The sequence below is a fragment of the Geotrypetes seraphini genome, chromosome 7, assembly GCF_902459505.1.
Source record: "Geotrypetes seraphini chromosome 7, aGeoSer1.1, whole genome shotgun sequence".
Taxonomy (NCBI): domain Eukaryota; kingdom Metazoa; phylum Chordata; class Amphibia; order Gymnophiona; family Dermophiidae; genus Geotrypetes; species Geotrypetes seraphini.
Window position 1 is genome coordinate 164,456,657 of NC_047090.1, and position 236,369 is coordinate 164,693,025.

The 236,369-nt window shown below is 43.4% G+C and overlaps 1 protein-coding gene across 2 annotated transcripts; it reads right to left on the reverse strand.

The window, feature by feature from the left end:
* Positions 1-9,740: 9,740 nt before the first annotated feature.
* EML1 (EMAP like 1) lies at positions 9,741-212,373 on the reverse strand. 2 transcript variants are annotated; one of them, XM_033951732.1, is made up of 23 exons: positions 212,091-212,373; positions 180,948-181,130; positions 173,811-173,855; positions 161,673-161,802; positions 146,333-146,464; positions 135,541-135,569; positions 113,643-113,772; positions 111,551-111,700; positions 105,113-105,182; positions 93,986-94,096; positions 93,693-93,788; positions 80,728-80,862; positions 66,648-66,747; positions 56,689-56,843; positions 41,097-41,222; positions 32,688-32,819; positions 21,257-21,324; positions 18,995-19,083; positions 15,592-15,689; positions 15,408-15,495; positions 13,812-13,907; positions 11,875-12,005; positions 9,741-11,709 (listed from the first exon to the last, which is right to left on the reverse strand). In XM_033951732.1, the coding sequence occupies exons 1-23, from the start codon at positions 212,158-212,160 to the stop codon at positions 11,584-11,586; spliced, it is 2,490 nt and encodes an 829-aa protein (XP_033807623.1). In that variant the 5' UTR covers positions 212,161-212,373; the 3' UTR covers positions 9,741-11,583. The 2 variants fall into 2 exon arrangements, with proteins under 2 accessions (XP_033807623.1, XP_033807625.1); XM_033951734.1 differs by lacking the exon at positions 173,811-173,855 and having other exon boundaries at positions 212,091-212,371.
* Between the last annotated feature and the right edge of the window lie 23,996 nt (positions 212,374-236,369).

The window sequence follows — 236,369 nt, forward strand, 5'->3', positions numbered from 1 at the left end:
ATTAAATACATGGGGATTATCCTTGATAAAGCTAACTTATAGTGAAACATGTCGGTATGACAATCCCTGGGCCAGAGACCACATGATAAAGAGCTAAGTATAGCTTTTTAAATACTATATTAATATATAAAAAACTTTAACAAAAGTAAAAAACGATAAAAAAATGATTGAATTAAGTTAAGATAGGACCCGATGAAGATTTGACACGTAAAGCTTGGGGCAATGAGATTGAATTGAGCCCTAAGTGGTGCCGCTGAGGATCCTTAAGAATACAACACCAATATGTATACATGAGGGTATATCATATACATGAGCCAATCTCTTCCATCACCAACTACAGACCCATCGCCAACATACCACTCTTCCAAAAACTCATGGAAGGTCTTGTCAACAACAACCTTACGAATTACCTTGACAAGTTCAATATTCTTCATGACTCCCAGTCCGGTTTCCGCCCAAATCATAGCACTGAAACCGTCCTAGCTGCCCTGACAAATTTCCTCCTCCACCTATTCTCACTGGGTAAAAGCGCCCTGATACTTCAATTCGATCTGAGTAGTGCCTTCGACCTGGTCGACCACAACATTATGCTCAACTGCCTTGACTCCATCGGCATCTCCGGACAGGTAATAGATTGGTTCACAGGCTTCCTAACCAACCGTACCTACCAGGTCCACAGTAATGGAGCCTTCTCCCACCACTGGCGTAACCCTTGTGGAGTCCCACAAGGCTCTCCCCTATCCCCCTCCCTATTCAATATTTACTTGACCCCTCTGGCACGAAGCCTAGCAAACTCTAACCTAAAATCGTTCATATATGCAGATGACATCACCATCATTGTTCCCATTACCTCACTCACTCTAGAAATGGAAAAACTCATCGCATCTATCCTCACCAAGTTAGAACTGTGGACCTCAAAACTCAAATTAAAATTGAACTCTGAAAAAACCAAAATCTTCTTAGCGAGTCCCAACCACAAATTAACAAACACTTCCCTCAGACTGAATGGGCTAGATTACCCTATCTTACCCACCATAAAAATCCTTGGAGTCATCCTGAACCGCACCCTAACCTTCGATGACCATACCAGTGCCCAGGTGAAAAAATGTTTCTGTACCCTCTGGAAACTGCGCACCATCAAACGCTACTTCGACCACCAAGCCTTCCGTATACTCGTTCAATCTCTGGTATTAAGCATATTAGACTACTGCAACATTATTTACCTGGGATCCTATAAAAATACCATCAAACGTCTTAGAACAGTCCAAAATGCGGCTGTCCGCCTCATCTATGATCTCAAAAAATACGACCATGTTAGCTCCTACTACACCAAACTCCATTGGCTTCCAGTAGAGGCAAGGATCATCTTCAAGTTCGCCTGCCTCTGTTTCAAAACTCTAACAGGATCTTCCCCAATCTACTTGTCTGAGCACCTTGAAATAGCAGGCCCCTTCCGCACACGAAACGCCCACCTATTCACCTTTCCCTCCCTAAAAGGCTGCCTCTACAAGAGATTCATTGATAGAACCCTAGCATTCCAAGCGGGCAAATGGAACAATTGCCTTACCGCCCTCATCTCCAACTCCCCGCCCTACCACCTGTTCAGGAAGTCACTAAAAACCTACCTCTTCGACAAATTCCGCTAACGCTGCCTTCCCTCCTTCCCTGCACCCTCCTGACCTCGACATCCCTCCATTCCCTCTGACTACGCCCCCCTCCCAAGCCACTTTGGCCTCTCTTTCTCAATCTCTGTTTTATCTAACTGCCCTGCCTTTTCATTGCCTCACATTCAACATCACCGCTATAACATGTAACATCGCTGTATATGTACAGTCTCTTCTTTAGTATATGCCTTTTTAATACTGCTATTTATGTAACACCTCTGTAAATGTAACAACACTGTAATATGTATCATCGCTGTAAATGTACAGTCTCTTCTATTGTTAACCGCATTGAACTTCCATGGTATTGCGGTATACAAGAATAAAGTTATTATTATTATTACATGAGGGTATATCAAGGTAGTAGAATTTATGCTATCTTTGGAAGAACGGTTCATAACTTGTTGAATGGCATAAACTTGGGAGAGAGGATGAAGGAAGGGAGGGAAAGAGATGCTGAGGTGGGGGAGGGAATAGAAAGGGAGAATTTGGCGTGAATTGGGTATTGTGACCAGTCAGGCTCCGTGCCTGCCTTGGGCCCTGTTGTTTATCTAGTGTCCTCTGGGGGGAGCCCAAGAGGGCCCAGGTGAGAGCAGGCTCAGTCAGAGCAGGGCATGGCTCCCCTCATGAAAAGCCAATAGTTTGCACTAGTTGGAGAGAGGTGAGTGGGAAGACATGTGTCTCTTCCCAAAGAGAAAGTTTCAGGCTCAAGCCAGGGTAATGCCTTAGACCTGGGCGTGGAAGAAGCTGGGTCCACACCACCGTATGCAGCCCCAGGCCAGGGAGTGCTGTTGGGCTTTGCAGGAGGAAGCAAGTGGCATAAGGAAACCATTTGCAAGTACTGATAGGAGAGCTGTGAGGTTTTTTTTGTTTTTTTTCTGTGTTTGGGACATGGAATGAAACTGTTTTATTTTTGCTTCTGCTATTTTTGCTGAGGATATATATATATATATATATATTTTTTTTTTCTGTCTTTTTCATGGACTGCCAGAACTGGGGGGGGGGGGGGGGTTTGATTGCTGTGTTTTGTTCTCAGCCCATGCTTGTAGGAAGCTGAAGTTGTCTTGTTGATCTGGGAGGGAATTTTGCAAGCTATTTTTGTGCTTTACATAATGCAAACTTGAGGCAATTTTCCTGGCCCCAGCCGTGCTGTGTTAGCTGGAGGCTTTCATGTTTGGGCTGTTTGAATGTTTGGACTGTTACAGCTAAGGAGCTGGACTTACCCAAGACCTGCATTGTGCAGGCTAGGGGAAAGAACTTTGGGGACAAGAAACTGTTTGAGTGAACAATACAGTTTTGGAGTTGAGTGAACTGTGTGGAGAAATCCTGAGCACTACCCAGGATTTCCCCCAGTTTTTTTCTTTGATATTACATTTCATTTTGACTTGGCACATTCTGACTATTAAAATTATTTTTTTGTGAACTATTGCAGTTGGAATTTTGTGTGTTTTTTATATAGTATTTCAGTGCCTGCAGGGTTGACTCCTTTCTGAGTCACATGCCTGGATCGATTTTTGCTGTGGCCACTAGGGGCACTGTGGAAACCTGCTTAGAGACTCTAGTGGTGGCTTCTAGTGCTGCCCGATTTCCGATTCAAATCGATTCACCGATTCACTTTGGGTGAATCGATTCGAATCAATTTCTAAAAAAAAAAAAAATCAGCCTCCTGATTTGGTGCCCTCCTCCCCGTGCCTTCATGTAATTTTGCCTCAGTTCCCCCCTTTTGCACTGCCTACAATCCGGCTGATAGTTTTGGCACAGCCCCTTACTCTCTCACACAGCTCATCACATGGTATTGTTCTCCTCCAATCATGTGCTTCCACGTCACATTCCCCTAGCATATCCTTGCTTTCCGTTTCCCATGGCATCTTTTTAAACTGCATATCTTGTGCCTATTTGCGGCTCTATTTGGGTAAGTCCAATTTATTTAATCACTTTTTAGTCGATCTATATCTTCTCTTGTTTGGATCGTTTCTAGCATATCAGTGATAACACTACTTCATTTTACCTTTATATTTGTTGTTGGATTTCCTGCACGGTCCTTATTATCTTTCTAGTCTCTTGTGTGCATGCTGTGTCCTGCCTCCTTTCACATATGTCGTTGTCAGTACGTATCCTCATACTATTTGTTAGGAGCGTCTTGTCACTTGAGTTCCTGTGCACACATTTGTGCTTTTACTCTCTTGTGGCGGTGTCCTATATTATTGTGTTTCCTGCGCTCAGATTCTGTGCTACCTGGTGGCCAGATTAGGTTTAGACCATTTTTATTTAGGTTTCCCATCATTTCACTCGGATCACTCTAGCACACTGGTGCTTGTATCACATTATTTGCGCAGGTTGATCTCTGCACGTCCCTCCGTGGACTTTTAGTTTCTTTGCTGTCATGTTTTTGCCCCTTTTCACTAATTCTCTCATGTTTTTATAAGATTTTATTTTATCCTACATTAGTACTGTTGTTTTAAGCCATGCTACGCTGTATACTATAATTACGTTTTAATGTCATGGTATTTTATTTTTTAGTTATATGATTGGTTTTCCATTTATCCGGTTTAAATTGGGTCCATTTTGATAATCCATTGTACTTGAGGCTCCTCCTTTTATCACTTTGTGGTTGTAGTAGAGCTTTTTGTGCTCCACTTTTTTGAGTCACTATTTTCTCACCTAATTTTTACTTTTATGACACCATATAGCTCTATTTTTAACTTTTTTATTTATTTTTTACTTTTGTTTCCCTTTTTGATGTTATGCAACCTTGCACATTTTTTGTTTTATAGTTGTTTAGCTTTCTAAAGGCTAACCTAGCCTTTGAGGTTATCCCACATTTGTAAGATCACGTTATCATTTCGGTAGGTTCACTTTATCTTGTCTAATTCCTCATATAATCCTGCATGATTAGCAATCTTTTACCGTGATATATCACACACACACTCTTGTGCTATCCTTGTGATTACAATATGTCAGATTTGAAATGTGTATCCTGCCAGAGCTGGTATTAGACCGCGAAGGTAAGCTAGGATTTAACAGAGAGGAAAAGTGTTTTTTGTTTGTTTATTTTGTTTACACCACAGTGCCAGTGTGGGTAGGAGAGGGAAAAGGGGGTGGAAAGGGTGAAGAGGCTATAAAATAAACCCACCAGGATGTTTTGAAAAAAAAAAAAAATCACCCAATTGAGCAGGAAAATCAAATCGAAAAATTGATTCACTAGGCTTTTCTTTTAATATGTTTGTAATGTTAGTTTTTAATATGTCTTACAAGATTTAGTTTTTGAACAGAAGAAAGAGGAAGGGAGGTACAGTGAGAGGGAAGAAAAAGATGAGAATGAGAAATGTGGTGGAAAGGGAACAGTAGGACAGACTGAATGGGATGCAAGAGGGAGGAATGCTGGACATAGTGGTGAAGGGAATGGAGGGAAATATGTGGCATAGTGCTGGAGAGGGGTGATAGAAGGAGAAATGTTGGACATGAGGCTGATGGGCAGGGGCGAAAGATGTTGCACATGGTCCGGGGGATATGAGAGGGATAAATGCTGGACCATGGTAGGAGGAACCAATGGACAGCAACAGAAGAATTTGCAGAAGATGGGAAAGCGGAAAAAAGAAACTTGGACAAACTTGAAGGAAAAATAAGTCTCCAGAAAACAAAGGTAAAAAACGGAATTTATTGACTAAAATATGTTAGCTTTGGGAAATGTGTATAGCAGATGTCTTTGCACTGTGTTCAAAATAAAAGGAAATGCACTTCTGGTTTTATTTCTACAGTGCTGAAGTACTTGCTGACCCTTGCTGTGACTGGTAGGGATCCCCAAGCACTGCCAGCAGAGGACCTCCTCTAGAGACGGCCAGAACTCTCCTCCACCAAGTGCAGCAGTCGCCAGCATCTGTGACTCAGGGACGCTACTGCTGCCTTCCAAGTTTGGAAAAAAGGGACCCCTGGCCAACTGCAAAGGAAGTCCTCAGCTGACAGCTTGGGGGTCCTCATCAGCTGAGTATTTATATTTACATTAGAGGATCTGGTAGAAACCCGTTTACAAAGTATGTATTCTTCCCAATTAATATTTCCAAATAAATAAAGTGTCTTTGCTCATTTGCAAATGGATCTCTACCAGAGCCTTTAATTCAGTAGCATAATTAAATTAAATAACTACTTCTGAAGTTTATAGGGACGGGTTTGATTTCTGTCCCCACGCAACTCTCTATTTTACATGTGCTAGTTACAGAACAGCTCCTAGCACATATCTTTCAATGATTGACCCCAGTCGTTTACGTACTAGCATTCTGTATCATGCGTGTGCCTAAATTTAGGCATTAGCTTACAGAATTGCCTTTTAAGCTTGTGTACATAAAAGAGTGCTGGTGGAAGAGACAAGATTTGCAGCCCTTCCTTCCTATCCACTGGGCAATTACTTGTTATCTAGGCAGCAGGAAAAACACCAAAGCTCCAATAAGTATAAAGGAAGATAGTTAAAATAAAAAATTCAGAATAATGAAAAACCACAACATAAATTCAAATTAACCTTTACATTTATTCTTCCAATCTAACCCTCTTATTTGGAGCATGCAATTAAAGGAGGAGCTTGTGTCTAGCTCAAAACAGCAGCAGTCTGCCTTAATCATATTTAAAAACCAGATGCTTTGAACTTAGAAGTATGTAAAGCATGTAGCCACTCTTCCTGTACATTTCAGAGGATGATAAAAACAGAACTTATGGAAATTTTCCACCTAAAATTATTTAAAAGGGGGGTGTGTGTGCTCAAGACACCCTTTCTGCTCATCTTCAAAAGCTTGGAATTGGAAAATATCTTGAGAATGTATCTGTTGTTGAAAATACAACAAAAATAACTTATCAAACAGTACGTCTATATTCATCCAGCTGGACACATGATAATCCAGAGAAGAGAGAAAGTACATCTGTTGCTAGTTCTGCAGTAGCAACACAAATTCCTTCCTGACCCCAACTATGAAAATCAGCTTAAGACTCTGGATCAGTTCTTCTCCTTAGAGAGTCTTTGTCATTGGTTAAGAAACACATGGTGTATTAAACTGAATATTATATATTTATCCTTAGCTGTCTTCAGAAAGTTCCCTCTTGTAATAAGCATCTCCAAACCTTTTGTGATTTCACACTATATTGCTTTTAGTTCTCTCAGTGGACTTTGCAGTAAAGTGGTATATCATATAAAATTCAGTCAACCACCCTAAGTACCGTATTTCATATGAAGATCTCTTTGGTCTCTTAGATGCCCCTGTTGAGATGAATTGTGTCAGATATAACCAAGTATGAGGAATACTGCACTTTATCCACCCATCTACTTACCACTATCTTTCCCTATTGTCATTCCCCCTATCTGCCATGTCCTCAACCTACCACTCTCCACCGCAACTTTGCCCGATACCGTCAAACATGCCGTTGTTACACCACTCATAAAACCCTCGCTGGACCTTACCTGCCCTTCCAACTATTGTCCTATCTTCCTCCTCCCCTTCTTATCCATGCTACTTGAAAGTGCTGTTCACCGCTGTTGTTTTGACTTTTTCATCTCAAGCTATCCTTGACCCACTTTAATCGGGCTTTCACCTCTTCATTCTTCAGAAACTGCCTTTACGAAAGTCTCCAGTGACCTGCTCCTGGCCAAATCCAAAGGCCTGTACTTTGTCCTCATTCTTCTTGATCTATCCGCAGCTTTTGACATGATAAATCACCACCTATTCATCGATACGCTGTCCTCACTTGGATTTCCATCGCACCGTTAGCGTATGATGTGGTGGATCTTCCCCTACTGTCATCCTGCTGTCGGTCAGTGTATCTTAGTGTTGTATATGTTACACTTCTTTTTTTCCATCTACACTTCTTCTCTTGGTGCTCTAATCTCCTCCCATGGCTTTCAATTATCAACTCTATGCCAACAACTCACAGAAATCTCAACATTCAGTCCCGAGTTTCAACCTGGATATCATTGCTATCGGATATCTCATCACCATCTAAAATTAAACATGCCTAAGACTGAGCTCCTTATCTTTCCACCTAAACCATCTCTCCTCTTACTCCATTCTCTGTTTCTATGAACAAAGCACTCATTCTGCCTAGCTCATTGGCTCGCAACCTCAGGGTAATCTTTGACCTCATCTCTCTCCTTTTCTTCACATATTCAGCACTGACGAAACCTATTGTTTCTTTCTCTACAATATCGCTAAAATCAGACCCTTCCTTTCTGAGCATACTGCCAAGACCCTCATCCATACCCTCATCACCTTTTGCCTAGACTACTGCAACCTGCTTCTCTCTGGCCTTCCGCTAAACCATCTCTCTTCCCCTTCAATCTATTCAGAATTCTGCTGCATGTCTCATATTCCACCAATGGATTTATGATATTGCATTTTAATCAAAATTTTATTAAACTTGAAACTCCCTATCTGTTTCCGCTTAAAGTTCAAACTCCTCTTACTGACCTACAAGGGTATTCACTATGCAGCTGCTTAGTATTACTGCTCTTTCCCTACACCAGGGGTGCCACACCAGGGGTGTCAAAGTCCCTCCTCGAAGGCCGCAATCCAGTTGGGTTTTCAGGATTTCCCCAATGAATATGCATGAGATCTATTAGCATACAATGAAAGCACTGCATGCATATTCATTGGGGAAATCCTGAAAACCCGACTGGATTGCGGCCCTCGAGGAGGGACTTTGACACCCCTGCCCTACACTCACCCTGGTGAAGTAGGCCGCTGTAGAAGCCTACACAGAGATAGAGACCTCACACTCTATATACTGGTATCAATCAATAAGTATATTTATTAGCAAATCAGTAACAGCTTACAAGAATAAATCATTCAGCATATAGAGTAACAGAATGTGATCTTCAGGTCTGAGGATCCTCTGATGTCTGTTCTGTCCACTTCCGCTTACAGGCCTGGTTTTATACATTTCTTGGTGGTCAACACCACGTTGGTCTAAATCACATGATACATCTTTATTGGTTCTTTTCTTACACGTCATCAAATAAGTAAATTCATTTATTGGTTTATACATTTGTGTCATGCTATACGTCTGTTCAGTTTACCGTAAGGCCTATCCTTTTCCCAAAAATGTTCCTTTGATTTACCATATAAGCAATTCCGAGCCTCAACCCCCCCCCTGCTTCATTATCACAAGACATGTCTTACTAAATGATATTCTTGAGAATTCTATTTCTGATCATGAGATGTGTTCATCTTTTCATAATATCCTGGCAGGTGTGCGGCCCTATTGCCATGCAAAAGAGTTGAGGCTTGCTTGCTTGTTCCTTCTCATAAGTTTCGCTTAGCCTAGCAGTTAGCTCAGCAGGGTATTTCCCAATCAGTATATGACAGCTGGCAAATGTAGTAAGAAATGTCTTTTATATTGTTAATATACTGATTTATTAGAGCAGGAGGGAGAAGAGGGGTTTTTCTTTGAGGTCTGGTTTCTTCATCTTTAATGTTATCAAAGGACTTAATATGCTTCACCTTTATCATACAAGGACTTTATAAGTGCATTTTCCTTTACACCAGAGTTTTCCGTGATTTTCCTCTTCCTCTCACTGGGCACCATGCTCATCGGATAAGCCTCTCTTATCTGTACCTTCTCCTCTACAGTCAACTCCAGACTCAGTCCATTCTAATTTGCTGCACCATATGCCTGGAGCAAACTGCCTGACTTGGGACATTATGTTCCATCTGGCAGTATTCAGAGTCAGACTCAAAGACCATTTTTTTGAAGCTGCTTTCAATTCCAAACTCCAACTCAACAGCTAAGCACCAACATCTGTCATCATTCTCTCTGTAATTTCCTCACCTGAGAAATGTGTATTGATGTACCTTCTTGGCCAGTTTGTCTGTCTTGACTACATTGTAAGCTCTTTTGAGCAGGGGCCGTCTCTTCTGTGTTTTGATGTACAGTGCTACATATGTCTAATAGTGCTATAAAAATGATTAGTTGTAATAGAAAACAACAATGAGCTGCAAACACTAAAGTTGACACACAGGTAGCTTAATTGCATTGCCTGTAATAGAGTCTCAAAGATACATTAAATGAATGTGAATGTCAAAACACAATCCATGCAATTGGTTCATTTAATTCATTTTATTTATTGGTGGCCTGCACTTTCCATGTAGCAGGTCAAAAACATAATACAAAAAAAAGGGTTTTTTTCCCTGCCTATTCATGTCACTAGTCACTCTAAACAGCCAGTTCAGAGAACTCAGCATTCATTTTCAGTTACAAAATTTTAGTATCAGTTTTAATGAGTTTGTAATTCTATTTTTAAAATCTCTATATATACCTTCTCTAATGTAAACAATAACATTCGGTCTCTGATTTGAAGTCAGTTTACTCAAGGCCTTCTAGGGGGTTTGGTTCCACCTGTAGGCTTCCAATTCAATTGGAAATAACAGCAGCACAAGCCGCCTTTTACAACTGGAAAAGTTTTTATACATTTACCTTCAGTCCACCACAGTAGCAATTCTTAACCAAAAGCCAGAGAGCATAGAAGCTTCCAGAACTCGATATGCATACAACTCAAGGTCTAATGAGAAGGTGTTTCTTTTGAGTGATTGCTCCCTTCCCAAACCCAAAGAACTACCAAGGTTGTCCATAAAGCAAGGAGCAGAAGCTGGACACAGGAATCGAACCCATATTTCTTACATAACAGTGCACAGCACTGCCACTGGACGGGTCTTGATGAGGCCTTTTTTTACCCTTTTATGTCACCTCTAATATTTATTTATTTACAAAACCAGAAATATTAGATATTCATGCACAAGAGATAGGGAGCAGAAACCTACATGTCCATAGTTCATACTTCTTTATAAAAAGTTCCTCTCTTCTGCAACAGGCTTGGGATATATCTAGGATATATAACAATCTACTTGGTCTTATAAAGTACAGTACAAATATACAATGTCATAAGCATAAAAGTAAAGTCTTGCCTTATCAAAACTTATACATTTCTCCAATAGTGTACAGGTATAATTCATGCTGAACTACTGATAGATTAGCTAATTGTTGGGAGTACGAAAACAGTTTGAAAAGTTTGGTCAAAAAGCAACTTAAACAACGTAGTCTCCATCGACGGCTATACAAGTAGTCCAGCGAGTTTCCAGCTTTTTCGTATTGTAGGCCAAATAGCTTACCAAAAAAACTGGTTAACTCGCTGGACTACTTGTATAGCCGTCGATGGAGACTACGTTGTTTAAGTTGCTTTTTGACCAAACTTTTGAAACCCTCATATAAGGAGATGTAGTCTGTTATTTTATATGGTTTCTGCACAAATATAAAAGAAAAGAAAGAATGACATTTATCTGATTTGGAGGTTTTAGGCTTAATGTCTAAACCCTGGCTGTGCCACCAAAGTAAATGGGTTAATTCGTACCTAGTAGTTTTAAAGAGCAGCAAAACAATCATATCTGTATACTGAACTGGATCTTGGAAACAGCTTCAGAAGTGGAGTTGTACTGAATATGTTTGGTAGGAACCAATATGAAACAGTACTTAAGTGCTCTGCTACAGACTGCAATAGATAGACACGCATACTAGCGATGTGACAAACACATACTATAAATACTCAAAAATTTTAGTCATTTTTATAGGACATACATAATCAATACTATAGATATACCATTTTTGTCATCATCATTATTTTGTAAATCTTCATGCCATCATTTTATATTCTCCATACTTTTTAACATTTTACAAAACCCCTCAAAAGCCAGATTTCTTCAGAACATGAGGCATGATAGTTTGGGAATCTTTACACTTAATGAAGGGTTCAATTTTCCTGAGTTGCAGAAGAACGTCAAAACAGAGAACCCACAAACTGACCAAGTCAAAGTGCAGGATACAGGTTTCTATATGCTGCTGGTCTTCTGCACAAAATCCTCCAATGATGCAAAAAGTTCACACAGACATCCCGCTAAACAACTCGCCACTGCATAATACTCATATCTTTTCCACCCGTTGAGATGAGATGGCTATCTTCATATAGAAAATCAACATTGGTAACATGACTGCTATGTCCACCATATACATGGCTGGGAGCCTAAAAAGAAGAGGAGAACAATTTGTGTTGTGTGGCAACAGTGGACGTTTCCATGACAGCATTTTTCCCAGTTTCCACATCACTCGTTTTCCATCTATTTATGCATTCCATTCCAAATGCATTTCAGTGGCACAAACATGGACTCTGACGGGAAAAATAACTTACTCTAAACTGTGAGCAGGGATACGAGAAGAGGTGTACTTTGCCAAAGTCATCTCCAGTTGAAAGAAGTTTTTTCTCAAGTGATCTGCACACAGCATTGATATCAGTCCCATCTGAACCTTCAGGCCACACTCCTGCAACATGGTTCACAAGAGCAAAATCATATTTATTTCTCTAAGGTTTAAGAGATTTTGCTTAAAGTATTGCATAATTGCCAGAAGTAAATGATTTAATACGTATACCAGAAGATATAGATCCTATGAAACTCAAAAGAATGGGCAAAAATACTTTTTCACTGAAAAGGATGATGGATTCCTGAAACAAATGTCCAGTGGAAGGTACATAAGCCAAAAAGAGCTGTAGTATTCAAAGCTTGCTTGGGACAGAACCAAACAAAAGGACCTTAGAGGAGGAAGGAGGGAGAAGAGCACAGATGGAACAAGACCTGTGACAGTCTACTTATTTGATAAACAAGAATATTGATTTATGATGAGGTTTTTTTGTATCTTTTAAAAATTTTTTTATCTTATGTCATAAGAACATAAGAAGTTGCCACCACTGGGTCAGACCAGAGGTCCATCGCACCCAGCGGTCCGCTCCCGCGGCGGCCCATCAGGTCTGTGACCTGTGAAGTGGTTCCTGACCATTTCTGTAACCTACCTCTACATCTATCTGTAACCCTCAATCCCCTCATCCTTTAGGAACCTATCTAAACCTTCCTTGAAACCCTGTAGTTTGCTCTGGCCTATCACAATGTCTTAATAGATAATAATATTTTGGAACTATATTTTAACCAATGCTGTCTGTATTTGATTGATGTATGTAGTAGTGTTATTATAAATTTGTACTTTTTGCAGAAATGATTCAGTTTTTATTGTTGTGAACCGCCTAGAACTGTTGGCAGGCAGTATATAAGAAATAAAATTATTATTACAGGCAAAGAAGATGGTCTGTTCATGCTCAAGGATCGTTCTCCAGCGATCCGTGCGGTCGGTGGAAGGCGTGTCTCCTATCACCCTCATTTGCATCGCCCCCATTTATGAATCAGTCAGCCTGCCTCGGATCAGCCACAGATCGGACAGGATCAGGCAGGTTAGTGAATCTTTTATCATTTATTGTTCTTTTCTCCCCAGTTTTGTTAGACCACCTTACTTGCGATACAAATGAAGGCAGTGAGAAAAAGAAAAGAGGAAATGTAAACAACCAAACGGATGTCAAGGCTCAAGCACTAAAGCAAGACTCGCAGCTTTCTTCTGGTAACAGGCCTACTGAAAACAATGGACTAATGTCACAGGTTTTGGCCACACATTTAAGATTCCCATGAACCTCCAAAAGTAATGCTAAAAAGTGCCTTTTTAATGATGTGCTAATTGTCTTACAGGATAAGCAGAGCATTCCAAAGGGGACATGCCCCCCCCCCCAAAAAAAAAAGGACAGGCACAGGAGAGAATGGGGAGAACCAATGTTGAGTATCATCATTTAAAGAGCAGAGGCAGTGCGTGGGAAAGTAAGGAATAGTAAGAGGAGCCAATAGCCATCATGAATGGCTCTGTTTATTTTCATTTGTCACCTGGGAAGACACAACACCTCCAACAGTTGCTCATTTAGTATTGGCACAAACTTGGGAAGAGGGGTATCTGCTTCCCTTGGGGCTAGTACTGGTCTGATTGGGCATCAGATATAATTAATAATGGGAATTGTCACCAGCCGTGAATGTATTGGCTCCAGCTGGACTATGAAGCATGAACTTGAACTCACATAATGAACAGACTGACCAGCATAATGGAGGATTTCTGGGGGAACTGTTTGTTTTTGGGTTTGTTTTTTTGGTGTTTTGTTTTTTTTAAGACAGTCTTCTTTAAAAAAAACCTAAGCATTTAAATGTTTGGATGTTTACTGCTGATTACATAAATAAAAACTTCAATGACAAAAAGTCTTACCAAAGACATGAAATCCTAAAGTACAGGTATATGTAGACCATTCTATATCTCTAGTTGTTTCAACACTCACGACTTGCTTACAGGCACTAGGAATCCCTAAAAGTGAATAAAAATATGTCAAGGTTATGAACATATGCAACACTGGCTTTTCCACATGATGGGAGGCATGCTCAGACAAACACCATCTCCTCACTAGCCTTCTCCCAAACTATTCCATCTCCTTCATATATAAATATCTGCATACTTTTTGGGATTATAAATCCCACGTGGGATTAAAAAAAAAAGTATTGGACGGGGTATAATTTTGCATTGCAGTATGTGGAGATTTCCGTTGCATTTTCACTGTTGTTTCCATAGCTATGAAAACTGGCAAGAACCTATGGTTGGACTCCAGCCAAAGTGATAATACAAGAGCAGACATGGATAGTAATTCAACCTCTTGAATGGAGTGGATGATGGCACACAGACAGCATATCTGCAAACCTTGACTTATCCAAGATCAAAAAGACATGGAGCTATAATTAATCCAGAGGAAAATTCCCTCCTAATCTGAAATAAGAACAGCAAGTAAAAAATGTAATAGGGCAATTTTCAAAGACATTTATGGAGGCAAATGGGTATCTGCCATCATCTACTATGTTACTATGCACTCGGGTGAAAAGGCTAAAACAAATATGACTATCACAGTATGTGGACTTTTAGCCACAACAAGAAGAGGGTTTCCCCTAAGGGGTCCTTTTACTAAGGTGTGCTAGCCATATTAACACACGCTAACAACGCATCCTTTATATCATATGGATGTGGTAGCGTTTAGCGTGTGCTAAAACAGCTAGTGCGCCTTAGTAAAATAACCCCTAAATGTGTTTAGGTCAGGGAAAGAAAACAATATGCATACATGGGGTCCAGAAATATAGATACTATGCACCTGTTTGACCCCAGGCTCAAATATGTACAAAGTAACATAGAAACATAGAAAATGACAGCAGAAAAGGGCCAAAGCCCATCAAGTCTGCCCACTCTAATGACCCACCCCCCTGACTTTCCCCACCTAGAGATCCCACATGTAAATCCCATTTATTCTTAAAATCTGGCACGCTGCTGGCCTCAATCACCTGCAGTGTAAGTTTATTCCAACGATCAACCATCCTTTCGGTGAAGAAATATTTTCTGGAGTCGCCATGAAATTTCCCTCCCTTGATTTTCAGCGGATGCCCTCTTGTGGCAGAGGGTTCTTTAAGAAAGAAGATATCATCTTCCACCTCGATACGGCCCGTGATATATTTAAACGCCTCAATCATGTCTCCTCTCTCTCTTCATTCCTCATGTGAATACAGCTGTAATTTATTTAGCTGTACACAGATGTTTTTAAGGTATATGCTTTGTACTTTCAAAGGGGATCAATGTGGATCATTTTCTTTTGAAACCTAATGCACTGTATCCAGCTAAAGTAGCCGATGCACCCTGCACACAATGTAGGCTACTGAAAACTGCCCCCCCAAATTTAGTGATCAAGCACAAATTTCAGACAATATTAAGTACCCTCAAACAAATCATAGCAGAAATCAATGATGAAAGAGGAAGCATCCATTTACTCACAATAAAGGATTTCATAGTCCCCGGAATTAGACACAAGGTACTGTGAGTTAACTGACCAGTCCAAGTGAGTGATGAAACTGGAATGCCCCTGCGAAAAAGTAGCATATTTTACCCATCTCAAACATTACAAATCTTGACTTACATCAGCTGGTCCACAATCTATTAATATGAAGAACTGACTTACTGAGCATTTGCCGATTCTACTATACTTTCTTCCATTCTCACCAACACCATAGATATATATATAGTTGTCATGGGAACCAATTGCTAGAAAATTTCCATCTATTAAACAAAAATCACAGCATATTAGAGTATAGCAACCTGGATACCCAGAAGTCAGAATTGATAGGTATATGTTATTTATATTTGAATGTGACGAATGATTAGACAGCGTTTCATTATTTTATGCCCAGCTTCAGGGGAATCCCAATATGGCAGATAGTGTCCCCCTGTAATTTCTGCAGGCTGGAAACTTGAAATGCAGTATTGTCTTTCACTATTCTACTACATTAATTGATAGATTTTAGGGAATGAGCACCATGTAGGAATCAGAAGGTGGCTTTAATATTTAACTAATCCCGCATGCTAGTCAAAACTTCATGTGATATTTAGCACACTGTTCTTAAAGCCATTTCACCTAATCACTAATTTCTATCTAGGAGATCATCTGACTTGTTACCAAGCAACTAATTGGATCAGTTCACACAGTTCAGGACTCTGCTTTTAAATTCCCTCTTCAGTTTTTGGGTGAATAGGACCTGAAAATGTAACTGGCAGGCTAATCAAAATCTACAGGAAAAATGGGAAGAAAGATTCTGCAGAGTCATCCTTTAGGAATCTCTGTAGATGTGCAGATTTGCTCCCTCCACAGCTGTTTCACTATGTCAGGTGCGCTGTGACATAAGAAAGTCTTGCAACTGAGTAGTATACATTTCAGGAAGCGACACCCCCTTTTTTTCCTTTTGTTCTATCCTTCCCTTCTTCCCCTCCTTTTATTTTTATTTATACAATGTAATTAAAATTTTCCCTTCCCCCTTTTTTCCCTTTGTCCCATACCCATCGTAATAAAGTCTTTGTCTTGATCTCAATCCCCCCCATTTTAACATTTTAAATAATCTCTTATTTTCTATTATTGTAAACCGACCAGATACTTGTGATGGTCGGTATATCAATGGTCGGTATATCAAATTATAAAGAATCTTGAACAAACAGAAAACTGCATTGAAATTACAATCTTTGCTTGCTAGGAGAAGTCCAGCTCTTATGAAACCTATACATGGGAACCTGGTTGCAACAGTGGCTTATTCATGGTCACTGAAGGTAGCTTGACAGACATTTCTGTCATAAGCTAAAGCTGTTTACACACCAGAAGTTTTACTACTTTGATCTGGGATTTTATCAATGTATTTATGCTTACTGTACTGCATTTTAAGTTATTTTAGAAAGATGGACTCTAAAGCCAAATAAATAGCACAATTAGGCATACAGTGTGTTGCATAGATATTAATAAATGGAGAGCCCCTTCCTTACAGAGCTTACAATCTCATCGATGGCACAAGCATGAGAAAAGGAATTCTATCACAGTAAATATGTTGAAAGTAGAGAAAGTTAAGAGCTAGAAGACAGGGTTTTGGGATTGAAAAGCAATCTCAAAAAGGTGAATTTTAAGTGGGACTTGTATACAGCCAGAGAAAAAGCGCAAGTGCACAAACTTAGGAAGATTGTTCCAGGCATATAGTGCCGCAACAGAAAGCATGGAATCTGGACTTAGCAATGGAACAGAAAAGCAATAAGAGCAACTTGGCCAATGAATGGAAATTACGAGGGGTTTATGGGGTGGTGTACAATGTCAGCGTCTATGAGACAAACTTGGTTTTTTTTTGTTACATAGAGCTTTTTGGACCCCAGTTAGATTACAAAAATTAAATAGTTCCTTGTCTAATAGATGCTGGCATTGTAATCTGGACGTAGGGACTTTGGATCATTTTTTGTATTACTGTCTTCATATCTTATTCTTTTGTAATTCAATCTGGGATCAAATAAATTGTTTACTGGAAAACCATGTAGCGTTATCTTATGATACTGTGATATTTGGAATGTCTATGAGAAAAAAGAGTCAGATATCATCGTGTAATAATAAACTTTTATTGATCATGACTGGAGTTGCCATCCAACATATTACTAATAACTGGAAAGATCATAGTAGGCTTAATTTTAATTTCTGGTAGAATTCGTTATGTCACATATATAGAATGGAAAGATCATTGGCGGTACAGAATGGAAAGTATAAAAATTTTATTAAAATATGGGAGCCATTAACATCTTTTTGTCATGATTAAATGCCATTTTTCTATTAATTATACACCACTTAATGTTGGGTGGGGGGAGGGTTTCAAGTTTAGGGTTTATGATCTTATAATGAATAATGGGCTTTGAGGGAGGGTGGGGGGGGAGGGTTACATTTATATTTATAGGATATAATGATAAGATGTTCAAGTGGTCTAATTAATAGTGTTTATTATGAATTTTTGTACACTTGATGAAAGTTTAAAAATGAATAAAGAATTAAAAAAAAAAAAGAAATTACGAGGGGTTTATGGGGTGGCGGGTGGAGCTGCAGATTGAGTGCACTTGTACCTGAGTCTGCACTGAAAGTAGAAACAGATGAAAAACCAGTAGACTACTGTAAGAGAGGGAATATGGTCATAATAATGCTGGAGGCAAAATAATTCAGGGACTGAGCAGAAACATGATTCAGCAGCAATACTGAGAAGGAGGCTGCAATAATCTATGTGTGAGAAGAAGAGAGAGCCCAGAAAAGAAAGGATGGATTTTGAAGGCCCTTATAGTGCTTTTATAACCTCCCTGCTCTTCTATTGCCCATGCTCTCTGAATCTATGTCTGTTCTACTGGCAACCCGTTCTCAGAAACTGTATTTGTTTTACTGTGATCCGCCCTGAGCTTTCTGGGAGGGTGAGATATAAATCAATAAATCTCTCTTTACACCGAAACGCTTACAACCTGGACAATTTTGAACCAGTTATTTGAAATGCTACTGCAAGAAGTTGCTATAGAATTATGAAACTAGAGATTGTGCACTAGCTCTATAGAACAATTTACATCACTATGCTTGCATTTGCATTGACATGCAGATGAGGATGAGTAAATCCTTGAATCAGTTTCTGCACATGCCATGGTTATTCTATACCAAACTGTTGCACATACTTTATACAGCTATAGATTTGGCAAGAAACAGCTGTAGATTGGTTTATGTTTAGACTATAATTTCACAGTCTGCATCTAGAGCTCTGACCTGCCCTTTTTAGTAACAAGCATCACTAGATATTACATCCAGAGTGCACATATGGAGCCAGTCCGCGGAATGTGAACTTTACTGCTTCTAACCATGAATATGGAGTTCATTGTATTTAGAAGCAGGCTACTTTCAAACCTTAGTAAATACCTGGTAATAGCCATTTATGAGCTGGTAAATCACTGCTTCTCTTTAGTAATGATATTTGTGTTCTTTTTAGGACAGGACTGTTGTGATTTGACATGAGCTGATGACATTGAACATGTGGACAAACCTGGGGAATAACGCATCACAGACAGCTGTTCATTTCCATCTGTATGTACAGTGACTAAGTCTTTTGTCTCTGTGTCCAATACAAACCACCTGCAAAATACAGAGAACCCACAATCAAAAATCCAGTTCATTTCTAGTAGTTGTGCTATCTCCAAGGCACGAAAACTAAACCAGCAATGCTGTGACCAGACACCACAAAGAACATTTCACCTGATTATTGCAATTCATGTGTGTGACATTTACAAGACACAGACTGGTCCCAGCAATTTGGGGTCCATACTTTTAAGTATTTTGCGCAGATGAGGTGGGTGACATTTTATCGATTCTTGCAATAAATATATAAATAAATGTTTCTTTATGCTAACAATAATTTGGGATGGACGAGCCTCGATGGAGTAGAGATATAGCAATAGCAAGCTGCAGTGTGGTTGCATGAGGGAGACAGTATGCAAAGCCTACATGGTAAAAATTCAAACTTGAAAATGATGCTTAAAAATAGATATGGCCCAGCTATTAAGAATGCATTACTGGTTTTTAGTTTCACATAAAGATTAGCCTTTAAAAAATGTTCTTTAAGAACAGAGATAGGTTTTCCTAAACTGTATGTTCAAGGTTTGCCCAGATATGTCTAGACATGCTCAGAAATTGTATTAACAGTTTCTGCTTATGTGTCCTGGGGTTGTATAAATGGGGGCTACCTTTCTTCTTTTTTCCTTTGCAAAATGACTTTAGATTTAGGTCTTTGAAATATGTTGTTGGTTTGTTCTGGAGGTTGTTTGGGTTTCTGGGGTTTTTTTTTTAACTTTCCTACCTTTCCACTTTTTTTGGCCACTAAGGCCTGGATTCTGTAAAAAAATGCTCCCCAGGCAGGCCGCCTATATTGAAGGCACCGCTGGGAGACTAGAGAGGCCCGCAAAATCGTCTAAGGCTAGGCATAGCCTTAGGCGAACCTAGGCACCCGTACGTGTTTACCTAGGCCAGTGGGAGACACATACAATGTAGGCCAGCAAAATGCTGGCCTACATTGTTAAGCAGACGCGGCCGCTACACTTTTCATGGCAAGGGATCTCCCTGTCGTGATAAATATAGCGGCCGCGGCTGCCAGTACCCCCCCCAGTCATGGCAGTATAGAGCCCAACCCCTCCTGCCCGAAGACCGCCCCCCCCCATGTATGATCACGGCAGGAGAGAGCCCAACCCCTCCTGCCCGAAGACCGCCACCTCTCCCTGAAGATCAACAGCAAGAGGGTGCCCAATCCCTCCTGCAGGACCCCCCCCCCCCCGAATCGGGTGAATCGATTTGAATTGTGAATCGGGCAGCACTAATGCACAGAACTGTCTCCCGGAAAAGCAGGTGGAGACAGAGACTGTGTCTGAATTCAAAAGGGCCTGCGATAGGTAAGTGTGATCTCTCGGAGAGAGAAAGAGATAATTGTTACTGTGGATGGGCAGACTGGATAAGCCATTTGGCCTTTATCAGTCATCATGTTTCTATATTTCTATCAAAATGATATGTTCAGATGACAACTAAGCAACCTTCCTTTTCATGACATGGCACAGACCCAAAACAGCTCTCAGTTTTCATGAAAACTACCACCACTTCTAAGGAAATTCTAGTGTTCAGTTTAGTCTTGGACTCCCTCTTGGCCTGTCCCATCAATTGTCACATGTCTTATCAAAGCTATTTTGCTGTCTCTGCTAGAATAGGAACAGGTTCTGGCCATCGTTAGTGAAGTCTTTATACTTAGAAAAGCCCAAGCCCAACAAGGACACTTCTAATCTATGCCCAGCTAGAATGTGCTCTCCTGCAGCGAAGTCCAGAACAGGAGAACTTTGTGCTGAAAGCAGCTAGCAGTACTGGGTTTCTCATGACTTGACTTATCACATAGATGTGCAGGTTATCTCATTTATATTAGAAGCAAACCATTTTTTTGATCAGAGAGAAGTCAGTCATATTCTGACTTAGGAAGTTCTGCTATTGAAGGATAGGGTTGGTTTACTTACAGGAATCTCCATTTATTCAACTAACAGAAACATTTTGAGATAAATCAAAGCCACCACATGCTTACCTGCTTCTGTGCATAACTCAGAGAGGTGGTAGTATTAAATTTAAGCTATAAATAAACTATAATGAGGAATAAGTTGTGATTCTCATGTGAAAGTCCAGTACTGTATTTTAGTAAGACTTGGGGCGTTCAAGGCTGCTTACACAGAGGAGGAAAATCAAACAGTGGATACCAAACCTATACAGAACAAAACCTTACCTTCCAGTGAGGGTTCCAATTGCAACAACAGACCCAGAAGGATGAAAGCCAGAGGACTGTGCTGGATCCTATAAGTATTTTAAAGGATGTAAATGTTTTCAGTCAGACAGAGATGAAAAGAAAAATAAGACCAAAACAGAATGTCTCACTCTAAAAGAAATAGAAAATCTGATTATTATGAGCATATGCCCATGAATATACAAATGAATGCTTTTATTTCACATCCCTTCTAAATTCCTAAAATAACAAATTTATTCTTGCTTGCTCCCCTCCTCCAGACACTTCCTGAAACACAGGAAATTCATCAAGCAGCCAAAATGTATGAATGTGTAGAAGTCAGACAACAAAATCCAAACTACAATCCTGCATATTAACTTAAGACATTTAAAAAAAATGTAAGCTGTGTTAATTATTGTGTACAGAAAACTTTGCCAAAAAAAGGTACATAAACAGATTAGCTCATATAGGCTCCCTTTTATCAAGCTAGGTTAGGGATTTTTTTTTAAATCACAGGCCAGTGCAGTAAAAGCTCCAAACCCAAAAGGGGACCCTAATTTATTCCAGTGACAAATGTGGGAAAGCAAGCAGCACTAGTGTCATTTACCCACATGGATTTCAATGAACCTTTGCTGGCACTTGCAACACAAAAAGGTTATATAGATAAGTTTAAGAAGATTTGGGAACCATTAATAGATTTTTGCAATGAATGATACAATTTTCTCACATTGATAAGAGGGGGGTGGGGGGGTTTATTTTAATCATCTTATAATATAAATAATTTATCAATATATCTTGTTGTATTATATGCAGTTGCATAAGGAAGGGGAGGGGAGGGGATGAGTTTATAATTGAGAAATAGTTGGTATACTTAAATATTATATACTGCTTCAAGATTATAGTAAAAGATTATATAATGATACGTTATATATATAGTAATGTATGAAGGAATATCAAGTGTGTACGTAATGAAATTGTATAAATTTAAGTGATACACTTGTTGTTATGTGAAAAATGAATTAAAAACAAAAAAAAAAAGAACCTTTGCTGGCAGTTTCATCTATACATCCATGGCTCGAACAGCAATGGACAAATCTAAATATTTTGCCATTAATAAAGTAAAAAGCTAGAACTGCCTCTACTTAAGCAGATGCAGTAGGCCATAAAACTTCCATTTGGAGACTTAGATTCATCAGGAAATTCTTCTACCAAGCACCTTTTACTCTCTTGGTCCAATCACTAGTTCTCAGTATCTTGGACTACTGCAACATCATCTACCTATGTGGACTTCGCAAACCTTTCCAGAAATTAAGCATAATTCAAAACACCACAGTAAGGCCAATATTTAACTTGAAAATATTCAATCACTTAACCCCTTTCTTCAACAAACTCCACTGGTTAAAAATTGAGAATTTTTTTAAATTCAGCTGTCTCTTCTATAAGGCTCTATATGGTTTATTGCTCGATTACCTCACCAATCATTTCTTATTTTCCAGACCCGGGCGGACCTCTCAACCCCAGTCACTCTTTTCCTTCCCATCAATTAAAGGTTTCTTGCATGAGATTCATCAATAAATTCTTATCCTACCAAGCAGCTTCTAAAGATCCAGAATGGAGTCATCTGGTCTGTTCTTCTACATCATATATACATTTTAGGAAGCTCCTGAAAACCTGATGACCCAGTTTTAAATAAACCCTTGTTGACCCAAGACTAGACAACTTTCACTCATCATCTTACCCCATCACAAACCTCAATTTTTTGTTTATTGTTTTTTATGCATTTGTAAAACTGTATCATTCTAATTTATTAAAAATTACTGTTCCTGATGTTTTTTACTACCCTGTACACCGCCTTGAACTGAAAGCCTAATGCGGTATATAAAAAAACATTTATGTTATGTTATAAATCATGAGTGGCGCTGCCAAGGTATGTCTGTGCCAACTAGGGGAGGTGGGCAGGTTGTGAGAATATATGCCAGCTGGCCTCAGAAAGCACCTGCTACAGGTAAATATCTTTGCTTTCTAAGAGGACAAACAAGCATAATATTCTCACATATGAGACTCCCAAGTTGATGAGGATAATGGATATACTGTATAAATATGAGCCTGGAGAAACTCAAGAAGGTTGGAGGAAAAGTTGGCATTAAGGAACCGACTGTTTCTTCAAGAGTTTTGTTCCAAACAGAAGTGAAAAATAAAAGGTATGGATCGAGGACCAAGCAGCTGCTTTGCAGATGTCTTCAATAGATGCAGAGTGGAAATGAGTACTGAGATATCCATAGCTCAGACATCGAGAGCTGTTCCATGGCCCTGTAGCATCAGCTCAGCCTAAGTATACATGAAGAAGATACAGTCCACCAGCCAAGTGGAGATGGTTCTCTTGGTAACAGGAGCTCAGTCTTTTAGGGTCAAAAGCCTTCAAAGAGTTGCGAGGGTACTCTGTGATGTTTAGTTTGGTCCAGGTAGTATGCTAAAGCACATTTGCAGTCCAAGGTGTGATGAGCTACTTCCCTAGGATGGGATGTGGCTTTGGGAAAAAACAGGCAGAACTACAGACTGGTTGAAGTGGAATTCTGAGACAACTTTGTGTAGGAATTTTAAATGAGTTCGAAACACTTCTATCATGGTAGAATCTTGTGTTGGGAGGCCTTTCATGAAACAGGCTACTAAGGGCTGTACAGAAAGATGTTTCTTGTCCAAGGAAGAGTGAAATACACCATTCTGATTCTATTTCTGGGGTACTGTGGTTTTGGTTTTTTTTTAATCTTTTGTGCATTATCCATTGCAAAGGCTCCTTGCTGTATTCCACCTGTGTACCTCCCATATTTCTTTTAGCTGATAATTATACTACCATTAGATAAGTTTGGAAGTATGTATTGACATTTGTAACCTTATGCTTATTGTTTGCTCTGCTGGGTATGTTCTCTTGTAAACCATCAAGAACTTTAGATTGTGCAGTATATAAGTATAAATATAAATAAATGTACTTGAACTGAATTAGTTTTTAGACCAGAATTAAGAGAGATGGAGAAAATAGTCTAGTATGAATAGAAGTGGACATGTGACAGGAAGAAAATCTTGTGCATTTAAAGTGGTAAGAGCAATGAGTGGAAGGCTTTCTAGAGACTTTAATGACAACAGAGAGAAATAATTTACTTGACTGGTGAAAGAAGCCATGCTGTTAGTGTTAATGAGTAGGGGTAGGGGTGAAGGAGGAATACCTCATTCTGCATCAGCAGCATTAGGAACAATTGCAACTTGCAGTTTCTTGGTTGAGAGCTCAAAGAGCGGAAACCAAACCTGGCATGGCCAATGCAGCGCTATGAGTATCATGGTGCCTCCATCTTGGCGAAGCTTAGAGTTTTCCCTATGAGAGGTAGCAAAGGGAATGCATAGAGAAACCTGTTCCCCCAATGAATGAGAAAGGCATCCGATGCAATGCAATTGGTGGATATAGAGTCTGGAGCAAAACTGTGGAAATTTATTGTTGTGGGGGGAAGTAAAGATATCTATGTCCAGTGTTCCCCATTTGGAGAAAATCTGATGTAAGACGGTTGTACTGAGAGATCATTTGTGAGGCTGAAGAACTCTGCTCAATTGGTCTGCCAAGACATTTCTACTCCTTCGCTAAGTAAACTGCAGTTGCCCAATTCCAAATCTTGATTGCTTCCATGCAAAGGGGGTGAGATCCCATGCCTCCTTGTTTATGCAGATTCAACACAGCAACTTGATTCTATGGACAAGGACTATTTGATGGAGGAGACGGCTCTGGAATGGGTTTTTTTTTTTTTTAGTTCAACCATTTTTATTGCCCGTCTCTCAAAGTTCTAAAAGATTGGTATGGAGAATTTGTTTGTGGTGAGACCATATTCCTTGAGTGTGGAGGCCATCTAGATGAGCACCCCCATCCTAACACTGAAGCATATTAGAAGTTTTTGATGGCGAGGGGGTGAGGGGAAGAAGACCTCGAGTAAGATGGTGAGGAACCATCCACCATTAGAGAAAGTGATAGAGGTCAGAGTTGACTTGGATTGGAGCAGACAAATGTCTTGTGGCTTGAAACCATTGTGGCAGGGTCCATTGTGGGACTCTGAGGTGACATGCAAATGGAGTGATGTGTAACGTTGACACCATGTGTGACTGAGAAGGTGCAACATCTGACATATGCAAGTGCGTTGAAGGGTGAATACTGCTTGACACAGGTGAATGAGATTGTCGATTCTCTGCTTTGGTAGAAAGAATATTCCAAAGTTGAGGACAAGGCTTGAACTTGGGGGAGATCTTTCCCTTTGCTACCAAAGATGTCCTAGGAAGTCCAGGGAAAACCACCAATAAGTGGAAAGGGTTGTTGCCCCCAACAAATGTAGAGGCCCTTGATCAGGATACAATAGATAAATTCCCGTATTTCCCTAGAGCAGTGTTTTTCAACCTTTTTTGGGCAAAGGCACACTTGTTTCATGAAAAAAATCACGAGGCACACCACCATTAGAAAATGTTAAAAAATTTAACTCTGTACCTATATTGACTATATATAAAGTAATTCTCTTGAATAGGAATCAAATAAACACAAAGAAAGTATTTTATAATTACTTTATTATGAAATATTAAGTAAACAGAATAGTGAAAAATTATAAAATACTTTATTCAGTGCGAAACCTGGGCCTGTTTGGCTGAACACAAAGCTGATATTCTGGCTGGAATCGAAGAAAGACACACATGTAGCTCTTCGTCAACAGCTCTCAGTCTCTCTCTGTATTTGGTTTTTATAGCATACAAAAATAGACAAATATACCCTCCATCCTTTTTATTAAACCACAATAGCAGTTTTTAGCGCAGGGAGCTGCGCTGAATGCCCAGCGCTGCTCTTGACGCTCATAGGCTCCCTGCGCTAAAAACCACTATTGCGGTTTAGTAAAAGGTGACCATATTGTAAAATATAGACAGCAGATATAAATTCAGAACTGTGCATAGTAAGTGAAGGGAAGTTTTCATCTCTGGGAATTTACCCAGTTAACTATTAAGTTATTTGGGCAAATTCCTTTGAAAACTGTGGTAATACTGCCTCCACTTTGCTAAATTTAAAATAAAATCATTTTTCCTACCTTGTCTGGTGATTTCTGGTTGCACTTTCTTCTTCTGACTGTGCATCCAATCTTTCTTCCCTTCTATCAGCCTGTATGCTTTCTCTCCTCCACACCTCATTCCCTCCCCCAACTTTTTCTTCCTCTCTCCCTGACCTTTCTTTCTTTTTTTCTGTTTCTCTTCTTTCCTTCTGTTTCCCTGCCTGCCCCCTTTCTTTCTTTCTCCCTGCCGTTCCCCAAGCCACTGCCACTGCCGCTGCCATCGGGGAACAGGACCCACCAATGGATAACAGGCCCCAAAGCCGACGCCGACGCATGCTCTCCCTGACGTCAATTCTGCAATCGGAGAGGAAGTTCTGCCCAGCCAGGCAGCGATTGGCTGGCCCGAACTTCCTCTCCGACTGCAGAATTGACGTCGGGGAGAAGAAGACTTATCGGCTCGATAGATTAGATCGCCAAGACAAAGTGAGTCCTGGGTGATCGACTCACTTTGCCTTGGCGAGCTACTGGCGCCCCTGCCTCGGGCCCCCTGTCAGCTCCGGGCCCCTGAATGCAGGACTGGTAGTACTGCCCTGATGGCGGCCCTGCGGCACACCAGGCAACATCTCGCGGCACACTAGTGTGCCGCGGAACAGCGGTTGAAAAACACTGCCCTAGAGAACAGGCAAAGAACCCAACCCTTAAAATGTATTGGAACCATGTGGTAGATGAGTAGGAGGAGAGAGAAGAATAGACATTAACATTAGTACTGTATTAAGATTAGTATTTCAGGTTGCATTTCAGAGCCTATGATCAGATTAGGGCACAGATAGCAGTTGAGGAAAGTCTTTGTTAGTGTTTAACATTCATTTAAAATACAGCTAGAAATAAGAAGCCCTGCAGAGCATATTTTTGCAAAGTTTTTTTTCAGTTAGACATCTAGAATCTGCTCTTTTGTTTAGTTGCCTTTCAGTTAAATAATTGTGCCTGATTAAAGGGAAAAGTCAAAAGGTCAGGATCAGTGCAGGGTGATTTGATTCATCCAGGAGATGTAGCTGACATTTTCACTTTAGAAGGAAATCTAACAAAAAGGTAACTCAGACCTCAACTGCTTCTTGTCCTGAAGAGGTGCTGAGTGAGGATCTGCTAAAAGGAAGAAACTCCACTGGAATATTGTACCAGCTGGCATTCAAACTTGTGAAAAGGTAAAACTTGGATTTCAGTGGGTTATTTCATTGTCTTTTTCTTTATTCAGTTAGTACTCTGCTTTAGTCAGTCAGTTTAGGCAATAGCCTTTTGAGTCTCTGTTATGGTTTTTAGATAAATAGAGAAGCATAATCAAAACATACGTCTAAGTCCAATTTGGGCATATGGCGCTAGATGCCCAAAGTTGGCAATGAGAAAATGCCCATTTTTGAAAAATATGTCTAGAATCTAATATAATAAAACGGTAAGCCGCGCATGCGCACTTCCTAAGCGTGCGTCCGTTTTCTGTGAGCTGTAGCGACCCATAGGAAGTGCGCATGCGTGGCTTACGGTCTGGCCTCACGCGAGGCAAGACAACTGCGCGCCCTTCTCTGCTCTCCACCTGCAGAGCGGCGGCTGCCGCCTGCTAGCACACCCTGCCCTCTCCAAGCCGGGACCGCAGCCAGCCAACGATCGCCTCCACAGTGCGGAACAAGTTGACAACTTCCCCCTCCCGCACCAACCGCTGCCGCTCCTGTTTGAAGCGGCCTAATGAGGTTCGCGGTCGACTGTAGCGAACCTCGCAGGCTGCTCTCCACATGAAGCACGTTCCCTCTGACGCGATCGCGTCAGAAGGAACATGCTACCATATGGAGAGCGGCCTGCGAGGTTCAAAACAGCCGCCCATGAACCTAAGCAGGCCGCTTGGAACAGGAACAGGAGCGGCAGCGGCGGCACTCCCCTCTCCTTTCAGCGGCCGGCAAACAACATGGAGGATTGCTTCCGTGAGGAATCGGCTTCCAGCCTCATATCTCAGGCCTGACCCGCGACTCAAAGGGGAGAGGATATGCTAGATGGAGGGAGCAAGACAGATACTGGTTAGAAGACTGAAAATAAAGGGGGAAGAGAGAGAAAGAGAAGATGCTGGAAGGGAGGAGTTAGCAAAAAAAACAAAACAAAAAAAAAAAACCTCCCAAAAAAACAAACAACTGGAGAAATAGAAGCAGATAGAGATGCAGAAAAATAAATGGAGGAAAACTGAAAAATAAAGTTAAAGTCTGAGATGGATGTAGGAGAGGAAGTGAAGACAGGAATGAGAGAAGAGCCAGATAGACTGCAAACCCTGGTAAGAAAATTGAGAGAAGAGAGCAGAAACTGGGATAAACATGAATAAAATGGCCAGACAATAAAAGTAGAAAAAAAGAATTTTATTTTTAATTTCATTAACAGAAAATGCAGTTTTACTGTAAATTTGCACTGCTTTCTTTTTATATTCCAAAGTGTAGTGTTTTTTCTCTTTCTCTGGTGTTGAACTGCATATTGCTGGACAGGGGGAGCAGGAAGAGGTGCTAATGGACAGGGGGGGGAATGAAGGGAGGCCTACTGCTGGACAGGGGGAGCAGGAAGAGGTGCTGATGGACGAGGGAGCAGGAAGAGGGGTGAGGTAAAATAAAGGGAGAAGGGCTGCTGTTGGATAAGGTGAGCAGTGATGGGATGGGGGAGGTAAAAGGAAGGGAGAATGAATAGGGGGAGCAGACAAGGGGTGGTGGTGGACAGCCAAGGAAAAAAAAGAAAGAAAGATAGAAATACAGAAAGCGGCTAAGGAGAGAGAAAAAGAAATAAAGACAGACACACACACACATATTCTAGCACCCGTTAATTTAACGGGCTATAAGACTAGTATATATATATATTTTTTTTTAATGAAAATCATCTATTTAGACGTGCAGGCAATTATTTGTCCAGACCGCCAGGACTCCTATCTTTATACCACATTTTCGACCAAGTCATAAACAGAACAAGTCTATTTGGACGTGGAAGGGGCCAATCTAATAATGGTCGGCCACCCAGACATGGCAAATGAGCAGTGGGGCACCTTACTGCTCTGGGCACACAGCAGTATTCAGAGGCCTAAAAAGTCCCTTGTCTGATCTGTCTTTTAGGTCGTCCAAGTGCCGACTTGGGCAGGTTTTTAAGACATGTTTAAGTTTCGATTATGAACCCCATACTGAATTGGAGAAGTTGCCCAGTGTTCCCAGTTTCCTTTATGGCACAGCTTTGTTCATGCTGGTAGATGGACATAACCACAAATACTAGATGATCAGTTGTAGACACTAAGGAAACATATCTGAATTGCTAAGAATTGACCCAGTAGGAACACCTGTGTGACAATATTGGGGGAAGTGGTAGGGAAAGCACAGGTAGCATGTATTATATATTTATTTCAAATCCCACTGTGTTGAGTGCATGTGGCCAGCTAACTCTGGCCCATTTCATACTTAGTGTGTTTTTCATCTGTTCCCTTCCTTATCGCGGCATAACTGGTCCAATGCCATTAGGTTTTCAGAATTATTGTGCTCCTAAACAGGCAGAATTATGTTCTTCAGCCCCTTATTATATAATTTCTTTCCATCACTCTATTGGATTGCAAAGAATTAAGATTAGGAAACTTTTTAAAAAAGCTTCACTTCACAAGTCTTCACACCTTTTAGCCCAATAGTTTGCAGAAGCCCCTTTTGCATTAACAGTAGCTATGAGTTTTTGGGATAAGTGTCTACCTATTTTGCATAGCAAAATGATGCAGTTTGTGTTCACTTCTTTTGGTAGAAGGGCTCAAGCTTTGTTGACATTGGCTGTGGACAGTTATTGGGCTACAGTCTTCAAATCTTATCACATATATTCTAATAGCTTCAGGTCTGGCCTTTGACAAAGCCATTCAGGAACATTCACTTTTATTATGCTGGGGCTACTGCTATGTTGGTTTGGGTTGTGCTTAGGATCATTCTTCTTCTGAACAGGTGAATCTTCTTTCCTGGCTAGAACAAATTTTCTGTGTCTGTACTTTGTACTATCCATCTTTCTCAAATTCTTTATTAGCCTTCCTGTCCCTTCTTTGATTAAGAAGGGGATCACAAACAGATCTGAGATTATCATGCCGCTGTACTGGGCCATGGTGCGCCCACACCTGGAGTACTGCATCCAACATTGGTCGCCGTACATAAAAAAACGGACATAGTACTACTCGAAAGGGTCCAGAGAAGAGTGACAAAAATGGTTAAGGGACTGGAAGAGTTGCCGTATAATGAAAGGCTGGAGAAACTGGGCCTCTTCTCCCTTGAAAAGAGGAAACTGAGAGGGGACATGATCGAAACATTCAAGATATTGAAGGGAATTGACTTAGTAGAAAAAAAAGAGAGATTGTTCAACCTCTCCAAGGTGAAGAGAATGAGAGGGTACTCGCAAAAGTTAAAATGGGATAGATTCCGTACAAACGTTAGGAAGTTCTTCTTCACCCAGAGAGTGGTAAAAATCGGGAATGATCTTCCGGAGGCTGTTATAGGGGAAAGCACCCTACAGAAATTCAAGAAAAGGTTGGATAAGTTCCTGCTGGAACAGAACATACGCAGGTAGGGATAGACTCAGTCTTTGACCTAAGGGAGCATACTGCTGGGTACGATGGACCACTGGTCTGACCCAGCAGTGGCAAATCTTATGTTTTTATTGTATTAAGCATTACCACAACATTATACTGCCACAGCCATACTTTACTATAGTTGCTAGCAGGGTGAAATCCTGTGCTTGGTTAGTGTGGCATATATTATTTAGCATTGAGACTATAAAGTTCCACTCTCCAATATGCCTGTAATGCCCTTTTTAAATGTTTCTTTATAAATTGTGTATATTGTGTGGCTTTTCTTCAGAGGTGGCTTCTTTCTTCCTACCCTCCCATACGTGAAACAGAAAAATGAAGGCAGAAAGACCATAAGGCCTATCCAGTTTGCCCATCCATGCCATCTACTCTCCCTTTCATTCCCTTAGAGAGTTTAGATGATTTCTACTGCATTTTCAGCACAAATATCTTCTCCTGGTGTTCACATTTGAGACCATTGCAAGCTTAATTACTCTTGTGATATTTTTGAGTATTTTACTGGCCAGTATAACATCTCAGATTGCATGGACTCTTGATCAGACAACAGTGCTGAAACATGGCCTATATCAAGTCCTGACTTTGGAGAATTTGAGATTGATATCCTTGCATACACATACTAGACCAGTGGTCTCAAACTTGTGGCCCACAGGCCACATGCGGCCCGCCAGGTACTATTTTGAGGCCCTCAGTATGTTACCATTGTTCTGGAATGTTACCCGCCTCACTGCTGTAATCTCACGCAAGCAATTGCTGCATCTGTACACGATTGTGAGGTGGAGTGGAGAGGACAATTGCGCACAGACGCAGGAAAGCGCTTGCGTGAGGTTACAGCATTCCAGAATATAAGGTGTGTATGTAATCTCGTGAACTTTCGCGAAATTCGTCACTTCTCCTGGCGGTGACTGATTGATGTAAGATGGTGGTTGTGTCCAGTGCTGGAGGAGGTGAGAGCTGTAGGCAGTTGCGGACGCAACACTTAAGGCACAAGTTTTCCAGGCACAAGTCAGATATTGATTCTCCCCTCTAGAGGACTAAATAAGAATATAAGAACTGCAGCTGCTGGGTCAGACCAATGGTCCATCGTGCCCAGCAGTCTGCTCATCAAAATCTTGCATCTTGCACTTGATACTTTAGAATCTAAATCACAATTTTGCATGAGGTAAAACTCTTTATAGTTTATAAATCTTTCCTTAATTGCTTCTGATAATTTCAGCTATACACAGCTGAAAGAAGGCAACATGCATAAAGTCGAAAACTGTCTAAACTTCACTTTCTGCATGCTGCACTGCTTTCAGTTCTGTATAGCTGAAATTATCAGAAGCAATTATGGAAAGATTTATAAACTATAACGAGTTTTACCTCATGCAAAGTTGTCATTTCTTTAATAAGACATTAACTATTTTTTCTGCGACCCTCCAAGTACCTACAAATTCAAAATGTGGCCCTGCAAAGGGTTTGAGTTTGAGACCACTGTACTAGATCCTGACAATGGCCCACTGGATATATACAGCAATACATTGAAATTTTCTTATTAAATTTAGCTCAACTACTATGACTGAGCACAGGGGGACTCTAACATTACAGACCTTGCAAAGGCAAGGTTTGGAATGTGAGTTAATTTGGGGTTGCTGTCACTAACAATGTGAAATGTTATACAATTTATAGCAAACCGCATGATAAGAATATGCATTTTAAAAAGACCAATTTCTGTAAAGTACTTTGTAAATTTAAAAGAAAACAAAACATTTTGATACTGCACCTCTATGATTTTGTTCCACAAAGGGCAATGACAAATGGCATCCCAGAGAGTAATGTGTTTGTCATGTCCACAACTCAAGAAAAGAGGTTTACATGGATGCACTGCTAGCCCCCACAGTTCATCAGTATGGCCCTAAAGTGAGTATATGACAGACAAAAAAAAATGAGAACAAACACATTTAGAGTAACTAGGCAAACATTCATATATAGCAACCCAATATTAATTAATGTGGAAGACATTTTGGACTTGTGCACAATTAAACACTACTTAAAATAGTGTGGATAATGGAAGGTTAGGTTCTTACCTTTGATAATCTTGTTTCTGTTAATCCATGAAGAAGTCATTACAATAGGTCTTTGATTCCAACCCATGAACCGAGTGTTGCACAAATCCAACACTTTGTATTCCTCTGCGAAGTGGGAGGAGCAGAAGAGAGAAAAGAGCCCCCTGCAGTACAGTACAAAAGCGACCATAGAGGACTAGAACAAAACATAGACACCAAGGGGGCATGGGGAACGACCCGCTATATAACTTTATTCTATCGTGCTCTGCAATATAAAGAAACAATTAACAGGCAATAGAAAACATAGGCAAGACCATGGCAACATAGAATCAACCTGCCGTGTGCAACAAGCACAAATTGGAAGCACGCCTTTGGCAAAGATATGAACCCACAAATACAAAAGGATTCTCCACATGGTTCTTGTCTGCTGGCTGGAAAATACTGAGGACTGAAAGGAGAACATCAGAAGCAGAAATATGCAGATGATACAATAGAGAGATTAGATTGAGGGCGGGCTGTAATGACTCCTTCATGGATTAACAGAAGATTATCAAAGGTAAGAACCTAATCTTCCACTCTGTTACATCCACTCCAGAGTCATTACAACAAATGACTTACCAAAGCAATGGCAATGTCTAGGGTAGGACAGAAGAGCCTGCCCATAAAACAGAGGCCCCAAATGTGGCATCAGACTGAGCCACCACATCCACTCTGTAAAATCTGGTAAAGGTATGACGAAATGACCAAGTGGCTGCTCTACAAATTTTGGTTGGATTACGTAATCGCTCGAGACTCTGCCTACAAAATGAGACACCTCTAGTCGAGTGGACTTTGAGTGAGACTGGCGGCTGTTTGCCAGAGCGAATGTAGGTTGATGGGATGGCCTTGTGGATCCATCGGGCAATAGAGGCCTTAGAAGCTGGCCTGGCCCATCTGGACTGGCTAGTTAGCAGATGTAATCCACCTTGTTTAAAGGTGGAATATAAATAAACTATCCACAAGACGGAAGTCATTAGCCCTCTCCAAATAGTGAAACAAAACTCCAAACATCTAGGTTTCTTCAAAAGTTTATCCTTCTTTTGACCCCATGGAACGAAAAGCACGCAGACAAACTTCTTGGTTCACATGAAATTCGCAAATCACTTTTCAAAGAAAGGAAGGAACTGTACGGAGGGACAATCCCGCCTCCATGAACCGATGAAAGGATTTTCTACAAGAAAGGGACTGCAGCTTCGAAATACGCCAAACTGAAACAACTGCCATGAGGAAAAATGTCTTGACCAAAAGATCCAGAAGAGATGCCTCTTTGAGTGGCTCAAAAAGAGGTTCAGTTAGACCTTTCAGCACAACATTGAGATTCCATGTAGGAAAGGGCTGACACAGAGAACATAAATGAAATGCCCCCCTGAGGAATCTGGTCACATCAGGATGAACTGTATAAAAAAGAAGAGCCATTGTGCGCTCTGAATCAGGAGAGGCCTGACACCTGTACCTTGAGTGAAGCTACCACCAGGCCCTTGTCTAGACAGGCCTTCAAAGAAGGCTAGGACCACCGAAATGGGAGCCTGTGGTGGCTCCACTAGGCCTTTGGCACAAAACTGCTGGAAAGCTTGCTAAGTTTTGGCATAAGCCGCCATAGTAGATGGCTTCTTGGACTTCAAAAGAGTAGCAATAACCATGTCAGAGTAGCCTTTGACTCAAGGCCTTGTACTCAAAAGCCATGCAGTAAGACCAAAGTGCTGGGAGTTCTCCATAGGAACCGTCCCCTGACTGAGAAGGCAGCAATGACAAGGGAGCTTGAGCATTTCATATGAATCAGGTCCACATACCCACTTGTAACAAGGCCAGTCCAGAGCCACTTGGACCATTAGCCTCAAATGAGTCACAATCAGGGTTCTCAGAGACCAGCTGGCTAACCATACCGCAAACAGTGTCCAGGTCATCCAGGGTGGATGCCGCATCCATTGTATCAGCATGCCAGTTCAGTCCGTCCAGATCTGTGATGACAGAGGAAACTGGGGGCCCGAATAGGAACTCCCACAAGGGAAGGCTCTGACAGAGAAGCTGGTGCAGCATCCATCAGCTGTACACTCTCCACATGACCTGAACAAATTCCAGGGAAAAGCCACAGATCGGGGCTGACATCGGCTCCTTGTGAGTCTGAGAAGAGGTCCCTGGACTCTGTATGCCTGCATGTCACATCACCACCAGAAACAGGCATAGGGTGAGATTTTCTGCCCATTTCTCGAACCCAACTTGGCTCTCCAGATCTGGAAGACCCTGAGGAAGTGAGGCTCCCACCCTCTCCCATTGTGCATCATGGCACATGGATGCTCCTCAGCTGGTAGTCTGGCGCAATCCAAATGTGAATTCACAACTACATTGGTGGAGGAGTCCACTGCTTGCCCTGGATTGGTAGCATGGAATGTTGCTACTCTTTTGGGGTTTTGTCAGGTACTAGTGACCTGGATTGGCCACCATGAGGATGGGCTACTGGGCTAGATGGACCATTGGTCTGACCCAGTAAGGCTATTCTTATGTTCTTAACTAAATCAAAGGGTTGCGAGGCAGTAATTTGAAGTTGAAAATTAGATCATTAAAAATCCAAGATGGCCGCCACCAGAAAATTCACACCTAAAACGCCTCGTGGAGACTTCCTTGAAGTTCAAAAATGGACAATTTTGGTTTTTTTGGTATGGTAGACCTGACCTCTAGCCCCAGAAATGGCCAAAGCCCCTGTTTTCAGACCCACCCACCCCCATTCTCCCATAGGAAGTAATGGGGCTGTACTTACAGTCTCTATGGTGTCTGCCTATCAGCTCTGTCTGTGTAGCTGAAGTGAAAGGAAAGGATTTTCTGCCTCAATTTTTCTCCAAACAGCTCAATCTCCAGGATCTTTGGGATGCAGGTCAGACAGACCCCCGACTGAAACCTCCACTCCCACAAAATCTCTCCATGTGACTTGGGGTGGGAAAAAACAGCCTGCACCGATTCCTGGAGGGCTGTTGTACAGGGTGCATCCAGCCTGCACTTAAACCTTTGACAAAGTCAGAAGGCCAGCATGCTCTCAGGGGGACAGACCCCCGAGCTCCAAAGGCTGGCTCCACAAGTCCACTCAAAGCTTGCCCTGTGGAGCAGCAGTCCAGCATTGCAGAACTGTGTCCATTCCCAGGCAGGGAACTCTTGAAAGGGTTTCTAGGCACTAGGGTTACCGAAAAACAGACAAACTTTAAGCAAAAAAATAAAAATAAGAAAGGAAGCAGAGCAGATCAGAAAGACTTCTGCATGGTTCGCTTTCAGAAATGAAAACTGCAGGGGGCTCTGTATTCCTTTGCCAAATGGGAGGAGTAGAGGAGAGAAAAAGGTGTTGGATTTCTGCAACACCCAGTTTGTGGGTTGGAATGAAAGACCTGTTGTAATGATGTAATAGAATGCCCATTTATCTGTCATAACCACTAAGCTTCTACAGGCAAACAGAAAGAGATGAGTGATTTGCGCAAATCATGGTGAAGCAGAACATGAATTTTTAAGACAAGAGGAGCTTCAAATGATCTTACTTAGCAACAGTGGAATTTTCTCCAAAAGAGATGATTTATTTTTTAACCACAGAAAAAGAGGTTAGAAGAAACATGATCCGTAACCCTGCCTCACTCTTTATTCTATGACATGCATATTTTCTAGGAGTAAAAAGTCACCAAAAAAGCAGTCATATTGAACAAACAAGCTTTAAGTAATGAAATGAAATCTCTACACTTTGGGCCCCTTTTACAAAGCCGCAGTAGCGATTCCTGCATGGCAAATTCAATGCAGCCCATTCAGTTCTTATGGGCTACGTCACATTTGTTGCGCCGAGATTTGCTACTGGCACTTTGTAAAAGGATCCTTAATTTCTTTGATTCACCCCAGCACTATACTCCCCTCCACCACCACCCTTTTTTGAGGGATAAGTGCTGTAAGCAGCATACCTATATTTAACAGCAGATAGCAGGGGTGAATCTCTCTTGAAAATTTCCCTAATTATCTGGAGATTTAAAACCACAGATATTTTAGAACTTAGTTATATATCCTGAGAATTCAACATCTATCATATTTACATCATGCGAACAGGTAAAATCACCTTTACCAATTCAATTGATATAACAATCCCTTATGTATCTTCTACTAAGATCTTAGGAGTAATTTTGGACCCTATAACCATCCTATTAACTCCAGATTTCACAGGTAGTTAAACAATCATTTTTCAAATTATGTCTTATTACATCAATTCATTACTTTTTCCAGAAGTTCTTAACATACTGATACAATCACTGGCGATTCAGCAGATTAATTACTGTATCTCATCTATGTGGGAAAATACCAGAAGGATATCTGAAGGCTTCAAATAATTCAAAACATGGCTATTCAACTGATTTACAACTTACATAAATTTGATCATGTAGCCCCCTTCCTAAAAGAAGCACATTGGTTACCTATAACTTATCAAATTACTTACAGAATTCTCCTATGGCTTTTTAAAACATTAACTACAGGAGAACATCCACATCTTATGCGTTTATTAACTCCATATATACCATTGAGATCAGGAACTCAAAATTGTCTTTCAGTTCCAACATATCGAGAAATAGTTCAAAAACATATTAGAGCTGCTATTTTTCCAGTAATTGGTCCCAAACTTTGGAATTCTTGAGCACTATCTCTTAGATTATTGAATTCTTTGGAAAAATTTAATACTGATCTTAAAACATTTTTATTTGCAGATGCTTATAAAACATAATAGAAAATTTTTGTTAATAAAAAAAGAATTGTACGGCGGATTCAGCTGCACTGGAGGAGCTCTATAGAACACAAGATTACCAAATTGTACTTACCTTCCCTCTCTTTTACTATAAAAATTGTAGTTCTGTTATGGCAAACTCTGCTGGGCAATTTACTAAGTGTGTGGACTTTCTCTTTTGGCTATGTTCCACCCAGAGGTCTGTATTATTTATTATGCTAATGCTAGGAAACTGTTCCTAGGTCCCAAAAATCACCCTTCACCCCAAATATGACTAAAGGAAACCATAATGTAACAGAGTAATTGAATAAGTTTATAACTGGAGGTAAACAGATATCTTACGACGTCTGATCACATATCAAAACTTTTCCAATCAGCTAGCTCTTACCCTATGCTCCCCTAACTAAGGAAAACACTAGTTCCTCAATATTATAACTGTAACTACAGGCTATAAATTAAGTCAAAGAAATATACAGTATTACCCAAATGTCTCTCTCTGGAAAGGCCCAAACAGCAAGATGCTCTCAGAAGAAGGGAAAAAACAGAAGCCCCCCCTCTTCATCCACCTCTGAATAGTCTTGTATCCATAAAATTTATACCATGTGACCACATGAAAAATACCAAAGTTTCATGCATACATATCCTAGGGCACAAGTAATCATTGCACAGTCCTCTAAGGAGGGGGCAAAAATGCACAATACCAGTCACTCCCTTCCCTAGCATCCTTTTCCCAGAACCTCTTCCAGGCCTAGGTCATCATGCTCCTCCCATCTAGGCAGTCATGCCATTCAAATAGTCATATCTTCAGCCCTGTATTACTTCTTGCATGAATCAGCTGCTTTGGGTCCAACTTAGACATGTGATCATGCCAAAGAGTATCTACTATTCTAAAAAACAACTGATTTATGCCAAGCACAAGTCTGTCAGCCATCTTAGAGAGAGGCAACTTCCCTTGTCTTCCATTTTAAACTTAGCATCTATCTCACTACTCCTGTTATCCCCAATTCATAGAAATAAAATAATATCATTTTAAAATTTGTTCCTAACACTTTAACCTTTAACCTCAGATTCATGTATATGTGACTTGTTTGGAATTTGTTTGTTGGCTGTATTACTGAATTTTAGATTGTAAGCTGCCCAGGACTGCCAATGGTGTGGGATAGTAAGATTTTAATAAACTTGGCTTTAAATAGGCTAGAGTGAGCTTTGATGGCAACTCTGGTAGTTGGAACCTAAGGACACTGCCAGGCAGACTTCTACAGTCTATGGCTCAGAAATATTCAAGAAAACACACAATTTAATTTAATCATGAATTTATAATGTTCGTACCTACTGGGCCATTCAGGTCTTTATCTGCCATCATTTACTATGTTCATTTTTTTATATAAGTATTATTAGCAGCAGTCAGTTTCTACACATATAAAGTGCTTAAATAGATATGGAAAATCAAGAATCAGTGATGAAAAAAGTGGCTGAGATCATCATAGTCTATACTTCCCCTTGCCAGATACACTCAGCATAATTACACTCAACATTTTAGCATGTTAATTATTATGCTTATTTACACCTGGTTCAAAACCACAGAAGTGGAGAAGTTACAAATTTCATTTACATCTGTTCATAATGATCAAAAACAAGAGTATAAATTTGTGACATGTTTCAATTACTCTATGAGCCTGTTTCAGGAAAGACTCTTTCACTACAAGATGGACCCAGTTTACATGTGGGAATTTCAAAGAGGAGATAAATACCTTAATTGATGAGGAATTGAGAGAATGAAGGATTTGAGGCAACAATCTTGAAACCACCAATAAATTATTGGCTGTAATGTATTATTTCAATAAACAGGGATGCTTATCTCACATGCGTAGCAACACAATTAAATAGAACACACTATACATAACCAGATACCTCATTTGCACAAAAAATTTGCTTTAATCATCAAAACCTTGTACACAATAAACAGGTATTTGATTGAGTTTTTGTGAAGTGGTCTACAAAAGTTTTCCTTTGAAAAAACTGTTGACTTACAATTTCTTGGGTGTTAACCATTTGTTGAAATTATATACTATTAAAAACATCTTTGCTACCTCAGCTCCTTAATTGTCTGCATTCCATACTGAGCTGTTGAGGTTTCTTAATCCCTTATGATAATTTAGTCTGGAAATTAACTAGTCTCAATAATAAAGTCTGCAACTCACCACTGTATGTTACTGTGGCTGAAAAAGAGCCAATGTGGCAGTTTTTCACTATGTCCAAAGAATCGCCGACGTGACTAGTCTTAAAGGAATCACAGTTGCTGTAGCCAAGGCTCCTCAAGATTTATGATATACCTAAGAACATAGTAAGGACAGTTCTATAAACTGGCTCATCAGTCCAGGTGCTCCAATGCTGTGTGCTTAGCACCAAGATTCTGTTACAGAATGCTAGCGTAAGGTCAGCATTGGCAGGCCTATGTGCAGACAGGCTCCTCTTCCTTCATGTCAATGGCAGGCATAAGTTGGCATGCCTGGGTGCACACGACACTATACTTTATAGTAGAAAATGACACAGTGACAAAATTCATCACCGTTCCCGTCCCCACGGATAACCGCGGGAAATAATCCCATGTCATTTTCTAGTGTCTATTTCAACCTCAGTCCTTCTACACCAGCATTCTTCAAAGCAAAGCTTGCGGGACAGTGGTTGTGGCCATTCATACTCTGATTCTTCCCTCTCTCCTTAAAGAATGACTTGAAGATGGTTTCCCGCGGTTATCCGCGGGGACGAAGACAGTGATGATTTTTGTCACCATGTCATTCTCTACTTTATAGTATTTTGTAAACTACGTACCTAACTGGGAGACATAACCATGGCTCGCTCAAGTGTACCCCCCACCCCCTTGCAGTTAGGCACTGCCTTATAAAATAGCCTCTAATGCACACAGGCATTTTAACTGTCAATCTTATGGCACCTACCTCTAGGCGTCACTTTATAGAATTGCCCTTGGTATGCAGATTGAAATTGATTCATTCCTTTGATCCCCAAATGTTATTTTTCTTACAGTTTAGCAAGCTAGACCATGCTGTTCAGAAATTAGAATCAGCCTTTCCTTTAGAGCAGGGGTGTCCAACCTGTGGCCCCGTGAAGTATTTTGTGAGGCCCCGGTCGAAGGTGATGTAGTGTTTTCCTCTGCTGCCCCCGGGTGTTTACCGTCTTGCCGGCTCCCTCCTCTGTCTTGCTGCAGCATTTGTGCGGCCCCAGAAAAATTTTTTTGGGGCCAATGCGGCCCAGGGAAGCCAAAAGGTTGGACACCCCTGCTTTAGAGCATTTGAACTAGAACATTATGCAGCTGCTTAATGTTACAACATACCTGGGTAATTGGGTGAAAGTCACCTGACAGTGTGCCTTGTAGAACAAAATTTCTAGTTGTCCCAATTAGAACAACATCACCTTTTCCCTCTGCCACTGTCCTTATCGGCCCAAACTGCTCAGGAATCTGTAAAGGAAAAATAAATGTCCCAAACAGGAATAATCAACACTTTCTGTACACATAATCTACCTGCTTATACATACCTACGTAAAATATGTCATATATTTGTTCATATTATACCTTCTTATATATACATACACACACTGTATATATGCAGATGTTTGTGTTATTGGTCAGAGGCACTCATACAAATCTCTCTCTCTGTACAAACATTGAAAACTAATTAAATTTAACAGTGTTCTTCAGCTGCTACACATAAAGGAATAATCATTATTTCTTCCAGGGGAATTAATTTAACCTGTTTTTGTGTATGTAAAAATACATATGCGTTATTTTTATTCATTGTAAACCATTTTGATGCTCTGGTGTAACACATGCCAAATAAATAAGTGGGGGAAGGGGGAGAAGCTGCCAGAAACCTGTTTCTCCAGCCCAGTTCAGACCCCTGGTCTCCCAAAGCAATTCCACAGATGCCATTCAGTTCTATGGCAAGGACTAAATTTTGCAGCTACCAGTTAACCACAGAATTCCAGGAGACTCCAGGCCCCGGCTGTAAAGGTTAAAACCAGATACTGTGTTAATAGATACCTCAAGCTAAGGTCAGGCTATGGAATAAAACCAATGATTTTATAATAAGAACATCAGAACATCAAAGTTGCTATATTGTGACAGACCAAAGGTCCATCAAGCCCAGTATCCTGCTTCCAGCAGTGGCCTACCCAAATCACAAGTATCTTGCAAGATCCCAAAGAGTAAAACCGATTTTATGCTGTACCCATTGCCAAGTGGACTATTGCCAAAAGAAAAAAGGAAAACATTTTTTCCAAATCTGCTTAAGTTTGAGTATTTTGTTAAAACACTGTTCAAAACAGTAGAGCTCCACAAGGATCACTCTTAACGCTTGCTAGGCATGGCAACAGACTGGCTTGCATTAATATGAAAGTAGTATAACCACAATAATATGTGGCAATTCTTAGGATTTCGTTTACTGTCTGAATCTGTGCAGTCAGCAATCTGACCACAGTGGAAGCATTTGGGGAGTTGCTCTGAGAACAAATCCAGCAGAAAGGCTGAACTGCCTATGATCCGTTCTCCGTAGACAGCAGGATAAATTCAACACAGAAGCGCATGAAGGCATCCAACAGTGTTGGTATGGGCTCTCAGGTTTTTCTGGCATCCCCGGGAATTCTCACACAGCTGCAATACCCTATCCCCCTAACTTCCCCCCTATTACAGAGCTTACCAATCAGTTCTCCAAGATGAGGGGTGGGAATGTGTGTACGATTTGTGATTTGCAGTGCAGTTTGAGGAGTAACCTCATGACAAATAAGCAATTATACTTTCTCCATCAACTAGCAAGATGACTTCATAAATGAGGTGAAAGGAGTTGATAAATTGATTTTAAAAAGTCTTTGTACAAGGAAGAAGTGACATTACTGCCATTGCAGGTTGCATCTGAGAGAAGCTCTGACGAAGTTGCTCTAAATAATTTGCAAAACCCCAACAAATCATCACCTTCCCCATAGAGATCATTCACTATTAGGAGACACAACAATGTCCACATGGCCCAAATTAGACACCTACCACTTCATCCCAGGTAAAATGAAGCTGCAAAAGGAGATGAGCCCTAGTCTATTGCATGTGGGTAAGATGGTGGAGGAGGCCACAGAGACAGTGAGAGCAACGGGGACTGTCCTTCAAACATTTGGGAACATTCGGAGAAGGATCAAATTCACCACCAGAATCATTGAAGGACCTGTTACTGGATTTCAAACTGGAGATGCAATCAATGTAATACAACAAAGCAGGCAGAGGCTGATTTAAAACAAGCAATGGCGGAGCTCACTTGCTGCCAGGATGATGTAAAGGACTGCATGGATGGAATAACGGAGGACTGGTTAGATACGCAAAAGGAGTTGGAAGTGTTACAAAAAAGTGAAGCAAAATTATGGGAGAAACCTTGAGGACATTGAGAATCGCACCTGACAGTGTAACCTAAGAATCCAGGGAGTTCCGTAAATTGAATTTAGAGAAACTGGAGCCACTTCCTTTATCCCCAGAAGTGAGAAGGCAATGGGGAACTCAAGTTTCCTTTGAAATGGGCTAAGGTCTCATTTGTTTATTTGGGTATCCAATTAGTCATTCATACTCCCACACTGTATTGCCTTAATATATCCAAAATGATGCAAAAAAAAAAAAAAAAAAAGAGTAAAATGTTGGATGACCGTATCTCTGATAGGACGAATCAGTTTGGTACAGATGATGCTTTTTACCAAAATGGCTCTATTTGTTCCAGACTCTCCCCTTCAGATTATTTCTTAAAGATTTGTGGAAGCTCAGTCGTATGATTGTAGTTTTTTGTTGCGCATCTCCTTTTGTTGCGCATGGGTCCTTAAGCACATGGGCCGGGGTAAGAGGGCTTGGGCTCCCTTTTTCCCCCGATTGTAATCGGCGGGGCCAGGAGGGCTTGGGCTCTCTCCTGGCCAGATGTTGTTGGTGGGGGTCGTGGGTCTCCGGGGCAGGAGGCCTTGGGCTTCCTCCTGCCCCGATCGTTGTGTGTGGGGGGTGGATTCTGTAACCGGTGTTGTGTTTGACAGACACCGGTTACAGAATTCAGCTTTTAGGCGAAGGACTGGCTCCTCCTTCGCCTAAAAGCCCTTGTTATAGACATTTGGGGCTTAGGCTTTTTTTAGGTTGATTATAGGGTATGGGGTTCATAATAAAAAAAAAACCAACGTCTAAAAAGTGTCCTAAGTGGTTACTTGGACGATCAAAACTCAAATTTCAGATATTGTGCATATGCTGAAGTTGGTAAGCGTTTCCACATGTATTTTCTTCATCTAGTGAGAAATGCCTTCTTCAAGCATGTGGCTTTTTCCCCCCATCCACTTTCCTCTTTGGGTCATGAGCTTGGGTAGAGAGGCAAAAAACAGCCAGAATTATGAGGAAGGCCATCCCAGAGAACTTCAAGGGCCACTATTAACTCCTGGGCCTTGCATTGAAAAACACTGGCTTAGAGGCTGTTCCTTTTTTTGGCTTGTTTTATCTTTACTTGTACATAAAATGTCATTTGTTTCTTTGATATGCAACATGTGCTGTTATTTGGTTACCTCAAATTCTTTGCCTATGTTTGCAAATCTGTTGAAAATATAAGGTTTCAGCAAAGTCATACCCTTATGATATGTAGACTTTCAGGTTTTCCTGAGATTCTCACACAGACTGTGTGGTAAAGTAAGAAAATTTCCTATTTGTCTTTTCATATTGCTGCGTGCACAAAAGATAATTTGGTTGAACATTAATGTTTCAAAATGATCTGCTTTCTTAACTACAGAAAAGGCAGTAACTTTACATTACAATTCTGGCACTGGGATATTCTCAGACCAGATATTAGGGCCTGATGTGTTACAGAAGTGCCTGCAAAACAAATACAAAAATTATAACTGGCTTCAAAAAGTAGCTCTAGGTCCAATAGATGCTGGCATTGTGGTTTAGAAGCTGGGACATTAGATCATTTAATTTTTTTCTGTCCCTATATAAATGCCTTTTGGAAGTTAATTTGGTCCCAAATTAATTCATTGTTAGAATATCAAGTTGCCCTTTCATATGATACTATATTATTTGGTACATCTATGAGATTTAAAAGCCCAATTTCTGCAAATAATAATAAACTTTTATTAATATTGACAGGGGTTGCCATTCAACAGATTACTGGAAACTGGAAAGATTATACTAAACTTAATTATACCTTTTGGTGGAATTCAGTATGTCATATTTACAAAATGGAGAGGGTGCTTGCCATGCAACAAGGAAATTATCATAAGTTTAAAAAGATTTGGGGGCCATTGATTACTTATTCTAATGATCAGACATCTTAAACACCTTGGTATTAGATAAGATATAGGGGGTTGGGATTGGGAAAGATAATAATTGCTAATTGTGTTATTATTAATAAATGGGTGGGTGGGAAGGGATTCTTTTATATTTATATATTTTAAGGATTATAAGTAAGATTGTCAAGTGATTTGTTAAAAATTTTTCTGATTGATTATTATACACTTATTGTAAGATTTGAAAATGAATAAAGATTTTTTTTTAAAAAGTAGCTACTATATCAAAAGAAGCAAATTTATTATAGGTCCATAATTTAAAATGAAAGTCCATTCTTCAATTTAGAATAAGCCTTCAAAACATGAATTTTGTTTCCCTCTGTAGAGAATGAAGCTCCTCTCGAATGAGGAAAGACTAAAAAGTTACGGCTCTTCAGCTTGGAAAAGAGACGGCTGAGTGGAGATATGATTAAAATCTACAAAATCCCAAGTTGAGTAGAACGGGTACAAGTGGATTGATTTTTCACTCCGTCAAAAATTACAAAGACTAGGGAACACTCGAAGTTACAGGGAAATACTTTTCAAACCAATAGGAGGAAATATTTTTTCACTCAGATAATATTTAAGCTCTAGAACACGTTACCAGAGGTTGTGGTAAGAGTGGATAGCGGAGCTGGCTTTAAGGGGGGTTTGGACAATTTCCTGGAGGAAAAGTCCAGAGCCTGTTATTGAGGAAAAACATGGGGAAAGTCATTTCTTGCCCTGGATTGGTAGCAGAGGATGTTGCTACTCTTTGGGTTTTGACCAGGTACTAATGACCTGGATTGGCCACTGTGAGAACGGGCTTGTTGGACCTTTGGTCTGACCTAGTAAGGCCATTTTTATGTTCTTATATAGCACTTGTTTTGATACTGTCCTGGGACACTTGGAGAAAGAGTACTTGTGGATGAAGGCTCGTGACACAGAATCCCAGCATTGCTTCTGACCAAGAAAGGAGCAATGAGCAAGCCAAAGCACTGGTTTGTGTTGATTTCAGCCATATGGTGACTGGCTCTCCATTCACTCCACACCTGAACGAGCTTACTAGATTGTGGCTCTCCATTCACTCCACACTTGAATGAGCTTGCTAGGTTGTGTTTCTCTCCAGTTACAGAGATAATCTGTAGTTCTACACTACATAATGCTAGTCTGTGTATAACTCTGAAGGATAGATTTAAGAAAGATAGTAGCAATACAGAAGTCAAAAGGAGACATAGCAAATGTTACTAAATGTTACGCTATGTCTGCTACACAATGTTTGCCATTTCATGTCTACCATGCTAGGTTCTATCATGCTACGTGTCATACTAGGTTAGCCATGCTTGTAATACTATGTTTGCCATACTATCTTCTCATGCTATGTCTCACCATACCATGTTTGTCATATTATGTTTTACCATGCTTTGTTAACTATCTTTTTTACCATCTTTGTCAGACAATGTCCTACCATGCCCCATGTCTGCCATCACTTTGTATAAATATACTTTATTATGTATATAAACTTGTAAACCATTCTGAGCTCTTCTGGGAGGATGGAATATAAAACCAAATACATAAATATAAGTGACTCTCTGAAAGAGACTAAGACATGACATTGTTGAGAACAAACAATAAGCATATTAACCCTTTCAGGACCAAGGGACATATTTGTCCCATAACTTTAAAATCCTATAAATTTTGATTGGGATAGTCTACAGTTCTAAATTTGATATGTACGGATTCCATATGATACTACCTTTATGTAAACAAACTGGTTCCGACATTCATTCATTAGCGTCGTTGCTAGATTGACGAGAAGATTCACTTGCCACACTGTCCATAAGCCAGAAGTGTGATTTTTTTAAAATAAAAATAATGATATTTCACAAAAAAAATCAATTTTTTGGCATCTGCAAGCCCTTTTTACCATAAAAATGTCGTCAAAACCACAAAAATTGGCCTACGAACCTTATGGTCCTGAAAGGGTTAACCTTGGTTAAGGGTACTTATTGCACTAATGTTTAGCATAGGAGCGCCAAACTCAGTCCTCGAGAGCCTCAATCTAATCATGTTTTCATGATTTCGCCAATGAATGTGCACGCACTGCCTCTAATTGTATGCAATTAGATCTCATGCATATTCATTGTAGAAATCCTGAAAACCCAATTTGGCATGGGCTGTGGTTGTTCACTCCTGGTTTAGCTCATTTACTGAATCCCAAGCCATACATGTCACCACATGCCACTACTTCACAGCACATTTACTCACTCCTCCATGTGAGAAGGAATCAGAACATAAGAACAGCCTTACTGGTTCAGCCCAGTAGCCCATTCTCATGGTGGCCAATCCAGGTCCCTAGTACTTGACTAAAACCCAAGGAGTAACAACAGTCCATACTACCGATCCAGGGCAAGCAGTGGCTTCCCCCATGTCTTTTTCAATAACACAATATGGACTTTTCCTCCAGGAATTTGTCCAAATCTTTCTTAAAACCAGCTACGCTATCCGTTCTTAACATAACCTCTGGCAGAGCTTAACTATTCTCTGAATGAAAAATTTTTTCCTCCTGTTGTTTTTAAAAGTATTTTCCTGTAACTTCATCGAGTGTCCCCTAATCTTTGTAATTCTTGACAGAGTGAAAAATCGATCCACTTGTACCCGTTCTACTCCACTCAGGATATCTCCCCTCAGACGTCTCTTTTCAGAGTTGAAGAGCCCTAATCTTTTTTATTTTTCCTCAGATGAGAGGAGAGGGAGCCATGCCAGACTAGGAGCTGAATAAATAAGGGGAGAAATGTTAGACCAAGAGAGAAGGGTGAGAAAGTTTTGGACCTGGCAGGAAACTCAAGGGCCAGGGATTTCAGCTCCCTCTATCTCCGACACCCTGGGCCAGAGCCTCACCTGGTCCAATGGGTGAGCCAGTCCTGCTCTCTACATATCTCTTTAATGGAAAGTTCCTTTCATTACAGTAATTTTGTGTTATATTTCTATTCTACTGATATTACTTATTTATCTAACACTGAATGCTCAACTCTGTTTACATTGTTTGTGTGTTATGCTGCCACCTGCTGACTTTTTCAAGAAACTCCATCCACATTCACTGATATGAGCACTTGTTTTCCTGATGGGCAAATGAACCTTCAAAAGAAGGCAGAGAACTATGGGAATTTCTTCCTGTGAACAGGAGAACAGGAGAAATCACCTTCTCACAATGAAGAAACCAAAACAAGACAGTGAAGGCGACCTCTGGGTGCTGCAATACTTTATTCATTCAAATAGGGACTAGAGAGAAAACTTGAGGTTGCAGGGAGGAACACTTAGCAGTAATATTAGGAAATTATTTTTCACGGAGAGTGGTGGATGGCTGGAATGCCCTCCTGAAGGAGGATCTCTAATTAGAAAACAAACAAATGATATAAATTAAAGAACTAAACCCATTATTTGAAAAACTTGTATGCATATGTGGTGATTCAGGTAGGATGGGCTGGGGAGGGAATCGATGGGAACTCCACTAACTTGGAACATGAGGACGTTACTGCCAGACTAGAGAATGACACGGTAGATGTTATCTGCGGCTAGCCGCAAGTAGCCGCGGATAACCTGCCAAAGCAGTGGAGGGGGGAAAGGTGCTCACCGCAGGTACAGGGACAAGGCCATCCATCGCCCTGTGGAGTGGTGAATGGCTTTGTCCCCACAGTTAAGGGAGGGAACGCGTGCGGTCCCCTCCCTTCTTCCTACCTACCCACCCAAATCTATCTATCTCCCTCCCTCCCTCCCCCTTACCTTCGCGGCGTGTTTTAAGGTTGCAGACTTGTTGAAAGCCGCCAGAGCGAAAGTGCAGTCGTGTGCATGTGTGGGCAGAAACTTCTCCTCTGATGCAACTTCTGGTTGCGTCACAGGAGAAGCTTCCGCCCACACACGCACGTGACTGCACAAACACTCCGGCGGCTTTTAACAAGTGTGAAACCTTAAAACGCGCCGAGAAGGTAAGGAAGAGGGAGAGAGATGCACGGACCACGCAGGGGTGCTGAAGGGCAGTGAGGTGGCGAGAGGGAAGGATGAATGCTGCGGAGACAGGGTGGTGAAGGGGATGGTGGTCCGGTGACAGGGCCCCATGTCATTCTCTAGGACAGACTTTACGGTAGATATCCTGCAAATAACAGGATGGTTGGATAGGCTGGAGTGAGCTTGGACAGCAACTTCAGCAGTTGGACTTTAGTCTATGACCCAGAAATATCAAGGAAGAGACAAGTTAACGTAATCATATTTTTCTAATAAGAATAACTAATGGGCAGACTAGATAGATCGTTCAGGTCTTTATCTGCCATCATTTACTATGTTAGTATACAAGGCAACCTTGTCCATGGTAACTAGCAAGATATTGTCTAATGCATCCTTGAATGATTCTAATAAATTTAACATTAAGGAAGAATCTTGAACATATGACTCAATCTGTGGAATCAATGGCCTTAGAAAGAAGTCAAGGGACTTTGACAATGGTTCTAATACTAAGCTGTTACCTGAAATGATCGGGCAATCAGGTAGGTCTGTGATAGGTTTGTGAATCTTTGGTAGTATGTAGATAATTGGGGTGACTGGATTCTTCACAGTTAAAAATTCACCTTCCCTAGAGATAATGTATCCTGCATCAAGAGAAATGGAAAAGTTTGTGGCCATTCAGAAGGGATATTATAAAAAATTTATGGAAGTTTGGGAACCATTAACTAAATATTGTAAGGATTGATTTATTTATGTAAATGAGGAAAACATACACATCCGGGGAAGGGGATATGTTTTGTCACTGATTAAGAGGTATGGATAGGTTGTTTACAGGTATTTTTTATGAGTTGTTGTTCAATTGGGGAAAGGGGTAGGGGGAAATAAGTCTTGTCATTATTTCTATTAAGTTTATTGTGCTGGAATGTTAATATTTTATGTAAATGCATCATCTCTTGTGCACAATTGTAGTTTTGAAAATGAATAAAGAATTTAATGATCATGGAGTCACTATCTTTCTGAAAATCTTCAGTGGAATCATTTTCCATTCTGACATAATACACTCGATTTTAAATGGTTACAAAATCAAAACTTATTGGAATATGTTTATAAATAAGATGACAGCAAATACAAGTTCCAAAAAGCACGGTTAGCAAGATCTTACACAATCGCTTGCACTTTCACCCTTATAAGCTGCAATTGGTGCAGATGTTACAACCTTCAGACAATGCAACGCGACAAAATGACCAGGTGTTCCTCAAGTGGCCCCCGAGATCACCAGACATTACCTTTTGTGACTTTTTCCTTTCCACTACCCACAACTATGGATGATCTGCAGGAACGCATCACTGAAGCTATAAATGCAATCACACCGGATATGCTTCGGAGAGACTGGTCTGAACTCGATTATTGTATCGAAATTTGCCGAGTAACAGGTGGGGGCGCACATCGAGTGTATGTAATCAACAGATACCATATGAAACTTTATGAGTTGATAAAACTGTAGTCTCAAAGGTGAAAGAATATTCCAATTGGTTTTGTAACCATTTAAAATCAAGGAGTGTTTTTGTTGGCACCCTGTATATTTGTCATTTGATTTCTTCAATAAGAACATAAGAACATAAGAAGTTGCCTCCACTGGGTCAGACCGAGGTCCATCTCGCCCAGCGGTCCGCTCCCGCGGCGGCCCATCAGGTCTGCGACCTGTGAAGTGGTTTCTGACCACTTCTATAACCTACCTCAAGTTATATCTGTACCCCTCTATCCCCTTACCCTCCAGGAACCTATCCAAACCCTCCTTGAACCCCTGTACAGAGTTCTGGCCTATCACATTCTCCGGAAGTGCGTTCCATGTGTCCACCACCCTCTGGGTAAAAAAGAACTTCCTAGCATTTGTTCTAAACCTGTCCCCTTTCAATTTCGCCGAGTGACCCCTAGTGCTTGTGGCTCCCCACAGTTTGAAGAATCTGTCCTTATTCACTTTCTCTAAGCCCTTTAGGATTTTGAAGGTTTCTATCATGTCCCCTCTAAGTCTCCTCTTCTCCCGGGAGAACAGCCCCAGCATTTTTAACCTGTCAGCGTATGAAAAATTTTCCATACCTTTTATCAGTTTAGTCGCCCTCCTCTGCACTCCCTCGAGTATCGCCATGTCCTTCTTGAGGTACGGCGACCAGTATTGAACACAGTACTCCAGGTGCGGGCGCACCATTGCGCGATACAGCGGCATGATGACTTCCTTCGTCCTGGTTGTAATACCCTTTTTGATGATGCCCAGCATTCTGTTTGCTTTCTTTGAGGCTGTCGCACATTGCGCCGATGGTTTCAGTGATGTGTCGACCATCACCCCCAGGTCCCTTTCAAGGTTACTCACCCCTAGCAGTGTTCCCCCCATTTTGTAGCTGAACATCGGGTTCTTTTTCCCTAAATGCATGACCTTGCATTTCTCTACGTTAAAACTCATTTGCCACATTTTTGCCCAGTCTTCCAGTCTCGTTAGGTCCCTTTGCAGGTCTTCACAGTCTTCCGTGTTTCTAACCCTGCTGCAGAGTTTGGTGTCATCAGCAAATTTGATAACCTCACATTTTGTCCCTGCCTCCAGATCGTTAATAAATATATTGAACAGTAGAGGTCCCAGCACCGACCCCTGTGGAGCTCCTCTCGTGACCCATTGCCAGTCTGAGTATTGGCCTTTTACTCTAACTCTCTGTTTCCTGCCTGCCAACCAGTGTTTGATCCATCGGTAGATATCCCCTTGCACCCCATGGTTCCACAGCTTTTTAAGTAGCCGCTCGTGAGGTACCTTGTCGAAGGCTTTTTGGAAGTCAAGGTAAATGATGTCTATGGATTCCCCCTTATCCATCTGGCTGTTTATTCCCTCAAAGAAGTACAGCAAGTTCGTGAGGCATGACCTACCCTTGCAGAAGCCATGCTGGCTCGCCTTCAGTTGTCCATTGTTTTCTATGTGTTCGCAGATTGTGTCCTTTACCATTGCTTCCATCATCTTCCCTGGAACCGAGGTCAAGCTCACAGGCCTGTAGTTTCCCGGGTCACCCCTTGATCCCTTCTTAAAGATGGGTGTGACATTTGCTATTTTCCAGTCCTCTGGGATCTCCCCAGTTTTTAGGGAGAGGTTACATATTTGGCGAAGTGTCTCTGCTATTTCGTTTCTCAGTTCTTTTAGTACCCTTGGGTGGATGCCGTCCGGGCCCGGTGATTTGTCGCTCTTTAGTCTGTCTATCTGTCTGAGGACATCCTCTTTGTTTACTTCTAGTTGTACCAGCCTTTCATCGTGTTCTCCATTTATAATCACCTCGGGTTCCGGAATATTGGATGTGTCCTCTCTGGTGAAGACTGACGAGAAGAATTTGTTTAACCTGTCAGCTATCTCTTTTTCCTCCTTTATCGCTCCTTTCTTATAGTCTAAAATAACTATCCCACCACCCTTATCTGCAGGTTTTATTACTGTATTGGTGTTTTGAGCTAGTCTGTTCACTGCTATACATTCATCTTTACTTAAATTATAGAATGCTTTTTTTCTGGTTGTTATTTTCTAAAAACTTGACACATCTAAGGACACATTTGTAGAAAGACTCAATGAGGGGGTCAGGTGGAGGCATCCATCTCGATTCACGTTTCATCATGGAAATGTCATGATTTTCTGTTAAACTAAACTTTAAGCTTATATACGGCATCTTCTCTTTAAATATAGAGCTTGACATGGTTTGCAAAAGTTAAAAGTGAAGTACAGTAGGAGTTGGTGGTAGGGGGAAGCAGAAATTTACATTTTTGAAAATAGCCAAGTTTTTAGGCGTCTACAGAATAGTTGGAAAGAACCCAGCTTGTGCAGGGAAATTATTCCAGAGCTCTGTAATTTTGAAGTGAAGAGATTTCTCTAGTTTTCCAATGGAGGTAACACCTTTCAGTGAGGGAAAGGATAATTTGAGCTTTTGGATAGATCTGGTGATGTCAGGTCTTGCAGCATTCCAAGATAGAAGAAGTAAAGGGGGAAGAATGCCAAGCAGGATCTTGAAAGTTAGACAGGCACATTTAAAGTAGATCCTGGAAATTACTGGGAGCCAGTGGAGTTTGGAATGGGAACAAATGAAAGACCTTTCCGTAGGACCTGTATCTCAACATCTGACAAACTGGTTTGTGAAAGATTGAAAACTGGAATTTCATTCATCATATTATTATTATTTAAACCATGGGGTATGGATGACTCCTTATTCTTCCCCTTCCTCTGGTAGGATAAAAGTTCCTTGTCCTGAACTGATGCAATATGTCGATTTCTATATATGATGGTTGTCGATTGTAATTTGAATGTTTGATCCTTTGCTGATCTTCTGGCCATAGCTCCTATAAAAAAAAAAATCTTCAGATGGTTCATCGATTTCTGCTGCTAGTAATCCTGTGAATCAGATTCTCCAGTTTGGGGCTAGAACTCTGAAGGCTTTACAGCTCAGCCCGACTTGCCTGTCTCTCCAGATCTGAGGAAGAAGGGGCTACCTGCGAAAGCTAATCATAAACTACATGAAGGGCCTATTTTACAAAGCTGCGCTAGCAGCTGCTGCGCGGTAACGGCCCCGAAGCCCATAGAGATTTAAATGGCTTCGGGGCTGTTGCTGCGCGGCTTTGTAAAACAGGCTGCAAGTGCGTCAAATAAAAAAAAATTACTTTTTTTTTTTTCCATTTCTACATATTACCTTGAAGAGTGGACCAACATGGCCACCGTTCCATTTCACTGCAGAAGGTTTACAAATGTATCTGTATGATATTAGCAAAGTAGTATTAGAGGAAAAGGAGAATAGGTCAGTTATATTTCTCCAGTTGGATAGAGCAGGAGTTAAAAGGGGGAGCGGCAATGTCTGATATCAGGCTAATCAAGTGCCAAGTCATCCCACTAGCCAACGAGGGAGTAGTAAATCAAGAGTAAATTAGGATTTAGGGGTTCATACAAATCCTGGAAGAAATATTTTTAGATCAATTTTGGACTTCTGGAAAGATGTTTCCAGTCTTAGGTAAGATGGAAAGGGTGTTTCCATAAATGTTATGAACAGGCTTTGTTGTGAGGTTCTGAGCTCCCTGGGAGAGAAGCAGGGAATCAGCAGTTACTAGAGAAATAAGGACAGATCATTGTAATAGTTAAAAGTTGGAATGTCATTATATGAGAAGTAAAGGAATCACATGGTCAAATTTTTTCATTCCTGTAATGAGTTTCACAGCTATGTTTTGGATACTTTTTAGGTGTATAATCTCAACTGTCTTAAGTCCTTGAAACAGGGCATTGCAATAAGCAACAGCTGTAATGACCAACAAGTGAAGTGAGTATTTATGAAACATACATGTGGGTCTACAGAAAGAAACATTTGCTAACCTTTCCAGCCCACTTCCTGCAACAGCATTGATGCAGATATCAACAACCAACCAGTGCTTAGCAGCAGAAACAGCCTTTTCCAGGGTCGACAGAGATTGTGTTTCTCTCACATTTTTCAGCCCCTATTGACATATGCAAACAAATCCCCCTAATAATTCTCTGAACAGGACCCCAATGGGCAAACCCTTGTTTAGTAAACTGTTCCCATCTATATTCTTGTTCTTACCAAAAGCAAATTGAGTTGGAGTTGTGGAAAAGTTAGTTTTGGACATTCAAATGTATGCAAACATTATTTTTTTAAAATAACTTTGTACATATATGCATAGTTCCCTTGAGGTTATTTTCAATACCTAAGTGTAATTTTGATTTCAAAATCAGGCAGAAGCCAGCTTATGGAAAGTTAGGTGCATACATTTTGCTAATGTGGGCAGTTATGATTATTTTTATTAGATTTATTAATTGCCTTTTCATGAAAAGTTATAAAATTACTTCCTAATTTTTTCATTTGATTCTCTCCAAACACTTATGGCCATATTCTATAGGAGGGGCCTTAGGCACCTGGGCCAATCAGGGCCTTAGGGCCCCCCTGGTTCATCCCATGATGCACCGGGAAGAAGGCCTGCCATTCTGAAGAGGAGGGCCTGCCAGCCTTTCTGTTAAAGGTATGGGGGGGTGGGGGGGGAGTGCCAGCAGAAGGGAGTGGGCATCCCTTCTTCCAGGGATTATTTAGGGGCTTGCGGCAGGAGGGATTGGACATCCCTCCTGCCGTGGACACTATGGGGGAAGTTCGGGGGTGGTGTCAGCAGGGAATGGGCATTCGGTGGGGTTCGGAGATTCCCTGCCACTGCCGCTCAGCAGGTGTCTGTGATATAGATGCAGGTTAGAGAATCGGGATGGTTAGGAGGGGTTAGGGGTTTGTCTGTTAGGACAGACACGATTCTTTATAGCAGGGATGCCTAAGTCCGGTCCTCGAGATCTACTGGCAGGCCAGGTTTTCAGGATATCCACAATCAACATGCATGAGAGAGATTTGCATACTAAGAAGGCAGTGCAGGCAAGTCTCTCTCATGCAAATTCATTGTGGATATCCTGAAAACCTGGCCTGCTAGTAGATCTCGAGGACTGGACTTGGGCAGCCCTGCTTTATAGGATGCCCATGCGTGAATCTCAAAAGCTGCTTAAGTGGCTGCTGAGACTGGGTGTCCTATACAGAATAAGGCCCTTAGTGCCAAATATTCAGCGCTATTTAGCTGACCGGGAATGGCTCCTAGCTGACTAAATAGCACATAGCCGGCTATCCCACGATATTCAGTCAGAGATAGACAGCTATCTCCCGCTGAATATATGGCTTCATGGATTGGCTGGTAACTGACTATATCATGTGACATAACCGGTCACTGCCAATATTAAGCAACTCGTTGGCTAAGTTTGCCAGACAGACAGAGCTGCCTAAAATGGTGGCCTATTTTTGGCCGTTGGGACTTAACCCAGTAGCCACTGAATACTGACCTCTGACCTAGCCAACTATGTCTCAAGCGGGCCACAAACAGACTGGAAACTCAATGCCGGTCACCGGATACAGCACTGGCATTGAATTTCTGGGTTTGCCTCATACCGCAGGAAATCACCGGTGATCTCCAGTGGTCTTAATATTGGGAGGATTACTTACTGGTCTTGTCCGTCTGTCTTTACTAGACTGTAAGCACCAAACAGCAGCGACTGTCACGCATGAGATTCTTGCAGTACTTTATAAATAGTAGCAGTAATGTTTTTCCTTATTCCTGAATAGTATCTTATTTTCTCACGGACCTCAGTGGTACCGTCTGCATGCCACTAGACTTTTAGAACATGCAGAACAATGGCACCCCTAATCGTCATTGGTCCCTTATACTTTTTATCATTTTTCATAAATAGTTTATTTATAATTTATATTTTAAATATATCGGTACTTATCTTTAGCTACGCGGGTAGCTATAAATAAACTATTTATGAAAAATGGTAAAAAGTATAAGGGACCAATGACGATTAGGGGTGCCATTGTTCTGCATGTTCTAAAAGTCTAGTGGAATGCAGACGGTACCACTGAGGTCCGTGAGAAAATAAGATACTATTCTGAAAACGTTTTGGGACCTCCCACTTTATGTGTTGAATAGAGTGTATTTGGGAAGGTCTGAAGAGTTTTTTTAGCCACTGTTGAATTTTTCCTTATTCCTGCCAGAGAAAACCAAAGAAAAAACTACAAAAGGCTTCCAATCACCTCTGTTACATGCAGCTTTTGAAAATTCCCCTTCCATGCGATTAGTTTTCTGTCTTTTCCTCCTCCTGACACCAGTGTTCCATCTCGTAACATACAGAGGGCAAATATGCCCCCATCATGGGCTCCTTGAATTGCACAACTTATTCTATTTGTGCCTAAAAGCAAATACAAAAACAAATCATGTTATGGAAATCTGTATCCAACTTGCTTTATTCATGCTTCTCCATATGGAAATAATCTATATTTTGTGACCATTTGATCATAAAGCTATTAAGTCAAAGCAGAAAATCAGGAGTCAGAGCTAATGCACATACTGTGGTGAACACTCTTTCAGTGGAAAAGTCCAAAGGAGGCCAAAGCTAGATATTATTGTGACTTTTAAAAATGGAAAATGTGTGTCAGCTGCAATTTTCAGTGGAAGTCAAAAACAGCATACTGAAATTTGTTCACTGAGAAGGGAGCATTTCTATCTATGCTTCACTATTCCTATGCTTCACTATTCACTATTGCCATTCATTTCTTGGAGATTATAAAGCAATGATGTAACACCTGGAGGGGCAGTTTCAAAACAAACGTCTAAGTCCAATTTGGATGCATGGCACTTGACGTCCAAAGTCAGCAGTAAGTCTTAGTCATATCTTAGCCTTTTGGAACTCAATCTGGGATCATGTAGCGTTATCTTATGATACTGTGATATTTGGAATGTCTATGAGAAAAAAGAGTCAGATAACTTCGTCTAATAATAAACTTTTAATGATCATGACGGGAGTTGCCATCCAACATATTACTAATAATTGGAAAGATTATAGGAGGCTTAATTTTAATTTTTGGTGGAATTCATTATGTCACATATATAGAATGGAAAGATCATTAGCGGTACAGAAAGGAAATTATAAAAATTTTATTAAAATATGGGAGCCATTAACATCTTTTTGTCATGATTAAATGTCATTTTTCTATTAATTATACACCACTTAGTATTGGGTGGGGGGAGGGTTTCAAGTATATGATCTTATAATGATTTATGGGCTTTGAGGAAGGGTGTGTGGGGGGGTTACATTTGTATTTATAGGTTATAATGATAAGATGTTCAAGTGGTTAAATTAATTGTGTTTATTATGAATTTTTGTACACTTGATGAAAGTTCAAAAATGAATAAAGAATTAAAAACAAAGTCAGCAGTAAGAAAATGCCTATTTTTGAAAGGCAAACCACCATACATCGAGAAATAATTTTTTTTTAATCAGACCGCCAGAATGTCTATCTTTATACCACATTTTCAACAAAAATTTTGACCAAGTACCATATGCCCAGAACAAGACCATTTGAATGTGGGAGGGGCCAGTCCTTTAATGGACTGGCCACCCAGACATGGCAACAGAGCAATGGGGCACCTTAGAGGGCACTGCTGTGAACTTTACCTAAAGGATGCCAGATAAACATCTCACCAGAACTCCCTTATAGGTTATAGTGAGCCTCCTCAAACACCCCCAAAACCCACTAGACCCACCTGACTACAACCCAGATAGCCCTTATGGCTGCAGGTGGCACCTATATGGCAGTAGAGTAGGGTTTTGCCATTTATTCTTTCAGTAGCATTTTGCTATGTTGATTCAATTGGATTGTGCTAATTTCATCTCTGTCTGTCTGAATAAATACTATCTGAAAAGATTGCAACTTATTCACAATACTGTGGAAAAATTGATATTTGGTAAGCACAAATACGATCATGTGACCCCTTTACTTAGGGCACTTCATTGGCTTCCTGTGTTTTGGAGCATTCAATTCAAATGTATTTGTGTGATTTTTAAAATTTTGTATGGGATTTTCTCCCTCTTAATTCCTTTCCTTTTCAATTCTTGTTTTACCATCTCATTCAAGAAATACTCAGAAATCTAAACTTGGTTTTCCATCAGTTAAGAGTATTAAAACTATATCCAATTTTTTTGCAAATCTTTTACTTTTCTATCTGCAAAATTGTGGAATGAGCTTCCTTCGGAGATCAGGTTACTTTCTTTTTTAACAACTTTTCGGAAAATGTTAAAAACTTATCTATTTCAAAAATCTCTGGCTGATTCTTCTCTTGCAAGATAATTTTGGAATAGAATCATCTCATTCTCTAGCTGAATTTAGGAAATCTTGTCAATTGAGTTGAGCCCTTTTTGTAAGGGATGAATCAGTATATGACCAAGGGTTGGATTGGGATTTTTTTTGGGGGGGGCTCACATTTTCCACCGTGAATGTAGTGGTTAGAGTGGCTTATGGGACTTGCTACTCCTCTCTATGGTTCACTGGCCCACCCACCAGGCTACTTAAGACACCTATGAGCAACTCTACTAGGATTTCCTATACCAGGTGCCGATATTCTGGAGACAGATATGTATGTTTGTATTCTGACCTTTGTTTGGTTTGAGGGGGTCCGTGAGCACTGAGGGAGTGTGAGGGTGTCTTACCTTGATGAATGCAGTGGTCATGTGGACAGTTTGGGCACCTTTGTGGTACTTAGACCTTTCTAAAACAGGTCTAGTTCCAAATGTATAAGTTCTGTCCAGGATGTCTTTTTTTTTTTTTTTTTTTTTTTTTTTTTTTTTTCCATTATATTTTTATTTTCAAATTTCATAAAAAGTGTACAGAATAATAAAATACATTTGATATATGCATGGTATCACTTTTATATCTATCACAATGTATGTCTGAATTTGATTTTCCCCTTCACCCTCCCCCCACCCCTTCACCACTTTAATATAATATTTTCAAATTTTATAAAAGTATATAACATATTAGAATACAATTGATAATTGTTCAATAACATATTTATATCTAATACAATATATTCTGGATAAATTTTATTCATTTTCCCTCCCCCCACCCTTCTATTATCCCTTAATCATTTGTTACATTTTGTATCATATATTATAATATATTATATATAAATTGTTTTCCTTACCCTCCCTATATGTGTGTCATAAGAAAATCTCTAAAAGAAGAAAGGAAGAAAAAGTATTCTATTATTTAATCATTACAGTATTTTGTCAATGGCCCCCATATTTTTATAAATTTATTATATGTCCCCTTTTGTATTGATATTGTTCTTTCCATTTTAAAAACATGGCATATTGTATTCCACCAAAATGTGTAGTTTAGGTTGTTGTAATTTTTCCAATTGTTAGTTATATGTTGAATGGCAACCCCTGTCATAATTAATAAAAGTTTATTATTTTCTGGTGAAATTTGACTTTTTTTTCTCATCATTGTTCCAAATAAAATTGTATCATATGATATTGCAATATGATTTTCCATTAATTTATTAATTTGTGGCCAAATTGAATTCCAAAATATTTTAATATAAGGACAGTAATATAATAAATGATCTAATGTCCCTGGTTCTAGATTACAGTGCCAGCATCTATTAGACTTAGAACTGTCTAGTTTTTGTAAACGAGTAGGGGTCCAAAAAGCTCTATGTAATAAAAAGAACCATGTTTGTCTCATAGATGCTGACACTGTACATCCCATTCTCCAAGACCAAATCAGTGGCCATTGAGATGCATTAATTTGATGTCCAATCTCAATGCTCCAAATGTCTCTTAGACCATTTTTTGGTTTTTTATTCAAATATCCAGATATTAATTTATACCACAATGCGGCTTGATGTCCCAGGAAGTCTGCTTTAAAGCATAAGAACTTTAAACTATATTGATTGTTTAATGATTTCCATTCAGGGAACCCAACCTGAATGGCCTGCTTCAATTGCAACCATTTAAAACTTTGTGTTTTATTAAGACCAAATCTATGTTGCAATTGTGAAAAATCCAGCAGTTTACCTTCTGAAATGATATCATCTAGAGATCTAATTCCTGCAATAATCCAGTTCTTCCAAAGGATTTGGGCTCCGCCTACTTTGATCTTGGAGTTTATCCATATGGATTGATTAGTTGATTTATATATTGGGATGGGTGTTAATTTATCAATAAATCTCAATGTTTTCCAAGTATCCATTATTATTTTATTTTCTCTGTATCTTTTAGGTATATTAATACTTGGTAAATGAACTAAATTTAGGGGAAACATAAGGCGCCATTCCAAATATAACCAATCTGGTGCATTATCTATAAGTTCTGGGAGGATCCAATACATACCCTGACGTAGAATATAGGCTTGATGGTACCTATAGAAATTTGGAAAATTTACCCCTCCCTCCTTAATTGATTTTTGTAAGGTTACTAAAGCTATTCTAGGTGTTTTACCAAGCCAAAGAAATTTTGTTAAAATTCTATTAAGCTTCTTATAAAAGGACCCCTGAAAATAAATAGGTATCATACTCATTTGGTAGCAAACCACAGGCAACATCATCATTTTAATAGTTTGAACTCTGCCCCACCAAGATATATGTAATGGGTTCCATTGTTCACATAACTCCGTTACTTTTTTTAATACATATTTTTCATTTTCTTTTACAGTATCTTCAATTGTTTTTTTAACTTGAATGCCTAGATATTTAAATCCTTCTTCTTTCCATATGAATGGAAAAATATCAAATAATCCTTTTACACAGTAAACATTCAAGGGTATAATTTCAGATTTATTCCAATTAATTTTATAACCTGAAAATTTGCCAAACTTATCAATTAATTCCAATAAAGAAGATAAGGTAGACTCTGGATTTCTCAAATAAAGCAAAATATCATCAGCATAAGCCGAAATTTTATATTCCATATCTGAATATGGAATTCCTTGTATCTCCCTCGTTTGCTGTATTGCTAACAATAAGGGTTCTAATACAACATCAAATAACAAAGGAGATAAAGGACAACCTTGTCTAACTCCCCTCTGCAATTGAAAACCATCAGATATCTTATTGTTAATATTTAATCTTGCAATCGGGAAGCTATACAATGTTTTTACCATTTGTATAAATCCAGAACCTATACCAAACCATTCTAAAGCCTGATACATAAAATTCCATTCTACCCTATCAAATGCTTTCTCAGCATCTAATGAAACTGTAAATGCCGGTTCATCCATTTTTTTTGATAAGTTTAGCATGTGAAATAATAGTCTAGAGTTATTGGAGGAATGTCTTTTAGCAACGAAACCCGTTTGATGCATATCTATAATATGTGGGAGAGCTTTGGCTAATCTCAAAGCCAAAATTTTCGCCAAAAGTTTATTATCAACGTTTATCAAAGATATAGGCCTGTAGTTTGAAACCAAAGTAGGATCTTTATTTGGCTTAGGCAAAACAATTATTATTGATTCAGCCATAGTACCTTTTATATTACCTTTTATAAGTTGTGTCTGATATAATTTTAATAAATGTGGGGAGAGGATATTTTGAAATGTTTTATAAAATTCTACTGTGTAACCATCACCACCTGGAGCGGATCCAACTCTAAGAGATCTCAATGCTGTTTCTATTTCTTTTAATGATATAGGTTCTTCTAAACTTCGTTTTATATGATCAGGAATCTTAGGTCCATTTATTAATTCTAAAAATTTTTTTCCATCTTTTTGTTTCTCCAAATAAGGTTCGGAAGAATATAGATCCTTATAAAAATTTAAAAATTGTTTTAATATTATATTTGTTTGATTTGTTATTATACCATTATCATCTTTTATTCCATTAATATTAGTTCTCCTTTTTTTTGCTTTAAGATAATTTGCTAATAATTTTCCCGCCTTATTAGAATTTCCATAATACACCGTTTGTTTGGAAAACAAATCTTTTCTTATCATTTTTGAAGTTAATTCATTATATTTACCTTTTACTTTCAAAAGAGCTTGCAAAACTTCATATTCCCATTTACTTATCAATTTAGCTTCTAATATTTTTATTTCTTTTTCTAATTCTATATATTGTTTTTTAATTTGTTTTCTAATAAAAGCTGAATATGATATGATATTACCCCTCATAGTTGCTTTAAATGCATCCCATACATTCTCTATAGATGTATCTTCCACTAAATTTATTTGAAAAAATTCATTAATTTGTATTTTAAAATTTTCCAAAAATTTGTCATCCACAAGCAATGCATTATCAAATCTCCAAAGAGGTCTATTATTTTCTAATTGATCTAATTGTAATTCTATCCATATTCCCGCATGATCCGAAATGATAATAGGATCAATGGAGGCTTTAATCACTTGTTGCACTTTATTTGTTGAAACAAAAATATAATCTATTCTTGAAAATGATTTATGAACCTGTGAACAAAATGAATACTCCTGATCATTAAAATGAAGAATACGCCATATATCTTTCAAATCACATGATCGAACTAAATTATCTAGACCTAAAGATTTAATATTTTTACCTGGTTTTTTATCCAATAATGGATCCATTACAGCATTAAAATCTCCAGCCACCACTAAATTAGAGGCAGCCAGTGGTAATAACATATTTTGTAGCTTTTTGAAAAATTCTGATTGATTCGAATTAGGGGCATATATATTAAATAACGTCAGGGTATCATTTCCCATACCTATATCGATATGTATCCATCTTCCATGTGGATCTGAATTTTTTACTTTTATATTGGCCATACATTTTTTATTTATAAGGATTGCAACCCCTGCTTTTTTACCCACTGCTGGAGCAAAAAAACATTCTTTTATCCATCCACCTGATAATTTCTGTGATTCCTTCATATTAAGATGGGTCTCTTGCAGACAGTAAATATCTGCATTTTGTTTTTTTAAAAATGTTAATATTTTTTCCCTTTTAATTACGTGATTCAGGCCATTGACATTAATAGAATATATTTTAAGAGACATTATATATTTTAATACTTTTCATTATCTTATTCTTCCCTTCCTCCTTCATATTTAATATCCAAAAAATTTTCTTCATGACACACATATTTAACCCTAATTTATCTCCCTTAATTATTCTAATAAATATTCTCCTTATCCCTCCCTTTCCCACCCAATACATTGGCTGCTTAAGGATACACATTGGAATTGTAATCCTAACAGTCTCCCCATTCCAGGCAATCAATATTCAATTGTTTAAACAAATTTCCCTTCTATCTATCTATATTGATCTTTTATATTTATTTAATCAGTTTCCATAACATTTTATTAATGTATCATTTTCCATTTAACAATATGTTAATTTGTATTTCCTTAGTATTATGATTTCAACATATGATTATTTTAAACATATATGCAGTGTATTATTTAATAATTTTCCTATATTCTGTTCTTTCTTTCATATAATTATTATTGTCTTTTCTTTGTATTGTTTTCTTCCATTTCTTCAAATATTTCGATATGTTATATTTTCTGTTTTTTCATAAAGTCTTCAAAACCATCTTAATATATTATGTTAATATATCATAGGTTCTGGTTTAGAGAGAAACTCTTTTAGTTTTTCGGGATCCTCAAAATATAATGACTTGTCTCCAGATGACACTCTCATTTTCGCCGGGTAGTATAGACCATATTTAAATCCTTTTTCTTTGAGTAGAGGTCTCATGTCTAGTAGTCTTTTCCTTTTAGTTGCTGTGTTTTTGGCGAAGTCTGGTAAAAACCATAATCTTGATCCTTTATAATTTAAGTTTTTATCTTTTTTTGCGGCATTTAGTATCTCTAGTGCTTGTTGGTATCTCAACATTTTGAAAATGATTGGTCTTGGTCTGTTTTTATTTTCTAAATTTTTAATTGGGATTCTATGCGCCCTTTCAATTTCAATTGGTTGTTTCAAGTCTAATTGTAGAATTTTTGGAATTAAATTTTCAAGGAAAAGGATAGTATTTTTTCCCTCTAAATTTTCTTGTATTCCAAAGAGTTTGATGTTCTTTCTTCTTCCTCTATTCTCGTAATCCTCCAGTTGATCTTTTAATTTATTTAATTCCAGGTTGTCGTTTTTACATCTTTTTGATTCACATTCTATAGTTTCCATTTTTGATTCTAGTTCAGTTGTTCTTTTGTTGTTAACTTCCATTTGTCTATGTATATTTAAAATTTCTTCTTTCATTTCAGACATATTAGTTATAGTTTCTTTAAGCATTTGTTTGATTTGTCCAGGATGTCTTGCAAAATATTTGATTATTGCTACAAGACATCCGTGTCTAACCTGCCCTTGAGACTGCCTAAAGCCCGCCCATCATACACCTCCACCTCGCCCATCTTGTGCTCTAACATAGAGGCTGGAACACTTCGCTAGGGTTCACAGACAACGGCGCGAAAGACAAAGGCGCGCCCGGACAATTGAGCGCAGCGCGGAGGTGCGCACTGCTCAAAATTACTGTTTTTAGGGGCTCCGACGGGGGGTTTTGTTGGGGAATCCCCCCACTTTACTTAATAGACATCGCGCCAGCATTAAGAGGGGTTTGGGGGGTTGTAACCCTCCATATTTTACTGTAAACTTAACTTTTTCCCTAAAAACAGGGAAAAAGTGAAGTTTTCAGTAAAATGTGGGGGGTTACAATGCCCCCACAACGCGGTACGATGTCTATTAAGTAAAGTGGGGGGGTTCCCCCCCATGCCCCCCCGTCGGAGCCCTAAAAACAGTAATTTTGAGCGGCGCGTGCCTCCGCACTGCGCTCAATTGTCTGGGCGCGCCTTTGTCCCAGCGCGCTTTTGACCCGACACCCTTCGCTAGACGGTTTTGATTATCTGCACTTGGATGTCCTGGCGATTAGGATGTACAAAGTGCTGATTTAGGATGCTTTTTGGATGTCTATCTTTTTTGATTATGGGTTCCTTAGTCTTTATTCTCATTTGGTCTGGCTCTTCATAATCCTTCTTGTTCCTAGATATTCTACTGTCTATGCTTTTTTTCTCAGTACAGAACCCCTCCTCAAGCTACATCAAGCATACTGTTTCTCATTTCTAGGCCCTGTGTCTTCATGTCCCCCAATGTTGAATAAATGATCATTTGATGTTCATAATGCCTTCTCTATTTCTTTTTCCCAATCTCAACTAAAAATTAACATCTTTAGACCTGCTCCCGTATTTTGTTTCTCTCTTGTTTTCATTCATCATTCAGTGCCTGAAAAGTTGTCTTTGTTATTGTCAGGAACCATGTACAAAGTGCAAATTAAGGTAAAAATTATTTTCCCATGATTTTAGGGCTTTTCTTTTTTTTTTTTTGAAAATCATTTTTATTAAGGAGTCAACAAGAGAAACAAGCGAAGTACATGGGTAAAATAAAATAGCAGAGGCAACCACGGAAGAGAATACAATATTCAACAACAAAAGCATTTAGCACAACAATAAGACACAGGGATATCCAAGAGCAAGAATATTCCGTTTCCCTCATCAGCTCCATAAATTTTCAATATAATATACCCACCCCAGGAGTCCCCTGCTTAAGGGACAGCACTCACAACGCACTAGTCAAACCAGCCGCACCCACAAACATACACCATGCACACCCCCCATTCAGTCACTCCCCACCCCGCTACCCCCAAGTCTGGAGACCAGAGGTAACCGCAGAACACCTTCCACAGGGCCAAATAGGCCAGCACCTCAGGGTTGGAGGAACGTTTATGATAGCAAAGTTCTAGATTTTCATCTCCCCTTTAAACCCTTGCAAGTTCCCATTGTGGAAAAAGGCATTTCAAGGGGGGGTGGGGCAAGTATCATGAGATAAAGATTTAACAGTTCCTTACTTTACCTCCTTCTCTAAAAAAAAAATCATCTCCATATAATCCATCTCTGGTTGGTTACATTAAATGCATATTCTGGTGGTATGTACAATCTGGTTTAGGTTTCTCTCTTATCAAGGCAACAGTTTTTTTTATCAAAGAAGTAGCAGTTGTATCAAGTGTATTTTAAGGATACAAAACCACATGCACTCGGCAGCCACGACACAAGCTCCATATCAAGCCAAACTGGTCCTACATGTCTTTGATAAAGCTAGAAAAAACTAGATAATGTCTGAATATCATTCACACAATGTCCAGTATAATTAGCTAAAAAACCAAAAAAAAGTACCATTAGTTTTATTTTACCTTTTCCCCAAACTAGGATGTTTCCACTCGAATCTCCTGTTATTGTATCACCAGTTTCAGAAAAGGTCACACACAGCACAAACTTTGGCTTCTCTTGTTTCTGCATGAAAGCGTATCAGTAAAAGTACAGTTTTAGAGCAGAACAGTTCAATATGTGCTGGCATCTTCATCAGTGTACTGCAAAAATTATTTTTTTCAGTAAATACTAAGTACATTTGTACATCAACAGAAGCTGAGAATCGGCAGCCTCTAAAGAGTTAGCTAGAAGTACATTCTCAGAAAATTAAAGATTCAGAGACAACCACATATTTAAGGGGTATTTGAGATACTAATCAGAGCTGAATTGTTTATCACTAGAAATTACCAAGACATGAGCCGTCTCGTACATGTAAATAACGTGCTTAGGGTAACGTGCTTAGGGGTCCTTTTACTAAGAACATAAGATTTGCCGCTGCTGGGTCAGACCAGTGGTCCATCATGCCCAGCAGTCCGCTCACGCGGCGGCCCTTAGGTCAAAGACCAGTGCCCTATTTGAGTTTAGCCTTACCTGCGGATGTTCTATTCCAGCAGGAACTTATCCAACCTTGTCTTGAATCCCTGAAGGGTGTTTTCCCCTATAACAGCCTCCAGAAGAGTGTTCCAGATTTCTACCACTCCGAGTGAAGAAGAACTTCCTTACGTTTGTACGGAATCTTTTCCTTCTAACTTTAGCGAGTGCCCTCTCATTTTCTTCACCTTGGAGAGGGTAAACAATCTCTCTTTCTCTAAGTCAATTCCCTTCAATATCTTGAACGTTTCAATCATGTCGCCCTCTCAGTCTCCTCTTTTCATGGGAGAAGAGGCCCAGTTTCTCTAGCCTCTCATTGTACGGCAACTCCCCCAGCCCCTTAACCATTTTTGTTCCAGTCAGCACTACTATAATGCATGTTTACCGTGGGCATGTTCAGGTGTCCTACATTACTTCTCTCAGCCCGATCCTGCAGGGGCGTTGAACCGTGTCCGCCCCCCCCCTCCTTAAAAGAGAGCAGCACGGAAGCTGCTTGTATTTTCTCACTTCTCTCAGCACCGATCCAGCGGGCAGGCAGGAAACGAGGCAGGAGCCCGATCCTGCAGGGGCGTTGAACCGTGTCTGCCCCCACCCCCGAGACCAGCGGGGGCCTACTCCTTAAAAGAGAGCAGCGCTCAGCCGTTTGGCGCGCCGGCGAAGGCGCACGGCAAAGGCGCGTGCGCCTTTGTGAAGCGACACTAGCTGAAGCGACAAAACGTTATGATAAGTACTTCAATCCACTAAATCGACCTCTATATACTGCACCTATCAATGCTGACAATCCCGTAGATTTTTGACAGAATCTGCATATTCTATATTCCTTCCAAATAGCCTCATAAGTTGATAATTCTGTTTATGTAATGTAATTTATTTCTTATATACCGCTACATCCGTTAGGTTCTAGTATGTCTTCCATATAACCTGATAAGTTGATAGTACTGTTTATTTAAAAAAAAACAAAAAACCTATATGTCTTCATATAGCCTGATAATTTGATAGTACTGTTTATCTCCATAATAACTTGTATGTCTTCCATATAACCTGATAAGTTGATAGAGCACAGTTACTTACCGTAACAGGTGTTATCCAGGGACAGCAGGCATATATTCTCACATGTGGGTGACGTCATCTACGGAGCCCCGGCGCGGACAGCTTTTCAAGCAAACTTGATTGAAGTTTCAAGTTCGCACACTGCACCACGCATGTGCGTGCCTTCTCGCCCACTAGAGGGCGCATCCCACCTCGTGGTCCTCAGTTCCATAACTAGCAATGAAGCCATCCCCGGGGAGGCGGGCGGGTTGTGAGAATATATGCCTGCTGTCCCTGGATAACACCTGTTACGGTAAGTAACTGTGCTTTATCCCAGGACAAGCAGGCATGATATTCTCACATGTGGGTGACCTCCAAGCTAACCAAAAAAGGGCAGGTGGGAGGATGGCAATTTAGGAAAACAGATTTTGCAAAACTGACTGGCCAAACCTGCCGTCACTCCTGGATAAAGTGTCCAGGCAGTAATGAGAGGTGAATGTATGAACCGAAGACCAAGTGGCAGCCTTACATATGTCCTCCATCGGAGTGGATCGGAGGAAAGCTATCGAAGCTGCCATCGCTCGGACCTTGTGCCCCGTGACTCGACCCGGGGGAGGAAGGCCAGCCTGAGCGTAGCAGAAGGAAATGCAAGCGGCCAACCAGTTAGACAGAGTGCGCTTGGAAACTGGGTGTCCTAATCGATTGGGATCGAAGGACAAAAACAATTGAGGAACCTTCCGATGAGACCTGGTGCGTTGAAGATAATATGCCAACGCCCTCTTACAGTCAAGCGTGTGAAGCGCCGTCTCGCCAGGATGGGAGTGGGGCTTCGGGAAGAACACAGGAAGGACAATGGACTGATTGAGGTGGAAGTCAGAAACAACTTTAGGTAAAAACTTAGGATGGGTGCGGAGAACCACCTTGTCGTGATGAAAGACAGTGAAAGGAGGGTCCGCAACCAAGGCTTGCAACTCCCCAATCCGCCTGGCGGAGGTGAGGGCAATTAGAAACACCGCTTTCCAAGTCAGAAATTTCAAGAGGGACTTGTTGAGTGGCTCAAACGGGGGTTTCATCAGTTGAGCCAGAACCACATTCAAATTCCACACGACAGACGGGGGCTTAAGAGGGGGACAAACCCTGAGTAACCCTTTCATGAAGCGTGTCACCAAGGGATGGAGTGACAGAGGGCGTCCCTCCAGAGGTTGGTGGAAAGCAGAAATCGCACTGAGATGAACCCGCACCGAAGTGGTTTTCAAGCCGGAGCGCGACAAATGAAACAAATATTCTAAAACCGAGGATACCGGGACTGATACCGGATCCAGGTGAAAAGACGAGCACCAGGTGGAAAACCTGGTCCATTTCTGCGCATAGCAAAGCCTCGTCGAGATCTTGCGGGAGGCTTCCAAAACCTCCTTCACCGATTGAGACAGGTCCGGAGGAGTCAGGGAACAAGAAACCAGGCTGTCAGGTGCAATGACTGCAGGTTGGGATGTAACATGGATCCTTGACTCTGAGACAGCAGAGAAGGAGAGACAGGCAGGGGGAGAGGCTCCCTGGCACTGAGCTGGAGCAGCAGGGAGAACCAGTGCTGACGCGGCCACCGAGGTGCTATGAGAATCATCGTGGCCGTGGACGATTTTAGGTGTACCAACGTTCGCATGATCAGAGGGAACGGAGGGAATGCATACAGGAACCTCCCTTCCCAGTCGAGTAGGAAGGCATCCGCTTCCAGACGGTCCTGCGAGTACATCCGAGAACAATATAGTGGTAGTTTGTGTGTCTCCGGAGAGGCAAACAGATCCACCTGTGGCGTTCCCCAGCGAGCGAAAACCTCGCGTAGAACTGCTGAGTGTAGAGTCCACTCGTGCGGTTGCAGAAGTCGACTCAGTTTGTCCGCCAGGCAATTCCGTTCTCCTTGGATGTAGACCGCCCGGAGGAAGATGTTCCGGGAGGCCGCCCACTCCCAGAGGCGAAGGGCTTCGGAGCAGAGGGGCCATGACCCCGTTCCTCCCTGCTTGTTCACATAATACATTGCCACCTGGTTGTCCGTGCGGACGAGGACCACCTGGTCCTGCAATATGTGAACGAAGGCTCGAAGTGCTAGGAAGATGGCTCGCAGCTCTAGCACGTTGATATGACACTGACGGTCTTCTGTCGACCACAGGCCCTGCGTGCGAAGACCGTCGAGATGGGCTCCCCACGCGTACTCCGAGGAGTCCGTGGTCAGGACCTTGCGAAAAGGCGGAGTGCGAAACAATAGCCCCATGGACAGATTTGAAGAGTCTGTCCACCAACGCAGCGATTTCCGCAAGGGCGGCGTTACCGAAATGAGGCGAGACACCGGGTCGCACTCCTGACGCCACTGGGACGCGAGGGTCCACTGAGGGATCCTCAGATGTAGCCTCGCAAACGGCGTGACATGTACCGTCGAGGCCATATGGCCCAGCAGCATCATCATGCGCTTGGCCGACACCCTCGATAGTTGGGAGACCTGGCGGCTCATCCGTACCAAGGTTTCCAACCGCTGGTTCGGCAGGTAGGAGCGTAGGCGCACCGTGTCCAGCACCGCACCTATGAATTGAAGAGACTGCGACGGCCTCAACTGAGACTTTGGAAAATTTATCTCGAACCCGAGAGTTTGCAGGAAGGCAATAGACTGTCGGGTCGCTGAGATAACCCCCTCCCTGGTCGGGGCTTTGATGAGCCAATCGTCCAGGTAAGGGAACACATGGAGTCCACGTGACCTGAGGGCTGCCGCAACCACCACCATGCACTTCGTGAATACTCGTGGGGACGCGGCCAGGCCGAAGGGCAGTACCCTGTACTGGAGGTGGAGGTCCCCCACCTGGAATCGTAAGAATCTTCGATAGGCGGGGTGCACCGGAACATGGGTGTATGCTTCCTTCAGGTCGAGGGAGCACATCCAGTCCCCTTCCCCCAAGAGGGGGTACAAAGCCGGGAGAGATAGCATTCGAAACTTCTCCCGGGCCAGGAATTTGTTGAGCTTCCTGAGGTCCAGTATGGGGCGCAGGTCCCCGGTCTTTTTTGGGACCAAAAAGTAGCGGGAGTAAAACCCCGTACCCCACTGGTCCTTGGGGACCGGCTCGACCGCCCGAAGCTTCAAGAGGGCTTTGGCTTCGGTTATAAGGGTCGGTAGCTGCGAACGGTTGCAGGGGACTAAACTTGGTGGACTGTCCGGCGGCGAGGACACAAAGTTGAGCGAGTAGCCTTCGGAGACGATCCGGAGCACCCAAGCGTCTGAGGTAATCCCGGTCCATGCCTCCCGGAAGGACCGAAGACGGCCCCCGATAGGAAGGGGTTCCTGTGAAAGTGCGGAGGGGAACCCGCCCCGTCCGCTCAGTCCGTCAAAAGGAAGGCGCGGGCTTAGAAGGGCCCTGCGCCTGGGCTTGGGTTTGTCCCCCTCTGCCTCGCTGAGACGGACGTCTCGGAGGCGGTCTCGAGAAAGCCGGGGTCGATTTCTGAGGGTATCGGCGCGGCGGAGGCCGAAAGGGTTTCTGCGGCGGGGGTCTAGGTTTGGGACGGACCAGGGATGCTAGAGAGCGCTCCTGTTCCGACAAGCGTTTGGTCGCCGCATCCAATGACTCGTCGAATAACTCGGACCCCACACAAGGCAAGTCTGCCAGGCGTTCCTGCAGGTTTGGGTCCATGTCGAGGGTGCGAAGCCAGGCCAAGCGGCGCATGGCCACCGCGAGGGCCGACACCCTCGAAACCAGCTCAAAGGCGTCGTACACTGCGTGGAATAGGTACAACCGCAATTGAGACAGGTTGGACATAAATTTATCGAATCCTGCTCTTTGGGAGTCCGGTAACGAGTTTCGATATTGAGGAAGGTCCTTCACCATACCCCGCAAATAGGAGGAAAAGGTGAAGGCGTAATTTAGAACCCTGGTGGCCATCAGGGAATTTGAATAGAGGCGCCGGCCAAACTTGTCCAGGGTCCGCCCCTCCCTGCCTGGTGGAACCGCCGCAGAAACCCGTGAGGGTTGTGATTTTTTAAGGGCAGACTCCACCAGAAGAGACTGGTGTGAGAGCTGCGCCTTATCGAACCCTTTAGGGGGAATCGTCCTATACTTTGATTCCATTTTTGAAGGCACAGACGTGACTGTAAGAGGGTTTGACAAGTTCTGCAGCCAGGTTTGCAGAAGGACACTGTTGAGAGGGAGTCTAGGCACCTCCCTAGGAAGATTGGGGAGGTCCTGTTCTTCCAAAAATTCTTTGGAATACCGAGAGCCTACCATCAGGTCAATCCCCAGGGCTTGGGCCATGTCCTGAACGAAGGATGAAAATGAGGACGGCCTAGCCTGGGGAGACGGGGTTCTCGACCGCCCCACCGAGGAGAGGGGGGAGGCCTCATGGGAATAATGAGGATCCCTAACCGATCCCGAATCCCAGGATCCCCTCTCGAGGGCCCTCGAGGGGGAAGGGGAAGTTATCCTCCTCGCAGAACCCTTGGGTGAGGACCCCGGGGTTCGTGGGACACTCTCCCGTTTCCTCGGCGAGGCGGCCCGGGAAGACTTCCCATGGGGTGAGCGGAGGAGCCTCGGGTTGTCGAGGCGCAACTCCGACACCTGCAGCGCCTCGCCCCCGAACGACGAGGAACGGTCGCGCCGAGGCGAGCCTCGGGGCCGCTTAGACTTCCTCGATCGACGCCCCGTCCGAGGTCGCGTCGAGGGCGAGGCGTGTCTGGAAGACCCGGAGGAAGAGGAGGAAAGACGGCGCACTCTGCGCAACTTTTCTTTGGGCCTTACACTCCGCTCAGGGGGTTCCCCCGAGGTCGAGGTCCGGGGCGGGGCCGAGACCGAGGTGAACGGTGCCCCAGTACCCGAGACCGAGGGAGCCGAGGCCGGGGCTCCCGAGGGAGCCGAGGCCGGGGCCTCCGAGACCGAAGGCGCCCAGGCCGAGGTCGAGGTCGCCGGGACCGCAGCACGCTGCAACACTTCCAGGGCTCCCGACAGCTCCGATGAGATTAGAGCTCGGAGGAGATCCTGGAAGGCCGGAATCCCCACGAAGGTGGGGAGTTCCGAGTCCGGGGCACACTCCCTGGAGGGCGACCTCGGTCTCGAGTATTCCCTCGGGGTGTGCGGAGTCGAGGTCCGATGCGGGGCCGGGGTCGACCCACCCGCTTTGGCCTGACTCGAGGATGGCTTCTTTGCTGAAGGGGATGGAACAGAGGACTTACCCGAAGCTTGCTTCACTGACGGCGTCTTCGAGGAAGAGGGCCGAGGCGAGGCCGAGGCCCCCGAGGACGCCGAGGCCGAGGTCAAGGCCGGGGCCGAAGCCGAGGCCGACGTCGAGGCCTTAGGCGGCGCGTCGGCGGCGAACAATTCGGCCATTCTTGCCTTACGGCGACGGAGGGCCCTGTTTTGGAAGGTAGCACAGCGATCACACGAGTCTGTCGGATGTTCGGGCCCAAGACAGACAATGCACCACCGGTGAGGGTCAGTGATGGAAAGCAACCTCTCACACCGGCTGCACTTTTTGAATCCCGTAACAGGACGGGACATCCACGAAGAAAAGAAGAAGGCCGGGAACGTACCGACGTCCCGCGGCCACGGCTTCCGGGAGCCCCCGGAGCCCGACGAAAAACGGAAGACTTTTTTTTTTTTTTTTTTTTTGAAAAGAAACGAAAGGAAAACAGCACCGCGAACTAATTCGAAGGGAAAAACAAACTAAACGCGGCAGCTAGAAGGCAAAAACACTGGAGCTCAGATCCACAGGGCTTTCTTGCTCCGCGGAAAAATTTGAACTGAGGACCACGAGGTGGGATGCGCCCTCTAGTGGGCGAGAAGGCACGCACATGCGTGGTGCAGTGTGCAAACTTGAAACTTCAATCAAGTTTGCTTGAAAAGCTGTCCGCGCCGGGGCTCCGTAGATGACGTCACCCACATGTGAGAATATCATGCCTGCTTGTCCTGGGATAATACTGTTTATCTCCAAAATAACCAGACAAGCATAGACAAACTGCTATAGCTAATACTCTTATATCCCATTGTTAGTTTTCCTTATCCCTTCATAACATTGATAGAATCCCCCCGATCCAGCAGGGGATCTCATAAAGAAAAGCTCCACATCTTACAACTGCGGGGAAAAAAAAAAAAATTACCCAGCTCTGAACTCACTACTGAGGGTTACAGACGCAACAGAACAGAAGGGAAGAAAAACGCCCCCTCCTCCCCAACCTCCCTTCACCTCTCAGAATCTCACACCTCACACCAAATACCAATCTGCAGATTCTCCTGCACCCTACACAAAAATCACTATGCCTCCCAATTTTTCTACAAGCGTACTCCTACATCTACTGCTCTTCCTACTCCTAACCAACAGAAAAACAGAAGGATATCATACATCCTCTATCCCAACCTTAACAGAATCCCTTAGGTTCCCTCTTCCTACCAGAAAACTATACTCGCCCAGAAACTTGATAGATTGCTCCTCACTCAACCATATCAGCATACTAACCAGCTGGGGAAAAAGACAACCCCCAAAACCAAAATCAGCATACCACAACTATCATCCACAAACCAAAGAAAATCTCCTCCACCCAAACTACTCACCCACTCCCCAAACATACACCTCATTATCCTGTGCATATATGAACATCAGATCAATAAGCACAAAAGTAGACCTTATTAAGGACTGGATAATTAAAAAACAACTAAGCTGCCTATTCCTAACCTGGCTAACCTCGGAATCCGATCCCACCATCACAGAACTCTGCCCAACAGGATACAAAATAGAACTGATCTGTAGAAAAAAAACTTGGTGGAGGTCTAGCCATCATACTCAAAAACAACATTAATATAAAGACCCTAGACAAACACTCCACCCCCCACCTAGATCTCCTTGCCTGTCAACTATCCGATGATTCTCTCATAGGAACATTAACATGCATCCTCTGTTACTCAACACCAGGAAAATGGAAGGAAAACAAACAAGCTCTTGAAGAATTTATTTACCAGAACTCCCTAACATCACCTCATAACCTACTCCTAGGAGACATAAACCTCCATCTAGAAGATCACACCTCTAATCAAGTAATAAATTTTCTCTCATACCTCAAAGCACTGAACTACCAGATCCTCAACCCCCAACCCACACATGAAAAAGGCCACCAACTAGATGTCACTGCTTACATGACCCAACACCCTCACAAACCCGAAATCCATATCTCAAATGGGACCTGGCACCCCTCCCTCTGGTCAGATCACTATAAATACACCTTTAACATCAACTGGCCTCAAAGCATTAACAAACAACCTCCAAAAAAAAACCTCCTTTAAAGCACGCCAAAAAATCGAACCCTCTACATTCTGGGATAAAGCAGACCACGCCATCAACAACATAGCCCCCAACGAATTTACATCCCAATGTCGAACCATAAGCGAAACATCCTGAATGAGCTAGCCCCAGAAAAACTAAAATTTAAAATAAGCAGACCTTCTGATAAATGGTTCGACTCCGAACTTCTCCAATCAAAAAAGCTCTGCAGACAACTAGAAAGAGACTGGAAAAAAAAATAAGAGCTCAGAACACTCTAAAACAGCATGGAGAAATCAAATTAACCAATACAAAATCAAACTCAAGGAAAAACGGAAAACCTACTACTCCAAAATGATAGGCACAAAAACCCCAGACACAAAAAAGCTATTCAACCTAGTAAAGAACCTCACTGATACCAAACCTTACCTTGCCACTCAAGGAATCCACCCACCGACAGCAATCCACCTAACAGACCATTTCAAAAACAAGATCACCAATATCAGAACCGCATTCATCAACGCACACACCCATCTCGAAAAGATAACAACAAACCCATCAACAGGTGAAGCCATTGTTGCAGACAGAAGCTGGTCCAACTTCCCAATCCTACTTTGGTCGGATATGAACCGACTCTACAATAAATACAGCCATGCCTCCAGCAACCTAAATAATTGCCCCACCTACCTGTTATCAAACGCCTTCACCACATTCAAAACCAACTTCATGCTATGGATTCAAACCACATTGACAGAAGGCCAATTCCCACAGGAACTAGGAGAGATCTTAATCATCCCAATCATGAAAGATCACAAAGGCCCAATAGATAGCCCCGCCAACTACAGACCTATCGCTTCAATACCAATATACGTTAAAATAATAGAAGGTCTAGTTGCACAATACCTCACCAACTACCTGGAAAAACATAACTTACTCCACCCCTCACAATCAGGATTTCGAACTAACCATAGTACAGAAACACTACTTGTCTCACTACTAGATACAGCCCGGCAACACATCAGTAAGGGAAAAAAGATGATGATAATACAACTTGACCTCTCCGCAGCATTTGACCTAGTTGACCACACCTTATTACTACAGATACTCGACGCCATAGGGATCTCAGGCAAGGTCTACAATTGGTTTCAAGGGTTCCTCAAAACAAGAACCTATAGGGTAAAGTACAATGATATCAAATCAGAACCATGGGCAAACCCCTGCGGAGTTCCACAAGGATCACCTCTCTCACCTACACTCTTCAATCTCTTTATCTCCTCCCTAGGTGCCATTTTAGATAACCTAAATGTCACATCCTTCAGCTACGCAGATGACATCACCATACTCCTCCCCTTCGACCCATCAGAGACCACCGCCACAGCAAAGCTGGAAACAACCTTAGATACAGTAGAAAAATGGATGATGGATCACAAACTAAAACTAAACTCAGAAAAAACAAAATTCCTCTTGCTCGAAAAGGCCAAAACTCCTACCATCACATAACTGAAAATCAAAAACACCAAATACCCAATACAACCCGAACTAAAACTCCTAGGAGTTACAATAGATAGATATTGCACAATGCAGTCCCAAATCAACAAGACGACCCAGAAAGCTTTTCTAACCATGAGAAATCTACGTAAAATCAGAAAATTCTTCAACCCAGAACAATTCAGACTAATAGTCCAATCCCTAGTCTTAGGTCTGCTGGACTACTGCAACTCCCTCTATCTTCCTTGTCCAGCCACTATGATAAAAAGACTCCAGACCATACAAAACACCGCCCTCAGACTGATCTACTCACTCAGAAAATATGATCACATAACTGCCTTCTTAGACTCCCACTGGTTACCCATACAAGCACGAATTCAATTCAAATTCCACTGCCTATTATTCAAAGCGTTACACGGCTCTTCCCCTTCCTACCTAAACAACCACTTAAACCAGATCTCCACCTCAAGACACAGAAGAACCCCGAACCCTTTTGCCTACCCCCCACTCAAAGGCACACTACGCAAGAAAATGTTTGACAACCTTCTGGCAACACAAGCAGCAAAACTCAACCATTCCATCTCCAATCTGCTGACAACATCGGACGACTTCAAAACATTCCGAAAAGAAATCAAAACCCTGCTTTTCAAAAAATTCATCCAAATATCTTAACCCTTCTTCACCTACCTCCAGATTATTCACCTACCTCCAGATAATTCTTCCCCAAATAACCCACCTAAACACCTTCCAAGCAAACAGACCCCTAAAATAGATGGTAATCTTACCTACTCTAACTGTATTTTATTTGTCTATATCACACAATTCGGCACTGTCATTTTACTATCCAACCCCTAAGTCCCCTTAGGATTCTATCCAGCTATCTCTCCTCTGTTAAAAAAATAAAAAATAAAAAATTGTATCTTCACTGGAAAATGTCCAGTCAAATCTTTTGTAATCCGCCTTGAACTGCAAGGTATAGGTGGAATAGAAATCCGTAATGTAATGTAATGTAATTACTTTGGGGATCAGCATGTGCTTCCCATGCACTAAAAATCAGAATTTATTTTTTAGTACTCAGCACAGAGTAGGCATGTTCTTTGCTAATTGGTTAGAGCAGCTACATCGTCACACGCTAACCAATTAGCACAAGTAGTGCGTGAGCCCTTATCACCTACAAAATAAGTGGCAGTAAGGGATCATAAGCTAAAGGCCATAAATGCTAATGAGAAAAATCAGCATGAGGCTATTAATAGAAAAAAATGGAAAATTGGGCCATTTTACTGCCATGCTAAAAGTGGCCTCAGCGCACAGTAAACACCTACGCTGGGGATAGTGTAGTACTGCTTAGTAAAGCGCCCTTTAGTTTGCCGATTACATTTTGTATGTTTTGGCCAGGGATCCACTTTTCTGATTCCATTTCAATCAGAAACAACCTGCAGTGTCTTAAGCCTTCATTTGCAATGATTAATACTCCCCCTACTCCCTTTCTTTATAGCTGTCTTCCCTTTCACAGATCACATCTCCCTCTCAAATTCAATATGCATTGCACCCTAAATCTGGCCTCTTAGATATTCCCTTCCTCTGGGGCTGTTATCAGAGCAACTCAAGTCACAGGTGGCCCGTCACAGGTTGCCCAAGAAACAGGATGTAACACAAGTATAGAAAGCTAACCAGGTAATGAGTATAAACCAACCAGGTCGTGCATGTGCAAGACCGGAGGGCTAGGACTTCGATAGGAAGGCAGGACTTAAATGGGAAACCAAGGTGGCAAGGGAGCCCCTTCTGATGATTCGGACAGGTCGTGACCTGTTTGGGCCCCCGCGGGAGCGGACTGCTGGGCAGGATGGACCTATGGTCTGACCCGGCAGAGGCACTGCTTATGTTCTTATGTTTCCAAAAGTGGTCTCTAGCACATTTTTTAAAATGTAGCAATCATTAAGCACAGTTCCTAGTTTTCAATCTTGTTCATCTTATTTTAAGAATAGTCCGATGCCCAATTCATCATCAGTTGCCTAAGGGTATCATCAGGCCATTTTCTTAGAATCTGGTTAGCTACACAAAATAAAAGAGAGAGAGAGTAACTCTGATTTTAGGATTTAGGCAAAATTCCTGTACTAATATTTGCCCATCTTTTAACATGCACAAGTTAATAGGGCAAAACTTTAATTCTTTTGTACTGTGCACGCTAAAAGAATATACAATGTTTTTGCCTATTGCTAATGCATTTTTATGACAGAATGGTGGAAAATTGGGGGCGAGGTACTATGCAATCCTTCAAGGTGGCACTAATATAAAAATCTCATAAACATTTTATAAAATGACCAATCGCTGCCTAGCTGGCCTGGAACTTCCTCTCTGACGTCAGAATTGAGGTTGGGGGGGAAGGCTAGTGGGCCCGATGCTTCTGCTGTCCTGTTTATGGCGTCGGTAAGCAGGGAGAGATCAGAACTCGTTGGTGGTGGCTTGGGGGCCTGTTCCCCGATTGCGGCAGTGGTGGCTTGGGGGGAAGCAGGGAGAAAGAAAGACAAAGAGATAAAGGAGGCAGGCAGGGAGACAGAAAGAAAGAAGGGAAACAAAGAAAGGGGGCATGGAGAAAGAAAGACAAAGAAAGGGAGCCAGAAAGAAAGACAGACAGAAAGAAAGAAGGGGGGCAGGGAGAAAGAAAGAAAGGGGAGGGGGCAGGGAGAGAGGAAGAAAAAGTTGGGGAGAGAATGAGGTCTGGGGGATAAGAAGCATACAAGAGGCTGAAAGAAGGGAAGAAATATTTGATGCACAGTCAGAAGAAGAAAGTGCAACCAGAGACTCATGAAATCACCAGACAACAAAGGGAAGAAAAATAATTTTATTTTCAATTTAGTGATCAAAATGTGTCCGTTTTCAGAATTTATATCTGCTGTCTATATTTTGCACTATGGCCCCCTTTTACTAAACCGCAATAGAGGTTTTTAGCGCAGGGAGCCTATGAGCGTCGAGAGCAGTGCAGGGCATTCAGTGCAGCTCCCTGCGCTAAAAAACGCTATCACAGTTTAGTAAAAAGGGAAGGGGTATATTTGGCCATTTTTGTTTAGTTGTTACCAAGGTGACATTGCATAAAGTCATCTGCCTTGACCTTTTTGATAAAACCCCGGAATATAAATGATAATTAACATTTTCTCTACGTACAGTGTGCTTTGTGTTTGTTTAAATTTTATTGTTGGCAGATCATTTTGACTTGGTTATTTTAAAAGTAGCTCGCAAGCCCAAAAAGTATGGGCACCTCTGCTCTAGAGTTACACCTAGTGGCCAGATTCAGTGTCAAGGACTATAAAGTTCTAGAAGGAGCCCTAGTATGTTGCCCCAAGCCAAAGAAATGACTCTTCGATGATAACACTAGTTATGTTGGGATGGGTCATAAAATTGGGGGAGGAATCCCTATATAGTTGCAAATGAAGGCCTACGGAACCAGGCCTTCATGAGCTGGAAGACCAAAGGACACAAAGCAACTGCAAAAACCAAAACCAAAACCAAAACTAAAATAAGGAATTCTCTTTCTCATAATTTGCAATGAGCCTGCCAGGGAAGGTTAAGGAACGCCAACATGATAGTATGGGGAAATCTGAACTACTTTTGCTTAAATTCTAACTATTCTATGGAAAAATTAAAGATTTTTCACTTGCAGGTGCTGTGAAATCCAGCACCATTCACAATACTTAAACAAAAATGCGAGCATGGCAAGAAACAGCACTGATGCTACTTTACCTCAAACAATCCTTGTTTTTTAATGAGAGAATTCCCTTCCAGCGTCCAAAAGTACAGATGTGACTTTCCACATGTAACAATTATATTTGTATCTGTGGGGTGAAAATCTATGGCAAAAACAGCCTCATTGGAGCACTACAGAGAGAAGAAAAAATCATACTTTGTTATACTTCAAAACCAAATTGTACACATTTTTACAACAGACCCAATTGTCTTTTTGCGTGACATTTCCCAAGTGGAAAATGGTCTTAAGAACAGTGGCTCAGTTGGTCTTCAGCACATAGGGGCACATTCTGTAACTGGCACCTTTTGCATGTCAATCGTACTTGGACTCCTATTTCAGAACTGCGCTTAGCAGCACCTAACTTAAAACACAGGCACTTGTAATATACTGTAGGCCAGGGTTTTAATGGGTCTTTGCAGGACTCCATTAGGTGATGCAGCTCATACTTATACAGCTCACATGACCAGATTATAAAAGGTTCATTCAATAGCCTCCTACCAGACTAGTGTGGGTGGGGGGCTCAGGCCATGAACAAATTGTGGTAAATTTAAAATGGTGGCTTTTGTTGATGATTTATTAGCCCATATAACAGAAACTAAGAACTTGTTGACAGCACTTATAAGAAAGTCTCACCAAATTTGAGAAATTTTCTGAATAAGCGTTAAATTGGTCCAAGTCAGAGGCATTACCCACTCATCCTGCTGTTCAAACTTCTTGGGGGGAGGGGAGGGGGGCTTTTGCCATGGGTAACAAGTTTATTCCATACAACTTTCAGCTACCACCCAGATTCTCTACTCTTTGAATGTGGATAAGCAAATGGACCTTACCAAACGCTATCCGGCTTTCTGGCAACCTTTACCTCTAATGCTGTCAGGCCAAATTAGCTTGATTCAAATAGTACTCTTTCTTAAATGGCACTTTGTGCTGCAGACACCCCTATTTATCTATCAAGGAAAGATATGGTCTGCTTACGTAGTTTTGTTGGGAGGTAAAAAGCCAAAATTGAAAAGCAATGTATTTATTTATTCAATCATTCATTCAATTTTCTATACCGTTTTCCCAGGGGAGCTCAGAATAGTTTACATGAATTTATTCAGGTACTCAAGCATTTTCCCAGTCTGTCCCCAGCGGGCTCACAATCTATCTAATGTACCTGGGGCGATGGGGGAGGAGAAATTAGGTGACTTGCCCAGGGTCACAAGGAACAGCATGGGTTTGAACCCATAGCCTGAGGCTGTAGCTAACCATAGTAGAGGGGTAATTTGAAAGCCTGTCATCAGGCTTGTGTAATTCGACATTTACATAATTAGCTTTTAGATGGTCAGGACTATATTCTAACATTTTATGAATTTTCTAACGCATTGATATTTGAATTTTCTTTTACAGACTCTTCAGTGGTTGCTACCATTACAGTTAAAGGATAGTTTAATACTTAGGCCTTTATGAGATGTTTGGAAGGACCATGTCACAATTCATAGGTTTCAACCCCACAGAGAAATAGGGATTTTGTTCCAGGCAGAACTTTTCTATGCTGGGTGAACATCTGTTGACTGAAGAAGGTACTTTAATATCTTATCTTGCCCTACAATAGGGAAACAGATTTGCATATTGTCAACTCAAACTCTGTATTCAGGCATTAGATGGTGACAGTTTACGGGGTTAATTGGGAACCAAATTAGGAATTTTCTCAGCTTCATTTCTTGATAGACTAATGATATCCAGTATAAATAAAGCTTTGTATCAGCTTGGGAGGGGTGGGGTCGAGAGATTATTCAGAATTGGAGACTAGATGAGAAACAGCTTGGACTGTCTTTGAGACAGTGACATATTCAGTGGTGTAGTAAGGGGGAGTGAACTGCCCCAGGCGCCATCTTCCGGTTGAGTCCATCCTTCCGATGTACACTTCTCCCTCCGTATGCGTGGTTTCCGTATCTGCCAATTCGCTTATTTGCGATTTTTTCTATGCTGACTCCGCCCCCCCAAATCACATCATGATTAGTTCTTTTTCTTAATCAGAAAGCAATTAAAGAAAAAACAAAGCCTTTTGGAAGGCTCACCTGAAAGCAATAAGCGCATCATCTCCTACACCAGCTTCTCTCACCTCTCATAGCACAGAGCTGAAGAAGACAGCGCAGGAAACGCAAGTGCCGAGCGCTTTGAAAACTGATGCGTCCTTCACGCAGGCCCCTGCCCCACCCCCTCTCGTTGCGACACAGTGTGGAAGCAGAGCCTGCACGAAGTCCAGCCAGCCCAACCAGCAAGATCGAGAGAGAGAGAACTGCTCATGTATCAGCTACCTTCAGCTGCAGAGTCTCTAGTTATTCGCAGTTTTAATAGCTAAAACGCTGGCTGTTACAAAAAAACGCGAATAACATATAAAAAGTTATTTGCGTTTTTTTCCGTAATCGCACCTATGGTCTGCCCGCATCCCCCGTGAATACGAAGGGAGAAGTGAAACTTCTGGTGAAACTGGAAGTTACATCCAAAGGAGGGACTCAACCTGAAGAAGGTCCCGGAGCAAGCCTGCAATGTTACCTCTTCGTCCACAAAGCTTCTAAGAGGCTGGTAGGCCTGAGGTGGGAGGTGCAAAGGGGATGACCCAGGGGAGTCACAGGGTTTTTTTTCTACTGGTTTTGACCCACGATTGGGAGCAAGCAAGGGAGGTAAGCTGTTGAACCCACGATAGGGAGGGAGGGGGGCTGATGATGGATCTGCGATAGGGAGGGAGGGGAGCTGCTGATCCCAAGGGGGGGGTCTGCTGCTGAACCCACAATCATGAGGGGGACTGCTGTCCAGGAGGGGTGGTGAGGGAGGTGACTTGTGGCAGATCCTTTACTGCGGGGATAAGGCCATTTACCGCTCCGCAGGACAGTGAAAAGCTTTGTTCCCGTACCTGCGACACACAGCTAATTTTTTTCCCCTGTTCCTGCTGGTTTGCCACAGTTAATCACGGGAAACAGTCTCCTTTGTCATTCTCTAATGAGTATTATTCCTCCCATCACATTGGGCATGAAGAAATTCTTTGCATCAACTCACGGCATGGTAATCCAGATATGCTTCTTTTACATCACATAGAAAAATGTGATCTCTGCTTACTTGGGACCCCTAATTACCGATTTTATCACTACAGCTAAAGGAAGATACTATACTGAGGTCCCCTTTCTTTCCGAATCGGCTTCTTGATGTAAGGTGGATCCTTTGTTGTGTTGGAATATGGAAGGGGGAGGGTGGATAGGATTGTGATTTCAGAGGGAAGATTTGAGTGGGTTTGGAGTTCATATTTTTTTCAAACTAGCTGGGGGAGGATGTAAAGAATTGATTTATAAAAATGAAATAAATATTGCTTTTACTGTTCTGTTTAACTTTCATATCTCAATGCAAATTATTGAATAACAACAAAGCACAGTTACTTACCGTAACAGGTGTTATCCAGGGACAGCAGGCATATATTCTCACATGTGGGTGACGTCATCTACGGAGCCCCGGCGCGGACAGCTTTTCAAGCAAACTTGATTGAAGTTTCAAGTTTGCACACTGCACCACGCATGTGCGTGCCTTCTCGCCCACTAGAGGGCGCATCCCACCTCGTGGTCCTCAGTTCCATAACTAGCAATGAAGCCATCCCCGGGGAGGCGGGCGGGTTGTGAGAATATATGCCTGCTGTCCCTGGATAACACCTGTTACGGTAAGTAACTGTGCTTTATCCCAGGACAAGCAGGCATGATATTCTCACATGTGGGTGACCTCCAAGCTAACCAAAAAAGGGCAGGTGGGAGGATGGCAATTTAGGAAAACAGATTTTGCAAAACTGACTGGCCAAACCGGCCGTCACTCCTGGATAAAGTGTCCAGGCAGTAATGAGAGGTGAATGTATGAACCGAAGACCAAGTGGCAGCCTTACATATGTCCTCCATCGGAGTGGATCGGAGGAAAGCTATCGAAGCTGCCATCGCTCGGACCTTGTGCCCCGTGACTCGACCCGGGGGAGGAAGGCCAGCCTGAGCGTAGCAGAAGGAAATGCAAGCGGCCAACCAGTTAGACAGAGTGCGCTTGGAAACTGGGTGTCCTAATCGATTGGGATCGAAGGACAAAAACAATTGAGGAACCTTCCGATGAGACCTGGTGCGTTGAAGATAATATGCCAACGCCCTCTTACAGTCAAGCGTGTGAAGCGCCGTCTCGCCAGGATGGGAGTGGGGCTTCGGGAAGAACACAGGAAGGACAATGGACTGATTGAGGTGGAAGTCAGAAACAACTTTAGGTAAAAACTTAGGATGGGTGCGGAGAACCACCTTGTCGTGATGAAAGACAGTGAAAGGAGGGTCCGCAACCAAGGCTTGCAACTCCCCAATCCGCCTGGCGGAGGTGAGGGCAATTAGAAACACCGCTTTCCAAGTCAGAAATTTCAAGAGGGACTTGTTGAGTGGCTCAAACGGGGGTTTCATCAGTTGAGCCAGAACCACATTCAAATTCCACACGACAGACGGGGGCTTAAGAGGGGGACAAACCCTGAGTAACCCTTTCATGAAGCGTGTCACCAAGGGATGGAGTGACAGAGGGCGTCCCTCCAGAGGTTGGTGGAAAGCAGAAATCGCACTGAGATGAACCCGCACCGAAGTGGTTTTCAAGCCGGAGCGCGACAAATGAAACAAATATTCTAAAACCGAGGATACCGGGACTGATACCGGATCCAGGTGAAAAGACGAGCACCAGGTGGAAAACCTGGTCCATTTCTGCGCATAGCAAAGCCTCGTCGAGATCTTGCGGGAGGCTTCCAAAACCTCCTTCACCGATTGAGACAGGTCCGGAGGAGTCAGGGAACAAGAAACCAGGCTGTCAGGTGCAATGACTGCAGGTTGGGATGTAACATGGATCCTTGACTCTGAGACAGCAGAGAAGGAGAGACAGGCAGGGGGAGAGGCTCCCTGGCACTGAGCTGGAGCAGCAGGGAGAACCAGTGCTGACGCGGCCACCGAGGTGCTATGAGAATCATCGTGGCCGTGGACGATTTTAGGTGTACCAACGTTCGCATGATCAGAGGGAACGGAGGGAATGCATACAGGAACCTCCCTTCCCAGTCGAGTAGGAAGGCATCCGCTTCCAGACGGTCCTGCGAGTACATCCGAGAACAATATAGTGGTAGTTTGTGTGTCTCCGGAGAGGCAAACAGATCCACCTGTGGCGTTCCCCAGCGAGCGAAAACCTCGCGTAGAACTGCTGAGTGTAGAGTCCACTCGTGCGGTTGCAGAAGTCGACTCAGTTTGTCCGCCAGGCAATTCCGTTCTCCTTGGATGTAGACCGCCCGGAGGAAGATGTTCCGGGAGGCCGCCCACTCCCAGAGGCGAAGGGCTTCGGAGCAGAGGGGCCATGACCCCGTTCCTCCCTGCTTGTTCACATAATACATTGCCACCTGGTTGTCCGTGCGGACGAGGACCACCTGGTCCTGCAATATGTGAACGAAGGCTCGAAGTGCTAGGAAGATGGCTCGCAGCTCTAGCACGTTGATATGACACTGACGGTCTTCTGTCGACCACAGGCCCTGCGTGCGAAGACCGTCGAGATGGGCTCCCCACGCGTACTCCGAGGAGTCCGTGGTCAGGACCTTGCGAAAAGGCGGAGTGCGAAACAATAGCCCCATGGACAGATTTGAAGAGTCTGTCCACCAACGCAGCGATTTCCGCAAGGGCGGCGTTACCGAAATGAGGCGAGACACCGGGTCGCACTCCTGACGCCACTGGGACGCGAGGGTCCACTGAGGGATCCTCAGATGTAGCCTCGCAAACGGCGTGACATGTACCGTCGAGGCCATATGGCCCAGCAGCATCATCATGCGCTTGGCCGACACCCTCGATAGTTGGGAGACCTGGCGGCTCATCCGTACCAAGGTTTCCAACCGCTGGTTCGGCAGGTAGGAGCGTAGGCGCACCGTGTCCAGCACCGCACCTATGAATTGAAGAGACTGCGACGGCCTCAACTGAGACTTTGGAAAATTTATCTCGAACCCGAGAGTTTGCAGGAAGGCAATAGACTGTCGGGTCGCTGAGATAACCCCCTCCCTGGTCGGGGCTTTGATGAGCCAATCGTCCAGGTAAGGGAACACATGGAGTCCACGTGACCTGAGGGCTGCCGCAACCACCACCATGCACTTCGTGAATACTCGTGGGGACGCGGCCAGGCCGAAGGGCAGTACCCTGTACTGGAGGTGGAGGTCCCCCACCTGGAATCGTAAGAATCTTCGATAGGCGGGGTGCACCGGAACATGGGTGTATGCTTCCTTCAGGTCGAGGGAGCACATCCAGTCCCCTTCCCCCAAGAGGGGGTACAAAGCCGGGAGAGATAGCATTCGAAACTTCTCCCGGGCCAGGAATTTGTTGAGCTTCCTGAGGTCCAGTATGGGGCGCAGGTCCCCGGTCTTTTTTGGGACCAAAAAGTAGCGGGAGTAAAACCCCGTACCCCACTGGTCCTTGGGGACCGGCTCGACCGCCCGAAGCTTCAATAGGGCTTTGGCTTCGGTTATAAGGGTCGGTAGCTGCGAACGGTTGCAGGGGACTAAACTTGGTGGACCGTCCGGCGGCGAGGACACAAAGTTGAGCGAGTAGCCTTCGGAGACGATCCGGAGCACCCAAGCGTCTGAGGTAATCCCGGTCCATGCCTCCCGGAAGGACCGAAGACGGCCCCCGATAGGAAGGGGTTCCTGTGAAAGTGCGGAGGGGAACCCGCCCCGTCCGCTCAGTCCGTCAAAAGGAAGGCGCGGGCTTAGAAGGGCCCTGCGCCTGGGCTTGGGTTTGTCCCCCTCTGCCTCGCTGAGACGGACGTCTCGGAGGCGGTCTCGAGAAAGCCGGGGTCGATTTCTGAGGGTATCGGCGCGGCGGAGGCCGAAAGGGTTTCTGCGGCGGGGGTCTAGGTTTGGGACGGACCAGGGATGCTAGAGAGCGCTCCTGTTCCGACAAGCGTTTGGTCGCCGCATCCAATGACTCGTCGAATAACTCGGACCCCACACAAGGCAAGTCTGCCAGGCGTTCCTGCAGGTTTGGGTCCATGTCGAGGGTGCGAAGCCAGGCCAAGCGGCGCATGGCCACCGCGAGGGCCGACACCCTCGAAACCAGCTCAAAGGCGTCGTACACTGCGTGAAATAGGTACAACCGCAATTGAGACAGGTTGGACATAAATTTATCGAATCCTGCTCTTTGGGAGTCCGGTAACGAGTTTCGATATTGAGGAAGGTCCTTCACCATACCCCGCAAATAGGAGGAAAAGGTGAAGGCGTAATTTAGAACCCTGGTGGCCATCAGGGAATTTGAATAGAGGCGCCGGCCAAACTTGTCCAGGGTCCGCCCCTCCCTGCCTGGTGGAACCGCCGCAGAAACCCGTGAGGGTTGTGATTTTTTAAGGGCAGACTCCACCAGAAGAGACTGGTGTGAGAGCTGCGCCTTATCGAACCCTTTAGGGGGAATCGTCCTATACTTTGATTCCATTTTTGAAGGCACAGACGTGACTGTAAGAGGGTTTGACAAGTTCTGCAGCCAGGTTTGCAGAAGGACACTGTTGAGAGGGAGTCTAGGCACCTCCCTAGGAAGATTGGGGAGGTCCTGTTCTTCCAAAAATTCTTTGGAATACCGAGAGCCTACCATCAGGTCAATCCCCAGGGCTTGGGCCATGTCCTGAACGAAGGATGAAAATGAGGACGGCCTAGCCTGGGGAGACGGGGTTCTCGACCGCCCCACCGAGGAGAGGGGGGAGGCCTCATGGGAATAATGAGGATCCCTAACCGATCCCGAATCCCAGGATCCCCTCTCGAGGGCCCTCGAGGGGGAAGGGGAAGTTATCCTCCTCGCAGAACCCTTGGGTGAGGACCCCGGGGTTCGTGGGACACTCTCCCGTTTCCTCGGCGAGGCGGCCCGGGAAGACTTCCCATGGGGTGAGCGGAGGAGCCTCGGGTTGTCGAGGCGCAACTCCGACACCTGCAGCGCCTCGCCCCCGAACGACGAGGAACGGTCGCGCCGAGGCGAGCCTCGGGGCCGCTTAGACTTCCTCGATCGACGCCCCGTCCGAGGTCGCGTCGAGGGCGAGGCGTGTCTGGAAGACCCGGAGGAAGAGGAGGAAAGACGGCGCACTCTGCGCAACTTTTCTTTGGGCCTTACACTCCGCTCAGGGGGTTCCCCCGAGGTCGAGGTCCGGGGCGGGGCCGAGACCGAGGTGAACGGTGCCCCAGTACCCGAGACCGAGGTCGCCGAGGCCGGGGCTCCCGAGGGAGCCGAGGCCGGGGCCTCCGAGACCGAAGGCGCCCAGGCCGAGGTCGAGGCCGCCGGGACCGCAGCACGCTGCAACACTTCCAGGGCTCCCGACAGCTCCGATGAGATTAGAGCTCGGAGGAGATCCTGGAAGGCCGGAATCCCCACGAAGGTGGGGAGTTCCGAGTCCGGGGCACACTCCCTGGAGGGCGACCTCGGTCTCGAGTATTCCCTCGGGGTGTGCGGAGTCGAGGTCCGATGCGGGGCCGGGGTCGACCCACCCGCTTTGGCCTGACTCGAGGATGGCTTCTTTGCTGAAGGGGATGGAACAGAGGACTTACCCGAAGCTTGCTTCACTGACGGCGTCTTCGAGGAAGAGGGCCGAGGCGAGGCCGAGGCCCCCGAGGACGCCGAGGCCGAGGTCAAGGCCGGGGCCGAAGCCGAGGCCGACGTCGAGGCCTTAGGCGGCGCGTCGGCGGCGAACAATTCGGCCATTCTTGCCTTACGGCGACGGAGGGCCCTGTTTTGGAAGGTAGCACAGCGATCACACGAGTCTGTCGGATGTTCGGGCCCAAGACAGACAATGCACCACCGGTGAGGGTCAGTGATGGAAAGCAACCTCTCACACCGGCTGCACTTTTTGAATCCCGTAACAGGACGGGACATCCACGAAGAAAAGAAGAAGGCCGGGAACGTACCGACGTCCCGCGGCCACGGCTTCCGGGAGCCCCCGGAGCCCGACGAAAAACGGAAGACTTTTTTTTTTTTTTTTTTTTGAAAAGAAACGAAAGGAAAACAGCACCGCGAACTAATTCGAAGGGAAAAACAAACTAAACGCGGCAGCTAGAAGGCAAAAACACTGGAGCTCAGATCCACAGGGCTTTCTTGCTCCGCGGAAAAATTTGAACTGAGGACCACAAGGTGGGATGCGCCCTCTAGTGGGCGAGAAGGCACGCACATGCGTGGTGCAGTGTGCAAACTTGAAACTTCAATCAAGTTTGCTTGAAAAGCTGTCCGCGCCGGGGCTCCGTAGATGACGTCACCCACATGTGAGAATATCATGCCTGCTTGTCCTGGGATAATAAAAAGATTTCAAAAGCAATAAAGACAAAGTTACCTGAGGAAACCTTCAAAATTATTAAAGGTAAAATCTCAAAAGGAGGACAGTTATAAATGCAGATTAACATCATTTATAGCTTTATAATCCTCAATCAAAAGATTATGCTATAATACACTAGAAATTACTTATAACATGGGCTAAATATTCAAATGCTTATTTGTTATCATGTATACTAGGTAGATTTGTTCATCTACATCAGGAGTTCCCTAAATGCTTTTAGCTGTGCTATAAAAAGCTATTCTGGGGGCTAAAGAGAAGGACTGCACATGCAAAGCAGACAGGCAAACACATATACTTTATGCTATCATTCAATAACTTGTGAGTATTCATGCTTACTTTTAGCTGGCCTTCAAAGAAACAAAAGGATGAAAATTAGTTATGTTTGTGCAGAATGAAAAGTACACATGAACATATTCAAATTAAACCTTATTTTACTTGGGATCTTTATTTGTACTGTACAGCATTCATACTATATGCATCAAAAATGTAATGCTTATTATTATTTTTTACTGGTTTTTTAAAATTATTTTTTATATGCTTTCTTAATGCTCTATATCTACAACCTTTGTTAAGTGAAAGACTCTTTACAATGTGCTCAGTGCTCCTCCACCCAGGTCATTTGCAAAACGCTGTAACCGTGTGTGTGACTGCCGGGAACCATTATCGCACATGTATGTTCCCACCTGTATATCTATTCAACTTCACAAAATAACCAGCTTTAAATTGCTACTTATCTTTAGCATAGATGTTCCACGGTGATGATGTGCAATGAGGATCTGCAGTTCATAGTTTTTTCATTTATACAAAAGTGCTCTTGCAAAATCAGGAAATTATACTAAAACCTTCAGTCGTTTCATTACTCTTTTTCTTAGATATAGAGCATTAAGAAAGCATATTAAAAAAGTAATTTAAAAAAACAGTAAAAAATAATAAGCATTACAGCATTAAATTTTGGATGCATATTCAAATGAAGACACTTCATGAAACAATTTTAGCAAGGACCCCAGATCAGGCAGGTGTAGGCTACCTCTAGGGATCCGAGTAAAAGCAAGTGGGTCCTCTTTTTCCATGAGCCCTTTTGCAATGCAGGGGTGGCTTGGGCAGAATTTATCCCCATATGCACATTACTTAAAATATATATATTTTAAAAACTAGCATGCCTAAGAATATAAAATTGCATGCAAATATTTAGGCACCCCTGGTTAAATTGTACTTTTCAATGATTCCCTAAGCAAACAGAATCTGACTATTTATATAGTAAAAAGTTAACATTACATCTAACTGCAAATTTTAATACATAATTACTATTTAATTTATTGGTATAAACAGACTGTAAATTAAAAAAAATCAATGTAGCATGTATAAAAGTTTGGACAACCTTCCAGTTGATTCATCACAAAAAGTTGTCACCACCACCCAAAAGGTTTAGTGACTCATTTGGCCTTCAGTTAGTCAAGTGACAACAATTTCCATAGCAAAACAAATGCTCTGAGCATTCTAACCTCTCTGCTTGGGATTGTTCTAGCAACTTTCAAGAAATCATGGGCTCCCCCAAGCAGAACTGTGAGCATTTGAGAACAAAGTCAATTCACCATCAATTTCAACTATCAAAAAACAAAGAAACTGACGTTTCCTGAAGTGTTAAAAGACACAGCAAAACCCAACAGAATTGTCCAAAAACTATTTAAATCTTCAAAACAGAACCATCATATACATACTCCCCAGGAAGGTCCACTTGCATTGGAAGTGACTATAGCCTCTTCCAGACTTTTATAGTGCTCGTACCCCACAGCCTGATGATGTAGGTCAGTGGTCTCAAACTCAAACCCTTTGCAGGGCCACATTTTGGATTTGGAAGTACTTGGAGGGCCTCAGAAAAAATAGTTAATGTCTTATTAAAGAAATGACAATTTTGCATGAGTTAAAACTCTTTGTAGTTTATAAATCTTTCCTTTTGGCTAAGTCGTAATAATAATATTGTCATTTATAGCTAAAGAGACATATGATCAAGAAACTGTTTTATTTTATTTTTGTGATTATGATAAACATACCGAGGGCCTCAAAATAGTACCTGGTGGGCCGCATATGGCCCCCGGGCCATGAGTTTGAGACCACTGATGTAGGTAGTCCCTATTAGCCCATTGAGAATACTCTTTGGCATGTATCTTCTCTGATCAGTTCTTTATACCTATTTAAACCATTCTACCTTGAACTCGGAAAAATCTCACTTGCAAGTCCTCGAATGCTGCACTACTTCTGCTGATCACTGGAATCCAACCTTTGCCCGTCTTCCACTTTTAAAACCTGCTCTGTAGGCCTTAAACCTAGCCTATTTCTTGACTGCTCTTGACTAGAATGCTCCACCGGACCGGACCATGGTGTTCATGTGCCCAAATTCTTCCTGCCATCAAGCAACCAGAATCTATTCTGCCTCTGTGTTTATCACCTTGGGCTTGGACTTCAGGTACTGACTGCTTCCAGTACTAGAAGGCTCAAACTTAAGGGAAAGGAGAATGTTACAGATGAAAATGCACTCCTTAGGCCAAGGGTGTTCCTAGTGGTGTTTGACCTGGTCATGACAAGAATTCATAGACCACTGCACAAAAGGTTTAGCTGGCCGAGAAGAAGTTGTTCACAGGTCCACAGCACAGCATTGCTTACATGCTAATCTGCAGAAAAGCAGCCAGAAGGAAATCTTTTCTACAACCTTGTCACAAAGCAATACCTTACTTACTATTAGGTAAGCACTGGGGTGGATTTATTATGCTTTGGGGTTGTGTGGCACAACAAAAATTGAGTGGGTGGAAAAGGGAATGGATAATTTATTTAATTCAATGTATTCATTCAAGTAAATAATATATTCTAGAAGTTAATGCCCCAAGTCAGTGAAGAAAGTGAAGCTGGAAAGAGGCCAGATATTTCAGCAAGATAATTCAAAACTTACCTCAGAATCAATCAGGAAGTACTTAAAGAAAAGATGACTGTTTTGAAATGTCTTCACAGTTTCCCAGATTTGATTATTATTGAAAATCTAAGAGAAATCTCATACATGCAGTGTTTACAAGGAAACCTAGCAATATTTCTGAGTTAAGAATTGTGCAAGGAAGAGAATCAAAAAAATTCCAAAAGCAAGAACAGAAAGACTCAAAGCTGGCTACAAGAAACATTTGGAAGCTGTTATTTTTGCTAGAGGAGATGTTTCAAAATACTGACTGAAAGGGTGCCCCCAACTTTTGTACCTATCATACTCACTGTTTACTTATTCAGAATCAGTAAGAAAACTGCAAATGAAACTTTCTGAAAATTTATATTTGACTTTGTATCATGTACAAATTGTGTCAGCTTCTTTTCACTTAGAGATTCATTGAAACAGTTTGACCAGGGGCATCTAAATGTTAAAGAGATTTACATATGAAATGCATATAAGTAGTAGAAAGGTATATAATTCACAATCACAGCCAAAATGTCTCCGTAAATGGGTGAAGCATATCAACCAAAGTCAAATTGGCCAATCTGAGCAACCGATTCTGCCTTCATATTTACACACCACCCTTCTCTGAGGGAATGCGATTGCTTTTAGAAAGACATTTTGAGTTTGATTCAAACAAACCTTAACATCAGCCAGTTTTTCTTCTTTCTGCCAGTCCCACACCGAAAGTACATGATCATTGGAATCATCAACTGAGCAAAGGCTGCCTCCTCCATTCTAAGGCATGAAGTACAAAGTTGCAGTCAGGCTCTTGTTTAATAAAAGCAAGTTCCATTATAGATTCGGTAAAACTGTACCATTAAAACCATCAGTCTACTGAAGTATCTGCTGCTGAAATAATTTTAGGTTGACTTGTTTGACTCATTGTCGAATGAAATGAAAGCTAAAACTTTGGGAAGGCATTTATTACTTACTGACTTGGAAAAAGCAATGCAGGTAACCGCACGATCAAAGAACCCCAAGCCAATGACATGCAGCGTATTCAAGGTTACCGAATCCCAGACACGTACATGAGGTGGTAATTGCTGCAAAGACAAATGAGTTCACAATCACTTACAGATTATCAGTGCTTTAAAAAACAACTCTAAAACTGAACATCATGCAAATTTCTTAAATGGAATTAAGGTTCTCTTGGATTTCAATAATATATTTCTGCTTTGACAAAATATGATGATTTGAAAATGATTTTTTTTAAAAATAAAAGCCCACACCAAAGGAATACAAAATAAAAATAAAAATCCCCTGAATGTCAGCGCTGACATTGGAAAGACTTCCAGTCAGCTGTGTGCTGTGGCAGGGCAGGTAGGGAAAAGAAGATGAGCCTTGTGGCTTGAGCTCCATTTTGCTGGCAATTTGCTTGCAGATGAGAGCTGAGAGGTGGAACACAAAAGGGGGGGAGCATTGTCTCATTTCCAGCCTCATAAAGGGTGAATCAACCCCCATAGGCACTGGCTCTTCACTTTATTATCCTTTTTGGCCAATATTTTTCCAGTATTACCAAAGATTTCCCATTATAGATATACAATTGCATTCAATACCCAAAAGAAATATTTCAGCAGCTGGTCAGTCACATTGAAATACTTTAAAAATTCCTTTGAAGAAACATATCAGTTAGCATTTGTCTGTAAATCATATGTTTAAGTAAAAATGATTCAAAGGATTAGGAACTGAACACAAATAGATGAAGACAGATGTTTGCAAACAGCATTCATTCTGCGAGTTTAAATTAGATTTAGAATTAGATATTGTCGTTTTCTGGGCACAAGGCATGAACTTGGGAAAGAGGATGGAAGAAGGGAGGGAAAGAGATACTGAGGTGGGGGAGGGAGTACGTTTTTGGACACAGAAGGTATGAACTTGGGAGAGGATGGAGGAAGGGAGGGAAAAAGATATTGAGGTGGGGCAGGGAATGCGTTTTTGGACACAGAAGGCATGAACTTGGGAGAGAGGAAGGGAGGGAAAGAGATGCCGAGGTAGGGGGAATGCGTTTTTGGACACAGAAGGCATGGACTTGGGAGAGAGGAAGGGAGGGAAAGATATGCTGAGGTGGGGGAGAGAATGCGTTTTTGGACACAGAAGGCATGAACTTGGGAGAGAGGAAGGGAGGGAAAGAGATGGTTGTGTACATGGGAATGGAAGAAAGGAGAATTTTTGGTCATAGGGAGGGAGTAAAGTACAGATGAGAGGGAGAAATATTGTGGTGGAAAGGGAACAGTGGGACAGATTGAAATGGATGCAAGAGGGAGGAATGTTAGACATAGTGGTGAAGGGAATGGAGGGAGAGATGTGGCATGGTGCTGGAGAGGGGTGATAGAAGGAGAAATGTTGGGCATGGGGCTGGTGGGCAGGCACAAAAGATGAGAAAGGGATCAATGCTGGACCATGGTAGGAGGAACCAATGGACAGCAACAGAAGAATTTATAGAAGATAGGAAAGCGGAAAAAAGAAACTGGGACCAACTTTATGGAAAAATAAGTCTCCAGACAACAAAGGTAAAAAATGGAATTTATTGACTAAAATATGTTAGCTTTGGGAAATGTATATAGCAGATGTCTTTGTATTGTGTTCAAAATAAAAGGAAATGCATTTCTGGTTTTATTTGTACAGTGTTGAAATACTTGCTGACCCTTGCTGTGACTGGTGGGGATCCCCAAGCACCACCAGCAGAGGACCTCCTCTAGAGATGGCCAGAACTCCCCTCTACCAAGCAGAGCAGTCGCTGGCAGCATCCATGAGCCACTGAGGTGCCAGCATCTGTGACTCAGGGTCACTACTGCTGCCTGCCAAGCTTGGAAAAAGAGACCCCCGGCCAACTGCAAAGGAAGTCCTCAGCTAACAGCTTGGGGGTTCTCATCAGCTGAGTATTTATATTTTATATTTATATTAGAGGCTCTGGTAGAAACCCGTTTACAAAGTATGTATTCTTCCCAATTAATATTTCCAAATTAATAAAGTCTCTTTGCTTATCTGTAAATGGGTCTTTCCAGAGCCTTTAATTCAGTAACATAACTAAATGAAATAACTATTTCTGAAGTTTATAGGGACGGGTGGGGACGGAAGGGATTCCTCATGGGGACGGGTGGGGATGGAGGGATTCCTCGCGGGGACGGGTGGCGATGGGTGGGATTCCACACGGGTACAGGTGGGATTTCTGTCCCCGTGCAACTCTCTAATTAAAAGCCCACACCAACATCCTTATCAAAAAATGCTTTCACTTGCTATGGAAACTACGCACAGTAAAACCATTCTTTGATTTCGCATCATTTAGACTGTTGGTCCAGACAGCTGATCCTGAGCTCACTGGATTACTGCAACATGATCTACCTAGGGTCGCACAAAAAACCCATCAAGAAACTGAGGCTAATCCAGAACACGGCCGTTCCACTAATCTTTGGCCTGAAAAAATCTGAACACATCACCCCATATTACAAGAAACATCACTGGCTACCCATCGAGGCCAGAACAGTCTTCAAATTCGGCTGCCTCTGCTACAAGTCTCTCCTCGGCACCACTTCCACCTACCTCCCGAAACACTTCATCCTACAGGACAAACTCCGCTTCCCACGCAGAACACTCCTGTTTATATTCCCCTCCCCCAAAGGATGACAATTCAAAAGATTCCTCAACAGGACTCTCGCCTTCCAAGCAGGGATATGGAACAACACCCTGAGCAACTGAATCCTAAATTCACTAACATACCACACATTCAGAAAATCACTAAAAACACACTTATTCAACAAATTTGTCTGAACCTCCAAAATGATTCAATACCTACCTCTTCTTACACGTTCCCCCTCCCACCCCCTATCTGCCCAACCACATAACTGCCCACTTACCCCCCTTCCCATTCCAACCGAAGTTAATTCGTTGTTATCAGCACCTCTTATTGTACACCGTCTCGAATTGAAAGGTATGATTGGATATAAATAAAGCTATTATTATTATTAAAGTTCAAAATCACACATCTTCAATGAGATAAATGTATGAATGTAATTTGCCAAACACTTATCTTAGTAAACTCCCAGCAGAAAATAAAAAAATGTGTTCAATGAAGCTGCATTTCAGAAATTAATTTTCCTTCTTCAGGAACCCAATGCTGTGACAAGGAGAATGGCGTGTGTTGAAAATGGTGCTATTTCTATATACATTCATTTTTAATACTGCAATCCTGCCCCACCAAGCCAGAGCCACCTCCACTTTTGTAAGTCCAAATGCACCTGGCATACAATTTAATCATAATTAAACTGATAAAGATGACAGCCTGCACAATAGCTATATTCAAAAGTACCTAATCTGAGACCCAGCAATTTTAAAGGCCTCCCCTATCCTCTGTTCCTCCTCAGCCTGCAAAGTTAATCCCATAAACTCAGACTTTGTCCATGTTGACCTTAAATTCTGCTAATGCCCCAAAACAATGAAAGATATCTAAAAGTACTGGAAGTGTGAGCCCAGGATCCCTAATATAAGGCCCCTTCAGCGGGGTGGCTTCCTTCTCTTGGAGTCCCCGTGCAGCTGCCCTCCTGCTTCAGCCGATGCCTCTGCCAGCGCTTCCCGGCTCTCGATTCAAGCCGGCTGCCATCCTGTACAGGCATGCGCACAACCTCTCAGCTCCCGAGCAAAGCCGGACACCGCCCCGACAACAACACCAAGGTGGTCTCTTTTTAAAACTTTAAGAACTCCCCCCCCCCACACAAAACTGCAAAAAATGAAGCATTTATGGCTCTCTGGTTCTGCTCCCTTCCCCCAAACCTCCTTCTTACCTTCTTCAACAAGGGCAGCCTAAAATCCTTTCACACAAGAACCACAGATACTAATTTATAGTAATGTATTAGGTAAGAGCAGGTGAAGACCTAAAGGCCTATTTAGTCTGCCCAGTAAATTACACTGATGTTTTTGCATGGCATAATAATGCTGGTAATGTGAGTGATCACTCCATCCTCCTCATCATAATAATTTTTATATACCGCCAAATCTTCAATTTGAGGCGGTTTACAATTTAAAAAAAAAAAAAAAGCTGGACATAGAGTGAATTACAATATTCGTCAAATGGTTTCACATAAAAAAAATGGAAATTACAATTAATTCAAAATCAGAATCAAAATTAATTAATTAATCTCAAGGACAGTTCCAATTAAGTAGAAGCAAAAGTATAATAAATAAGAATCATGTTCAATTATATCATAAAAGCTAAGAAATACAATTAAGTCAAAAAATTTTAAACAAATAGTTTTAAAAAGTTTTCGAAATGAGTAATAGGATTGAGTTTGAGGGATAAGATCATTCCAGTAAGAATTCATTGGACCAGCCTAAAATGCCAGTTTTCCCCAAAAATCTTTTTTTGCTGAAGGAAATGAAAACCAACATAATTTTCGTGTATTCTTGTTAGGATTATAGAATTCAAATTGGGAAGAGAGGTAGGTTGGAGACAATCCAAATAAAACTTTAAAACAGATATAACCGAATTTGAACAGAATTCTAGCCTGAAATTGTAACCAATGAAGCTTTAAATAGTAAGGGCTTACGTGATGTTTTTTTAAGGCCAAAAATCAGGCGAACTGCAGTATTCAGTATTATTCTTACTCTACTAAGGGTCTTTTTGTAAGAGCCTAGGTAAACAATATAACAGTAGTCCAATGTAGACAAGATTGATGACTGAACTAGAATCCTAAAAGAGTTTTGAGAAAGTATTTTTTGATGGTACGTAGCATTTTTTAACCAAGAGGTCGGTATGGACATTAAATAATAACGAACGATCTAGTGTAACTCCTAATATTTTTATCGTGGTAGATATGGAATAATTTTGACCATTTAAATGAAGGATTATAGTTGGACAAATATCTAGGTTTGGTTTAATTAATTTTAAGGAGCCCAGAGTACCTGTTACTTCCACTAGAGAGCAGTGTATGCAATTGTATGCACCTATGCAGAATGAGAATACTGGTTTAGTAACCAATGCTCCATGAAAATAAGAGAATGCACGACCTCTACAATGAATTAAAGCTGGCATTAGCTCTGCAACATTTACCACCAATATGTAATAAACTACTATATCACTTGCTTTAATCTCTACACTGTTCTAAAACATTTACCATACACTGTGGCAAATGGCATCTGACCATTGACGCAAATGTTTGTCACAGCAGACTTTGGGTACCAGAAGTCAGTAACCATGTGTAGCCTAAGAAAGTTCTCTAAGTTTGACAGCAGAGAGCAGCCCCATGAATCAGATGGGAGCTGCTGTCATATCTGCAGATTGTTGTATGGTGCAAAGGACTGACACATGAACATTCACATATACCCCTGCAGCACAACCCCCCCTCCCCCCCACACACAAATAAACACCCCATAACTGGAGCCAGCAAAGGAGCTGATATGGAATTCTCCTTTTCTGGCTCCAGTTATGGGTTGTTGGGGGTTTTTTTTGGAGGGGGGGGGTTATGTCATAAAACTTTTTATACTAGGCCCAAAGAAAAACCTATGATTTGTCAAAATATATATGTCAAAATCAGAAAACAATTGGCAACAAAATTACAATCCCACTCAGAACAAACGCCGGTGTCTGTATCCAACCAAAACGTCAATATTGATATAAAGACTTCAGTACGGGTAAACCAAATGCATCGTTTTTCAATTTTTTTTACCCCGGGAAGACAACTCTTAGGTGACTAGCACCAGACCATTAGTCTAAATAAGTGCTGCCCCTTACATCATTAAGTCTTATTTATTTTCAATTATTTTAAATATTGATCATAAAATATGTGACAAAAAACTCTCTCAAAAAAGACACACAGTGTTGTTTCAATGAGTGGGAGACAAATAGAGTTGTAAATCCTCAAACAGTCTAATGGGTTGCTTGAATAATTTGCTTAATGTGAAGAAATCGCCAAAATAAATGTGATATAATAAAAATGTTGCGACCATAAAAATGATCCCAACTTATCCAAGTCCCATAGGGATACTGTTACCACTCGATAAAGCTCCATTTCGATTTCTTCATCAGGAGCAGAAACAAATCAGTCCTTCTATGAAAGCATAGGCAGAAGTAATTCTCTTTGTACTTTTCGGACTTGACAATAAATCCCAATGGTGCAACCAAGGCTTGGCTCAATCAATGCTGAACTGGATTTGGTTTACCCGAACTGAAGTTGCCAATTGTTTTTTTCATAAAATTTTTTATGTCATATAACTTTATGTTATACAACTTATTCTTAAATATTGGACTGTGACCTACTTTTTTATTCATTTAACATTTTCAGTCCCCTCTTGGTGACATTATTATTTCTTTGAGATTATGACATATCTGTATGCCAATGACATACAGATGGTGCTTCTCTAGAAAGGTAAGACCTTGGCTCAGACTCTGTCTTGACAATGTGGAAGACTGGATAAAGAGCAGTTATTTAGTGATCAACTGCCAGAAAATGAGCTTCTATGCTTTGGTAGGTTGGACTACACTTCTCCCTCCAAATCTGCGGTTTCAGTATCCGCAGATTCAGTTATTCACAATTTTTCTTTTATACAGGAAACACTGCATACTGCATAGTCTAGTGGGCTTTCGGGACAGGAGCAATCTTCCTTCGCTCCTGCCCCATGCAGATCACTGAGACAAAATGGCTGCGGGGAGAGAGACTATGGGAACTCCCCACAGCCATTTTGTCTCAATGATCTGCATGGGGCAGGAGCGTAGGAAGATCGCTCCTGCCCCGAAAGCCCACTAGACCACCAGGTAAGGTCCGGGATGCTGGGGGGGGGAAGGTGGGAGGGAGGCAAGGGTCGGTCAAAGCCGGCCAAAAAGTTATTTGCAAATTTTCAACATTCACAGGCTGGCTCTGCCCCTAACCCCGACGAATATTGAGGGAGAAGTGTATACCATTCTATCAGTTAAAACCTGCTATTTTCTATAGGTTTTAGCCCCAACAGCCTGCACCTTCCAGGAGGTGACATTTACTTCTTGAATTCAAGATGTCAAAATCAAAGTAATTGAAAATACTCACGATGCTTCTCCACAAAAAAGGGTGATTACTCTGATAATTTCTCAGATAAGGCACTCTCTGATCTGAGCAATAGGTTACCATGAAATAGTCAAAGTTAAATTAAGCTTTTAACCTTGCCTATTTCATGGTAGGATAAAACACCACAAGGAGCAGCTCTGCTTCACTGGCTGACATTTCCAGCTCTACCTGTTAAACATCTTATTCTCAACTGCTAATCTTTACTGTAGAGCAGGGGTGTCCAACCTGCGGCACCGTGAAGTATTTTTTGCGGCCCTGGTTGAGGGCGATGCGGTGTTTTCCTCTGCTGCCCCCGGGTGTTTACTGTCTTGCAGGCTTCCTTCTCTGTTTTGCTGCAGCATTTGCGTGGCCCCAGAAACATTTTTTTCAGCCAATGTGGCCCAGGGAAGCCAAAAGGCTAGACACCCCTGCTGTAGAGTATGGTTCTAAAGGTCTGAAGAAAGGATTTGTCCACTGCCTCAAAAAAACCCAAAAAAACCCAAAAAAACACCTACAGTAGACCCTGAGATTTCTGCTCTTATGGCCCCCTTTTATCAAGCAGTGTAAGGGTTTTTTTTTTTTTTTTTTTTATCGCAGACCGCTGTGGTAAAAGCTCCGACACTCAGAGTTCCTATGAATATTGGAGCGTTTATAGCAGTGGCCAGCGAGGCGATAAAAAACCCTAACACAGCTCGATAAAAGGGGGTCTATAGTTCTATTTCCAATCTATCTAAGGTTGTAGAAAAAAAAAAAAAAGTTACCAACCAACTTCTTGAATTTCTAAATTAGACCAATGTCTTCCATGCAAAACAAACAAGTTTCAGGCTAGGGCACAGCATCAAATAGCCCAAGATTCAATGATCAGCAAAACTGGTAAACAAATAGATGTAATAATGAAAAAAAAAAATGCTATCCTCCTTAAGGAAAGTGCAGCCTCCATGTCCTTTTGTTAGTCAAACTAAACAATATTGGAATCACATAAGCTGTTCTGCATCCTTTTTATGAAGTTTGCAGTACTCGGCCATCTGTTATGGTCTCCCAGTCTTGTGGAAGCTCTACTTGTTTCAACATCTCATTACCTTTGAAAACCCTGATCCAAATCTTCAGGATTAGTGTCTACATATATACAGATGAAATTTAGCTGGTCCCTACATGAAGGCCAGGAATCACCCATGTTGTAAAGTTGTAATCTATGCCTTGATGCCATGGCCACTAAAATTAAATCAAAAAAAGTCAGCAGCCATTTATTTTTCCCACACAAAGTTCTTTTAGCTCACTGTCATGAAGCATAGTCTTAATAGCAATCTTAATTCTGGCTATCTCCACTACAAAGGATTGCTTTAGACCCCAAATCTACTCTTTAACTAAAAAAAAACTCTATTTGTCCCATGTACAATATGCTACATAAGATCCTTACTTGAACTTAAGTACATGGACCGAGGCCTGGACTCTGTATAAGACACCTGGGACGGGCGTCCTATACAGAATCGGGACTACACCTGTGCAAAGTAAACCCAATTCTTTAACCAACGTCCATGTTACAGACGCCAATTACAGAACCAGGTTACTTTAGACGCGGCCGCTATACTTAATCGCAGCAAGGGATCTCCCTGCCGTGATTAGCATAGCGACTGCTAGTCTGCCCCTCTCCCTAAATGAACAAGGCAGGAGGCATGCCCATCCCTCCTGCCAAAAGACCCCCCCCATCTGCCTCCGACGATCGCAGGCAGAAAGGTGCCCAATCCCTCCTGCCGGACCCCCCAACGACCCCCCATCCCTGAACCCCCCCAATGAAACAACCCAACCCCTGCGATCTTTGGGAAAGGGTGGGGGGACTACCGGCAGGAGGGGTAGAGCACCCTCCTGTTGCGATCGTAGCGGGTGAGGTAGGGGCCTTCCATCAGGAGGGACTGGGCATCCCTCCTGCCTCGTTCATTTAGAGGGAGGGGGAAGACTGGCAGCCACTTTACTAATCGCAGCAGGGAGATCCTTTGCTGCGATTATAAGTATAGTGGCCGTATCTAAAGTAACCCGGTTCTGTAATTGGCGTCTGTAACATGGAAATCGGTTACAGAATTGGGTTTAATAATAATAACTTTATTCTTCTATACCGCCATAGTCAGATGACTTCTAGGTGGTTCACATCAAAGAGGGCTGTTTAGTTTGCGCGGATGTAGGCCTGCCTCATTTGTTTAGGGGGAGACTGGCAGCTGCTATACTAATCGCGGCAGGGAGATCACATGCCATGATTAAGTATAACTGTCGCGTCTACTTACAATGTAGGCCAGCATTTTGCTGGCCTACATTGTAAGCATCTCCCACTCTACTAGGGAGACGTGTAGGGCCACTTAGGTTTGCTTGCGGGCCTCCCTAGACTCCCAGAGGCGCCTTCAACAAAAAAAAAACAACAACCCATAACGTGCATCCCGATTGGCTGAATAGACAGCTGTAGGATGCCTACAGCTGCCTACAATTGGGACACAGTTTACAGAATCCAGGCCCAGGTGCATAATGCATTATCGTAAATAGAGTAATCAAGTCTCTCTATGTCAGAAAGTTACAAATTTCAACAATTCGGGAGTTGTTATAGATCAACACTTGACCATGAAAAAGCAAGTAGTTACTGTGGTGCAAAAGGGTTATTACACATTGTTGAAGCTGCGTACCATAAAATCATATTTTGAGTTTCCAGCCTTTAAACTTTTAGTTCAGTCGTTACTTCTAAGTCTTCTCGAATATTGTAACAGTGCCTATTTGACATGTACCAAGAAAGAGATGGCTAGGCTTAGACTGATTCAAAATCCGCGAGGTCAAATTAATTTATGGTCTAAAGAAATATGATCATGTGACTCCTTTCTACCGTGAGTTGCATTGGCTTCCAGTGGAGGCGCGTGTTTTGTTTAAGCTGGATTGTCTTTGTTACAAAGTTGCGTATGATATTGCTCCAACTATATGGCCGATAGATTCCTCATAGCATTCCATAAACATAGGAGACAACCACATGCATCGTTTCATTTTCCATCTGCTCAAGGTTGTAAGAGCAAGAAATCCTTGGAACATACACTAGCATTTCAGGCTGTTTTCTATGACAGGGAATTTAGGCCACTGATGCGTTGTGCTTGCTCTTACAAGCACTTTAGAACTCAATTGAAAACTCATCTTTTTTCAAAATATTTAGCGAACTAATTTCAATCATCCTTAGGTTATGTTATTTTTAATCTTTTGTTCACCGCATTGAACTTACGATTATGCGGTTTATAAGTACAATGTTATATTATGTTATGTTCAGCTTTTACAGAATACTATAGTTATGTTTCTAAATTATGCAACACTAAGATCTGATCAAGCAAACCCACTCTTAAAGGAGCAACATTAGCTTCCCACTGACACCAAAATCAAATTCAAAATGTTTTATGCTTTTCTACTGCACCCTCTCCATTTTCATTACTTTTTCCCTATTCTCCTTTCTATCCACAGTTTAGATTCTCACAGCACAATCTTTCACATATCCTTTCTCTTTTTAAGCGTAGATTAAAAACTGTTTATAGAATATGAGCCTTAGATTTTAAGCCTTCTAACTGTACCTGAATGTAAGCTACCTTGAGCTAATGAAAAGGTATGAAATAAAAAAAGATAAATATGTTCTTATCTACCATAATCTACTACACCATTTAAAGGGCCTAATTCATTAAGACACAGAAGACCAGAGACATAGAAGACAAGTGTAGTGACTCATGCCTTAAATCAAGGGTGTCCAACCTTTTGGCTTCCCTGGGCTGCATTGGCCAAAAAAATGTTTCTGGGGCCGCACAAACATGTAAACGCTGCAGAAAGGCAGAGGAGGGAGCTGGCAAGAAAACACCTGGGGGCAGCAGAGGAAAACACTGCATCGCCCTCGACTGGGGCCGCACAAAATACTTCACAGGGCCGCATGCGGCCCTCAGGCCGCAGGTTGGACGCCCCTGCCTTAAATGGATTAAATCTATGGTTTAATATTTACATCTGAAGCCTGAATTCCTGTCTCGTTCTAAATGAAACAGGAACACTTACTTTTCCATCTTTGGATGTACCTGCAACCTGGCCTGTTGCTATGGTGATCCTGTCAGGGTGGACAGCAAGGCTAGAAAAGAGATGTGTAAAGAACAGTTTTAAAATGCTGGCTCCTATTTATTTCCAAATGTCCTTGTTAGCAGCCTCTACCTGGTATGTGCTGTTCTGTGCCTAAGGTTAAAAACTAACCGTTTTTTCAGGGCATGTTGATCCAGTCCTAGTTTCTATCTTTTGCATGGACTGATCAACATATCCTGAAGCCAGTTGGCAATTGTAACAAAATGATGAAGCTCAAAGGCCAGACCAAAGACACGGATATTACATTTTTAAAAACTTTTTCTGTATAAGCAAGCTTTTCATAAAAGGTATCAGAATGCCATTCCAGAGTGTTCCATCACAAACTAAATCCTGGATCCACATTAATGTGAATCAGAACACTTTTTCACCTGCTTCCTAAAATCTGTCTATGTACAAGTATTTTTTCTCTAGTTTTATTTTGAGAAACATAATTTCTTGCCATGTTTTTAACATAATATATCCCCTCCTTCTTTCAACAGATTTTCATTAGCATAAGAACAATGAAAGAGTAGGGTGATCACACAAAATTCCAGATGGCAAGAACTTAAAAAAGAGGAGTGCTTCTTGCTAAATCTTGAACAACTAGTATTTAAGCTTTAAGAATCTTTGCATAGGTCCTTCTATGCCATTTAAACCCTTGGGTAGCACAGCAACCTATCGTACTCTCAAGAATACAGAGCACCACATCAGGGCCGCTGTAATCATTTATGGGGCCTGGGCAAACTTTTGTGGATGGGTCTCTCCCTTTCCCAGTCCAGTGGCACAGCTTCCTTAACCCCCTGTTGAAAAACAATATGACATAAATACAGCGCTTTACAATTTATGTTTCTTTAGAAAGGACTGTTCAATATATAGAGGACTTATGATTATTACACAAATATCTATTCACAGAGCCATTGTTTAGGCCAGGGGTAGGGAACTCCGGTCCTCAAGAGCCGTATTCCAGTCGGGTTTTCAGGATTTCCCCAATGAATATGCATGAGATCTATTTGCATGCACTATTTTCAATGCATATTCATTGGGGAAATCTTGAAAACCCAACTGGAATATGGCTATCGAGGACCGGAGTTCCCTACCCCTGGTTTAGGCCAATCTATTGATGGCTCTGCTGGTTCTACCCTTTAAAGAGGAAGCCCATGTCAGGAAGGGACAGGACCAGCAAAACTATCAGCCCCACACCTTTACATCACTTTTGTTGTTTAATGAAAGGGGAGGGGTAAGAAAGCCACTGGACCAGAAGAGGATAAGGAAGGAAGATGCCGGACCAGAGTACAGTAATACCATCCGAAAGAGTGAGAATGAAGGCCAATGAGTGAGGTTTTTCTCATGGTGCATCTGGGGTATAAATTTGATATGGTGGTGAAGGGATTGAGGCCTGGGGATGGGTGCAATCTACTTTTATGGACAAGGAATGTCTTTATGTGAATCTAAAAATGGATGTGTCATGGGTGATGTTACATATTTTTAACTCAATTATTTCAAGCATTTAACCAACACTATGGACTAGATTCACTAAACTCACTGTTGTTGGGCAATCCGTGACTGAGTCTTGCCGAGTGACCGATTCATCAGAGCTTCAGCATGCAAATGATGTGATCAGAAGCATGCCCTACAGCAATATCATGGATCGCTGAAGAGCGATCGAGACGCATGTGCAAATCATCTTTGTTGGTTGTAGATGTGATTTGCTCATGCGCTAGCTCTTAGCACAAGTGAGGTCAAAGGAGGAGCAATGGCTGCAGTTTAGCTGGCCCTGTGAGTGGACATTAATAAAGAATGATTTCAACTTGGACTAGGTGCAGCCAGATTATATGAAACAGAACATGCTTGCAGCCAGATTGTGGAACAGAACACGCTTTTAACCTGCGGGTTAAAACCACAGGCTCGCACTGCACTGCACTTTTTGCAGAATATATGGGGATTTACTGGGATTTCAGGATGGCAGAGCGCAGGAGAGTCAGCAGGGATAAACTGGGATTTTAGGGCGGAAGAGCGCAGGAGAGTCAGCAGGGACAAACTGGGATTTCAGGGCAGCAGAGCACAGGAAAGTCAGCAGGGACAAACTGGGATTTCAGGGCGGCAAAGAACAGGAGAGTCGACAGCGAATGGGATTTCAGGGCGGCAGAGAGCAGGAGAGTTGGCAGGGACTGGGATTTCAGGGCAGCAGAGAGCAGGACAGTCAGCAGGGACAGTAAGTGATTGGTCCTCAGTCGCTTCATTTTGGATCGGCAAGCCCAATCGGTGTTCCTTCTTCTGTTTAGTGAATCGCTGCCTTCCTACTTATGCATGCCATTTCCCCTCATTTGCATGGGCGGATCAGATCGGGCGGGAGATTGATTGGCCAAGAATGTTAGTGAATCGGGTTGGGAAATGCTCGCAAACTGGTCGGGACACGATTGGTGAGCTTAGTGAATCTAGCCCTTAATCACACACACACACACACACACACATATCTATGGAAGCCATTCAACTGTATTTAACGACTCCTCAAAGAGGCAAAGTCTCATAAATTAAACCTGATCAGACACAAAATTATGCCATAAAGACAACTACCCCAACAGACATCAGATCCTACAAATTTTCTAAAAATCTAATCTGAAACTATATTAAAGTTTTGACGTCCCCTCGGTAAGGCCAAAACACTATCCCGGAACTGCAAAACACTATGCACAAACTTGTACATAAACCACATTTAGAACCTTACCGCATAAATGCAGTAACTCCCAAGACTCAAAGAGCAGAAGCCTTATCTGTAAAAGCAGTACTGTAAATATTACCCATGGCCCTAAAACACCAATACACTACCTAGTGAGAAAATAGAACAAATGAAATTGCTATGGATCTCTCTATAGAAGCTATATACTTTCAGAATACCACACTGTGGTAACACACAAAACACAGACAGACCCTTAAAAAATTTGAAACAAGGGACCACAAATCAGTAAAAGAGAATTGAAGGCAAAAGACTGAACTGGAACATCAAGTCAGACTCTGCATACAGCTTAGCATGTGCTAAATGCTTCTTAGAATTTAGTGCATGCTAATTCTATTAGTGTTTATGTTTATTAGTATTTATGGACCGCTCTTTGCTTTAATATCAGGACAGTTTACAAAAAAATCAATAGGAACTGGAACGCCATTTTCAAAGCTTTAGTAAATCAACCCCACAGAGTAATAGAAACTGAAATGCAAGATATCAAAGATATGCATTTCCAAAATCTGGCATATTCCAATAAATACAAATATTTTTTCTACCTTTGTTTGAGCATTTTATTTTTTCCCCATTCACTTTGGCCCCAGTGTCTTTCTGCTTTTCTGTTTTTTCCTGTCTTTGCAAGTTGTCTTTCGATTTGACATTTCTTCTATCTCCATATCCACCATCCATCCTCCTATCTGTATCCCTATTTGTCCTCTCCAGCATTTCCTTTTTGCATCCTTGTACATATCCTCCTCTCCCCACGTTCAACATCTGCCTTCTCAGTGTCCCCATTCCATTTCTTTTCTAGATCACCCCTGTTTTCCCATCGCTCCCCCTTCTCAAGCATAGATTTCCTGAGTCGCTATTACTCCCCTTTTCCAACATCAACCCTCTGAGTCTCCATTGCTCTGCTCCCCTTTTCTAGCATTTCCATTTCCATCTGTGTCTTTGTCTCTTTCTTTCCCCCATATTCACCATCTGCCATCTCAGTGTCCTCCTCTCCCGCTCTTTTTCAGATTACTCCTGTGTCCCTATCTCCCTCCTCCCCTTTTTAGCATTGCCCCTCTGTGTGCTTATGTACCTCACTTCAGCACTATCCCCTCCAAGTCTCTATCTCCTCTCCCTCTTTTCAGCATTGCTCCCCTCTGTGTTTCTATCTATACCCTCTTTCAACATTATTCCCTTCATGTCCATTCTTATAGTTCCTGCCTGCCCCTTGTTTCTTTATCCCTGTTTAACCCTGTTTTGCTTCTCCCCTCTCTCTTTTCTTGTTCCCATACTCTGTAGCCAGCCTCTTTCCACTGCACCTTCCCACCCTATAATGTGGCATTTTCCCCTTGTCTTTCTCTCTTCCATTCTTGTCTCTCACTCTTCCTCGCTTTCTCCCTTTCTTCTTCCCCCTCCCCAAGGCAAGTCCTGCATCTGACCCTCTCCTTTTCTTCCACTTGGCCCTTCCCCACAGTCCTCCATATAATAATTATTTTTTTTCTACTGTTGTTTGTAACTTGGCAATTAAGACAGGCTGCCGGCATCAAGACATTCCCTTTGAGTGTCTCACCTACGCTGACTCAACTTCCTGTTTCCATGTAGGTGGGATGCACAGAGGGAAGGCCCTGACATTGGCAGCTTATCTTTAATTGCTGCAGCTGCTGAGTCATCAATGACAGGAAAAAAAAAAAAAAAAGGTACAAAAGGTCTGTGGGGAAGGGGGGAACAGGGGGAAGGGGGGAACAGGGGAAAGGGAGAGAGAGAGAGAGATGTAGGACCTACCAGGGAATGGGGTATGAAAGAGCCATAAAGACAGAGCTAATTTACCAATAGGCAACTGTATGGTTGGGCCCCTGGACAGCTGCCCCCTTTGACCATTGGTAAAAGCAGCCCTACACCACATTTCAGCTCTGTAGATCATCTGGAGTTAATGCAAGCTAGTTTATATTTTGAAATATCTGTGCTCTGTATAGTAGCCAAAGAAAGCAATCATATTGGTCATTAAAAAAAAAAAATAAATAAATAAATAAAAAACAGGATATACTGACAGTACTTCCTTCTTAATTCTGACATAAAAAATTACAGATATAATTTAACATGGGAAAACTTTAGCAAAAGCAGCCTTAGTAGATCAAAAAATATAGAGTAGGGGTGTGTTTTTTTTCTGGTTTGAAATGAATGTTAAGAATGTCCACTTTTCTTACAGAATCCACACTACAGAATGACATAGGGCCAAATTTTTCCCCGTGGGAACTCATTTTCCCGTCCCATCTCTGCGAGTCTACTTGTCCCTGTCCTTTTTCCATTCCTGTAAGCTCTGCCTTAACCACACAAGCCTCGGACACTTATGATTTTAAAGTGTTTGAGGCTTGTGCAAATGACAGAGCTTGCAGGAATGGGGCAGGGATAGGAAAAGAACTCGCTGGGACGGGAAAATGAGTTCCCGCGGGGATGGGGAAAAATTTGTCCCCTTGTCATTCTCTAATCCACACCACTTGCACGTAGTATGCACATGTGCAATGGTTCATGCATGTGTGTAATATCAAAAAAGAGTGTGCACTATCAGGAAAGCGGATACACTGAGCCAGATTCTCTAGACCAATGGTTCCCAAACCAGTCCTGGAGGACCACCAGGCCAGTCGGGTTTTTGGGATAGCCTTAATGAATATGCATGAGAGAGATTTGCATATAATGGAGGTGAAAGACATGCAAATATGCCCCATGCAAATTCATTAGGGCTATCCCAAAAACCCGACTGGCCTGGTGGTCCTCCAGGACAGGGTTGGGAACCACTGCTCTAAATGGTGCCATACCACTACCTAACTTAATTGCTTTAATTGGCAGAATAGTTGATCATGCTATTAAAAACTCGTTACAAAAGAAGTAGGTACCGGCAAACACCTACAAAGGTAGGTGTTATAATCGCATCTAACGGCACCTGAGGTCAGAGTGGGTGTGGTTTGGGGCCTACATTGCAGATGCCTAAGTTTTCTGATAGGAGCTGTTAGTCATGATTCTTTAAATGGTGACAAAAGAGTGATTGACACGCGGTCGGCACTATTTTTGTAAGCGGCTGCTGATTTAGGTGCCATTTACAGAATCTGGCCCACTATGCGCAATTTCTTTATCAGCAAACGATGCTCATTTGAAATGACTGCTCATCGCTAGTAAAAGAGTAAAGCGAAACCTTTAAGGCCAGGATGGGCACTTAGAAAATGTGCAATTTTCATTAGGAATTTGTTTTGTTTCCAACAAATGTTTTTAATTGTGCCACCCTTTTCTTAAAAGAGTACATACTACGTGCACATAACTTTAAGAAAAGGGTGCACTATTACTGATGGACAGCATTTGTTTCGAACGACATCCCCTTTGGCTCAGTGTTTGAGGATACCGCAGAAGTAGTGGTCAGTGTCTCTCATGGTTACTGTAGAAGAGTGACACCTAGTGGACATATTCAAGGCCCATAAGTGTAGTGCTCCATTGTGCCTGGTTCTCAGCCAAGTACACTGAGAAGTGCAGGGAGTCACAATGCCACAATCCCAGCACTGGTTCTAAATTAGCTTGAAGAATAAAAGAGCAGGAGAAAACAGCAGCAATTGGACCCTTGCACTTAATAGGGAGCACTGAAACTTCTCAAGCTAATCATTAGCAATATTAGTGATCTGAAGACTTACCACTTGACATCATCATTATGACCAGTATAATGTCTCTGAAGTTCTTCTTCAACATTGTACAATACAACCACTGAAGCGATAAAATACACAGTTTCACCAGTTGGGAGAAGGTACAAGTTATTTCGACAGTCTCTGCCCCTATATCCATATCTGACACATTTGTAAAGAAGCAAATACGCATTCATAAAAATGTATTAACTCTTTATACTTCTGAGCAAATGATTTCCTTTGAACAGTCTATAAAATCTACACACACTGAAAATTGTTCTTTAATCTCTCTGGGGGAGGAATAGGATGTCAAAACAGAAAACATATGTTAGAACTGTGCACTGATGGCTTAGCACATTAATGTAAGCTGAATACACAATTTTTGCTCCTCAATGCAGTAAAATCAATGGAATGCAGATAGTGGTAGTAGTATGCAAAGTGTCTCCCTTCCTGTCAGTGAACCTGTCAGTGAACGAGGGGTGATTGACACACACAAACAAAATGGGAGGCATTTAAATAAAAAGGCTCACTGTTGCACAAAGGGCCACTTCCACCCTGCAGGACAAATAGGGGAAAATGCTTGAGTACCTGAATAAATTCATGTAAACTGTTCTGAGATCCCTTGGGAGATCGGTATAGAAAATTGAATGAATTAATGAATAAATAAATATGTTAGCATGAGTAGCAGAAACAGGAATCAATGGAAGAGTACATGCTTGGATCAGATCCTATCCATCAGACAGGCAACAGTCCATAATGTTTGGCAGCATCTCATGGCCACCATGGGCACTACCTAAGGAGCACCACAAGGATCGACACTGTCATCTATTTTGTTCAATGTTTACCTTAAGCCACTAGCCAAACCAATTTGGTCAATGGACATTAAATTCTACATCTACATGGATGATGTACAACTCGTACCCATTGAGGCTGTAGCTTTAGCTCATATCATGATCCACAGTGTCAAAAGCTGCTGAGAAATCTAGCAGTAAAACACTGAGGCAAATCCCGTGTCTCGGTTTCTGTGACGATCATCTAATAGGGATACAAGGACCATTTCTGCTCCATAAGTGGGTCTAAATCCAGATTGACATGGATCTAGCCAATCTGAGTTGAACATAGACTATTTGTCCTATAAGTTTTCCTTGAAGTAGGATGTTAGATACTGGTTGGTAACTTTCAAGTTTGTTCTGATCAAAGTTGTTCTTCAGCAAAGGATTCTCTGCTGCCCTTTTTCATGTTGTTGGTAGTTGCCCATTTGAAAGAAAAGGAGTTCACAATTTTTGTGGTGCCTTCTATGAGGCTCCTGTTTGCCTGCTGCACCATCTTTGATGGGCAGGGGTCAAGGGAGCAAATAGTTGGTTTAAGATCTCTTAAGACTTTGTCAAGGCCCTCCTGTGTTATTGGATTATTGTTGTTGCTACCGTTATAATTTGGTTTTTATATATTAAAATTTGATAGAGATACTTGGACAAACAGCAAACAGTAGAAAATGAACATTTAGCAAAATGTAAAAACATGTTTGTGAATGACATTGAATACAGTATTAAAGGCAGAAGTGGAAATACATTAAAGGGAGAACTTTACAGGGCTAAAGATTAAATAACATGCCAATAAGCAGTGTGAACCGTCTGCATCAGCTTTCTAAGGCTGCTGAGGTAACAAACACAAATGCCTATGGCTATCACCCTAACATCAATTAGCATAGAGCGGCCAAACGTTTCAGTCAACATCCTTACTACCTATGGTGGCCATCTGGTTTGGTGAACGACAAAGGGTGGGGGGAGGAGGGGGAGAGGTTATCTAACTGTAAGACTGGCTAAGACCCAAAAGAGATGTCAGTGTCCAGAAAAGCTCTACCAGCGGAGGTCGTAGAGACTAGCAAAGTACCAGAATTTAAAGATACTTGGGACAAATACAGAAGGCAGTGGTAAAACAGAATAAGAGACAAGGAAGCAGTTGGTGAAATATGGGGATTTATATGCTCATCAACCCAAAGTGATAAAGAACCAGAAAAAGACATGTTAGCAGAGTCAATCGATCATTGTCCGCTATCATCTACTGTGTTATTTACAGAGTTAACAGCATCTTATAAAAAGGATACACCCATTCCAGCTTAAGTCTTTTGGTTGGCAGCTCTACTTTTGCCTCCAAATTATAAGATTCCACTTCATCTTTAGGCATGTACATGGTAACAGGACGTCCACGCAGATACATTTTTACATATCCTTCCTCTATAAAAAGGTCAAAATACTTCACTATATTATATATGAATAGGATAATATAAAATAAATTCTAGTATTTTCTTGCTGTTGTTGCAAATTTTGCACATGAACCCTCAAAAGATTTGTTAATTTTTGCATCACAATAAAAAGCTTTTAATAAAAATTTTTAAAAAAAGCTATATTAAGTTGGTGTTAAGGTAAACTTTGTTTATTACTTTTTCAATCTGACTGGTTAGCACACTGTTATGAAAGCTCAAATTTTAGTAGGCTAAGAATATAATCACTGTGTATATACATATACACACAAACACACACACTTGTGCTCATTCTGTTTACTGATGAATGTTAAGAAGAAAGAAAACTCAATTCACAAAAAGACAATAATTGCAATCCCCTTTTATTAAATCTTAGACATATTCATGCTCAACATTACTAGCCACAAAATGGCTAACATTTAACTGCCCTATTAGAAAGCTATACTTGAATTTGTTCACTTCAGAAAGATGCAGAAAAGCATACACAATAAATAAAGCACCCAAGTACAGCCACTGTGCTTGCATACATGCATGAAATAGGTATATAAAGGACAGTTTAAAATTAATACAGAAAAAAGTGAATACAAATATTAGAGAGAGAAAAGAAAGAAAGAAACAAGAAAACATGTAATTTTGAAGGGAAGCAGTCAATATTTCTATTAGAAAAACTGGTGAGGGATATATGTGAAATAACTTTGGAACTAAACAAATAAGGGATCTGAAAACAACAACTGGGGGCTTCAGAGAATAAATAAAGCCAAGAGATCTAGTGGAGCATGAAGATCTAGCTCAAATCTGCAATCCAGAGAAGGCTTGTCCAGATTCTGAATTCCTTGCATCTCACTTCTTCAGCACCTAAATAACATTTCCAGCCTTGGTCTTATGTGAAATCAAACAGTTTGGAAGTCAGTATTATCTGCAATTACTACAGAGAATAACCATGGGCTTGCAGGAAATGGGAGGGCAAGAGTGATAAAAGGACTGAACGGTATCTAGAGGCCTAAGAACTACACTTTGGACTTTCAAGGACATGATATTACAAATATGCCTTTATGCTTTCAATTTACAAAGTGCTTAAACTGAATTTCTAGCAGGAAACCATGACTCAAACATCCTAGCTTGGCTTTCATACAGACTGTATGAACAGAAGGGTCAGATCTAAGGATTTTATTATTGCTATTATAAACATGAGTTTAAACTGTTGTATTTCAAGACTAAAAATGATGGAAAAAAAGAAAAACACATGAATCTTATTAGGTAAAAAGAAAAAGAAAACCTAAGTGAATGAAAATTAAAAACAAAATCAATTCCCTTCCCCAATAAAAATTACTATTTTATGGAAAATCTGTACAATCAATTACAATTTATTCTACGTCAGAAAATAGTCAATGCAAAGATATTTTATATGTGCATAGTCCATGAAATAAGTTCTTATTGGTACACATCAAAAATAAAATGGATTTTAGAAAAAACAGAATGAAATTGTGGTATTAGGACTGAATTTATTTATTTATTTATTTATTTTTTTTGGGGGGGGGGGCAACCTTGCTCTTCTAGGCTTTCTTTAGAAAATGCTGAAAAGTTCAATTTTTAAAATCAGAATAAGGTGAACACAGAAGAATACAAGAATAAATAAAAACAATGGTTTTTTAGTTGACCCTAATTGAAGCCATGTAAATCAAACATTTTGATAATAAGCAAAGCTATATTCATAGCATAAAAAGTGCTGTTTTACACTTATAATTTAAAATGCTTATCACCTATATGTACCGCTGTGCATTTCACAGTGCCCTCTCCACCATAGATTCTCTCCAGATTTAGTCCATAAATTACAAAAAAAAAAAAAAATTGGATAAAACAGTCTAATTATGTGTATGCATGAAAGTAAAAACAAGAAGCATTTATGTATGCAACGCATCCAATTCTGTCTTGATAGCTCAGAATGCTTGAGCCACTTCCTCTATACTAATATACATTCTAGAAAATCTAAGCAGAAAATAAAAAAATCCAGGAGCAGGGAGTAGGGCTAAGCAAAGCAGGATTGCAGGATCATTCTAATAGCAATGCAGGACACCGTCACTCCAAACATACAAGCACATCTATAATGTTGCCATATAACTCTCACAATACAACTCTTGTGTCATATGCCAAGATGAAACAGGCTTTTGAATTACTGTACAGTACTTTGTAAATCACTGCTCTGGGAGTAGATCCAAAGGTTAGTACTTGGGATGTCTCACTCCCCCACCACCCCCAACTCAAATATATATTTTGCATTGAACTTGATCAATGGAAAAACCTTAATAAACACCTTATACACAGTCGAGTCATATTATTATGACCACCTGCTAATATCTAGAATAACCGAATCTGGCAGCATGGACGTGACTCAATAAGATGCTGGATGGTTGCTATATGTTATCTGGAGCCATGCAGACTGCAGTGCATCCAATAATTGCTGACGGGTGTATGGTGGTGGATCCAGTGGTCGAACATGTCAATTGAGGTGGTTCCAAATATGCTTGAATGGGTTAAGATCTGGGGAATTCGGAGATCAGGAGAGTAGATTGAAGTCTTGGTCGTGCTCTGCGAACCACTCGTGAACAATTCTGGTGGTATGACATGTCGCATTGTCCTGGGAAGACTGTTAACATGTACAGGTGTACTTGGATCAGTCAGGATGGAGAAATACCCATATCCGTTATATGTGCCTTCCAGGAGGTTATCAAGGGACCCAGACTATACCAAGAAAATATTCCCCAGACCATACACGATGCTGCCACAAGCTTGTTTATGTCCAACAATAGTTGCTGGGTGTTTGTTCTCAGTGGTTTATACCTGACATGCCAACATCCGGCCATTTGATGGTGCTCAAAATGTCATCAGAGAAGGCAACCCTCTGCCAGTCAGCGCAGGTCCAATGTTGGTACTTCAGTGCAAATTACAGCCGTTTTTTTCTGATGAACCCTCTTGAGCATGGGTGTAGTCACCAGCAGTCTGCTCCAGAGCCCCATTTGCAACAGGGTTCATTGCAGTCATTTTGGTCACACACCTGGAAGCCCCCTGATTCATTTGGATAGTGAGTTGCTCCATGGTGGCATGCCGATCGTCTCGCACCAACCTGCGCAGCCAAAGTTTACCTCTCACATCGATGGCTCGTGCTGCCCAGGCCACCACGTTGGGTCATCGAAAAGGTTCCATTTGTCTACTCACGGTACACTTTAACCACAGCACACCATGTACAATTCACAAACTCCACTGTTTCTGAAATGCTGACGCCCTTGGCCCGGTAGCCAATAATCGTGCCTTTTTCCATGTCTGATAAATCACGTTTTTTCCCCCCATGACAGTCACGGTTGCTATATATTGGCAACTTGCTGACATCCCATCTTATATACCCACAAAGTCTGCGTGCGACACATGCATTCATTCATTGGCTGTGCGTCCCTGATTTTAGAGGTAGGCGGTGGTCAATAATGTGACTCGACTGTGTATTTCACCATAGGAAATATTCATCCAAGGGCACCACAAATTCTCCCCGTAAAGAGAGCAGCTCCTGTCACCTTGGCAACAGTTTTGCTTAGATAGCTACAGGAGGAATGCAGCCTACCTTTGCAGTGTGTCACACGACGTTTTCCTTGTGATTTACAGAGACAGAGACAGAAGAGAGAGGTAAAGACCATCTCACGCAATCCCCAATCCCCCTTCTCCCTCACTTTTCTGTTCAGTGGTATTCAATTAAAAAGATTAAAGCTGCATTCTGTTCATGGTACACCAAGTAAATAATGCTTGCCTAAAACAGCACTTGTTGCAAAACAATAGGATACACCAAAGTTTATAATTTAAGTCACATGGTTGCCTCATTAATCCATTTGAATATGCATACCATATATACTCCAATATAAACTGAGATTTTTGGCTCAAAACAATGGCCCCAAAATGGGAGAGTCTGTTTATATTGAAGTCCTCCTCCCTTCCTCCCAACCCTGATGTCCACATTCCTACTACTCTTACTTCCAGTAATGTCCCTCCTCCTCCTTCGCTGCTGCTGCCATCACCATCAACCACCTTCAAAACAGAAAGTTCTCCTACTGTCAGCAGCACCCCCCCCCCCAAACTAGCAGAGTTCTAACATCATCAGTCAGCTATTTCCCCTCCCTCAAACCGGCAGCATTCTCTACAGCCCTCCTCGCCAAACAGGCACAGCTCTCCCACCTCTCGATGACCCCCTCCCCCCTTTCTGGACTCACTGGAAGGCTCACCCAGGCCTACTGTACTTCTCTGGTGGTCTAGCAGCAAGTTGGGGCAGAAGCAATAACTACTCGCTCCTGAATATGCTCTCTCAAAGGTAAAAATGGCTGCTGAGATTGCTGCTGGAATTCATGGCAGCCATTTTCATTGTTGAGAGAACATGGGCAGGAGCGAGTGAAAATTTCTCCTGCCCCAATGCACCGCTAGACCACCAGAGAAGTATGGTAGGCCTTTGGGGGGACCTTTCCAGTAGGGCTGGGAGTGGGGTTGATCTGTGCCTGTTCAGTGGAGGAGGAAAGGAAGGGAGAAAAACTCTACCGGTTCGTGGGGAGGGCAGATGGCAGTGGCAGTGGAGGCAGAAGAGGGATACTATCGGGAAGGAGGGTGGTAGGAATGCTTGACACCACAGAGGATGGAAAAATATAAAAAGGCGGGGGGTGGGGGTGGGAATGGTATCTCAGTTTATTTTTGAATGGGTTTATATTCACGTATATAAGGTAAATAAAAATAAATTAGCCTTTGACAGTCCAAATAAAAAGGCATCAACTTCACTTCTTTTTTTCTATAATATCTTTATTAGGTCGAGCAATAGAACCATAACACAACAGCATTTGAGAGATAATGTTCCTTTCATTGATGGCCTGAGGAAGGAAAACATTCTTGAAAGGTACTCATAATGTATTGATTCCAATATTGCCTACATTTTGTTTGCTGATCTTTATTTCATAGTTTAAATGTGCAACATAAAACAGGAAAGAGATTAGTGATTAGAGTAATGGGCTAAGAACCAAAGATGCTAAGGTTCAAATCCTGCTTGTGCTACAGATCTTGGGCAAGTCACTTTATCTCCCACTGCCTTAAGTACACACTTGTATCCAGATACTTGTCATCACTGCATAGTGCTGTATATGTCCAGAAGAACTATAAAAGGTAAAATGTACTCTTACCCGATAAGTTCCTTTCCTTGAGTCCAGACAGACCAGACCAGTGCATTGCAAACTGTATGCCATGGCAAGATTCCGGCAAGCAGGAGAGGTGCTGGTTAACTGCCTACAGGATATGCCTCCGCACCTCTCCTCTCTCTCTCTCTCACACACACACACACTCACACTCACACAGGCATTGTAATAGCAAGCTCAAGGCTTCCAGGGAATTCCTGCAGAACTTGAAGCTGTTCACAATGTACAATCTTCCAGGAAGGGTTCTAGACTGGTCTAGCAAGTTTCAAGGAAAGAAAATTATCAGTTCAGAGTAGATTTCACAAGGGGAATGTGTCAAACCCTATCCCTTAGGGTGGAAGGAAGACAAGACACCCTCCGAGTCAACCCTGACAAAATTATTGCTCCCTTTGTCCTACATATCAATTGTTTAATGTCTGAGAAATGTATGTAACAATGATCAAGATGCCACCCTATATGTATCTTCTGGAATCACTGCTCTGGCTTCTGCCCAACAAGTTGCATAAGCTCTTGTCAAATAGGTGTGGATACCTTGCATTATTATTCTGGTTCAGAGTTGTACACTGCTAAAAAATGTTGCCTTGAACCAACGTGACAGAAACAATGTAAGAGGCCACTAAAAAGTACAGATTTCTGAAAGGAATCTGTGGTCTCCAGATAATGGATGAGAACTCTGCAAACATGTAGCTTATGCAGAGCACTGATTCCCCTTTGGAAGACCTCCAGAAGAAGGTAAAGGAAGCATCTGATTCACTTGAAAAATAGATATTACCTTTGTCAGAGCAGATGGAACCTTAGAAATGGAAATAAAATCTGATGAAAAGGAGAAATAAGGACCTGCAACTCCAAAATTCTTCAAGCCAAACAGATAGCAACTAGAAAACCTATCTTGACAGACTCCATAAGAAAGCTCACTAGAGAAGCTCAAAAGGTGAATTGCCATACTGGGACAGACCGAACGTCCATCCAGCCCAGTATCCTGTTTCCAACTGTTGCCAACTCAGGTCCTAAGTACCTAGCTAGATCCCAAGTAGTAAGCAAGCACTAAATTCAGACCACACTGAAGTATAGTCTTCTGAAGAAAGGATGAATGAGCTTGACAGCCTGTAAAATACCACATTTGGTTGGGCTGCAATGGAATATTTACCAATCTTGCCCCTGAAATAAGGCAATGACACCACTTGTACTTTAAACTAAGAACCAAACCTTGTTTCATTCCCTTCTGCAAAAAAAATACAGAATAAAAGGAATATCTACTCTCTAAGGGGATAAATCAAGATCTGACATGGACACCAGCATTCAAATGCTTTCCAGAACTTCACATATGAAAAGGGGGTAAAACAACGGGTGGATGTTCAGCATAGTAGCAATGAGGAAGACTTTAAATCCTTTCCATGTCAGACAACACCTTGCAAGGACCAAGCTGTAAACCTAAAGGGATCCGGATCTTCCATGAGTAATGAACTCTAATGAGGAAGGTCTGGTCTTTGCACTACTATGCAATGAGTGGCCAAGAGGAAAAGATACACAGTGGCTGAAGTTCTGGCCAAGGCTGCACTAGTGTATCAAATCCGATTGCTCTCTGAGACTGAAAAATTTTGGGCACTTTGTAATTCACCATGTTCCCATGAGGTCAAACGGAAGTTTCTCACCAGTTCAATACCAACTGAAGAACTGCTGAAGAGAGCTCCCACTCTTCTGAGTTCAACAGATGCCACCTGAGGAAGTCTGCCTGAACATTTGCCTATTTCAGTAGTATGCATACTTGAAATTGCCAAGAGATTAGCGCCTCTGCCCAAGCACAAAGTTCATTGATCTCAAATGAAACTAGTGCACTCCTTGTTCCCCTCCCACCATTTGTTCACATATGGTTCTAATGTAGTTTTATCAGACATCACATTTGCTGCCTTCCTTTCCAAAAGAGGCAGAGAAAATTCAGTAAGGGCAACTGAATTGCTCTTCCCTCCAAACAACTGATAGGCCATAAAGCTTCTTAGAAACTTAGAAACATAGAAAAATGACGGCAGATAAGGGCCATAGCCCATCAAGTCTGCCCACTTCACAGACCCACCCCCCTGAGTCTGCTCTCCTGGAGATCCCTCTCCTAATGACCCATCCTAAACTCCACCCTCTTAAGGATCCCACATGGGCATCCCATTTACCCTTAAAATCTGGCTGTTGGCCTCGATTACCTGTATTGGAAGCTTGTTCCAATGATCAACCACTCTTTTGGTGAAGAAATATTTTCTGGTGTCCCCATGAAATTTCCCGCCCCTGAGTTTAAGCAGATGCCCTCTTGTGGCTGAGGGTCCCTGGAGAAGGAAAATATCTTCTTCCACCTCGATACGTCCGGAGATGTATTTAAATGTCTCAATCATGTCTCCCCTCTTGGTTCGACCATCTCCACAAAATCAACTTCTCCAGACAATTTACTCGCCATTCCTGCAGAATGGAATTTCTCATCATTATTATACAGTCTAGAACAGTGGTTCCCAACCCTGTCCTGGAGGACCACCAGGCCAATCGGGTTTTCAGGCTAGCCCTAATGAATATGCATGAGAGAGTTTTGCATATAATGGAAGTGACAGGCATGCAAATATGCTCCATGCATATTCATTAGGGCTATCCTGAAAACCCGATTGGCCTGGTGGTCCTCCAGGACAGGGTTGGGAACCACTGGTCTAGAAGGTCCAGGGTGATGCTACTCAACATATACCCCTGGAAAAACCTCCAACCTAAAGGGCTTTTGAGATTTTCTGGAAGAGGAAGTCTCTAACTTCTAAAACTATGGGGACCATCTTGAAAGTAAGGCATGTTGAAGAGACCTTATATAAGACATCACTGTTACTGTCATGGAGATGAGGTTAATCCCAAGAACTTGGGTGTTGTTCAGCACAAAAATTTTCTTAATTGCTTCAGAAAGCAGTTACTTACTGTAACAGGAATTATCCAAGGATAGCAGGTAGATATTCTCACATGTGGGTGACGTCATCCACGGAGCCTGGTACGGACAGTGCTAAAATGTACTGCCACTTTAAGCTTTAGCAAGCTTTAAGACTGCCCGCACTGCACATGCACGAGTGCCTTCCCACCCGACGCCGGCACGCGAAGTTGTCAATTCTATGCCCAAGTGAAGAAGCCAACTAGGGGAGATGGGTGGGATGTGCCCCGGATAACACCAGTCACAGTAAGTAACTGTGCTTTATCCTACGACAAGCAGGCAGCATATTCTCACGTGTGAGACTCCCTAGCTTACTGAATGGGATGGAGGAAGATATGGCCTCCAAAATAAACATAAATGTGTAGCGCTTCTCTCAAAATGCAGATATATTGTCCAATTCAAGCAGGCAGAGCACAGAAAGGAAAAGAATTGAGAATAATAAGAGGCATACAACCATCCTCAATAATAGGAAAGGGTAATAATGTAAGAAAAGAAATGTGCAGGGAGGCTCTAAAATGGAAGATGACCTCATGGTGGCAGGCAAATCTGATTATAGGCAAGGGAGATGCCACAAAGATTCAAGAAGAAATAGTAGACTGGGTAACAGAAAGTGGCACATATAGGGGTGCCAGATGAAAAAGCCATACTTTTCCCAGATTGAAAAGATAGGAAATTAAAGGAATAAAATTGAAAACAAAATGAAAGGGTTTTTCTTATTGAATAGACTAATGTTGCAGGAAAAAAATGGGAACTACATCACAGAAAGGAGAGAAACGCCATACTATGGAAAGTAGAATATAAATGGAATGAGAGACTAGCTGACTGGGGGTTAGGTCATATGTCAACAGTGTCACTCACAAAAACACCCCCATAGCCCTGAGGGCTGTCTGAGGGCTCTGGAATGTCTTGTAAAGTGAACAGAGCCAGTGTAAGGAAAGAAGAGAAGCAGTTCTTCTCAAGATATGTGCTAAAAAGAAAACAAGGGGGAACCAGGTAAGAAGTCATGAATAAACAGCGAACAGGAGATGGAAATCATTAAATGCTCCCATATAAAAAGATTCAAAAGTCCAAAGCGAGGAATATGCAAATTTATGTGCAGAATCTGGCTACAGGCCGTACTGAGATAAGGCATTAGAGCTGAGATAAGGCCTTACTGAGATAAGGCATAGAGCACAGAAACCTGAGTACTATTAAAGAGAAATAGGAGTTTCCTATTCAAAAAATTGGTAGGAAAGGTGCAATGAAGAGAGCAACCATGAAAGTGGATGCAACTGGAAGAGGAGTACATAACGAAAGAAATGTACTCCAATGGAAGAAAACTCCGGAGTGGCAGGATGGCTGGGAAAAATAGTTCAAGAGAGTAGAAAAGAAATCAAACAGGAAAGGCAAAGCCTTTATATTTACTAGAAGTAACCTGGAATTTGAACCTTTGACATTTGGTCTGAATACTAAGACTGTATGTCAGAGTCAAGTTTTAGAAATGGAAAGAGGCACAAGAAGCCCTAAGTGACTTGTGCATGGTCACAGGGGAAGCGCAGGACCTGAACTCGCAACTCAAGGGTGCCAAGGTTGCAGCCCCAACCATTGCACCATATTCTCTTCTTGTGCTCATGAGTTAGAGTTGCTTCTTAAGTGATTGTTTAGAAGCGAGAGAGGAGGTCAAGCCCACCCAAGAATGGAGTTGGCTATGGAGAAATAGAAAAGTGAGAATAACCGTACAACCAGAAGGGAAATTTGTGGTTGATGGAGATAATATGGGTGTACTCGACCTGGAGGAAAGCAAGTCGGTAAGAGGAAGTACCCAAAAGTGGAAAAAAGTGGAACGTGGAAAAAAGTATTTTGTGTGTTTGTAGAAATACAAAACAGTACCACGGAAAATAAGATCCAACATAGCAGTTGTCGAGCTTTGAAAAAGAAGTGCATAGTAATTACTGAATGCATGACAGGTTGTAAGCATGAAGGAGGACATACATATGGTAAGAGACTTGGCCAGAAGCACAAGGAGCCTCGGCGTGTAAAAAGCTCACAACCGTAGAGTGCCAAGGAAGCTGTGCAAACTACTGGGTCACTCCTATGTTTCCAGAGAATGGAATGCCATAGGCCAGGGGTGTCAAACGTCGGTCCTCGAGAGCCACAATCCAGTCGGGTTTTCAGGATTTCCCCAACAAATATGCATGAGATCTATTTGCATACAATGAAAGCAGTGTATGCAAATAGATCTCATGCATATTCATTGGGGAAATCCTGAAAACCCAACTGGATTGCGAGGGCTGACATTTGACACCCCTGCCATAGACAAACATAATAATCAAAGGGTCTGCAAGTAATAAATTGATAAGAATTCACTGCAGGAGCAAGAAATGCAATGGAGGAAAATTCAACTGGTATTAAGCAAATAAACTACAAATGGATAAGCAGAGGTTTGTAAAAGGTCTAAAAATTATGAAGTTAGACCATATATGAATACAAGTGAGGCTGTAAAGGCATAATAAGATCATCCTTAATAGGATGCGTTAGTGGCCTCCTCCTCCCCTACAACCACTCCCAGTGTGAGGGAAGCATAGAGGACCTCTTGGTGAATATCCCCTTGGTCTATTTGACAAGAATAGCAACATTGATGGTACAGTGGTAGACATTTTGTAGGGGAAAACCTGATTGATCCTGCGAAGAATCTTTTAAAACTTGTCCATGACAAGGAAGAAAGATGTTGATTCATGGAAATCACAGGGATTTTGTTTTTTTGGGGCGATGAGGGGTTGGGTTTTTTTTGCGGTTCATCAAATCCAGGAGAAGATTGAATTCTGTAGAGAGAGTGAATCGCCCTTAGAGCTATGGTGATGGAGAGAGGTATCCCCCAGTTCTTAAACATAGCTTCTTTTAACAGATTGTGAAGAGGTGATTTAAGAAGCTCCTGAGGAGGTTCATCAAAATCTAGTGTCTCAAGGAGTTCCACTGTAGGAGGATGATAAGGAAATATTTTTATAAAAACATAAGACTTTTCATTGCTATACCCTATTAGTGTCTCACCTAAAGAAAGCCCTCTCTCTCCCTTAAATAGGGAACAAAAGGGGATGAAAGAGAAGGTGCTCAATCAGGGCTCAAGAGAAGGTGCTTAATCAGGGAGTATGTGGTGCAGTGGTTAGAGCCACAGCATCAGCACCCTGAGGTTGTGGGTTCAAATCCCACACTGCTCCTTGTGACCCTGGGCAACTCACTTAATCCAACTCCTATAACTTTCTCACTTATATTCAAGCAATGATTTACTTATGCCACAATTTCATTGAAAGTTTCATGCACATCACATCTGAATGAGGGGAAAGCCTCAGAACCCCGTGCGTAATAAAGCATAGTTACTTACCGTAACAGGTGTTATCCAGGGACAGCAGGCATATAATCTCACATGTGGGTGACGTCATCTACGGAGCCCCGATGCGGAAGCATTTTCAAGCAAACTTGATTGAAGATTTAAGTTTGCTCTACTGCTCCACGCATGCGTGCCTTCCTGCTCCACTAGGGGGTGCATCCCCTCGTGGTCTCCAGTTCACTTAACTAGCCAAGAAGCCAACCTCGGGGAGGTGGGCGGGTTGTGAGAATATATGCCTGCTGTCCCTGGATAACACCTGTTACGTAAGTAACTGTGCTTTATCCCAGGACAAGCAGGCATGATATTCTCACATGTGGGTGACCTCCAAGCTTACTGAAGAGGGATGGAGGGAAGTTGGCAATTTAAGCAAACAGATTTCGCAACACCGATTGGCCGAACCGGCCATCGCTTCTGGACAGGGAGTCCAGACAGTAGTGGGAGGTGAAGGTATGAACCGAAGACCACGTGGCAGCCTTGCAGATTTCCTCAATAGGTGTGGACCTGAGGAAGGCTACGGAGGCTGCCATCGCTCGGACTTTGTGTCCCGTTACTCGACCATGCAGCGCGAGACCAGCCTGAGCGTAGCAAAAGGAGATGCAATCGGCCAACCAGTTGGACAAGGTGCGTTTGGAAACTGGGTGACCTAACCGGTTTGGGTCGAAGGACAAAAACAGTTGAGGGACTTTCCGGTGTGGCTGAGTGCGTTGGAGGTAAAAGGCCAACGCTCTTTTGCAGTCAAGAGTGTGGAGCGCCACTTCTCCGGGGTGAGAGTGGGGCTTGGGAAAAAACACAGGTAAGACAATGGACTGATTGAGATGGAAATCAGACACTACTTTAGGTAGGAACTTTGGATGGGTGCGGAGTACCACCTTGTCGTGATGGAATACCGTGAAGGGTGGGTCCGCTACCAGAGCTTGTAGCTCACTAACCCGCCGTGCGGACGTGAGCGCGAGTAGGAAAATTACCTTCCAAGTGAGGAATTTTGGATGGCATTTGTCTAGGGGCTCAAATGGAGGTTTCATTAGTTGAGCCAGAACCACGTTAAGGTCCCAAACCACCGGGGGAGGTTTGAGAGGGGGGTGGACGTTCAGCAGGCCCTTCATGAAGCGAGTGACTAAGGGATGGAGCGAGAGGGCTTTCCCTTCCAGGGGCTGATGAAAGGCCGCAATCGCACTGAGGTGTACTCGAATGGAGTTGGTCTTTAGGCCGGAATGAGATAGTTGAAGTAGATAGTCAAGGACCAGGGGGACGGGGACCGACACCGGGTCCTGGCTGTGGGAGGAGCACCAGGTTGAGAATCTGGTCCACTTTTGGGAGTAGCAGGTTCTCGTCGAGGTTTTTCTGGAGGCCTCCAATATCTCCTTGACTGATTGAGACACGGGGAGAGCAGTCAGGGGGAGAGAAACCACGCATTCAGATGAAGAGATTGAAGATTGGGATGTAACAGTGAACCCTGACCTTGTGACAGTAGAGAGGGAAACAGAGGCAGAGGCAGTGGATCTCTGACACTGAGTTGAAGTAGAAGGGAAAATCACGGCTGGCGTGGCCAGCGAGGGGCAATCAGGATCAGGGTGGCTTGTACTGTTTTCAGGTGGACAAGCGTCCGCAGTATCAGAGGAAACGGCGGGAACGCGTACAGGAACCTTCCCTCCCAGTCGAGGAGGAAGGCGTCGGCCTCGAGCCGGTCCGGGGAGTATATCCGGGAGCAGAAGAGAGGCAGCTTGTGATTGTGAGGGGACGCGAACAGGTCTATTTGAGGCGTCCCCCACCGTTCGAACACTCCTCGTAGGACCTGAGAGTGTAGTGACCACTCGTGTGGCTGGAGGAGGCGGCTGAGTCTGTCCGCCAGGCAGTTTTGTTCTCCTTGTATGTACACCGCCCGAAGGAAGGTGTTGTTGGAGATTGCCCATTTCCAGAGGCGTAGGGCTTCCCGACAAAGGGGCCAAGACCCTGTGCCCCCTTGTTTGTTTACGTAGTACATCGCTACTTGGTTGTCGGTTCGGATGAGAACCACTCGGTCGCGGAGCAGATGTTGGAAGGCTACAGCTGCGAGGTAGATGGCCCGAAGTTCTAGCACGTTGATGTGGCAGCGACGGTCTTGTGCTGACCACATTCCTTGGGTGCGTAGGCCGTCCAGATGGGCTCCCCAAGCGTACTCCGACGAGTCCGTGGTGAGTACCTTGCTGTGGGGTGGGGTGAGGAAGAGCAAACCTTTGGAAAGATTTGAAGAGTCGGCCCACCAGCGGAGCGATCGTTGCAATGAAGGAGTCACTGTCACGGAGTGGTCGATCGGGTCCCGGTCTTGACGCCATTGGGACGCCAGGGTCCATTGAGGGATTCTCAGATGGAGGCGGGCGAATGGTGTGACATGGACGGTGGAGGCCATGTGGCCCAGAAGGGTCATCATCTGTCGAGCTGATACTGAGGTCAGCCGAGAGATCCTTCGGCTCAGACTTACTAACGCCTCCCGGCGCGGAGGGGGGAGGAAGGAACGGAGGCGAACCGTGTCCAGCGTGGCCCCGATGAACTGTAGGGACTGCGAGGGGCGTAGTTGAGATTTTGGGAAGTTTATTTCGAACCCCAGACTTTGTAGGTAGGTAATAGTCTGTTGGGTCGCTGAGATAACCCCTTCCTTGGACGGGGCTTTGATTAGCCAGTCGTCCAGGTAGGGGAATACCTGGAGGCCCTGGGAACGTAAGGTTGCTGCTACCACCACAAGGCACTTGGTGAAGACCCGAGGTGATGATGCTAGTCCGAAGGGGAGGACTCGGTATTGTAGGTGCCAGTCCCCTACTTGGAAACGCAAAAACTTGCGGTGAGCGGGGTGCACTGGGACATGTGTGTACGCCTCCTTGAGATCGAGGGAGCAGAGCCAGTCGCCCTCGTCGATCAAGGGGTAGAGTGTTGGTAGTGAGAGCATCCGAAACTTTTCCCGTACCAGGAATTTGTTGAGGCGTCTCAAGTCTAGTATTGGGCGTAGGTCTCCCGTTTTTTTTCGGTACCAGGAAGTAACGGGAGTAGAAGCCCTTCCCCCGTTGGTCGGGGGGGACCTTCTCCACTGCTTTCAGGCGAAGCAGGTCTCGAGCTTCGGAGAGTAGAGGTAGCTGAGTCCGGTTGGGAGGGCAATTCCTTGGGGGATTGTCCGGGGGAATGGCCCGAAAGTTGAGAGAGTACCCTGATGAGATCACGCCAAGGACCCATGCGTCCGACGTGAGTTGTTCCCAGCGAGGGTAAAAGGCTTTGAGTCGACCTCCGATGGGAAGGCGGCCTGGGACTATGGCGGAGGGGGCCCGCCCCCTTCCGCGTGTCCCGTCAAAAGGACGGGGATGGTTTGGTGGTCGCGGGCGGTTGAGACTTGGGCATGGCCCTGTGATGGGCTTGCGGACGTCTGGGTGGGGGCCGCGAGAAAGCAGGGGTGGACTTTTGTGGGTAGCGGCGCGGAGGGGCCCTGTATGGCCTGGGCGCTGGCGGTTTGGGCTTTTGCCGGACAAGGGAGGCAAATGAGCGTTCATGTTCGGAGAGGCGTTTTGTCGCCGCCTCGATAGTGTCATCGAACAATTCCTTTCCCACGCAGGGGAGGTTAGCCAACCGGTCCTGTAAGTTGGGGTCCATGTCGACCAGGCGCAGCCAAGCTAGTCGGCGCATGGCGATAGCGAAGGCTGCTTCTCTGGAGGAGAGTTCGAAGCCATCATAGGCCGCGTGGAATAGGTGAAGGCGCAGGTTGGAGAGGGACTCTAGAAGCAGGCTGAACGTTCCCTGCCGGGAGGCCGGTAGGTCAGTCTCAAAGGCTCTCAATAGTCCAATGAGATGTTTGAGGTATGAAGTGAAGGTGAAAGTGTAGCTTTGCACCCTAGAGGCCATCATTGCGTTTTGGTATAGTCTCCTGCCGAACTTGTCCAGGGTTCGGCCTTCTCGGCCTGGGGGGACCGCTGCTGAGACCCGGGACGGGTGAGCCTTTTTCAAGGAGGATTCCACTAGCAGCGATTGGTGGGAGAGCTGTGGTTGCTCGAATCCGGGGTAAGGTACTGTGCGGTACTTGGCCTCCATTTTGGAGGGTACGGCCGTGACCATGTAAGGGGTCTCCAGGTTCCTGAAGAAGGCCTGTTGGAGTACCGGGTTAGGTGGTAAGCGAAGGGACTCTCTGGGCAATGATGGCATATCCAGCTCCGCCAGGTACTCCTTCGAGTATCTGGAGTCGGACTGGAGGTCTAAGTCCAATGCGTGGCCCATGTCTTGGACAAAGCGAGTGAAGGATGGACGAGATGTCCCCGGGGCCCCTTGCGGGGTCGGGGAACGGGACCTTCGTCGGGTGGAGAAGGATAAGGAGGCTTCCCTCGAGTATCGAGGTTCATGCTCTGATCCATGCTCCGAGGCTGGGGAAGCACTGTGAGAGTGTTCCGGGGTTGTCGATCTTCGGCGTCTCGAGGAGCCCCTCGGGGACGATGCCGGGGTTAGGGGTACCGATCGATGTCGGATTGGTGATCTCGATCCGGACTCCCTCGGAGAATGCGTCCGAGGGGGAGTTCGGAGGATGCGTGGGTTGGAGAGTGATAACTCAGCCACCCTTAGTGGTCCTGTACGAGGTGTGGGAGAACGGCCTCGTAGGGTTGGTGAACCTCGGGCCTTCTTGGAGGTACGGCGGTTCGAGGTTTCTGTCGTTCTAGCCCGACGTTTTGCCCCTCGGCGGTCCGCAGAGGGGGAACGTCTCGGGCGTCTCGGCGAGGAGTCCGAGGAGGATGGGATGCGGCGAGGATTGCGCACCTTTCCTCGAGGTTGTTCGGTGCCAGGCTCAGGCTGGTCTGGCACATTCGAGGTCGAGGCCGATTGAAACTGGGCCATTGCAGCGGACAGCTCCGACGTGATCATCGCTCGGAGTAGGTCCTGGAAGACGGGCACGGACAGCATCGAAGGCATGTCCCCTGCCTCGGTGCGCTCCACCGGGGGCGACCTCGTATCAGAGTATTCCCGTGTGGTGGAGGCACGGCCCGAAGGCTTGGAGGGTTTAGACGGGGCTGTAAGCATGGGGCTTCCGCCATGCGTCGCCGTTGTCCCCGAGGCTGGCTTCTTCGCTGTTACAGAACCTGAAGAGGGAAGAGGGGACTTACCCGGAGCCGAGGCTTTCTGTTGTCCCGAGGGCTTCGGGGTCGAGTCTCGAGGCGATGCCGAGGTTTCCGGGGCCGAGGTCAAGGCCGGGGCCCAGGCCAGGGCCGACCTCGAGGCCGAGGTGGAGAGTTGGTCCGGAGTGAAGAGATCCGCCATGCGGGCTTTTCTACGGCGGAGGGCCCGGTTTTGGAAAATAGCGCACTGGGGGCAGGAGTCGGTTGGATGAGTCGCCCCCAGGCAAAGGATGCACCGGCGATGCGGGTCTGTGAGAGAAAGAAGCCGCTCGCACCGGGTGCACTTTTTAAAGCCGGTCAAAGGCCGGGACATTAAATCGAAAGTAGCCACGGCTCGATTAGCCACGCGGCCACGGGGACCCGGAAGCCTCCGGGTCGTTGAAAACGAAGCAGGAATCAAGTAAAAAGGTAAGGAATTCGCGCACAGCGACTTAATCGTGAAAAAATAAGAAAAAATCGCGGTGCTAGAAGGCAGTTGGGGCAGAGCCTGAAAAACACGTCTTCTAGGCTCGCGGAAAATTTTGAACTGGAGACCACGAGGGGATGCACCCCCTAGTGGAGCAGGAAGGCACGCATGCGTGGAGCAGTAGAGCAAACTTAAATCTTCAATCAAGTTTGCTTGAAAATGCTTCCGCATCGGGGCTCCGTAGATGACGTCACCCACATGTGAGAATATCATGCCTGCTTGTCCTGGGATAATGTCAATTACTGCACTAGAAAGGGAAAAGATCTTTACCAGCTCTTGACCCCCTTCCTACCTACAGCAGACACAGTAAATGTTTCAAAATGATGTCAGAAAAGTCAAAACTACTTAGCTTGTAGGTAGAATGTTCAATGGTATTGAAAATGTGTTTTGTCTCTGCCAGTCCTAGCTGACGGAAGTTAGGCTAGCTGCCGTTTCGCTAGACAAGCTGCGTCAGGGCTCCGGACAGCATAGCAGCGTACTGATTCACACGCTTGCTCAGACAGAGACCTCCCCTCAGACAGAGGCTCTCCCTTCATTCCCCTCATTCAGATGTGATGTGCATGAAACTTTCAATGAAATTGTGGCATAAGTAAATCATTGCTTGAATATAAGTGAGAAAGTTATAGGAGTTGGATTTGATTTTCTTTCTCATTCCTGTATAGAAGATTTTTGGGGGGTATACAAGTCACTTAATCCCCCATTACCCCAGGTACATTAGATAGAGTGTGAGCCTGCCAGGACAGATAGGGAAAAATAATTGAGCACCTGAATGTAAACCACTTAGACTATAAGTGGTATATAAATACTTAAATAAATAAAATGGGGGTTTTTTTAACAGGTGAATCCTCACTTCTACCACTACCTATTGTATTTATATTTGGTCGGGAAGCACAATAAGCATAACACAGCTAAGCCCCGAAGTTCCTGTAGAAAACGTACTTCTCTCCTACTTATGCTTTTGAGTCAGCAGTTCCATTCTGCACAAAACTTCTGCCAGTAAACTTCCATGCAGTGCGGGGTGAGGGTCACTTAGGGGAAACAAAAGCCTTAAATGTAATGTAGATTTGAATCTCTACTCAGACTTTAAGGCTTCTTTCAAAACTGTCGATTAGATTGACACACTGAATACATGCATCCTGAATTTCTAAATTAAAAATATTGTGCTGTTAAAATATTTTTTAAAAATACAAAAATCATAACTTTTTTTCCAGTAAATAAGAATATCCATGGATGCAACAGATGCCATCTGCACAGGGCATTAACTTTTGAGGAGAGAAATAGCATGAGAGGTTACCTGGTAGGCCTTCATTATGAGGTACACTAACTCCCTGCCTCTCTTTCCTCTGCCCCCCCCCCCTGCCTTAAGTATCATGCTCCCTCTACATACCTGGTAAAACAATTAAGATGCAACACTGCTCTGCTCTTATATCTTGCCTCAGAATAAGTGAGCACGGTTTAAAACATAGCTATATTTAGCTGTTAGAACAGGCATTTATTTCTATCAAGTTTCAAGTTTATTATTTTTCTTGATTAATCGCTTAATCAAATTCTAAGCGATGAACATATTAAATAAAATCAAATAAGGACAATACAGTACAAAACAAACTTTAAATAATAACATTGGGTAAAAACTAATACATAATATTGTATATTCATGACATAGGGTAGGATAAGGTTAGAAATACAATTGATAAAGAGAAGTAAAACAAAGGAAAAATACTATGGTTGCATTTGGGTTGGGAGAGAAAAGTACATACATAAGAACATAAGAAATGCCTCTGCTGGGTCAGACCCAAAGTCCATCGTGCCCAGCAGTCCGTTCACACGGTGGCCCAACAGGTCCAGGACCTGTGCAGTAATCTTCTATCTATACCCCTCTATCCCCTTATCCAGTAGGAATTTGTCCAATCCTTTCTTGAACCCCAGTACCGTACTCTGCCCTATTACATACTAATAAATTCTCAATTATAGGTAAGAACATAAGAATTGCCGCTGCTGGGTCAGACCAGTGGTCCATCGTGCCCAGCAGTCCGCTCCTGCGGCAGCCCTTAGGTCTAAGACCAGTGCCCTAACTGAGTCTAGCCTCACCTGCGTACATTCTGGTTTACTGGGAACTTGTCTAACTTTGTCTTGAATCCCTGGAGGGTGTTTTCCCCTATAACAGCCTTCGGAAGAACGTTTCAGTTTTCCACCACTCTCTGGGTGAAGAAGAACTTCCTTATGTTTGTACGGAATCTATCTCTCCCCACAAAGCAGAGGCAGAGTCCATAGTCAGGTTTCTCTTTGCAACATCCTAGGCTACTGTGGGCTCTCCTGCCTTGCATCTCATTAAGATTTTTCTTTTTATTAATTATAACTTTTTCACAAGTATAACAACTTATTTAAGGAAATACAGAGCCATAATCCAACATGAAAATAAAGCTAAGTGCAAATTAAGCAGTAATAACAATCTTATGGAAATAGCTCTTTCTTAGACCACAAACAAAAGGAAAGGAGGAATCAAAATTACCGAGAGATAAGTTACAGGAAACTATTTAGGAAAAGGCTTAATACGTCAAACCCCCCCCCCCCCCCCCCCCCCCCCCCAATTACAAATGATTTGAACCAGACACTCCATCTCTGATGAACCCCTTGAGGTCCAAAAAGGATCTTAGCTGATTGGGATCATAAAATATATATTTCAAACCCATATATTTAATAATACACTTGCAGGAGTAGGTTAACATAAAGGTAGCACCCAATTTCTTTTTCTTTCAGATTTTTCTCCTTCATGTTTTGGGTGCGAGGGAGTGAATGGGAAGGAATAGCCTAATGGTTACAGCACTAGACTGAGAACTTGGAAACAAAGGTTCAACTCTTCCTAGTGATCTTGGGCAAATCACATAACCTTCTATTGCTCAAATACAAACTCAGATTGTGTGTCCTCAGAGGACAAAGGAATTACCTTCTGTATCTCCGAGTATAACACCCTAAACCCCTATGCCATACCCTGGCCCCTTCTTTCTCACCATGTCCTTCACGTAGATTGTCTTGACCTTCTTCCCTGTACCATTTATTACCCTGATTGTACCTATCCTCGCTGATTGTACCATTCTTCGCCAATTGTACCACCATTCGCTGATTGTTCTATTTTTCTGTTTGTACCATTTTTCTCTGCCACCTATTTTCTCTGTTTGTACCATTGTACCAATTTTGCTGATTGTCCAGCCCTTCTTCATTGTAAACCGCCTTGAATTACTATGGCTTTGGCGGTATATAAGAAATAAAATTATTATTATTATTATAACTCAAGTTGAGCTATTTCTGAAAATGCATGAGCTAAATATACAAAAATAAGGGAGCAGAGTGTGGGTGAAAGTCCACAAGGGACAAGAAAGGAACAATAGTCAATATGCTTCCACCATTTTCAGTAGGACGAGGGAGAGTTTACTACACTATTTATCAATACAAGGAAATGTCGTTTGCAGAAATGTCTCCCTCCACTTGTCCTGAAAAGAGGTCGTGGTAGCTATAGCAGCAGTAATAAAGGACGTGACTTATGAGATTATAATAACTTTATTTTTATATAACGTAATACCACAAACAGTTCAGAGTGGTTTACAGAGGAAGAGACTGTATACAGACAGCCATATTACAAAAAAACTTTCAAAATTACATTAATATGTTAAGATTAATCAATTTTTCCTGGAAGTGTTTTAGAAGTACATCATGGTGGAAATGGAGTCAGAGAAATTTGTCAAAGAGATAAGTTTTGATTGACTTCCTAAAAGTTTGGTAAGAAAGAGCCATTTGAGATAAAGTTGGTTAAACATTTATTCCATTTGCCTGCTTGGAATGATAATGTTATTTCAAGGAATCTCTTGTAGATACAGCCCTTTAAGGATGGGAAAGCGAACAAGTAGGCACTACATGTACAAGTTGTGCCTGGAAAATAGAAATGATGAGATAGATAGATTGGGGATGAACCTGTTATGGTTTTGAAGCAAAGGTAAGCAAACTTAAAAATAACCCTTGCTTCCATGAGCAGCCAGTGTAGTTTTTTGTAATATGCTCCATCCTCCTCCATATGCATGGGTTCCTGTTCACAGAGGAAACCACATGGGAAACAAGTGCAAGAGCTCATTCAATATATGCAATTGTACCACCAGAAGGAGTGACACAGTATTTGTATAGAGTGGCATTAGGCCTGGAGATCAGGTTTAGAAGATCTTTTTCTGGTAAGGAAGTTCTGCCCTTTATTTTACTTCTAGTTAGAAAGAATCAACCAGTATTTTGTGAACATCTAAATCACATTACATCTCATAAATAAAATTAACACGAAGGGCTCCTTTTATCAAGCCACGCTAGCGGTTTAACGCTCGTAATAGCACGCGTTAAACTGCCAGCTGCGCTAGCCACTACTGCCTCCTCTTGAGCAGGCGGTAGTTTTTGGCCAGTACAGGGGTTAGCACGTGATAAAAAGCCACACGTGTTAACCCTGCTAGCGCGGCTTGATAAAAGGAGCCCTAAGCTTTTGGTGAGGTCAAGAACAAGTCATAACTACTATATAATTTATTTCCTTAATAAGACATTAGAAAAGAAAAAAAGTGAGAGAAAGGAAATGAGAAATATGTAAAAAATAACTCTGAGCACAGCAGCGCTTACCTGCACTGAACATGGGTTCCTTGGGTTTACTGTTAAAATAATAAAAATATGAACATTTTATTACACCACACTATTAGCTGCATAAATTTAACTTCCATGGATAAAAGAGTAATAAATTTTGTCACCAAATAATTATAATTTCTTTATGTGTACAGTTTATCAGTCTATTTCTCCTTATAAATTCATAACCAGAAACTTTTATTTATAGACATATTCAAAAATACACAAGGAAGTAAACCAAATCTGCGATATGTTCAGCTTCTTTCACAGCCTAGTTTTTTTGATCCCCTTGGCTTCTTTTCATTAGGCCTCAGATGAGGCCTCAAACTTTCAGAACCAGCAAAAGTTAGGAGTTAAGCGATTTCTATTCCAAAAACTTTGCCCAGATAAATTTGAGTGTGATTTCAAAAGTAACACATAAAAGTAATAAGAGTTACCAACAGGTCTGCAGGTTTTTTAACAGACCTGCCTGTCTTTTTTATTCATTTTTTTTCCATGGCACAGATATTTTGCGTGTGTTACACATGCAAAATATCTGCCCCCCCCCAAAAAAAAGACAGGCAGGTCTGCCAAAAAACAGCCGAGGGCCCCCCCCTGACAAACACGATCCCCTCTGGCGACCCAGAAATAGCAGGAGGGATGCCCACTCCCTCCTGCCACTGCCCTCCCTGGGGCGCCTGAGTCTCCTCCCCATGCATCACATGATGCACCAGGGTGGGGCCTAAGGTCCACATTCACGGTGCATCATGGAGGAGAAGGAGCAGGAGGACTCCTGCTCCCAACTTTTAGGTACAGGGGAGGTGTCGGGTCAGGCCTGACCAGGGGTGGGCTGGGCTGGACTGGTTGCACTCGTTTGGTAACAGGAAAGAGTTGGCATTCATCCTGTCATATCTGCGCGAGCAGCATCGGGTGGAGCAGCTGAGGCGCTTTGAAGGTGAGGCTTTTTTTTCTGTTTTTTTTTATAGGCCTGAAAAAAAAAAAAGCAAGCCAGCAGAAGTCCTGACAGCAGTGACAGGAGGCTGCTTCTCCTGTCACTACTGTCGGGGTCTGCACATGCTTAAGGATCACTCTCTAACGATCCGTGCAGTGGGTGGGGGGGCATGTTAACAATCATCCCCATTTGCATGCAGGCCTTTTGTGAATTTGTCGGCCTGAATGCAATTGGGAACAGATTGGACACAGAATCAGGGGTTAGTGAATCTAGCCCTATATCGTCTGGAAAAGGATTCTAGACAGTAGTGAGATGCAGTGTGTGAACTGAGAACCAAGTAGCTGCTTTGCAAATTTCATCAATGTGAGTGGAATGTAAGAAAGCTACTGATGTTGCCATAGCTCGACTTTTTTTGCTGTTATGTGACCCTCGAGCTGCAGCCCAGCCTGAGCATAGCAGAAATAAATACAGGCTGCTAGCCATGTGGAAATACTATAGTTCTTTTGGTTACAGACCTGCCCAATCTGTTAGGATCAAAGGAAATGAACAGTTGAGGCGAAGTTCTGTGAGGCTTAGGCCAGGATTCACTAGCATGCCCGATTAGGCCCGATCCAGGCAGGTCCGACAAATTCAGCATACTCCAACATGCAGATGAGGGCGATCAGAGAACGCCCCCATCTGCAGGCATCTATAGCGATCCCTGCGCATGCGCAGACCATCTGTAGATGGTCTGAGCATGCGCTGGACCGCCGGGCCGTCGGAGTTGGGGTTTTTTTTTCTTCTATTTTTTTAATGAAGGTGGATCTGCTTTTTAAACCACTGAGCGCAGCCAGGGAACCTGAAAAGTGCTGGACCTCAGGGCCGGCATAGATTTTTTAAAATAGGCGATCGAGGAACTTTTTGTAGCCCGTGGTTTTAACCATGGGCTTGCAGTGCAGGGAAGGATGGGAGAGTTGGGGCAGGCAGGCAGGGTGTTCGGGTTTGGGGCTAGAAGGCAGGCACGTTCGGGGCTGCAGGAGGCATTCGAGGCAGCAGTAGATCGGGGCTGACAGGGCAGAGTGCAGGGCTGCTTAAGGCAGGGCAGTCACAAAGGGCTTCAGCGACTGGTCCTCAGAAGTCGCTTTTTTTTGATCGGCCAGCCCAGTCGGTGTTGCAGGGTTTTGTTTAGTGAATCACGTCCCTGCCTACTTTACATGCCTTTGCTCTCATTTGCATGCGTGGATCGGAGGATGGTCGGAAGACAGGTAAGTGAATTGGGCCGGGGTCATTAAGGGGTCGCAAACCGAACGGTACACAATCAGTTTGCTTAGTGAATTTGGGCCTTAGTTCATTTTATGTGGTAAGCCAAGGCACATTTACAGTCTAAGGTGTGAAGAGTTGTTTCTCCAGGATAAGCATGAGGCTTTGTGAAGAAAACTGGTAGCACAATGGATTGATTGAGATGAAATTCCGTGACTACTTTCGAGAAGAATTTAGGATGGGTGCAGAGAACCACCTTATTGTGCTTGAATTCAGACACAGTTTCTGTCTCCAACACCTCTTCCAGTAGTCTGTTCCACACATCTATCACCCTCTCTGTAAAAAAGTATTTCTTTAGATTACAACTTAGCCTATCACCTCTTAACTGCATCCTATGCCCTCTCATTCCAGAGCTTCCTTTCAAATGAAAGACTCGGACTCATGCACATTTTCATCATGTAGATATTTAAACGTCTCAAATCTTATCTCCCCTCTCCTGCCTTTCCTCCAAAGTATACAGATTGAGATCTTTAAATCTGTCCTCATATGCCTTATGACGAAGACCACACACCATTTTGTTAGCCTTCTCCGGACAGACTCCATCCTTTTTATATCTTTTTGAAGGTGCGGCCTCCAGAATTGTACACAATATTCTAAATAAGGTCTCACCAGAGTCTTATACAGGAGCATCAATACCTCCTCTTTCCTACTGGCCATACCTCTCTCTATGCACCCTAGCATCCTTTTAGCTTTCGCCATCACCTTTTCAACCTGTTTGGCCACCTTGATATCATCACATACAATCACACCCAAGTCCCGCTCTTCTGTCGTGCACATAAGTTCTTCACCCCCTAAACTGTACCCATTGGGTTTTTGCAGCAAAAATGCATGACCTTGCATTACTTAGCATTAAATTTTAGCTGCCAACTCAGACCATTCTTCAAGCTTCACCAGGTCTTTCTTCATGTTATTCACACCATCCTGGGTGTCTACTCTATTGCAGAGTTTGGTATCATCCGCAAAGAGGCAAATCTTACCTGACAGCCCTTCAGCAATATTTATAAAAATGTTAAAAAGAACAAGCCCAAGAACAGAACCTTGAGGCACCTTATCATGGTTTATTATTAATGGGTGGGATGGGTGGTGAGGGTTTCTTTTATGCTTTGATGATCATAAGTATGAATGTCAAGTGATTTGTAAAATTTATTTTTGATTTATTATTATACACTTGTTGTAAGATATGAAAACGAATAAAGATTTTTGAAAAAAAAAAAAAGAACCTTGAGGCACACCACTGGTAAGATCCCTTTCCTCAGAGTGATCTCCATTGATTACTACCCTCTGTCGCCTTCCACTCTACCAGTTCTTGACCCAGCCCGTCACTTTGGGACCCATCCTGAGGGCACTCAGTTTATTTATTAGACGTCTGTGTGGAACACTATCAAAGGCTTTGCTAAAATCTAAATACACCACATCTAGCGCACTCTCTCTATCCAATTCTCTGGTCATCCAGTCAAAGAAATTGATCAGATTTGTCTGACAAGACCTACCTCTAGTGAACCCATGTTGCCTCCGGCCCTGTAATCCACAGGATCCTAGATACTTCACCATTCTCTGTTTTAAAAGTGTTTCCATTAATTTTCTTACCACAGAAGTCAGACATGCTGGCCTGTAATTCCCTACTTCTTCCTTACTTCCACTTTTGTGGAGAGGGACCACATCTGCTCTTCTCCAGTACTCCGGTACCACTCCTGACTCTAGAGACTCATTGAAAAGGTCAGTCAGCAGAGCCACCAGAGCTTCCCTAAGTTCCTTCAGTACCCTCGGATGTACACCAAAGTTAGAAAAAGGCAGGGTCTACAATGGAAAGTAAACAAATTAACCCCTCCCCCCCCTTTTATGAAGATGTGTTAGCATTTTTTTTTAATTGCCAGCCGTGATGGTAAAATTCTGACGCTCATTGGAATTCTATGAGTGGTGGAGCTTTTACCACCATGACCAGTGATAAAAAAAAACCCTAACGCCGCTTTATAAAAGGGGTGGGTAACAGATTCCAAAAGAGTACAAAGTGGATTTAAATTAAGAGTAAATCCAGCAATGTGATACTTTCAAGCATTGTTATTAGGGAAATAGGGGCATGCATTTTTGCACCCTTAATGTCAATACACAAGACATTATTGGCACTAAGTCAACTAACAATATCAGGCAAGAGCAAAACAGTCCCCCTATCCCCTACCAGGTGGGGATAAAAGATATCTAAACTAAACACTTCCTTTCCAACTTTAACATATTTTTCCATGGATTTAGTTACATTATTTGTGTAGTAAATGGAACATATTACACAGAAATATCTATTTTTAGCATGAATTCTGATAAGGGCAAAAGTGAATTCTGCTAAACATTCAGAAATTCCAGCCATCTACTGACTATACAGGGATTCTGGCTACATCAAACAACTAGTTATACATTTGATCTGCATTTGGCAACTTATCTGGCAGGGAAAGAAATGTAAGCTCATTATATAGTTTGTTCATTTCCACATTATAAAGTAATATTTATGCTGCACGTCCACCACACCTAACCATAACAGAGTTTGAAACTGTGCAGGAAGTTCATACAGGACATGTTGGTTTATTTAATAAGTAAACAAGTTCCTAAAATTCTAAAAGACTTATTTATGCACAATACAACTGAAATTTACAGCACACTAGAAAAAGCAGAAATTAATGTTTTAAATTAAAAAAAAAAAAAAAAAAAACAACCTTCAGGGCATAAACAATAGTTTTTGGAATGCAAATATTACATTAATACTAATCTAAAGAAGGTAATTGCTTACTTGTAACAGCTGTCATCAAAAGAAGGCAAGAGAATGAGTCACAAAAATGGGTCACATGCAGGGTTACCATATGGCTCCAGAAAAAGGAGGATGGATTTAGACATCCAGGTTTTACTTCCATTGCTTTCAGTTGAAGTAAAACCCGGATGTCTCAATCCATCCTCTTTTTTTCTGGAGCCATATGGTAACCCTGGTCACATGTCCCTACATATCAATTTAGTGGATTCTTCTAGACCTTTACCTTAACAGGTTTTAGAATGTTCTGCATGTTTGTGGTGTAACACTTTAGCACTTTCACTTAATATCTACTCACTGTTAAATCTGTGAGCACTTGGTGTGACCTGCTGAGCCTTGTTCAGGCCTCACCTACTTGCTTCTGGGCAAGTACTCTGCACTACAAGTTATTCTCTGATGGTTTCTAGGGCCACTGAGACCCCACAAAATCAGGGCTACCCAGTTCCTACAAATATAACTACAGTTTAAATGCAAATAACAACTTTCTGTCATCAGCAAATTTAATTATCTCACTAGTTATTCTCAGATCTAGATCACTGACAAATATGTTAAAAAGCAGCAGTCCCAGTACAGAACCCTGAGATATTCGAGGTGCAGCAAATATAAAACATGTGGATACACTTTGGAGTACTGTGTTCAGTTTTGGAGGCCAAACCTAGCCAAGGATATAAAAAGACTTGAAGCGGTTGAGAGGAAAGCGACGAAAATGGTAGGAGGTTTGCACCAAAAGTATAAAAAGAGACTAGAAGACCTCAACATGTATACTCTGGAGGAGAGAAGGGACAGGGGCAATATGATACAGACATTTAAATATTTGAAGTGTATTACCGTATTTTCACGCATATAACGCGCGCGTTATACACGATTTTTACAAACCGTGCGCGTTATATGTGTGAGCGCGTTTTACAACTTTTTTTTTTCAATCCGATCCAGCATCCCCCCTGTGAACCGGCATCCTCCCCCCCGATCGCGTCACTCCCCCTCCCCCGCGATCCTACATCCCCCCCAGCACCGCAAAACATCTCTTACCCGATTGGGCACCGGCACCAGCACCAATGCACAGGATGTGCCAGTGCCAGTGCGCAAAGATCCTTCCTCGTTGGGTTGGGCTGGGCTGGGCTGGGCGGTGCGAGAGAGATCCTCCTTCTTCCTGCGCCGGGCTGGACTAGGCTTTGAGCATGCGCAAATGCTCAAAGCCTAGTCCAGCCCGGCGCAGGAAGAAGGAGGATCTCTCTCGCACTGCACCGCCCAGCCCAGCCCAACCCAACGAAGGAGGATCTTCGGGCACTGGCACTGGCACATCCTGTGCATTGGTGCTGGTGCCGGTGCCCAATCGGGTAAGAGATGTTTTGCGGTGCTGGGGGGGATGTAGGATCGCGGGGGAGGGGGGGTTGACACGAGCGGGGGGGGGGGAAGATGCCGGTTCGCAGGGGGAATGCCGGATTCGAATGAAAAAAAAAAATGCTCTCTCTCGGGTAAGCGAGCGGGGGGGAGGATGCCGGTTCGGAGTAGGCGGGAGGAGGTTTTAGCATGCGCGGTATACGCGTGTGCGCGCTATATTAAATTTTTTTTACATAAATTTGTGTTCCCCGCGCGCTATACCCGTGTGCGCGTTTTAAACGGATGAGCGGTATATGGGTGAAAATACGGTAATATAGGGCCAAATCTTTTCCAGAGAAGGGAAATTGATAAAACTAGAGGTTGAGGGGTGGTACACTTAGGAGTAATAGTAGGAAATTCTTTTTTACGGAGAGGGTGGTGGATGCCTGGAATGCCCTCCCAAGGGAAGTGGTGGAGAGGAAGACTGTGATGGAATTCAAAAAAGGATCACTAATTAGAATATGAATGAGCAAACTTTCACAGTCCAAATCCAGCAAAGGATATGGTTTGGATAGGCTGGAGTGAGCTTCAACGGCAACTCCAGTAATTGGAAGCTAATTACAGTACCGGGTACACTTGTAAGGCCCAGAAATAAAGGAAAAAAACCATTTTAATTTAATCATGAAATAGTAATGCATGTAATTAAGAACATAAGAACATAAGCAGTGCCTCCGCCGGGTCAGACCATAGGTCCATCCTGCCCGGCAGTCCGCTCCCGCGGCGGCCCGAACAGGTCACGGCCTGTCTGAGTCACCAGAAGGGGCCCCCTTGCCACCTTGGTTTCCCATTGAGTTCTATCTTCCCATCGAAGTCTTAACCCTCCGGTCTTGCACATGCACGACCAGAGCAGGCCGCGACCCCTGGTTAGCTTTCTATACCTGTGTTACATCTCAGCACCTCTCTCAGTATCCCACGATCCCCCTATCCCTCAGGAATCCGTCCAATCCCTGTTTGAATCCTTGTACCGTACTCTGCCTGATCACTTTCTCCGGTAGCGCATTCCAAGTGTCCACGACCCTTTGGGTGAAAAAAAACTTCCTTGCATTTGTTCTGAACCTATCTCCCTTCAGTTTCTCCGAATGCCCCCTCGTGCCTGTTGACCCCTTCAGCCTGAAGAATCTGTCCCTATCCACCCTCTCTATGCCCCTCATGATCTTGAAGGTCTCTATCATATCTCCCCTGAGCCTCCTTTTTTCCAGAGAGAAGAGCCCCAGCCTATCCAACCTCTCGGCGTACGGGCAGTGTTCCAGCCCTCTTACCAGCTTCGTTGCTCTCCTTTGGACTCTCTCAAGTACCGCCATGTCCTTCTTGAGGTACGGCGACCAATATTGAACACAGTATTCCAGATGTGGACGCACCATCGCTCGATACAATGGCATGATGACTTCCCGCGTCCTGGTTGTTATGCCCCTCTTTATGATGCCCAGCATTCTGTTGGCTTTTTTCGAGGCTGCCGCGCACTGTGCAGATGGCTTCAGTGATGCATCCACCAGCACACCCAAGTCTCTCTCAAGACTGCTGTCTCCCAACATTGCCCCCCCCAATTTGTAGTTGAACAACGGGTTCTTTTTCCCTATATGCATGACCTTGCATTTTTCCACGTTAAAGCTCAGTGCAGTGCATTTTTCCACGTTAAATTACAGTGCAGACTGGATGGACCATTCAGGTCTTTATCTGCCATCATTTGCTAGGTTACCTTAAAATCTAGTATACATTTTTTCACCAAAAAAATAGACTTAAATCATCAGACTGACTGAAATACTGATTTCGTTGTGTACATCATTCTATGTCCATGCCTCAAGCTGTATGTGGCACAGTGTTGTACTGCATGCAAAATTGGGCATTCCATGGTTTCATTTTTTGTTTGCACATTTCAAATTTGTGGTCCTTAGCCTGTATTTTGTGATAGTTTGTATGTTTTGCAGGTGTGACCAGAGTGATCTTTTCAGCTAACATGCAGTTTCTGTGTAAGGATCTGCAGCAGTCTGGCATGTTTCAACTTCTTCAAAATAATGAAAGAAAATCTGTTCACAAGCATTTTATTGTGGGAGTAGGGGGAGCAGGGGAAGACAGGAAGACAAATGCATGAGACCAGTAACTGGGATTAAAGGAATGCAGGAGTGGGGGACAGGTGAAAGAGGATCATGCAAGGGGAGCGAGAGAGAGTAAGAGATTATATGGGAAGTGGTGAAATTAAGATGGCAAAGCAGTCAATGAGGGAGGAAGGAGGACCCACCTTTGCTCCTTCTCAAAGTAAGGCATGGATTCTGGCGCTATGCATTACCCTTTAAGCACACACATCTCACAACGCCCTTTTTTTGTTGTCGCCATATACTGAATCCAGGTCTTAGCAGCAGCCCTTAAATGTAAGTCCTATTGAATATAATCTAATTGTAGTTGTCTTTCAAAGAATGAAGTGCACACCAGATAAAAATATTCTTTGCATTTATGATTTATAACTTACCTGATTGCACTGTAGGTTCAAACAAACAAGTTTGGACATTTGAAAATTAACAATGTAAATGTTTTTACTACGGCTGCAGATTTAGCATGCTAACGCAATTAACGTGCTAAATCTTTAATGCTAATTAATAAAATTAAATGTGATTACTATGATTAGCTTGTCTGTGGGGATGCTCTGCCTGCAATCTTTGACTTGCTGGCAGCATCAGTTAGCTGAACAGGCTGCCTTTGGCTGCCCTGGAAGCTTTCCTTCTGCAGGACAGGAAGTTGAAGCAGAAGGAAAGTTTTCGAGACTGCCAAAGGCAGCATTTTTAGCTAACTGATGCTGCTAGTAGCTTGAAAATTGCAAGCAACAGTCTAGAGAAGAAAAGAGTGAGAGAGAAAGAGCTACCCATCTCATGAAGGGGGAGTGGGGTAAAGGAGAAAGCCACCACCAAATTGGGAGAGAGGAAGAAAAGAAGAGATGCAAGACCACGAGAGAAAGGAGGGAAGGGAGAGGAAGCAGAGGAGAGAGATGCCAAAAACTATAGAGGGAGTGGGGGAAGAGAGAGATGGAAGGGAAAGAGACAGATATGCCAGACCATGGGGGTAGGGTAGGGTGGGGTTGGGAGGCAAAAAAGGAAGGAAAGCAGAAAAGAGAGATGTCAGACCAATTGGGGGGGGGGAAGAAGGAAGGGAGAGAAAGAGAGAAGGAAGAGAAGGAAACAGATGCCAGACCATGAGGTGGCATGGGGTTGGTGAAAAAGGAAGGAAGGAAAGCAGAGGAGAAAAATGCCAGAGTATGGGAGGAGGAAGAAGGGAGAAAGAGAAATGGAAAGGAAGGAGACAGAGATACCAGAACATGTGCCGTGGAGTACCAAGGGCAGACACTGGATTTAAGGGATACAGAGAGAAAGAGGGCTGATGCTGGATGGAGGGAAACAGTTGCTACAGTGGAGGGAGGCAAGGAGAAAGAGAGAGGTGATGTATGAGAGGCAAGGAGAGGGAAAGAAGCGCTGGAAGGTTAGAGGGAGCAAGGCACTGCATCAAGGAGCGAGAGAGGTACTGCATGGGAGGGCATGGATGAAGAAAGAAAAGTGCTGGACTCAGGGGGGCATGGAGAGCAAGAGTTGCTGCATTGGGGGAAGGGAGGGGATGGAGGTCAAAAGGTGCTGCATTGGGGGAAGGGGCATGGAGGGCAAGAAGTGCTGCATTGGGGAAAGGGGGCAAGAGGTGCTGCATTGAGGGAAGGATGGACAGATGCTGAACTTAGAGGGTGGGGAGGGAAGAGAAGGGGGCAGGATGGGAAGGGGAAAACTGGATGTATAGAGGTAAGGAGAGAGATACTGGATATGAGGGGTGAGTGGAGAAAAGAGGAGACACTAGTCTGGAGGCAAGAGAATGGCGAGACTAGGATAGAGCTGAGGATGAATACTTAAAAGGAAATGGGTGACTAGGTAGATGAATGATAGAAAAGAAACTACAGCTAAACAAGTGGTTTATGCTTTATTTCAGGAATTTTTTTGTGTTTACTTTTGTTGTATTTTCTTTAAAAATCTCTTACATATTAATCATAATTAATCGCCAACACACATGATTAGTTGTGATTAAAATTTGTAATCTTCCTGCAGTCCTGTTTTGACCATACCATGATGCCACTTCATCCTACCACTAAGGAGCTGAATTAGATAGAAGACCATTTCCATAATTTTTTTTTTCCCCAAAAGAAAACTTCATCAGCTAATCAGCATATCTGCATCTCTCCCACTCCACCTTTATGACTTTGTGATAATAGTTACTGGGACAGCAAACTCTCCTTTCATGCAAGCTAGCACACAAAATGCTCATTTTAGCTATAGGTTTTGGCAGCAGCAGCACCACCACCACATCAAATATAGTTAAAATAGCAAAGAGATAATTTTTCTGCTCTTATTGTACTGTTCTCCTACCTTTCGCTATTTTTTTTACCGCTTGAGGAGCTGCTGGTAGATCCAGCACGATTACGGCTACTTTTAGAGTCTCCACAGCTTTCTCTTCGACCTCCTGATGTGCGCTCAGCAGAGCTGTTTCTTTTGCTAGCACTAATAAAAAAAAATAAAAAGTTAATTAGTACAGTATAGGCAGTCCTTGAGTTGCAGACACCTGACTTAAATACAACTCGTACTTAAGAATACGGTTGTGGCTTCATTTGATTTCACTAAGGAGTATTTCCAGTGGCACAGACTTCTACACTTCTCCTACAGCAGGATCAGGAGTGGTGCTTGGCTACATTAAAAATAGTGTGTGGTTGTGCATGCTGTATCTTAGAGAGAACACTGGTTGGGATAGTTGACCCTTTTGTCAGCTGACAGCAGAGGTAAGCAGGAAGAATCTTAAAATCTACAAGTTCTGCATGAAATACAAATCCGGCTTTAAGAACAGCTTTAAAAATGTAACTCGTTCTTAACCCGGGAATTGCCTGTACTTCTAAATTGGAATTTGACTGAAAATTGGATAATGAATGATTTTCAAAAAAAGAAGTATAGCTCAAAAATGTAAAATTGCATTCAGATATTTTAGCTTTCTGAAAACAGTGCACTTCCATATTCAATAAAACTTCTACAATGTAATTCATAAAGTTTACATCAAAAAAATCAGGAGTACCAAAATTTTTTTAAATGAATGACCTAGATGTCAATAATTCCAAATGTGTGGAGCCTAAGAGTATGTGGCAAGAACTATACTTATCAATAGGGTAACGCTCCCAAAATCTCACCAATAAGTCATATGACATTATTAATAATAATGTTCCACCGCTTTTTGGTGATTAGTGTGCCAGGAGGGTTGGAGTAAAAACCAGGAAAAATGGAGGAGAGTTTGCCAGGAGGAGTAAGAAAAAGGAGCGAGACAGAAGGTGCTGGGGAGGGGAAGTAAAGATATAATGAAGGGGAGAAAAAGAGGTGAAAGATCAGGGAATTACAGAGAAGTGAAGAGGTAAGAAGCAAGGGGTATATGCGAGATATCAGAAGAGGGGTGAAAAAATAACAGAAGAGTATATGTTAGATAAGGGGAAACAAGGAAAAACAAAAGAAATGGAGCCTGTAACACAGCAAAAGAAAGATGACAGGTTAGAAAAATCTAGAGAAATGCTGAGAAAATATAATAACTTAATAGGAGAAAAAGCTTAGAAATCAGAGGAACATAAGAATTGCCACTGCTGAGTCAGACCAGTGGTCCATCATGCCCAGCAGTCCACTCACGCGGCGGCCCTCTGGTCTAAGATCAGCACCCTAACTGAGACTAGCCCTAACAACGCACATTCTTGTTCAACAGAAACTTGTCTAACTTTGTCTTGAATCCTTGGAGGGTGTTTTCCCCTATAACAGCCTCTGGAAGAGCGTCCCAGCTTTCTACCACTCTCTGGGTGAAGAAGAACTTCATTACGTTTGTACGGAATCTATCCCCTTTAAACTTTAGAGAGTGCCCTCTTGTTCTCCCTACCTTGGAGAGGGTGAACAACCTGTCCTTATCTACTAAGTCTATCTCCTTCAGTACCTTGAATGTTTCGATCATGTCCCCTCTCAATCTCCTCTGTTCGAGAGAGAAGAGGCCCAGTTTCTCTAATCTTTCGCTGTACGGCAGCTCCTCCAGCCCCTTAACCATCTTAGTTGCTCTTCTCTGGACTCTTTCGAGTAGTACCGTGTCCTTCTTCAGGTACAGCGACCAGAGCTGGACGCAGTACTCCAGGTGAGGGCGTACCATGGCCCGGTACAGCGGCATGATAACCTTCTCTGATCTGTTCATGATCCCCTTCTTTATCATTCCTAGCATTCTGTTTGCCCTTTTTGCTGCCGCCGCACATTGTGTGGACAGCTTCATCGACTTGTCGATCAGAACTCCCAAGTCTCTTTCCTGGGAGGTCTCTCCAAGTACCGCCCCGAACATCCTGTATTCATGCATGAGATTTTTGTTACCGACATGCATCACAAGATTACTTATCCACGCTGAACCTCATCTGCCATGACGATGCCCATTCCTAGAGCTTGATTATGTCACGTTGCAGATCTTCGCAATCCCCCAGTGTCTTTACTACTCTGAATAACTTCATATCATCCACAAATTTAATCACCTCGCTCGTCGTACCTATGTCCAGATCAATTATAAAGATGTTAAAGAGCACGGGTCCAAGCACCGAGCCCTGCGGCACCCCACTGGCGACGCTCTTCCAGTCTGAGTATTGTCCATTTACCCCCACTGTCTGTTTCCTATGCTCCAGCCAGTTTTTAATCCACGCGAGTATTTCACCCTCAATTCCATGGCTTGCAATTTTCCAAAGTAGTCGTTCATGCGGATCTTCAGAGTCCCGGACCCGATCCTGAGAGAGGTCAGCGTGGGAGCCCTGCTCCGCCCCTCTCCTGCCCAGCAAGGGAGCCATTTAAATTCTTAGCGCGAACGGCGCACAGCCTCAATCGGGCTCCTTACCAGACACCAGCAGGATCTTCAGAGTCCCGGACCCGATCCTGAGAGAGGTCAGCGTGGGAGCCCTGCTCCGCCCCTCTCCTGCCCAGCAAGGGAGCCATTTAAATTCTTAGCGCGAACGGCGCACAGCCTCAATCGGGCCCCTTACCAGACACCAGCAGGATCTTCAGAGTCCCGGACCCGATCCTGAGAGAGGTCAGCGTGGGAGTCCTGCTCCGCCCCTCTCCTGCCCAGCAAGGGAGCCATTTAAATTCTTAGTGCGAATGGCGCACAGCCTCAATCGGGCCCCTTACCAGACACCAGCAGGATCTTCAGAGTCCCGGACCCGATCCTGAGAGAGGTCAGCGTGGGAGCCCTGCTCCGCCCCTCTCCTGCCCAGCAAGGGAGCCATTTAAATTCTTAGCGCGAACGGCGCACAGCCTCAATCGGGCCCCTTACCAGACACCAGCAGGATCTTCAGAGTCCCGGACCCGATCCTGAGAGAGGTCAGCGTGGGAGCCCTGCTCCGCCCCTCTCCTGCCCAGCAAGGGAGCCATTTAAATTCTTAGCGCGAACGGCGCACAGCCTCAATCGGGCCCCTTACCAGACACCAGCAGGATCTTCAGAGTCCCGGACCCGATCCTGAGAGAGGTCAGCGTGGGAGCCCTGCTCCGCTCCTCTCCTGCCCAGCAAGGGAGCCATTTAAATTCTTAGCGCGAACGGCGCACAGCCGTTCGGCGCGCCGTCGAAGGCGCGCGACAAAGGCGCGCGCGCCTTTGGGAAGCGACTGCAGGGACGACTGCCGGAATACAGAAGCTGTCAATACCAGTTAACTTAGAGGTGAATGAGAATAGCCACTTAACACCATCCGGAAATCACTCTAGAACACCACTACCAAAACCAAACAAACAATCACTTAGGTGACTCAACCTACAAACAGTATCTCGACCAGCCTAAATACCGAGGCCCTCCAAAGTACCAGCAAATCCCACAACAACTACTCTCTACCACTCACACAATGGATACAAGCACACCCAAACTCATCCTTGCTCTACTACTGCTATCCCTCTTCATAGACAAATGGAAAATAGCAGGATACCACACACAGCCAATCCCAATCATTACAGTACCACACAAATCCTTTCTACAAACCAGGAAACTCCAAACCCCTAGAACCTTGATCCTCTGTTCATCATCCAACCAAGTAAGCATACCCACAATCTGGGGAAAAAGACATACAACAAAAGCCAAGATAAGCTCACAAAGACCTCAGACATCACAAAAAATACTATCAAATATAGCTCCTACCCCCATCCCCCTCACAAAAATCACATCAATAGCATGTTCATACTTAAATATACGATCGGTAAGTCCAAAAACAGAACTAATCAAAGACTGGCTGATCAAAGATGATCTAGGATGCCTCTTCCTTACTGAAACCTGGCTCACATCTGACACAGACCCTCACATTATTGAAATCCGTCCTACCGGATACAAAATTGAATTAGTATGCCGAGCTAATAGAAGAGGAGGAGGGCTAGCAATCATAGTAAAAAACAACTTCAACATCAAAGTCCTAGCCAAGCACTCCACCCCTCATTTAGACCTTCTAGCCTGCCAACTTTCTGACACCACCCTTACAGGAAATCTAAACTGCCTTCTATGCTACATCACCCCAGGAAAATGGAACACCACTAAACAAGATCTAGAAGAGTTCATCCTCCAGAACTCTCTTTCCTCTACAAATAATCTGATCCTTGGTGATTTAAACCTCCACCTAGAAGACCACACCTCCAAACAAGTAGTAGATATTCTATCATACCTCAATACCCTATCGTACCAGATCCTCAATCCTGAACCAACACACGAAAAAGGTCATCAACTCGATATTGCAGCATACTCATCCCCAAACCTCAACACACAAAACATCCAAATCACCAACGGCGCCTGGCAACCCACCCTATGGTCGGACCACTATAAATACAACTTCACCATCAACTGGGAGCATAACAAAAATAAACCCACTCCTCTCAAAACAAGCTTTATGATCAGACAGAAAATCGACCCCAACACATTCTGGAGCACAGTGGACCCAGCAATAGATTCCAGCAACCCTAGTGAATTCATAAACACCTGGCGGTCTCTCAGCGAATCGACCTTGAACAAACTAGCACCACTAAAAGCAAAAAATAAAATATGTAGACAATCAGACAAATGGTTTGACACCGAACTCCTGCAACTAAAAAGGAAATGTAGACAACTAGAAAGGGCATGGATAAAACAGAAACAAGATAACACTAAAACAGAATGGAAAATCCAAATCAAGCAATACAAAATCAAACTGAAGGAAAAACGCAAAGACTATTACTCCAACCTCATAGGCACCGACAAACCAGACACAAAAAAACTTTTCAACCTAGTAAGAAACCTTACCGACACCAAACCATGTCTAGCCACCCAGGGAAACCCAACACCTACAGCCTCTCAATTAGCAGACCACTTCAAAAATAAAATCACCTCAATCAGAACAACATTCAATAACTCACAAAACAACATAGACGAGATTCTAATAAAACCCACAACAGATGAAGCCATATCAGCAGACAGGTCCTGGACCGACTTCCCTACAACCCAGTGGTCTGAACTGGACAGGCTCTACAAAAAATATTGCAAATCCTCATGTGATCTGAACAACTGCCCACCATACCTACTAGCAACAGCTTCCACCAACTTCAAAGCTAGCTACACGCTATGGCTGCAAACCACACTCAGGGAAGGCCAGTTCCCACCAGATCTCGGTGAAATCATAACTACGCCTATACTGAAAGACCCCAAAGGTCTAATAAATAACCCATCAAATTACAGACCAATCGCTTCTATCCCAACATACGTCAAAATAATAGAAGGGCTAGTAGCACAACAACTGTCCATGAACCTAGAAGCCCACAACATCCTATCTTCCATCCCAATCCGGATTCAGAACCAACCACAGTACAGAAACTCTCCTGGTATCTTTACTAGACATAGCTCGAAGACACCTCAGCCAAGGAAACAGACTGCTAATCATCCAATTTGATCTCTCAGCTGCATTCGATCTAGTGGACCACTCCATACTTCTCCAGATACTAGACGCAATAGGAATTTCAGGTAAAGTTCACAACTGGTTCCAAGGCTTCCTTAAAACTAGAACATACAGAGTCAAATCAAAAGACATTCTATCTGAACCATGGACCAACCCATGCGGAGTACCACAAGGCTCTCCCCTCTCTCCCACACTTTTCAACCTATTCATAGCTTCCCTAGGCACCACCCTGGACGCCCTAAATATTACTTCTTTCAGCTATGCGGACGACATAACCATCCTCCTTCCATTCGACATCCACAACCCAATCTCCACAGGACGCCTGAAAACTACATTGGAAACAGTAGAAAAATGGATGACAAATCATAAGTTGAAGCTGAACTCAGACAAAACTAAATTCCTACTACTAGAGAAGGACAAAAAACCATCCCTAACAGAACTGGAAGTAAACTCAATCAAGTACCCAATACAGAGCTCCCTCAAAATCCTAGGTATACATTTAGACAGATGCTGCACAATGCAAACACAAATCCATAAAATCACCCAAAAAGCATTCTTCACAATGCGAAATCTAAGAAAAATCAGAAAATTCTTTAATAAAGACCAATTCAGAATCATTGTCCAATCCCTTGTGCTAAGTATTGTAGACTACTGCAACAGCCTTTACTTACCTTGCCCTACCAACACAATAAAAAAACTACAGACCATCCAGAACACAGCCCTCAGACTCATATACTCACTCAGCAAACACGACCACATTACCAATGCATACTTAGAATCTCACTGGCTACCAATAAAAGCAAGAACACAATTCAAACTCTACTGTCTCATTTTCAAAGTAACCCACGGCACGGCACTCAGTTACCTAAACAACCGTTTTCACTACTACCTCTCACCCAGAAGAAGGAGAACACAGAACCTTTTCACCTACCCACCTCTCAACGGTACTCGTCGTAAGAAACTTTACGACAACCTTCTGGGGACACAGGCAGCTAAAATCGACTCTGACATCTCAAAACTACTGACCAAAACAACAGACATAAAAGAGTTCCGTAAAGAAATAAAAACACTACTGTTCAAAAAATATCTCCCATCACTCTAACCACCACCCAATGAGTTCCCAATCAACGCCTTTGGAAACACCCACCTATAGTATCTCTTTGTCTGTGATCTAGAATGTACTGTAACTCTTTTACACTACACCCAATTTAACTTGATTCAGTTGATATGTATTACCTTCTGTGATATGTATTATCTTCTGTTATATGTATTATCTTCTGTGATATGTATTATCTTCTGTGAAATTGAAGTATCATAATTCTTTACTGTTCCTGTAACTTACTCTTATCCTGAAATGTAATTCTACTGGAATTGCCCAGATATCTTCTATATTGTAATCCGCCTAGAACCGCAAGGCACAGGCGGAATAGAAATCCCTAATGTAATGTAATGTAACCTTGTCGAACGCCTTCTGAAAATCCAGATATACAATGTCGCCTGGATCGCCCTTGTCTATCTGTCTGTTTACTCCTTCAAACAAGTGCAGCAAGTTCGTCAAACACGATCTGCCTTTGCTAAAACCGTGCTGACTGGTCCTCATCAGCCTGTTTCCGTCAAGGTGATCAATAATGCTGTCCTTTATCAGTGACTCTACCATCTTTCCTGGTACAGAGGTCAGACTCACCGGTCTGTAGTTCCCCGGATCTCCCCTCGAACCTTTCTTGAAGATAGGTGTAACATTCGCTACCTTCCAGTCTTCCGGAATCTTTCCCGATTTGATCAACAGATTGGCTATTAGTTGAAGCAGTTCAGCTATGGTCCCTTTCAGTTCCTTGATGTCCCTCGGATGGATGCCATCCAGTCCCGGGGATTTATCGCTCTTAAACCTATCAATCTGCCTACATACCTCCTCTAGACTGACCGTCAATCCTGTCAGCTTTCCATCTTCTTTTCCAGCATATAGCCTGATGGGTTCCGGTATGCTATGTACATCTTCTTCGGTAAATACTGATGCAAAAAATATGTTCAGTTTGTCAGCGATTGCTTTGTCCTCCTTTAGTGCTCCCTTTATTCCATGGTCATCCAACAGTCCCACCACTTCCTTTGCGGGTCGTTTCCCCTTAATATATCGAAAGAACGGCTTGAAGTTCTTCGCCTCCTTGGCTATTTTTAACTCGTAGTCTCTTTTGGCCCCTTTACCGCCTTATGGCACCTGCATTGATGTTGTGAGGAAATATGCACAAAGGAAAGCTAACTAAGAAAAGGCTAAAGAAATGAAAATAAAACTAAATAAAGAATAACAAAGAATCAGAGATATACAAAGCTTGAAAATAATTTATTGCGTCTCTCTGCAATTGAACTGGCGTGAAGGTTAAAGCTAGTGGAGGCAGGCTTGGAAGCAGGAGTTGGCAACAGAGTGATAGTGTGTGTATATTAGGGTGGTCAAAAAGAGCACAGTTACTTACCATAACAGGTGTTATCTGGGGACAGCAGACAAATATTCTCAAATGTGGGTGACGTTATCCACGGAGCCCAATATGGACAGTGAAAAGTGTACTGTCAATTTAAGCTTCAACAAAGCTTCGCGACTGCTCACACTGCACACGCATGAGTGCCTTACCGCCCAACATCGGCTCGCAGTTCCTCAGTTCCGTAAACAAGCTAAGAACCAAGCAGCCAACAAAGGGAGGTGGGAGGGATGTGAGAATATTTGCCTGCTGTCCCTGGCGACCACCTGTTATGGTAAGTGACTGTGCTTTATCCAAGGACATGCAAGCAGCATATTCTCCCTTGTGCGACTCCCTAGCTTAACTGAGAACGGATGGAGGAAGTGTTGGCCTTTCAAGAAGAAAATAAGTTCTGTAGGACTGCGTGGCTGAATCGACCATCGTGTCTGGAATAGGTGAGATATAAATGTGTGAACTGAGAACCAAGTAGCTGCTTTGCAAATATCTTCAATGGGAGTGGAATGCAAAAAACCCACCGATGCCAACATTGCTTGGACCTTATGTACTGTAACACATCCCATCCCTCAAGCAGCATCCCAGCCTGTGCATAGCAGAAGGAGATATAGCCACTAACCAAGTAGAGATAGTCCATTTGGAAACAGGAAGTCCCAATCTCTTAGGATCAAAATATATGAAAAGGTGACATTCTGTGTGGCTTAGTACACTACAAAGAGTAAGCCAAGGCACATTTACAGTTCAATATGTGAAGAGCCATTTCCCCAGGATGAGTCTGAGGTTTTGGGAAGAAAATAGGGAGGGCAATGGATTAAGGTGAAATTCTTTGACTACTTTTGAATGAAATTTTGGTTAAGTGCGAAGGACTACCTTGTCATGATGGAAAACTGTGTAAGGTGGGTCATAAACAAGGGCTTGAAGCTCACTCACTCAACAAGCCAAAGTGACACATATCAAGAAGATTACTTTCCAAGTAAGACACTTAAGATGAGCAGTTGCAAGTGGTCCAAATGGAAATTTCATCAATATGGTGAGAACTATATTAAGATCCCAAACAAGAGGTGGTTTGAGTGGTCGTTTTGAATTCACAAGTCCTTTCATAAACCTGGAAACCAATGGATCAGTAGCTATAGGTTTATTGTTGAACTGGATGTGGAAAGCACTGAGAGCACCGAGATGAACCCTGACTGAAGTGGTCTTAAAGCCAGAGTTAGAAAGGTAGAGAAGGTAGTCTCTAGCACTGACGGAATAGAGGACGTTGCAGGATCCAGGTGGTAGAGTTTACACCACATGGTAAAGCGTGTCTACTTGAAATGATATTACCCGAAGGAAAAGAAAAATATGCGACAGGAAGGCAACTCAGATGGACAAAGTCCAAAACACTACTTCTTCACTCTGCAGAAAACGAAGAACAGAGGAATCGCGAGCTGACGTTGGGCAGAAGGCATGTGCACAGCTTCGTTGAAGCTTAAAGTGACAGTACACTTTTCACTGTCCATACCAGGTTCCATGGATAATGCCACCCTTATGTGAAAATATGCTGTCTGCTTGTCTTAGGATAAAATTAATACATTTTGTTTATCCACAAGGCTAATTTTATTCTTTTATATAAAAATGAAAAAAAAAAAAACCACCCACAAAATTTTACTTAAAACAAAGTTTAGTGGTTGCCCCCACCTCGCTGTTTTTTTAAAACTACCACTAAGCTTTACAGTATATTGTAATTCTTGTGCACTCGATAAATAATCAATGGTCTACTTCGGAAAATTGCAAGCCATGGAATTGAGGATTAAAAACTGACTGGGAGCATAGGAAACAGAGAGTGGGGGTAAATTGACAATACTCGGACTGGAAGAGCGTCACCAGTGGGATGCTGCAGGGCTCGGTGCTTGGACCCATGCTCTTCAACATCTTTATACACGATCTGGACATTGGTATGATGAGTGAGGTGATTAAATTTGCGGATGATACGAAGTTATTCAGAATAGTGAAGAAACAGGGGGATTGCGAAGATCTGCAATGTGACATAATGAAGCTCGAGAAATGGACATCGACATGGCAAATGAGGTTCAACGTGGATAAGTGTAAAGTGATGCATGTCTGTAACAAAAATCTCATGCACGAATACAGGATGTCCGGGGCGGTACTTGGAGAGACCTCTCAGGAAAGAGACTTGGGAGGTCTGATTGACAAGTCGATGAAACCGCCCGCACAATGTGAGGTGCCAGCAAAAAGGATGAACAGAATGCTAGGAATGATAAAGAAGGGAATCACGAACAGATCAGAGAAAGTTTATCATGCCGCTGTACCGGGCCATGGTGCACCCTCATCTGGAATACTGCATCCAGCATTGGTCGCCGTACATGAAGAAGGACACGGTACTACTCGAAAGGGTTCAGAGAAGAGTGACTAAAATAGTTAAAGGGCTGGAGGAGTTGCCGTATAGCGAGAGATTGGAGAAACTTGGCCTCTTCTCCCTTGAAAAGAGGAGACTGAGAGGGGACATGATCGGAACATTCAAGATACTGAAGGGAATAGACTTAGTAGATAAAGACAGATTGTTCACCCTCTCCAAGGTAGGGAGAAAGAGAGGGCACTCCCTAAAGCTGAAAGAGGATAGATTCTGTACAAACGTAAGAAAGTTCTTCTTCACCCAGAGAGTGGTAGACAACTGAAATGCTCTTCCGGAGTCTGTTATAGGGGAAAAACACCCTCCAGGGATTCAAGACAAAGTTGGACAAGTTCCTGCTAAACTGAATGTATGCAGGTGAGGCTGGACTCATTTAGAGTACTGGTCTTTGACCCAAGGGCCGCCGCGTGAGCGGACAGCTGGACAAGATTGACCACTGGTCTGACCCAGCAGCGGCAATTCTTATGTTCTTATGTTATGTACTCTGACATAAGAGCCACCTTTGATGCAGAAGTAAATGCCTCTTGGTTGCTGGCCACTAGCCAAAGAACAAAATTGCTTCTGTTCATCATCTTTTGTCAAAATATCATCGTATTTTTTCAATGATGCTTATCCCTCGTTCTGCTGCATCATTAACAGTTTGGATGCCCGATTCCAAAGTTCCTTGAAAACTATCGTCAGTCCACTCTGTGGGATGTTTCTTTAGGAATATTTTCATGTTTGTTGATCCTCTCAATCATGAGAACAACAAATGACCGTTCTCTGTGTTACAAGACTTTCAAAGGTCACAGATTCCATTTCTTCTGTATCTATGAGATGTTGTGGAATGTCTGGCAATAGTGGGCACTATAAGTTTTGTACCATTCGTGGCTTTGTTTCTGGTATGATTCTGTCATCAAAAAAGGCAAGTGCTACTAGGTGCTCGGATAGAACCCATAAAGGTCTGTGAAAACTGTTGCAAACAAGGTGCTATTTGTGCAGTTTCTTCAACTTCCTACCACAAGAGTGTCAGTATTCTGGCTCAATTCCATACCACCTTCGCTGACTCACACGCCAACTTATAGCTTTCCAGTAAAGGTTTTTCTTTATCATAGTGATGAAAACTGACCAGTTGAGGAACATCCAGTCCATATGGCAGTCTAGCAGTTGACAGCTGATAGACTGACTTCCCAAGGAGCTAGTTTTTGGGTGCAGATCACAAACTAGCCGACGCCATACAAACTAATTATGCACAATCACCTACATACACAACACATAAGCAAACAGTGTGTGCTTGGAGTGATCTCTAAATATTGTCTAATCAAGCTAAAATTTGACAGAAGTAAGACATAACAAGTGGACAAAAATAAGCTTTGTGGAGACAAGATTTGACAAGGTTGATTTATTTTTTTGCATATTACCATGAACCACCTAGTGTATATGTGTAGAAAAAAACAAGCCTCTCCAAACAAAGCAGGCAAACTATTCCTATGCAGCATTTTTTTTTTGGGGGGGGGCTCACTATGGTAGGGGCTCACTATGGCAAGAGCAGAGCAATTCATCTCCCTTCTTTTCTTGCTGTTAACACTGCTGCCTGCCGTCTTTCCAGGCCAAAGGGACAAGCACATTCAAGCCATGCTCAAGCACTGTAATGTCTAACCCCCCCACCCCCCACCCCTCAACAGAAGTCCTGCATCGGAGGGAGAATAGTACATAGCAGTACTGCTGCACAGATATGTGGTTCAAGATCCCATGCTGACACTGAATCCACTTGTACCTTTGGCCCAGGAAAAGGGAGGGTGGTAGTGGCACTGACAGCTGGAGGAAGAAAAGAGGGAAAGACGCTGGATTACTGGGGGGGAGGGATGCTGGAGAACTATTGGGTGAACAATGATTAAGAAGCAGTGTTTCAAAATGGGATAACTTTTGTGCCTATCTGAAAGTAAAGAATTTCACTCCTAAGGCAGAGTTATTTGGAATGTCATAGCAATTTCTCCATTTACTACTAACACTTGTTATGGTACCTGCATTGTGCCAAATACACCTTCACCAGGAGGAAGGGGACACAGTGATGCTGCAAGCCCATCAATAAGCAGAACAAAATCTATGGGAACTCCAGAACTGAACAGAGTAATAAATTTTTTTAGCAATTTGAAGACATGTGTTCAAATTTTTCTTGCATGTATGTTTTATGCAGACTAAACAAAATCCAAATATGAAATCTTTATTAGAAGTACACCACCTGGAAATACAAATGTGTCTAGGTACGTGAAGATTAGCAATCTTCACAGACCCAGGCATGTATATGTATGCATTTGCAGCTTTGGCATTTTTAGCGTGCCTTTCACCAGCTGGTTTGCCCGCAGTGCAGCCATATAGGCGAAACAAATGCGGTCACATCAGGCACATCTTTGTGTTCCTGGGAATATTTCTAATCGAGACATTTTTCCATTTGGATTTTGCTTGGTCTGCCTTCTTGTTTTCTCACCCATGTATGTATGTTTTATGCTACACTGCTGCTTAAATGATTTAGAAATTGTACCACAAGATAAAAATGGGCAATAAATAAGGGACTAGGCTCAATTTCAAAAGGCAAAATGATGAGCAAAAACAAAAGCTACATGTGATTAATAAAGATGGAGGTCATGAATATGATGACATGTATCTGCTGCCATGGTTATTTCTGAAGTATTAAAAATTACATTAGTAGGATGCACTATTTCTAACTACAATCAAGCTAGGAACTAAATCTAGGATGACAATTACTAATGAAGAAGAAACTATGACTATGAGTCCTCACCTCAGAGCAGGTTTATTCAGACTATAAGCACCGAGAAGAGTCACACACTTGCTAAATTCATATAAATGCAGAAAAGAAGCACAATAAAATGATAAAACATGAGACCACTGCAAATATGAACAATTCACAAGCAGTATAAAAGATTAAAATATACAGTATGACCAAATCTAAGAAAGCTTGTATAAAATGTAAAATGGTTTTAGACCACACCAGCATCAAACTCCTTCCTATCCAATAGAATGTTTAGATACTTATATGGAAAGATCTGTCATTAAGTAAGATGAAGAGAGAGACAACAGACAACATAAAAACTGTCATTCTGGGTCAGCAATCAAGCCCAGTATCCCGATTCTAACAGTGGCCATTCTAGCTCACAAGTACCAGGCAGAATCCCAAATAGTAGGAAGATTACATTACACTTCTCCCTCCGTGTCCACTGAAATTAGGGGCAGAACCGGCCCGTGAATATTAAAATACAGCAAATAATATTCGGGCCTGTTCTGCCCCTAACCCCTGGTTATTTTAAGCCCTGTAAGCCCCCCCTTAAGCCTTACCTGGTGGTCTAGTGGATTTTCAAGGCAGGAGCGATCTTCCCACGCTCCTGCGCCATGCAGATCGCTCATAGGAAATGGCTGCCTTGCTCCCGTCGTAGTTTTGAGAGACTATGGGAGCTCAGGGCAGCCTTTTCCTATGAGTGATCTGCACGGGGAAGGAGCGTGGGAAGATCGCTCCTGCCCCGAAAAACCGCTAGACCACCAGGTAAGGCTTAAGAGGGGGCTTACAGGGGTTAAAACAGCCCAAAAAATTTAAATGTTCTTTTTGTTTTAAAATTGCGAATAACCGAATCTGCAGATGCTGAAACCGCGGATTCAGAAAGGGAAGTGTACTACTTATCTTCAAGCAGTAGCTTTCCCCAGGTCTACCTTAATGGTTTATGAGCTTTTCTTCCAAGTAATTGTCCAAACCTTTTTAAAAGCCTACTATAAACTGCTTTTACCACATCTTCCAGCAACAAGTAACAAAAGTTTAAGAATGCACCGAGTCAAAAATATATTTTCCTATTTGTTTAAAATGTATTATTTAGTAAGGTCATGGTGTGTCCCCTAGTCTTTTTGCTTGGAGGCAGGGGAGAGGGGGGGGGGAGGAGGAAAATTGATTCATATTTGCCCATTCTACTAAAATCAGAATTTTATAGGCCTCTTATTACATCTTCCCTCAGCCATCCATTCTCCAAGCTGAACCTCTTTAGCCTTTCCTCCTGAGAGTCATTCCATCCTCTTAATCATTTAGATAAATGTTTCTCAATCTTTTCAAGCCAACTACCCCCTAAGCCTAACAAATACCAACTGAGTACCCCGCCCAAGCTCCACCCCAGATTCCACCCTCATAATAATAGTATTTCTCTCTTTAGTTTTTCTTCTGCTTACAACCCCCCCTTCCTCTGCCTCCCTCCCTCCTTCCTATGTCCCCCTCACTGCCTTCCAGCCTTTGTCCCACCCCCTCCCCCAAAGCCAGCCAGCCAGCCTGCTTGCCTCCCTCCCTGCCATGCTGAAGCCAGCCTGCCTGCCTGCCTCTCTCCAGCACTAAAGCTAGACCTACCACCGATTCTTCTGCTTACAATCCCCCCCCCCCCGGTTCGCCACCCACTGCTGTTTCCCGCCCACCGCCACAACTGCAGGAAAGGAAGATCCAGGCGCCAGCCCACAAGCCTTCCCCTGACGTCAATTCTGACGTCGGAGAGAAGGTCCGGGCCAGCCAATCGCTGCCTGGCTTGGCCCAGAACTTCCTCTCTGACGTCAGAATTGACATCGGGAAGAAGGCTTGTGGGCCGGCACCTGGCCCTTCCCCTCCTGAAGTTGCGGTGGCGGCAGGCGGGAAAGCAGGGACAGTGCCCATGCTCCGCGATCGCCTGTCCCGTTGTCCCCACGCACAGCTTCAGGACGCTCTCTCTGAAAATGGGACATTCTGGTGTCCCAAAGTTGTGTGTGGGGACAACGGGACAGGGGATCTAAAAACGGGACGGTCCCGTTCAAAACGGGATGTATGGTCACATTATGTATAGAGCATGCACATTTTTAACTTAGGGCATTTAGTTTGTAGTTTGCAATTTTTTTCCTACCTTTTTATTCCAGGTGAAATAGTTTCTTTTCTGGTCCCCGAGGAAGGAGAGGAACCACTTGGCTTCTTTGGCAGTACGGTTCCATTGTTAACAGTAGTTCTTAAAGGCAATGTTTGCAACAAAGGTCTTGCTGCAAAACAGAGAAAAAACCCAACAGAAGTCACAGCAATCAGGGAAAAGGGACATAGTTTTACAGTCTAGCCAGAAATATCAGAACTATTTATTCAATTTCAGGCCACAATTTCTCCATTAATTGCAGTAATATATAGAAATAAAAATTTAAAAAAGAAGAAAATAAGTTGATATTTTTTTTTACTAGATTAACAGTTTTTTCCTATATATTATCTTTTTTTTTTTTTTTAATTCTTTATTCATTTTCATAACTTACAACAAGTGTATAAATAATCAATCAAAAAAATTTTTACAAATCACTTGACAATCTTACTTAATAATCATTTAAATATAAAAGAATCCCTTCCCACCCATCCGCCCATTTCTTATTAATTAAACAATAGCACTTATTATATTTCCCCCATCCCACCCCACCTATATCTTATATACTACCAAGGTGTTTAAGGTGTCTGATCATTAGAATATGTAATCAATGGCCCCCAAATCTTTTCAAAATTATGATAATTTCCTTGCTGTATGGCAAGCACCCTCTCCATTTTATAAACATGACATACTGAATTCCATCAAAAGGTATAATTAAGTTTAGTATAATCTTTCCAGTTTCCAGTAATATGCTGAATGGCGACCCCGGTCAATATCAATAAAAGTTTATTATTTGCCGAAATTGGGCTCTTAAATCTCATAGATGTACCAAATAATATAGTATCATATGAAAGGGCAACATGATTTTCTAACAATGAATTAATTTGGGACCAAATTGACTTCCAAAAGGCATTTATATAGGGACAGAAAAAAATTAAATGATCTAAAGTCCCAGCTTCTAAACTACAATACCAGACTTAGAGCTATCTAACTGCTGTAAACGAACTGGGGTCCAAAAAGCTCTATGCAACAAAAAGAACCATGTCTGCCTCATAGATGCTGACTTGTAGTTTTTATTCTCCAAGACCAAAAACGTGGCCATTGAGAGGTAGAAATTTGGTGCCCAATCTCAATGCTCCAAATATCCCGTTAATACTCCTATATATTATCTTTAAAAGTGTGGCTAACATGGCTATCACACTGTATTCAATGTGCTTTTAGACCTACGATTTAAACTTGAAAATGAGCATATGTCCAATAATATGATTTTTCCAAGCCCTGTGTAGTTAATATTAGTATATAGCACAGTTACTTACCGTAACAGGTGTTATCCAGGGACAGCAGTCAGATATTCTCTACATGTGGGTGACGTCACTGATGGAGCCCCCTAGCGGACGTTTTCGCAAGCAGACTTGCTTGAAGACCTTCAAGCTTGCGATTGGACCGCACATGCGTGTGTGCCCCTCCCACCCGATCTAGCGCATGCGTCTCCTCAGCGTGTCCTCAGTTCAAATAGCTAGCAAAGAAGCCAACCACGGGGAGGGGGGGTGGGTTGCGAGAATATCTGCCTGCTGTCCCTGGATAACACCTGTTACGGTAAGTAACTGTGCTTTATCCCAGGACAAGCAGGCAGCATATTCTCTACATGTGGGAGACCTCCAAGCTAACCAGAATGGGATGGAGGGAGAGTTGGCAATTTAGGAGAAGAGATTTTGCAACACTGACTGGCCGAAATGGCCATCACGCCTGGAGAAAGCATCCAGACAGTAGTGCGAGGTAAATGTATGAACCAAGGACCAAGTGGCAGCCTTACAGATTTCCTCAAGTGGAGTCGAGTGGAGGAAAGCAACAGACGCCGCCATCGCTCTGACCTTGTGGTCAGTGACTCAACCCGGGAGGGAGAGATCAGCATGAGCGTAACAAAAAGAGATACAAGCGGCCAACCAGTTAGAAATGGTCCGCTTAGAAACAGAACGACCCAAGCGATTAGGATCGAAAGAGAGGAACAGCTGGGGAGAAGTACAATGAGGAGCGGTGCGCTTCAAGTAGAAGGTCAGCGCACACTTACAATCAAGAGAATACAGAGCCACTTCTCCAGGGTGAGAATGGGGCTTTCGAAAAAACACAGGGAGAACAATGGATTGGTTGATGTGAAACTCAGAAACAACCTAAGGCAAGAACCTAGGATGGGTACGGAGAACCACCTTATGATGGAAGACAGTGAAAGGAGGGTCCGCTACCAAGGCTTGAAGCTCACTGACCCGATGGGCAGAAGTGAGAGCAAGAAGAAACACAATCTTCCAAGTAAGGTACTTCAAGTGAGCCTGCACTAGCGGCTCGAACGGGGGTTTCATCAAGCGAGCAAGGACCACTTTAAGATCCCAAACCACAGGAGGAGGCTTAAGGGGTGGATGAACGTGGAAAAGGCCTTTCATAAAGCGGGAAACCACAGGATGAACAGAGATAGGCTTCCCTTCAATCGGTTGATGAAAAGCAGCAATGGCACTAAGGTGGACTCGAACCGAGAAGGACTTGAGTCCAGCGCCAGATAAGTATAACAGATAGTCCAGGACAGCAGATAAGGAGGCAGAAAGCGGCTCCTGCTGTCGAGTAGCACACCAGGAAGAAAAACAGATCCACTTCTGATGGTAACATTGGCGAGTGGACTCCTTCCGGGACGCCTCCAGGACATCCAGCACAGGCTGGGAGAACTGGAACGAGGGCATCAAGTCTTGAGGAACCAAGCCGTTAAGTGCAGAGACTGTAGGTTGGGATGAAGTAGAGAACCCTGACTCTGCGTAAGCAGTGAAGGAAAAACAAGCAGAAGAAGAGGCTCCTGGCACAAGAATAGGGACCCCATTCCCCCCGTTTGTTGATATAATACATGGCGACCTGGTTGTCCGTGCGGACCAGCACCACTCGGTCGCAAAGCAAGTGACAAAAAGCTTTCAGGGCGAGGAAGATCGCTCGAAGCTCCAGCAGATTGATGTGACAAAGTCGGTCGGCACTGGACCAAAGACCTTGAGTGTGCAGACCATCCAGATGAGCCCCCCAAGCGTAGGCCGACGAGTCTATCATGAGGACCTTCTGCGGAGGAGCATGAAACAGAAAACCTCTGGAAAGATTGGAAGAGAGCATCCACCAACGGAGAGACTTCTTCAACAAAGGAGTCACGACAATGACTCGAGAGACAGGGTCCCGATCCTGGTTCCATTGGGACGCTAGAGTCCATTGAGGAATACGAAAGTGAAGTCTGGCAAAAGGAGTCACGTGAACTGTGGAGGCCATGTGACCTAGGAGGACCATCATGAGTCGAGCCAGGGCCGAGGACAGATGGGCTACCCTCCGGCATAAGCGAACAAGGGCCTCCTGTCGAGGTCGAGGCAAGAAGAAGCGGAGACGAGCCTTGTCCAGGACCGCTCCGATAAATTCCAGAGACTGGGATGGGCAGAGCCGAGACTTGGGGAAGTTCACCCCGAAGCCGAGGCTCTGAAAGAGCAAGATGGTTTGATTCGTCACTCGCAGAACTTTGTGGCAACATGACGCCTTGATCAACCAGTCGTCGAGGTAGGGAAATACCTGCAGGCCGTGGAGATGCAGGGCCGCATCTACCACAACTAGACATTTTGTGAAGACCCTCAGAGAGGCCGCCAGGCCGAAGGAAAGAACACGATACTGGAGATGGAGATCCCCCACCCAGAATCTCAGATACCATCGAGAGACCGCATGTATCGGAATGTGCGTGTACACCTCCTTGAGGTCCAGTGAGCACAGCTAGTCCCCTTCGTCCAAGAGGGGGTACAAATTAGGAAGAGTGAGCATTCTGAACCCTTCTCTGACCAGAAACTTGTTCAGAGCATGGAGGTCCAAGATCGGACGCAGATCCCCCGTCTTCTTGGGCACCAGAAAGTACCGGGAATAAAATCCGGTGTTCCACTGGTCCGGGTGAACCTCCTTGACCGCCCGAAGGCGAAGAAGGGCCTGAGCTTCCTGCACAAGGAGAAGCAGCTGAGACCCAGCAGAAGGAAACTCTCTTGGAGGCAGGTTCGGGGGTACGTGACTGAAGTGAAGGGGGTACCCGTCCCGGATGATAGTAAGAACCCAACTGTCGGTGGTAAAACTTTCCCACTGGGCATAGAAATGATGAAGACAACCCCCGATGGAGAGGGGGGAAGGCTCCAGGAGGAAGGGAGCCCGAAGGCTCGGACCGGAATTGTCAAAAAGACGGCCCAGGCTTCGCCGTAGCTGGCGGCTGGGCCTTAGTTTGACGTTGCTGCTGTTGTTGCAGCCGCTTCGAAGGAGGCCGAGAGAACGCAGGAGTAGATTTCTGCGGGTACCTCCGGAGAGGAATTTTGTATTGCCGAGCCGAAGGGGCCTTCAGTTTAAGTTTCACCAGAGAGGTGAAAGACCGTTCGTGGTCCGATAGGCGCTTGATGACCGCTTCGATGGAATCATCGAAGAGCTCATGACCCACACACGGGAGATTGGCAAGACGATCCTGTAGATTCGGATCCATATCCACAATGCGGAGCCAAGCGAGGCGACGCATGGCAACCGCAAAGGCTGTGACTCTCGAGGACAACTCGAAGGCGTCGTAGGCCACCTGAAACATATAGAGGCGGAGCTGGGAAAGGGTCTCCTCGAGGAGACGAAACTCCTGGCACTGAGAACCCGGGATGTCCTCCCGGAACGAGAGGAGGGCGTCCACACATAACCGGAGGTAGTGAAGATAAAGTTATAATTGAGGACACGATTCGCCATCATTGAGTTTTGGTAAAGACAGCGACCAAATTTGTCCATTGTACGGCCCTCCCGGCCTGGAGGGATGGCAGCGTAATCCTTAGAGGGGTTGGATTTCTTCAAGGAAGACTCAACCCCAAGGATTGATGAGGAAGCTGAGAACTTTCAAACCCCTTAACCGGGACCGTCCGGTAACGGGACTCCAACTTGGAGGGAATGGCCGTGACTGCATAGGGGGTCTCCAGTTTCCAGAGAAAGGTTTGCCAGAGAACCTGGTGCAATGGCAAGCTCAGCGCCTCACGGGGTGGATGATAGAAACATAGAAACATAGAACATGACGGCAGAAAAGGGCTATAGCCCATCAAGTCTGCCCACTCTAATGACCCACCCCCCTGACTTTACTCCCTTAGAGATCCCACGTGAAAGTCCCATTTTCTCTTAAAATCTGACACGCTGCTGGCCTTAATCACCTGTAGAGGTAGACTGTTCCAATGATCGATCACCCTTTCTGTGAAGAAGTATTTCCTGGAATCACCTCGAAATTTCCCTCCCCTGATTTTCAGCGGATGCCCTCTGGTGGTCGAATGACCTATAGGACAGAAGATATCATCTTCCACCTCGATACGGCCCGTGACATATTTGAACGTCTCAATCATGTCCCCCCTCTCTCTTTGTTCCTCTAGTGAGTACAGCTGCAATTTATTTAGCCTTTCTTCATACGTGAGATCCCTGAGCCCCGAGACCATCCTGGTGGCCATTCGCTGAACCGACTCAATTCGCCGCACATCTTTCCGGTAGTGTGGCCTCCAAAATTGAACACAATACTCCAAATGAGGTCTCACCATGGATCTGTACAGTGGCATTATCACTTCCGGTCTCCTGCTGGCAAAACCCCTATGGATACAACCCATCATTTGCCTTGCCTTGGAGGAAGCCTTTTCCACTTGATTGGCAGCCTTCATGTCATCACTAATGATCACCCCTAAATCATGTTCCGCCGTGGTCCTAGTCAAGGTCTCACCATTTAGTGTGTAAGTTCTGCATGGATTTCCCTTACCCAGGTGCATTACTTTACACTTTTTAGCATTAAAGCATAGCTGCCAAGTCGATGACCACTGTTCCAGTAGTAGTAGGTCCTGCATCATACTGTCAGGCAAAATGCTTTTGCCTACTATGTTGCACAGTTTGGCATCGTCGGCAAACAAAGATACTTTTCCTCTAAGCCCCTGGGTCATATCACCTATGAATAAGTTGAATAGAATCGGGCCCAAGACCGAGCCCTGTGGTACTCCACTGGTCACGTCTGAAATTTTGGAGGGGGTACCATTAACTACTACCTTTTGAAGTCTACCGTGTAGCCAGTCCCTAACCCATGTAGTTAGTGTGTCCCCTAATCCCAGCGATTTCAGCTTGTTCAATAACCTGCGGTGTGGGACGCTATCAAAAACTTTGCTGAAATCCAAATATATCACGTCCAGAGACTCCCCGGCATCTAGTTGTCTAGTTACCCAGTCAAAGAAGCCAATCAGATTAGATTGGCAGGACCTGCCCTTGGTAAATCCGTGTTGGTGGGGATCACGTAGGTTTTCTTCGTCCAGGATTGTGTCAAGTTTCTGCTTGATCAGTGTTTCCATAAGCTTGCTCACTATGGATGTGAGACTCACTGGTCTGTAATTTGCCGTCTCTGTCCTGCAGCCTTTTTTGTGAAGTGGAATAACGTTGGCTGTTTTCCAGTCCAAGGGAACTCTTCCAGTACGTAGGGAAAGATTGAAGAGTACGGCTAACGGTTCTGCCAGGACTTGGCTCAACTCTCTGAGGACCCTGGGGTGTATGTTGTCTGGTCCCATGGCTTTGTTTACTTGGAGTCTTGAAAGTTCGCAGTAGACGCTGCTGGGCGTAAACTCGAAATCTTGAAACGGGTCTTTCTGGTTGTCTCTTGTCCGTAACTGCGGACCGGCTCCCGGCGCTTCACAGGTGAAGACTGAGCAGAAGTATTCGTTTAGTAGTTCTGCCTTGGCAGAATCAGATTCTGCATAGTTTCCGTCCGATTTCCTAAGGCGTTCTATCCCATCTTTGTTTCTTTTCCTGTCACTAATATACCTGAAGAAGGATTTATCCCCTTTTTTAATGTTCCGTGCTAGATCTTCTTCTGTTCGGAGTTTGGCCTCTCTGACTGCCTTTTTGACTGCTATAGATCTGACCAGATAGTCTTCTTTCGCCCGCTTTCCAAAATGTTTGTAGGCAATAAATGCTTCTTTTTTCTCTTTGATGAGGTTTGAAATTTCTGAGCTGAACCACTGGGGTCTTTTGTTTCTCCTGCGCTTGCTAACTGTTTTTATGTAGTGGTTTGTAGCTTCGTGTAAGGTGACTTTCAGAGTTGACCACATAGTCTCCACATTGTCAGTTTCTGCTTGGTTATACAGCTCCCGGTGGACATAATCTCCCATGAGGTCGAAGTCTGTGCCTCTAAAGTTGAGGACCCTCGTCGCTGTGTTTGATCTAGAGAATCCTTTCTTGAGGTTGAGCCATACCATGTTATGGTCGCTGGAGGCCAGCTTATCTCCTACTGAAACCTCCGAAACGCTGTCTCCGTTGGTGAGTACCAGGTCCAGTATTCCGTGGTCCCTGGTGGGCTCCAATACCATTTGTTTGAGTCGTGCACCCTTCATGGAGGTTAATATTCTTTTGCTGCCACAGGTAGTCGCGGAGAGTGTGTTCCAATCAGCATCGGGCATGTTGAAGTCACCTAGCAGAACTGTGTCCCCACGCAAAGTGATGTTCTCTATATCTTCGATCAGTTCTATATCTTTGTCTTCCTGTCAACACCCATTTCTGCCAGGTATTCCCGGGTAAAACGGGACTTGGACTGGAAGCCCAGTTTCAAGGCCCTACCCATGTCAGAGATGAAACGAGTAAAGGAGGAGTTTCGAGAAGAAGATTCATCCTCCTGAGGGGATCCCGATCGAGATCTGGGGGCAGCTGAGAAAGAGAGAGAAATTTCCCTCGAATAGTAAGCCGGGGCCTCAGAGTTCCACGAATGGGAGACCGAAGAGGCCTGACTAAGGCGCCTTGGGGGCATCGAGGAACGACCCCGTGCAAGATGGGCCGGGGAAGACCACAGGGTCCGAGGAAGCAGCTGGCGAAGCCTTGGAGAAGACAGGGTAAAGGAAAAATCCTCCACCAGCTTTGAAGAAGACCCCTTAGAGGCTGGTAGCTGCCTCGATGGGGAACACAAACTAGAGTCCAACTCAAGGACAAGCGTGTGCCTGGAAGGTTTCGCGGTCAGAGACCTGTCCCTAAGGGGCGGAGAAGACCGGGGCTTTTTAGGAGGGGCAAACCTCGACATAGTAGCGGGGGAAAAATGGCCCCCTGGCCTGGATCCCCGAAAAGTCACAGGTGACTCGGGGGATGAAGAATCGCTCAAGGGAACACGGCGAGTCTTGCGGGCATGGCCTCGAGATATGAGGGGACGCTCAGGCTGGTCAGACTGAGACTGGGTAGAGACCGAGGTCAGAGGCATCGAAGTCGGGACCAGTTGGCTCACCACCAAGGAAAGTTGCGTGGTAAGTATAGCCTTAAGCATGTCCTCGAACATAGGCACCAAGACCAAAGGTGGTTGGGTCTTAGATGCAGCAGTGCGCTCCTTCGGGGGCGACCTCGAGGAAGAGTATTCCCTATGTAAGGTGGCATGCTTAGAGTGATGTCTCGAAGAAGCCAACGAGGCGGCACTGACATGAGACTCTGAGGTAGGCTTCTTTGCCGGCACACCTGAGGAGGAAAGAGGAGACTTACCCGAGGCCGGAGTAGTAGTAGGGGCCGAGGTCGGAGCCTTCGAGGATGATGGGGACTTTTGAGGCCAAGGACTTCGAGGCCGAAGCCAAGCTCAAGGCCTGTCCCGCAGGATCCATGGGGCCAAAGAGTTGGAGAATCTTGGCCACCCTCCTACGAAGAGCCCATAGTTGCAAAGTCACACAACGGAGGCACGACTCAACACGGTGCTCTGCACCCAGGCACGCCACACACCAACAATGAGGGTCGGTGATGGAGATAACCCGGTTGCACTTAGTACAGTTTTTAAACCTGGAACGAGGCTGGGACATAAGAAAAAATACTGCTGTGGCCCTGCGAGGCCAGACGGCCAGAGTAGGACCGGGTAATCCGGTCAAAAATACACGAACTGAAAAAAAAAAAAAAACCCAAAAAAGAAAGGAAACACAGACGCGGGCACAGCGACTCAGATGAAACTAATCAAACAAGCCGCGGTGCAAGAGGTACAACGAGATCGCGCAAAGCAAGGGAGCTGTGCTTCTTGCTCCGTGGAAAACAGAAAACTGAGGACACGCCGAGGAGACGCATGCCCTACACCGGGCGGGAGGGGCACGCGCACATGCGCGGCCCATCACAAGCTTGAAGGTCTTCAAGCAAGTCTGCTTACGAAAACGTCCACTAGGGGGCTCCGTCGGTGACGTCACCCACATGTAGAGAATATGCTGCCTGCTTGTCCTGGGATAATTTACTATGTGGCTGAACACAAATAATGAAAAACTGTTATTTGGACATTGAGTTTTAACATAGTAATTAATAAAATCAGCAAAGTGAAATCATAGATCAAGTATTTATTTCAGTAGCATTTAGCACAGTAGCGCCCTGGATTATTTGAATTTAAATTGCTAATCGGCTGAATACAAATAACATATTTGGGGCTAAATCAAACTGACTATGAATATTTGGTACAGCCCTAGTTGATATATTAGTACACAAACATTCCATCATAGCCATCCAGCTATCCCAAAAATGGTACTCAGCACTACAGTCACACCAAGACGCGAACCATCCTAACCTGTGTGCCAGTTGCCTACAGGAATACACTCATATGTTCTGAAAGGAACTATAAGCTCATCCAGAAGTTGCAGTAATTGTGCTGGGAAAGAGGAACCCCAGGCAGCTGAGAATGAAGCTTCACTAGCAATGTAACTCAATGAGGACTAACTGAATTGGAAGCCCAAAAGGACCACATGGAAACAAAAGTCAAAAAATAGACCGTCCTCCACCCAACTTTCTGCTTTTACTGATATCTTGCCACTTCTCACTATATTCCCGGTTTTACAAAACAAATTATACAGGGTTCACTTACAACCACTTTTTCCCCAGACAGAGAAATAAAAATAATAACAAACTAATTAATATTATAGGCCAGGGGTGTCCAACCTTTTGGCTTCGCTGGGCCACATTGGCCGAAAAAAATGTTTCTGGAGCCACACAAACATGCAAACGCTGCAGCAAGACAGAGGAAGGAGCCGGCAAGACGGTAAATACCCAGGGGCAGCAGAGGAAAACACTGCATCGCCCTCGACCGGGGCCACACAAAATACTTCACTGGGCCACAGGTTGGACACTCCTGTTATAGGCCATAGCTCAGTGACCATCTTTGCTCTCTCATAAAATTTGGAAAGAAAATCAAAAGTTGTTGCATTTGTGGACAAACCATATGCCATGCAGGCAGGTGCTGTAGTACTCTACCCTTAACACTGTTGAAAAGATTATCCAGGTAAACGATACCGTTCAATAGCCAAAAAAGAAGAATATATTTACTGGATAGCTTATGAATAAAAGATTACAGTAGTAGCACTGCCATCATCAAGTTACTGACCCAAGAAAGCATCAGATACTTGTGCTGATGAAAGGACCCTGTGGATGGCCAAGTTCAGCATCTGATGAAGCACGTAGATTACCTGAATATAAAATTTGCACTACTGATAAGTATCAGCAAGTTGCTAAATCACACTACTATTCCTTCTACTACCCACTTAATGCAAATCTATCCCCCTCTCTTATAAAGCCGCGCTGGCGGCTGCTGCACTTCAAAAGCCACAAAGCCCTTTACATTTCTATGGGCTTCGGGCGCAGTGGTAGTCGCTAGCATGTCTTTGTAAAAAGGGGGGTATATTTTTAAATTTAAACTACTAAATATTTACAACAAGCATCTTTATACATGAACATATAAAAGGAAAATTCAGTAGCCAATATAACATTTTCCAAACGGATATGTATCTCCCAAAGAGGGGATCTGTGTTAAAAAAAACAAATACAAAATCTGCCAATTTGACTACCAGCTTACAAGATTTGAATTGGGCTCTTGGCAATTAGCCTCTACCTAAGATTTTATTGTGGTTGATATTTTCTATTGATGGAATCAAACAGATTACAGTGTTTAGCAATGTTCTTTTCTTACAGGAACCGGTTCCTCAGAGAATGATATTTCATGTTCTGAGTCTAGAAACCATCAACAAACCAAAGGGATTTGGAGGAGTTGGTTTTTGGTTGTTTTTTTTAAAATAAAAAAGATCCAAGAAAGTCACACAATACAGTCTGAAAACCATCAATGCAGGATAACATGAATAATTCATATCCATTTCCAAACTCATGCTAACGCATATACTGTATTACAGTCTAAGGGCCCAATCTAAACCTTAATACACCCTGTATATACAGATGTAAACAAGCAAGGCAAATCCAAATCTGCCTAGCCAACCTACTGGGTAAGGCTTTATTACTACGACATCTTTCATTTTTAAAAACCAGGTAGGCTGCAAGTCCCAGGTGCCAAGCTTAAAATCAGATCCCCAAGAAGTTTTTGCAAGGTGAGCAAGATCACATCATAAGCCAACAACAAACTGAAAGCAGTGGAATATAAAGATTAATCTTTAAAAGCACTAGTTACTTATACTAGTTACTTAAAATGTACCGATTTTTTTTGTTTATTCAATCAAATTACTAGTGTATATTTTCCTACAATAAACAGTATGCCCCGTTATTTTCAATCAGATTTTGTTAAGGAAGAACTGTAAAGAATTTAGACTGAAAACTAACCATAGTTAGTACAAAATGAAGTATGTTATTATAAAAATAACTTTTCATTCTTTTTTTCAATATATGAACTCAACTATTCCATGAGCAATAGGACAATGACAGTGCACAAAACTGAAGGCACTTTCTGAAAGAGCACTGCTAATGTTTAAAAATGTTACTAGGTATGCTCAATGCTGCAAAAAGAGTAATCAGCATTTGCTAACACTTTTTTAGCAGTGTTTTGACTGCTAGATTGCCACCCTGGAGCTTCTGAAGCTTCAGCAAATTGTGTCTTTTATATCCCACTGCAGCTGAAATGGAAGCTAAAGGCTGCCACTGAATTTTTTGTATTCTTTTATTTTAAAGTCACCACTGCTTCTCAGCTGTCATGTAGAATAATCATCTACTCCATAGTTCTTTTAGCTTTAGTAACAGAGCATCTGTTAAGCGTACTGTTAGCAATAGAAACTTGATCAAACCCATGCCAGCACCCCTGTTAATTGGATGTAAGCACTACTGTTTGTAAGTGATTGGCAATTCATTACAGCTGCTTACCTGGGCCATGTTTATCACCATCTGCTTTTTTAGACATGCTCTGATCTATGGATTAATACTTAGCATTAAAATTATAACAGCACACATTTCAAATTTGGCATGAAATAAAATATGTAAGTTAAATTCTTTGCCAAAGTGCAAATTCAACAGGTAGTTGGTACAAAATTTTCAAAGATCACATGAACACGTTTTTACTTTGAATATTGCCTATAGGTGCAAAGTAAGCAAGGACCTTTATGCCTGTTATCTTAAGTGTCTAAAGAAAATAACATGCACAGATCCGACAACGCAGTCTATGGGTGTTATTTTCCAATCCTACACCCACACCCAGGAATGCCTTTCCTCTAACTAGAAGCATGTGTGCTACGGAATTCTGAGAATACTTTTAGTCAGACTGAGTGAAGGCAATTTTTCAGGCAGTTAATTTACCTGGTAAATGACATTAAAAGTGCCCTGCAAATTCCATATTGAGCTGTAGAAAAATGCATACTAAATTTTAAAAAATATGAAATATCCTGCACTACAATGAAGAGAGAATTGCATATTGGAATATATTTCCAAATGGTGAAAGTGGGTTAATATACAACTACTACAATAATAATAATAATAATAATAAACTTTATTTTTCTATACCACCATAGTCAGACGACTTCTAGGCGGTTCACAATGTAAGAAGGCTGGACAATCAGCGAATTACAGAAAGCATGAAGAATAAATGTTATATGAGAAAAAGGAGATTAAATTAGGGTTAGCAGTGGGGAAATGACATAGTGAAAGAGGGTCGTCTGTTTAGTCAATAAATTTGTCGAATAGTGGTTTTAATTGATTTTCGGAATGATTTGTAGGTCTGTTTGGATTAATTTATGCTGTCTGTTCGCTTGGAACATGAAGGTTCTGTCCAGGAAGGATTTGTATCTGCAGCCTGTGATCTTTGGGTATGCAAAGATATTTTTGTTTCTGGTTGTTCATGTGGGGTTGTGCAGAATGAAGTGTGTTTGCAAGTAGGAAGGTGCTAGACCCCAGACTTGTTTGAAACAGATACATGCAAATTTGAACAGTATTCGTGCCACCACTGGTAGCCAGTGCAATTTTTTGTAGTAGGGGCTAATGTGGTCTGTTTGTCTCAGTCCGAAGATTAAGTGAACTGCAGTGTTCTGCACTAATTTCAATTTTTTTACTGTTTTTTGTGGGATACCCAGATAGACGATGTTACAGCAGGGCCGCCATCAGTGCAGTACCACCAGTCCTGTATTCAGGGGCCCGGAGCTGACAGGGGGCCCGGGCTCCCCCAGGATCCTAGGCCACAGTCTAGGGGGAGGGGCGGTCCGCCCCACGTGGACAGGAGAGAGCTGGACGGGGGACCCGCGGAATTCAATACATCTCGAGCGGCGAGGCTCGTCTTCTGTTCCTGCCTGTCCTGCCGCTCACATATAGCTGATCGCAAGTGTTCCCCGATGTCAGCGCTGATGTCGGAGGGAGGGCTTAAGCAAAGCCTGCTCTCCGACGTCAGCGCTGACGTCAGAGAATACTTCCGGTCGGCTATTTGTGCACGGCAGAGCAGGCAGGAAACAGAAGACAAGCCTCGCGGCTTGAGCTTCGTTTTGCTGAGAAAATTGCAAAGATGGGCTGGGAGGCAAACGCGGAACACAAAAGGGGGGAGGGAGTGCGTTTTGGACACAAGGCATGAACTTGGGAGAGAGGAAGGGAGGGAAAGAGATGCTGAGGTGGGGGAGGGAATGGGTTTTTGGACACAGAAGGCATGGACTTGGGAGAGAAGAAGGGAGGGAAAGAGATGCTGAGGTGGGGGAGGGAATGGGTTTTTGGACACAGAAGGCATGGACTTGGGAGAGAAGAAGGGAGGGAAAGAGATGCTGAGGTGGGGGAAAGAATGGGTTTTTGGACACAGAAGGTATGGACTTGGGAGAGAGGAAGGGAGGGAAAGAGATGCTGAGGTGGGGGAGGGAATGGGTTTTTGGACACAGAAGGCATGGACTTGGGAGAGAAGAAAGGAGGGAAAGAGATGCTGAGGTTGGGGAGGGAATGGGTTTTTGGACACAGAAGGCCTGGACTTGGGAGAGAAGAAGGGAGGGAAAGAGATGCTGAGGTGGGGGAGGGAATGCATTTTTGGACACAGAAGGCATGAACTTGGGAGAGAGGAAGGGAGGGAAAGAGATGGTTGTGTACACAGGGGAATAGAAGAAAGGAGAATTTTTGGTCATAGGGAGGGAGTGAAGTACAGATAGTGGCATACTAGGGTGGGGGGGCGGGCCGCCCTGCCCCTGGTTTACATCCCAAGGGGGTGCACAGCTGGCCACCCTCCAGTGTTCTCCCTAGGCCGGCAAACTGAGGCTCTTTAGCCACTTGAGTGCCACCGCCGCTATTGGGAACAGGCCGGCGCCAAGTTCTCCCTGCTTTTCCCTGTGGGGCCGGCCAACTCTCGCCACTCGCGTCAATTCTGACGTCGGAGAGGACGTTCTGGGCCAGCCAATCGCTGCCTGGCTGGCCTAGAACGTCCTCTCCGACGTTAGAATTGACGTCGGGTGGCGAGAGTTGGTCGGCCCCGCGGGGAAGAGAAGCAGGGCGAACTCGGCGCTGGCCTGTTCCCGATGGCGGCAGTGGCAGCCTATTCCCCAGTGGCGGTGGCAGCATTTTCCCAATGGTGGTGGCATAGGGGAGGGCAGGGAGAAAGAAAGAAAGGGGGGACAGGAAGCCAGAAAGAAAGAAAGGGGGCAGGGTGAAACAAAGAAAAATGGGGCACGGAAAGAGAGAGAGAGAGAAAGACAGACATACAGAACGAAAGAGGGTGTGGAGAGAGAAAGAAGGGGGCAGGGTGAGAGAGAGAAAAACAGACATACAGAAAGAAAGGGGGTATGGAGAGAGAGAAAAAGAAAGAAGGGGCAGGGTGAAACAATGAAAAGTTTGGGGAGGGAATGAGGTCTGGAGGAGAGGAAGCATACAGGAGGCTGAAAGAAGGGAAGAAATATTGGATGCACAGTCAGAAGAATAAAGTGCAACCAGAGACTGATGAAATTACCAAAGGTAGGAAAAAATGGTTTTATTTTCAATTTAGTGATCAAAATGTGTCTGCTTTGAGAATTTATATATGCTGTCTATATTTTGCACTATGGCTCCCTTTTACTAAACCGCAATAGCATTTTTTAGCGCAGGGAGCCTATGAGCATTGAGAGCAGCGTGGGGCATTCAGCGCAGCTCCCTGCGCTAAAAACCGCTATCGCGTTTTAGTAAAAAGGGAGGGGAATATTTGTCTATTTTTGTATAGTTGTTACTGAGGTGACATTGCATAAAGTCATCTGCCTTGACCTCTTTGAAAACCCACGGAATATAAATGATAATTAACATTTTCTCTGCGTACAGCGTGCTTTGTGTTTTTAAAATTTTATTGTTGGTAGATCATTTTGACTTGGCCACAAAGGTAAGGGGGAGGGAGGGAGGGGAACTGCTGAAAGACATCTAGTAATCCTTGAAGGCTTGACTGTGCAGGGAATTATTTTTGTAAAATCATGTTTTGTTATGTGACTGGCATTATTTAGACTTTAATTTCTATGAATGAATAGAATGAAAATGATATAAATTACTTGCTTGTTTTTATGTGTGTGTGCTGAAGGAAAGTGGAGAGAGAGTGGGCTGAGGATGCTGAAGGGAAATGGGGAAGAGAGAATGGGGAGAAGACGCTGATTTATAAATTGACAATTGTACAGAATATAGTTTCTTTTTCATATTCATCCATAGCTGCATGTTAATGATGGGCTCATATGCACTTATTTATCATCATAATATATACATCATCATTAACATGCAGCTGTGGATGTGTAAGGACAGGCTGAGGAGGATGGATGGGAAGGAAGGAAGGTGCACATATCAACATATGATACATTTTTAACATGCATGATGCAGCTATAGGCAAGCAGAGGAGGATGGAATCATACAGATGTGTATGTTCAGATATGCGCTCAGATGTGTAGTTTTTTCTGATATATTTATTAAGCTTACAGTATTTATAAAAACACATTTAATACTTGTTACAAAAAATATTGTGCAATTGTGATCTACTTCTGGCCTACAAAGGTCAAAAGAAATCCTTAACTGAGATTTTACATTCAAAAGTGAATTATAGCTACTATCACTATTATTTATTAGTTATTTATTATGCAGATGTTTGTTAGTTTGTATTAGTTCAGTATTAGACATATGTTAGTTTAGAATAGATAGGTATAGATTAGTTTAGGTTAGGTTAGGGCCCTGCTGAAAGAGTCTACCTTGACGTGGTTGCAGGCTTACAAATCTTTTGGTCAAAGAGTGCAGCGACAGAGAAAAGTATGTGTGTATTCGGCCCATGGAAGAAGGGGAGGTCGGAGGGGGGGAAGGGGTGTGTGGGGGGCCCAATAGGATTGCTCAGTAAGGGGCCCAGAAATTTCTGATGGCGGCTCTGTGTTGCAGTAGTCTAGGATGGTGCGACTGCACCAGTAACCTAAAGAATGCTGTGTCACAGTATTTTTTAATAGTCTTCAGCTTCCACAGCGTGTAAAAGCATTTTTTCACCAGTAAGTTTGTGTGGTCAGCCATGGTTAAGTGTGCATCTAGTGTGATACCTAGTATTTTTATGGTTTTGGATATTGGATATTCATGGTCATTTATTTTTAACAATGTTCTCATTATTTTGTCATTGGGGCTTGCCAAAAAGACTTTTGTTTTCTCTGTGTTTAGTTTCAGTTTGAAGCTGATGGTCCATTTTTCAATTTCTATCATTGTGTTTGAGAGGTTGTCTATAATTTCATTTGTGATGTCATTTAAGGGGATTAGGATGGATATGTCAACTGCGAATATATAGTGCTTTAAGTTTAGTTTTTGCAGTAGGTGACCTAAGGATGCGATATAGATGTTGAACAGTGTGGGTGACAGAGGGAAGCCTTGGGGCACGCCCGACGGGTTTTCCCATGGGTTGGAGTAGTTTCCATTGCTGGTTACTCGGTAGGATCTGTTTGTTAGGAATTCTTGGAACCATTTCTTTACCTTTCCCGAGATTCCCATTGCATCAAGGCACAGTAGCATGATTTCATGGTCCACTAGGTCGAACGCACTGCTGTGGTCTAGTTGCAGAATCAGTGCACTTTTGCCTTTGCTAAAAAGATCACAGAGGTGGTTTAGTATGGAAGCGCAGCCATCGTGGCGCAGCCATCTTTTGATCATGAGATGCGGTTCAGCGTCCCGTTTAAAGGTATGTCCCAGTGGCTTCTTTTTACATTTTTATATTTTCTGAAGCTGTGCATCTATCCAGTTTATTGATAAAAGTTTTACTGTATTCTGGTTTTAGTTTGATCGGATCGCTTTACACCCTGAGGCAGCAGATATGTGAAACGCTGGCCACCGTCGGTGTACCGATCAACTGAGAAGATAAGTGGACATTTCCTCTATCTTTTTGCACGAAACAGCCCTGCTTTAAGTTTACATATTGTGGGAGCAAGATTGGAGGTTTTTTGCCAGTGAGGTGTTCGCCCAACCACCTTGGACCGCCATTGTGGTGGTGGAAGGGTTCCAGTCTGAGGCTTTTTCCTCCATTCATTTGAAACTCCCTTTATTGAAACTGTAGCAGTACTGTTCACTTTTTTGCGACATCTATCATATTGTTTTTGTGAAAGTGTATATTCTAATATTAGTATGGAAGCTATGACAGTTTCTGTGTTGTATCCTTTCCTGAAACCTGATTAGTGTTTGCTAAGGATGTTAAATTTGTCTAGGTAGTTTACAAGTTGTAGGTTGACCAATCCTTCCTGTAGCTTTGTGAAAAGGGGAATGCTCACTATGGGTCTGTAATTGGTTGTCAGTGCTGTAGAGGTATTCTGATCTTTGGGGATAGGTGTAATCAGTATGTGTCCCATATCCTTGTTTAATGTTCCGTTTGTAAGGGCAGTTGTTAGCCAAGTGAATAGTTCCTTTTTGAAGTCTGGTGGGGCAACTGTCATGATTTTAGGGGGACATTCGTCGAGTAGGCAGTTTGATTTGGTATATTTATTGAATAAACTTAATTCAAAGTGGTCCCAGATCATGTCCCAGTGCATACAAAAATTCTGGAGGGGTTTTGTTTTTTGTTTTTATTTTGTTTTGGGGGTTTTTGAGACCAATAAATGAGATATGGAACCAATGAAAAAGAGACATTAATTTTAGACTGTTTTATAAGTTCCATTTTTATAAAATTGCATGAAAAAGGGTTCTTTATGATGTCTACTGTTTAATGTAGGACTTGACCTCACAGATTATATACTGTGATATTTTTAGTCTGTCTATATCTCTAAATATCTGGAGTACTCTGTCGTAGTAAAAGAGCCCCATAGGGCGACCCTAAGGTGTAATGTCAAAAGGGACAAGTTAAGTCTGGTCTGGTTTCATCCAGCTGCAAGCATGGAGATGTACGGTAGTCCTCTTAAAAGTGTGCTAATGCTTGCATCTCCCAGAAGCATATGAGCCTGGTTTTATAAAAAGGACAGCTATACAACAAATCCATAAAGGCATCTAGTTAAAGCTAGTTTTATAAAAACATAGGCTCCAAGATCCAGCCCCAACAGGCAGCAATTGAGAAGGCACTCATTTATGCCCGTTTCAAAGCTGGAATAAATGTGTGCATGTTCTGTACACATGTACATGTGTCATTTATAAAATAAAATACACAGGTACACTGTAATTCCACACCTGTTCTGACCAAACTACACCCACAGGAACACAAAGTGTGTGTTTAAGTAAGTGCCTCATTTTTCAGAAGGCATTTATAAAAGGCTTACATTTAAACATGGAAACCACCCACCCCACTCCCATAAAATCACTCTATACTGAGAACTCAACAGAAATCACAGCCCTACCTCTACAATGTATTCTAAAATGATGCCTTTTCCACACTTTGGACCAATATAAGTATTGTATTTTATGTGTTTTTACTGTAATCCACCTAATAATTTGCAATCAAATAATTAATTCTACAAGTATGAAGACATGGTCAAGGACAAAAGTAATATGGTTTCCCATATACAATGTATATTTTGCATGATCCTCTAACAAAATGTGACCTACTGATATGTATGTATGTGGTATATTAACTATACACAATGGGAGTTCATTCTGGCATACCTTTAGTAGGTCCTTTTCTAGTCTGCATAGCTTGTTGCTCCTCTGCAATATTCAGGCGACGAACCACATCCGCTAGAGCAGATTTAAGCAGCTGAATCTCATCTTCTTGCATCTGAACTCGCTGCTCCAAAGATGCAATGCGGTCCGTTACCTCCAGGCTGCTTGCAGCAGAAGCACTGTCATCTGGAAATAAATATTAACCCAAATAATTATACATTACAAAAATTGACCAATTTAACTCTGAATACAACCACCAAGTACAGCAGAATAAATATTTAAAAGTATTTAACCAGGTAGAAAGAATCCTACCTGGTTAAATCCTGTTAGCCGGCTCTGCCACTGTTATTTAAAGGTATACAACTGCATAGTGCCACAGAATATCAGCACAGACTACCACTTTGCTATGCAGTTATTGCTGGGGTGGTCTGGAAGCAGAGTCTGAGCAGAGCTGGGACTTACCCAGTGAGCAGCAATTTCAGTCTACTAAATGGGCAACTGCCTAGATAAAGTTAAGATATCAAAAAGACTGCTCTAACTTTATCTGGTAGAGATTGGAAATTTGCACAAATTCTGAAAAGATTATCTTTCCTATGGACACAAGTCCCAGTCTGGCTCCATTACTTTACATCTTAACTTCAATTGAAATATGTTCTCTGAATATGTCACATGAATAAGTAAAAATATCAGAGGTATAGAAAATGATTGACATTTTAGTATCCCACACCTTGGCATATGCCGAAAGAGTGGATGGTTTTTTGGTCTTCAATAGGATGGTAATGATCACTTCTGAATATCCTTTCTTGGCTAGTGCTGCATATTCAAGAGCCATGCCATAAGACTGAAACATCTTCTGGAGCAGTGTTTCTAGAGCAGTGGTTCTGGAGTACCCCCTTGCCAGTCAGGTTTTCAGGATATCCACAATTAATATGCATGGGAAAGATTGGTTTTGCATACATTGCCTCCATTGAATGCAAATCTTTCCCATGCATATTCATTGTGGATATCCTGAAAACCTGTCTGTCTGACAAGGGGTACTCCAGGACCAACTTGAGAAACACTGTTCTAGAGCAATTGGCCCCTGTGCAAGCAACTATGGATACACCTGGAGCCAGAGACATTTACCAACTAGTAGGCGTACTAGATCCACATACCAAGAATGCCTGGGCCAATCTGGGGCCATGAGGATCACTCTCTCTGGGTGAGATGCTATGCAATGGACCATCTAGCCTATCAGGGGCCATGGAGGAAACACACATAACAGTCCGGTCTACGGCCATGGTTTCACCAGGACATCCAGCCCTGCACTTCTAGTCTCCTATCTTCAGCTGAAAAACTGAGGCACTTTCTTGTGTGCAGTTGCCATCAGATTGAACATCAGATGCCCCCAACTTCTAACAATGTCCTGGAAAGCCCACAGGGCCAACGACCACTCTCCCAAGTCCAATGTATGTCTGCTAGGTAGTCCGCTTGAACATTGTTCACTCTGACTACATGTGCCGCCTTGATAGCCAGCAGGTGTCCTTCTGCCCAAGCAAACAGTAGTTTTTGCCTCTAGACAGAGCGATGTGCTTCTGGTGCCTCCCTGCCGGTTGACATAAGAGCATTCTCAGATAATGCCATAGCAGTGGCCTAACAGCTCTGCCTTGCAACACTGATTGTAGGTTTTGCAGAGCCGGGTGGACCAATCTCAGTTCTAGCCTGTTTATTGACTACTTCCATCGGGATGGTGTCCATTTTCCTTGTACCGGGTGGCCAATGCTGTGCGCCCCAGCCCCCCCACCTGAATAGGCTGGCATCCATTGTCAGTGTGACCCAGGAATTGATTTGAAGTGGAACCACTTTTGCTACAGACTGCGAGTGGAGCCACCAGCTCATGCTGTTGCAGGCTGCCTTCGTCCAGGGTAGAGGGACCTGTAGGGAGTCTCTCTGGGGAGACCAATGGAACAACAGCACTTCCTGAAATGGACGCCTTGCCCAGGGAACTACTTCTATGGCACCTTCCATTGAGCCCAGAACCTATAGATCACACATGTCAAACACAAGGCCCATAGGCTAAATCCGGCCTGCCTGGCCATTTTATGTGGCCTGTGGTGACTGTGCCACATCCAAGCACCTGACCGTGCAGCCCCAGTGGTGCTCCAAGAACCTCACAGCATTGTCTCAGTACCCATTTGCAGGCAGAAAGACCCAGTCCCAGTGCAAAAGCTAGGGCGCTCCATATAACTGCCTGACCGTTCTTGTTGTTATTTTCAGAACATGATTAATGTACAAGGATGGCGTGTGATATGGTGTTTCAGGGTGAGGAAGGATCTATACTTCTACAAAGACTAAGTATCTTAATAAAAAAATTGGCCCATAACTTAGCCTGTGTTTTAGATTTCAGCCCCTTAGGTGATCGAGTTTGACACCCCTGTTGTAGATGCAACAGCAGGTTCATAATTAGCTCTTAAAGCTTGTGTCTGCATGCCTCTGGTAGAAAATCTTGGCCTTCCACTATGTTGTCTAGGTGAGGATGAGTCCAAAGGAAAAAAAAGTGGACCAAGAGTCCCTGGATATCACAAGAGTTATCAAATGTAAAAGTTTATTTTGATCAAATGTAAAAAGAGTCTTCAAAGCAGACAAATGTATAAAATTTTACCACAATACCTTAATTGCTCCCAAAGATAACAATTAAAACCGGACCCTACATGGGCCGTGTTTCGACAGAACTTTGCCTTCTTTAGGAGTCCTTAAAATAAAGAAACATAAAAATAAAACATGAAAATGAAGTTAAAGATGTGGATGGAGTGCACAATGATAGCTTAGTGAATAAAATGTGAAATAATAGAACAAGCATGGAAACCTAAAAAACATTAATATGATGAATGATGTGAAAGGAGATAATGTGAATATCATGATTATTTTGTGAATGATGTCATAGACATCGGGACATTAATTTGATAGAAGTGAAGAAGTGAAAAACAAATGAATGGATGGGGGTGCTGGAAGATGGTGTGAATTTTTTTTTTTTTTAAATGACCAGGTAAATATAAATGTGAACGTGCATATGTGACATACTGAATGGTAGTGAAAAGATGTGCCAGAGCAATTAATCTTTAAAAATATTTCATAATAAGGGTTTTTAAAATATATCTAGACCAGACATGGGCAAACTATGGCCCGCGGGACATATCCGACCCATTTAGTATTTTAATCTGGCCTGCCGAATTACCTTAATGGCAATGTTTACTTTTCTTTCTACAAGCAGCCGGAGCCTTGAAGTCGCGTGTGGCTGCCGGAAAGTCCTCCTCTGACGCAACCGGAAACAGGAAGTTGCATCAGAGGAGAGCTTTCCGGCAGACACACCCGACTTCAAGGCTCTGGCTGCTTGTAGAAAGAAAAGTAAACATTGCTGGGAAGGAAGGGAGGGAGATGCTTGGAATGCGGCGGGAGGAAGGGGGCTGCTAGACCGTGCGAAGGGTGCTGGAGGGAGGGGTGGAGAAGAGGAACAGTTACTGAAGGGAATTGGGGAGAAGATGCTGCTGAAGGGAACTGGGTATCCCAGGCATTTGCACCTCGGTGGAGAGGGGGTGGACAGGAAGGAGGGCATGGGATCCCCGGGGCAGCCAGCGATTAAGGAGAAATGGAGGCGGAAGACCTGTGCAGTGACCGTACCCCCAAGCAGCAGCTTGTGTACCCTGCCACGTGTTGAAAAACTCTGTTCTAAGAGACTGGCCTGGGAGCATCAATTCATTCACACAGGTCTACATCTTTTCCCCAGCAGAGTAAGCCTATGAAAGGGGTCCTCCGAACACTGAAGTCAGGCAGAAATTTCAAAAAACAGACAGCAAAAATATCCCAAAATAATAAAATGAAGCAGAGCAGATCAGAACACACCCGAGTTCACTTGCACAAGGAAACACTGAAGAGGGAGCTGCTCTCCACTGCAGAAGGGGAGGTGTTTAGAGTTTTTGAGCGACACTCTTCTGCAGATTCACAACTAATGAGAAGCAACAACTACAGTACAGAATCCTGTGTTTTCGCTACAAAATGATAGATTTACCATATATTATAATTGCAACTTTTTATCTTGAAGCTGGAGTTAGTACATGTGGAGTTTGTACTTCACAACCTTAGCAACACTAAAAGCCTTTTAATAAAACAAATCTTTCCATCCGTGTCAGGTATCAGACAGCTAGCAGGTAAAAAGACATGTCCAATGTTTTAACCTTTCCATCTTTTTCCATCCTCCAAATTAAAATGTACATACTTTATTCTTTCACTCATATTCCAAAAAGCTACTGGATTCTCTCTCAGGCACAATCTTATCAAACATGAGGCAAAAAGATTTTTAGCTTAATCTGAATCAAGAGATAACAGTTTTTTTAAAGACGGCTGGTTTTAGGATGGCGGATTAAAAAAGAGACCAAAATAGACCATTCAGTCTGCCCAGTTAGAGTTAGGGTTATATCTGTCACTCTGTGAAAGTTACACTCCTCCCACCATGCCTTATAAGGGTGCAAAAATGTTACTGCTGATATAAGCTCAAGATCTCAATACTTATTTTTTTCATCTTTCTATTTAGAGATCCTCTGTATCACTACTTTTACATCAATTTGTGTACCGTACTTAGGAATAATTGAAACCTGGCTAGATGAAAAGTGAGGGTTTACCACATGCTGAACTATGCCCAACAAGTTTCAACATCCAACATCAACTAACACTAGGAAGACAGGGTGGAGGGGTAGCAGTCCTGATTCAGGACACAATCAGACTGTGTGTCACAAGGGGACAAATTTTTCCCCGGCCCTGCGGGAACTCATTTTCCTTTGCTTCTATTGTCAGACCTAAGCCAAAGCCAGCTCCTGCCAAGCCTGCACGCCCTCCTCCTATTTACCAGAGGTGTTTTGCTCTGAGAGCGGCTCCTTTCATTCACCCTCCTCCCAAGAAACAGCAGAATCAGAAGCAACAGAAATCTCAACCTTCTGCTGCACCTAAGGCTACGCAGCCTTTTTGACTGTCTAAAACAGAGCATAACCTCCATCGTTCTGTCTCTGAACTATCTTCCCCCTATTGGAGGTCGTCTCCATCATTTTTATCACCGATGGGAGACAATCACATCCGACCTCTGGGTGCTGTCAATCATCAGGGAAGGATACTCTCTTCATTTCATTCAGGTTCCACCAGAGCTTTATCCAAGAGAGTATCCTTCCAGTCCATCCCAGACCACCCTTCTTCTTCAGGAAGCTCAAGCTCTGCTTCGTCTCCATGCCATCGAACCAGTTCCTTTGGAACAGCAGAACAGGGGGTTTAACTTCCGTTACTTCCTTGTTCCGAAGAAGACCCATTTCGAAATTTCGAGTTTACACCCAGCACTGTCCACTTTGAACTATCTAATCTCAAGGTTAACAAAGCAATGGGGCCAGACAACCTACACCCCAGGGTACTCAGGGAATTAAGTGACGTCTTGGCGGAACCGCTATCCGCGCTCTTCAATCTCTCCCTTAGTACAGGTAAAGTCCCATTGGACTGGAAAACGGCTAACGTCATTCCACTCCACAAAAAAGGATGCAGGACGGAGGCTGCTAACTACAGACCAGTGAGTCTCACATCAATAGTGAGCAAGCTAATGGAAACTCTAATCAAACGCCAATTGGATACGATCTTAGACGAGGAGAATCTACGAGATACGCATCAACATGGATTTACTAAGGGGAGGTCCTGCCAATCTAACCTAATCAGCTTCTTTGACTGGGTGACAGGGAAGCTGGATGTTGGGGAGTCCCTAGTCATCGTATACTTGGATTTCAGCAAAGCATTCGATAGTGTGCCACACCGCAGGTTGTTGAACAAGATGAGCTCTATAGGATTAGGAGACACATTGACAGCATGGGTTAGGGACTGGCTTGGAGGTAGGCTTCAGAGGGTGATGGTGAACGGCACCCCCTCCGAAAAGATGGAGGTGATCAGTGGAGTGCCGCAGGGCTCGGTCTTGGGCCCGATCCTATTCAACATCTTCATAAGGGACTTGGCTGAGGGACTTCAAGGTAAAATAGCGCTATTCGCCGATGACGCCAAACTATGCAATGTAGTAGGCAGGAACAAAGCACAGGGCCAGACGGAAACTCAATGCCTGACAGTATGGTGCACGACCTACTCCTACTGGAGCACTGGTCCAGGACCTGGCAACTCAGTATCAATACCGAAAAATGTAAAGTCATGCACCTGGGCAGCCAAAATCCATGCAAGACATACATCTTTAATGGTAAAATCCTACAAAGGACTGTAACAGAACGTGACTTAGGGGTGATCATCAGTGAGGACATGAAGACTGCCAAGCAAGTGGAGAAAGCTTCATCTAAGGCTAGACAAATCATAGGTTGTATACGTAGGGGTTTTGTCAGCCAGAAGCCCGAAGTCATTATGCCATTGTACAGATCCATGGTGAGACCCCATCTGGAGTACTGTGTACAATTTTGGAGGCCGCATTACCGCAAAGATGTGCTGAGACTTGAGTCGGTCCAGCGTATGGCCACCCGGATGGTCTCGGGGCTCAAGGATCTCCCGTATGAGGAAAGGCTGAAAAAATTGCAGCTATACTCACTCGAGAAACGCAGAGAGAGGGGGGACATGATCGAGATGTTCAAATATCTCACGGGCCGTATAGAGGTGGAGGAGGATATCTTCTTTTTCAAAGGCCCCACGGCAACAAGAGGGCATCCGTGGAAAATCAGGGGAGGGAAACTGCACAGTGACACCAGGAAATACTTCTTCACCGAGAGGGTGGTTGATCACTGGAATAATCTTCCACTGCAGGTGGTCGAGGCCAGGAGCGTACCTGATTTTAAGTCAAAATGGGATCGCCAGTGGGATCTCTTCACAGAGAAAGGTAGGGGAGGGTTATTGGGGTGGGCAGACTTGGTGGGCCGTGGCCCTTATCTGCCGTCTATTTCTATGTTTCTATGTTTCTGTGGCCCATTCTGGATCTCAGGGCTCTCAAAAACTTTTTAGTCAAAGAAAAATTTTGCATGTTATCCCTGGCATCCCTTTATCCCCTCCTAGATCAAAATGACTGGTTATGTTCTCTGGATCTCAAGGAGGCTTATACTCATATTCCCATTTGTCAGCCTAGCTGTCGCTACCATTCAGCATTTTCAGTTGGCATTACTAATGCCAGCGAGGCCTATGGGAAATTATATCAATCTGACTCTGGCATGGGAATGCAGATAGACCCTGAGTGCAGGGAAACTGTTTTAAGTATCCCGGATATGTTTTAAGTTTCCCTGATTGAATCATGACTAGCTAAAAGGTGTTAATGTCTGATTAAGAGGGTGCTTAGGACAATGGCCTGCTTGAATGGGACAAAAAAGCCAGAGGCTAATCCCATCACCATGCTTGCAGGTATCACACCCTCCTTGGCAATTAAATTAACCATTGTTTCAAACAGTTTGCAAGTTCTAAACAGAAAGATACTGGGACATACAATAATTTCTTCTTTATTCAGAATAAGATTCCAAGGTATAAAAGCCTGCTCTCTGCTCTATCAATCTATCTCTCTTTTTCTATCGAGCTATCAATCTATCTATCTATCTCTGGGCTCTCTGGTTCTTTCTTTCTTTCTTTCTTTCTCTGGCTCTCCCTAGAACTGCAAGCTTCTTTCTGGACTCTGTAGGGCAGAGAAACTGCTTTGCTCTCTGCTTAAGTGTAATGCTCTCTACTTAATTGTAATGCTTATACCTATTGCTTTTCTGTAAGACTATTTCTATAATATATTCTTTTGCAATCACCTCTGGCTGTGCTCGTTTATTCTACTTCCTGGTGAGTCATCTGTGAAGGAACTGAACCTGGGACCTGGCGTTGGTCAGTGCGCATTTCACTTAACCCCTACCACCATACATTGGGGGGGGGCCACTAACTGAAACTGACACCATTCATCCGGCCTCCCGCCAATATCTCAGATTTCAGGTGGGGAATCTGCATTAGTGCTGGAGAGTGCTGCCCTTTGACCTGGCTTCATCTCCCAGAGTGTTCACCAAGTGCCTGGTAGTGGTAGCCGCAGCTCTCAGAAACCATGGTCTTCAGATATTTCCCTACCTGGACGACTGGCTCATCAAAGATTCAACATCTCAAGGGGTTATTGTAGTGACCCAACGGACTACATGGTTCCTACAGAGTTTGGGATTCGAAATCAACTTTCCCAAATCCCAACTTCATCCCTCTCAGAATCTACAATTTATCGGAGCTGTTCTGGATACTATCCAACTCAGAGTATTCCATCCGCAACAACGTCTGGAAGTCCTCCTTCAACTCTGTCATACAGTGTCTTCCCAGTCCTCCATATCAACGATACACATGATGGTACTCCTGGGTCACATGGCCTCCACAGTACACGCGACTCCTTTTGCCAGACTTCACCTCAGAAGTCCTCAGTGGACCCTGGCATCTCAGTGGACGCAGGTTTGCGACCCACTTTCTCGACAAATTGCAGTCACTCCTTCATTGAGACAGTCTCTCTGCTGGTGGATGCTCTCTTCCAATCTCTCCAGAGGCTTGTTGTTTCAAACGCCCCCTCATCAGAAGGTCCTCACAACAGATTCCTCGACCTACGCTTGGGGTGCTCATCTCGATGGTCTCCGTACTCAAGGCCACTGGACCAGTACAGATAGTCAGTGTCACATCAATCTGTTGGAACTCAGAGCTATTTTCAAGCCTCTCAAAGCTTTCAACATCTTTTTCAAGATCAGGTAGTCCTCATTCAGACGGACAACCAAGTCGCCATGTATTATGTCAACAAACAGGGAGGGACGGGATATTCCTCCCTTTGTCAAGAAGCTCTGAAGGTTTGGGACTGGGCAATCTGCCACAACACCTTCCTCAAAGCTGTCTACATCCAAGGGGTGAAAAATTGCTTGGCGGACAACTTGAGTCGTCTTCTGTAACCTCACGAATGGACACTCCATTCCTCGCCTCTTCATCACATCAGATAGATCTCTTTGCAGCTCCCCACAACCACAAACTGCCTCAGTTCTGCTCCAGGATCTATTCTCCTCATCGCCTTGAGGCAGATGTTTTTCTTCTGGAATGGACGAATCTCTTCCTGGATGTATATTCCCTCTCATTCTCAAGACTCTTGTCAAGTTGAAGAACGACCTTGCCACCATGATTCTGATTGCTTCTCGGTGGTGTGGAAATGGGGACCTCGATCGAAGAGTTGGTGGTCTAGTAGAACTGTAAGGTGTAGATCGAGGCTTAGTTGAAGAAGGACGCTCTTTGGAAATAGAGCTATGCCTGGAAGTATGCCTCGAGGAAGGCCTTGTTCGTCGGTGAGAATGGTGCTTGGAAGCAGATCTCGAAGATCGAGGAGACTTTGCCCTGGAGATGGAAGCAATCGATGTCACCAAGGAATGGATAGGGCTGGAAGCTGTGGATCGAAGCTCCAGAGGCTTGATGGAGGAACCTCGATGCACTCCCAAAGACTCTGCTCCTTGTATGGAGTGTGAGGATTCCTGTCGAGGCACTTGCAAAGAATCTGCTCCTTGCTTCACGTGCATAGATGCCAGACAGAGACTCTGCTCCCTGCATAGAGTGTGTAGGCTCAGACTGAGGCATAGGAAGAGGCTCGACCTCGCGGGAGTCTGCAGAATGCCCAGGCTGGATTAGAGTAACAAGCTTCGGTCCCATATTAGTGAGGAACTGAATGAATTGCTTCTCTGACATGGTCTGGAAAGAAGCTGGCAAGGATGGATCTACGTCTGAAACCGGACCACCTACTTTGGCTGGAGGTTCCACAGAGGCAATGGAAATGTGCTTCGACTTGGAAGTCTTAGACACCTTAAGCACCACTGCTGGAACTTTCTGCTGAGCTATCTGACCTGAGGATACAGAGGAAAAACAGCTGTCATAAAGTCGAAGCCCCTGGGCTGCGGCCAAGCAGCCTGCTCCAGCAGCCGAACGGAAGAAATAATTTTTTTTTTTTTTTAAACTAGAAATAAAAGAAATACAACAATTCGTGAAGAAAAAGAACACAAACCGTGGTGAGAGAAGGCACGAAGTAAGTAAGTTAAATGCAGAGAGTCAAAGAAGGACTTCTCGGCTCCACAGAAAACTGAGAACTGAGGAGACGCGCCCTGTGCTGGACGGGAAGGCTGACTCAAAACTTCTAGTTTCTACAAGCAAGTCTGTTTGCGAGGCTTCCATATCGGGGCTCCGTCGATGACGTCACCCATATGTGAGAATAGGCTGCCTGCTTGTCCTGGGATAAAAACCAGCAACCTACTTGGCCACCACATTGATCCTGTATAACTTGGTTAAGGTATACAAGGAGGACCAGGTAGCAGCCTTGCAAATCTCCTCCAAAGAAAATGCCGATGAATCTGCCCAAGAAGAAGAGAAACCTCTAGTGGAATGAGCCCTCACAGAATAGGGGGCTTCTATCCAGCTGTAACATAGACAGATGAAATAGCCATAAGGATCCATCTCAAAATGGTGGCTTTTGAAGTCAGCCTATCCTAACAGGCAGGACCACCAGAACAAAGAGGTGGTCAGAAACCTGAAACTCGTACGTGACCTCCAAGTACTGCAACAAAAGCCTGCACAATCCAGCAACCGCAACACTTGGTCCTGCTCTCAAACTGGAGAGAAAGAAAAGAGGAAGTTGGACCTCCTGGTTGAAATGCAAACTGGAGACCACTTTTGGAAGAACATAAGAATAGCTTTACTGGGTCAGACCAATGTTCCATCAAGCCCAGTAGCCCATTCTCATGGTGGCCAATCCAGATCCCTAATACCTGTCCAAAACCCAAGGAGTAGCAACATTCCATGCTACCTATCCAGGGCAAGCAGTGGCTTCCCCCATGTCTTTCTCAATAACACACTATGGACTTTTCCTCCAGGAAATTGTCCAAACCGTTCTTAAAACCAGCTATCCACTCTTACCACAACCTCTGACAATGGCGTTCCAGAGTTTAACTATTCTCTGAATAAAAAAATATTTCCACACTGGAATCCACAATCCTAAGTGAAGGACCTCTGCAGGATAAAGCCAAAACTCGGAAATCCTGCGGGCTGAAGTGATGGCCACCAGAAAAACTGGCTTGACAGTGAGATTCATTAAGGATGTCTGCTCCAGAGGCTCATAGGCTGGACGAGCCAACAATCAAAGAACCATACTGAGATTCCAAGTCAGATAGGTTAGCCGTAACGGGGGGTGGGGGGGGTCGAAGTCTCAAATCACCCCTAAGAAACCGGACAATGTCCGGATGAGCAGCCAAAGAGCCTCTCAGAGGCTTAGGGCACAATGTAGTCTTGTTAGACCACAGGAACTCACAGCAGTCATTATTGCTGATGGCTCAGCATGGGGCAAGAGCGTAGTAAGATCGCTCCTGCTTCATTTCACTGTTAGACCACTAGGTAAGATATGGAGAGGTCTGGGAGTAGAAACTCATAAGTAACCGGTCGCAAGTTCTGAACCTGTGAATTTGGAGGGAGAAGTGTACTTTAGACTGCTTTAACTGTCTATTGCTTATATTTGACTTATTCTTCCTGTACACTGCCTTGAATGAATTCCTTCAAAAAGGTGGTAAATAAATTTCAGAACTGCATGTTGTAACCATAACTCTAATTGTATTTTGATTATTGTTTCCACTTCAACAGATGTTGGAAAAAAAATTACACATTAAGAAAGCGAGAATGTTTGACTGCCTGCCTAGGAGCAAAATAAATTTCCATAAATAGAACAGGACCACATTTGGTGCATGTGTGGAGGGGGGAATTCAATGAAAAGACACATCTACTTGTAAAACAGAGCAGATCAGACGGGGGGGGGGGGGGGGGGGAGAGAGGGTTTCTAAAAAAACACGTCTGCCCAAAATAGCCCATTGCATTTTATTAAAGAAATACGGTAGTTCTAACTTCTGCAGCACAGGAACTGTGACATACTGAATACAATCCAGGGAATTACGAGCAGGCATAATTTTACATGTAATTCATCGAGTAGAAACAGCCAGCAAACTGCTAACAGCTACACCTTAAAGTGGTCTTGTGCTGTGCAGAGTAGTGCTGCTTGATTCAGGGAAAAATTTTTCAATTCGATTTGGCTTATTGAATCGATTTTTCAATTCAATTTTCCCACCCAATCGGGCATTTTTTTTTTTTTTTTTCAAACATCCTAGTGGGTTTATTTTATGGCCTCTTTTATGACCCACCCCACCCACTTTTGCCCTCGTCAACCTTACTCCAGTGCTGTGGTGTAAACCAAACAAACTAAATGGTCTTTTCCTCTCTCTGTTAGGTCCTAGCTCATGCTTGCTAACACCAGCTCTGGCAGGATACACATTTCAAATTTGACATATTGTAACCACAAAATAGGAAATATATTTTTACCTTTAGTTTTCTGTTCATTTTATTAACATAGTAACATAGTAAATGACGGCAGATAAAGACCCGAATGGTCCATCCAGTCTGCCCAACCTGATTCAATTTAAATTTTTTCTTCTTAGCTATTTCTGGACAAGAATCCAAAGCTCTACCTGGTGCTGTGCTTGGGTTCCAACTGCTGAAGGCTCCATCAAACCTCACTCCCAGCCACTGAAGCCCTCCCCAGCCTATCCTCAACCAAAAGGCCATATACAGACACAGACCGTGCAAGTCTACCCAGTACTGCCTTAATTCAATATTTACTATTATTTTCTGATTCTAGATCCTCTGTGTTCATCCCATGCTTCTTTGAACTCAGTCACCGTTTTCCTCTCGGGAGCGAATTCCAGGCATCCACCACCCTCTCCGTAAAGTAGAATTTCCTAACATGGATCTTGAATCTACCACACCTCAACCTCAAATTATGTCCTCTGGTTTTACCATTTTCCTTTCTCTGGAAAAGATTATGTTCTACATTAATACCCACCAAGTATTTGAACGTCTGAATCATATCTCCCCTGTCCCTCCTTTCCTCTAGGGCAGGGGTGCCCACACTTTTTGGGCTTGCGAGCTACTTTTTAAATGACCAAGTCAAAATGATCTACCAACAATAAAATTAAAAAAAACACAAAGCACACTGTACTCATAGAAAATGTTAATCATCATTCCTATTCCAGGGTTTTTCAAAGAGGTCAAAGCAGATGACTCTAAGCACTATCACCTCAGTAATAACCATACAAAAATAGACAAATATACCCCCTCCCTTTTTACTAAACCACGATAGCAGTTTTTAGCGCAGGGAGCTGCGCTGAATGCCCAGCACTGCTCTCGACACTCATAGGCTCCCTGCGCTAAAAACCTCTATTGCGGTTTAGTAAAAGGGGACCTTAGTGTAAAATATAGACAGCAGATATAAATTCAGACACATTTTGATCACTAAATTTAAAATAAAATCTTTTTCCCTACCTTGTCTGGTGATTTCATGAGTCTCTGGTTGCACTTTCTTCTTCTGACTGTGCATCCAATCTTTCTTCCCTTCTTTTAGCCTGTATGCTTCTTCTCCTCCAGACCTCATTCCTTCCCCCCAACTTTTCCTTCCTCTTCCCTGCCCTTTCTTTCTCTCTGCCTCCCTTTCTTTTTTTTCTGTTTCTCTTCTTTCCTTCTTTCTCCCTGCCCTCCCCCAAGCCACTGCCACTGCCATTACCATCGGGGACCAGGACCCAAATGCCACAACAACAGGCCCCATGCTCTCCCTGCTTCGGCCAACCAGCATTCCTCTCCCCGACGTCAATTCTGCCGTCGGGAAGAGGAAGGCTGATCAGCCCAAGATCGTGATCAACCTATTGGGGGAAATGCTGCCGGATCCTGCCTTCGCGGAAACAGAAAGTAGGCAGGACCCGGCAGGAACAAGAACAAATGCTTCACTAACCTGTCTCCCGCATTAGCCCGTAGCGAACGCTTGCTTCAGGGCTCTCAACATGTGCGTGCAGGCTTCCTTTCTCCACCACCCCCCTCCCCGGACATAACTTCCGGTTTCGGAGGGAAGAGAAGAGAAGCCTGCACGCACACGTTCGAGCCCGGAGCATAAGTTCGCTAGGGGCTGAAATCTCCAAGCCGGTTTTTTTTGGGGGGGTTTTAATGTTCAGCAGCGGCAGATGACAGCTGGGCGGAGATCAGGACGGCAACACGAGTGCGATCGACTCGAGTTGCCTTCCTGAGCTACTGGTCGATCACGATCGACGCGTTGGGCACCCCTGCTCTAGGGTATACATATTCAGTACTTCCAGTCTCTCCTCATACGTCTTCTGGTGCAAACCTCCTATCATTTTCGTCGCCCTCCTCTGGACTGCTTCAAGTCTTCTTACGTCCTTCACCAGATACTGTCTCCAAAACTAAACACAACACTCTAACTAGGGCCTCATCAACTACCTGTACAGGGACATCAACACCTTCTTCCTTCTACTGGCTACACCTCTGTTTATACAGCCCAGCAGCCACTGCCTTGTCACACTGTTTTATCGCCTTTAGATCTTCAGACACTATCACCCCAAGCTCCCTCTCCCCGTCCATGCTTCTCACCTCCCAGCATATACGGTTTCTTCCGATTATTTATTCCCAAATTATTATTTAAATCATGTTGGTCCCAGGTTCTAGTTTTTATTTGTCTTCTGTAAACTTGCAGGGTCTCCTGACCTTTTGACATTTTCTCCATGCTCACCATCCATCTTCCTTCTCTGTACCTTCTCTTCCACTGCCATATCCATTTGTTTCTTTCCCACTGTCTACCATCTCTCTCCATCCCTCCCTCTCCCTCCATGGGTCTGCCTCGTCCCATCCCCCCCCCCCTCCCTTCTTACTGGTCAGGTATATCTCTCCTTCCTTTCTAACTCACTCACTCATACCCCCCTCCAGTCCAGTCTTTTCTCTCTTAACTTCCCTCTCCCAGCTGTTGGTCTCTCTCTCTCCTCATTCCCTCCCCTACAGCCCCCCTTCCACACTCCTACCTTCCTACAGCCAACACTGCTTTATCTTACATGCTAGCACTACCGGCTGGCTGGTTGGCCAGCCGATTCGTCTCCTCTCTATAGCAATCTGCCATAGAGAGGAGACTCGAACAGGCCAGCCAACCAGCCAGCAGTGCTAGCATATAAGGCAAAGCAGTGCTGGCTGGGAAGGTAGTACAGAAGGGGAGAGAATGAGGAGAAACCAAAGGACAATATTTGGGGGGAGTCATGGCCTCCGTGTCTCCCTTTTCAGACAACTATGCCTACAGCTGCCAGTCCCCTGCTGCTGTGCGGCTCTGCCCGGCCCCAAGAGCCGCGTTTTGTGGTGCAGGTCATAGCCACCCACCTCAGATTGGTGGTGGTGGGGGGGGGGGGGTTAGCTACAAGAGCCTGCTCCCCTGTGTGCTCTTACAGCTACCTCCTCTTGACTGCACAATCACTTCGATCATGGTTCTGTTGCTGCTGCAGGAAAGGAGGAGCTGAGATCTGACCACTGAATCGGTAAGGCCGATTTAAAAAAAACAAACAAAAAAACAACGAATTGATTCAGTTAGAGTGAATAGGTGAATCGATTTGAATCGGGCAGCTTTAGTGCAGAGATGCAGTTAAAGGAAGGAATGATCCAGACAGGAGCCACACTACTAGGGAACCTGGAGGCTGAAGGACCTGAACTTTCCTTAACTTTTTTTTCAATGCACCTTTTCTGCTTAATGCAAATGAAGTAACATACACACACTATTATATTTACAAAGACTATCCAAGTGGCACATAAAATACTAAGACTATTACCATCATTATAAGATGTAAAAGTTAAAGTTCCTTATGCATATCCAAGCAAATTACCTTATCCTACAAATATTGTACAGTTGGTAGGGTCGTCCTATAAAGTGAGAGGAAGATTCTTAAGAGGCAACTAAATAAACAGTAAGTTACCCCCCTCTTTTACTAAGGCACGCTAGCTGATTTAGCATGTGTTAAAACACTAAAGTGTCCATAGAATACAATGGATGTGTTAGCGTTTAGTGTGTACTAAATCGGCTAGCATGCCTTAGTAAAAGGACCCCTTAATTAGTAAACTGGCTTCAATTATGGCCTTTAAAAAGCTCATAATTGGGAAAAAAATTGGGAGCTAGGCGCCTATCTTCTTAGGCACAATTCTACAAAACACAAGTGCTTATCGCATGGCACCTAAATATCAAAGAAGGTATGTTTAGGGGTGGAGAATGACTTAGGCACTGCTATGCACGATTCTCTAAAAGACTGGGGTGCCTATAATATAGGCCTATAAAACCCTGGCCTACATTACAGGCCCTAACCCTAAGGTTTAAGTTATGCACCACAAAGTGTGATTCTAATTGGCACTTAAGTATGATCAACATGCGATAGGTACCCATCTTCTTTAGACGCTAATTACAGAATCCAGCCCAAATGTTTATAGGAGTAGAGGGTTACAAATCTTCCCTCATAAAAAAATGCCATTCCAGATATAGGCAGACCCCGGGTTAAGAATGAGTTACCGTATATACTTGAATATAAACCAGGATTTTTGGACCCAAAAATGGGGGTCCTGGTTTATATTCGAGCCAATATACCCCCCTTCCAAAATTATTGCAGGCCGCCGCCCACCCTGCCACTCTCCCTGTCCTAGCCTCATAGCTCTACTGACGATCGTTGGTAGAGGTGCAGCAGGCAGGAGCAAACTTTCCAAGTTCCTGCCCCGCTGTTAACTGACTATTGTGAGTGTCTTCGGCCGCTGAGAAGCAAGAGCAGGTGCGCGATCTGGCGCTGCTGCTAAGTGCTGAGCAGCTTCCTTAATGGAAAGTTTGCTCCTGCCCGCTGCACCTCCACTGGCGATCGGCAGTAGAGGTATGAGGCTAGGACAGGGAGGGCGGTATGGTGCAGAGCCTGGGAGGGTGCAGAGTCTGACGGGGAAAGGAAGGAAGGAAGGGGGCCGAGTGCAATGCCTGACAGGGGAGGGAGGGAAGGGTGCTGGGTGCAGTGCCTGACAGGGGAAGGAGGGAGGGAAGGGGGCTGGGTGCAGAGTCTGACAGGGGAGGGAGGGAAGGGTGCAGTGCCTGGCAGAAAGAGAGCTGGTGCAGAGCTTGACAGGGCAGAGCACTTGAATATTAAGCCGCTCGACTTCAATGCGAGTCAACCATTTTTCCTCCTTTGAGGGGGGGGGGAAGGGGGTCTCAACTTATATTCAGATCAACTTATATTTGAGTATATATGGTACATACAAATCTGACTTTAAAAACATAACTCAGAACTTGTAGATTTTAAGTTTCTTGCTGCTTACCTCTGCTCCCAGGTGACAAAAGGGTCAACTGTCCCTACCAGTATTCCCTCTAAAAGGTACAGCATGCACAACTACACACTGTTTGTATTGTGGCCATGCATCATTTCTGAATCTGCTACAGAAGTGTAGGCGTCTTTGCCACTGGAAATACTGCTCAGTGAAATCAAATGAAGCCACAAGCACGTTTTTATGTACGAATTGTACTTAAGTTGGGCATCTGTAACTTGGGGACTGCCTGTACCATAAATATAGACTGTAAATCAGAACATATATCATCTCTACATTACATACCATAAACCTGCTCTTTTTCAATATTCATGCTATTTCTCCAGCTTATTAACACATCCTGTGAAATCTGCTTTGCCTTAAGTTATTTTTATGTCTCCTATTACCGTATTTTCACGCATTTAACGCGCATACATATATAACACGCATACGCGTATAGCGCACGGGAACAAAGCATTGCTGTTAAAAAAAAATCTATATAGCACGCACACGCATATACCGCACATGCTGCTATAACCTCCTCCCGCCACCCCCGCTTACTCCCTCTTCTGGCCTGCGAACCGGCATCCTCCTCCCCCCCCCCCGCTCACATCACCCCCCCCCCACGATCCTACATCCCCCCCAGCACCGCAAAGACATCGCTTACCCGATTGGGCACCGGCACCAGCACCAATGCACAGGACGTGCCAGTGCCAGTGCCCGAAGATCCTCCCTCGCCTGGGCTGGGCTGGGCTGGGCTGTACGAGGGAGATCCTCCCTCTTCCCTGTGCTGGGCTGGTCTGTGCTTTGAGCATTTGCGCATGCTCAAAGCCTTCTGGTCTCGCTCTCTCCGAGATCCTCAGATTCAGAATCTCGGAGAGAGCGAGACCAGAAGGCTTTGAGCATGTGCAAATGCTCAAAGCCCAGACCAGCCCAGCACAGGGAAGAGGGAGGATCTCACTCGCACCGCCCAACCCAGCCCAGCCCAGCCCAACGAGGGAGGATCTTCGGGCACTGGCACGTCCTGTGCATTGGTGCTGGTGCCGGTGCCCAATCGGGTAAGCGATGTCTTTGCGGTGTGGGGGGGATGTAGGATTGCGGGGGAGGGGGGTGACGCGAGCAGGGGGGGGAGGATGCCGGTTCGCAGGGGGGATGCCGGATCGCAATGAGAAAAAAAATTGTATAACGCGCTCACACATATAATGCGCATGGTTATACTCGGTTTGTAAAATCGTGTATAATATGCGCGTTATATGCGTGAAAATACAGTATATTCTGTCCCACATATACTGTAAGCATTATAGTGATTGGCTGGAAAGAAGCACAAGACACAGACCTCATCAGAACTGTAGCCAACACTATTTGTTCATTAGACGATTTTGTTGTTTCTTCAACATAAGCCGAAAAGGCATAAAAACAGAGCCAGGGGTCAAACAGAATTTCAGCTTACTAGCCCAAGCACTAACTATGGTTCTCCAGCTATCCCCCAAAATGTTATGACAGTCATTAAGAAGAAAGAAAAGGTTAAAAATAAAATCTATGCAGGAAAAACTGAAACGCTAAGTATCTGCGGTATTTTGAGCACCACTTACATCATTACTCTAGAGTCACACATTATTTGTAATTTGTATTTAACAACATGTGGCTCTTTTCTGAAACCAATTAAGGAGACTGTCATAAGCTATTTCATATCACAAATATTTGTAAAGGTAACCAATCAACTAGAATCAAAAGGTGAACTTCACATAAACAGAATAAAATATTCATGAAGAAATTTGGACACATGGTAACATGCAACCCCTTTCTGTGTATTAAACCCAAGGTTTCATCTTGAATACTTTGTAACAGGTTTGTTTGTTTTTTATTCCATATATGGGTTACTGTCTTTTTGTTAGAGGACAGGAGGGATAGGAAAGGAAGGTGAGAGGGGAGACCAAGGGGAAGTGTGGTCTTGTAGGGCTTGGGGGGACATGGTGGGTCTGATTCATTGTTATAGAAATTGTTCTTATACTTATGTTTGTACTTTTCTTTGATTTCAATAAAAGAATATTAAATTTTTTTATTTTTTTTTTAAAGGCTTCATAACTCCATTGAGGAAAATGATACTATAGAGTGCCTTGCATTTCTTTATCTATTGAAATTAATCTCTTCCAAGTATAAATGCACTATAAAAGCATGCTATTTAATACAAAGTTTGCTATGTAGATAAAGTTTCCACATTCTCCTTCTCTTCCACGGAATGAATCAGCAACCCTACTAGGAACTAGTGTGAGAAACCCCAGCAACACGTATCAGTTGTCTGAGAACAGTCAAGAAGGAAGTAACTGAATAAATTAGGAGTGTTATTTTGTTTGTCTGTTTACTACCAAAGTAATATACAGCATGAGTGAGACTACAGAAAGGGCAAAAAAAATAGTCTTGACATTTGTAAAGAAACCCATGGTCTCTTATTTCTCACTTGCTATTAGTACACCCAAAAATGTGCGACAGAACTAAGTTTCAAAGGTGAAGTGGCTAAAGTAATTTACATCAGACAAGCGATTTAGGGCTCCTTTTACAAAGCCGCGCTAGGGCCTTAATGCGCAGCAGAGCGCATGCTAAATTGCCGCAAGCGCTAGCCGCTACCGCCTCCTTTTGAGCAGGCGGTAGATTTCCGGCTATAGTGCATGCATTAAAACCGCTAGCGCGGTTTTGTAAAAGGAGCCCTTAATTTTTATTTTTTTAAATATTTTATCTAATCCTTTTAAAGTAAGGCCCAATGAATCTGCAGTAGTTGAACATGCCAAAAGTGAGGTATGCTATGTTACGTAGCAGGAGGATGGTATTTGATGATATTCATTCACCTTAGTCACCTAAAATCTTTTAACCCCTACTTCTCTCTACCCGTTCTCCTAGGTGGATACACTTCCAAGCTTACACTATGTCCCCTAGTTCTTTCTTTCCACAGCAACCCATATAGAAAGACCTTTCTGCATCTTCCACCCCAAACAAGTTCTCTTCCTTATCTCCCAGCAAGACCACCAGTTCCTTGGGTTCATAGACAAAATCGCGCGAGACAACGGTGCGCCGACAACTGAGCGCAAGATTGATGGCGCGCTGAAGAAAAGCACTATTTTAAAGGGTTCCGACGTGGAGTGTTGGTGGGGAACCCCCCTATTTTACTTAACAGACATCGCGCTGTCGTTGGGGGGGGTTTGGGGGGTTGTAACCCCCCTCATTATACTTGAAACTGAACTTTTTGCCTGTTTTTTAGGGAAAAAGTTCAGTTTTAAGTATAATGTGGGGGGTTGCAACCCCCCAAACCCCCCACAACGCCAGCGCAATGTCTGTTAAGTAAAGTGGGGGTGGGGGGTTCCTCCCTCACACACCCCGTCGGAGCCCTTTAAAATAGTGCTTTTCTTCGGCGCGCCATCAACCTTGCGCTCAGTTGTTGGCGCGCCATTGCCTCGCACAATTTAGTCCCATCACCATTCCTTGTCCTCAGGGTTGCTTATCTCCATCCAGCACCTCAATTCTCATTCTTTCCACTGCGGGACACATTTCCCTAGCTTGCTCTGTTCCATGCCTCACAGATGCAGGAGCAGTGAATGGCTGCACATTCCTAGTCCGCCACCCAATTCCAACTGCTGCTTTGAACTGCAGAGCTATAAGGAGTTCCACACAGTTCAAATCAGCAGTTGGGCCCAGGATGGCAGAAGAGAAAGACATCGCTTGGTGTGCAGCTGTCCACTGCCTCCTCCTGCTGTGATCACTACGTGGGGGAGGGGGGGGGGTAAGGGGGATGAGAGGAAGAGGCACTATTTGGTTCTGCATCTGCCTTGCCTCTTGATCCCTATGCAGGATTTTACATGGCAAGTACAATTGTCTGTGCAAATTCTGCATTATGCAGTAACACAGAATTCCTCAGGAATAAAAATTATGGTCTGAATTCCCCTCAAGCCATATAAGCTACAGGGTGAGGCAAGAGGTGTTCTTTTCTGTTTTCTCAGCAATCACTTGGAACATCAAAGTGAATGTCTACAGTTTTATTTGTTGTTATTTCTCTGTTTATGTGCTGAATAGAATGAGATTATCATTAAACACAGTGAAGTTAGAAACTTTTTAGCTTGATCACTGAGTGATTTTCATGCACTGTAAAATTTCCAATATTTAAAGAAGAAAAAACCCCAGGGTACCAGTTTACTGTTAACAATGACACAGTGACAGATTTTTGTAAACAATAATTTGACTAATTTGTATTTGATATAATTTAATGATAATTTTGATCATATCTTTATAAGCATTTCAGATCAGAACAGCAATGAAAGGCAAGAAGTCAGTAATGGACAAAAGGAGAACCCAGACACTGCATGAACAATGTTTCATAGCAAAGGTTGTTAAAAACTTTCCAAAGCAACTGAACGCTAGTGCTGCCCTATTCAGGAAAAAAAATTTTGATTTGATTCAACCTATTGAATCGATTTTTCGATTCGATTTGATTTTCCTGCCCAATTGGGTGGTTTTTTCCAAACATCCTGGTGGGTTTATTTCATAGCCTCTTCACCCCCTTTGCCCTCTCCTACCCACACTGGTCCTGTGATGTAAACAAAATAAACAAACAAAAAATACTTTTCCTCTCTCTGTTAAATCCTAGCTCACGTTCGCGGTCTAACCCTAGCTCTGGAAGGATTCACATTTCAAATCTGACATATTATAATCACAAAACAGAAAATAAAATTATTTTTCCTACCTTTTGTTGTCTGGTCATTTTTCAAATCATGTTGGTCCCAGGCTCTGGTTGTCTTCTGATCAGGCTCTCCTTCTTTCTCTGCGCTAACCATCCATCTTTCATTTTCTGTCCTCCCCTTCTGTTTCCCTTTCCTCCCCCGGAGGTCTGGCATCTTTCTTTTTTTTCACCTCCATCCCCACAGATCTGCAGCGATGGACCCCACCATCCACAGATCCACCATCTCTCCTTTTCTCAACTACCCTATCATCCAGCATCTCTCTTCTGTATCCCTGTCCCTATTCTCCTCTCCAGTAACGTCCCCCTTGTGTCCCTGTTCCTATGCTCCCTCCATGCCCAGCATCTTTTCTCCGTTTCATGTCTCTCTCAATATCCAGCTTCTTTCTCTCTTCCTTACTTCCTGTTATCTCCTTCCCCAGGTACAGGCTTTCTTCTACTATCTCTCCTGCCATCCTGCCCACCTACTTTAGAGCAGTATCTGTCCCTCTTTTACCCTTTCCCCTTGTGGTCTTGCATTTCTCTCTCGTTCTCTCCATTAGTCCAGCATCTCTCCTCTGCTTTCCTCCCCCTCTTTTTGGTTTATCTCTTCCCTTTACTTCTGGCAAATCCCCTTCCCTCTCTTACCCTTTCCTCCTCCTCCCTCTGCACAGGCCTGGCAGGCATCTCTCAATCTTCAACATATGAGTATAGCAAATGTGTTATACTGCCCCCCCCCCGATGGACTGCTCCCCCTGCAAGTTCCCCCAGCTTCCTTGCTTTTACCTTAAGCTAATATGGCAGCCTGCACGATCACCAGTGCTATAGCGATCCCTGCAGCTGCCGTCGTCCTCAGCGACATGTTTCCTCTGCCATGATCCTGACTCCAACGTCAGAGGAGGGGCGGGACCATAGCAGAAAGAACGTACCACTGAGGATGACAGGCAGCTGCAAGGATCACTACAGCACTGGCGATTCTGCAGCTTAAGGTAAGAGGGGGAAAGCTGGAGTAACATGCAGGCCTTTCCAACTGACCCTCCCCCCTCAAGCAGAAGCGGCTGTAGACAGCCAGCAAGAGGCAGCGCTGCTGTTCCTGCTTTAGGAAGGCATGGGGGGAAGGGTCAGTCATCGAATCGGGAGGCTGATTTTTTTTAAAAATTGAATCAATTCGAATCGATTTGAATTGTGAATCGGCACTACTAGTGAATACTTGTGTTAAAGCAGGAGGTGGACATTTGAATATTCACAGTGACTATAAAATTCTGACACATTGTTAATTGTATCGTTTGAATTGTTATTTTACTGATTTAGTCTGACCATTTTTCACACACAAAAATCATTAAGTAGTAAGGCTAAAATATCAGTAAAGAGCGACAAGATTGATAAAAGGTATGGAAAACCTTTCATATGCTGAAAGATTGGAGAAACTGGGGCTCTTTTCCCTGGAAAAGCGGAGGCTTAGAGGGGACATGATAGAAACTTACAAGATCATGAAGGGCATAGAGAAAACGGAGAGGGGCAGATTCTTCAAACTTTCGAAGACTACAAGAACGAGAGGGTATTCGGATAAATTAAGAGGAGACAGATTCAGAACCAATGTTAGGAAGTTCTTCTTCACCCAGAGGGTGGTGGACACCTGGAATGCGCTTCCAGAGGGCGTGGTAGGACAGAGTATGGTATTGGGGCTCAAGAAAGGATTAGATGTTTGCCTGAAGAAAAAGGGGATTGAAGGGTATAGATAGAGGATTAATATGCAGGTTCTGGACCTGATGGGCCGCTGCATGGGCAGACTGTTGGACATGATGGACCTCTGATCTGACCTAGAAGAGGCACTGCTTATGTTCTTAAGATAATTAACACCACCTCCCTTTTATAAAACCATGCATTTTTAGCACTGTATCACTTTCTGTTTTACTAGTGTCACTATGAACTTTGGAAAGATGGCCCAGCTGCAGCACTACTACAGGAGACCCAATTCCCAGAACTATGCTATGCTATTCTCAACGCCTGTAAGGAAAGAGGAACTACCTATCAATAAGCCTTACAGGGCACTTGCAAAGACTGCACTGTCTTCATAGCCTAGTAACTTTAGATAAAGGTCCATCACTGCAATCAATGACTAGGGCTTGGGAGAAAGGAAACAGTGGACCAAAAAAGCAAGAAAGTCTCCAGATGTTGATTGGTCATAGTGCTCAAACCTGATTGGACAGTGATTGGGCAAAAAGCACAGAAGGAATGGCAGAACACACTTTAAAAAAAAGAAACAGCTGCAACAAAGATCTCATAATTCCTTTCCCTTTACTCATCTACCATTTCATTTCATTTTTTATAGGGAACTAAGAAGCCTTTTTACTAAGGCATGTTACTGTCTCCTGTGCTAAAAAAAAAAAAAAAAAAAAAGAAAGAAAAAAAATCCCACATTAGTTGCCTAATTCAAGAGTGGACAGGATCTGGCCATGACTTGGGTGAGCAGAGGTGCTGGGATGGCTAGCACATGGAACATTATTGAACACTGCAAGTCCCGACTGTCAACACCACCGCCAAATCTACCTCAAGAAGAGGTGGTAAGTATAGCTGTGCTATCTGCGGTCCAGTTGCGCCACATGGCTGTGTTACTTCTTGGCAGCCATGTACCTCCAGCCTTCTGATCCCTTCCACCCTCACACTCATCAGGTTCTATTCCCAACCCTTCCCCTGACACCAAGTTCTTCTCCAATCCCATCTCCAATAGCAAAATACTACCTCCAAAGCCCTCCCCTCCCCTCTCCGAGACCAACCTGGGGTTCTGGCAGTCCAGTACTGTAGCTGTCAGTGACAAAAATCCAGCTAGGCTGCTGCTCAGGTCAGTGCCTCCTCCAATACTACAAGGGGGCCAGCATCATTTTGGAGGAGGCGGCACCAACGCATATGCCGCCACCAGCTATAGTCCTGGATTGCCACACCCCATCCAGGGGAGAAGAGTAAAGGAATATGGGAGGGGAAATATTTTGCTGTCAAGAGCAAGATACTTGAAAAAGAACTTCATGTGGGAAAGGGAATTGGGGGGGGAGAATCAGATTAGAGAAATGCAGATGAGGTGGTGAAAGTGCCGCCACATTAGTTCTTTGTTGTCAGTGCCCTGCATTGCATCACATGCAGTGGCTGATAGAAGTCAGGCACTGATTGTTAACATGGTGCCCGTGTGGTTAACTTTCTGCACTGTGAAGTAAAAATGCAGGGCAGATGCTGGACACACCCCCTTGCATTTACCACACATTATTTTTTTGCATTAAACATGTGATTAGTGTTCCTAAATCAATTTCAAAGCTGAGGAACAAAATCAATCCTCTTCAAGTTCATCTACACATGAAATATTGTCCTCCTATGAAACCGCACAGCCTGAAATGAAGGTGTAAAGCACAACTGTTAACCATGGCAAATTGTAACCTGTAAACTGTATAATATGTATATAAGTATTAGACCCCTAGTGTGGATCAAGTTAGGATAAAAACTTGTACTGAAATTATGGCAAATCCAGTGCAAATTGTAACCTAACTGTATATTATGTATGTTTAACCTGTAACGAACAATATAACAAAAAGGAGGACTAGAGGGAAATGTAGTCAACACAAAAAGCCAAAAATCACTCCAGAATGAAAAAAAAATACACCGTCTGTGCCACAGCAAATATAATACTTAAGCGAAAGAAAAGCCTTTTCCACCCAGACATCACAGACAAAAACTTTCGCAAAAGTTAAATATTAGTAGGTGGGAGCCTAAAAATAGCCAAGAATAAATCATGGAAAAACCACTGATCACAACCACAGGTTGACGATTGTTTTGTGGCCAATAACCACCGCTTCAGGGCCAACACTCCAGGGATTTAGAGATCCACTCTGCTGCGAATCCCTGGAGTGTTGGTCCTGAAGCAATGATTATTGGCCACAAAACGATTGTCACCCTGTGGTTGTGATCAGTGGGGTTTTCCACGATTTATTCTTGGTTATTTGGCCTGTGGCTGTGATCAGTGGTTTTTCCACAATTTATTCTTGGTTATTTTTAGGCTCCCACCTGCTAGTATTTAACCTTTGCGAAAGTTTTTGTCTGTGATGTCTGGGTGGAAGAGTGTGGGTCTGAGGCTTTTCTTTCGCTTGAGTATTGTACTTACTGTGGCACAGACGGTGTATTTTTTTTTCATACTGGAGTGATTTTTATATTTAACCTGTAAGCCATTCTGAGCTCTTTGGGGAAAACGGGATAGAAAATTAATTAACCCCCACCTTTTACAAAACCTTAGTCTGGGTTTTAGCGCCGGCTGCGGTGGTAACAGCTCAGATGCTCATAGGAATTCTATGAGGTCGGAGGTGTTACCGCTGCAGCCGGCGCTAAAACTCAAGCTACGGTTTTGTAAAAAAAAAAAAAGGAGAAGATAAGTAAGTAAATAAATAAATAAATCAACCAACCATAAGTTCTCATGAGGTTCCAGTTCTGTTACTCAATTACACACCTTTATGCCTAATAACCATTCTAGGATAATTCTAAATCATATAACATTATAACTTTCTAAAAAGGATCACAGCCAGATTGGAGCTAAATTCCACACACCCTATTCTTAGTTCTTCCACATGAGCTGGTAATGCCAACCTGTTTTATAATAGTCACCTAGCCAGTATTTATAAACATGATCTGCCCATATACACCTCACACATTCTTGGAGTGCACACATGGTGGCTTCATACGAGCACCAATCCTTGCTGCTCATTTCTACTCCAGGCTCCTGCTTCTCCTGTGCATCCAGTGCTGTGATTCAACCACACTAGCAATTCTAACACTATCTCAAGATATTCCAGACAACTCAAAACTGGTGTTCTTTCTAATGAGCTTCGCCTAAAAATATCTTTGCTTGAGCTCTTAAAATCTCCTAGACTTAGGACTTGTTAAGTCAATTTACATATCAGATCAACACTAAGCAAGCGGAGAAAAATTACATAAGAAGAGATTTATACTTCAGTTGACATCACTGCACTTTGTCACATCTCTGTTGAAATTTAAAGGAGGAAATAGTTGCAACAATGTTGTAATTTAGTTTTATATTTTCATTTTAGGCCCTCTGTTGCCAAGCCTTGGTAAAGGTTTCTACCGTGGCCCAGAGCACTATATGCTCCAACACTGCTCCGACATTCATAGGAATGCGTCGGAACATTTAGTGCTCTGGCACACAGTAGAAACTCCTACTGCGGCTTAGTAAAAGAGGGGTTTAGTTTCTACTTCACTTTTAAGATATTTAAAGTGCCCTGAAAGCATCTCCTGTCTATTTGAGTCAACCATTATCAGCCTCATTAGAAACATGGATGTCTCAAATAACTAAGGCTGCATTTCGATTAAAATTTTTAACCACAATTATTTGCACAACTAAAATAATTTTATTTCCCCACTGCAGCTTCTTGTGACACTGGGCAAGTCACTTAACCCAGAGGTTCCCAACCCTATCCTTGAGGACCACCAGCCAGTCAGGTTTTCAGGATAGCCCTAACGAATATGCACGAAAGAGATTTGCATGTAATGAAGTGCAGATCTGCTCCATGCATATTCGTTAGGGCTATCCCGAAAACCCGAATGGCTAGTGGTCCTCTAGGACAGGGTTGGGAACCACTGATTTAACCCTCCATTTCCCCAGGCACAAAATAAGTACTGTACCTGCATTAATATACCACCTTTCTGTGGCTACAACCAAAGCAGTTTACATATTAAATTTCATCCCCCTTCCCTTCCTTTCCCTAAAGGACTGAGGATCTCCTTCCCTCCCCCAACTCTCCCTCTTCTTCAGGGCCATTCTCTCTCTTCCCTCCCTTCCCCATGAGTAACTACAAAAATTCTGTAGTGAGCAACACCAAGCTCTTTTCATGGCTCCTGGAGCTCCCCCAACTTAGCCATAGTTTCCACTAATGGCCCCCTCCAGTTATGCTTGAGGATTTGCAGCTCACGCCCATCTGGAGTTCACCCCTCCCACAGCCTACTCCAAAGTTTTTCCTCTGATCCATCTCACTCGTGCAGAAACAGGAAGTGGTATCAGTGGCACCAGGATAGGCTAGAAGGAAAGCATTGGATCAGGCTGTAGGTAGCACAGCATAGTGAGAGGGAAGATGCCAGTTCACACTGAGGATAGGGATTGGAAGAGAGAAGAAATATTTTTTTGGAAACAGGAAACACTACAACATGATTTTTTTTAATTGTGATTAACAATTAATGCACTAATTACAGAATTAACTGTGGTTAACTTGCAGCTAGATTTAAGGGAGGCAAAGTTTTTTTTAAATAGGGCATGTGAGAAAAGTAAAAGGATCAGCTAAAATCTTTATGTATATAAATACTGTGTGAAACTTGTTTCTAGAACTAAAAAAGGCCTGCTTTCCAAAATGTAAATGGGTGTGGAATCACTCCATGTCCCTCACACCCTCCTCTAAAAATACACATTTTATCAGATTCTTTTCAGAAACTTTGGTGTGTACAGATTAATGCTGCCCGATTCAGGAAAAATAAATTTCGATTCGATTCAGCCTATTGAATTGGTTTTTCGATTCAATTCGATTCAATTTTCCTGCCCAATTGGGTGTTTTTTTTTTTCAAACACCCTGGTGGGTTTATTTTACAGCCTCTTCACCCCCTTTGCCTTCTCCTAACCACACTGGCGCTGTGGTGTAAACAAAATAAACAAACAAAAAGGACTTTTCCTCTCTCTGTTAAATCCTAGTTCACGTTTACGGTCTAACACCAGCTCTGGCAGGATACACATTTCAAATCTGACATATTGTAATCACAAAACAGAAAATAAAATTAGTTTTTCTACCTTTTGTTGTCTGGTCATTATTCAAATTTTGTTGGTCTCGGGCTCTGGTTGTCTTCTGATAACTTGCTTGCCAGGGTCTCCTTCTTTCTTTTTTCTCCCTGCTAACCATTCATCTTCCATCTCTGTCCTCCCCTTACGTTTCTCTTTCCTCCCCAGGAGGTCTGGCTCTTTCCTTTTTTTCGTCTCCCTCCACAGATCCACCTTTTCTTAAACTACCCTTTCATCCAGCATCTTTCCTTCCTTCCCCACCACCCCAGGGTCCACCATCTCTCCCTTTCTTTTCCCAACTACCGTCCTATCTAGTATCTCTATCCCCCCTCCACACCATCCATTGCGTTCAACTTCTCTCCCTTAATCCCATTGTCCATCATCTCTCTCCCTCTCCTCTATTTTCAGACCCATTTCTTCCTCCCCAAAGTCCAGTATATGCACATCTCTTTGAACCCCCCTTCCCTCTCTCCATGTACCAGGGCCCCCCTCCCCTGAAGGTCTGTCCCCCCTTGAAGTTCTGTCCCCCCTTTGAAGGCCTGCCTCCCCCCTTTGAAGGCTTGTCCCCTCCCCTTGAAGACATATCCCACCCCTGAAGGCCTGCCTGTCCCACCCCCCTTGAAGACCTATTCCACCCTTGAAGACCTGTCCGTCCATCCGTCCCCTTGAAGATCTGTCCCCCTTTGAAGGCCTGCCTCCCCCCCCCTTGAAGGCTTGTCCCCCCCTTGAAAGCCTATCCCACCCCTGAAGGCCTGTCTCACCCTTTGAAGGCCTGCCTCATCCCCTTGAAGGCCTGTTCACCCCCCCCCCCCCCGAAGGCCTGCCTGTCCCCTCTAAAGGCATGTCCCCCCCTTGAAGCCCTGCCTGCCTGTCCCACCCCGAAGGACTGCTCACTCATTCCCCCACCCTGGCCTGCCCGCACTGTTTACCTTCCAGCCGGAACAGCCTGCAAGCAAGATTGCGGTGTTAGTGATCTTAGTACCGCTTCGAAGATGGTTCCTCCGTCGCGGTGCTGCCCCTTCTCCGACGTCAGAGGAGGGGTGGGACCACGACGGAGGAACCAGCTCCGAAGCGGTACCAAGATCACTAACATCGCAATCTTGCTTGCAGGCTGTTCCGGCTGGAAGGTAAACAGTGCGGGGAGACCGGGGGGAGCGGAAGGTCGAGGGGGTGGAAGCTGGACACCGGGGGTAGCCGACAGCAGCACTTCCCGACTGACTCTCCCCCCTCGCCTTCTAAAGCAGGTGCGGCAGCTGCCGCTCCTGCTTTAGGGGGGGAGGGGGGAGGGTCAGGCAAATCGGGAAGCCGTTTTTTTTTTTTTTGAACCAATTCGAATCGATTCACCTGAAGTGAATCGGGCAGCACTAGTACAGATCACCAAAACACACATTGTATTAAGCGTTCTATTTATGTAGGGAGGCCTGTAATACATAAGATACATTTGTACAGGGGCAGCAGAACACTTTTGGTTGGAGTCATAGGCTACAATATTCAGCCCTTCCCCCCAAGCTCTCCAATTGCAGGTACTGCGTTGGGCAAAATTTTGGTAACCCCATTCCATTGCCTGTTTGTGATAACACCAGAGTACATTTTACATTATGATCACAACAGGCTGGAAGTTATCATGAAGAGTGAAACAAGACACTTGCGCAACCCAGACATGACAATTTCATAAGCCTAACTTTCTTCCTTTGAACAGTGGATTTAAAGGTCATATTAGTAGAAAAGAAGAAAACATGGGAATAAGACCAAAGGAGGATGTAACAGTCAATTTGGTCCTGAGGGAAGCAGACTGGTGGTACTCTGGAAAGAAATCTAAAGTATCAGATTATGTACTTTATTTTCAAAAAGAACAAATAAAGCCAGGCCATGCACTCCTTTCAGTTTTAAGTATTCAACCATATTAGTGCATGTGCCTATTTGTTCGAAAACTGCACTGGGGGGGGAAAAAATGAAAAACCTTTCAAAGTAACTTAGCTAAATGTGTTTTTACAGGGCCCTTTGTCATAAAATCCTTTACAAGGCACCCACCGGGTCGCCTTCTATTTGCTGATGCCCTGGGCAAACTTTCTTCCCGCAGCCAGGCGGTAAACTCATTTCAAAGTTGTTCCACACATAATTAAACGCAAAACACATTTTCCTGCCCCGCCACGTGTGTCTCGCCCAAGGGGTTTCTATCCCCTGAACTTTGACTGAAGTAGCAGAAAGCCTGACTCGAGCTGGGGTTTTGTTTTTTTTTTCTGGTGCAAGACTTTGTAGCCCCGACGAATCGGTGTGTGGGGGGGGCGGGGGGGCGCTGACCCTCGGCTCCTGGGACGACCTCGGCTCCTCTCCCCCTCGTCTCTGTCCGAGTCCTCCCGGGAAAGAAACGAAACCTTGCGCCCCATCGCCGCCTCTCCCTCCCCCCCCCTACCTACGCCCTGTCCGGCCGGCGCGAGGCTTTTACCGTTGCAAAACTGGAGCAGCGAGGAGGTGTCGTACAGGCTGCTACCGTAGCTGGAGAAGCCGTCCTCCATTCTGCGCTCTCCTCGTCACCGGCTGTAGCTGCGAGCCGCTGCTCCCGGCCTGCCACTACTACCACCGCCGCCGGTTACCATAGTAACCCATCCAATCCCGCACCCCCTCGGGCCGCGCCTGCGAGTCTCCCGCCCCGCCCCGTGTCCCTAACTCCGGCACGCGGACGTGGATCTCGAGCTGGGAGTGGGAGGAGCTTTCCGCCGGCCTAGGACGTGGCTCGGGCGCCGGTCGGCTGAAAGGAGGGAGGGAAGTGTGTGTGGGGGGGGGGGGGGAGAAAGCTAATTCGCTGAGGTCGACCCGCGACTTTAATTCGGGAGGCGGGCGGGGGGTGTCGGGAGTTGTAGTCACTGCCGCTGGGTGGCGTTGCTAACGGGCCCGCGGACCGCTTCCAAGTCTCCTCCCGATTCTCTCCTCAGCAGCCGCGTGACTTCAGCATCTCTAACCCCCCCCCCCCACTCCACCATTCCCCCCGCAGTCTGGCATTTTTCCTCTATCCCTGCGCGGCATCCTTCTCTCTTCCTCTCGCCCTCTCCACCCCACCCAGGAAGAAAGAGGGAGATTATGCTGGACGGGGGGGGGGGGGGGGGGCTGGACGGGGCAGGGGAGTGTAGGAGTCGCAATTCAAAGAAAGTGAGAGTTGGGGAGGGTGGGGGAGAGAGGGAGGGCTAACTTTTCCAAAACTACTTCTCCCTGGACACAGTGAAGGAATTTGTTCAATACCGGGCTGCTCGAGCTCTCTGTGGTGCTAAGGGAAAAGGAGAGAGATACTGGGCACAGAAAGGGACACAGGCATAGAGTGGCACAAGAGCAATTACCGGGCAAGGTTGTGGGCACAGAGATGCTGGAGATGGGAGGATCAGAGGCGCAGGAATCCAGTTGTGATGCCAATACAAAGTGGGGATAAAAGCACAAGAGAGGGGTGATGCTGAACAGTGGGGAAGGAATGATAGGGACAAAGAATGGTGGGACATGGAGAGAAGAAATGGGACATCGGACAATAGGAAAACTTGACAAGCAAGAATAGGAAACAGAGATAGCAGAAACCGGGACCAATATTACATTACATTACATTAATGATTTCTATTCTGCCTTTACCTTGCGGTTCAAGGCGGATGACAAGAATTGTTATGATATTAAGAAGTATGTACTGATAAGATATTAAGAAGTACTTAAGGAATAGTTTGAACATTTTCTAATTTGCTAAGGAGTAGTTGGTAATGCAGGAGGATATAATTTGAACCCCCCCCCCCCCCAAAATGACCAGACAACAAAGGTAGAAAAAAAAGCCCCTTTATATTCTGTTTAGTGATATGTTGGATGCATTTTTAAGTGTTGCACTTCACATATACTGTTGAAAAGCAGCCCAGGGATTTTATTAAGCAGAAGCTTTGAAGCCCTTTATAATTATTGGGTAGTCTAAAGTCTAATAAGCATGTTACGCTATAGCACTTTCACCTAGCAGTTATGCCAAATCAATGCTAATAATCTTTGAAGAGTCTATGCGGGATAGTGGTTAACGGCATGTGTGGATCCCTGACGAAGCGGCAGCGAAACATGTCAGGTCCACCAGCCTAGTACAGCAACACTTTTGAAGATAAGTACACATACTTCATTAGTCATTTTAAAAGTTATAAAAATGTTTTAAAAAACATAAAAGTATTGAGCATTAGCTATTAAAATTTAAGCCTTGACCGATGAGGAGGTTACACATGAATCTCCCCGTTATGAGAACATAGCCTGTATGGGATGGAGGAGGGGTGTTTCTGAGGTCTATGGCTAAAACAGAAGCAGCAACACCAGATAAGGATCTAAAGGTGTAATATAGAAAGAATACTTTAAAGGTTGGAAGCTTGGAATTGGATAGTGGACTAATCCTGCCTAAAACACCACCCCCACCTTGTGATTTAGATGCACTTCAAACAGCATAGAAACCATCTAAAAGTGTGTTTCAAAAATGGCAATTTGGATATTTTAGCAAATAAAAAGTTCCAATGCCACTTTATGTCATTTTTTTTTTTTAAATTGGCCCCATAGTAACAGGGTTACCAGATTTGTTCAAGGAGGATATGTGGCCCCCCACCCTGTTCCACCCCTGCCCTGCCCTCCCCCCCCCCACCTCATTTCTTCTCTTTCCCCGAATCCAGGCCATGTCTGGAGGGCCTCTGAGCAACACGTCGCATCTGCGCATGCTCGGAGTCCCTTCAGATGCAGCCCTGAGCTTGGGGCCTTCCAAATCCCAGACAAATGCCAGGTTTTGAAAATCCATCTTGACACCCAGATAATCCTCTAAAGTCTAAAAGGATGACATGTCCGTGTTTTCCCGGACATCTGGTAACCCTACATAGTAACATAGTAATTGATGGCAAATAAAGACCTACAGTATATGATCCATCTAGTCTTCCCAATAAGGCAGCCAGAGTTGTATCTGGCATCATAAATAGGATAGTTGGGAAAAGCTTTTTTTGGGGGGGGGGGGGTTTGAAGACCCAATTTTCCCAATTGGGTTATAGGTAATACCTGGATTTATGATTTTTTTGCCATGGGCTGGTAGAAGTGGTTTACATCTATGGAACAGTAGAATATTAGCTACAGTTGAAGAATATGGGTATTTTTCCTTTTTTTCTTTTGAATGTGTGTATGACTGAAACTGTCCTATTTTGAATTGGACGGTAATTCTTTTATTTTTTGATTAGTTGTACACTGCTTTGACCTGTGTTTCCAGTAAAGGTGGTTAAGTAGACACTAATAAACCATAATTGGTTATTATCCCAATGCTGTCACAGAGATCAGTTTAGCTTGGGGGGAATGCAAAACCCACTGCACCTCCAGAAGAGGTTTGCTCGACAGCAGGTGTTTACCAAACACTAACACGAACTTGGTAGCAGGTGTAATTCCCTATGTTGATCTTTTATAGGACATAGATGTTCCTCGGTCTACTTTGACATCTACTCACTTCCTCTCTGCCCCCGCTCATGTGGCACACACTAGCATTCGCACTCTAGCCATAGCAGATGAGGGAAGGAGTACATATGGGTGATTTCCTATAGTCTTTGCTACTGTCACAGATGTGAGAACCTTACATACTGTTCCATTACTCTGTGCGTGATGGGAGCCTGCCCTCTGAAAAAAAATAAAAAATTCCAGTTTAGACGTAACTAGTAACGAAAAAAGCATTTCTGGCAAATTTTGAGAAACAAGGGGGGGGGGGGATCATTTTCAAAGCACTTTCACGTGGAGGGCCATTTTCAAAAAGAACATCTAAGTCCGACTTAGACGTTTCCCGCAAGACGTCCAAAGTCGGGGGCAGAGAAACGTCAATTTTCTAAACTGCTGGATATTTAAAAAAATAAAAAATTTTCAATCATCTACTTGGATGACTTGGCCGTTAGGATGTCCAACCTGAGGGCGCCTAACTTTATTCCCCATTTTCGACCACAGAAGCGTCCAAGTTGAAAACGCCCAAATCTAGACCATTTGGACTTGGGAGGGGCCAGTACTGTAATGGACATCCCAATAGAGAAGTGGGGCACCTTAGAGGGCATTGCTGTGAACTTCACATAAAGGGTGTCATGTGTATGGTGAGCCCTCCAAAACTCCCCCAAAACCTACTATACCCACCCATCTACCATCCCAATAGCCCTTATGTCTGCAGGTAAGGCTTAATATGGCAGTATTTAGAGGGGCTTATGGGCCTGGGTCCTCCTATGGATCATTAGCCCATTCATCAGGCTACTTAAGACACCTGTGTGATGCTCTACTAACCTTTCTCATACCAGATGCTGCTATTCTAGAGACACGTATGTGCTGTTTCATTCATATTTTGCGGAGGGTGTGGGAGGGGGTTAGTGACCACTGAGGGAGTATGGGGGAGTCATTTGGTCAATCTGGGTACTTTTTTGGCTCTTAGACACTTTTAAAACAGGTCTAGCTCTAAGTTCTGTCCAGGACATCTTGGGACAGGTTCGATTATAGGTGCAGGATGTCTCAAGTCTAAGCATGCCCAAAACCCACTTATAATACGGTGACGGGACTAAATCGTGCGAGACAACAGCGCACCGACAACTGAGTGCAAGGTTGACGGCACGCCAAAGAAAAGCACTATTTTAAAGGGCTCCGATGGGGGGTGTGGGGGGGAACCCCCCCACTTTACTTAACAGACATTGCGCTGGCGTTGTGGGGGGTTTGGGGAGTTGTAACCCCCCACATTGTACTTAAAACTGAACTTTTTCCCTAAAAAACAGGCAAAAGTTTGGTTTCAAGTATAATGAGGGGGGTTACAACCCCCCAAACCCCCCACAATGCCAGCGCGATGTCTGTTAAGTAAAATAGGGGGGTTCCCCACCAACACCCCCCATCGGAACCCTTTAAAATAGTGCTTTTCTTCAGCGCGCCGTCAACCTTGTACTCAGTTGTCTACGCTCAGTTGTCGGCGCGCCGTTGTCTCACGCGATTTTGTCTATGAACCCTATAATACCCCTCCCAACATGCCCCCGGGCCTCTGGAAGCACAACGGCTGGGACGCCTCGCAAGACGTCCAGAAAGACAGTTTTGAAAATCGACACTCGGACATTCCAGCGATTAAGATGGCCAAGTGCCAACTTATGAAAGCTTTTGATGTCTTATGATGTCTTTATTTTTTGATTATGAGCCCCATAAAGTACATGTAGCACACTCCCTAGTGGTGGAGAGGAAAACAATGACAGAATTCAAAAAAGTGTGGGATGAACACTGTGGAGCTCTAATTAGAAAATGAATGGCATTAATTGATGGACAAGAGCTGGTACTAACTAGGCAGACTTGCACGGTGGTGCACCGTATATGACAATTCGGCTTAGCAAGGGCTGGAGAGGGCGTCGATGGGAACTCCAGTAATTTAGAACGAGGAAGGTGCTGAGTGGACTTTTACAGTCTGTAGACCGCAAATGATGTGATGGTTTATATAGGCTGGAGTGGGCTTCGACGGCAACTCCAGTAGTTGGAACCTAAGCTATTGCATTTCAACCGTAAGTCTAGTATTTCGGGTGGACATCTAAGCTCTAGCATCCAGTAACATGGAGGAAAAAGGACAATTCAATTTAAGCATGAATTTATAACGAGTGTAACTGTTGGGCGGACTGGATTAACCAGGGCTGCCCAAGTCCAGTCCTCGAGATCTACTGGCAGGCCAGGTTTTCAGGATATCCACAATGAATATGCATGAGAGAGATTTGCATACCAAGAAGGCAGTGCAGGCCAATCTCTCTCATGCATATTCATTGGGGATATCCTGAAAACCTGGCTTGCCGGTAGATCTCGAGGACCGGACTTGGGCAGCCCTGGGATAGACCATTCAGGTCTTTATCTGCCATCATTTACTATGTTACTATAGGTTACTATGGTACTTTGTGTGTTTAAATGCTTTGAAAATGAACCCCAATACATTGTAACACATGGGTTACATGTCTAGAGTTGATTCCTCATAGCCAGCCCATTCACTTGAGTCAGGCAGATCGTAGAAGTATTACTATGGTCGTTCTGCAGCTGTCCATATTCTGTATAGTTTAGCACATGGAGCAGTAAAACCTGATGTACCGTTGGTATTAAATCCAGCATGTAATTTGTTAGAACATAGACTTCACAATGAGGTGAACCAAAATCATGCAGTTTTGGTCTGCTTTCGTAAAACCAGTGCAAAGACTAGTGGCACTTTGTAGAGTAACAGATTTCTTGAGGCAGACTGTTTTTTGAGGACAGATGCATCGCAGTGGGAACTATGTGGAAACTGTTCTATGCACAAACATGATTTTCATCACTTGTATCCCTGCATTTCACCTCGAATGGTGGTTTTTAACCCGGTCTTCAAGGACTACCTGGCCAGTCAGGTTTTTGGAATATCTACAATGAATATGCATGAGACAGATTTGGATACCAAGAAAGCAGTGTTTGCAAATCTTATCTCATGCATATTCATTGTGGATATACTGAAAATCTGACTGACCTGAAGATGGGTTGAAAACCACTGCTCTAGGCTGGTAATAGTTTTGATGAAACTTTTATATATACATACAGTCAGTAGAATTTATGATGTATTTTTTATTCATTTAATTTTCTATACCATTCTCCCAGGAGAGCTTAGAATAGTTTACATGAATTTATTCAGGTACTCAAGCACTTTTTCCTTTTTGTTCCAGCAGGCTCACAATCTATCTAATGTAACATAACATAAAAACTCACTTTTATAGCACAAATACCATTAAGTTCTATGCAGTTCACAGAGACTAGTAATACAAATGAATAAACATCCAATATCTAACTTCCGAAAGATTCCATAAAAAGATGCGTCTATAAAGCACGTCAAAATTGTTGATGAGTTTGAAAGTGTGAATATGTGAGTCAAATCCCTAATCCATGAGGCTGCCTGAAAAGAAATCAATTGTTCCTGGAATTTCTTATATTTACATCCCTTTACAGGAGGAAACAAAAATAACGAATGAGATTTTCTAGAATGTTAAAAATTTCTAATAATGAAAGATTCTATAAGATACTCTGGAATTAAGCCTTACAACAAATACAGCCGAACTTAAATTTAACCTGTGCCTCAACCGGAAGCCAGTGCAATCGACGATAGAAATTGGTGACATGGTCATACTTCATTAAATCAAAAATCAGTCCAACTGCTGTATTCTGAATTATGCGCACCAGCAAGATGAACAATGTTACAATAATCTAGCTGATTAAGGACCAATGATTGAGCCAATGGTCAAAAGGAGTTAACATCAAAATATACTCTAATAGTTCTTAGTTTCCATAGAGTATAGAAACCCTTTCAAACCAACAAGTCAACCAGATTTTTCATGGTAAGGGTACGATCTAGAATTACACCAAGTATCTTTATGTTTGGCTAGATGCTATAGACTTTATCATAGACACGACTGATTAAGGGGATGGAAAGCCTTTCATACGCTGAGAGATTGGAAAAACTGGGACTCTTTTCCCTGGAAAAGAGAAGATTAAGAGGGGATATGATAGAGACTTACAAGATCATGAAGGGCATAGAGAGAGTAGAGAGGGACAGATTCTTCAAACTTTCAGAAAATAAAAAAACAAGAGGGCATTCGGAAAAGTTGAGAGGGGGCAAATTCAAAACAAATGCTAGGAAGTTCTTCTTTACCCAACGTGTGGTGGACACCTGGAATACAATTCCAGAGGACGTTATAGGGCAGAGTACGGTACTGGGGTTTAAGAAAAGATTAGACAAATTCCTGCTGGAAAAGGGGATAGGGGGGTATAGATAGAAATTTACTGCACAGGTCCTGGACCTGTTGGGCCGCCGCGTGAGCGGACTGCTGGGCGCGATGGACCTCAGGTCTGACCCAGCGGAGGCATTTCTTATGTTCTTATGTAACATCTTCATTTAAATTTGGTGATGCAAAGAAAAATTTGTTTTTTCTGTATTAATTTTGAATTTGAATTCTGCCATCAAGAATTCAATTGTCTGTAGAATCTCGATAACAGTTTGATTGATTTGAGAGAAAGAAGTATGTACAGGAATTATCTGCATAGCTAAATAATTTTAAACTGAGATAATCTATTGCCTAAGGAGGCCAAATAAATGTTAAAAAGCAGTGGAGACAAAGGAGAACCTTGGGGTACTTCACAAGGGTTACTCCAGCTTTTTGAAAACTCATTTTTATTTATTTAATTTTCTATACCGTTCTCCCAGGGGAGCTCAAAACTGTTTACAAGCATTTATTCAGGTACTCAAGCAGTTTTCCCTCTCTGTCCCGGCGGGCTCACAATCTATCTAATGTACCTGAGGCAACGGGGGGATTAAGTGACTTGCCCAGGGTCACAAGGAGCAGCGTGAGGTTGTAGCTTTAATCACTGCGCCACACTCTCCCTATTAAGCTTTACTTGATAAGTTCGAGATTTAAGAAAGCCTTCAAACCATTTCAAAACCTGGCCATGTATGCCTATAGCATCCAGACATTCCAATAGTTTATCATGATCGACAAGGTCGAACACACTGCTTAGGTCCGGCTGCAAGATCAGAGCACTAACTGAAAAGATTACATAAATTATCCACTAGTGATGCCAGAACTGTCTCTGTACTATATGATGGTCTAAATCCCGACTGTGATCCATGCAAAATGAAAAAGTGTTCCAAATAATTCAACAATTGGTTATTTACTAAGCCTTCCATAATTTATATAAAGAATGGGATTGACGAGATAGGCCTATAATTAGCCACCAAGGATTCAGATCCCTTAGGATCCTTGGGAATTGGAGTTACAATGATATGACCTCCAGATGGAGGAAAAGTGTCACTATCGAGCAGATAAGTTATCCAGATAAACAGGTCTAATTGAAGCTTTAAAGGCGCTAGTTTCATCACTACCGGGGGACACAGATCTAATGAACAGTATGATTTTGTGTATTTGCTATAAAATTTCCTAAATCATCCCATTCAAGATTAACAAAAGTACCCCACTCTAGGTTGACATAACAGGAGTCAGTTGGCGAAGGCAGGAGGCCCTGTTTCTTACAACCAGTGAGCAAGATGATCGTAGATTATCAAGTTTTATACTAAAATAACTTGCTAGCTCTGCAGAATTAGGATGACTTACTTGAGCTGATTGAGAAAGAGAATTAATTTCAAAAATGTAGTTCTTTAGTGTTAGTACCAGTTATACTGATTTTCGAAGAACAGAATGGCTTATGTTTTGCTTTAATGAGTTGTTTATAGGAGTGAACCTCTTTCCTCCAAAGAGCACAATCATTTTGATTCCCTGATTTTAACCAAACTCGTTCCAATCTCCTTATTTTACGTTGTAAGGCGAAGAGGTCATCATCGAACCATTGTTTAGAATTACAGGAACGTTTCTTTGTAAAATGTTGTTTTTGTTTTAGAGCTAGTTTATCTAGAATAGTTAAACTGGTACTTTCCCAATGGATTTGTTCATAGGTTGACCAAAAGGAAGATGGATCTAAATGTCTCCTTGAAATTATTTCCTTTTCTTGAGATAGTGATTGCTTAGTTGATTTATAACCCCATCTAAGATTAAAATAATAAATGAAATGATCTGACCATATGTTTGGGTTCCATAAACCATTGAGTAATGAAATAGATGGATCAAGGATTTATTTAGTGGAAAAGGTCACCAAATCCAAATGGTGGCCTTTCTCATGAGACTGTGAAAAATCAGGAATGATATAGTCCAGGGGTGTCCAACCTTTTGGCTTCCCTGGGCCGCATTGGCCAAAAAAAATGTTTCTGGGACCGCACAAATGCATAAAAGCTTCAGCAAGACAGAGGAGGGAGCCGGCAAGACGGTAAACACCCGGGGGCAGCAGAGAAAAACACTGCATCGCCCTCGACCGGGCTGCACAAAATACTTCACGGGGCCACATGCAGCCCTCGGGCCACAGTTTGGACACCCCTGATATAGTCTAATGAGGATAAAAAAGTAATAAGTTCCATTTTATCTAAGAAATCTTCCTCTAAATGTAAATTAATGTCACCAAGTACAAGACTATAGGGAGAAGAAATAGAATTATGTAACTCAAATTCTTGGAAATCGTTCCTTGCCTTTGACCAGCTTCCAGGAGGGACATAAAATAAGATACAAGCGAGGGAATCTGATAAATCTTTTCTCCTTATTCTGCAGGATATTATCTCTAGAGAATTAGTAAATCTAGACTCCAGAATGGTAAATTCAAAATTATCCTGCAGAATAATGGCAAGCCCTCCTCCTCTCTGGGGCAATGGGGGATTAAGTGACTTGCCCAAGGTCACAGGGAGCAGCGTGGATTTGAACCCACAACCTCAGGGTGCTGACGCTGTAGCTTTAACCATTGCACCACACTCATCACAAGGCCAATACTAGAATGCCTTTACAATAAGTTTAGACTACAACCATTCCCGTGTGCATGCCTTCAAGTAAACCACCAACCCATGGCTGCATGCACAGTGAGGAATCCTCCCTGTCATGTATCAAAGCAGAGTACAGGAGTGGTTTACCATTGCCTTCTCCCACACAGTGTGTGGCTTTACTATATTGGTACTGCCTACAGCACCTGGTATTTCCCAGTAGTCCCCCATCCAGATACTAGCCAGGCCTGACTCTGCTTAGCTTCCAATAGCAAGAGTAGGCTTAGCCAGAGCAGACAGGCTGTAGGCAAACGTCCCTGTACTGCCACTATTTCTCTAAAGTAGAGAATGACACGGTTACAAAATTCATCACCGTTCCCGTCCCCGCGGATAACCGCGGTACATCATCTCCATGTCATTGTTTAAGGAGAGAGGGAAGAATCAGAGTATGAATGGCCACAACCACTGACCCGCAAGCTTTGCTTTGAAGAATGCTGGTGTAGAAGGACTGAGGTTGAAATAGACACTAAAAAATGACATGGGATTATTTCCCGCGGTTATCCGCGGGGACAGGAACGGTGATGAATTTTGTCACCATGTCATTCTCTACTCTAAAGCTAGTACTATTAGGTTGGGTGGGGGGAGGGATGGGTAGATAATGACATGTTTCTGTTAAGAATTTCCTACTGTATGTTTACATATGTATATAATATATTTGTGCATTGCATTTCTCTGTAAGATGTTACAATTTAATAAAGATTGAACTAAAATTTTTTTTAAAAGGTTGTGTGTATGCATGTATATGGGCATGGGATGCTTTATTATTTTTGTTTCATGAGGCTGGTACTATCTGGTACTTCTGAGATTAATATACAGTATATTGTTGTTTTGATGTTATAAGCCTGCTTGGAAGTTCTTAGGTTTTTGATGTTTATTAATTTTTGACTGATTTTTTTAATGGTAGGCTTCCGGCTATTATTGTAAGTTTATTTTTGTTTTTAGATTAATTCGATTTTTTGACCTAAGGTGCTCTTACTTTTGAGGCCCATGAGGAGAGAGGGTTTTAAGATTGGTCCATTTTTCACCAAGGTATTTAATTTAAAATTTTTATGTCATTTATTTTTTTTTTTTTTTCTGTGACGTTCTCTCTTTTTGTTGTAGGGTAATGATCTTTTGCCAATATCCAGAATATTACTTATTGTATATGGTTGATGTGCCCCTGAAGCAGGCTGTCAAGCTGAAACATATTGGGTTCACTATAACTGGACTTATGTTTTATAGCTTCTAGATATTATGATGTGGCTAATCCTCCACTAGGCTGGTCCAGATTGTTTGTGTAAATGTTTATTGGCCATTATTAGCCTGTATTTCTTTCTTTCTTTTTTTCCCTGTTTACCTTTGTGGTTGGAGCCTTTTGTTTGTTCTGGCCAGCTTATAAAGAGAAATGTGGCAAGATTTCATAAGCTCATTCTCTAGGCACACTTAAAAGGAATATTAAGCAAGCCTGGAGATCCCGGCAGTTTTCCCTGATTGATGAAGGGCTGATGAACACAGAAGGGAATACTGTAAGTTTCTGCCGTTGCTATTAGGTATTAGACATGCTGCTCCTGATACCGGTGCAGAAGCTGTGCGTGCCTCTCTACTGCGGCATGCACAATGAACTTCCTCAGCCTGCCTTTATTCCAATGTCATACTGTATCTGATTATGCATAAAGGCAAAAGCCCATTGTGCTTCTTGTGAATTCTGACTTTTGTTGTCCAATTATGTGGTGTAGCAAAAACAACAACAACAAAAAAGTACAGCAGCAATTCTATATATTTTTTTTTTAAGAAAAGCATCTCACTGGTATGAATATGCTTTAGAGATCAGGATCTGCTTTATTCTATGTATCCCCTGGGGAAATTAAATATTTTTTTGAATTATCTGTGGTCATGCAGAAAAGACTTGGACAATACAGATGGTGTTCAGCTTTATAATAAATAGCCGTGTATCAGTTTATGGAGAACAATGACGGAGTAATTAGATAGTCGCAAAGCTGCCAAGTAATGTACAAGGCACAGAAATCTGGGACATCTTAGAAGGAACAGCCTCGGGGGGGGGGGGGGGGGAGATGAAAGAGGATTGCACCAGGGTGGAGTGAGAAAGAGGAAAAAATGATATACATAGGGACAGGGACAGCAGGACTGGAAGGATTAAAGTATATGCAAAGTTCCAGTCCTCTTGGGAGGTGGGGAGCCCTGTTTTCTTTTGTTGGGGGGGGGGGACTATTACCAATGCTTTTGTCTGCTGTTTGTATTTGATATGGCTTGTTGTTTAATAAAAAACAGATTGCACTTAAAGTATATGCAAAGTAGACGCATGCCTAAAGCACAAAAAAGTTTAGGAGGGGGGCCCTGTCAGATGTGTTCAGAACTCAGGCCCCGATATACAACGCTCCGACACCACGTTAAAAAATACCGAGTAGGTCATCATCCGAAGGATCACCCAGAACAGGATCAGGTAGCACTGAAACAGTGGCGAATTGAGAGGAAAACATGCCCATAAAAACAACACCACTTAGGGGTGCGGAATACCGCATGTTAAACCGCCTGCCGCGCTAGTACCCAACGCCTCCATTGACGAGGCGTTAGGATTTTAGGCTGCCGTCGGGGTTAGCGCGTGATGAAATGTCCAACGCGCTAACCCCCGTAGCGCGCCTTGATAAAAGGAGCCCTTAGAGAAAGAGCAGAGGCAGAGTGGGACTGCGCAGGGAAGAACACCTGTTTCGAGACGCATCCTGCAAATAAGCCATTAAGTCTGCGAAGGCCTCCGGCTCCTGGGGCGCAGAGTCGCCCTTAGAAGATGGACCAATGCGGTTCTGAGGCTGCAGAGGGTCTGCAGACTTGTGCACAGAACCATAAGCTGTGCCGAGTCCCAAAAACAAACTAAGCTGCCCCGCCGGGCTAGCCGAACATTATCGCCTCCTTTTACGAAACTGTGATAGCAGTTTCTAGCGTGGGGAGCCACGTTGAATGGCCTGCGCTGCTCCCGATGCTCATTGAGTTCCTGCGAGCGTCGGGAGTAACGTAGGCCATTCATCGCGGCTCCCCACGCTAGAAACTGCTATCACAGTTTCGTAAAAGAGGGGGGTTAGTCACCTGCTGAATCAGTGGAGAGGCTAGGCCTTGCGCGGCCGCCACTCCAAGCTATGCCAAGCGACACATGGCGCAAAAATGCTTCAAAAGTGCTCAGTTTGTGCAATCCTGGCATGAATCCATATTGGGAGTGCCCAAGGACTCCATCCCAACGTTTGTGGAGGCAAAAATTACAGTTTTGGAGAAGCAGGGAGCTTTTGAAAAAAAAAAAAAGCTTGCTAAAAATCCAAGACCTCCCCCCCCCCCTCCATAAAAATCGTAATAAAAACTTTACATATCTGCCTCCAGAACATCAGCAACTGGCATAGGAAAGCCTAGTAGAGCAGTACAGAGGTGGCTTAAGTAGTCTGGGGCTATTGAGGTTGTGAACAGGTGGGTCGAGTAGGTTTTGGGGGGGCTCACCATGACCTATAAGGTTGTTGTGAGATGTGTACCTGGCACAATTTTTGTGAAGTTCACAGCAGTGCCCTGTAAGGTAGCCCCCACTACTCTGGTGCAATGTTTGGGTGTCCAGTCCATCACTTTGCTGACCCCGCCCATATCTGAAAGGTCTTTTTCTAGGCGTTTTTAACTTGGACAAATTTTTGGATGAAAATGGGTTATAAAGATAGACGAATTAGCAGTCTGGACGATCAGACGGCTGGACGTACAGTTAGATGATTTTCGGAAAAAAAAAAAAATATATATATATATATATATGTATATATATTTTGGACTTATTTTTCGAAAATGGACTTTTTCCAAGTCCGACCTTGGGTGACTAGTGATGTAGGCCCAAAATGGACTTAGATGTGTTTTTGATTATGCCCCTCCATGGATTTATAAGTTGTCTTAAAGCCAGAATAATGGCTAAAGGGTCAAGATATTTTTTTTTTTTAGGGTTTAAACTATAGATCTCTGATCCTCTCTCTTCCAGTACAGGGAATATGGTAGGATCCAGCTCTAGTCACAGGAAAGAGAGCATGAACTTCAAGTGCTGAGGAGGAGACTCTACAGAGCTTGGGGAACCAGCTGACATGGGAACTGGGTGTCGTCCTGGGTTGAGAAGGTTGTTGAGAGGAGGTAAAATTGTAAGAGGAAAGGAGGGTTCAGTTCCCATGTCAGCTCTCTGCTGCTCTGGACAAATCACTTAAACCCTCTATTGCCCCAGATACACAATAAATACCGGTGCATAAAATGTGAACAGCTTTGATTGTAATTACAGAAAGGCAATATATCAAATCTCCTTTGATGCATTCATCTAGGTTGGTGCCGAGGAGTTCAGTTCTAGTCAATTTTCAAAGATGTTGATTTAGGAACCTAACTCCCAAAGAGAGGCAGCTATATGCGGTGCAAATGAGGGGGAGGGGAAGCATGCATAAATGAGCACATGAGCAGCGGACAGCAGCTCAGTACCAGGAGAGGCTTGGATAATGAAATGGGATAGGCTACAGGGGCCATGGCTCCACCAACCTTTTTGTCTATTATAGCATTGATAACTAGGAAACTTGGAGGATGGGAGCAAAAATTGGTTTGTTTCTCCCCGCCCCTACAAAACCAAAAATGTGTTCTGCTGCCCCTAGAATAGGAAGAATGTGTGTGTGTCATAGAAACATAGAAACATAGAAATAGACGGCAGATAAGGGCCACGGCCCACCAAGTCTGCCCACCCCAATAACCCTCCCCTACCTTTCTCTGTGAAGAGATCCCACGTGGCGATCCCATTTTGACTTAAAATCAGGCACGCTCCTGGCCTCGACCACCTGCAGTGGAAGATCATTCCAGTGATCAACCACCCTCTCGGTGAAGAAGTATTTCCTGGTGTCACCGTGTAGTTTCCCGCCCCTGATTTTCCACGGATGCCCTCTTGTTGCCGTGGGGCCTTTGAAAAAAGAAGATGTCCTCTTCCACCTCGACACGGCCCGTGAGATATTTGAACGTCTCGATCATGTCTCCCCTCTCTCTGCGTTCCTTGAGGGAGTATAGCTGCAATTTTTTCAGCCTTTCCTCATACGGGAGATCCTTGAGTCCTGAGACCGTCCGGGTGGCCATACGCTGGACCGACTCAAGTCTCAGCACATCTTTGCGGTAATGCGGCCTCCAAAATTGTACACAATACTCCAGATGGGTGTCTGTCTGAAAAAATGCATACCTATACCTGAAAAGTGAGAGTGCATGATGTGTATGTTTCTGTGTCTGGTGGAGGAGCCCTCTTTTCAAAATTTGGGCTAGGGTGGAAAAGTCCACTGACGCAAATGTGCCTGTGCACATAGGGAAGGGGAAAGGGATTTGATATACTGCCTTTATGTGGAGGAGTAGCTTAGTAGTTAGAACCGCTGCCTCAACACCCTGAGGTTGTGAGTTTTATTCCCACTACTGATCCTTATGACTCTGGGCAAGTCACTTAACACTTCATTGCCCCAGGTACAAAATAAACACCTGTCTAAAATATGTAAACTGCTTTGATTGTAACCACACAGAAAAAGCAGTATTTCAAGTCCCATCCTCTTAAGCCTGGTGAATTTATTCAGCTATTGTCTGAACAAATTCCTTTGAAAACTGGCCTAATTCAGAGCCAAATTCTCAAAACTCACTGGTAAAAGCTGGTGAGTCAATGTAGTGCCCATAGTGGAAGCGACTTTTATTTTATGGGCAATTCTCAGCATTATAACATGCAAATTATATGCACGCCGCCGGGGTTCCCTGCTATTGCCCTGCCACCTCCACAACCCCACCCCCACCCCCCAACAGCCCCTAACACTCCCAGCATGAAGGATGCCCACTTCCTCTTGCCACTGGGATCCCCTGCCCCCTATCATTCCCAGCAGTAGGGATGCCCACTCCCTCCCACTGCTGGTGATCCCCACCCCTGGCAGGAGGGATGTCCACTCCCTCCCACTGCTGGTGATCCCCCGACACCCCCATACCCTTCCGACGAAGGTCAGCTGAAGAGATGCCTCTTCAAAATAGTGAGCCTTCCTCTTCCCATTGCATCCTGGGATTCACCAGGGGAGGCCCTAAGGCTCCGATTGGCCCAGGTACCTAAGGCTCCTCCTATAGGAGGGGCCTTAAATGCCTCGGCTAATCAGAGTCTTAGACTCTCCCCGACGCAACAGAAAGGAGAAGGCTTTGCTACTGTTTCAATCGTCTTATCTTTGTAAACTTGAATTTTCAGATCTGACAAATTAAATCGAAAAAACGAGAACGACTGCAGATGGTAGATGATGAAATACGTGTTTGCTTGTCAACTATCGAGCTGTGTTTTGAGTTAATTTGCACTCATCAGCTAACATCATGCACACGGTATTATTTTTATATCATCGAGCTTATTGGACACCACTCAAGTTGTCAAAAATAGGCAATTCGGTTTCGAACAAATGTTGGTCTTGCTTGCAAGAAGTGGGCACTTTAGATCATATGCTTTTTAATTGTCCTCAACTATCACCTTTTTGGGCTGACGTCTGGTCCACCATATGCAAGATGCTCCCCATCTCTGACAAAGTATCTTTCTCAGTTGTCATATATGGGGCTGCTGCTCTACAACAGTCTCATTTAGACAAATATGAAAGTAGACTGCTCAAATGTTTATTACTAATTGCAATTAAATCTGTTTTGTCCAATTGGAAGGATTTTTCGACCCTACATTATATTTCCTGGTGGAACACTGTCAGCTTATATTCTAAGTATGAGCTCATAGCCACAGAAAAGACTAATTCTTATCATTCCTCTAGCAAAGTGTGGTCTCCTGTTTTATCCTATTGCAAATCTGACTAGATGTTTCTAGTTTCTTTTCACTTCTTGTTTTGCACCATTCTGTTTGCTGCCTGAGTATTAATTGTCTGTCCGATTCAAGGATTGTACTCTATAGTTTTTCATGTACAGATCGCAAATTGCATTTATGTTGTTTATATGCATAACACAGTTCGTTTTTATTTTTCACTGCTTTTGCATTTTGTAAATGTTTGAAAGTCAATAAAACTTATAAAACTTAAAAAAACAAACAAAACTCATTCATCACATTGATTAGCAATTCTATTCTATCTACTTTAGTTTCACTGTTGTTACAATTATAGCTTAAGGAACTTTAAATAAGTAACCCTCAAATTTAGGCCCCCGTTTATCAAGCTGCATAAGGGTCTTTATCGTGGGTCATTGCGGTAAAAGCTCTGATGCTCATAGTTTAAAAAAAAAAAAAAAACCCTTATGCAGCTTGATAAAGGGGAGCCTTCATTTTTTGTTCGTTTTGCAATTTTATCATTTCAATTATAATGTGCCGCGAAAAACATTTGCTCCGTTTAGTGTGGCGGTAGTAAAAAAAAAAAGTTTGAGAGACACTGCCTTAGAGCAACGGTTCCCAACCCTGTCCTGGAGGACCACCAGGCCAATCGGGTTTTCAGGCTAGCCCTAATGAATATGCATGAGAGAGATTTGCATATAATGGAAGTAACAGGTATGCAAATCTCCTTCATGCATATTCATTAGGGCTAGCCTGAAAACCTGATTGGCCTGGTGGTCCTCCAGGACAGGATTGGGAACCACTGCCTTAGAGGATCTCCTTTCTGCTTTTGCTAGTGTTTTTGAAGTATTGCTCTATTCACTAAGCCAGGGGTGTCAAAGTCCCTCCTCGAGGGCCGTAATCCAGTCGGGTTTTCAGGATTTCCCCAATGAATATGCATTGAAAGCAGTGCATGCACATAGATCTCATGCATATTCATTGGGGAAATCCTGAAAACCCGACTGGATTGCGGCTCTCAAGGAGGGACTTTGACACCCCTGTGCTAAACTGTCTAAACCAGGGTGGGCAACTCCGGTCCTCAAGGGCCGTAATCCAATCGGTTTTCAGGATTTCCCCAATGAATATGCATTGAAAGCAGTGCATGCACATAGATCTCATGCATATTCATTGGGGGAAATCCTGAAAACCCGACTGGATTCCGGCCCTCGAGGACCGACTTTGACACCTGTGCACTAAGCCAAGCTGGTTGATATTACCAAAACTGTATCTAGGGGGTAAAAAAAAATAATATTATTTAAACCAGGGCTGCCCAAGTCCGGTCCTCAAGATCTACTGGCAGGCCAGGTTTTCAGGATATCCACAATGAATATGCATGAGAGAGATTTGCATACCAAGAAGGCAGTGCAGGCCAATCTCTCTCCTGACATATTGTAATCACAAAACAGAAAATAAAATTATTTTTTCTACCTTTTGTTGTCTGGTCATTATTAAAATCTTGTTGTTCCCAGGCTCTGGTTGTCTTCTGATAACTTGCTTGCCAGGGTCTCTTTCTTTCTCCGTGCTAACCACCCGTCTTCCATCTGTCCTTCCCTTCCGTTTCCCTTCCTTCCCCCGAAGGTCAGGCGTCTTTCCTTTTTTTTCATCTCCATCACTGCAGCTGCAGCAATGGACCCCACCATCCCCAGATCCACCATCTCTCCTTTTCTCCCCAGCCCCCCTCCCCGATTCTCAGCTTCCCCAGGCCCAGAGCATCCCCAAAGAAAGAGGCCCCATATTCCACCTCCCTAGCCCCCCTCCCCCCGATTCTCAGCTTCCCCAGACCCAGAGCATCCCCAAAGAAAGAGGCCCCATAATCCCCCCGATTCTCAGCTTCCCCAGGCCCAGAGCATCGCCAAAGAAAGAGGCCCCATATTCCACCTCTCCAGTCCCCCTCCCCCTGATTCTCAGCTTCCCCAGGCCCAGAGCATCCCCAAAGAAAGAGGCCCCATATTCCACCTCCCCAGCCCCCCTCCCCCCGATTCTCATCTTCCCCAGGCCCAAAACATCCCCTCCCCCCCAATTCCTATATGGCCTTGGAAAAGAAAAGAGCAGCGCTGCAGTAGAGATCCTTTACTTATTGACTGACAGATGCAGGGAAGAGAGGATAAATAGTTCCGGGAACGAGCCAGCCAAACCAACAAATCTGAAAATCAACATACTTGCCGCCGCCGCTCCGCACACTCTCACACAGAGACCTGTTTGGGCTTTCCCTCTGCCAGAGTCCTTTCTTCTGATGTAACTTCTGGTTTCGCAAAACCAGAAGTTACATTAGAAAAAGGAGTCCAGGCTTTCCCTCTGCCGCCGAACGGGTCTCTGAATTGGTGAGTTTGTTATTTTCTTCAAACAAAGCGATTCGAATCGATTCACCCGAAGTGAATCGGTGAATCAATTTGAATCGTGAATCGGGCAGCACTAGTGTGAGCCCACCGGGACAAATAGGGAAAAATGCCTGAGTACCTGAATGTAAACCACTTAAAATAAATAAATACTTTTAAAATTTCCATCCAGTGCACTTCATGTGCATGCCCTCATTTTATCATGTAGCGTAGACTATAGATTAGTGGTCTCTAACTTACAGTCCCCAAAATGGCCCTTAAACAGTTAGCTGACATGCCCTTCAAATCCTGTAATTGTGTTAATTTCAATCCCACCCACTTGTATAGTAACTGTAAACAATCTCTTAAGTGTGTTATTCAGGTGTCTCATTTTCTAGGATTTCTATAGCTGACAATGCAAAATAAAGTGAGTTTTAAAAATATTTCCTTGAAGTATTGATGAATCGATATTAGTATTACTTTTTAATACATAGTAACATAGTAAATGACGACAGATAAAGACCCGAATAGTCCATCCAGTCTGCCCAACTTGATTCAATTTTAATTTTTTAATTTTTTCTTTTTAGCTATTTCTGGGCAAGAATCCAAAGCGCTACCCGGTACTGTGCTTGGGTTCCTACTGCCGAAATCTTGGGTTTTTTAAATATTTCACGAACGCCAACTCTTTCACCTTTATTTTCTCCGCCACTAGTTTGGAGAACCATATCGGCTTCCTTTTTTTCTTGTTTTTATTGATTTTCTTCACATAAAGGTCCGTAGCCATTTTTATCACTCCTTTCAGCTTAGACCACTGTCTTTCCACTTCTCTTATGTCCTCCCATCCTAACAGCTCTTTCTTCAGGTACTTTCCCATTGCATTAAAGTCCGTACGTTTGAAATCTAGGACTTTAAGTATCGTGCGGCCGCTCTCCACTTTAGCCGTTATATCAAACCAAACCGTTTGATGATCGCTACTACCCAGGTGAGCACCCACTCGAACATTAGAGATACTCTCTCCATTTGTGAGGACCAGATCCAATATCGCTTTTTCCCTTGTGGGTTCCGTTACCATTTGTCTGAGCAGAGCCTCTTGAAAGGCATCCACAATCTCTCTACTTCTTTCCGATTCCGCAGACGGAACATTCCAGTCCGCATCCGGCAGGTTGAAATCTCCCAACAGCAGAACCTCCTCTTTCCTTCCAAACTTTTGGATATCCACAATCAGATCCTTATCAATTTGCTGCGATTGAGTCGGAAGTCTGTAGACTACACCCACGTAGATAGAAGTTCCATCTTCTCTTTTCAGAGCAATCCATATCGCTTCTTCCTCTCCCCAGGTCCCTTGCATTTCGGTCGCTTGGATATTGATCTTTACATAGAGAGCTACTCCTCCACCTTTTTGACCATCTCTGTCCTTCCTAAAAAGATTATATCCCGGTATGTTTGCAGTCTGAACAAGCAAAACAAGGCGGTTTACAAAATTAGTAGTATGTGTAAGCTTGAAATCTTTTGGTGGCCGTCAGAGCTTTCTCGTGTTCACACTACAGCCCTTTACTTGAAAAAGTACGGAGACCACTGCTATAGATGGTTCAAAATGCTGCTGCTCGAGTCATAAGTGATTGCAATTAAAAAGAGAGAGAGAGAAAGCCATTCCCACCCTTAAAGAGCTGCATTGGCTTTTAGTGATCTGGCATTCAAAATTTAAGACCTTCTGCTATTCTTTAAAACAAGGGTGGGCAAGCTTTCTACAGAAGGCAGCATGAATGTCAACACTATCTTCAGTGGGCCACACAAGAAAATGAACTAATGCACCATATATTTCACTGTCAACAAAACTCAGTGCGATGAGTGACTGGATGAATATAAATAATAATAATAATAACTTTATTCTTATATACCGCCACAATCTTGCGACTTCTAGGCGGTTTACAATGAAGAGAAACTGTACAGACAGCGAATTACAGAGTATAGCATTGAACATCTAGTGATAGTAACAGGAGAGTTACAGGGTCTGTGTATTACACGGTTTCACCATGAGTAGCATTATACAGTCGACGATATTCAGAGCATAAGTAGGAGAAGAGAAAGGAGATTGCGCTTTGAGTTACAAAGGTGCAAGACTGCGAAGGTGAAAAAGATAACATAAGATGTTGATGAGAAGTAAGTTGTTAACTTGGTACATTTGAACGAAGGACGGGCACCAGTGGGAAAAACTGGTAACAATTAAAGATAGAAATTTTGGCAGAAGAGGGTAGACGGACTCCTTGGGATGGGAGGAGGCTCCGATTTTAGGGGAGAAGTCTGATTAGGTTATAAATTTCTTAAGGTGGTTTTTAGTTCTTTCCTAAAGATACTATATGATTCTCTGGCGGCATCAGTGAAGTAGCCTGTCCAAGTTTGCAGTCTACCTGCTTGGAATTTGAATGTTCTATCTCTGGTCTGTTACCGTATACTTCTGCCTTTCCAAGGAGTTGCTAACCCTGTCAGACAAGTCTTGTTCCATTGTATTCTTCAACTGTTCCACTGACAACAAAATTTTGGTTAATGTTGGTGCGGGCCATTTTCTTTCTGTGTATATGTCCTATAGTCTTGTGGGCCATATAAAAATGGCAGACCACAGGTTGCTCACCCTGCTCTAAAACTTGAAATGAATGAGGCCTTTTATATATTAAAAATGATCTTTTAGATCACACACGTGTTTTGTACGGTATGATTCAGGCTATCCTTGAGGCTTCTTCCTTAAATCATAGGAAGCTGGTATAGAACTGAAGTAGGAGCTTTTTATGCGCTGTGCTGTCTTTGTGGAATTCACTTCTCATTTAAATACATTTGCAGCAAGACTTACTTGGTTTTTCAAAAACAAATGACTTCTTACACAGGTCTTTGAGGATTTTTTACTTTCATCTTCTTCTATCTTTTATAAAATATTGCTTTGATGTCGATTGTTGTTTTCATACTAGAGAATGACACAGGGACAAATTTTTCCCCACCCCCACAGGAACTCAATTTCCATGTCCCGTCCCCATGAGTTTTGTCGCTGTCCCTGCCCCATTCCTGTAAGCTCTGCCTTAGCCGCACAAGCCTGAAAACTTATAATTTTAAAGTGTTTGAGGCATGTGCAGATGAGGACAGAGCTTGGGCACTGGTAGAATGAGGCATTATGACATCACAGTCTGAGCTCTAGAATGTTGCTACTTACGATTTTGAAGGGTTTGAGGCTTGTGCAGATGAGGACAGAGCTTAGGCATTTGTGGAATGAGGCATTATGACATCACAATCTGAGCTCTAGAATGTTGCTACTTACGATTTTGAAGGGTTTGAGGCTTGTGCAGATGAGGACAGAGCTTAGGCATTTGTGGAATGAGGCATTATGACATCACAATCTGAGCTCTAGAATGTTGCTACTTACGATTTTGAAGGGTTTGAGGCTTGTGCAGATGAGGACAGAGCTTAGGCATTGGTGGAATGAGGCATTATGACATCACAATCTGAGCTCTAGAATGTTGCTACTTACGATTTTGAAGGGTTTGAGGCTTGTGCAGATGAGGACAGAGCTTAGGCATTTGTGGAATGAGGCATTATGACATCACAATCTGAGCTCTAGAATGTTGCTACTTACGATTTTGAAGGGTTTGAGGCTTGTGCAGATGAGGACAGAGCTTAGGCATTGGTGGAATGAGGCATTATGACATCACAATCTGAGCTCTAGAATGTTGCTACTTATGATTTTAAAGTGTTTGAGGCTTGTGCAGATGAGGATGGAGCTTACAGGAATGGGGCAGGGACAGGAAAAGAATTCACAGGGATGGGAAAATGAGTTCCTGTGGGAACAGAGAAAAATTTGTTCCCGTGTCATTCTCTATTTCATACGTTTAGGTTGACTTTACGCTTATATCTGTTATTCTTTATTATTTTGATTGTCTCTTTGTAAGGTTATATGTATTTTTTTTTTTAACTGATATTTTGTTTTTATACCATTGCTCCCCACTTTGATCTTAGAAATGGAAATGCTGGTTATATAGTCATGCAGCCAACATATCAGTGCTGCTGGTGCCAAATGAATCTCTAGCCACGTCCCTTCTCTCTGGTTGATGATGCTGAGCGGGAAAAAATGTTGGCGGGGCCATTGCTCCAGTGGCCCGCTCCAGTCCCATCTCACAGGCATGACTTGGTTTCACATACCAGTGATCATTATTTACTAAGCCACCAGGAATGTTAATGAATGAAACTTGGAGGAATGAAGATCTCCTCCTCCTCCCTGGTGACATAATTTACTAAAAATGACACGTGTGGACAGTGCCAGCTAGCTGACACCGGCAAACTAGCCCCCTCTTCTATTAAACTGCGCTAGCAGTTTTTAGCGCCGAGAGCCGCGCTGAATGGCCCGTGCTGCTCCTGACGCTCATAGGAACTCTATGAGCATCGGGAGCGGTGAGGGCCATTCAGCGGTGGCTCTCCGCGCTAGAAAACTACTAGCGCAGTTTAATAGAAAACGCCCTAAGAGAAAACATATAAATGCAAAACAGCACAAAATGTAATATTTCCTGCTGAAGAGAATAATACTGCTTACTGCATCTGCCCGCAAAATTAATGGGTGAAAAGATTCAGTGCAAGAACATCTTGTGAAAGAGGACCTTCCCATCATGGAGCCTCTTCCTATTGAATAGAATAGAAATATTTTGACAAGGAAGGAGGGGTTAACAATAGGTAATCTGATGTTTTAGAAATTAATAAAAAAACAACAATTTGGGAGAATGGAATATGGTTAACGGGTTCTCCAATGTCACAGAAACCCATAAATTTCAGGTTTAACCTGTCTATATGTAGACAGAGCAAAGATTTGTTAAGGGCTCTTGTTACGAAGCTGCGTTAGGGCATTAACGCGTGAAATAGCGTGCGCTACATTACCGCACGCGCTAGACGCTAACGCCAGCATTGAGCTGGTGTTAGTTCTAGCCCCGTAGCGCGTGGTAATATCCTGCGTGCGCTAAAATCGCTAGCGCACCTTAGTAAAAGGAGCCCTAAGGGTTAATAAGGCCAATGACCAATGTGTGTCCGTTTGGGTCTAGAGTGCTTTACGACATGCAATATTTTGGCATCACATAGTGCGAGTACTTTCTTCAAGGACAGACTGGATATAAAGCCCTAAAAACC

Excerpts from the sequence above, each read along its gene's own strand:
- EML1 (XM_033951732.1), bottom strand. The coding sequence starts at position 212,160 with ATGGAGGACGGCTTCTCCAGCTACGGTAGCAGCCTGTACGACACCTCC. Across the intron at positions 111,701-113,642 it reads AGACTTAAGCTGGAATGGGT|ATATGGATATAGGGGCAGAG; the intron begins GTATCCTTTTTA and ends CAAATGTGTCAG. Across the intron at positions 12,006-13,811 it reads TTTAGGATTTCATGTCTTTG|GAGTGTGGCCTGAAGGTTCA; the intron begins GTAAGACTTTTT and ends ACCATGTTGCAG.